The sequence below is a fragment of the Trachinotus anak genome, unplaced genomic scaffold (genome assembly GCF_046630095.1).
Source record: "Trachinotus anak isolate AG129_WGS33_773 ecotype Australia unplaced genomic scaffold, CSIRO_AGI_Tana_v1 ptg000021l, whole genome shotgun sequence".
Lineage (NCBI taxonomy): Eukaryota > Metazoa > Chordata > Actinopteri > Carangiformes > Carangidae > Trachinotus > Trachinotus anak.
The window spans coordinates 14,015,737-14,296,621 of NW_027273872.1; the positions used below are offsets into that span (position 1 = coordinate 14,015,737).

At 40.8% G+C, this 280,885-nt stretch overlaps 24 protein-coding genes and 1 non-coding gene across 43 annotated transcripts in view; 8 read left to right on the forward strand and 17 right to left on the reverse strand.

Annotated features, from left to right (window-relative positions):
* Positions 1–2,995, reverse strand: part of LOC139606092 (neuronal acetylcholine receptor subunit beta-2-like) — a 17,501-nt gene extending 14,506 nt beyond the window's left edge. The window contains exon 1 of the mRNA XM_071458113.1: positions 2,716–2,995. Coding sequence (XP_071314214.1) covers positions 2,716–2,767 — 52 coding nt within the window. The 5' untranslated portion in view covers positions 2,768–2,995. The remainder of the gene's footprint in view (positions 1–2,715) is intronic.
* A 16,006-nt stretch (positions 2,996–19,001) lies between these two features.
* On the reverse strand, positions 19,002–35,449 carry LOC139605850 (E3 ubiquitin-protein ligase RNF38-like). Of its 2 annotated transcripts, XM_071457697.1 has the most exons (13): positions 35,159–35,449; positions 33,841–34,297; positions 30,092–30,144; positions 29,756–29,937; positions 28,122–28,563; positions 26,369–26,509; positions 26,045–26,233; positions 23,061–23,222; positions 22,855–22,958; positions 21,800–21,881; positions 21,582–21,703; positions 21,082–21,181; positions 19,002–20,344 (listed from the first exon to the last, which is right to left on the reverse strand). In XM_071457697.1, exons 2-13 carry the CDS (start codon positions 34,124–34,126, stop codon positions 20,282–20,284), a joined length of 1,926 nt encoding a protein of 641 aa, XP_071313798.1. In that variant the 5' UTR covers positions 34,127–34,297; positions 35,159–35,449; the 3' UTR covers positions 19,002–20,281. The 2 variants fall into 2 exon arrangements, with proteins under 2 accessions (XP_071313798.1, XP_071313797.1); XM_071457696.1 differs by having other exon boundaries at positions 33,841–35,449.
* Positions 35,450–35,678: 229 nt separating this feature from the next.
* LOC139605851 (zinc finger CCHC domain-containing protein 7-like) lies at positions 35,679–43,372 on the reverse strand. Of its 3 annotated transcripts, none has more exons than XM_071457699.1 (9): positions 43,149–43,372; positions 42,616–42,987; positions 41,496–41,548; positions 41,009–41,104; positions 40,256–40,426; positions 39,974–40,009; positions 39,643–39,747; positions 38,253–38,373; positions 35,679–36,678 (listed from the first exon to the last, which is right to left on the reverse strand). In XM_071457699.1, exons 2-9 carry the CDS (start codon positions 42,971–42,973, stop codon positions 36,170–36,172), a joined length of 1,449 nt encoding a protein of 482 aa, XP_071313800.1. In that variant the 5' UTR covers positions 42,974–42,987; positions 43,149–43,372; the 3' UTR covers positions 35,679–36,169. The 3 variants fall into 3 exon arrangements, with proteins under 3 accessions (XP_071313800.1, XP_071313801.1, XP_071313799.1); XM_071457700.1 differs by having other exon boundaries at positions 43,248–43,366; XM_071457698.1 differs by having other exon boundaries at positions 42,616–43,372.
* A 1,627-nt stretch (positions 43,373–44,999) lies between these two features.
* trnaw-cca (transfer RNA tryptophan (anticodon CCA)) lies at positions 45,000–45,071 on the forward strand. The gene has a single exon. It is a non-coding gene; the product is annotated as a tRNA-Trp (tRNA).
* Positions 45,072–45,948: 877 nt separating this feature from the next.
* Positions 45,949–50,586, forward strand: LOC139605864 (paired box protein Pax-5-like). The gene is made up of 7 exons (XM_071457714.1): positions 45,949–46,328; positions 46,434–46,617; positions 48,115–48,312; positions 48,398–48,438; positions 48,506–48,604; positions 50,157–50,300; positions 50,388–50,586. Exons 1-6 carry the CDS (start codon positions 46,286–46,288, stop codon positions 50,288–50,290), a joined length of 699 nt encoding a protein of 232 aa, XP_071313815.1. The 5' UTR covers positions 45,949–46,285; the 3' UTR covers positions 50,291–50,300; positions 50,388–50,586.
* A 7,072-nt stretch (positions 50,587–57,658) lies between these two features.
* LOC139605510 (signal-transducing adaptor protein 1-like) lies at positions 57,659–64,707 on the forward strand. The gene is made up of 10 exons (XM_071457035.1): positions 57,659–58,014; positions 58,600–58,671; positions 58,915–59,031; positions 59,320–59,376; positions 59,898–60,100; positions 60,389–60,520; positions 61,530–61,599; positions 62,189–62,291; positions 62,380–62,568; positions 62,695–64,707. Exons 1-10 carry the CDS (start codon positions 57,913–57,915, stop codon positions 62,835–62,837), a joined length of 1,188 nt encoding a protein of 395 aa, XP_071313136.1. The 5' UTR covers positions 57,659–57,912; the 3' UTR covers positions 62,838–64,707.
* ankrd13d (ankyrin repeat domain 13 family, member D) lies at positions 64,487–72,563 on the reverse strand. Of its 2 annotated transcripts, none has more exons than XM_071457034.1 (16): positions 71,671–72,563; positions 71,425–71,557; positions 71,220–71,344; positions 70,896–70,941; positions 70,368–70,511; positions 70,064–70,253; positions 69,683–69,749; positions 69,294–69,375; positions 68,985–69,046; positions 68,753–68,883; positions 68,497–68,654; positions 68,034–68,147; positions 67,649–67,821; positions 67,348–67,427; positions 66,647–66,880; positions 64,487–65,034 (listed from the first exon to the last, which is right to left on the reverse strand). In XM_071457034.1, the coding sequence occupies exons 1-16, from the start codon at positions 71,752–71,754 to the stop codon at positions 64,971–64,973; spliced, it is 1,887 nt and encodes a 628-aa protein (XP_071313135.1). In that variant the 5' UTR covers positions 71,755–72,563; the 3' UTR covers positions 64,487–64,970. The 2 variants fall into 2 exon arrangements, with proteins under 2 accessions (XP_071313135.1, XP_071313133.1); XM_071457032.1 differs by having other exon boundaries at positions 71,425–71,560; positions 71,671–72,562.
* A 201-nt stretch (positions 72,564–72,764) lies between these two features.
* On the reverse strand, positions 72,765–86,255 carry kdm2ab (lysine (K)-specific demethylase 2Ab). 2 transcript variants are annotated; one of them, XM_071457031.1, is made up of 24 exons: positions 86,050–86,255; positions 85,704–85,793; positions 85,576–85,616; positions 84,008–84,146; positions 83,696–83,774; positions 83,490–83,536; positions 82,615–82,793; positions 82,259–82,365; positions 81,991–82,084; positions 81,636–81,789; positions 81,377–81,492; positions 80,080–80,206; positions 79,688–79,962; positions 79,429–79,506; positions 78,794–79,054; positions 78,537–78,665; positions 78,299–78,385; positions 77,894–78,118; positions 77,530–77,559; positions 76,148–77,172; positions 75,298–75,461; positions 74,894–75,040; positions 74,550–74,765; positions 72,765–74,430 (listed from the first exon to the last, which is right to left on the reverse strand). In XM_071457031.1, exons 3-24 carry the CDS (start codon positions 85,609–85,611, stop codon positions 74,249–74,251), a joined length of 3,897 nt encoding a protein of 1,298 aa, XP_071313132.1. In that variant the 5' UTR covers positions 85,612–85,616; positions 85,704–85,793; positions 86,050–86,255; the 3' UTR covers positions 72,765–74,248. The 2 variants fall into 2 exon arrangements, with proteins under 2 accessions (XP_071313132.1, XP_071313131.1); XM_071457030.1 differs by lacking the exon at positions 85,704–85,793.
* Positions 86,256–87,602: 1,347 nt separating this feature from the next.
* stx3b (syntaxin 3b) lies at positions 87,603–103,909 on the reverse strand. 4 transcript variants are annotated; one of them, XM_071457737.1, is made up of 11 exons: positions 103,544–103,833; positions 97,155–97,229; positions 96,953–97,052; positions 96,517–96,591; positions 96,282–96,352; positions 95,929–96,037; positions 95,768–95,841; positions 94,057–94,191; positions 92,707–92,817; positions 88,378–88,469; positions 87,603–88,277 (listed from the first exon to the last, which is right to left on the reverse strand). In XM_071457737.1, exons 1-10 carry the CDS (start codon positions 103,571–103,573, stop codon positions 88,392–88,394), a joined length of 858 nt encoding a protein of 285 aa, XP_071313838.1. In that variant the 5' UTR covers positions 103,574–103,833; the 3' UTR covers positions 87,603–88,277; positions 88,378–88,391. The 4 variants fall into 4 exon arrangements, with proteins under 4 accessions (XP_071313838.1, XP_071313837.1, XP_071313839.1 ...); XM_071457736.1 differs by lacking the exons at positions 87,603–88,277; positions 88,378–88,469; positions 92,707–92,817 and adding exons at positions 88,963–91,022; positions 91,379–91,498; positions 93,117–93,227 and having other exon boundaries at positions 103,544–103,909; XM_071457738.1 differs by lacking the exons at positions 87,603–88,277; positions 88,378–88,469; positions 92,707–92,817 and adding exons at positions 90,882–91,022; positions 91,379–91,498 and having other exon boundaries at positions 103,544–103,718.
* Positions 103,910–107,070: 3,161 nt separating this feature from the next.
* Positions 107,071–110,407, reverse strand: ran (RAN, member RAS oncogene family). Of its 2 annotated transcripts, none has more exons than XM_071506748.1 (7): positions 110,301–110,407; positions 109,310–109,358; positions 109,080–109,164; positions 108,228–108,353; positions 107,915–108,102; positions 107,618–107,788; positions 107,071–107,449 (listed from the first exon to the last, which is right to left on the reverse strand). In XM_071506748.1, the coding sequence occupies exons 2-7, from the start codon at positions 109,343–109,345 to the stop codon at positions 107,405–107,407; spliced, it is 651 nt and encodes a 216-aa protein (XP_071362849.1). In that variant the 5' UTR covers positions 109,346–109,358; positions 110,301–110,407; the 3' UTR covers positions 107,071–107,404. The 2 variants fall into 2 exon arrangements, with proteins under 2 accessions (XP_071362849.1, XP_071362850.1); XM_071506749.1 differs by lacking the exon at positions 110,301–110,407 and adding an exon at positions 109,467–109,829.
* On the forward strand, positions 109,811–124,351 carry tbc1d10c (TBC1 domain family, member 10C). Of its 2 annotated transcripts, none has more exons than XM_071506743.1 (10): positions 109,811–109,948; positions 116,855–116,995; positions 118,769–118,868; positions 119,274–119,381; positions 119,639–119,745; positions 120,052–120,166; positions 120,456–120,521; positions 120,708–120,897; positions 121,142–121,299; positions 121,445–124,351. In XM_071506743.1, exons 2-10 carry the CDS (start codon positions 116,859–116,861, stop codon positions 124,118–124,120), a joined length of 3,657 nt encoding a protein of 1,218 aa, XP_071362844.1. In that variant the 5' UTR covers positions 109,811–109,948; positions 116,855–116,858; the 3' UTR covers positions 124,121–124,351. The 2 variants fall into 2 exon arrangements, with proteins under 2 accessions (XP_071362844.1, XP_071362843.1); XM_071506742.1 differs by lacking the exon at positions 109,811–109,948 and adding an exon at positions 116,284–116,413.
* Positions 111,129–115,890, reverse strand: ndufs8b (NADH:ubiquinone oxidoreductase core subunit S8b). Its single transcript, XM_071506750.1, has 7 exons — positions 115,791–115,890; positions 114,924–114,978; positions 114,771–114,836; positions 114,560–114,649; positions 113,642–113,814; positions 112,598–112,726; positions 111,129–111,685 (listed from the first exon to the last, which is right to left on the reverse strand). The coding sequence occupies exons 2-7, from the start codon at positions 114,976–114,978 to the stop codon at positions 111,554–111,556; spliced, it is 645 nt and encodes a 214-aa protein (XP_071362851.1). The 5' UTR covers positions 115,791–115,890; the 3' UTR covers positions 111,129–111,553.
* A 143-nt stretch (positions 124,352–124,494) lies between the features above and the next one.
* rad9a (RAD9 checkpoint clamp component A) lies at positions 124,495–130,270 on the reverse strand. The gene is made up of 13 exons (XM_071506747.1): positions 130,125–130,270; positions 129,961–129,996; positions 129,776–129,846; positions 129,562–129,635; positions 129,379–129,427; positions 128,136–128,250; positions 127,866–127,965; positions 127,559–127,665; positions 127,199–127,305; positions 126,916–126,980; positions 126,731–126,829; positions 126,031–126,280; positions 124,495–124,979 (listed from the first exon to the last, which is right to left on the reverse strand). The coding sequence occupies exons 1-13, from the start codon at positions 130,141–130,143 to the stop codon at positions 124,872–124,874; spliced, it is 1,200 nt and encodes a 399-aa protein (XP_071362848.1). The 5' UTR covers positions 130,144–130,270; the 3' UTR covers positions 124,495–124,871.
* Positions 129,711–138,907, forward strand: LOC139637834 (uncharacterized). Its single transcript, XM_071506745.1, has 7 exons — positions 129,711–129,853; positions 132,108–133,591; positions 133,670–133,821; positions 135,932–136,313; positions 136,516–136,648; positions 136,800–137,017; positions 137,743–138,907. The coding sequence occupies exons 2-7, from the start codon at positions 132,698–132,700 to the stop codon at positions 137,986–137,988; spliced, it is 2,025 nt and encodes a 674-aa protein (XP_071362846.1). The 5' UTR covers positions 129,711–129,853; positions 132,108–132,697; the 3' UTR covers positions 137,989–138,907.
* Positions 138,908–140,213: 1,306 nt separating this feature from the next.
* Positions 140,214–147,803, reverse strand: p2rx3a (purinergic receptor P2X, ligand-gated ion channel, 3a). Its single transcript, XM_071506746.1, has 12 exons — positions 147,371–147,803; positions 145,332–145,467; positions 144,865–144,936; positions 144,387–144,456; positions 143,588–143,684; positions 143,407–143,484; positions 143,090–143,231; positions 142,488–142,624; positions 142,306–142,399; positions 141,185–141,250; positions 141,010–141,087; positions 140,214–140,921 (listed from the first exon to the last, which is right to left on the reverse strand). The coding sequence occupies exons 1-12, from the start codon at positions 147,502–147,504 to the stop codon at positions 140,793–140,795; spliced, it is 1,233 nt and encodes a 410-aa protein (XP_071362847.1). The 5' UTR covers positions 147,505–147,803; the 3' UTR covers positions 140,214–140,792.
* A 5,236-nt stretch (positions 147,804–153,039) lies between these two features.
* Positions 153,040–167,219, reverse strand: ssrp1a (structure specific recognition protein 1a). 4 transcript variants are annotated; one of them, XM_071457786.1, is made up of 18 exons: positions 167,102–167,219; positions 165,956–166,035; positions 164,668–164,853; positions 161,935–162,040; positions 161,353–161,546; positions 161,151–161,251; positions 160,819–160,948; positions 160,529–160,632; positions 160,111–160,239; positions 159,814–160,035; positions 159,027–159,099; positions 157,318–157,450; positions 157,174–157,219; positions 156,936–157,068; positions 156,631–156,798; positions 155,704–155,795; positions 155,426–155,600; positions 153,040–153,199 (listed from the first exon to the last, which is right to left on the reverse strand). In XM_071457786.1, exons 2-18 carry the CDS (start codon positions 166,007–166,009, stop codon positions 153,134–153,136), a joined length of 2,112 nt encoding a protein of 703 aa, XP_071313887.1. In that variant the 5' UTR covers positions 166,010–166,035; positions 167,102–167,219; the 3' UTR covers positions 153,040–153,133. The 4 variants fall into 4 exon arrangements, with proteins under 4 accessions (XP_071313887.1, XP_071313884.1, XP_071313886.1 ...); XM_071457783.1 differs by having other exon boundaries at positions 153,040–153,202; XM_071457785.1 differs by lacking the exon at positions 167,102–167,219 and adding an exon at positions 167,029–167,047 and having other exon boundaries at positions 153,040–153,202.
* Positions 167,220–169,205: 1,986 nt separating this feature from the next.
* clcf1 (cardiotrophin-like cytokine factor 1) lies at positions 169,206–183,417 on the forward strand. Of its 2 annotated transcripts, XM_071458335.1 has the most exons (4): positions 169,206–169,308; positions 169,418–169,664; positions 178,817–178,959; positions 179,940–183,417. In XM_071458335.1, exons 2-4 carry the CDS (start codon positions 169,646–169,648, stop codon positions 181,302–181,304), a joined length of 1,527 nt encoding a protein of 508 aa, XP_071314436.1. In that variant the 5' UTR covers positions 169,206–169,308; positions 169,418–169,645; the 3' UTR covers positions 181,305–183,417. The 2 variants fall into 2 exon arrangements, with proteins under 2 accessions (XP_071314436.1, XP_071314435.1); XM_071458334.1 differs by having other exon boundaries at positions 169,206–169,664.
* A 20,161-nt stretch (positions 183,418–203,578) lies between these two features.
* Positions 203,579–223,456, forward strand: slc43a1a (solute carrier family 43 member 1a). 3 transcript variants are annotated; one of them, XM_071506625.1, is made up of 16 exons: positions 203,579–203,646; positions 203,744–203,800; positions 209,382–209,545; positions 210,198–210,390; positions 211,181–211,236; positions 212,262–212,338; positions 219,238–219,330; positions 220,128–220,261; positions 220,371–220,498; positions 220,915–221,061; positions 221,168–221,203; positions 221,312–221,447; positions 221,590–221,710; positions 221,823–221,896; positions 222,614–222,737; positions 223,123–223,456. In XM_071506625.1, exons 1-16 carry the CDS (start codon positions 203,594–203,596, stop codon positions 223,318–223,320), a joined length of 1,791 nt encoding a protein of 596 aa, XP_071362726.1. In that variant the 5' UTR covers positions 203,579–203,593; the 3' UTR covers positions 223,321–223,456. The 3 variants fall into 3 exon arrangements, with proteins under 3 accessions (XP_071362726.1, XP_071362728.1, XP_071362727.1); XM_071506627.1 differs by lacking the exons at positions 203,579–203,646; positions 203,744–203,800 and adding an exon at positions 205,463–205,608; XM_071506626.1 differs by lacking the exons at positions 203,579–203,646; positions 203,744–203,800 and adding an exon at positions 207,062–207,143.
* A 2,552-nt stretch (positions 223,457–226,008) lies between these two features.
* Positions 226,009–229,650, reverse strand: med19a (mediator complex subunit 19a). The gene is made up of 6 exons (XM_071506629.1): positions 229,291–229,650; positions 228,737–228,859; positions 228,202–228,335; positions 227,875–227,971; positions 227,694–227,788; positions 226,009–226,435 (listed from the first exon to the last, which is right to left on the reverse strand). The coding sequence occupies exons 1-6, from the start codon at positions 229,508–229,510 to the stop codon at positions 226,370–226,372; spliced, it is 735 nt and encodes a 244-aa protein (XP_071362730.1). The 5' UTR covers positions 229,511–229,650; the 3' UTR covers positions 226,009–226,369.
* Positions 229,651–229,745: 95 nt separating this feature from the next.
* pmf1 (polyamine modulated factor 1) lies at positions 229,746–233,022 on the reverse strand. The gene is made up of 5 exons (XM_071506630.1): positions 232,695–233,022; positions 231,608–231,713; positions 231,426–231,526; positions 230,571–230,766; positions 229,746–229,915 (listed from the first exon to the last, which is right to left on the reverse strand). The coding sequence occupies exons 1-5, from the start codon at positions 232,919–232,921 to the stop codon at positions 229,850–229,852; spliced, it is 696 nt and encodes a 231-aa protein (XP_071362731.1). The 5' UTR covers positions 232,922–233,022; the 3' UTR covers positions 229,746–229,849.
* Positions 233,023–234,389: 1,367 nt separating this feature from the next.
* tmx2a (thioredoxin-related transmembrane protein 2a) lies at positions 234,390–238,730 on the forward strand. The gene is made up of 8 exons (XM_071506628.1): positions 234,390–234,650; positions 234,772–234,832; positions 236,014–236,127; positions 236,757–236,833; positions 237,126–237,232; positions 237,666–237,731; positions 237,832–237,961; positions 238,069–238,730. The coding sequence occupies exons 1-8, from the start codon at positions 234,462–234,464 to the stop codon at positions 238,246–238,248; spliced, it is 924 nt and encodes a 307-aa protein (XP_071362729.1). The 5' UTR covers positions 234,390–234,461; the 3' UTR covers positions 238,249–238,730.
* An 8-nt stretch (positions 238,731–238,738) lies between these two features.
* LOC139637759 (palmitoyltransferase ZDHHC5-B-like) lies at positions 238,739–250,302 on the reverse strand. Of its 2 annotated transcripts, none has more exons than XM_071506622.1 (12): positions 250,165–250,302; positions 247,177–248,650; positions 246,588–246,709; positions 246,270–246,427; positions 245,562–245,734; positions 245,339–245,441; positions 245,096–245,187; positions 244,662–244,794; positions 244,044–244,152; positions 243,724–243,830; positions 241,543–242,477; positions 238,739–240,974 (listed from the first exon to the last, which is right to left on the reverse strand). In XM_071506622.1, exons 2-12 carry the CDS (start codon positions 247,323–247,325, stop codon positions 240,869–240,871), a joined length of 2,187 nt encoding a protein of 728 aa, XP_071362723.1. In that variant the 5' UTR covers positions 247,326–248,650; positions 250,165–250,302; the 3' UTR covers positions 238,739–240,868. The 2 variants fall into 2 exon arrangements, with proteins under 2 accessions (XP_071362723.1, XP_071362724.1); XM_071506623.1 differs by lacking the exon at positions 250,165–250,302 and adding an exon at positions 249,983–250,142.
* Positions 250,303–251,782: 1,480 nt separating this feature from the next.
* clp1 (cleavage factor polyribonucleotide kinase subunit 1) lies at positions 251,783–257,581 on the reverse strand. The gene is made up of 6 exons (XM_071457795.1): positions 257,447–257,581; positions 255,805–256,079; positions 255,548–255,655; positions 255,324–255,443; positions 254,424–254,561; positions 251,783–254,302 (listed from the first exon to the last, which is right to left on the reverse strand). Exons 2-6 carry the CDS (start codon positions 256,075–256,077, stop codon positions 253,616–253,618), a joined length of 1,326 nt encoding a protein of 441 aa, XP_071313896.1. The 5' UTR covers positions 256,078–256,079; positions 257,447–257,581; the 3' UTR covers positions 251,783–253,615.
* A 1,127-nt stretch (positions 257,582–258,708) lies between these two features.
* selenoh (selenoprotein H) lies at positions 258,709–262,721 on the reverse strand. Of its 2 annotated transcripts, none has more exons than XM_071457796.1 (5): positions 262,643–262,721; positions 262,102–262,216; positions 260,916–261,058; positions 259,859–259,978; positions 258,709–258,921 (listed from the first exon to the last, which is right to left on the reverse strand). In XM_071457796.1, the coding sequence occupies exons 1-4, from the start codon at positions 262,656–262,658 to the stop codon at positions 259,872–259,874; spliced, it is 381 nt and encodes a 126-aa protein (XP_071313897.1). In that variant the 5' UTR covers positions 262,659–262,721; the 3' UTR covers positions 258,709–258,921; positions 259,859–259,871. The 2 variants fall into 2 exon arrangements, with proteins under 2 accessions (XP_071313897.1, XP_071313898.1); XM_071457797.1 differs by having other exon boundaries at positions 262,102–262,277; positions 262,643–262,691.
* A 6,937-nt stretch (positions 262,722–269,658) lies between these two features.
* On the reverse strand, positions 269,659–275,448 carry rtn4rl2b (reticulon 4 receptor-like 2b). The gene is made up of 4 exons (XM_071458174.1): positions 275,261–275,448; positions 273,680–273,906; positions 273,326–273,559; positions 269,659–272,200 (listed from the first exon to the last, which is right to left on the reverse strand). Exons 1-4 carry the CDS (start codon positions 275,307–275,309, stop codon positions 271,328–271,330), a joined length of 1,383 nt encoding a protein of 460 aa, XP_071314275.1. The 5' UTR covers positions 275,310–275,448; the 3' UTR covers positions 269,659–271,327.
* Positions 275,449–280,885: the final 5,437 nt, after the last annotated feature.

Sequence of the window (280,885 nt, forward strand, 5' to 3'; positions counted from 1 at the left end):
CTCAAACTTTTCATCATCACAGAAAGTCTGTGAGGATAAAACCAACTATTCTTTTACAACAATGATTTTTTAATGTGCCACAACTTCTCCATTGTGTCTTTATGTCCTGCTGTGCTCTTCTCTCCTCAGTGGTGACAGGAACATGTGCAAATTGAGGACAGAAGAGAGACAATGGCAACAGGAAAAGTGACTTTATCCCTTTTCTCAGCTCCCTCAGTGTCGCTCTCACGTGTTACTGCTGCTTAAGTTTGCACTAGTTTCTTCAAAATACATCTGATTCAACTTTCTCTAGCTGGAAAACCACATTGATCTCTATCTTATTCCGCCTCTCTCTCTCATTCAAAGAGCAGCAATATCCAAACAAATGTGCCAACGCAATGACTAATAGTTTACTATGAAGTGTTGACTCACTGACGCAGGGCCCTTTTGACCGCATACACATCTGCAGTTGTGAGAAAGCAGTTCTGTAAACTTGAGAGAAACAACAGCCTTAATATAACGCCAGGACAAAACTTAGAACTGCATGTTTCTGCCCATCCACAAAACTTTCACCCAGGGGCTGCAGAAAAGCAGAATCAGGGTTGTGTAAGGGTTTCGCGCGACACGTTAAATGCAGATAGCGTATGATTCCCCCCACTCCAAGCAATGTGCAAGTGTTTAATGAGCAAAACATCTCATCTGGGATAGCTGTAGCACACACTAACACAGTGACTGCAGCATGCAGCTGATATACAGAGAGACATGGAGGATAGGAGACAGGAGAGTGTGTGATGAAGGACTGAATATGTCAGATAAGTTATGGCATGAGAGTATGAGTCTGAGGAAAAATAGATTGAGATAGAGTAAAACAAAAAAAAATGTGGCGTGCAGGAGGTGACAGAAAGTGAGGGACACAGAGAGTGAAAAGGGTAGAGGAGATGACAAGAGGCAGAATGAGACGGAGAGAAAATCCATCCCAACAAAGTGGCTGCCTGGATTTAGTCGTTATACAGTCGCAGTCAGGGTGAGGTTTGATAGGAGTGACAGAGCCACTATCATACAATGCCTCAGCTGCAGACAGAGCACAGGTGATAGTGAGAGAGTCACAGAAAAGAGCCCAAGTTGGATCTGTTACCCAACGAAAAAGGGAATAAAAAGGTCAAGGAGAGGGGAGGTGAACAATCAGAAAGAGACTCACTAAATTTACAAAAATACTGCAAAAGGTCCATAACTGATAACATGATCTTGAGAACAAATGTGATCTCTCCATACTGACAAAAAATAAAATAAAATAAAATAAAATAAACTAGATAAGGTACTATAATTATGAGGAAATTAATGAAAAAGCTGAAGAGAGTTGAAAGATCATAAGGGCAGGCAAAATGAACAAATAAAGTGATGTAAGATGAACAAGTAAAAACGGATCTTCAGCTGCATGATGTTTCCCAGAATGAACTTCATGTTTGTACTATATTAGTGGTACATAAATAGACCTAATATAACTAATTATACATACATATGGAAATGTTTTTCTGTACAGTAATTATCCACTTTGTTTTCAGAAAAATAAACTTGCAAAGAATACTCCCAAAAATGAAACTAATTTCCTTTTGAACTTGCTGGCTGACTTTAGCCTTGAAGTTTTCCCCCATATTAATTCATATTTCTATTATCTGCACACAGCCTGCCTTAATTCCAGGGAAAGCATGTCCAACTTTTTTTTGGCACTGGGGATGAAATACACTGAAACTATTGTGAATGAACTTGAGGAAGAGGGGACAATAGGTAGTGGAGTTTTGCCCTTTCGACTGCTGCAGATTTGGTTTCAGCACCATGGACAGCTCCTGAGTGGACTTTCCCCTCCAGTGCCTAATTCAGCACCATGGACAGCTCCTCATGAGTCCATTGATAGAAACAAAAAAAGAAAAATAGCTCTACAGTAGATCCTCTGATAAAAACTCCATTATGTTAAGGTTCTCTGTAGACAGACAGTCCATTTAGATCTCCATTATTATCATCAGAGGGCCTTGGCATACACTCCAGGCCATTAAGTGAGGGCCACAAAACACCATCATGAGATTTCTTCAAATACATTTAAACATCACACCAACCAACTTCTTAATGAGCCACAAGAAGATCCCGGAACCAATGTTACTGCACTCTGATATTGGACTTGTTGTTTAAATTATAGACGAGGATTGCTGGGAAATGTGTGCAATAGCAATGACCCCTTCTCAAATATCACACCCGTGCGTACATAAAGCAATTCCTTTGTGATTCTGTGGGTTTGTTGTGTAAAGAGGAACAAGTTATTTGAGGCGTGCTGAATCACGTGTTAAACTGTTTGACGCACGGAAACGCCACTACTTTTCCCCACTGGCCTGCTTTCCAGTATCTCCCCTTTTATTTGTAAGGTAAAAATGTGGCTTAAACATTTCCCCAAGATTGAAATACTCAGCAGAGAGAGAGAGAGAGAGAGAGAGAGAGAGCATTACATTTTAGCCTATAGGGGCGAGGTTGTAGTGTTTTACCTACAAAGCATGTGAGACAATAAATCTAATTTCTAACATTGAGTAAGGTAGACTTCCCAGACCTATTATATGAGCTGGTATGGACAGAGCCCAGGCAGAGTGTACTATTTCACAACTGACATTCCGATTAAAGCCCCATACACAAAGTAAAATCTTCCCTACCCCGTCCCGTCCTGTTCCGGGAGGATTTGAAAGGATTACTCACTTGCCACAGCGAGAACCAGGAGAGCCAACGCTGCTTTCACCGGGATTGCCATCGCTTCCTCCCCTCCAGTGAAAACAGACACTTGCAGATGGAGATTGTTTCTGGCGCTTGTTTTCTCCTTCTCTGCCCTCGATGTGAAGTATGAAAGGAGTGGAACAAAATGTTTGAAAAACTGGTTGGATTAAAGCGTTTTCATTGCAAGGAATTCCGCAGATGACGACCGATCGCTGAGGCTTGGAGGCATGGAGAGAGGAGCACTGACTGCTGTCTAAACCCAGAGCTGAGGAGGCTGGACGCTTTCTGCCAGAGCGCACCGACCCCACCGCTGGTCCTGGAGCTGTGCGCGCAGCAGATGCCGGCTAGAGAGAACAGAGCCCCCCTTGATTCCTCTTGATCGATACAAACAACGTTTTCCTCGGGAATATGGGTCAGGAGCTAGTGGGTATATGACAATCCTGTTATCACCGAAGCGGCCATTCTTCAGATAAAAGATTTAAGCGCCCCGGTCGTGGCATCGCCCTGCCCGCCCAGTGCGCTCCCTCGTCGGGCGTCAGTTTCACTCTCTGCCGTCTTGATCGACACAGTTTGACATGTGTGACAACAAACAGGAAGCGATAAGAGTCAGAAATCCCCCCTAGGAAGACAATTAATAGTCAGAAGCCATTGCAACCAACTTTATCCTCTCCGACCAACCGAGTATCCCTTCTTTGAATCTTTTTACTTTGAGTTAATCAAAAGACACTTTCATGAAGCTCAGAAGGGAGCAGCTACTGGAAGTAAAGGCGTTTGTGGTTAAATTATGGCCAAAACTACAAAAAGAAAAACTGAATCTGTTAATTTACGAGAAAATGAAAACATTAAATCCGGAGAGTGAAGTTGTGTGGAGTCAGGTCTTTGACAGCGAGTCAGTAGAGGCCTTGTTATCTGCATTAATCACGTTGAGGTTGAGCTGTTTGCTCCCTGACTGAGGCCGGTTAGGATGAGGGTGAGGGGGTGGTGTGAGGTGGTGTGGGGGTCATGACGTTTAAACCTCGAGGTCTTGGCAGCCCCTTAGGCTATTGGAAATAAAGTCAATCCAGCGAATGTGACATTTTATTGATCCCTGTGGGTCACACACACAAAAGAGCTGGGGAGGAGAGTGACATGGGCTGCAGCAGCAATACACAAAGGGCCAAGAAAGCTGATGTCTAAAACCATTTGTGATTCTGAGTTCATTAAAAGCAGATGTTTACATTCAACAAAACACAAAGAAAGGCATGGTAATAACAAACCCCCCAAACTGTTGGGCCTCATTAGAATCAAATCAGCAAAAGCCTGTGAGCTGAAATATATTTCCCCTCTTCTGTGGTCTGTATGAGTTTATGTCATGTTATAGAAAGTCAAAGTGCTGAATCTGTGACTTAACACAGATCAACAAGGGGAACCATGACAGGCAATATTTTTTATTGCACACTCATGATGTGGTGAGGCAGCCTCACATTGGTGGGTCATCGGTCTAGAGTGTGTGTGTGTGTGTGTGTGTGTGTGTGTGTGTGTGTGTGTGTGTGTGTGTTTGTATACTTGTGTGAATGGAAAAGCTGCAGGCTGACTCAGTCTGTACACGTCAATGCGGTATAACTATCCCAGAGGTCCCTTTGGTGATGTGAGGGGAGGAGAGGGCAGGAGGAAAACATGGCTTTAAATGCACTTTACAAAAAAGACTCCAGCTAATTATTTCATTGCATGGGCAGAGACGAGGAGGAGGAGGGTGGAGAGGAGAGGAAGCAAAGGACATCAATAAATAAACAAAAGTATGATGGGGAAAATATGAGGTTGCCTGTCAAAGACTGGGAAGAATTAAAGCTGAGGCCAAATTAAAGCCTTTCTTGATGGCTGTGGTCATTTTTATGAGGAAGAAGAAGATAAGTTGAGAAAAAAATTAGTTTTCCCTCTCGAGTTAGATGAGCAGATCAATAATACTCTCATGAATGAAACGAAAGCCAGCAGCCAGTTAGCAGAGCTTAACATAAAGACTGGAAATAGGTGGGAGTAGCTATCCTGCCTCTGTGTCAAGCAACTTTAAAGCTCACAAATTACCACATTATGTTGCCATTTAAAAACACACAAGGTGTGGACACTGAGTTTCACTGAGTTATGTGCCAGACTGTCTCTAATCCAGGAGCAGTGGCTTCCTGCATCAGTCACTTCCAAAACTGATATGAATCTGCGTTGAGAAATAAATCTGTTCGAGGGCCCATGGTCGGTTTAGGCACAAAACAGCTCAGTAAGTTTGAGAAGAAAACCATGGTTTGGCTTAAAATGACTACTTTGTTAAGGGTGCATAAATTTGAGGGTTAGTTGACCATTTGTTGTCAATCTATAAGGACGTCACCTGACTTCCTCCTTTGCTCCCGTCATATTTGCTACAGCTGCTAGAATTCTGTCGCTGAAATGACAGATTCTAGTGTTTCTCTTTGGAGGTCAGTCATTGCTTCTCATCTGTTTTTTCATGGCTGCAGAGATAGAAAGGTGGATATTGGACAGAGCAACGCTGTTTCCCCATTTCCAGCCTTCATATTTACCTTTCAGTTATAAAAGTGACTTCGATCTTGTCATTTAACTCCCAACAAGAAACTGGATGAACATATTTCCCAACATGTAAATCTTACTATTACTTTGGGCTTCACACAGACAGTGTTCCTGAGGGTGGTAGGAATGAGCAAAGCAACCAACTTCAGAATAAACTTTGGGTAACATGTGACTCCTCAAACATGTGCAGACAAGATGCAGGAACACAGAGTCTAATTCTCACCTGAACTTTGGCCTGACCTCATAAAGTCATACACACTCCACAAAATTAACCCCTAGTCGCGATTCCAAATGCAACCAAATTGTATTATCCTCCAATCACTCCCCATTACAGCCACTCTTGAGCAACACACAAGCTTCTGCCTCCCAAAGTCCCCGCCCGTCTCTCCTAATGAACATTATCTCTGCATCCTAAAAGCAATGTAGAGGAGCAGAGGGAGGCCAAATTTAATCAGAGCTACTTAGCTCACTGTGGGGTCTGCTGGGGCTCTGAAGAGCCAGCCTGCAAACGCACACACACACATACACACACACACACACACATTTAAAGGATAAGATCTTTGCTCCCATGTTACATACTGATAACTGGTACATTAGCAACATCATATGCATGCAGTCACACAAACACCATTTTAGGAGACATATACAAAAGCTTGGTTTCATTAAAGCACTTGTGAGGACACAACATCTCAGCTCTACTTTGCCCCAACCCAGACCAGTTCGTAATTCTATTAAAAGCACATTAGTAGTTCTGGGTGTTTTAACCCATTACGTACAATTGTAGTGTGTATCTCACATGAGTGTTGACTATTGAAAAGAACTGCATAAGATTTAGACCTTTTTCTTAACTTCTAGGCAGCCATTTCACAATAACAGTGGCTCTAAAGTTTCTGGAAATAAGTAATCCATTAAAGTGAAAAAAGTCAGACATTATCATTACATAGTCGAGCAACGTCTAGCTGGAAATGTTTTAAAAACTCTTTCTGGTCGGGGCATTTAGCGCTTGTGGGAAACTTTCACACCAGAGTTTTGAGAGTTGTCGACTGTATCAATTTTAATGGAAGACATTTTTCTATGTGTCACAGGAGGAAACTCACAGGTGTGAATAATAAACATCATGATGTCTGAGTTACATTTAGCTGCTCCAGTTTCAGGGTCCTGGTGTTGTCCATATTTACTCATTGTCACAGTTACTGGGACCTTTGAATAGAACAGGCCCATTGTTAATGTTATTAATGACACCCGCGTTTTTTCTGTAACAATCAAAATGATTGTTGTGAAAAAGCTTCTTTCATTCATGAGCTCTGCTGCTGGAAAACCAAAGCCTTAAGGCAAACTAGAAACAATCGTGAAAATAATCACACAAAAAAATGTAAATTTTGTTGCTACTTGTTTTTTGTACTAAGCACCAATGGTAAATTTGGTCACCTTCATGGTACCTCTGTACCTCTGTACCTGAATAGACCTCTTCCCAGGACTGTGTGGAGGTGTAGGGACTGTCCCTCTTCAGTTCTGTGCTTCGAGACAATGTACGACTTTATCAGTGTCATTTTGCTACATTCATGTCATATGGGAGTCACTGTAATTACCAACCCCAGACTTGTAAACAGAGTTTATGACAATCCTAAAAACAAGCAGCAAACTCAGATTTTTCAGAACGGTCCAATATTTAAGTTGCTACAGAGAAAAATAAATTTAGAGGTCTCACATCTGCCAAAGTCAATGGTTCAAGGTAACTGAGAAAAAAAGAATAAATGTAATGAATGTACACTCAAAGCTATCATACTGCCATCTTTAAATGTCCTATCTAAATGCTAATATTGGTAAACATGGGAATCTTTCCCAGATTTACCATCCATCAATCCATTATGATATATAAAATATATAAAGTGGTAGAGACCTCCCATATCAGCAACCTGCTTCAACCTGATGTTAGTTACAGCAATGTGTATGGAAGGAGCTGCACAGCAAATTTCATTGATAATTACCAAGTGCCTGCCACATTATGGGGGATTGGGGTTATTTCACTATATAATCACTAGGATATTGATTTCAAGCGACAGACCAGCTTTCCTGTTTAATTATTTGTTAGTTAAACTGTTAGTGTTTATGTTATCCCCTTGTGTGTAAGCTGGTTTGATCAGCCACTTTACATGTTCCCTTGTGTTCTTTGTCTGTGAGGTCCCTTGAGTTCTGTTAACTTGACCTCTTTTACGGGACCAGAATGTTTTTGTGTGAATTGAATTTTTCTTAGTTGGGTAAATAAAAACCCTCATTTTGAAAATACCCCAGTGGCTCCTCATTGCCTTCCAGCTCGGTCCCTCATACACAATGACAATAAAGACATTCAGTTCTATTCTATTTGATTTTAAATCTTGATACATAAAAACTCTACAGATTCCTCATGTCAGTGGAATTTTTGTCATTCCCATATTCATTCCTGGTAAAATAAAAGTCTAAACATGTACACCTTTGGTTCAGTCTGGAAGTCAAAGTGCTGAAGTGTTTCATATTTGCATTATCATTCATCAGTTCACTTCCTACAGCGATGATAATGTAATGTCTACGAGAGCCAAGTCATTATGTCATCATAATCCAATTAACCATACAGCACCATATGAGTATGTAGTATATCCTCCACCACACACTCCTTGGGGTTACAGCCAACACTCCACATCTGCATCTGTTTCCCGACAGCTGCATCATATTGTATATCATTTGAGAGGATTAAGTTTGTTTAGTTTAGCCTCTTCACCAGCCCCCTTGTCATCTAACAGTGTGTTTGTTTGCCTCCAGGCAGCATAGTCAGGGACAGTGTGCCCCGGTGAAGTGGCCGATTCCTCCTTAATGTTTTCATAAATTCATATCACTGGGGGACATTTGTGTCTTGGACTGACAGTATGCGATGGGGTTTTCTAAACTCCTGACTGGTAGCCTGTCACAGCTGGTCATTGTCCTGCTCCGGTGGGACAGAATCAGTATGATGGGACCTCCCGGATGTGTAGTGATGAATGCATCTCATCATCTATCTTTATCTCTGTCTAATCTTCCTGTTGCTGCTATGTGTTCCTCACCAGCGTCGATTGCCTTCAGTCCCTGTTTGTACTCTAAAGTCTTTCTGCTTGTCCTTTTGTTCCATTCATGTGCTTGCTCCCCTTTTCACCTCCTTTTATCTCCTCCTCTCTTCCTACTTTTTCTCTTTCTTCTTGAGTCCTCCACATACCCTGTCGCTCTCCTCTCATCTCTCTTAAACTAAGTCGGCATATAAACCCCTGCTGAGCTCCCAGCGGGTGGGAGAAAAATGTTGGAAAAAATTGTATGAATCTTATCATGGCTGAACTCAATTAAATGTTCTGACAGAGTCCTCAGCCTCAGAGCATGTCTCCAAGCTGCTTCTGAGTGTCCCTGCTGCTCCGCCATATCCTGCCTGATGTGACTCGCTGTAATGTTTAAAAGGAAGGTGGATTTCTTTGAGAGCCCCAGGTTTTCCCCCAAATCTTTTTGGAAGTCTAGGAAGTGAGTAAATCCAATGAGCGAATATGTTCTCTGTTTCAGGATTTTGTATACAGTATCCACACTGTCCGTATCTGAATACTAATGGACTAAGCACGAATATTGGAAACCATCAAAGGCTGTGTAACCTTTGGTGATGTGGAAAATTCAAGTCAGAGCAAAATGATTTCAACCATATAAATGCAAGTATGCAGGTTGATCAAATTTTAAAATGTCTTTACAGGACTGTGGCCGTGCAGGACGGTGGGTACATGCATGGCTGCTCTGCCTCTATAGGGCAGCTCCCTTCTACACAAAGCCTCTCATGTCGTCTTTACTGCAGGCCAAGAAGATTCAACACTGCACATAATCCATAGGCAACAACAATCTGACATACTTGGACCCCCACACACACGTATTGCAGAAAAAATATGACAGCGCTACACGATCCAGCATGTTCCTGTGTCACAGTCACACTCTCTGCCCAGAGACGAGGAAGGAAGATGAAGAGGAGGAGACTTTGAGGGGAAAGAAGTTGGTTGTGATGACGGTTGAAGTGACTGAAGATATTCATTTAAATCTATAAAAGCGTAACTCTGAATATACAAAACACAGAAGACTTTTAAAGTGCGGTTTTATTATAGAAATATACATGTTTGAATAGCAAACCTTTTCCATTTGTTTATTGATGCTACAAAAAAACAACTGATAGTGAGTCATTCCTACACAAAAGCACACAGTAATGACAACGCATTTTGTTGGAAGCTCCCATCACACATGACTTTATCTGACCATCTTTTGACTTTAACTGTAAAAGTTCATTGTAAGAAAAAAAAAAAAAAGAAAAACATGAAATATGCAGACTGCGTGTCTATATTGTTTGTGGCAGTGTGCAGTGTGTGTGATGGGGGCTGTCCATGTCCACAGTTGGTAAGAGATGCAGGTGTGGCTTTACATTTATATTTCCAGGTGCACTCACATGAACATGAACGCTCATGAATAATAAAGCGGTCTATACTGTGTCTGTTCTCATGGAATGACTCTCGTCCCTCTCAGCACTAGACTGCTGGATTCAATAGCAGTGAAGCACATGGGTGGATCTGTCTCCATTACTGGAGTGGTTACTCACTCATAGTTAATTGAATTAAATTGAAGATGAGTGGATTCAAATGGCTCAAAAACATTTTCACCTTCTATTTTCAATGCTTGGATTGTAAATGAGCAACAGATGGTCAACACCCAAGATGCTTCAGGAAAGAAAGATGATCCTCAAATGAATACATAGCATCTCTGACAGCCCTGACCTCCAAAACCAAAGAATAGTGTTTAATTATGTACGTATGATTTTTTTCTGCTGATATTTTATACATTCGAAATGTAGTTTCTGATATATGTTTTGCAGAGTAAAGTAAGGGGCTGAAAGCTTAAAAAGAAATTCTCCATCCCACAAAGTAATTACCCTGAACAGTTTGAATTAACACATATTGCACATTGTGCCATTAGTCTGTCCTCCCAAACCGATGGACCAGCAGGTAAAAGAAACACAGGTCTAAAAGCACAGAACCTGCCTAGTTAAAACCTCCGACCTCCTGTTACCCACGCCATATGCAAACAGATCAGCGCAGCTTCTATAGGTTGAATCTAGCTTGCACCACAGCGTAAAAAACAAGATGTGATGTAATTATCTGGGGCAGAACATACAGTGTGTTACAGAACACATGCATGAGCCCCATGGAATAGGTCAAAGCTGGAGCATGAAAAGGGCGCTGCTGCAATCCAAAGGCAGCAGGGTAGACTTACAGTATGGCGATTTGCTCTAAGGGGTTTTAAGAGACCAGAAATGTCACTTTGTATGATCTCATATTTACAGTATCAACCAGCTGTTGCACCTATTATACTGTCATGACAGTGAGCTTTGAATAAAATATTACAGCTCATTATTTAGGGTCAGATAAAGACCTAGTCAAGCTGCCATTTAAAGTGATGAAATTTGGCAGTGAAATCAATTCATTATGTACCTATGATTCAAAAATCACTATTCGGTGGAGCTGTTAACAAATCATAAACATCTGAAATGCAATTCGTCAGCGTGTTGTATTTTAAAAGCTTTTTATAGCAGACACGCCACAATCGGTGGCCATAGCATCTGACAGTCATGCTGTATATGAGCAAGATTTGGGCTGTGGAACTTGCTATCTACAATATTTTCTGAACATGCTAGCAGTTAGCAGTTAACCTGCCAGTTATAGCCTAGCAAAGATATGTCACCAAGGCTATCCCAAAGACAAACTGATGAACTTTAGGCTGATTTTAAAAAAACTGTATGGTGAAGTATAGTAAATCGGCACAACCGGGCTAGGACTCAGGACGCAGATGCAGGATAGTTTTCTCAAAAAAAAAAAGTCTTTATTACTAAAGCAGACTCGACTCCTTCGAGACCGAGTAACTGAAACAGGCGAAAGAAATAACAAGAGAAATCTAACAAACAAAAAACTCTCCTGAAAACTGGAGGAACTACACTTAGAAAGTTATAACAGAAAATCACTCGACGAGGAGGAACTAGAACGAAAACAAAATGGTACAGGGTACCGACCTGATACAAGACTGTGGAAGGCTAGGATGGTCGCATACAGATATCGACATAGATGAACACACTGGCACAAGACAAGGGGAGACGCAGACTCCTAAACACAGGGCAACAAGGGACAGGTGGAAACACTCAGGCAATCAGACCAAGACACACGAGGAAGGGCAAGTGACCTGAAACGAGAGGAGAGTTACTTTTCAAAATAAAACGGGAAATGACAAGGCAAGACATGGAGACAGGACAAAAAAAAACCCAACTTCACCGTGGTGTGACATAAATAATACAATAATAACTTACCAAACACCCTAAATTTATTTAAACTACTTAAATATATAACTACATCCAAGAATAGAGTTAAACTACTACATCATTCACACATAGAGGAACTGACAAACACTGTAAAATTTAGGGAAAAAAAGAAAGAGCAGCAGCAGAGATGGAGCTCTAACCCTCAAAGGAACTGAGGGCAAATTAGTTCTCTTTTTGCCAACAAATCAAATACACATCAGTGAACAGACAGCAAGACAACATACTCCCAAAAAATGCTGGACTTGTGTGTGTGTGTGTGTGTGTGTGTGTGTGTGTGTGTGTGTGTTTGAATGCTCCATTAAGGTCCTAACTGAGGTGTGTGTGTGTGTGTGTGCACCCTGTACAACATTATGTCACCATGACGCAGGTTGACCTCAGCACACCTGACTCAGGCTGCTGTGGGGCCTGCAGCCCACACCTCGTCCTGAAATGACACGTTCACAAACTCACACAACACACACACATGCAGACATAAACACAAACATGTGTGCAGTTGGACAGATGCACCATTTACACACACACAGACACACACACACAAAAAGCAGAAATTCAGTCTTTTTCTTTTCCAGATGGTGATTTGTTGCAGTTAATACCCTAGACACAGTCTCACAAGCACAAGGGTACTTGATTGATGTACTTTTTAAGCTGAATTTGATGCTAAAAAGATGAAGGTTTCTGCCTGTTTCAATATATAATCAACAAAATGTTTCTCTTATAGCTTGTTTTGAGCCGAATGAACTGAAGGTCATCCAGTCAGCTCATCTTTTGGCTCTGAATGGATTTGTAGTGGTAGTAGTTGGGGTTCCTTAAAGGAAATAAATGACTTTAAATTTAATTTAATTCTTAATTTTAATGGGTATGCCACATAGTCTTCTAGAAATAATTATTTTTCCTCTTTTTTTTCATTTCTGTTTTCTCCAATTGTACCAAATTCTGTATATGGCCATGTATACTGGATGTTTGTCTCCACTGATGTTCATCTTCAAATTGTTAAATCCAAATTTATTTTCATCTTAACTGCATTGGAGGTTGATAGAAAAACCCGCTTTGACCTGTCTGCCAACCCTTCTTGAGACAGAAACCAATACTTTCCCATTTTCATTCTCTCAGATTTCACCTTGGAACTGTTACCTAACAGAAGCAATGAAATGTATTTCTATGCCCTGATCTGACATATTGACATGAACAGGCATAAACCCCAGGACAAAAAAAGCCCCCAGACAAATCAACAAGCCAGCTGGCATCAGGTGTACCTTTCAGCCTCTTAAATTATGTCAAATCAGTGGACAAAACTGATGTAACACCACATCTGTGGCAGTTAAATGACAACCAAAGGACAGAAAAGAGGGCAATGAGATATAGAGATGACAAATACGGCTGATGCCACTTGAATCTAAGTATAACCCTGGTCCTAAAACACAAGTCACATTCATAGAAGCGCCAAAAGTGTATTTTATGTGTCTGTGAGTGCATTTGTCCATTCGTGTTAAGTGTGCAACATATATTTATTTATTTATTTTAAGTGTGGGTGCATATATCATATATTTTCAAGGACAGATTGAAGCAGCCTCATCAACCTACACTCAATATCTTTTAATTACAAAGCAAAAACAGGATTTTAGAAATTTTTGCAAATTTATTAGAAAGAATTGTTCTGAAGAACATCCAAAAAACCAGCACGTACTGGGTCCACCTCAGCAATACATCTGCAAAGCTTGAAGTCGATGGATTGAGCAGAGACAATCCTGTCTGAGCTCTGCAGGCAGCTCCTTCCACCTTATGGCTAGGTTTTCTTTCACTCTGATATGCGTTGCTGTAATTGCCTCATAGAGACAGGTGTGTGCCTACACGCTGTCAGCTCAGTTGAACTTTCCACAGATGGACTCAAGGAGCAGAAACATCTGAAAAATGATCAAAAGAAATGGGAGGCACCTGAGCTAAATTTCAATTGTCATAACAAAGGGCCCGAATACTTATGTCAATGTAATATTTCAGTTTTTCCTTTTGAATAAATTTGAGAATATTTCTAAAATTCCATTTTTGCTTTGTCATTTTGGGGTATTGAGTGTAGATTGAGGAGGAAAAACATTTTTGTGTGATTTTAGCATAAGACTGCAACGTAACAAAATGTGAAAAAAAATGAAGGGGTCCGAATACTTTCTGAAAGCATTGTACTTTTGACTTCATAAACTCTGCTCCTCTCTGCATGGCTCACACCAGCTCCCTAGAGAGGGAATTATCCAGCAGACAGTGAAGACGACCAGAGGGTCTCGCTGTTTGTGCTTCTTCTGTGCGTGCACATGGTGTACAGCAGATCACACACTCTGCGTATACACATGTGATGCACTCTGCCTTCAAGCTCTCCTCTCTTCACCGGCTAAATGTGTCGAATGGAAACCCTTCACCTGACGTTGCTGCTCCCATTGAGCCCCGAGTATGGCGTGATATCCTCCCCACCAATCCACAAACACACACCCCAATTCTGTCTGTCTCTTTGTTTCTGTCTTGTCCCTTTCTCTCCCATATTATGTCTGTCTCTCTCTCTCACACACACACACACACCTCATGCCCCATGAGTAACAGTGATGGCCTTTGACAGCTCAGAACATGATGACATAGCCAGCAGCCACCCAGCACGCGGAGGGGGAAATCCCTATGAAATAAATATTACACACACACTTCACTCAGGAAGCTGCTGACGCGATCACATTTAACCCTCACACTGCTGAGTGCAGAGAGTGAAAGATATAACAAAGAAGAAAAAGTGGGAAAGGAAGATACAGCGCATCCAAGTGTGTGTCTGTCCATGTGTGAGCATGTGTGTGAATATAAGTGAAGCGGGCAGAGCTCAGTGGCCACATTTTCTTTTTATATACAAGCAGGATGGAGAAACCATGTACCCTGTCAGCTTGGGTCAATCTGCACAACACACAGACACGCACACACACACACACACAAGTTTGCACAGCTATCCTTGTTAGGACATTGCATTAACCTCCATTCATCGTGGAAAGCCTAACCAAAACTCTAACTCTACCGTTAACATTAACCGTAACAAATTCATGACTAAGCCTAAGCCTGACCTACATCTACACCTTATCCCTAACCTTAACCAGGACCTCAGAAATGATGTTTTGCCACATCAGGACGAGGCTTTTGTCCCCACGAGGATTACTAGTCCTGACAAAGTTGGTGTTTGTACCAGAAAGGGTTCCAAAGAGGTAACAAAGACATGTGTGTGCATGGGCGCACACAAAAACACAAAGTTACACATTAAAAGTGTAGGCTGCCATGGGCAGAGGAGCAGAGATGGAGATGGTGTAAAAGCCTCTCCTCTCTTTGTTTAGGCATCAGAGGGAGGACAGAATGAAAATGAAGGAAGAAAAAAAAAGATTCCTCTTATGTTAGGACGTTTTGATTGATTGCACAAAAAAGGGTGTGAAGCCCTGATCAATTTTTTGTATCATTTTGTAAAACAGTCAGAGAACTGCTGAGATTGATTTGATTCTTCACAAGAGCATATTTTTTATCCCAAAGGTTTTGAGATTTGAAAGTAGCACAGCTCAGTTAAAAGTTGGTCTAAATACTTTGCAAAGTTCAATTTGCAACTATATGCATGCGCATACTGCGAAGGACATCGAACTGTCTCATATTCAGCCTAATATTCACACTTTCTCTGACCTTTAACTCACCACATAACTCACACCTACCATAGTCATCACCGCCACCGACAGTCCGATCAAAAATGTGTATGGCTTATGATCTTTCCCTAATCGTACCAACACCCTATTTCTACAGCTTTGATTTAAACAGAAAGACAAAAAGAATGGTTCTCAACCACAGTGAAAAGAAATATGTTGTTTTCAGTTGGCTAATAGAAATCAGAATTATGGTGATTTCTCTTCTTCTTGGTCTTCCTCTTCCCCTCCGATTGACCTGCAAGTGTCAGACTTGAGTAAAGTTCCTCTTCTTCACAGCCACTGTGGGACAAGCTGGCAGTCCCAGCACTGCCTGAGGACAGGACAGCCTGTTGTGCATGAGTGACCGGAGTGCAACTAACCAACCAAAGAGGAGGACGTTCCAACCAGGACTTTGACCAGTGGGACACCTCTTGGGCAGCTACAGTGTCACTGTAAGAAAAAGTTATTTAGGTTTGTAAAAAAAAAAAAAAAAGGGCTCCATCAGGATGTAAATGTGAATATTAAGATTCCTTATGAAACTAACTGTGTAACTGTATATGACTGCAATAGTATGTGGTAATAACTGGTGTTAAGATTGTTCAAATTCATTATTTTGAAAACAAAAAAACCCCCCCAAAAAAACACAGCTGTTTTTTGTACTGTGCTGTTTATCCCACAGACAAGGAATTTTACAACATCAAGATGGGCTCACCTGCCATCACACGTTAGGCAACTTATAGCCTCATACATCCCTGGTTAGGGCGTGGGAGAAAGCAAGACAAGGCAAATATTGCCTGTTTTCTGAGTTGAGTAACTGGGAAGACAGTTTTAGGCAGAAAACTCCCATCATTTCTCCTTCAGCGCTTCAGTGCGGAAGCGGGTTAAAGGAGTGGGTGGTAATCACAGCAGAGGCAAAGAGGGAGAAGAGGAGGGTGAAAGAGAAGATGCACGAAAATACAGGAGGCGAACAGGAAGAGAGTGCAAAAACAGAGGAGAACTGAAAGGAAAAAGAAATTAAAAACAAAAAGAGAGAACGGTGCATGAAGAGAACAAGAGGAAGAGGAGGGACAAAGTCACTTAGGAAAGGAAAGTAGTAGTAGTAGTCGTGGAATTGGTAGAGGGAAAGGAAAGAAGAGCAGAAATCTGAGGTGATAGAATGAAAAATGGTAGAGTAAGAAGAAAAAGAGGGTTGAAGCAAAGAATTAGCAGAAGAGATGAGGAAGAAAAAGGAGAAAAACAAAAACAAAAAAAAAGCAAGCAGGCAAACACTTAGAGTGAGAGACAAAGCCAGGGAGGGTAGTGAGTCATCAGGCCTGGGCCAAGAGGCTTCTCATTTAATTAAACATGAACTCAAAACATATTTACATCATCTCTATCTCTCAAAAAGAGGCAATTATCTGATTTTTTCCTAAGTTTTAGATGGCATAAACCTGCATCTCCGTAAGTGGTGTGACTACATTTTTTGCAAAACGTAGTCACACCACTTACTACTGCTTGACTACCACTTATTTTTACAAAAAAAATAAGTGGTAGTCAGACCTTGGATTGAAAGGAATCAAAGTTACCCCTGCATATCAGTATGAAAGAAGACTAAAGAAACATTAGAGAAGTAAACTTGTGCTCTGACACGATCAAGTCCTTTTAAAGATGCAAGTGTGCAGCCTCTTTCAAACGGTTTGTTTTTACAGGATGCACTATGTGTCTGAGTTCATACCGCAACTCCACAGCCTGTTATAAATTGTGATGCGGGCTGCGTGAAGCTGAGAGACAGATAAAATAGATAATTAATATAAGCTAACCACGAAAGTGTCATGAGTAATGCAAAGAGAAAGCAAAGGAATGAATGAACCACAGCATCTCTGGTTTGTGTCCGACTGGGGACCTTTGTTGCACGTCACTCCTTGTCTCCCCATCCCTTCATTTCCTGTCATCTCCCAAAAAAGGGATTTTAGAAAAAGTGAGAATTTCTTTTATATTTTCACCATCTTTTTCTTGCCTGTGGCCTCTTTTAAATACCTGAGGCTTGGATGGATTATGAAACATACAGCCCCTGGGCACAGACATGTAAAAGGCATCCCTCCCCTCCTACATAAGACCCACAGATTCAAAGAGTTGTCTTTTTGCGTTTGTTTTGCATCACTTCGTAGTCATTTTGAATCTTTTAATAGTGATTTGATTTACCTCCCAATAAGAAATGTGAACAGTCCCTTTAAACAAAGGCCCTGCCTCTGAGTCTGTGCCCAGCAGATCTGTCCAGCAATGTCACCATGCCCTGAGGGAATCCAGATTTGACACAAGATCCATAAAACCAACATCTTTAGTCAGAGGCCTCATGAATGTCTTTCAGAAGTTAAAACATTCGTTATTGCAAAACCACAGACACACAGGCATTGTGATATGCTAGGAAGATGGAAAACACCCCTTGGTGCCTGTGCCCCTTGTCCCATTATGCATAAATGTGCTTCATAAATTTCCTCCACTGAAAAACTTTGACATTTGTGTTCTCTGTCCCTCAAACAGCTCTGAGCAAGTTGCCTGCAAAAATGTAGCCACTGGTGCTGTGAACCCCAGAGGTGAGATCTGCCTTTTGGAATTCAACTGTAGATATTGTATTCGTGTGTGCTGCCAGGGAGATGACTTGGCTGTCTGTCTACACACCAACTGTATGCAAACATTTGTTTCAATTTGCATCATAGATTTAAAGTTATAGGAAGATTTCCCTGTGTAACACTAATTTGTTAAGTTGTCCACCATGGTTTTTCATTGTTTAGATGCTTGGCTCCAATACCTTGTTTAAGTTTGCTTTCTAGTTTTCAGATTCATATAAAATTCTAGTCTTGGTTACAGTACTGATTACCTCATTACCTGGTTTACATTAATGTAACTGCTCATTTATGTCGTATTTTTAGATGAAATAATTCCACTCTATTGTTTGAGATTGCTGCAGAATTGAGGTGTATCATTAGGACTCCAGTAATTATTGATAACTAGTATTTCTGTGTGTGTAAAATTCAACTTGCCCCATTGCTTTAGAGTCATTTTAGCTTTTAATAACAGGTGTTACAACAACGTCGTGAGTTAGATGGAAGCTCCAAGAGATGTTGGGTGTGCTTACTGTCTTGCCATGCTGGCACTGATTTAAAGGAAAAACCATAGCCTGCTCACTACAGACAGTCCAGAATGACCGAAGAATTCTGCAAATGACGTATTTAGGGCTACACAACACACTGTCACTATTTAACTGCCACTACATCAGGAGTCTACAGATCAGCACACAATCTGTATTATTGTCTGGTAAGTCAGTTATGTTCTGTTTAACAAACATTATAACAATCTGCAGTAAAATAGTGTTAATTACATATTTTCTGCCTGTAAACAAGCATAGGTTTTATGGGAACCAAAATACTGCGTAACTCAAGGACCTCAGTTTGTAGAGGGACAGTAGTTTAAAAGAGCAGTGACACTGCCTAGTGGCAGCTTCAAGCTGTTACACCTCCCAGACAAAATCTGAAAAGACCTGGAGCAGCAGTAAGTGTCATTTTTAATGATAATAATAATAATAATAATAATAATAACTACATCATAACTTACAATAGATATTCACTAACTCTTGATTCTTGAAAGAAGAAAAATATATACAAAATGCTAAGTTTAAAAAGTTCATATCAAGCCTTTTATTTGGTATACAGATATTCATAGATTTATACAGTATATATAGATATATGTATATATGTAACACATGTGCCACTGCAAAGTCACAGACAAACTTATTTTTGCTAAGAAAAGAAAGAAAAAGAAAAATATATAATGTGCTTAAATTTCAGAGTAGTGCCATGAAGTGCTTGCAATCAAAGATAACCAAAACCGGAATGATGAGGTAACTGCCAGGCAGGAAAACAATCACCTATAATAATAATAATAATAATAATAATAATAATAATAATAATAATAATAATAATAATAATAATAATAATAATAATAATTCTACTGTAAGAAATGGATCAAATAGGCAACTGAGAAGTATAGTGGCAGCATGGACCCTTAGTGTCAAACTAGAGAAAAGGATTAAAGTCTATAACATACATACACACAGAGTATGCATACAGACAGACAGTGCATAAACGTACAAACAGGAAGTAAAGTCAGTCACTCATGAGAGCAAAAAAAAAAAACTCTCAGATGTTCTTACTCTTGTCTGATACACAACAGAAACTCAGGCATGCTGCAGGACATCTAAAAATCTCCCTCACACACACACACAAAATGAAAACACAGTCATGTACCACAGGCTTGCATTATAGGGCTAACCAAACGCCACTTGCACAGTTGTGGTGCGCACACACACGCACGCACGCGCTCACACAAACACATACACGCGCGCGCGCTCGCTCGCTCGCTCGCTCACACACACACACACACACACACACACACACACACACACACACACACACACACACACACACACACACACACACACACACACACACACACACACACACACACACACACACACACACACACACACACACACACACACACACACACACACACACACACACACACACACACACACACACACACACACACACACACACACCACTACAGGATGGTGGGTCACTCACTGAAAGATGTGCAGACCAGTGTGCAGTGTGCATGTACATGTACAGAAAGACAAACAGGAAGAAAAATGACGGTCAGGAAAACAACTAGGCGAGGGGGAAATTTCAGGGAGGGTAATAAACATAAGTCGTACAGAAAAAAATAAAAGAACAAAAAAACGAGGCGAGGGTTCTGCACAAAAACGCAAGGAAATGGTATATGTGTATGTGTTTGTGTGTGTATGTACAAGCACGCACATATATCATAATATCAGGAGCAGGCAGTTCTGAACATGTCAGACAGACGATAAGTGTCTGGCTCCCTCATGTGGTCACTCTGAGTCTCGTTGAACCTCTGAGGCGTCAGCCCGACAAATAGGACACGTCCTGTTGGCCTGAGGACAGAGAGAGGAAACAACAAGTTAGCCTTTTGTGTGATTTATTTCATAACTTAAAATATGCCCTGTCTCTAAAGCCTCAGTCCCATAACTGTACATATGGACAACAACTAAACTCACCACTGGATTTGTGTAGTGGATTTCCGATGATCACTTTTATTTGTTTTGTACTGAATTGCAATCATTATAACCCACTTCACAGAGAGGCTTTGAGTAATGCCTCATCCTTCTGAATCATAAGACTGTTATGATTAACACAAGAACTTCGGAGATAAAGTGCCTCTTTTAGCATTTTCAGCGGGAAATCACGTGTCGATGAATGAGACAGTTTCTGATGTTCCTATCCTGGGGTTAAGTGTGGTTTTCAGATTTCACAGACTCCTCTAAGCTGAATTTAGGAGCATTTAGATACACGCCTGATGTTTGTCTCTGTTATCTGACAGATCGCTTGAAAAGTGAGATTCTCACTGAACTTCTATAATTGAAAGGTGCCTGTGTCGCTTCATTAATGTGGACTCAGATAGAGAGTGAATGTGTGTCTTTAAACAAAAATAAGGTTTTCTCTGGGTAAGTTGCTGATTAAGACTCTAAATGTGGTGCTTCCTGGTCGCTTAGGCTCTGCCTTGAACCCCCTGCCACAATGTGTGGTTGGCCTTAAATGAAATCAGAGGTTCCCTATGTGTGTTACATGCACACAGTGAGAGTCAGCTGGGTCCATAGAAGGGGATACTTACCCTCAGCCACTTGTCGACACACTTCCCATGGAACTCGTGGCTGCAGGGCAGGACTCGCAGCAGTTGGCGGGACTCAAAATCACTCATACACACCACACACCTGTAACACAACAGGTATGATCATACAAAGTACAGCATCTGGTATAAAAACTATTTTCATGTCTGTTGTTCAAAATGTATTCATAGGATTTTAAAAAAGTCGAGTGACAGTTCTATTGTGAGAGTACTGAAACTGTCTCATCTTACAAGTATTCATGCACCAGAATCTTGTGTTTTTGTTATTTAAGCTTTGAGGGATATGTGTATCAAGAATTAGGACATTTTGCTTATTCTGTCCACTTCTGTCATTTCACTGCACAAATTCTGTTCTTCATACACATTAGCTTCTGTCACTAAATCCTCCTAAATCCTTTTACTGTGATCTGAAGGTGCTAATAAAAAATTAACAATAATTCGCCCTCTCAGCACTTGATGACCTTGTGGATGTAAAAGGCACTCACAGTGTTTGCTCAGACTGATGGTTATTTGGATTAAACCGATAGGAGGGAAGCTGTTCAATGTCTCCTTTGGTCAGTCCTCGGAGTTTGGCTTCTCCCAGACGCTCAGCGAGGTTAAGGAGGGCCTGTGGGGGGAAAAAAATCATTAAAAAAAATTAGCATCAGCAGAAGAATCAGAGTCTGCATCCAGCAAACAAAAGAATAAAAATATGGAGACAAACCTCATAATTTTCCACCTCTCCATCGTCTACGTCCAGCTCTAGGCTGATTGCAGGACCTGTGGGCTGGACTGGCAGCATTGAACTACAGAGGAGATTTAACAGAGAATTTTTTTTAAGTTTGGTTCACCAAATAATCAAATTATGCAGCTCAGTAGCTAAGCTGTGTAGCGGTACTTAAAGGAGCAGTATGAAGGATTTAGTGCCATCTAGTGGTGAGGTTACAGACTGAAACTGACTGAATAACCCTCCTCTCCCTTTCCAAGCTTGTAAGAGAACCTATGGTGACCGTCAGGTCATGTAAAGATGCAAAAGACCCTATAGAGCCATTATTTGGTTTGTTCTGGGATACTGTAGACACATGGTGGAGCAACATGGCGTGCTCTGTGGAAGAGGACCTGCTTCCTATGTAGATATGAAGGGTTTAGTCTAAGCAAATGAAGACACTTAAATTCTTAGTTTCAGGTGATTATACACTAATGAAAACATAATTATGAATATCATATTCCATATCTGCTAATAGACCCCCCTAAATTCTACAAAGTGGTCCTTTAACTTTCTCTCAACTTTACAAAAAGAAGCTCTGATAGCATTTGTATCCAAGTTGAATAGTTAATGGCCAGAAAATTTAATATTTCACCATCTTATTCAAAACATTTAATCTTGCCTTATGTTTGTCTTGTATTCAGTATTTCAGCATGATCTAAAACTTTTGAATGTTTTCTTAGCTGAAGGCTCACAACCTTTTCCCTTATCATGCAAAATAACCTTTGTTGTTAAATCATTCAATTCTCTTCATTTTCATGATTCAATTAATTTCTAAAGACCTATCAAAAGGTACTTATCTTGGGGAATTCTTTCAGGACAACAAAATAAAATGATCTAACAATATTTTAAAAGAAGGTTTTTCATTTTTAATTATTTGTTCTAATGCCTTTCTTTTGTCTCCAGGTATAACAAATCAAAATAAATCTCTCAAAATGACAGATATCAACTTGGTCAAATTTATTCTTAAGATTTAAAATTTTCATAAAGACATGTGGATTTGATCTACTTACAGGAAGTAAGGCAGGAGGCTGGGGTGGTAAGGCGAAGGTGGCAGTGGCTGTTGTGAGCGGTACCGCCGCCCCGGGAGACGCCGAGGAATGAAGTTTGGATAGGACTGGGGCGAGTGACAACACATACGTGTCTGATCATTTACAGTTTTCATTTTTAGGTTAAAAAATATATATACAACTTTCATTTACTATAACTTATAGCTCACCACTCCAAAGAACTCCTGTGGCAGGGGGTCATGGGAGAGGAAATGAAGCTGTGTAGAGTGTGGGGTGAGGGCTGGGTGGGTGGCAGGGGGATAGTGGAGCCCGGCACCCAAAGACAGGTGCTCTCCAAGCAGCTCCACATCGTTCTCTATCCTCTGCAACGGCTGGGAAAGCAAAAGAGAAATATGCTAAGGTTGTTTCATGTAATCACAGCAACAGAAGCTATTTAACCACAAAATAACATCAATTCAGGTGTAGATTATAATTAAGATTATAATTCAACCCTTTAAAAACTCCTATAAACAAGAACCTAACATAAAAAATAAATCTCACACTATATATTTAACAGTAATTTTCTGCAACGGATAAATAAGACTTTCGTATTTTTATTATCATTTTAAAAAACGCTAATATGTCATTGATATTAAAATAAACCAAACAATGCCATTGCTTCTGGCAATGGCTTCTTATGAAACGACTTCAGTTAGCAGTTAATATCAAAGCCACAAAAGACAAATGTGGACGACATTAAAAACAAAAAAAAAAACAACATGCTTCAGCCTTGGCAAACAGCTGTTGAACCAGTGTTCAGCAAAATGACCTTAAAATAAAATAATGAGTTATTGGCAGATGAACAATAAATTCCATAGCCATATAACCCTGTAACCACACAGACATTTCTCCTTCAACTGCATTACCAACATGTGCCTCGTTGTCATTTGTAGATTTTACTCTTTTTTTTGTAACTGATGCAACATGCACAGGTATATGGCCTGTGTTACTAAAAGTCTTCATATATTACCAAACAGTATACTATTCCTAAGGTCTTGTTCAGACCTGGCATTAACATGCATCGTGGGTGATCAGTTCACACCTGGCACTAAAATGTCTCCACATACATCTCAAGTGACCACTTGAGATCGGATCTCACTTCCTCACCCTGTATGTAAATAAGCATGTACATGTGGTTTTTAGCCAATCTGACTATGACAGAGAGGTCTGTTGTCAATGTGTTGACACACATATTGAGAAAGAGAGAGAGAGAGAGAGAGAGAGGGAGGGAGGGGAATGAGGGGTTCAGTGAATTGTTGCACAACTCTGACACTAAAATACAGTTTTAGAGACACATTAGACAGAATAAAACGTTTTCAGTCCATTATGAAACTGGAGGGGGGATGTCAGTTGAGTCGGTTGCAGAGATACTCACAAGTCATTTTTTTCAAGTCCAAGTCAAGTCTCAAGTCTCTTATGGTTGTAATTAGCGCTCTGTCTCCTGCTGCATGCCCCACAGTCTGCTCAGAACACACTGCATTGCCATATCCAATGAATTCAAAGCATGTACTGCATGATCATCACTCATTTATCCATAAAGATATACATAATACTAAGAGCAGGAACATGGATAGAGTGGGAATAAAAATCGGCCCAGACTTTTGACTTGGACTCACTCACCAGAACCCATCTGGAGACACACCACCACATACGGCCTGTGTCACACTTTAGAATCATGAAGCAAACAGAGGAGAAGACTTGAAAAAGAACAACCAGCACATTAAACTGTAGTTCTTATTGTTACAAGTTAGTAGCTATAGAGAATATGAGATTAGAATTTAGACAGTACAGCAGTAAATATAACACCAGACATCTCTTGAGTTTAGTAGTTTTTCTTTCTTCACTGGATCTTTCTATCATAAAATTATGTAGATCTGAGCTGATCACACAGACTATTATGACTTTAATTTCCATATTAAGATTTCTGACGAAGCAAGAGCAGATGTAATGTAACTCTAAATAAACTATATAGACTATAATATGACTAGATTCCTGTTGTCCTCTTCTTATTCTATATAGCTGGATTTACTGCGAGGTGTGGTCCTGAACCCAGTCTGCTGATCTGCTCCTCCTGTCAGTTGTTACTAGTTACTGCTGGTGGTTGCACAACTATTTGAAGCATTTGTATTTTTCTGGATTTGAACTTCTTCTCTCTGAGCTCTTCAGACATAGTTTGCTTTGTTTTATTACATTGTTACAAAGGAATATAAAATGAGTCAGCAACAGTCCACTGCTGCCTCAGTGTTTAAACACTGATACAGATACACACACATAAACAGTAAGCAGGTGACAGAGCTGCGGGAGCGAACTGAACCTGAACTGAACATAGTTTGCTGGGAGGCAGACGTGAGGGAGATGACAGCCACGCAGAACCACAGTGTGCTGCACAGTCTGCTCCACTGGGCGGATCACCACACACAGCACCATCCATCTCTCCCCCTCCCTCCCTCTCTCTCTCGCCCTATGAAGAAATGATGTCTGAATTCAGCACACCAGATATTTTCTTAATATTAATGCGCCAAAAAATAAATAATGACCGTTCACGAGTCCTAAATCTAGAGTCAGTCTCAAGTCTTGAGGACAAGTCTCAAGTCACTGTGTGTGTGACTTAAGAACGACTCCAGTCAAAGTCGCAAACTCGAGTCCCCATCTCCAGTAGGCGGTACTTCAGTAAGGCCCAGGACACATTCACATTCACAATGCTTAAAAAAAAAAATAAAATAAAAAAAAAAAAAAACAGTGGCCACATGTGGCCCAGACCACCTCTGAATGTGTGATCACAAATGCATCACAACTGTACTTAGTGCTGTTCGCTTGTGATTGGATCACCAGAGACAGATGTTAATGCCAGGTCTGAACAGGGCATAAGTGTTTGCAACTACTAAAAGGAGATAAAAGAAAATTGCTGTTACTCAAATGTATAAAATTTGCATTGAGCATAGTAAACCACCTTTGCTGTTGCCGTTTTAAACAGCAGGTAGAACATTTAAAGATGCCTACTGCCAAACTGGAGCCTTTTGTTCATATTTAAAAAGGGAAGAAAGTGTTTTTAATACACACATAGAACGTGAGTTATTATCAGAATACATCTGATATCAAATTTGCTAAGGTTGAAAAAAAGTCACCACAACACAACACATGCAGTCCTACTCACCGATCGTGCCTGCTGTGTCGGATAGGGTCCAAACTGTCCAGGCTGGGGCAGGTGAGGAGGGTGGTGGGAGAGGTGTGTTGGGGGATGGGGGAGGTGAGGAGGGGGAAGTAGGAAGGCTGGGTCACTGGACAGTAGTGATGGGAAGGGATAGGGCATCGGTAAGTGCTGCACAGAACAGGTCTGAATGACCTGAGAGAGAGGGAAAATAACAAAAATAAAAATTCCATTTAGGAAGTAAGGCATGTTGCAGTAAAAGAAAATAGACAGCTACACCACCAGGAAACAGCTGGAATGAATCTCTTACAAAAACAGGTCCACACTCACTGGAGGAGGGACGCTGCAGACGGGGTAGTGCTGTCCACTGAAAACCACCGAGCATGCTGGGATCTGCTGAGGGGCAGAGCGAGGTGGTAGGCCGGGCGGAGCTCCCGGAGGAGACACAGGATACGATACTGGAGCTGAACCCTAAAAATGGAGATCAAGCTCAACTTTATGCATGCAGACTATGATTTAAAGCTGCACAGCTGTAATCAGGAGACTTGGTACAAATCCTAAACATATCAGTGCCTCATGCATCAACCACTTGTGTGTCTTTCTGTGAGGTTTTCCAGAAATAGAGGCATTTTCGAAGATGGTAAAATTCAAACTTTCATGGTAACAAACATGTCACTCTGGATTTGAGATTTAATCATGCTAATGAAAGGACTAAGGCGAGTTCCACATGTGTATGTCTGCCCACATCTTTCATGTTTTTGGTTGATTTCAATAACAAAAGGAAATGGAAAACACAATCTGATTAGAACGTAATCAGCAATAATAAGACGTGGAAGAAGTTCTGAGGTTCCAGTAGTATTTTTCATAAAAGTGCAATGTCTTTCCACACTGTAACCGGCACTGTGGATGTGAATTCTGATATAAGTTCAGTTGGATTCTAATTTGAATGATTTTATTTAACTCAAACACCCCAACAACCTGCAGATTAAAATTAGTCCTTTCACAGATTTTGCAGATTATCTGCAAATGGAAATTGTTTCCATAATCCAATTAGGATGTTTCACTCTATCTCTAGAAATTAGTTTTACAAAAGCACATGCTGGAATATACAAAAAAAACTAGTATTTGTCAAACCCTGGATATGATGCTTTAAACTGAAAAACTATTTCTGGTTGGATTTGGCTTTCTCAAGGGATCAAATGATACATACGACACATGATACACACTTCTCAAGGGTAAAGTTTCCATTTTGCCAATGAACTTTCCTCCACTCCAGCCAATTTAAAAACTTATTTCACTGAATCAGCCCCACTGGAAAACTAGAATTAATGCCTCGTGGTTGCATGCCTCTGCCAACCAGCCAAGTTGCAGGAAATGTGGTCACAATCTCCCCTTCCTAAGTTACGTCACTGAGTAACAGCTACAAGTGTTTTTGCAAAGCACTATGATGTCACAGTGAAGCTCACCTTTCACCAAACTGTGACCTTGCCCTTTGACCACCAGAACTTTACAGTTCATTCTTGAGTCCAAGTGAATGTACCAAATTTGAAGAAAAGGCGTTACTGAGATATAACATTCACGAAAATGGGACAAACGGACGTACATACGTACAGACAACCCAAAAACATAATGCCTCCAGCCCTGACTGTCGACGGCACGGAGACATAACAACAAGCACACAAGCCAGACATACTAAAAGACATGCTAATGGACAGACCCACATTAACCAACTGAATCTTTCACCTACATGGTGATGATGCTGTGATAAATTACAGGAAATTTAGAAGTCAATATCTTCAACTACAAATAAGTTAATATACCCATGAGTAGCTCGGTTTAATTTTCACATTTCACAAGTGTCGAATGTGTTGTTCTTTGTGAGTGTTTCTCGTTCTTGTGCAGCACAAGAAGGAGACAAGAATGTGCAAGAAGATGACGACCTTTGAGAATCACACTCAAGTCGTGTTGTTATTTCAGAGACCTTACTGGAGTAATATCTGTCCTTTCTAAACTCTATGCACTTCTTTTTTTCCCCCAGTAACTGAACTCATGAACTCATGAACTCACGAACTCATGAACTCACCTGCTCATGTAGGTCCAGCACCACACTGCTCTGTTGCTGGGATGGGTGAGGGTGTGGATGTTGTGGGTGGGCTGCAGGGTGCAGCAGCCTGGGAGATAGGTTTGGTGACTGGTGGAGGGGTCTCGGGGAAGGGTTTGGGGGATGGTAACCTGGGCGCTCTTCAGGCCCGGGCCCTGGCCCAGGCCCAGGCCCTCGGGGCGGTTGCTGGCTGTAGGGTGGGTAGCCCTGAGGGGGAGCCGGGTGGCGGTAGTTTTCATCCTGGTGGCCTGACGACAGGCCGTGGTGAGAGTGCAGGTGGTGGTGGTGATGATGGTGTGCGTTGGGGTGGTGATGGTGGTGGTGGTTGTTGTTGTTGCTGTTGTAGTGGTGGTGGTTGTTGTGGGCGTGGTGGTGGTGGCGGGTCAGACGGTCTCTCCGGCCACGTTGGCGTCTCATTGGAGGGCTGAGGTGGAAGAAAGAGGGGAAAACTAAAGAGGAGGCAGAAGAAGCTACATTGTCACATGCATCGCCATAAATACTGGAGCTGCCACCTACGGCAAAATGTTTGAGTATGAACTCCTGACTAAGCTAATATGACAAAACGTTTTGTGCCTTCAGTGTATTATGTGTGTGTTCAAGAAAGAGAAGATTCTGTGTTGCGAAAGACTTAGGTGCTTTCACTGTGAACATGTTTTAAAAACACTTGACAAAACAGTTTAGAACTGTTGTTACTTATTTAACTTGAATTCAATTATTGAAACACATCAACAGCCCTAATAAAGAGAACCTAAACATACACCTTAACCAGTGGAAATTCACAAATCTTTGCAGATTGGCTTAAACACCATTACTGCTGCACTGTACTGTGATTTATATATTTCAATATATTCACCCATTTTTTTGTGTAAGCTCATCTGGCTCACCCAGTTTAATAAATCAAAACATATTTAATGTGTGGCTGCACACAATGATCACTTTCATCATCAATGAATCTGGTAATTATTTTCCCCATTAACTAATTCTTAATTTTTACTATGAAAGGGCAGAAAATAGTTAAAAGGATGTCTGTCACAATGCTCTAAAGCCCAAGGTGACATCTTCAAATGTCTTGTTTTGTCTGACCTATGGTCAAAAACCCAAAGATATTCAGTTTACAATGATAAACAACAAGAGAAAAGTAGCAAATCCTCACATTTGTCTAAGGGTTTTTCTGTCTGGGACCAGAGAGCATTTGGTATTCTTGCATGAAAAATTTCTTAAACAATAAAATGATTATCAAAACAGGTGCAGAATAATTTTGTAAAGGGCAACTATTTCAGCTCTTAACAGTATCACATGACAAAAATTGTAATAAAAATCTTGATAGATTACTATAAGAATTAATTAGTCTATCACGTAAACAAAAGAATCAGTTTTTGGTTACAGCTCCTTAAATCCTTGCTCTGGTTTGTTTCATTCATTTTTATTTTAACACCTTTAAGTTTTTAGACTGTTGGTCAGACAGAAAAAGCTATTTAAAGATATAAACCTGGGATCTTGTCATTTGTGATGGGGATTTCTCGTTATTTTTCACATTTTATAGGCTGAACATTTACGGGATTAATAAGAAAGATAATGGTCGTGTGTGTTTTGGTCACACACATAAACACACTTACCTGCGACGGTTGCGAACAGGTGTGTGGCATCTCTCTGGCATGTAGTGGGGGTGTGGTCTGCGACTGGGAGGCAGCTCCCAGGGGCGAATGGGAGAGGAAGGAGTAGAGGGGGGGGCGGAGCTCAGATCCAACATGGACTGCTGGGAAAGACGCTGCCTCTTGGGGCTGGGGCTGTCTTCCATCTGAGATAAATGAGGGGAAACCAGAGGAATGGTTGGTCAGGAAAAAAGTAAAAGGGGACAGACAAAAGGGAAGAATGAATAAGAAAGATAAACAATAACATCCAAATCCTATTCAAACCAGAGGTAACAGGCAGTGGTCATGTTTAATACTTACTTTGTCCCGATCCTCGCTGCACACATTATCCGGATGAAAATGTAGCACTCCTCCTGCAGGCCACAGAGGAAATAAAAACACAATCAGATAAGAGAGCTAAGAAAAACAACATCACAAGACACATGGACATAAGCTTGCTAATCCAACAGAAATACAACCACATCAAAAACACACAACCAGCTGGTTGCCTTTGATTTCTTTTTCCATTCTAAGACCACACTGGATGCCAGAAAGTCGTTATCTTGATGCAGCCTTGCTGATTTACAGTTGAACAGTTATACAGACTTAACATCACAATATCCAACAGTGACAACAAAAATGTGCATCTGACGTGGTACACAAACAAGACTTACAGCTCCCTGTTGTCACTGAGGGTCTCTCTTCCAAAAAAATGTCCTGCTTTAAATGATCAGACAAGAGAGGAGGCATCTCTGGAAGATGTCACACTGGCCTCATCCTCTCTGGCTCTCACAGACAAATCATTCCCTCTGATCTACCATGAAAAGCATCACGGAAACAGACACACAGGACTTCCTCAGTCATACATGAACAACACTTTGGTTCTTGTTGGTTTTGCAAAGCCCATATTGTATTGTTTGAATCCAATTTGTAACTTTTGTCCCTAGGCATTATCACCTTAATTTTTCTGCAGGTTATTGTAGTGCACCATCTAAAAGTAAAACGAGTGACTGATTGATTGACTGATCCTTTGAAAGAAAGTTAATAGGAAATAACGTTGGTAATCGATTGAATTGTTTGAAAGTCTTTTATCAAGCAAAGTGCCAGCAGTTAGCAAGTTTCAGCTTCTCAGATGTGAAGATTTGCTGCTTTTGATTAATGAAAAAAAATTATTATCAGACTAATCAACAAGGAAAATATTGTCAGTTGCAGCCCTAGTACTAACCCATAACGTGAAGCAACACTGTAGAGCACTCCCTAATAATTACCAGAAATCCTGGGTTAAAGTCTGAGCGTTGGCAAAAATCTGCTATGCTGACGTACCCCTGAGCAAGGCAGTGAACCATTATTAGCTCAGCAACAACTGCTCAGTACCATGTCTCTTGCCCATTTTTTCACTTCTTTGTGGTGGGGGAACAAGCAATAAAAATCTCTCTACAAGGATCAATAGACCACCAGAAAAAAAGACTTATTGATATGAATGAGATTAGTGTGTCCAAAAATATTAAATACTAAAAAAAGAGAAAAATCGTATCACTGCATTAAGCGCTAATGCCATGCACATAATCTGAGAAAAACACAATTCTCTCCCAGCTGTTTATCTGACAGTCCACATGTGCAATCTGGATGCAGCATGTGCACACAGACATTTCAGCAGCTTAAGAAGGATGTCCTTGAACTCAGCTGACAAGAGTTTCCTCTAAGCAGTCCCCCAAAAACCTTTAATCACCAAAAAGAGGAGGAAAAAAACTCTCCTCTCCTCATCTCTTTCTGTTTTTTCCTTCCATGCCTCCCTCATCCAAAGAGCCCCTTCAGCCTCCTCAGAAAAAACAGATCTGAAAGCGCCCCCCTTCCCACCCACCCAACCCTTTCTTGTCTTTGTGACACCACTCCAGAGCCATGTGAAGTCTGCCGATAGTGACAGCTCAAAGACGCCCTGCTAGTGGCTGCAGAGACCAGAGGGACGGTTGGTTGACTGACTAGCCGACAGGAGGGCCAACACACTGGCTTACATCTTTATTAATCTACCATCCCTTTTTCTTTAGACCTCATAGGGTCCTAGGACTCTGCCGCTAATGTGTTTTGTGCAGAACTAGGTCTGTTAATGCTGATTCACCCCAGGGTCCATAGGAGAGCGGATGGTGAGCCAGACTGGATGGTTTCTGCTGGCGAGCACACACGACCTTGTTTCCTCCGAGCATGGCTGCTGGGGAAGACTGACACCGTTTCTTTCACGACTGACAATCCAGTCAGGCAGGGTATAAAACTTTGAGTATCAGCTGTCACCAAGCAGCAATTTTCTCCTGTTCTTTAACTGAGATAAGGAGACTCGAACCAATATTTAGAAGAGACAAGCCAAAAAGAAAAGAAACAACCTATTTTATCCACATATTCTGTAGAGATCTCATGACAGTATTAATCTGTAAAAAACTGGTTGTTATTGAGTTACAATGCTGGCAGGTTGTGGGATGCAACACTCGCTGCTTGAAACTGTGGGAGTGAAAGAGGAAAAAAATAAATAAAAAAGGGAAAAAAAACAATAACAGAGGTAAGACAGGGACACACATTTTAACACCCCCAAAACCAACCCTGACACTTTCTGCATAAAGTGATACCAAGGGGTGAAATACTGTGACATGTACAAAAACAAACAAGCACGGACAAACAGGAAATCTGTAATGCACATCATACAAGCACAACACGTCACAAACACACACACACACACAGAAAACACACACAGATCCCAGCCAACAACGAAGAGGCATGTGCAGCTGCTAAGAGGAATAAGGCAGCTCACACAGCAGGGAGATTCACTGGTTAAGTCATTCGCACAAACCCCTCTGTAGTCTTTCAATTTAGGAAGCATGTGTTTCTGTGTCGTCCCCTATGTGTGGGTTATTTTGGGTGTTTGGCAACAGTGCTGCTATTACGACAGAGGCCCATTAAAAGCCTGCTTTCATTCATTCACTGCACTTTTTTTTGCCTTTGAGAGGATCCAATCTGGTATTACAGAGGGTTTCTCCAGTCACTTTCCAATAGTCGGCAATGGAAACCTGCTGAAGACTAACCAGACTTGTGCCACCGTTGTAAACAATGACAAGAGGCTAGGGTGCAGTCTCACTTTTGATTTTCTGATATGGCAGTTTAATTTGTTTCTTCCTCTTATTCTTTAAAGGTTTTGGGAAATTTTTTAGCGAGTTTGGGATGGGTAAGGAACTGTTGGTGTTGTGGGCAGGAAGAATCAACTGAAGCAGGGACTGATACTGGGAATGCACATAAATCTGACATGGCAAAGTGAATAAACCATAAACTCTACTTTGTGTTTGGATAGAGTTTTAGAAGTACAACATCAATCTTTACCAGTTTGACTAGTTTGGGACAATTTAGAGGCTAAAAATATAATATGAATAGCACCAAGGTTCATGGTGAACTGCAAGGAAGACTGTATTATGCCAGCCTGAGTCACGGCAGCAACCAATCTAAAATGAAAAGATAAAATCGCTATCTAGAAAGAGCTTTCATTTCAAACAACTTGAAGGCTTGTGTCGAGGCTCCAAGCTGCTCTTTTAATCCAACTTTTCTCATACACAGATCTTGTAAAGACTGAATAAGAGTATGTTGCATGTCTACACTGCTAGGCAAATGAATCTGTCCCTGAACTCCACAGAAGTAACATAATATGACCTGTGGGCCCTTAGCACCACCATCCCTGGACTATCCAAAGGAAAATTCTGCAGTGCTAAATTCCTATTGAGGGCCAGGATAATTTGCACTGCAAGTATTGAGCCAGGCAGGGACATACAAGACAGGAAGTTCAGGAACCTTGTGCGCCCTATTTACCTACCTCAAACCTCTATAGCAAAAGCTCTACTACATCTCCTGACATGACATATAGCTGGCCTCTCAAGCAACAGCTGGCAGTGAAAGCACCAAGCCTTTTAGTTAAATGTCTCAAAGCCTGTTAAGCTGCTAGTGGTCTGCCTGCAGCCCTCAGGGGGTGTATCCTGTGTGAGTGTGTGTAATGATGCATCTAGCCGGGCTGCAGGCCCTGTTTACTGAAGCCTGCTTACCGGCCCCGGGGTGTCTGTGAGCTCCGTGCGAAGAGTGGCGCTGCGCCCCTGCGGACAGGTAGCTCCCCTGGGTGTGCTGCTGCTGGCTCTCCGGGTAGCTACGACCACCGTGGTGCGGCGCCCAGCCAGGGTTGCTCTGCTGCGGGTAGCTCACCCCTCCTCCGCCGGCGTTCATCAAGCTCCCGGTACCGACGGCGTTACCACTGCCATTGTTTCCAACGCTGCCGTTCATACCGAAATGATAGAAGCCAGACCGAGACCGCGACCGCGTCCTGGGGGGGTCCATGGCTGGAGAGGAGGAGGAGGAGGAGGAGGAGGAGGAGGAGGGCGGTGGTGGATGGACGCGATGAAGGTAGGCTGGAGAGGTGGACGTCCACACACGGGCAGGAGCCTCCCTCTTCAGACCGCTTCCCTGCGTCTCTATATCCAGCCAGTTACCTCTGATGACGACCGGTCACTGGGACATTTAAAGCTGTTTTCAGTATAACGAGGCGGGATACCTGGAGGGCTCAGGGAAGCTCAGCCCTCATATGTCGCACAAGCAACATCTGCATCGGCTCCATCCACTCTCCCCCCGGTCAACTTCACGGAAACCGCTTTTTTTTTTTTTTTTTTTTTTTTTTTTGAGCTTGAAAATGTTACAGTTAAGTCAGCAACCGATTAAAAAAAAAAAAAAAAACGTGATCAAAATATAGTTTAGTTATCAGTGGTTTTCGTCTTCACCAGAACAACAGCTGAGCAAGTCTCAGCTTCTCTATTGTCTTTCCACAGAGCACCACTGTCAGGCTTTCCCACAGTAAAATAAAGTATTTTATAAGCGTTTCTCACAAGCCTTTGGGTCCTAAACGCGTGAGTTAATTGCCGACGCATACATTAGCAAGTAACTGCAACTGAAGTTAATATCTCTGCAACCAAAAGCTAGCCAAGTTTAATACTTAAATCCCTAAACACAAGCAAGATGGCTAGCTGTCGAGCGTTAGCAAACTAAAGGAAACCAGCCGCCCTGATAGCTGGCTGTGAAACAAAGTTATTAGCATAGGTTCGTGAATAAATTACAACTAAACTGCAATGGGTAGCCCACTGTAAGTAGTAAAGTTACACCCCGTCGCGTTGGCAAACTAAACCTGCTCTTTCATTAGCATAATTTCGATTTTCCAGCTAGCCCGAGGCTAAAAGGAAGCGGGTCTAGAGGGGAAAACAAGTCCAACAGTGCCGACATTACAAGCTAGCTAACGCCGCACGGTGTCGATGTTAGGCTAGTCGTTAAACGGTGCTAACAGCGGATTACCTCGGACCCCATGAGAAAGCAGATAGCTACCTTATCCGTCAAGTAAGGTGGACAATATTTGTCCAATTTAAATCCCCTCTCGCATTCGCTGTTTTCTCCGGTCAGCGGGGAGTGTAGTGGAGATCAATCAATGGGAGTTTCACATCTCTGCCGAGTCGCCCCCAATCGATCACAGAGAAACGTGTCGCTCGGCACTTGGCAAACTCGCACCACGCTTGTAGGTAATCCACACAAACCCAAAAGCAGGGACACGTTTAAGTTCACACTAAACCCGGGAAAGCAATATTTGTTGAATTAGCAGCGGTCAATGTCGATTTTCAATAGGAGCTTGTTATCAGAGTTGACTGCTTTGGTCTGGCAAACCCCGGGCAGCTGCTCAGCTCATTAATAATTCAGCAGCTTCATAGCAGAGATACTATAAGACAGCGCTTTGAAAAACACTGACCTCCTACATTCACTCACGTTTGAAGCCTCCAATGCACTACATAGACCTAACCCCCTTTTCTAGTTTGTTTTCACGTAGCAAACGTCTCATAATAATCATTTAGCTTTGAACACACATTATAGACGAGGTTATCTAGAAATGCACGTTTATTGTCCTTGTCTTTTCAATATAAATCCTTTACAAATGTCAGCCAAAGGTCAGAATGACCTGATTTCAAGTATTTAAGTGACAGAAAATTATGTTGCTATAAACCTAGCACTATATTTAGGGAAATAACAAACCACTCACACACATCATATAAATGAGCCAAAAAGCAGGTATAGTGTGTAGAAATATACTTCAAAATACTGTATGTTGAAAATTTGGCCCCACCAGTATAATAGTAGTAGAGGCACTTACAGGAAAACAGTAGAAATACAAAGTAAATTCATATCAGTTACAGTATCTGTACATGCTATTCTGCAGTACCTTGTATTCACAATAAATAAATGAAAGACCATGAGATACAAAATAATTTTCATTATCCAGTTGGAATTTTCACTATTCAAAAGTAAAGAATAAAAAAAAACAAACAAACAAACAAAAAAACAATCACACTATCGTCTTCTGTGGCGTACTCTTTGTTTTGGGGAGAGAAGGTTTTCACTTCTTTTGTCTATGTCGCCGTGAGGATACAAATCCCCATGTTTTATCCCTCCTCTCTTCTTCCACCTCTCTGCCTCTCTGCTCTTCCTGCTCCTTCTGCTACCTGCCTCCTCCTTCTTCTTCTTCTTCTTCTTCTTCTGTGGAGAGGGTGTGGACTGCCAGTGACAATGGAGGGGGGACTTGAGGGAGTCTGCGTGGCGTGCTTCGTCATCAGAGTTACCCTGTGACCTCCCCAGTAGCCCTCCTTCTCGTCTGGCTTGAGCCTCTCTCCTTAGTCTCTTCATCTCCTGTCTCTCTCTGCGCCTCTCTGGCCATGTCTTCCTCCTGCCAGCTCGCCTACATGTCTCCTGCTTTGTTCTGCTCCTCCCCTGGATTGGCTGATTCTCCTCGCCACTCTCCCGCGTTTGATCAGACAAGTGCTGCTGGTCTGAAGTACCCATGGATCCAGCACTCACAAGCCCTGAAAACACAGGCAACAATGATAAAGAAGATTTCCCTGATAGTCAGCGTGAGCCTGTATAGAAGCTGTTGTTTGTGTTGAGGTTGCACTAATCAATATTTTTATATTAACGAGGGATCAAATGTAATGTGAAAGGGGCTGCTCGCTGAGACAAACCCACAGAGAATTATCAACCATCTCTGCAGCTCTCCTTAGCTCTACAGAGCATTTCAGCATCTTTCAGTTTATTGTGTCCGTTTCATGGTCCTCAGCTTCACTCTTTTGATTCACATTCACCACCCTCACCAACCCTGTTCTGAACCACGGTGGGCTGATAAACCCACCTGCTCAGCACCAAGCAACAGACAGAGAAAGTCAGTGACCAGCTGGTGAACATAATGGTACATTTAGCAGCTAAAAAGCCAGACATTTCCCTCAAGAGTTGTTGGATATCAAAGCTAAAAGAGCTAAAAGAGACTGAATGTTTGTTTACATTTGTTGAGTGACTCCAAATCAATGCTAATATTGCTCTCTGCTTACATCAGTTAAATGTAAACAGGTAACCATTTGATAACACACTCACCAACAGCCATATAAGGTGATAACATGTCAATGTTGTGTTTACAACTTGTTCTGCTGACCCCTTAGCGGCAAAAAAAAAAAAAAATACTGATTATAATCTTAATTTGACATCCGCTGAAATATATCATTTTTGTTGACCTCCAGTGTTTTTACTCCTCACCTTGGTGTGGTGATGTTCAGGACATTGTGATGTCACAATGTTGGGTGTGGTTCAACAAAGCAGAGGTGAAAAAGGTTTGACACTTTCAACCACAGAGGGCAGTAAAACACTGTCTTTAAACCTGGTGTTAAATTACTTCTAAAACCAATTTCAGAACCGGTGCAACAGTTTAAATCTTGCCCAACACGAGAAATAAAGATGAGATGACTGGTCACTTTACCATCCTGCTTTTAGCAATGCACACTGGGACAGAGCTAGATGTCACACACTCACCAGAGAGGGATCACGATAATTACCATAATTACAGTAATTACCATTTAGAAAAGAAGAAAAAGTTCTTTCATCTGCTAGAAAAAAAATTGCTTGGCTTTTGTCATAAAGGAGTTCATTTGACACAAGAGCCAATCTGTGTAAAATGCTAACAATGAATAAGCTAATAAAGGCTGCAAAGCTGTTGGTTGTGTTTTTTCAATCAGATAAGATTAAGTCCAAACCCCATCCCCTTCAAAAAGATCAAAGATCACAGGTAAAAACATACTATTTTATGCAAACATCTACATCGATGTTTATACAAATAGGGAAGATTGTAGCTGACTCCTCCCACCCTGGACACAAACTCTTTGAGACACTCCCCTCTGGCAGGAGGCTGCGGTCCTTCAGGACCAAAACCTCTCGCCACAAAAATAGCTTCTTCCCATCTGCTATTAGCCTCATCAACAAGGCTAGAGAGCCCCACTGTTGCTGATCAATTGCACCAATCACCAGAAAAAATTCCTTGTATGTGAAAACATACTTGGCAATAAAACTGATTCTGATTCTGATTCTGATTCTGATACAATAAATGTTTTGTCACCTTTGGCCTTTTTTCCATGCATCCTGGTACAACACTGGAGGATGTCATTGATGGTGTCATAGTGGCAAACATAAGGCAGGGAAGGAAAAGTCCCACTGACCATCCTCCTCTTAGTGCACTCCTGACGCGGACAGAGAGAGAGAGAGAGAGAGAGACTCAGGTAAGGAGGTAAGGAATAAGAGAAAAGCTAAAAGACAGATGCAGGATGGTGGGGGAATAAACAAGGTAATTGAGGGGGAGAGAAGAGAGGGTCGATGCAATTGAAAATGAGGAAGTAATGGGATCAAAGGAGGACAGATATAGTGACATCTGGTCCAAAACAAAGCGCAGGGGGGTGGGGGTGGGGTATGTTGGACAGAGGTATAAAGAGGGGAAGGGAAAAAAAAACAAAACAAAACACAGAGACCTCAGCACATTCAAAACCCTACAGCTCAGCTATTAACCAGAACCAAGAGAAGATAGCACATTAGTCCCATTTCAGCTGCCCTGCACTGGCCCCTGGTACATTTAGAATTGAATTTAAGGTCCTCCTCCCTACAGACAAAGCTCTTGATTGGCTAGGACCAAGCTACTTCGCTAACTCCCTGATAAACTATATAACTCCAAGAACATTGCAATCATCTACTGCTGGTTTATTGAAGGTTCCTAGCAACAGTCGTTGTCAACTACAATCCAAAGCTATGGAACGCACTCTGTTGATATCAGAGAAGCCAGTTCACTAAGTACTTTTAAAAATAAGCTAAAACTTATCTCTCCACTTAGCTTTTAACAAGCTAATTTGGCACTTTGCTCTGCACTTCTTTTAAAATGCTGTTAGAAGTATAGAGGTACAGAGGAAAAAGACGAGTGTGTGTCTGTGTTACCCCCCCAGCACCACAGAAAAAGGTAGTGACTTCTAGGGCAACTTCAGGTTGTACCCGGCACAAATAAAATGCACAGTGAGATTGCACCTGTAGGGAAAATGTTCTGGGGCAGCTGAAAGAGGCTGACCTCAGTGTAATCAAAACCTGTGGTGCATTTTGTCCATTGGGAAAAGAGGTTCTGTTGTGCTGTTTGCCTCCGAGCTGAGGCGCTACTTAATGGAAGAGTGTACAAAGAAAAGTTTTTCATCTAAAAGAGAAAGTTTTTTTATTTGATTTTATGCATTCTCTGTAACCTATTTTTAACTTTATATATTTATATTTTTTTGTATTTCTGTTATTTTTTCATTATTATTCCATCTCATTCTACATTAATGTTTTTGACATTTAATGTTAATTTGATGTCTCTTCATGTGAAACACTTGTTGCATGTGATTCTTTGTTGTAAAGCACATCGAGCTGCATTTCTTGGATGAAATGTGCTATACAAATAAAGTTTTTTTTATAATTTTCATTATTTCAGCACTTACATAGCCATAATGTCCCCTCTTAGAGCAGTTGTAGCAATGAGCAAGGCATCGCTTATGTTTGATCCTGTGGACCGTCCGTGGCCTGAGTGGAACCTCTAACCGGATCTGGAAAAAAAGGTCAAACAATTGAACACATTTGAACATGGACAAAGGACATTAGTCACCACAGAAATCTATTTAAAGAATTTAATTTTCTAGTTTGGAGCAAAAACACCAAAAACAAAAAATTAATAGTGTTTCTACAGTGAGCCAGAAAAACCTTTTGTTGTTTAGAAGCTTGATTATTAAAGAGGTTGAGATGAGAAAGTGTAAAGTCAAATCTTCAACTCACCGTCAAATGGTATTGTCTCCATGTATCAGGGCAGGCCTGAGGAAAACCCAGGAAACAGAGGAGAATACTACACTTTTGAGCAAGAATACAGAAAAAAGTGCACTGTGGACGAGGAACCGTTTGCTGAGATCAAACAACACTTTACAAATGGGGCCCACACACACCCGAGGCTAAAAAAGTAGTTTGTCAACACACAACTGACAAATACTTTCAATGTTTCCTCCAACACGGCAACAAAAACACTTAAAGGGGCAAGACCTGGGGACTAAAGGACAAACTCACATCAGAGAGGTGTCCTGTCATCCCACAACGCTGGCAGTGTTGGTTCCATACTGGGGGCTTTTCACACGGCCTGAGACCATGAGAAGGAAGGCTACAGCTGGGGCAGGGCCGGCTCGGACAGTCCCTCTGGATGTGGCCTTTGACCCCACAAAGGATGCAGGTGGGACATTTCTGTAGGTACAGAGACAAAAAAGATTTTTAACAAGGAATTTAAGATGGGTGTTATGAATTTCAATCATCACTCAGCCTCCGCAGGTGATCATGGAATTAAAATACAGATGTCTCTACACAACTTATGGAAGCATGCAAGGAAAAACTGAGTAACAACGCAAAAGGTGAAGTGCAGATTTACTGGCTGTGTCACATCAGCAAGGTTCTCCAGCAACACCGCACAGCTGCCGTTGCACGACAATTACAAACAGCTGGATGAGTACGGTGCCCATACTACTAAGGGTATCATACATATATGTAAACCTTCATTGCAGTGATATCTCAATCAAAATTACTAAATCTCACAAAAATTCATTTTTAGCACTCATATAGAAACAGATTACTGTGTAGATTTTGATTTAGAAAATAGTAAAACAATCACCAAAATACACCAACGCAATGTTTTACTGCAACGTTACGCCAGAAGTCTCAAGAGCTGGGTAGATATGTTAAGCCAACTATTTTATATGCTCACTTCCTACTTCCTGACAGTGTAAAAGTATATTTTGTGTATGTAAGAGAAAGGGGTACGTGTTCCTTTACCTTTTGGTAGTAGCAGCTTTTGGCAAGGTGTCCCGTCCTGTTGCACATGTGACAGATCAGAGAACGACCAGTCACAAAATATCGGCTGGACAGAGACTGACCAGCATCACACCAGATAATAGAAGACAAAGAAATAAAGGTCAATATTAAAAAATACTGAGTTCATACTGCAATATTAGACTAAAGCCAACCATAAATACAATAAGTATTTTTTCTTCTGCAAAATGTCTTTACAATAAATCTCAGTAAATGTAAATAGGTTTTTTTTGTTCCAGTATTGTAGTAAAAGGCTTAGGCATGTATCTGTAAAATTTATTTTTTGTATTTTTGTATTTAATAATATAAATAAATAGTAGAAAAAAATACTCACTACGACTCAACAGATACTTAAAGAGCCAGGGGTCTGAATAATGACAGCAGACACATTTCCCTGAATAAATGAGCTCTCCTGTTGTATTTCTTAAAACTGATAGATATCAAAACCTACCTTGTCTTTCTCTGATACGGCCCAGACATCGTTAACTGACTTCACCTTTGGATCTGTCAAGGAGAGATTGGCCATGAAGAACATTAATTTATGCAGATATAAATGTCCACAATGAAAGCCATAATTTAGTGGCTTTCACAGGTAGGAAGGATACTTCTTGAACTGCAACACACATTTTCAAAAACAGCCCATACAAACAGGACAGATCACGAGTTTTACTGAACCTAGTGAATGTAGTCTTTCCCAGGTATTCTGACTTGTAAAAGCTCAGGGATTTGAAACTTGGTGTGAGGAAAACCCTAAAATCTTTCTGCTCCAGTGGAGCTTCTGGCTGACAAAACAAGATGAGGTGGGGGTGCAGGGCCGCTCCCTGGTATGAATATGAGTATGTTCCATAGATTTCCATAAATCTCTGTTATTCAATAGACAGGGTAACTCTCTGAGCAGATAACTCTGCTGCACTATCTAAGAAATATTACTGCCCGTGGAGTTATCCATTATGCTGAAAGGAAGTTTTTTTTCTCAATGGAAAAACAAATTATTCTAAAAGTTGTCCAGATACTTTGATAAAAACTTTACTTCAACTGAAAGTCCCTAAGTGGCAACAGCAATGTGGCCTGTTTTCTTTGTAAGACATTAATTATCAACTTGTGTTTTTGATAATTGGAGATATGTGTGTTAATAGTTTCAATAAGTTTGCAATCCAGAGTTGTTTTTCCACAATAATATCACAAATATTAAAATTCTTAATCCTTATTAAAAGGACACAACCCTAGCAGTGAAATTCTTATACAACAAACCAAAATCAGAGGAAAAGCCACACAATTGTAGCCTATACACTGTAACTCTAACATACACTGGTTTGAGCCTGAAGGTTTTCATGTCTGATTCTTGTATAGTTATTTTTCTGGTCGTTGCATGAAGATATAATCCTTCAGCCCATGTAGCTGGAAGCTTTTGGACATATCTCCTTGGATTTCACTCAGTTTCACTTGTTTTTCCTTCTGGTAAACATTTCAAGAAACCCACAATGAAATTTAATCACTAAATATATATACATATATATGTTTTGGCACTAGCAGCGGGAATATTCAAACGGGATGACAGAAACCACGTTAACCTTCATCTCCAGAGTCATCCTCAGAGCTGCTCCAGTAACCGAGGTTCAACTGGATGCTTGAGTCTCCCACTTGCTCCTCTCCTCCAAGGATCATCCACTCCTCGACGGGCTGCTCACTGTCCTCCTCCTCGGCTGTACTGGAAGCCGGGCTCGGGCTACTGCTCCCCAGCGGAGCCCGCCCAGAGGTGAAGGCCAAGAGAAGCGGGGGAGAGCTTTCCCGGCTGAGCCTTTTACAGCTGCTCTGATATTTCCGGCCACTTAACTCGATCACTCCTTCACCGTCTGAACTATAGGTGTCCTCAATAAAGACAGCCGCCTCACCATCATCATCCTCTTCGTTTTCCTTGGTGTAGTTCATAGCACAAACTGCGACTGAACAGCGCCACACAACGTCAAACAGCGGTGCCTCAATTACTTCAACTAATTGGTCGAAATAAAATCGCGTTTCTTTTTTTAATTCTATCTTTTGGATGTAAACATGCAAAACGTCCTCACACGTAGGTTAGCGTTGGGCTAACCAGCTCTGTGCTTACGTTAATCTGCTCCGCACTACCGGAAAGTATTAATGTGGCCAAATTAGCGAACACAACCGAGTGAAAAGATGTCTATAATGGCCTTTTTTGGATGTTTACCGTTTTTAGTTCACTATATCTCGGATACGACTTAACGTAAAACCGCATTAATACATGTTTCCCTCCATACAAGCGAGTGGACCGTCGCTTCCACGCTTGTTTACCCGGCGTTTCCGGAGAATGTTGGACAACCAAAACTGTACCCAGAGTTTGGCCGTAAGTGCCGTTCCCTGTGTGCAAACAGTGTGATTTAGCAGACATGAGGTGATGTTAAATGACTGACGTGAATAACAGAAACAATATAAGTGGTGGCTTTAAAAAAATATTCCCATAGCATCGACTTTAAATCACTCTACAAAGGTATTTGGGTACCGGCTGCTAAGGCACCATTTATAAACGGTTTATATGTGGTTGCCTAATTAATTAGTTTATTAATGCGTATTAAATCATTTACTAATTCTTCATAGATCAGTTAATAAGAGAAACTTTTGGGTTGCTCCAGCAGGACACTTTGCTTTTTTTTTTTATCAGGGATTCCTCTTCAGTGGACTGAAAACTTATCCTCTGGGGCTGCAGGATATCTTTAAAATGCACAGTAGGTGTCAGTGAGAGCAGTCATGGCTGTCAGATGGAAACTGGATGGATGCCATGATTAATTTTCTCCACCATGCCTTAGGTTCACTTTTGGATCGTTTACAGATAGATCACATAAGACTCTTTCAGTGTATGAAGCATTTTGAGACCTACTGATCTCAGACCGTATCATCCCAAATACCAAAACTGAATCCAGAAAAGCAAGTTTTTCAGTGATTACTCATACTCATACTCATTTGTTATGACTATGCTATATTCTGTATTGACGGTACAGTAGCAAAAAGCACATCCAGAGGACAAAGCTGTAAAAATTGGATTTTTAACAAATGAACTAGTGAAATTGTCAGGAGTAAAAAAAATCTTTTGTCTTGGCAGTTTTTTAGAAAAGGAATTTAGGTTTTCTGTATTTACTACATAGAAAGTTTTTAAATTTCAAGCTGTTAAATATTCTCTGCTGAAAGACACCTCTTAAAGCTAATACGTGGAGTGTGGTTTGTGATGAGGAGGGCGGCACCTCAGTCAGGTCATAGATCCTCTGTTGAGTCTTTGTCTTTCTTCTTTTTCTTCGTCCGAGGAAGAGCTCCTCAGGGTGACGGATCTCAGTATAGGTAACAGAGAGGAAATGATGTAAATTGAATTTGCTTTATTAGACAGACAGAGTGAGTCTCAGTTGTAATACTGACAGAAATATTAAATAAACATTTAGAGAAGGGTCAGTTATGGGAATGAGGCAGTTGAACATCCACTGGACCCTTCAGTAATGATAAATAAACTCTGAGGTGCAATTGTAGCACATCTGACTCCAGATCAGTAGGTTGTGTTCAAATCACATCAAGGTCATTATATCTGCTCCAAGCAGGACAGCAAACCCCTGTCTTTTAACTATTGCCCTTCCCACTATTTTAAACGACTGTACATGTGTAAAGACCTAAGATACAATGGTTATTGTAGCCGGACAACAAATATATATGTACTGAATCTGAGAAATTAAATTAACTCAGTTGGTTCTCAGGAGCCTGACAAGGGCAATGTGTAGTGATAACAGGAGAGTTACAATATATAAAGATTTTTTAGAAAAAATAAATAAATTAATTAAATTAAAAAAAAAAACAAAAACAAAAACATATGTGTGTGTGTGTGTGTGTGTGTGTGTGTGTGTGTGTGTGTGTGTGTGTGTGTGTGTGAATATGTGGTCTATATGTGTACTTCCTGCTATCCGACTCTGTGGCGCAACGGTAGCGCGTCTGACTCCAGATCAGAAGGTTGCGTGTTCAAATCACGTCAGGGTCAAATTTTATGTTTGATTATGAAGAGACACTCAGTGAGTTTCAGCCGCTGCATTATGCCTGAAATATCCGTACAGACTAGTTATTGAATAATACAAGCAGAATAGGTACCCTTACCATTTTTCACACTTCCCTTTATACAGGTAGGGTGATGTACTTAAATAGCTGATGCTATTTAGTTAAGGGCCTAAAACTGGATTTGCAATAATGTTTTCAAGGTCTGAGCTGATTCATGAACCTCTTACTTTAGAAAATTATATTTTTAAATCAAGGAGATCTCAGTCTGTAGTTACAGTAAAGACACTTTTGCATCAGTGTGCCCTGTTTATATCAAATGTCTTTTCTAAAAACATGGGCGGGTGTTTCTATTCAGTAATAACGCCGTTATAAATGTTGATAAACCATTAATAAGTACTGAGGGTTTTGCCTTTTCATGTCTGCAAGTCATCAAGTCATCATGTATGCAGTTATGAATGTTAGAAGGGCATTAATAAACGGTGATGGGTTTCTCAGTTTCTGTTGAGCCATTAGCAAACACTGGACAGTCACCTGCAATCACAAACGTTAATAAGTCATTAATAAAAGGTTCTGTAGTTATACATGTTAATAAGCTGTTCATAAATGCATTTTCAGGACCTTAAACCTAATTTTTAGATTCACAATATTTAAAATTTTCAAGAGTCAACAATAATTAAATTGATTTGGTGATCCATTGCTCCACCCTGATTTGATTCCAAGTAGTATAAGGGGAATATTTTGAAACAGTAGGCTTTAATACTGGTCATTCATAAGGATACTAACCCATCTTATGACACATTTCACGGTTTTGACCATCATGTTGGAAAACAAAACGCATGAAAAATACAATTGTTGTATAATTTTTTTGAGACTGTTGTGTGTGAGGGGCTGCTCAGGGTAACTTGACTCATGACTTCCATGTGTCTGAAATCCTGGCTGCAGCGCTTTTCACTGCAAAAACAGCAAAAGGAAAAGTGTTCGCGTGCGCTGGTGCCTGAGTGTCCAATCAAACGAGAGCAGCTCTCAGGTTGTTGTCCGACCTGTCCCTCAGCGGTCCCTCACACGCAGGGGCCAGGATCTCAGCTGCGCACCTGATCAGAAAATCCGTTTCTTCTCGGTTTTATGTTTGACTGAAAATGTTCCTTCCTCCAGAACGACTCCACTGAAGTTCAGCGGCTCCTCCGGAGACATCGGTGTGTGATGGAGGTGCGCCGCGGACAGGTGCCGCTCTCCGCGCCGCGCCGTGAGTACCGACCTGCAGCCCTCACCTGAGCCTCACCTGAGCCTCACCTGAGCCTGCACGCTCATTCCCGCTGTGATAAAACCTCCGTGTGTCTCCGCTGCCCAGGACCCGGCGGGGTGGACCAGCCCGGGGGGGTGAACCAGCTCGGCGGGGTCTTCATTAACGGGCGCCCGCTGCCGCACGTGGTGAGGCGGCACATCGTGGAGCTCGCGCAGCTCGGCGCGCGCCCGTGTGAGATTTCCCGCCACCTGCGCGTCAGTCACGGCTGCGTCAGCAAGATACTGGCCAGGTAAACCCATTCACTATTTATTATTAATAAATAAATTAACCATTATAATAACCCATTCACTATTTATTATTGATAAATAAATTAACCATTATAATAACCCATCCACTATTTATCTATCTATTTATTTATCCGTTTTATGGATAGGAGTTATCTGGCAGAGCAGGTGTAGGCTATAGAGCAGGGTTAGGGTTATAGAGCACAGCACCATTTAAAACAAGGTCACAGGTGAAAACTAATCTAAATCTTCAAATGTTTGTAGGTCATTCTGAAATGAATGGGAGTGGCCTATTTTAAAACGGCCCACTTCGTGAAGATGTGTCAATGCTTAATATTTGACTGTGTGAATTAATCCCAGTCATATTTGAGATATATTAGCGGCATCGGTCGCACAAGGTGTTGGAAACGTTCCTGTGAGATTGTGCTCCATGATTGCATCGCATCATTTCTGCAGATATGTCAGCTGCCCATCCATGCTGCCCAACTCCACTGTACCGCATCCCAAAGGTGTTCTACTGGATTCAGATCCGGTGACAGGTGACATTAGAAGATGGCAAACTGTCGCCATAAAGGGATGTTCAACCCAAACAATGATTTATTGATATTAAGGGGCCCGAAGTGCCATTAAAACATCCCCCACACCATCACACCAGCAGCAGCCTGGCCTGTTGGCATTAGGCGGGTTGGGTCGTTTCCATCTGCAGCGCTGCCGCTCACTTGGTGTTTCTTTGTTTTTCTCATAGTCTAGAGACTGTTGTGTGTGAGAATCCCGAGAGATCAACAGTTTCATAAATATTCAGACTATCAACAAGTGCTCAGTAAATGTATATAAATATATATGTGGTAATCCCAGGTTCACTATTCAGAATTTTTTTTCTTTTTTCATATGAACTGATCCCAGGATGATGTGGTTTTCTTTGAATCTGCAGTAGATTCTTGTGCTCTTTTTTATGTTTTCGGGTTGTCCGTCCATCCTATTCTCGTGGACACAATATCTTAGTAACACCTTGAATGAACTTCAAATTTGGCACAAACATTCACTTGGACTCAAGGATGACCTGATTAGATTTTGGTGGTCAAAGATCAAAGGTCAGGGTCATGGTGACCTTACAAAACGTGGTTTTGGCGTTGTGAAGGCAATATCTCTATAATGCCTGAAGGGAATTTTTTCAAATTTGATTAAAAAAAAAAGTTCACTTGGACCCAAGGACAAACGGATTAGGTTTTGGTGGTTAAAGGTCAAAGGTCAAGGCCACGGTGACCTCACAAAACACTTTTTAGCCATTACTAAAGACTTCACAGCAGTTATGACAAAATGTCACACAAATGGTTAATATTTTATATGACTCTGGATAAACAGGGATGTAATCTGAACTGGTCCGAGTGGTGGAAGCATATAACTGTGAGGCGGCAATTCTAGTCTCACTTGATTCTAATTTATATACGTATATACTTTTCAGTTTTAACCTCTCCTGACAGATATCAGCATTGTTTATTCAGGTACAATGAGACAGGGAGCATCAGACCAGGAGTGATTGGAGGCTCTAAGCCCAAAGTGGCCACTCCAAAAGTTGTGCAAATGATCCTCTATCTGAAACACACCAACCCCACCATGTTCGCCTGGGAGATCAGAGACAGGCTGACGCTTGAGCGAGTGTGTGACCATGACAGCGTGCCCAGCATCAGCTCCATCAACAGGTAAAGAGGATCACATGTGTATGTGTGTGCTTGACAACATAGATCATTAAAATGAGGGTTGAGTGATTTCCCTCTGTCTTCACAGGATCATTCGAAGCAAAGTCCAGCCTGAGTCTTGTGAAGTTGGTAAGTTTTTATCCTCCTTCTCTCTCTTGATCTGCCTGCCTCTTTGACTCTAATGTTTCCCCTGCAGTGTCATCAGCATCATCTGTTGTCATGGAAACACCCCAGTCCACCTATTCCATCAGGGGGATTCTGGGAATCCGAAGATGCAGCAGCAAATATAAAACAGGTAATAAAATCTGTGAGCGTGGTTGGTGTATGAACTGTATATAAATATATGTGATTCTGTTTGATAGGCCTTTTTCATGGAAGACATTTTGACATGTCACAGTGGGGAATCACTAGATTGAACTGTATTCGGTTGCCTCAGTCTCAGGGTGCTGTATTGCTGTATTGCTGTATTGCATGCTGACTCACTGTGACACAGTCATGACTGGAACACTTGAATAGAACGGAGCCATTATTCATGTAGTTACACCTGTGTTTTTCCTATGAAAAGTCAAAATGACTGCTGTGAAAAGGTCTATTCATTATCGAAACTCTAGCTTTCAGTGAAAATGTTTTCTTTTTGGTTAAACAGATCTTTCCATTAACTTAAAAACAGTCAATTTTTTCTGTTAATTGCCAAATACCAACACTTTACAGGACATATGTATAGGTTTTCTTCCTGTTTTGGCATTTGGGATAAAAAATTTAAAAAAATTAATGCACTTTATTATGAACTAACTACAACTACTGCCACTTGCAAAGTTGAAAACCTAGCAAAGAGAAACATTTTTTTCCCATTTTAAAACTTTATCCTCTATTTTATTATATTTAATTTTCCAAGATGTCTTTACGTTGTTGATAAATTTGGTTAATTTTTTTTTTTTTTTGTATGATTTACTGTAGAACAATAGTGCAATTCAACACTCAAAAATCAAGCAAATTTGTTCTATGTACTGAGTGAAATATGATTAATTTACACACAATTAAAGGTTTATTAGAGCAGACTTCAAGGGGTCAAATGAAATGCACTTTCAGACACTTCACAGTAACTTCACAGGTTAGCTGATGTTTCTTCCTTCATTTTAAAAAGTGATTAAATTCAATGTTTAGTCACACAATCTTTCTTTATTTCAGACAACCTATGGGTAAAGTCAGTGATTCAACATGGTTTTCAGAAATTCTGTAGAAATGAAATTCTCATGGCAAAAGAAAATCATCTAACTCATATCAAGTAAATGACTCTAATACAATAGCATTAATGTAATAAGTTGTTTCAAATTGTAAAAAAAGAAATTACCTTTGTCCACTGGTTCTTCTTCTCTGTTTTATTAACAAAATGTAAGCTCCCACACTAAATGAAACATCTCATGAAGATGCATGTAGCTTCAGAGCAGACAAAGAGATTACTGTACCAGACCACAGAGACTCAGACTGATGAGTAAAGCCTGCGGTCTTGTGTTAATATGAATCTGAATGAAACAGCCTCTGCAGCAGGAGATCCACCTCACCACCCCAGGCTTCTGTCCTCTCAACCAGCAGGCCCTCTGCTCCTCCCTCCCTCCCCCTCACCTCTGCCTCTCATTACAGGCCTGCTTACACCTCCACTCCTCCATCACTGAAACCATTAGAGCAGGAGATCAAACAGATAAATACGCACAAATACACTTGGGAATACACACACATGCATGCATTTTATCATTCTTCTAATTAGAACAAGTGAACATCACAGTAGGGGGAGTGAGGTACAAAGTGAAATAAAAGTGAACGTGGACTGAAGCTGTTTTGTTTTCCAGGCAGGGACATCTCCTGCAGCGTGTACCACGATCGGCCATGTTCCTGTAATGACGCCTGGGGACGGTCCGACCCCTGCCTGACCTCTGTCTCTAGCCTGACCTTTTACCCCATCCAGCCAGCTAATCATAATTGAGACCTGATGGGTCAGTCTGCATCAAAATATGATCACTTATGTCTGGTATGAGTTCAGATTGTATGTGTTTTCTCAATGGCTTTTCTCTCTTGTCTAGGGTCCCCATGTCATTACAGCTGAAGGGGCTCTAAAATACCCCAGAAGAAAGAATATCATCCATTTTTGTGCCAAAAACCAAACGATTTCACAACTGGATTGATTGAAATTTTATGTGTTATAAAATAGATGACATCATGATAGAAACCTACAGCACAATTTTCAAGTATGTCCAAATAAAACTGAAATGACATGACTCATTTTTTATGTCTTATTTACATAATGTGGCCTCAAAACATATGCTGTTATTTCAGAGGCTTAATGGAGCTTCATCAGTCCAACATATTAGCCCCCATCCCTGCCACCTCTGTGGCCATGTTCTACTCAGTCAGTGGTTAAGGTGGAGCATCATTAGGGGCCCTGTGATGGAGAACAGTGACTGTTTTTTCTCCTTAGTGTGCGTCTCCCTGGACTCCCCTCCAGGATGAGGGATTAAAGAAGTAGATGGGAGCTGCCAAAGGGACCGGCAGGGTCAAAGAAAGCAGCTGAGACAGAAAGTTTTGGCCAGCAGTGGGCATCAGTCTGCAGGGGGCATGTAGAGAACAGGTGCAAGGTGGCAAATGTTTTTACTGTGTATACATATATAACATAGCAACATATAAGCACATACCCACAAACAAGAATCTTTCATCTCACATCTGTACAACTACAACTACTTGTATCGGAGACCGTTAGGAATGAATACAAACTTGTGCTGTTTTCCAAAATCATATTTTTTTATTCAAATAACTTTTCACATTATGAGCCTCGGTGCTGAATACAACCAGCTCTACAGTTCAAAAATGTCGCATTAATTCAATTTTATTTGTAAAGCCCCAAATCTGACAGCTTTACAGTCTTTGCAACACAAGACACCTTCTATACTCTCAAATGTTGACAGGGAAAAAACCTAAAGGACAGACAGACCGGCAATAAGTCTAAAATATACAAAGCAGGCATAATTATCAAGTGTAGAATTACAGTATTGAGAGAGAGAATGACAATTAAGGGAATTAAATTGATAGGTTATCATTAGTAGTTAATGATTAAATAAAGTACAAACATCTCATATTAAGTGTAATAAGTTGGAGAGTCAGAGTGTTTAAGTGTTTTACTGTTTACAGACACAGCTGTGCTTTTCTTGCTATTATAGGTCAAAGTGTTTGCCATGAAAAAACAAGTATTACTGGTTTGAGGGGTCAGGGTCACAGCGTTGAGTATATTATATGAAACCACAGGTCTGTGTTGTAAGTGGTGTTTCTAGTTTTGTTTGAATTTATATGTCCCCTTTGTTTGATCACCACTGGTGAACTAGTAGACAACTAGCTGTAACTATAACTTTATAAACTCAGCGCTGGTTCAGCAGGAATACCAGAGGCAGAGCTGTTACTTTCAAGCTCCAACTCGTTAAGACAAAATAACTGACTCTGATTCACTTTTACAAACAACCAGGACGACCTGGCTGCTCAATATCCCAGTATGATTACTTATTTTTAGGCTTTAGTTTTGTGCAACCAATTCTCCAGTGGACATTATGAGACGAGCTGTTGTTGCCAGGAGGACAGTGACACAAGCGCAAAGCCAGACAAACCAAAAGGGAGCTCTTCTCTTTGGTTTCAACAGGGGCACCAACAGGGACCTGACATCAGGCTGTGTTCTGTGATATATCACGAGCTGGGTCTGCTGGTGCCTTAAAAAGTGAATAAATCTGAAAAGACCATTTAAAGTAAAAAATGTTTAAATCAGTGTCTTGTGTTCTCAGCTGCTCTCTCTCATCCTATAATCCAGGTCCCTGCTGCATGCTGTGCAGTGCAGCCTCCTGCAGATATTCATGATTGAGATTTTGTTTGAAAAATAAAATTGTTAAAACTATGTACATGATATAGTTAAAATAATGTTCAAATTAAGTGACTACAAAACATATAAGATGAACATTGATTATGAGGATAATAACATTGAGGGCAAACACCGTGTGGAATGCAGACAGACCGGCTTTTCTGTAACATTTTTAATTACCGAGCAAATGCTTCATGTGCTGGGTCACTCCTCCAAACAGGTGGACTTTGCAGCCCACAGGGACGGAAAGAGGACACATGGACATTTTGCTTCTGCACACAACATCTAAAAGTTAACTCACTGTCGACAATATTCTTTGGTAATTATTTTGTAAAATACTGACAAATGGCAGGCTGATATGATGGTTGATACAAGTTAAACATTAAAAGCTTTGAATGCAGTTGAAATAAAGCTGGGAAGCTAACATGTCTTCTCACCATTTTCCCTTCATTATAAATATATTATGACAAATATTACAAGAGAAAGAACATATAGATACAATGCTTAATGTGTAGCAGATGTTTATGTTTAATTTTTATTATTTAATTTTGAGTTAAATCAATTGGATAATCCCACCTTAATATTAATATTTTTGCTCAGATGCAGCGGTGAAGAGGCACAGCTCTGCCTCTGCAGGTCTCTAGGTAGTTTCACTGCCTTGTTGTCACAGCAGACAAACCTGCTCAGTCACTAGCGGACGGTCTACAGCAGTAACAATGTGCAGCCGCTGTCAAGCCCGCTGTCTCAGCTACATGAAGGGCTGTAGTGATAATGATGATGATGATGATGATAGTATTTGTCCAGAGGCTCGATCACCCAGCAGCTGTGATAGGTTCGTAGACTATCGCTGCCCAGCTGATGTTATCTGCATCTGCAGGAAGTGTGAGCAGGTGCCAGAGGGTTATTCCTGTTTGCATGGGTCACAGGTGAGCTGCAGTAAAAGGCTTTCTGCTGCTGTTATTATTACAATTACTAATTACTGCCAGTATTGACTACAGTATGCTTTATACAACTGTTTGTAGACCAATTATAGTATAATGGCTTGTGCTGGTGTTGTCGCAATAATAGACAATACACATTGGACAATACACATGTTATTATTCTTATCATTATTATCAGTACAGTAATCGGCCTTTTAATGGCGTGTGCTACCACTGGCACTATACTGCCCTTATTATATCTGTGCCATTACTAATATCTGATTAAACAATCATCATTACTGCGACTAACAGATTTGGATACTCCCTTTTAACCACTTTATATTATAACGTACTGTACACTGGTGGTTTAAGAAATTTAATTCAGAGGCAGTTTTCAATAATAATGATAATAAAAAACAGACCTTTTTTACACACATTAAAAACAAAAGTATAAATCTAAAAACAAATAAAGGCTCATTTAAAGTTTTAAAGACTGTTTTTAAACGTTTTACTGCATCATAAAGTATCCTCAGCAGTTTTGCATCTATAGTTGTATGTACAGGGTATGTGACAGAGAGAGAACAGTCAAAGCATGTAGAGAATATATAAAGAAAAAAGAAAAAACTGATTTATATTGATTTATTTCATCAGCCCTGACTTAAATCGATAGATCATGATTTATTAGGCTACACCCTGTAAACACATATTACATATACAGTTATTATGATGCAAAATTTACCATATCAGCATTAAATTAATCCTGACATGATTGAGCTGTGGTAATAAATGTACTGGGGAAAAAAAGAAAATAATGTACATTTCTTGGTATAAATACACTATAGGTAAACCCACAGAGACAGAAAGGGCCCGGAGAGAAATGGCTGCTGATGAGCTTTGTGCTGTTTCTCCTCCTGGCGTTCACTTTCCTCAGTAAGTCACAAAACTGACATGAGCATGTTCACTGATAAAATGATGTTTACGGCAGAATTTCCCTTTGTGGAGTATTTTATAGAATTACTCAGCATGCATGAAAATGGGTTCTGCAAGAAGTCACGAAAAATGCTCTTTAATTAGAAATATGAATTAATAGTGATGTTCCTCTGTGATATCGGTGTTTTCTCTGGATTGTTTGCTGGCTCCTAACATGGATTACAAATAATTGTTGCAATATACTGTATATCTAAAACAAGAAGTTGAGTGTTAAAAAAAACATTTTACCACAAAGACGTTTATGAGTCGTTTTGGCTTTTCCTTGTTATAGGGGGAACAGTTGCCAAGGAGGAGAGTGATGCCCAAGACTATGTGAGCTCATGCTAACTCAAACACTCTAAAACATTCACAACTTCCTGATACAAAACAAAAATAGTGATACTATCTCTCTCTCTCTCTCTCTCTTACAGGATGCTGATGTCTTTCTTCCATCCAAAGCATTGTGGTTGTTTAGCTTTCTGCTGTTTTGGACCATTTGGTTGCTCCTGCGCCTCCTCTACGTGTCCCTCTGGCTACTCAAAGGACTGTTGTGTTTCATCTCCACTTCTACGCCCTTACTGTGTCACTGTTTGTCGTTCCTCCTGTCTTGTGCCCTGCCTCTGCTGCATTACTTATGTGATGCTGTGTATTTTGCTACCACCAGTCCTGTGTGCGTTTATCGCATACTTCTCAGTGTTGGTGTTTTACTGCTCATTTTCACCAGAAGAAAGCCAAACACACCCAGTTTCACAAGTAGAGACACTCAGACACTGACAACAGGCTTTAATCAATTGGCTTTAAGGCAAGACTATTTGACTTTTGAAAGAAAGGCAACATATTCTTACTTTCACAAATGACATGTTTAATGTATAATCCATAAAATACACCTTTGTTTACTTCACTACACTCAGGGGTTTTGCCGTTACAGCCTTATTTGTTCTGGTATGACATGTAGCTGACGGTGCGTAGTGTTAGCTAACAAACTTTAAATAGATATTGCTGTATAACTGACAATTTGCTTAATGCGCACAAGAGAAGTTTGGTAAAGGAAAATAAATAAGACAACAAAATAACAACTTCAAATATATAGTTCAAATGTACAATTACAAATGTGTGACTATAACCTAAATACTTTTGTTAAATGCACTGAAAAATACTGGTTGGAAGTTAAGTTTAAGACTTTAATACATATTAGTTAACTGTACACAAAATGATTAAGTTTAGTCACATCGTTTGTGTTGGAAAACCATTTATATATATTCACAACAATGGGTGTAGTGCTATTTGTTTAAGTACTGGAGCAAACTTCATAAGTTTCTAATTTTCTAAGGTCATCTAACTACTGTTCCTACAGTGGCACATTTACATACATTATTCAACTGTAACTGTCCATATGATAAAATAATTTATGAATAATTAATTAAGTCATCATGTTGCAACTCATTTATTTACAAAAAGAACAGGTTACAGTAATAGTGCCATAGAGGATAATGTCCATATTGTCTCATTTTCTTATTATCAGTCAAATGAGTTAAATTATATAACAGACTGGAGCCAATAATAAAGCCATTTTGAATCTGCCTTTCACAGAGAAACATGGTTTTCTCATAAGTGCAAAGAACTAAGACATAAACGATGCTAGGATTTTACATTCCAAGTTGTTACTGACAAATTAGAGACTGTCCTGTAAAAAATGAGCCCATTGGTCGTCGGGGCAGCAGGTCATTTGTGACCCACAGCTAGGTTTTTTTGTTAGGAGGCATATAGTGTCTGAAGTGATTATGACAGGAGCAAAAGGAAAAGTACCGTGACGTAGTTTATAAGCCAACAAAGTCCACATCAGAAAGAGGTTGTGGTTAATGAATGTGTCAACAAACCCCTGGAATATGATTCAGGAGAGCGGCGTTTGATTCCCATAGCAGCTGTTTATGTTGTTTCTATTATTTTTGGCAGGAGGCTGCGGTCCTTCAGGACCAAAACCTCTCGCCACAAAAATAGCTTCTTCCCATCTGCTATTAGCCTCATCAACAAGGCTAGAGAGCCCCACTGTTGCTGATCAATTGCACCAATCACCAGAAAAAATTCCTTGTATGTGAAAGCATACTTGGCAATAAAACTGATTCTGATTCTGATTCTGATTCTGATTCTGATTATCCATGATGTTTGACAAAGTTAACAACATTGTTATTATTGTAACCATGACAATGAAGATCAACAAGGAGGAATTACTAATTTGAACCCAAATCACCACCTTTTCCTAAACCTAACCAAGACAGGGACCTTATTTCAGGAGACATTCCCATGGTTTGTATCAGAGGATACAAACCATGGGAATGTATAAATGATACATTGAAAACAAAAAACCTATATGGGTGTTCAGGTTGGAGGAGTTGGAGAATAATTAACAATAAAATATTGTAGGATTTGTATTAATCAGTGATGGCAGCAATCCAGAGAGGTCTCATGCAATTTGATACCAAATGACTTTTCAAAGTTTGACAAGATGTGTAATTTCAGTTGTAAACAGGAAATGGAAATTTGCAAATGAAACTTGAAAATAAGTCTGGTCGAGTGGATGACACTATTATTGCTTTGCTGTTTTTTGTTACTCCACTCATCCACTCCATCAAACTTTCCAGACACATATGGAATGACGATGATGCTGTATTTATTCTTTTCTTCACCACCCACACTGTTGGTGTTCTTGTCGCTGATTTCACAAATCAGTAACAGGTGGTGTTTAGGCAGAGGTTCACATATCTGGTCTGGGTTAAGGTTGGTTCTATTGTGAGGGGTGTTGTGGTTGCGGTGTTTCCTGCCCCTCCATAGTTGGTATGCATGTAAACTAGTTTTGTATGCCGGCTGTTTCCAATAAACTTTTGAGTTGAGTGAGCGAATTAGGATTTAAAGTGTAAGCTATGTAGCTCAGTTTCTCAACTCACTTCAACAATTTGAGTCACATTTTACACTTTTTTCACCGTTTCCACTACAGTTTGTATTCTTTACCCCTTTTCCCTTTTTTTCCATCTCATAATACTACTTCGACATATATACATTAGAAGCAGAAATCCCACTGCAATCTCTAAAGAAATTGTAGTTTCTAGTCTACTGATAAAGTCAAATTCCATTCTTTTTTATATCATAATAAATTTCATCCAAATGTGTCCTGTGTGTGATCAAGATTTGAAAATGTTTTCGTTCTCATAATCTACAATGAGACCATGTTAAACTATAACTATAACTGAATGTTGACTTAAAGAGTAATTCTCATAGGTCATTAGGTTAATTCTCATGTGAGCAATCTCCTATCTGATACTGAGGTCTCATAAAAACCATATCTACTCATACCATTTGTTAAATGCAAGTGTGTGTGTGCATATTTATGTGCACGTGCTTGTGGGCAAACACATGCCTGCATACTTCATTGCTCCTCAGTATGTGGTGTAAAGCCGTCTTTCTTGAGTTATGCTCAGGTTCAAAGTACAAAAGTGGATTTTTATTTGGGATATTTTACACTCAGCTACTTCCTTCTTTATAAATCACTGCAGTGTTTCCTCATTCTCGGAGTCAAAGCAGCACTAAGACTGGAGGAAGAGGTTATCAGTATAGGTTTATAGATTATAATAATCATCTCGGATAAACAAGAGTCAAGGTGGATTCGTCACTGCTTTAAGAGCTGCACAAGGAAACAACACGGAAAAAAACGTTCCTGAAATTCAGCTCAGTTGAACTGTTTATTCAGTGTTAATGACCACACCGCAAGTCAAACAGAAGTGAACTGAAAACTGAGCCAAACCAAGCAAGAGGAGCTTAGACGGAGCGATGTCCATGCAGTCCAGAGTTGTCCACAGGAGGAGGGAAACAATCACAGCTTTGCCTCTCTACCACTCTGGACACCTGCTAAAGAAACAAGGCAAAGAGGAGGTGAGGACAAAGACGGGAAAGATACAGAATGTACATGTGGAGTGGGAGTAAAAATGATCAGGGCTAAAATACGACTCACAGCAGATTAAACAAGTGATAAATGGTGTGAAATTTATGGTAAGAATACGTTTGGTAGAGGTTTTCTGACTCCATTAAATTCAATTTGATCTGTGAGGGCAGTGGCGAAGGAAGTATTCAGATATTTTACTGAGGAAAAATATAAATATTACACTTTAAAAATATAATGTTAGCAAATGTACATAAATATCAAAAGTAAAAGTTCATTAAGCAAAATGATCAGTATCAGCATAACGTTATTCTATTATTGGATAATTATTGATGCATTAACAGATAAGGGGCTGATTTTAACTATACTGATGGGTCATTTATCCATGACAATGTATCACAATCTATAAGATGATACACTTAAAACTAAAATATAGTGAAGTTGAACCATAAAGTTGCAGAAAAACAAGTACTTCAAAACTGTACTTAAGTACACGCACAAGTAAATGCACTTACCTATTTAGCTCCACCACTGTGTCAAGGTGAATGGAAAAATTCAAAATGATTTATGATTTTTAGGATTTCAAGAAGTACTATGGAGAGCTCCGAGGGGCCTGCCTGTTTCTCTACGAAGATGACACACAGGATACAGTAAGCCAATCATTTCATTTTGATAGTTTTACACTTTTCACTTAACTTTACAAGTTATTACAAGGAAGAGTGGGATCTTCATTTACAGATTCTCTGTATGTGTGTGTGTGTGGGTATGATTAATTAAGCAGGTAAAGTAGTGTGTGTTTTCCAAAGAACAGAACACTTATTTTAGATCAACGGACGACCGTGTGGATACTCAGTGATGATTCTCAGATGTACATTGTTTGTTTACTTTGTCAGTACACTGAGAAGCTGGACCTGGAGCAGCTGAAGTCTATGGAGTTGGATTCTCCATATCAGAAGACGACACCAACCGTCTTCAATCTCACCCTGCCCAGAGAAGAGGTGCAGCTGAAGGTGTGGTGCACTGAAACCTGACAGGTTTCTTTCTTTCTCCTCATTAACATGGTTTCAGCCTCAGGTCACCTTTGTTCAAAAACTTGACATCAAAAACATCCGATTTTAAAAAATGATTAAAACGTATATAAGTTATACATTTATAAGAGCCAAGTTAAATCAAATTGACCCCCAACCACAGTCCAGAGAAAATAGTTATAAATATAGAAAATAGTTAATAGTTTTTTGTCTTTCACATATTCTCGTATCGTTTTTGTCTGGGTGTTTCTCGATTGTGTGACTGTGCAGGTGGATAATCCTGACACAGGAGAGGAGTGGAGGTGTTACATCCTGACCGTGGTCAAAGTAAGCAAACACGCAAACACACACACACACACACACACACACACACACACACACACATATACACAGGAACAAATTTACTGGGTTGATGTAGGTCTCTCAGCACAGTTGCGGTAGCTGAGTTCTTGTAATGTATGGTTTTTTGATTCCTTTTGAAAATAGGTCATGGCTATGTAATTCTTTAACAACACACACACAACAACAGGAGATGTGCTGGTTAATAATTAGGCAGCTCAAAGTCCTTTTAGGGACAGACTTCTCTTAGGAATGAAAACAGTAATGACAACATTTATAAATGGTAGAGGTAGAATATCTTCAAATGAAAAACAACATCACGTATAATATTTTACATCATATGACAAAAACTGCGAGTTAACATTTGTGCATCTGTTTTAATTGTGTGGAATCGTTTTTTTTTTTTTCTTTCTTGCTTGTATTGAATTTTTTAAATGTTGCACAGTAACAGACTGGTCGTTGATAGTAATTGATAGTAATAACAAGGAGTAAGCAATGTTTCCTTGTAGAAGGAGATTCCCAGTAAGCTGCAGCTGCTGCCTGGCCAGATATTGCAGCTGAAGGAGACTCTGGGTAAGGAGAGAAGAAGAAATTCCCCGTTGTCACGCCCACCTCTCCCGCCTCGACCAGCTTTCCTGCACTCAGCCTCACCATCCCCCTCCCCTCCACAAGCCAAAGATGAGCCAGACCTCAGCACCCCTGACATGCCTGCGTAAGTTAGAAAGTCTCCAGAAAATGTCCCTCTCCTCTTATCAATACAGAAACAATCCGTAGATCCTCACTTGCAGGCTTTCTGTGTTTAACACAAAACAAAACATGAAAAATAAATCTGAATGGTTATTACAGACAGGGGTTTGGAGCATTTGTGAGGTCACTGAGGGTTAAAACTTTTGTGCTCTCCTAAACCGATGTTGTGTTTTGCTCTCTGAAATGACATACCTGCACCTTTATCACCACCACTGGCAATGAGGAAGTGTTACTTTTTCCTTTATTGCTGCAGGTGTTTCTTCGATGTGACTCGGCAGGAGGCTGAGACGATGTTGAAGGACAACCCGGAATATGGGAGCATCATCCTCCGCCCATCCACCCAAGCCAACAACTACGCCCTGACCCTCAGACAACAGACGCCCAGGTCTGATGATCCATGTACCACTGATTACAGACTAATGCAGGAGGTTATATCTAGTTTACTCTCTTCAATAAATACTACAACTACTAAAAAATACTAAAAATCTTTGGTTTTATTGTTTTTAATAAAAATTATAATAATAATAACTTTATTTGTGTAGCACCTTTAAAAACTGGGTTTACAAAGTGATTTGACAGACACATAAAAAAAGCAATGGTAGTCAAAAGCAGGACCGAGGAGGAGTTACAGACGAAGACAAGCAACATATTACAATGTAGATAAGTAGGGAGCAAAACACATCCACACACGCACGCAAACACAGTAAAAATAATAAAAAGACGATACAGAGACAATAAAAAGATAAAAATGATAAAAGTAAAGCATAAATAGGAATATAATTAAAGATTAAATAAAAATATGACATCACATAAAAGTAAGTCTGTTTGAAGAAGCCCAGCCTTATCTCCCTGGGCAGGTCCTTCCAAAGTCGAACGGGCCCCGCCTGAAGGTTTGAAGCTGCGCCCTGACTTGAATGGGATCAATAATTCTGTTATGTAGCTCAAAGCCAGACTTGGAGTGATGTGATGTATATATGTACATATACATATATTTTGCTCCTGTGAGCCATCAAACACATGTACAGGAGAAGGGTCGACCAGAATTGAATTAACCAGGACAGGAATTATTTTCAAATTTGCACAGCAGTTCATTTGAACTTTGTAATTATGGGGAAATGAACGAGGAATCGTAACCAGGAGGATGTAGACAGAAGTAAAACGGTGATAAATCTAAATGAGACAAGTATTCCAGCAGAATCAACACTGTCTCATTAAGTATCTCATTTGCACATGGATAACTTGCATTTCAGTAATGTCAGTACCTATGAGATGCTACAGTTGAAAAAGGGATCAACATTATGGATACAGTGCTTCTCATTGTGTTTTTGCTCATTGCAGTTATCAGAGGTGCAGTCAGGAGTAAGATAATAATCCTCCTCTTCCTTGCGTTTCAGTGGGCCAGTCACGAAGAACTACAGAGTGTCCTCCACAAACTCAGGGTTTATCATTGAACTGGACACAGCAGTAAGTCCCACAGCTCCTACCACAACTTTTAACTAACGATGACATGAATCAAACGTGGCATTCAGTGATAGAAAATTTGAATGTCAGATTTTTCAGATTAGCTGTTAAACTGCACTGCATGCTCGTTCCATCCGTTCTGAAAATACAGTCTGGAATCCAGATGATTTTTCTCCTCTGCTACTTCTTGATTTCAAGAAGTTATCACAGTAAGATCTCCCACTCTGCAGGGTGCATGTTAAAGGTGCGGCAGTGAATGACTGTGAATGTGTTCAATCCTGTTGAACATGTGAAAGATGAATGTTGACACTGTATATTTTTGATGGTATTAGTGCCTCAGGTTGGGAAAGTGAAACCAATTCCTCTTCCCTATGTTTGGTATTTAGAAAATATGAGACAGGTCTCTTCAGCCACAATATTTGCATTTGCATTGGCCCTTTAAAGATTGTTCTCCACCAAAGTAATAGTCAGATAAAGCCTGATTTTGCTGAATGGTTAGAATTAATGACATTGCCTGGACTCATGAAGTTTGGCCTCATTTTTTAGTGTATAATATATTGTTGTATATCTTCCTTTGTTTTCTTCTCTGTAGGTGACAGTCTCCACCTTGGATGATGTACTTAAATACTTCCTCGAGAAGACAGAGTACCGTCTTCAGCCCTACATGGCATCTCAGCCCTACGACACTCGGATCGGTGAGAAGATCACAGCTTTTAGAAATAGTCCAAGTGGTAAAGGTACAAATATACGGCTCCTAACAGTGTTTATTTGTGCGTTGAGCAGAGCTGTCACCTGTTCCTAAGAGCGTCAGCTCCGCCTCACCTCAGCCTAAAACAGTACCCAAAGCACAAGTGGCACCTATGCTGCGGTCACAAACCAAAGTGGAGCTTCCGCCCCTTCCAAACAAGCAAGTGGAGAGTGAATATGTGGTTCCTGATGATCACAAGCCTGATGATCAAAAATTAAAGCAAGGTGAGTATTTATTTTAACATCAGTATTTCTCAGAGCTGCTTCAGGTGTGAATTAAGGTGAATGTGAGCAAGATAACTGAGTCTAAATGAGTGAAATATATATCTTTTTTTTTTTTGTCTAAACTAGTTCAGCTGAACAGTGAGCTTCGTCAAGCTTTAAAATTACGAAGGGAAAAGACTGCAAGTGACGATGAGGAAATGTATGAGAACCAGTCCAGTGAGAAGCCCTCCTCCTGCACAGTGCAGTGGACAAAGAGTGCAGTAGTGTGAGTCATGTACTGTTGTTGCTCAGTGAGACCTCACATCTGTTCATATAATGTGTAACTTTCATCTTCAGCTGATGGATCACAAGTTTCCCTGTGGATCTGACAAAATTCTGCCACCTTAGGTGTTTATGAAAGTCAAATGACAAATTTAAATGAATGAAGTTCTTAATCTCTTAAAGCAGGGGTCTCAAACTTTAAATGAAAAAAAAAAACAAAAACATCTATTTCAACCTCAAATCTGTTGTTTCTCTTCTCTTGTACCTGGCACACGGGTCCACCTCTCTCTAGTGCTGTTGTTGCTACATGTTAAATATGAAACAACAACACTACAAGACTAAGTTAATTATTAATTAAGGGTCTGCAACCATGCTAGCAGGTCTGTTAGGCTGTACAAGGGCACAATAGTGCTTTAAGAATGCTAGCATGCTAAAGCTAACTTTCTGATGTTCCTCAACCTAGTTTAGTGTGGTACCATGAACTAAACACACAAACATGGGAATGTCATTAGTTTTGCAGGTATTGAATTGGAAGAAGTCAACAAGTTAACACTTTGACCTGATGATGGCGCTGGATGAAAAGTCAGGGGATCCTCAAAGTTTTTACAGGTCATCCTCTGTCTGTAATAAATGTCTTGACAGTGCAGAGAGTAGTTATGAGATGTATCAATAAAAAGTTAGAGGAGAAGTGAGGGCATCACCACAACCATTATAAAAGATCATCTGTGAACCACGAATGCTGAAAATTGCCATGAATATCTGGAGCAAATTTCACGAAAACTCCTCCACTAGATGTAAGGATATTTCAGTCTGGACTACAGTGGTGTAAAGACAGACTAGCACTGCCATCCGTAAAACAATGATACTACCATGGGTGAAAAGTTCATTTAACAGAAGAGAAATTAAAATGTTATAATAGGAAAAGGCTTAATTACAAATTTACCAACAACTTTATTCTGTTCTTGAGGATTGTTTACAAATCACTCTAATAAGTTGTGCATCACTGCTTAATCGTGTACCAAGGTGTAAAGAGAAGAGCGATGAACTGAAAAGCTCCTTGATACAGACAACTTCATGAATGTGATTCAGATAAGCTAGAATATGATTTCAACTAGGGCTGCAACTAACAATTATATAACAAACGCGTTTAACAGTTTAGGCTATAGAACGTCAAAAACTAGAGAAAAACCTCCATCAGATTCCCAGTGTCCAAAATGACACTTTCAAGTTAATCTTGTTGGACCAATGGTATAAATATAACCCAATCTAAGATAATTGATTTACTATCATATAATAAGGTTCTAAAATGTGAGAAGCTCGTAGCAGCAAATGTTTAGTATTTTTTAATAGACATGACTCAGAATGATGGATTGACGGCCAAAACAGTTGCTGATTAATGACTGAACGTTGCAGCTTCAGTTTCAACTTCATGTGATAACAGTTGTCTGTCTCACAGCTTGGAAGCTTATCAAGCTTTCCCAGTTTCTGCTCACTATCTGTGCCTTGAGTGTTGAAGATGAACATAACACAGATGTTGTGTGAACCTCACAATGACTGTTTTTGAAAGAATGATGAAGCTGTAAAAATTTCATGACGTACATATGAATCTTATTTTTCTACCTCTGTTCATAAACGGTGATGAAGAAAACAACCATAATCCAGGATTATCATTTTTCTTTATTTTCCACACATAGGAGTAAGCCAACATAAATGTTTCAAATGTTATAATCAGTATTTTATAAGTTATTCCATTAAAATTGTATTTTCATATGTTTTTATCATTATCATGGATCATGTTATAGGTTTAAAGTTTAAGGATCATTTATCACTCAATAAAGACAGCAAGTCTGTGAAAAATAGTCATTAAAAAAAGAAAAAGACTCTCTCCCTTTTGTCTCCTCCCTCATGTAGTGTGTGTCAGAGTACCTCTTCTTATTTTGTCCCTCCCACCTGTGTCACTCACACTCACTTCTTATATTCTGGTCCTTTATACTCTCCTGTAGCAGCCTCCGTGTGAGAAAGACAAATAAAACATCTGTAATAACTTAATATCTCAGGATTTATAAAATAAAAATAAAACAGAATAATTTAAGAGGATTGTTCCCCAATGAAGACCCGCCTCCATTGCTGCTGTTGTGACATTACTTCTCGGTGAGTGACAGCTGTAAGATCCGCTCTAGCTCCTCCTCTTCCTCCTTCTGCTTCCTACAACAAAAATAAGAAATGAAGCTCATCAGTCAAAGCAACGAACAAATTCAACTTCGTACTTTGCAAGAACAGATTCCCCTTCCTCGCCATAACTCATGTTTCATTTTAAGCAAACAGCAGCACCTCATGATGTTATATAAGAACCATTACAGACATCTAAACTGCAAGCTCCCATTCTAGCATCAACAATGACAAGAGCAAACCACAGCAGCTAAAAAGCTGATGTAGTTGTATTATTGTAATAAGGGCATCTTCATGTCAGACTTCAGGATATAGTTTTCAATAAATGCATCTTAGTGTTATTGGGGTTTAGAGAAGGCGTCTTTGTTTCAATACAATAAACAGTCATAAAAAAACAGAAGTGCTAAAAGTACTGTGTCCTGCAGGTATTAGGAAGGAAGTAGATTCCCATGTAAACACTGTAATCTGAGTTTCCCAGCATTCAACCCTTGTTACAGATTAAAGCGACCAAGGGCAACGTTGTCCTTGAAATTCATCAGTACCTTGTTTTTCAAATTTATGTTTCAAGTTTCCAGAATTTCACATAATTATTCAGCCAAAACATCACAAATCAAAAATCACAAAGAGTGATTTCGGAGACCCTAAAGTTACGACCTCTAAGTTCTTGTTTTGACTAACAGTTCAAACCCAAAAAGAGTAAAGTGTTCAGTTTACTATTATAAAGGAAAAGAGAGCAGCAAATTATTTCATCTGAGACGATGGAACCAGCAGATGTTTGGCTTTCTTGCTTGAAAAATGACAGAAACGATTAATTCATGATCAAAATAGTTGCAGATTAATTTTTTTCAATTGAATGATTATTTGCCTAATCATTGCAGCTCTAGTCGTGATCTTTATTCTGCCATCACTGTATTAATGTGCATAACTAACAGCATTAAGAGATAATGTCAAGAGATTCTTTCCTTGCATCTGGATGTTGGGAAATTTCGACAGCGGATGTTGTTGCAGATGTCGTTTGTCCACTGCTGTTGCAAAATAGAGTTTGAGATGGAGGAGCAGACTGCAGCACTCCCCACGTGTGCAGCCGAGAAAAAAAAAGTTAAATGAATAAAATAAAAAGAGAAGCAATAGAGGGGGAATTTGGAGATCAGCTGGGAAGAAGCAGGGAGGGTAAGTTTTGTAAAGCTCCCACAATGCAGTCTGCAAACTGCTTTTGAAAAAAAAAAAAAAAAGTCTTCATCCTAATCTTCTATCTCTAATGCCGGACAGCATGGGGGTGCAGTGGTGTGTGGGTTTCCTCTGGGTGCTCTGATTTTCTCCCACAGTCCAAAGACATGCAGGTCAAGTGAACTGGCAGCTACAAACTGTCCCCAGATGAGAATATGAGTGTGAGTGATTGTCTGTCCACACGTAGATTAGCCCTGTGACAGGCTGACAAGCTGGATAAAGATAAGCGGGTACAGAGAACTGATAAACGGATGGACATCTTCTCCCTGCTTTCCTTGTGAGTTGTCTTTAGCTGTACTGCATCTGAAAATGATTACTTGGCATTTGTTGTTGAGCAAATAACCACCAAGTCAAGTTCATTCCAACATGAAGATTTCATCTCAGGTAACCAAACACGTCACATGCTTCCTCCCCACTTCACCTGTCCAGCTCTTCCTGCTCCCTGCATGACAGCTCCATGGCGATACGCAGCTGCTCGTCGAAGCTCGTTGCCACACCAAAGTGTCCTGACAACTGGGGGTCAGTCACCGTGCTGTAGGAGAGTGGGGAGTTGGCGGTGGTGTCCAACGGGGAGACAGAGGGGGGCTGACTGGGGTCAGCCGTGTCCTCTCCCTCTCTGCTGGCCAGAGAGATGGACAGAGACTCCTGGATCGCCCTGAGAGAAGAAGGAAAAAAGGGATCTTAAGACTTAAACTGAAGTCCTCTTAAACAAAGAAGGGTATCTTAACAGGAAAACTTCACTGCTGGGCTTCATTACAGGATGACTGGGAGTCGCTGTTCCCCAGAGAAGATGGGAAGAAAGAGCTAATTACTGAACTCTATCTAGAAATGTTTAATTAAATTACTTCACAAGCCAGAGGTTTCGCTGAATAGGATTATGAATAGGAATAAAACCTCATGATGGTTTTACAGTAACAACTATAAAAGTACAACATTTAGAGAAAAAAATTGAAAAGAAATGACATGGAAAAGAATTTGTATCTATCATCAGATATACTGAATTGATGGAGAGCATATTACTCAGAACAGTAGCGTTCATCTAGAGTCCTCTCTCCAGTTTGAGCACAGTAAACCTGCCTGCAATGGTTTGCAAAGACAGGTGAAATCTGACGGTCAGCTCACCTCTCCAGCTGAGAGTCCTCCTCATACAGTGGAGACTGGGGAACCGGACGGCTGTTGGTCAGGGCCTCCCAGATGGTCACCTATAAACCAGAAATAAGACACACTTCAACTGCCTTTTTCGTGTTGTTGTAGTACAAATTTTACAAATGTGGACGAATAAAAAAAAAACAAAACTGTTCCATCGGGGATTTGTACAGTTTATCAGTTTGTTCTGACATGTAACTGTGAAGTTCCTACAACTCTCTTCTCCAATTACTGTATGAACTCTTAGACTTAGACTGGTAACAGGTCTCGCTCTGACCTGGTCACTCTCCGTGCCGGCGTCCAGCAGGCTCTGCTGGATGGCGAACTGCAGCAGGTTGTCATCCTCGTCCCTCATTGGCTCGCTGCGGCCCGGACCGAGGGTGGTGTAGTCTGGAGGGGGCTCAAAAACCGAGGGGTCCACCTCACAGTGAAAGGGGGAGGGGGACTGACCTGGTTGAAGACGGGTTACATCGTTACTGTGGCTGGAAGATAGATGCGTATCGTTTCAGAAACCCCCTCATACCAGTGCTCTGTTTGGCAACTACTAGACTGACTGAGCAGGTGATGGTGAATGCTGGACCCCAGGAAGAGTAGTGGATCCAGATAAACAATCAGCTCTTTTAACTGCGTCTATGCAAGTGTATGTGTGAGTCTATAGTTACCAGCTTCTCCGGAGCTCTCTGGCTTGTGAACCGTCACAGAGCTGACCGGCTCGTCGCAGCCACACAGGTTACTGAACGTCACTCTGGCATTCAACACGTGAAACAGGGGGATCTCTGGAAGACAGGCAGCAAGTTGGAATCAGACAAGACCAGCATTGTAAACATGTCTCTTCAAAAAGTTTATAAAAGAGGAGGTAAAACCACTGGACAATTTGTGTTTTCTTTTTGACTGGTTTAAATGGTTGATCATTGTTGCAGCACCAGTGGCCATTTACAATGAAAACATTCATGAATGTAAAAAAGTGTAATGCTTTAGTACAGAAGTATGGCTGCAGATCAACAGGCCTGGAGCTGGTCTGGAACCAGCATTTTGATCAAAATGTGGGCTTGTTAAATAACCTAAAGACATCCACCTAGCTACCCACAGGAAACGACCCACACTGAGTTGACCTCTCACGCCCACCTATCTTGATGGGGAAGCCTGGCGGTAGGCGCAGGGTTATGAAGTCACGCAGCTTGGCAAAGTGGGCATTGGAGATGGCCATGAGGTCGATGATGGGCGTCACCTGCTCGGCCAGGGACAGAGGGTGAGTCTCACTCAGCCACAGAGTCGCTTTGAACCTGGAGAGAGGCGGCGAGAAGGGTCATTTAACTGCTACTGATTTGGCAACACACATATATCCATTCTGTGTGTCTATGTTGTTGTTGCTTTACCACACCTCTGGACTTTACTAGTAAGCTCAATGGGACGTCCGATGTCCCGGCCATTCAGGTTGAACTCTGGGTTGAAGTATTCGTCAGCTGTGATGGCTGTGGGGTTGTGAGGGCTGGCACACTGGGACACATTACTCTGACAGAAATACAGAGAGGCCGTCAGGTGATGCTATTAATCAAAGGAGGCTGCAGGTGGTGTGGGTGGATGCGATGCACAGGTACTGTGGAGATTCTTACCCCATTGTGAGCTGTATGCTGCTCAGCAATCCCCAAGAAGGACTGCAGAGGAGTCTTCGAGCCTGAGTGCAAACAATGGAGAGAGACCATCATCATCATCATCATCATCAACTTCAAACTTGTTTTTAACCTAAAGTCTCTTTAAGTAAAGTACTTAAAGTTTGGATTATGAGTCACTGTTTAATCTTGGATCTAATGAGCCCCAGTCATATTTCTTTGTAGTTATTTTCTGGTATAAAAACAGTGGTTTTCAGGTGAGGACCTACTTGCATTTCTTTCCCACCACTACTCGTGTGCTTGTCTATTCACCTTTGCTTCTTGACTTGTCCTGGTCTGATAGATGCTCTGTCCTTGACCGAGTCACCAGCTCCACATTGGTAGCACTGTAAACCTGGAAACACAGACAGACACTTAATTTTAGTAATTTAGTATTTTCAGTCTCATGAGTACAATCCTGAATAAACAAAATGTGGATGTTTACCATTTTATTAGTGTATTCAAAACGATGTGCTTTTTTATTCTTAGTAGCAGATAATGAAATCAATCATCTTTATTTATCCCTGCATTAATCTTTGTCAGGACAAATTAGACAATGCTGAATAATTTGTGGTCTCAGAAAACGTGACCACCACATGTTTCGGCTAGCTTTGCTACTCCGGGAAAACCATCTGAACTTGGTTGGCTTGGCAGTCACTTACCTTGGCTTCGTACCCGCTGACCACCTCGCTCTTCTCAGAACGCCAGCCCCAGATTCCCGACTTGTTCCTAAGCAAGCAGAGAGATGAAGTAAGGGCTCATGGCACAGAGGTTATCAGTGTATTATATAGTGTATATTAAACTAACAAGGTTAAATCTCCATGACATATTACATTACAAGCGTTAAAGTTTTCTCATTCCTAAACAGGGTGGAAAGCCTCAATCATAACAGAAAAAACCCAAACTAATGAAATACTTTGATGGTGAGTTAGCAGCTCTATAAAGCCAAGTGAGGCAGATATCTGCACATGGCTTGCAAACAAGCAAATTAAGTGTGATCTCGATCAAACAATTCTAGTTTGCATTTCTCTCTGTGTCGCTACCGTTCAAAGGCAATGTTGCGTGTGTTGAGGTGCGTGGAGACGATGGGCGACGTCAGTCTCTGCGCTGTGTTCTCCTGCGACGGCTGCATGGCTGCCAGGAGGGAGGGCGCATCACGAGGGGACAACACGAGCGGCTCTGTGTACACCACCTGTTTCTCATGGTCCACCTCCATCACCACCGCTCCATCATCTAAGAGGCACAGAAAATGTTGGTATGAGAGAATGATTCACAGAGTGGTCTTGAAGTATTTCATGGAATTAAAATCATCCATCCACCCATATGCTCGGAGCATTTAGTACACACCTCCACCCTTGAAGATATAGCTGCGTCGTCCTTTCAGCCAGGTCATGTGTTCGAAGCCCAGGAGGGTGGTGTCCACACGGAGGCATGACCCACTCTTCCACACCCGGTAGACGTCACTGGGACACACCTTTGACACCAAGGGCACTGAGAGGAGAGTTAAAGAGGAGGAGAGGCATTTTAGAGACAGCAGACAAAGAGGCAAGAGAGGTCACCAAACACTGAATGTGTAAAAGGTTTCTGGAATATTTAAGTGTAGTTTAGAGAGGGCAAAGTAATCCAGGCCAAAGAAACCACATCACATTACTGAGCATTCCTGTCAAATACATTACAGGCAACACTTCAGGCAGAGTATCTGTAATTTGTAGAGGGTTACATTTGGAAATCAATCTGTCCTGTTTTTTTTTTCCAGACTGAGTACTGTACGTCTGTCAAAGTGCCACTGAACATCAGCTGCTGCTGGGGGAGCTGTCCAACCGCTGCGGTGCTGAAACTGACCTCAGTGAAAAAACATTGATGAAACACACTCACCCCAACTGGTGAACTCCCACTTCATCTCCACATAGAAGTCCCGTGCCTGGAAGAAACCAAGGGCACCTTTTTTTTTTTTTTTAAAAACTTTGACAAAAGTAAAAGCCTTCCATGTTTTCTTACATTTCTGCATCCTGATTTAATACTTGTGTACACATTGGGAACATCCAGTGACCATCTCATCCCCACTGGAAAAAAAAAAAAAAACCTTTCCGCATATCTTTAACCATGCTTTGAGGGGTGGTGGGGGTTGGCTGTGCTGCTCTGTGCAACAAGTAAGGTGTCAGAAGTTTTCATCAGATTAGCACTGAGAGGCTGTTTCACCTGTCTTAGTTTGCTGAGCAGCTCTGGGATGCCTGCCAGTCTCTCAGTGGCACGCTTGAAGTCTCTGTACTGAAGTACCAGCTGAACCAGCTCAGGGTCCCCGGTGCTCACCGCCTCCTGCAAGACTGAAAACACACATCTACATTTAATGACTGTGGTTTGCAGCCCGGAGGCGTGAAACTGAGAGCCACGGCGGAGCACTCACTGGTCCAGCCCTGCGCGTTGCTGTGTGTCGGGTCTGCCGTGTGTCTGAGCAGCACCCGGGTTGACTCCAGGTGGCCCAGACACACGGCCAGCTCCAGCGGGGTGCGCCCCCTCGGATCCAGGCGATCCAAATCCTGCTGCGGAAGCAAACACACAAGCAGCATCAGCGCAATGCAGTGCGACATAACAAACGCATGTCACCATCCACCACCAGCTGCAAAAAAACAAAAAACAAAAAACAACTCACCTCTTTCTTCTGCAGCTCTCGATCGAGCTCCAGGTACTGGTTGTTCCAGACCAGAAAATGCAGAGGAAACGCTTCGTGGGCCATGGCTGTCGGCCGCTTGACAGTTCAACAACAGTAAAGCTGTATTTGCGATATGACTTGGGCAGCGGGCAGGTTGCAGTGACACCACAGCAGACACGGCTGGTTAGCTAGCTAGCTAGCTTGGTGCACGGCGGAAAATGGGTAAACGCTGAAAGCAAAAATGTGTCACTGGAAAAACCAGTCACTAAGTAAATCTATCCGAGTGGCTAACGTTAGGCAGCAAACAAACCAGAGTATTTGTGCGTGCCTATTTAAATTAGTGGGCTGAGTTAGCTCGGCTAACTCAGCCCACTAATTTGATGCAGTTAACGTTAACTAACAGCTAGCTGTGCTAACGTTAGCTAACTGGCTAATAACAACATTGTTTCCTGTTTCTCTTTGCACCTGTTTTCCATTCTGGACAACGCAAGGCAGCTAACTCAGCCGGCCAAAAATTCACCCCCGACCCCGGTCATTGTCTACGATGCATGTGTTATTACAGCAAAAACGAAAGATATGGGTGAAACCGCCGGCTGATGAAGAAAGCTAACTGTCCGCTGATGCAGCACCCATCCCCTGTTTATATCGCAGGGTTGTTACGGTGTCAAAAATAAAGCGAGACACGGCCTTTATCCCTGTTTCACATCCAGGTCACTCGAGTTGAGGGCGTCCGATACGGTGCTGGGGGAGGCTGCTGCAGCTGCAGCACAGTCCTGCCTGGATAACGACCATTAAACTGGACCACATCTGTCAAAGTCAGCTGTGACCCTGTGCAACACCCAGCTTCGTTAGGATCAAGTACATTCACAGCTGCAGCAGCGGTGTGTGTTTGTTTGTTTATTTATTTATTTATTCTGGCGCCGCTTTATTTCCAGGTTATGGAGGGAAGCTGGGTGGAGCCAGGGAAAAGCTGATATTTGATCCAACTGTGCAAAAAAAAAAAAAAAATAAATAAATAAAATATATATAATAGTACTATGGACATTAAATAATACTTGGTGCTTCTGTCCTACTGCCAATAAAAATATAAACCATAGTTTATCATTTTTTATTTTTCTTGAAAAATAACACAAACAACATAAAGTGAAAAAGGCTTCTGAAAATAATTACATTGCTACAGGATTCCCGTTTTGATAATCTAAAAGAGGAAAACACATTTACACAAAAGTATATATTTATATACTTATATTCATTTTAAGGGATATGGGCAGAGGAGCAGTCTGGGAGGAGACCTTTGATACAGAACCACTAGACTTGAAGGGAACAAAGAAATGAGCAACCCCCCCCCTCAAATCCCAGAACAAAAATCATACATCTCTGCATTGAATTAGACAAGGTCATGAAAGTCAGTGAAAAGTAGATACTCACATTTTTCATCCATGAAAAGAAAAAAAAGTGTATCAAAGAGGGGTGGAGGGGAGCGGTTTCATCTAGAATATTAACATTTTTGCTCTAAATGTTGTCTCTGTACAAAAACAAAGCAAGAGGAGTTTGGAAATAATAGCACCTGAAGTCTAATGGTTGTTTGAAAACGCACCATTTATCTGACACCTAATCCTTGGCTTACCCCAAACACTTAATGCAACCTGCCCTTTGTTGGGGTGAGGTCTTGTTGCAAAGTGGATTGCCCTCTCACACTGTCTTTCAACACTCTTACACAACCGCAACCATTCAATGTCCATGTATACTTATCAAGTACACCACTGAACTAGTGTCACACCCAAACACCTTATTAAGCCTAACATACAGCTGGTAAACAGGCTATTCCAGTAACTCACTTTGTAAATCATGATGTGAAAAATCTGTCATCTTTAGTCATATTTAAAAAAAAAAAAAAAAAAACAACTTAACAAATAGCTGTTGTGCACAAAGCATACGCCATCAAACAACTTAACATTTACCCTCTTGAATCTGACAAAAATAGCCATCTATATGGAGCACCAAAATGTAGCTAAAAATCAAATAAGTTTACATGTGTCGCAAGATAAATAAGACTTTGTGGGGTTCAGCAAAAAAAACAATGCAGTTATACCCCAAAAGGATGAAACTCAAATGTTTCTCTCAAGCCAGGAGTTTGTGATGGGAGTCAAGATGCCATCTGTTCAAAAAAAGAGCAGATGAGCAGTTGGTTATCCAATTAATGTGAAGTCTATTCCATCTAATTAATTGCCTTTGTTCTCCCACTCCTGACAATAAAAAAATATGTGCTTTTTCCACACATTAATTCCCAAAAGAATAACAGCAGAAAAAAAAAAAGCTCCTGAGTCTCTTTTTAGGTACACGGGAAAAAATGTGTTGAGAAGAAACACTGTTATAGCTGTGACAACCCCTTTTACCAACACCAGCAAAGTGACTAAGCCCTCCCAGTTTAGACCCCACCACACCTTTTTTACGTGACACAGGTGCACGTGAACGTCCCTGCCTGTTTGTGTCCTTGGTGTCACACAGATTCACATAAGAGTCCATTCCCCCTGCTCTTGCACCTCAAATCACCTCTGCAGTGAGAGGAGGCAGGCGATTAGGATATCCTCTGTATCAGTTTTTCATCTGATAGGCAGTAGAGTGTGTTGACAGACAGCTCAGAGATGAAGGCCTCACAGGCCTTGCGGGAGACACCTTTACAGCCTCGCAGGTCAAGCAGTGAGATGCAAGAGAGCCGGCGGAGGTACTTTAGACACGTGTCTGTCAGTTTACTGCAGCCTGTTAAAGAAACAAGTAAACAGACACATCAGTGGTGAAATAAAGTCAGTGCAACATGTGCATGTTCTAAAGAATCTGTCTTTTGTCTTGCATATTAGCTTTTCCTATCAATATCTCACCTCCTAGGTTGAGTTCTGCAAGTGTGTTTCGGGTGGATGAGCCCACTGCAGTCAGCAGGTTGATGGAGTGGTCTGTGAGGCTGTTGCAGTGGGAGAGGTCCAGTTTTGTTAAATGGGGCATGTGGCGGATCACCAGGCGCAGAGTCGAGTCGCTGATGTCCAGACCTGCGAGTCGCAAACACTGCATGGTCCGCAACTGACTGCGATTGTCACAGCCTGGAGGAATCATTTTGAAAGAAGAGAGGGAAAAAAATGCAGAGACTGTATGATGAGGGGAAGTTTAAAAATGAAGTAAAATGAGAAGAGAAGAGAGGAGCTAACAACTGGATAAACTCTTTCCTCACCTGGAGGGCTGACAAGATCCCTGATCTGAGAATCTTTGACCCCGTCTGCATACCGCAGGTCCAGAGAACGGAGGAGTGGGCAACCAGAGGAACAGAGAGCTGAGATAGATGACCAGGAACAACCTGCCAGCATCAGATCCTTCAGCCCTGCAAAATCCAAACAGCATGTTTAGCATCTGTGTTCAAGCACACAACTTATTGGTGCAACATGACTAAATAATAAAACGGCCAATAATAAATAAATGTGATGTTGTGCAAACTTAAATTAACATGTAATTAACCTTCATTTTTTATTATTTCCATTGACATGATTCTTTTGTTTCATAATGTCATATTTAGTTTCCACAAATTTCCTAATTCAATAAAAATTGCGTTTAAGTGTATCACTGTGTGTCTCTACATACCAGGCAAGCGGCCAACAAGCCAGTTGAGCTGCTTTTTAGAGATGTTGGTCCAAGAGAGATCGAGCGTGACAGGTTGTCTCTTTATGATGCCTGTTAGGGCCTGAGGAGTAACAGTGCGCTTGACGCTCAGGTCAATCCGCGACCAAAGCCGCTTGTCTAAACACCTGCAGACAAGGACACACTCATGAAGAATACCTCCATTCAAATCTACTTACCAAACCCAAATCCTTTCAAATCCACATTAAATCTCATTAGGGTTACCTTAACAACATTTAAATGAAACTAATGGCAAGAATCACTACAAATCAAAGCTGCCTCATCAACTTGTATTGACTGTCAAGAACAGAAACTCTACAGTTTTAAGTGGCAGCATTTTTAATGGTCACAACCTGTACCAACAACCTGAAAATGAGACAGGAAGCATAAAATATGATTCAAAATGACGAAGGTGATCAGATTAAAATAAAATGTTTAAAAAAAGTTTAACTGGGTGACTCTTAAATTGAAGTGATGTGATCAACAAGATTGTTTCTCTTGAGAAGAGTCACCACCCTGTTCGTCTCTGTTGAACACAATGACAGCCCACAGTTGTACAGTGTTACAGAGTGATGTCTGTTGTCACTATCAATCTTTGCAAGAATACAGACACTGGCTGCAGGGAGCAAAACATGTTAAAAGCTCATCTGTGCTGCCACCGGTGATGATTGTCTCTTTCATAGGGAAGAAATGAGAACATACCTACATGTTTTCCATTGCTCCAAAGACAAAAGGTTTGAGAGGATATTTGTTAGCTGGCTATCTGAACCCCTGCCTAATAAAGACCTGACAAATATCAGCTCAGAGGTCTTACCATTTGTACCAGTTCTTGCAGACAGCCATGCAGATGCAGAGATCTGCTCGACTTAAGTAGCGGAAGACGGACACCCACACCTCCCTCTCGCAACCTGGCCCACTTCCACTGCTCTCCCTGTCTGCCTCACTTCCTCCTTCCTGCAGGGCGGACAGAGGGATGCGGAGATGAGGAAGCTCGGCGGATGAAGAACAGGAGGCACCATTGCTCAGTTTAGCTGGCCTGCTCAGCCTCGGTCTTTTAGAGATGTCTGGGTGGGAGGGGCGAGTGTCTGTGTGTCCACTGCGAGTGTGTGGGGGTGTGTGCCTACTGGAGTGTTGATCAGAACAGGGGGCGCGATTTCTAATTGGGGGTCTGACGAGGGCTCTGGTCTGGTTGTGTATTGTGGAAGCAGCAGTTTGAGGGGCAATAGCCTCTAATTTGGGGACAATGGCTGATGGGTCCCGCTTTGCCCTGGTTGGTTTTTGGAGTGTCACTTTAAGAAATGAGGTGTCCTTGTCCCCTATTTGACAGTCCTGCTCCATATCCTCTTCCTCCTCGTCCTCCTCCACACAGTTTTGGTTGGCCACCTCGCTCTCTTCTTCTTCTACATCTTTGGCTACTCGTCCTCCTTGCCTCGACTGTGGCTGGTTCTCTTTATCCCCTCCCCTCACACTGCTCTGTCCCCTCTCCTCCTCCTCCTCGCTGCTGCTGCTGCTGCTGCTGGTGCTGCTGCTGTCCTCACTTTCCTCCAAGTCTCCATGGCCTCTACCATCTCCGATTCCTCTTCCTGCTCCTCCTCCCCGCAGCCTCACGCCTCTTCCCCTCCCTCTGCGGGGCTCTCCCTTGGGCTCAAGTACCAGACCTAGGGAAGACTGCTGCTGCTGGAAGGACCCTGTCCCTCCTGGAGAGCTGTGGTAGGGGGGACCACTTGCCCAGGTGGAGCCCCGACCTCTGCCCTGAGATAGTCTGCTGATTGAAGAGCGCAGCCTGGAAAACACCCTGGAGCCGAGCAGCCTGGGAGAACGATCTAGAGAAGACTGTTTCTGTAGGGAAGGAGAGCAAAAAGGCAAATGACAACAAGATGTTGTATGTTTCAAACTCCAACCACAGTGCTACTATATGATTCAAATATGAACAATTATCTGCACATATAGTACTTGAAAAGGTTTTTCAGAAACTAATGAAAAGTTTCACTGACTGCCACATCACAACTACACTGACTTTTAGTGACATAGAACAGCATTTTGTAAAAAAAAAAAAAAACAACAACAAAAAAACAGTTGAAATGCATCTTTGACAAACCAAGCTGCTTGGATAAAACCTTTAATCATACTACATATCCACTGTAGCATTATTTAAATGCATTGCAGAATCATTGCAGAATAAAGTATGTTGCTTACCGCTAACAGTTTGCTGCGCTCCAGTTTTATCTGCAGAGTAAAAAAGGTTGTGGAACAAGATAAATGTCAAATACAAAAAAAAATACATATAGGCAGGTTTTTATCTTTTTTTTTAAATCTATTTTAAGTCTGGGGAGGTCCCAAGTCTCATCTGTGATATCTGCCTAACCAGCTTTGAAGCTGACTGGAGTATTACTAAACAGAGACATCTAAATATTCATTAAGATGTGAACTGTCCAAAAGCTGTAAATCAATACATTTTCCTCCTGGAGCAAAAATATGTCACTACTTGCTTTTTATCATTAAAACATTACAAAATACAATCAAAAAGAGCATCTAAATCTAGTTAGGATCTCTACTTTACCCTCTTCTTAAGTCTGTGCTCCAGTGCACTTGCTCTTTTGCGATTCTGTTGATGCTGCAGTAATAGTTTCTGAGAAGGTGGTGGTGCTGTGGGTCGGGATTGGGGTCTGCTACGTCTCCCTCGTCTAAACCCATCACCTACACCAATACCTTCTCGGTATGCAAGTTTGGACGGTGGCAAGGAGGATGAGCCCTCTGACTCTCCACTTTCCTCATCGCTGGAAGACTGGTGTGGGGAGGAAGGGAAGAGATGGTAGGTGTGGTTGAAAAAGAGAGAGAGTCATTGTTCAGTTGATTATCAACATCAACCATATGGCAGCTGGTGGAGGTTAAACAAACAGGAGACTTGAGGACACAGTGAGAGAAACACAGGGCAAGTGAGAGGGAGAACGTGTATGTTTGGTACCTCTGATGCTGAACCTTTGCCTTGATAACATTTGGGACATTCCCAGCAGCTCGGCAAGTCTTTGTTGATCTTCCCCTCACCAGGTTCCTGGAAGAGGGAGGAGTTGATAGTCAAAGAAACACCAGTTACTAAACTCCTACTACCGTAAAATACAGTTTTGTAGGCAGCAAACCAAACAAATGCAATCATGAAGTAATGTATTCAGTTTATGGTCTTCACTATGTCTGAGGCAGATTACCTTAATACATTGACGGTGGGCAATCTGCGAGCAGACAGAGCACTCCATGAGTGAGTGAGTGCTCGGATTTGATTCATCTGATTCACCTTCTCCACATATGGCACATCGAGCTGTGTTGGGCAATGCAGGCTGGTGGAATACATACATATTATTTACACTAGAAATAGAATAATATGGAAGCTTAGAATAATAAACTTAATATAACATAGAAATTAAGTTTGACATCAGTAATAACAATAATGTATATGACAACTCACCGCTAGACACTGTCTCATAATACAGCTCTTCTTCATGCGTCCAGGCCCACCAAACTTCCTCATGTCGTGGCAGTACTGGCAGTTGCCACACTCCTTCCTGCAGCAAGCAGCACAGCGCTTGCATCTGACCCGTCTGCGCCTCAGGGCAGAGATGGAAGAACGTTTTGTGGGCCGCTGACCCAGTGGCTTGTGGAGGGTAGGACCCAAGCGAGGACGGTAAAGGACAGGGGGAGGAGGAGTAGGGGGCTGGTACCATGATGGCTGTATAAAGGACGCAGCAAGAAAAGGTAAAGAAGAAATAGGTAAGAATTGCAAATACATAAAAGACAGGAGTCTTGGTCTGATGAAATGGAATGAGACCTGGAAAATTTATAACAATTTTTACTAATAATATAATGTGAGAATTAACAGTATATTTATAAAGTAATCGAACATCAGCTATGTGAAAAAGTACATTTAACACTGACCGTTTATTAATATCAATTATTCAATAAGAAAAGAAGTTTAAAACTAACAGAAGCAATAATTCTAAATATACCATATCTGCTCACAAACAGATATCATCATATGTCCACAAAAGTATGTTGCTATTTACTGACTAGTGAGAAGTGTTTAAAAATTAGTTTTCTACTCACCCTTTTGGGCCACTTGACAATGGGCTCTCCAGTGTAGGACAGCTTGGGGAGATCAGTGGCATGCTCCTTGAGAACAGCCTGGATCAGTGGAGAAGAAAAACGAGTAGTAAGACAAAAAATATTTAATATATCTGGACTTCCACCATGGCACAGCACCATAAAAGCATTAGTTGCAAACTGTGTAATATATCTCTGAATGTAGTGTATCCAAGGTGAGGTAATTGCGAGATGAACTGCAGGTAACTCATGCGACACCCACCCTCATGTCTTCGAGCAGGGCCGCAGCGTTCCTGATGCCTGCAGGGACACACTTTTTGTGCGCTGGCAGCTCCTCCAGCTTCCCCAAGAGATTCCATAGTCCCTCCAGCTCAAAGGGGGTCAGCACATGCTGAGGTGTGGTAACTTGAGCTGCTCCTTCTTCTTTAATTTCTTCTTCGTTGAACATGGTCTCTGTGTTTCCAGTGTCACCATCAACTCCATTGGAGGTGCCATTCCTGGTGTGATCACTGGTTTCAAGGTCGGCCTGGGTCAGTCCTGAAAAGAGAAAGGACATGATGGTTGTAGTTGATGTCACTGATGGATTAATTTTTGTGTCTGTGTGAAAATGAGAGGGAAATGAGGGTAGCAATGTTTTCTTGTGTTCATCCTCACCTATGCCAAGGGAGTATTTCTGGAACTCAGGGGTGAGGTGGGAGACGTTGGTCAGGCAATAGAGATATCTCTCCAGTACATACCAGCACATCTCATAGTAGAAAGGGTAGCGGAACTTTGCTGGCACCTAGAGGAGGAAAACAGAAGCAGACAGTACTGTAAGTTTTTGCCTCTTCAACACTCTGTTTAACCAAATACTTCCATGAGACAATAAAATGTATACTATGTTTACAGGTGCTTTAAATTTGTTTTTGTTTTTTTATACATAATGTATATTTTCTGCCTTTTCTTTTAACAAACTGCACTTACATAGTAGTTCATCATGAGAAGCATTAGTCACAACTTTTTTGTTGTTTGCACCCCTGCTTTGAAAGATGTGGGGCAAATGTGCTGTGGTTGTGGTGCAGTCTGAAAGTCAAATGAACACTTGTGTATGTCCCTTGGCAAAGCTCATCATCTATAGCTGAGCAGTGACAGTGTCTGAAAAGTCTGTTGTAACTGAGCACAGCTAAACCTGTGTTATAGCCAAATTAAGAAAAGGTTTTGGATCATCTCCCAAAGGGACTGATGTGTTTGCAGGAGATGGCTCAATTTTTGTTTTACTGTAAAAGTCTGACTTTTCCAGTGTGTAGTTGTTACACCAAAGAAGCAAGAGACATACATGGTAATTTTAGTTATAACCTACTTAAACTTCATTAAATGACTTTCAGATTTAATTGTGGAGCCCTATGTATAATTGCACCGATCTGATACTTTGATAGTATCAACCACGATATAGATCTGATTGATGGGTATCAATATGACATCACTAATTTACATTAAAAAAACATTTCTTTGTGTCGTTATTAAATTCAGTTAAATTAATTCAGTCACAGGGGCCATGACTCAGTTTTTAGTATTGCAGAATTTCCTGGTCTCATGTTACCTTACAAAAAATTATTCTAATGAATTCTACTCGATGAGGTACAGGCATCTTAAATTTAAGGAAAATGGAGAACTGGTAGCTGATTGCTGCTATCAGCAGATACCCTGAGTTTAGGTATGGGAATTGTACGAGAAGGAAGGAAAGCAAATGGAGTATCCAGGGCTTTATGTGTGTTTAAAATTCTTCATCTCAAATCAAGTTGTTCAGAAATCCCTGTTACTACAGTTTTTTCATTGTGTAATTCCACAGAATAAGACATAAATCATGCCTTGCATAATCCCAAAATCTGAAGCAATCATCAGTGTGTGGCAAGAAGGTAGTTATATATCACCAGCAGCAAACAGTCTACAGTAAATGTGAGGTGTGGCTCACCCGTGTGCGATCCTCAATGCTGTAGATGTTGAGCTGCATGGGGATGTTAAAGCTGTGGAGGAAATTCCCTCCAAAAACCAACGTGTCCTCTGGAGTGTACACAGCATGAATCCACCCTACAACAAACAAGATACAGGATGTTGGAGGCATTCAATCGTCAAGTGTGTGAGGTTTTTTTTAAAGGGCAGGGATAGAGACAGTGTTTGTAATTGCATGTATTATATGTCTGCATGTGTCACGACTGTATGTAGTAACAGACCTGATGGAATTATGAAGGTGTAGCCCTGCTTGAGTTCTATCCTCTGACAGTCATGACACTTGTCCCCCAAGAAGATGTCTCCCTGTTTTCCTGATAAGACCCAGTTCTCATACATCTCCAGGTTCTGTGGTGTGGGTGGAATCAGCCAGAACACCTGCAGGAGTCATAGGTAAAAGATGGTAGGTCTGAGGTCGACAAATACATAAATAAATGTCTATGAGAACTAATGTGCATTTACTGGAAGCAAGAAATTGAAAAGCAAGATGGAGCGTTAGCCCACAATCACATTTATTTTTATTCTAATAGCATAACTGACTCATTAGGATAAAAAAGCGCCAGTGTCATCCAGACTGACCTTTCCTCCTCGCAGGATGTGATACCAGACTGAAGTGCCTCCAAAGTCAATGTGGAAATCTGTGAAGCAGCCCTGCACACTCATGAGACAGTACCTGAGAGAAGAGGAGAAGAGACAGTGAACACAATGAGGATTTTAGGAAAAAAAGACTTTGAGAGAGACTTTTTACAGAATTGAATGAAGATTATTGCTGATATAGGTGTGATGTGGTCAGTACTGGTATATCAAGGCAAACATTATATGTTTCTGAGGTCTCTGGTTTACTCACTTCTGTACTTTGGGATAATGCATGTCTATTATGGCGTTAGTGGAGTCTGTCTGCCTCTCCTTGAGATGACGGGGCCACATGTTGTCCACCCAGTCAATGAGGTCCACCTGGATTAATCAAAAGAAATTGCTATAAAATATACATTCAAACTGTCTAGAACAAACCCAACATTGTTTCTGACACTCTGTGTATGTAGACAAAATGTTATTACTCTGGGACCGATCCAAAGCGCTTAATCCATCAAAGAAGCAAACACATAATTAGGATAACTAGCCAGTCTTTCTGAAGCACAATGGTATGATCAATGTACATGTCTTGGCTGTTGTAACACCTTGAGGTGTGACGTGTGTTCTCACCGAAGCCGGCCGTTTGACCAGATTCTCCAGCCTGGTGTGGCTGAACTCCAGGCTGATCACATTATAGAGTTTTTCTCTTTCTGATGGTGGTGTCTCATAGTAACGTCGCCACTGAGCCATTGACATCTCAATTCCCTTCTGGGTGTTCACGTCCATCACGTCTACAATACGTCGACTACCTGTCAGAGAATTAAAAGAGGTTCAACACCAGATATCACTGTATTTCAATCCAAATCAAATTCATTGTCCTAAATAGTACTACATGGACGAATGAAACCAAAGTAGAGCTCTTTGGGGATGCAGTGCATTGCTTGGTGTGATGAAAATAAGCCCATAAGGAAGTACCACCCTGCCTGCAGTAAAAAATGCTGGGGGTTCTATTATGATGTGGGGCTGCTTTGCTGCCTCTGGCACTGAATGTAGTTGATGAATGAAGATTACCAAGCATTTTAGAGTGAAATGTGTTAATCAGTTTCAGAACACTAGGTTCAAGGTGAATGTTTTTCAGCAAGACAACAACTTCAACAACAGCACATATCCAGAGCCACAAAAGAATGGGTGAAATGAAAAAGATGTTTTAAACTGATCAGCACTGAGTCCTGACCTTAATACAATTGAAAACCTTTTGAAAGAGCTTAAATCTGACATTTCAAAGGATGGTTCATTTGCATTTACTTGTGAAGATCTTCTGAATTACGACTTGAAATTCAGGGTTTCCAATCATTTTGACCATAACTGTATGTGTGCAATAACAAAATATCTCCTAATACACCACACTGGCTCTAGCTCTACTAGCAAATGGCATTTGGTGGATAGCATTTTGTGCACTAAAAATAAAGCCATTTACTCTGAAAGAGCGTAAAACAGGACCTTACCAACAAACAACTTGACATCACTCACACTGAAATCAGGGTCTGGCATTCTGCAAGAGAGAGGCGATTCCTTGTAATTTCTTAAATTTCTTTTTCACCAGTCAAACATGTATATTGGCATCTGCTTTGAAATTATATAAAATTTGAAAAGAAAAAAAAAATAATAATAATAATAATATGCGATTAAACAGAAAAAGCATTTGACTTACTGTATGTCAAGGCCATCAGCTGTCTTAAAGATAATGGGGTCCCTGAGCCCTTCCCTCTGGATGTATTCAAACGTGAAATCTAGAGCAGACATAAACACAGGCACAGTGACACAGACAATCATCAAAAAACTCAAACTTGCATTGGGTAGAGATACTTTTATCAGTGTTAACACATAGATGAAAATTAGCTGTGTCAAGCAACACAGTGTGTAGAACAAACATTTAGCCTTAATTTCCTTCACTTGGCATTAGATATGTTAAGGTATGGTTCCACTGAAATTCCTTTCCAAAATGTTTAATTTCACATCTCACCTTTACCCTCCATGTGTTTGACCAATTCAGAGCCAAACCTGTTGCACTGCAACTTTTCATCCAGGTCAAACATTCTCTTCCCTTCAATTTCATCATCTGAGATTCCATCGTCCTGGTAGCGTCGCCGCGTACCTGTACGCTGGGGACAAAAGTAGGTTTCTTATAAACTCTCTGTCACCCATGAACACTATGATTTGCAGAGAGCAACAAAAAGAGGACAGTAGGGCTGGAATAACTGGCAGTGACAAATATGGGATGTCTTACTGCGCTGAAGATAATTCAGTGCCTTGACAGAGCTTAGTCATAGTGGTCCTGATGTAAAGATCACTTGGAGACAAAATCCATCCAAATTTACAACTCAGAGAAAATGAGTATCATATCAATAATTGTTCACCAAACTACCCTTGGTATGAAAAAACTCAGCTACTAAGACTGGTTCTGATCCACAACAAAAAGCAAGCACATTTGAATCTAATACAGATGCAACAATCCAAGAACCCTCTGCAACATTGCTTGATGTATTTTTAAATGTTCTTACTGGAGACTGATGTCTAAGACATAAAGTGACACACATGGGAGCTGTCCCTTCAACTCTGTGATAAAAGGAACCACTGGTGAGAAAATGAATGTGTTCACCCAAGATGAGGATTAAATCACAATAAATCAATCCAGGCTGATCAGTCAGCCAGCCACCATATCAGTTCATGGGGGAACCAAACAATATAGCATTACAATAGCAGGGGTTAATCTTCCACACACTGCCCCCCTTTGACTCCCCTTCTGCCATTCACCCTATGCAGCACTGCTTGGCTAGACAGATGAACCAAGCACAGCAGCCCCGCTCTCAGATATCCCCACCCCCATCCCTTTATGACAAATGTGGTATTATCTAAACTCTGATACTCCTAACTTTCAGAAGCAAAGGCTGAACAGATCTTTTTAATTTGCAACTAAAAATTATTTTAATATTATTGAAGAAACAAGGTGTTGTTTTCACATAAAGTAAAACATAAAGATAATTAACAAATTAATAACAATTTATTGGTGGTGTTCAAGAAATAGCTAAATTCATTTCCAAAATCTTATCAAATATGTCAGAAAAGACATTTTTTACATAAATTCTTTAAAATGCATTTTTGATTTAATTTCACCAGCAATTACCACCAATAATAATAATTCTCAGATTACACACAGGGAACTCTAAAATCATGGTGTTAATTACTTTAGAGCAAGGGAGAATAATTGAATAGAGGTGAAGGTCGCAGCAGAAAAGCTGGTCAGTTTAGACAGTGAACTTGACCTCCTATTGAACCCAGTGTCTTCAGACAGGTTCATTACCGTTAATGGGGGGGGGGGGTCAACAAAACAGAAAGCTCCACAGCCATGACAATGTACCACAAGAAAGTGGGCCATGCCATTTAAAGACAGTAATTATCACTCACTAAATTGCTTCGTGTGTATCTAAAAGGCCAGTATTACTCACTGACCTTTCATGAAAACACCTAAAGGTTGCACTGTATACATAAAACAAGTGTTCCGGGAGCTAACAGTTTGTACAAGTTACTCACCAGGCGCTTGCTGTACCGTGTATGTGGATCCTCCATAATCTCTAGAAGACAAACAAAGTTTCCGGAGTCGTGTTAAGTTACACTGATTAAATAGCCAGGATTGTTTAAATGTTTTAGTGTGTTTTTACCTTTTTCTCGGACAGAAACACACACCTCTCTGTGGGTAGAGCCTAGCTACATAGCTGCCGTTAGCTACCAGTGTTGCTTCAGCCAGAAAGCTAAGGTTAGCAACACACAGAAATATAAATACTTATGTTGAACATGCGTCGCTGCATGAAGACAAGTGCCGACTAGGGCAACTACCTTGTGCCAGAAATATACTGAACCAATGTGTCTGTTTACTGACGTTTTTAGCTGGCGTTAGCGGCTAACGTAAACTAGCTCAGTTGACAATCCCTTTCATAAGTCGTCGGCTAACGTTAGCCAGCTAGCTGACATTAGCTATACGGCAGTTGTAAGCTTCTGTATCATTACCTCTGCGTTTTAACTCCTTTCAGCCGTAGTGGTCAAAGTAATGTTTCCCAACTAGAGCGTCCGAAGTCTCTCAGTAAAGTTTCTCCCCATGTTATGTACTAACAGCTGTGTGTCTTGTTATGTTTATTATTGTGCGACAAAGTTAGAACGATTCGACGCACCGAGCCGCCATTTTCAGCTGAGCAAATAACACACACACATACACACAAACCTAAAAAAAAAAAACCTCATGACCCACCCCCCCATTTACATCACTGTTACTAAAAAATTAGCATGGAGCCACACTCATTGGACACTGCGTGTGCTATTTAAACCAGATTAGAATATATTAATGTCCGAGTGTGCTTGATTTGGCTTCCCAGGTTTGACGGTCCTTTTGAATTAGTATTAATTTTAGTCATGGAATAAGTATTCAGGTCATTTATGTGGTAAAAACCTTACCACAAATGGATAAGTAACAAAATATGGGCAACTTGAAGAATCAAAAGTACATTGTACACAGTGCTACTTGTGATATAGTTATTAAGGCTGCAGGATGGAAACAGCATATTAATTTTAAGATAAAGTCGCATTAAAAAAAACGAATAAGGCATAAATGGAGTCTTCAAGTACAGTATTTGGGTGACTACTTATAATCACATTTTAGGATAACAATGGCAGCATTGCATTGTTACTATTATCATTATTAGGGCTGGAACTAATCATTATTTTCATTCTCCATCAATCTTTCGATAATTTTTTTCAGCTGTACCAGACCAACAGTCCAATATAAAAAGACTATTATATGTGTACACTATTATATATGACTAGAAAACATCAAATCTTCACATTTGAGATGCTAAATACACTTTTGCTTTAAATAAAATTATTTTTTATTGTTGTTTTTGTTGTTATTTTTTAAAACTACCTTGCTGTGTAACAGAGTACCATGCTGTTTCTCATCACTCCTATATTGAAATTTCTGTATTGCTACTGTAACTGCTGTTTCATATCCACCTACATATATAAACAATAGATATAACAGTGTACTGAGTGTACTAGTATGAATCTACCTGTATTAACATCACAGGTAATTGTGCATATTATAATCATATTTTCTATTATTTTATATATTATAATTATTTTATATATAATAATAATAATAATTATTATTATTATTATTATTATTACGTTTTCTTAATGCTCCCCAACTCAGTTTATCTTCCAAGCACGAAGCAGCAAAACGAACGAACCCTGGAGGAGACCCCGCCCCATCTGGTGTTGATGGGCGGGGCCTGCTTCCGCTCAGGAAGGACATCGAGATGAGGGATGAAATGAGGTCAGGAAAGCTCTTCATACACGATCATGCTGTGCACACACTCGCTTTTCATTAGCTGTAGTTTCCACACACGGAGAGCAGGGGATAAGTGACATGGACAATGCCCTGAAAGTAAAAGGTGTTGGGTTGTACATGAGCTGTCAGGTCGGCTCCCCTCCGTGAAAACAGGCGATCTGCTGAACCATGTACAGGATAAACCTCCAGCACGAGAAACAAAGCAATAACCGACACTTGGTACAACGCACAGAAATCGTTTATTACATAACAGGCTTGACTGGGTTGACACACAGCCAGTGAGCGGTGACAGCCGCTGGTACAGCAAAGACCTGCATGACAAGCATTTCAGCAACACGGACGCATACAGATCAGACACAACAAAATCACACACAGTTTATTAAAATTATGACAACAAAGAAGTCAGAAAATACTACTAAACTGGATATTAATGACCAGAGCATAATTATTTGTATGTGCATATATATGGACTTTTGTGGTCTAGACAGCACAAAAAAAAAAATCTTCATGCATATCTACTAAATTTAGATTAATCCATATTAATAATTTCCTGATAATTAAAATTTCTCTATATGTGAGGATCCCCTCTGTGTGCCACCAGGAGGCGGTAGACCATGGAGTGGTCCAAAATGATTAAAAGTCATTGTTGTGCCATTTGGCTGTGAACAGGTAGACTGAGAAAGATCTACACATTTATAACACGTTTCAAACACTTCATACAGGAAGAAAATAATCTAAATTCAAATGATTAACAGAGGGGTAACTGCACAGGACAGATATGGTAAATTTTTTAAAATATACTTTATTAGTTTTTAAAACAAATTCAAATAATGGTCATGGTAAAAATAGTGGGGCAACTCAGGAAATTCTCTATTACTTGGAGAAAGCCGCTTGCCTAGAAACACCACACAGACAAAAAAAAAAGAAAAAAGGGATATTATTTCAACATTCACTGTGCAAGTAGAGAATTCATAATGATGATGCAGGTGTTTTACCTGTGTAAGACCGTTTATGAGAAAAAGCTGTAGAGATAGGAGAACCCAACAATCCCAATGATGGCACAGCACAATGTAATCATCATCTTTTTCTGTAGATTTAATCCAGAGCAGACAGCAGTAAGACAACAATCACAGGAAATGGGCTTTAATTCATGAGTCTATGCAGAAAGCGGCCAAACACAATACAATTATTATTCACATCAATGGACAAACCAGTTTGAGGAAATGACGGCGCAAAAGGAGAACAGAGGATCAGAGAGGTTAGGGTGTGAGTGTGTGTCTGTGTGTGTGTGTGTGTAGAGAGAGGAAAGGTCCAAAGAAAACTTACCACATCTTTTACACTTGTGCACCAGTCTTTAAAAAGCTGTACTTTGCAACACAGTGGTTACCATGCTGTATCAACAATGTGCTGACAACAGCATTCAATAAAAAATAAAAAAACAACAGTCACACAGATCCTTCATAACGTAGTCATCAAAAAGGTTAAAAATTCAGTTACATATTTACCTTACAGTACGTCAGACACAAAGGAAAGCAAGGCAGAGAAGCACGAGACAGCAATAAAGCACTCTACAACCATCCTTTAAAAAACATAAAATCTTTAATCTCCATTAAAATCATTGGCACTTAAGTTAAAAGTCTACAGGTTTCATTTTTCTCCTCCCTCTCTTATTGCAGAAGAACAAGGCTTAAATAAAAGCATCAGGGCTGAACAGTTGTGGACAGAAGCCAACAGAGCAGACTGCATTGGTCTAATGATCAAGCTTTGGGCCTCTCACTTCCAAGTGGTTCCAGAACAACCAGAATTAAACACGCCACTGTTTAACACAGCCTGTTCGACCAGGCTCTGGTCAATACCCATTGATTAAAATGGATCACCTTTCCTCTTCTCTCAAGTGACTGGTGGAAATAGTATCTCTGGTACAGTCCTTGTGTACACAGCCAGAATCACCTGCTTTAATGACCCTATTAAAGCCCCGGGGTGAGAACATGTGCACTGTGGTTCAATAAATTGTAGGTTTGACGTTTTCTTTCTACCAAGAAAAAAAACAACCAATGAAATGATGGTGGCTAACCAGAATGTAACTTGTTTGCCAGATTATTAGATACACTAAAACTAATTCAGTCTGGTTCAACAGCCCTGCAGTAAATTATGCCAAAACAAAAAACATGAAAACATGAAGGTTATTTATATTATATACTTATGACGGATTCTGTATCTCTAAATCTCTTTTACCAAGAAACAGTAAATTATAACATTCATAAACATGGGAGTTATTACAGGGCTGTTGTATTAGACTGCATTAGTTTCAGATGGCTGTACCTAATTAATAAACTGGCAACTGAGTTGTGTGTTGATAGTAGAAATATTATGAGACTTGATATATGGCAGGAAATGCATCTCACAGTGGTAAAGAGCCTCCAGCCACTGAGACCATATCCTGTATGTACATTTCATTAAAACTTATAATAAATACAAAAACGTATTTTGGCTCGATTGGGAAACAGGGTAAGTATCTAGTGTTACTACCGGTCTCTCTTTATATTATCTGACATAAAAACATTTTGTGTTTACAGGAAATATAATCATGTCTTTATATGTTATAGTGTAATCTTCATCTTCAAGCAAGGAATGTGTGTTCATCCCACAAGTTTACCCTTTTTTCGCTTGTTTGCATATCTGAGCTCTGCATGTTCATGAAATGTGTTTCCACGAGCGCCATCAGATCAAATCAGAACCACTGTGCTCTCTAAACTGAAGAAGCGTTAAGTGGGAACACTGACCGTCTTCAAGTTAAAGAGCTCAGTTATATTCAGGGTTAGATACTGATAACACAAAGTATAATAATTCTGTTATTCACCTGATCATCTGATCTTAGTTAGAAAAAATTTACATTTTTTTGAAATGTAAAAGTGCTGGAACTCCTCAAAACTGAGAAAATCCCATTACAGTGAACATATGGTAGCTAGCTTTTCAATCACGAAATGTTTCAAGGCTCATAAAGACAAGAAATAATGATCAGGGAGGTGATGTGCTTCTATAATGATCTGACTTGCTGGACAGTAAAATAAACACTTCTGGGCTGATTCTTTGGCACTGAAAGTTGAACAATGAAATGTTTAGTGACACAAGTGAAATTATGTTATCTTTCAATTCCCTTTTCACCTCCACAGATACAATAGATATTGTACCTCATGTCAGCTTCGTCTCATTTCCTCATTTACAGCAGAGCATCCTCAAACTGTCCAAGCTGCCAGAGGAAGTCAAACAAACCCACACAGACCAGGAAGGATGCTTCAGGTGTCATTGGTTAAAGTAATTCAAAGGTTTAAAAATAATGTTTTAATGCCCACAAATCCTGTAGGTTCCCCCTTTTTTTCCAGCTCTCAAATGTAACACCAAGCCTTCCTCTAATGGTTAAAAAGACTCTTGGTGCAGTTTAAAGTTGATGATTTGTACATCTGTGGGTGAAATATTATTATTTCCATCTGAAGTGACCGGTATCAATCTTTTGGATGGAGTGGATGTTGAATAAACCGATGATGGTAGCAGCACAGTGATCCTGCTATAGTGTGAGGATGATGATGATGAGGAGGATGAAAACAGCCACAGCACAGACTGCACCAATAATCATCGTCTTCTACAGAGAGACACAAAGGAAGAGCAGTGTTAATGACGGGGTGCATGAGAATTGAAATGAGCCCACAGACCAAACACCAGCTCAAACTGTGTGCAACTAACTCACCACTAGCACTGCTTTGTTTGTTAAGCAGTGACTAGAGGCAAGTGCTGCAGGATAAGAGGAAAACACACACCCAAGAGAACTTCAAATACACACACACACACATCTTAAGTAAGCCCTCTGGATAGAAAAACAACACACACACACACACACACACACACACACACACTGAGGTAAAGAACGTGCTCCAAAGCATGCATCATACCCACACCCATTGTGACACTACAGCGGTTATTTGCTCCAGAGTTACTCACCCTTAGCTCTCCTCTTACTCAGATAGCTCATCAGCTTTGCTTCAGTCCCACTGACAACCCGATTATGAGAGCTAGTAAGGCCAGCAAGACCACCACAACCACCACTACTATCACCATTTTCTGTTGGAAATAACCAAGTACATACAGTACCATCAGGACCATTCTCAGTGGGGAAACAGCAATAAGTACATTCTTAATTTATACAATTGTAGAACAATTCTAGTACCCACTACTACTATGTTATATAGTCTTTGTAGTTTTATATCAGGGAATATGTATATGGAAACAATGGCTGTATTAAATACCATTAATTCTCTTTGTAACTTGGTAACCACCCAAACCCTCTGCAGCAGTATTGCTCAAGTCTGATAAACCAGTTTTCTTTTGGCACAATAATGTTGACTTTATGTTAATGTGTCAATACAAAAGTTATTTTCACACACACCGAAACAGCCAGAAGCTAACAAACAATATCTTCATATGTATCCAAAGAATTATAAGAATAGTGCAGCAGTCATGGGCACGCTGTAAACAAAGAGAAAGTTAAGGTTAAAGCTGAAGAGAAAGAACTGGCAGAAAAGAGTGAAAAAGTGGTGATAAAGTGTGACACCTTTATGTGAGTGTGTGTTTGTGTATGGTTGTTTAAGTAGGTTGCAAGGAAGTTTGGGGGGGGGGGGGGGGGGGTTCTGTCATAGTGGTTTTCAAAGCACAGAGAGCCACAGGCCACAGGGGAAACACAGCACACAGGAGAGTTGGGGATTGTCACAAGTAATGAGGTGAAAATAAGGGTCTTGATGACGGCGATGGTCTTCATGTTGTCAGGCAGGTTTCCCAAAAGCATTCTTGAATTAAAGCTGTTTAAAGCTTTTCATATACTAACTAAGCATTTAGATCTAAGATAGTCTGGAGTTAAAAAAAAAAAAGCAAGGGGTTGGAGGAGGTGGAGGCGTGTTGTTGCAAATATTGCTGAGAACAGATTCTTGAGTCTGAGGGCTGATAAACACTGCACACTGGAACAGAATTTTACAACTCTGCAACACTTTTACTTTTCACTGCAATGACCTCAAGGTAAATAGTATAAATATGCCATTTATGTTATAAAGAATCAAACAGGAATGTGAGATCAGGACTGCTAACTTGAATCTGACTCAGTATTTATCCTGTAGTGTCCAATTTAGTCCATTTCATTTTTCACAGCCCTCTCTTCTTAGTATTGCCTTTATTTAAATTTGACTATCATTGATGTCAGGCCCTTTCTATTTTACACAGTAAAATAAAAACTATTTCTGTTGCTTTTGGGGAACCGGACTGCTGTTCTCGACACTCACACGGCGAGCCTCTTGCTGAAACTTTGCAGCTTTCTTAGTGTCTGCTACAGCCCTCTCCACAAAGCCCACTGATTGGTCCATGTTGCTCTCAATCCTGTCAATCATTCCACCCTAACATGGGATGTGGTGTCAGAGGTGACGAAAAGTTACACAAGAAAAATAAATGAAACAACAGTGAGACAGAGAGAGAGAGAGAGAGAGAGAAAGAGAGAGAGAAATCACAAGCGAAGCAATAGTTGTGTGTGATTGGCAATGTGTATATAGGGCGAAGGAGAGTGATCTGTCTGCACATGCTGTGGTTTAAAGGTGTCAAACGGTGAAAAATGTCAAATTAAAAATAGAAAATGAGCAGAGAAAAATAGAAAGAGATCACAAGCAAACAGGGGCAGCAGTTGGCTGAATTATATTACCTTACGTGCTTTGGTCTGGTACCTTACAGCTTTTTTGGTCTGTTCCTTGGCCACTGTTATGTGGTCCACTGACTTAGATACATTCTGCTCTATGTTGTCTACAATGTCACCCTGAAAAAGACACAACAATCAGTGAGATACAGAGCAACACTTACACAAGTCGAACAAAAACAACAGACTGCTTTAAATACATACAATAATACACATGGTTTCATATATGTTAGAAGTTCCTTAACCAATATTATAATATTGTCAAAAGCTTTACTGCTACACAAGTGAGGCTAACTTCAGACAGCATGAGCTTTGTTTTGTTCTTAAAGCCACAGTAAATTTTACAGGCACAGCATTCAGGTCCATGATAATATTGGATTTCTTTAGAACAAACCTCTTCCAAATAGAAACTGGAAATAAAAATCACACAACACAAACAGTGCAATGCCCCTTACCTCAAACAAGCCTTTCCCTCAGAAAGCATGGTGCAAGCAGCAAGACATATTTGGTTATACTTATGTACGCATATACATACAGTGACTGACTGATCAACAATATATACTGATTCTAGTGTAAAGTCTGCTCTGGTGTCTACGATGATGCTTTATTTATACATCTTACTACTTTCATGGTGATTCCATCAATGCTGGGTGATGAGATGGAGGAGGCAGTGGCAGGAGAAAGTAAAGAGAGGTATAAGAAAGACATGGAGCTGGAAGAGAGGAAACAGAGACGGATGCAGATTGATAGTCAGACCACAGCAGTGACAGGATGGGAAATAAATGGGAGAAAATGAGTTGAATACAGTCTGAATTAAAGACAAAGCTGTGGAAAGGAGTCCAGGATGAATGCGAAGAGTGAATGAATGAATGAATGAAGTATGTGAGAGGTTCCTAAAGTGACTGATGGGTGGACAAAGTGATGGTCTGATGGAAAGAGTGGAGCATACCTGACTCTCCACCAGCATGGCGATGTCTACAAACATATCGTGCAGCTCCTTGATGCTACTTTCCAGACGGACAATGTCTTTGTGTCTGGATTCAATCTCACTCAGGGCTTGTTTAGAGATCCCAGAGTCCACAATCTGTAGAGAACAGAGTTTACTGTTACCTCACAGGATCTCTACAGACACAGTCACAAACCTCTCACCATCACATCTCAGTCTTGACGTCACATCCAAGTCCCTTCATTATTATCAGTGCTGCCAAAATTAGGCATTGTCTGGTATAGTTCTCACCTTAACTTAAATGCATTAAACGTCTATCTAGAAAATAGCAGGAACTGAAAATGAGGCCGACACAATAAATGATACAGAGAAATGTTTCAGATTCTTCCAATGAACAGTCTCATCTTTGTTTTAAAAGAAAATGACAAGTCATTAAATTTAACCTACCATCAAGTCTTGGCTCAATGACCAACACAAATTTTATATAAAACTATACAACCTTCCAGCGTGATCCTATTTTACATTATTTAGCTTTTTTTTTTTTATGTTTTGATACATTTTCTGTCTTTTGAAGCTTTTTAAATGCTAGAAGTAGAGCTGTGTATTGTTTGAATTTTTTGTATCGATGCCAACATTTTACTTTTTTCAATACTTCCTTACTTTGAGGATTATAAATATGTTTTTCTACAAAACCTTTTTATGTTTAACAGAATAGCCAAAACATCTGAAATACATCAGTGTTGAATTGTCTTAATACTAATCTGCTATTTAATAACTGTGCCAACATAAAATGCAGCCTGGAACAATTCAACTTTTTTTCCTTTCTTTTATTACTGCTATATCATTGTGCTACTCTTAAAAGTGCTACTTTTATTACACACTTGATTTACAATGCGTACTGTGCAGTTTTTATTTTGGTGGTGCTGAGCTTCATTATAGTATGTTCATATGGTAAAAAATTATATTAAATGGGTCCATCTCACCAATTTTTCACATACATTTTGTAATTTTATTACAACAACTAGTTTCTCTAAAGACCAACATTTTCAGAGTTAATTTTTTCAGACTCCACACATATAGCTTAGTTTCGAAAAGCACAGTTGGTCACTTTAGCATATTCAAGGAGTGTACCTTTAAATCTTAGATCCAGCACTACAGTAGGGAGTTACCCTTTGTATTTACTATGGATGGGTTTTCTCAGGTCTGGTTTAAAAGGCATTCAGTTGTTATCAAATCTGAGAATGTCAAGTTAAAATGTCCTTGTGCATGAAATTCTTCTCAAGCTGTACTGGAAACAACCTTCTTAGCAATGTGCACACAGAGCAGCTGTCTCACGGGTTAAAATGCACTTTGCACTCATTTTACCAGCTGGTTCATGGAGCTCAAAGTAATACAACACAATGCTCTCTGTCATGACGTGCTGTTCTTGCAGCCTGTGTTTGAGCATCTCATTTGTTCACACTGGTAAGTTCAACACACAATGCATCCCTGCCTTGGTAGTTAGTTTCTAGGATCCTCCTTTGTCTTTGCATATAAGTAAAATGAAGGCCAGAGGACTCAAGAAGCCACAAGAAAGCAAACTGACTTTGAGCCCAACAGGATCAAGCACAGCTAATCTTTAACCTGTTGATACGAGACACACACACACACACACACACACACACACACACACACACACACACACACACACACACACACACACACACACACTTACCCCTGCAGTGAACACAGCAGCATTGCCACTCTCCAACATCTCCTCCAGTTCCTCATCTGTTGTTGCTTTTCCGGCTGGAAAAGAAAAGAAGAAATGAAAAAAATAAATAAATACTGTAGGACCATCACATGACTTTCTGGCTCTGTACGTTGGTCACTCACTGATCTCAAGCTGTCTCTGAATACGTCCTTTACTCCTCTCCCTGAAGTCCACCTGGGCTTCATTATACTTTGTCATGACCTCCACAAACTTCCTGGACAGCACTGCATGCTTGGAGACAACAGGAAAAAATACAATTACCACAGCATTAATGTTTTGCCCTGTCCTCACTGGTTGATGCAGTAACGCATAAACATCAAGAAAGCTTTAGCACTGACTCATGCCTTAATTTTTTAAGTTACATTGGTGGACAAGCAGAATGTAAAAAATGTTTATATTCAGCAAAAGAACGATCTCCTACAAAAACTGCTTCGTCCGAAGGCCACCTGAAACTTAAGATGCACAGATCATTTACCTGTGATTTACGTATCCGCATGTCAGCCGACACCCTCTCCTGCTCCTCAGACTCCAGATTCCTCTCGATGGCTGGGAATCAAACCAATATCACGATATATGATTCAGCTTGAAATCATTGCCATCGTATTATCATGTCATTTAATTCTTCAGCAGCAAGTCACATTAAATTCACTAAACATCCCTGCCACTCTGACATAAAAGCTCATGCGTGTGGTAGTGGGAGGCAGACTCACTCTTGAGTTTGTTTCTTGCATTGTTGGCCATCTTCTTTATGTCATTGGTGATTGCCTCCAAGTCATCCTGTGTTTCTGGGAAGGGAGAGACGTGGCAACAACAAGAATGTTAAAAACACGAATAAAAATCTACTTATTGTCTTTCAAAATGCTATAACATGATTCTCTGACATGTTCAAACCAGAAGCCAGGACATTTTTATAATGTTACTTTACGAAAATAAAGTTTTTATGACTGGGTTCAAAAATATTTTTTGAGTTCTTCTTCAAAATTGAAAGCAATCGCATCTTGAAAAGGATAAACATTAGTAAGGATTGCGGTTAGGTAAGAAAAACATTACACTTAATATGCCCCTGTGTGAGTAGGGTATGAATACATTTCCAGTAGAAAGAACAAAGCACAGGTACAGGAGGGAAAGCTGTCAGTGGTATCTTACTCTGATCTGAAGTGGGAGCAGACAGGATGACCGAGTAAAGCTTTTTGACTTCGGACACATTCTCATCAATTTTATCAATACTGTTTCTGATGTCCTCAATCTGAAACACACACATGAAACACACAAAATTACAAAAAGTTATGAAAAAACAACAACAAAAAAAACAAAAAAAAAACATTAATGCACTGATAGTGACACTCACCTGAGAGAAGAACTCATCCATGAAGGCTGCGTTGTCCACAGCGATCTCCACCTCATCGTCATCTTGATCACACGTCTGACAAAATAAAAAGGTGAAGACTGTATCAGACAAATACCAGTAGGTCCAGCTGGCCAGAGAGAGAGAGCGTGTTAAGGCTATTAGATGTTATCTGAAGCTCACAGTATAAATCATGTCAACAACACTTCCGGATTAAAGGTGCATACAGATGGTCATTGTGTTCACTAGGGTAAAAACAGAATAGCAGCTGTGCGTACCTGCACTGCGATTTATGTCCATTATTTATTATTTATCTGTCTTTCATTTTATTTGACTAATTTTAAGAAATCCTCTGTGTATGTTTTATATGTAACAATATGTATAATTTTAATTGTGTTTCTGTTATAGCTTGTTTTTATGCCTAGTTTCATGTTTTTTTGTAAGCGTGCACTGCTATAGTATGTATGCTATAGGTGCTATACAAAGCAACTCCCCTTGTCTTTAGAGAAATATGCAAAACCCAGCTGTTGTATAGACATTTTTATTTTCATATCCAACTAGAATTACTGCCTCGCTGTTGTATGCCTCCGCCAACCAGTCAAGTCACAGGAAATACGGTCACAAGCTCCTCTTCTGTTTCTAAGGTTATGGCGCTGAATAATGGCAATTCCCTCAAGGTGTTCCTCAGTTATCCCACGCCTCCAGCTGTGACTGACACACAGGCATAAATATACAAAGCGTTTCCCAGAAGTTCATTAGTCAACAGGGTGGAAAACCTAAGCTAACGCTGAAAAGCATTTAGACAACGAGCCACCACTGAAGGCCATAATAATGAAATTGTTTCCTGGTTAGTAGCTCAGCATGATACATTCATGAGAAATATTGGTCTGAATATAATCAGCCTCCACCCAATAAATTCATCAGAAGACTTAACTCTGCTGTGTCATAAACATGTCACAGGAGACAGTCAGTAAACACAGGGCAGTGCAGCTCAGTCGGCCTCAAAGAGCTCAGCTCTGCCAGTGAATATTTACATGGTGAAAGACTACGGCCAGACTCCAGGAACTCAACCTGTTTTCAACTGACTTCAAGAAACCACACCAAAGGTGCAGTGTAAACAGACATCATAGGCCCATGCTGTGACGGTGTAAGGCGGAAAAAAGACTGACAATGAGTGAAAGGGGACAATATGCTCAGTTTGTTTCCTCCCTTTTAATTTCTTCTGCATTTAAAGCCAGATATGTTTACACCATAATCTTAACACATAGCAGTTTGTGTTTCTGATGTGTAATGAGTGACAGAATCTGAAGTCTGGACACCTGACTTTCCTGGAGAAAGTCAGGTGTCATTTCCTGAATCCATGTGGATCAAAGCCAAAGCACCTGTCAACTTCCCGGCTGTCACATCACCTGATGCGGCCTCAATCTCTAAACTGCTAATCTCAGTCAATATCAGTACAACACTTGATTTACGCTGCCACAGAAAAAATATTCTTTAACTTACACTGTTCCTTGGTTTCTTATTGGGTTACAAAATGCACAATAAAATAATTTTAACAAGAACCAGAAACTAGAGCTGCAACAATTTGTTAAGTAGAGTAGTCGATTCACAGACAATTAACTGACATCTATTTTGGTAATTGATCTGCAACTAAGCATTATTTTCTGGATTTATTGTGTAATCTCTAAAATGTTAACCAATAGTGAAGAAGTGGCAAACACAATTTCTCAGAGGCCACAGTAATGTATTTTTAATGTTGTCTTTGCTTTGTCTGACGTAGTCTAAGACATTCAACATCACAGTCTAAGATTAACATATTCAATTTACCGCAATGATGAATAAATACAGCAAACAGTCATGTTTCAGAAGCTGGAACTGGAGAATTATTTTGGCACTTTGGTCGATCAATTATCCAAAAAATTCCCCATTTCTGTACAATAATCGGTGAACCGACTAATCACTGCGGCTCAACACTGATTCATTTTGTCAGTTTTCGAACAAAACTGCCAAATGATGTGATGTTTCCACCCTCTCAAATATTTGATAGGATAATGTTTTTTTTTTCTTTTTTAACCAAATAAAACAAGCCATTTTAATATATCACACATTTTATAAACAATGTGACTAAAAATAATCATCAGTCACCACCCTACTGGGCTCTAACATTTACTGCAGCTGTTTAAAGTTTTAGGCTGTCTTTAACCTCCTACTCCTCATCTAAAATTTGACTTGCAAATGAAGCCAAGGCTATTTGCTTCAGCAGGCTGTAACTAACAACACTTGTGAACACAGTTCCCTGGACGTGCGCACACACGGACACACTGCTTGTTTTTGAATCTCTCACTGAGTTATTCATCAAATACACTGCTCTGGCCCACACATTATGCTCCCTCACACAGCGTTTCTGCAGCAGAGAGATAAGAACACACACTCACTTCCTTCCAGTGTCTCTCGTTCAGCAACAAATGCCGCACACACAGACTTGCTTTCATGTAAAAAAATGTTTGACACGGACAGTAACAGTCTGAGGCAGTGTTTTTGTCTAAGTCATAAAGAAAACTTTTACAACATTTCTTGTTAAACTCAGTCATTTATCTTATGACTCAAACTGGAGACACCTTTTATTACTGTTAGAGAACCAAAAACAAACTGCATTATTAATTCACAATACATTAACTTCATACTGTTTCTGATCACTGCATGGGAGGTTGGAAGTGTTGTAATGCACAGTGTAACACTTCGTGATTAGTTGTGCTTGTGACATAGCAGTGTGAGGTATGCTGTTTGTGCAGTGCAGAACAAGATTAACATTAGAAAGCATTTTACATTATTTTGTGCAGTATTGCCTAATGCGGAGGGCAAATTAAGACACACATATCATCATCCTTTTTTTAAAAATAAATATGTAAATTGTGAACAAAGCAGATTTAATGCCACTTTGAGCAACTGGGGCAAAACACTGACTGACAGAGTGACCCGACCCATGCAGCAGCAAATTAGATTTTCTCTTTTTGTTGGACCAGAAAGGAGAAAAGAAAAAAAGCTGTAATCTCATGCTTAGCTAGATGAAGATTGTGCAATCATCAAAACATTAAAAACAACACTGGGTAACATTTGGACAACATGACATTAATATTAGAAAATACCACACATGCCGCACATGAATGATGGAAATGTCACCCCAGATGCCAGCTAGTTCATTTTATCCAAAACCTTTAATTATGCTTATTCTGCATGCAAATGTGCGCCATATGTCATGTTGCACAATTCCCCTCAACAAGGCATCGACTAAACAGAGGTTTTACTCTGCAGCAGATCCTCTGTCTCCCAAATACAACTGCTCATCAAACTGACTGGCTCTCTTAACACACAATTTCATTGGAGTTCCAATTACAAGACTGTTTTGTACTGGTCTTTCTGGAAAGTCAGATCAAAAGTGACACCCAGTAAAGAGTGAGCAAACCCAAGGACAGAAAAACAAAGCACCAAGGAGACACATACATGAGCAAGTACAAAGACTGAGATGGTCCTATCAGCCTTTTCTCCCCCTTGGCAAAATGTACTTGAGCACATATGCACACGACCAATAAGTCTAGCCAGTGAAAAAAACCTAAAGTAACCTCTATGACTCATTATCATGCACAAAACTATGTACACACAAGGGCTATGACATCAATCACAGCCCATGATGAATGTCCAACCCTCTTGCTTTCTTATCTTTCCCGTGACTCCGTCATCTTAAAGAAACTGGGAGGTCATAAACCCACAGACTTTGTCTCTGAGGATCATAAATGATGTAACAGTACCGGATTTAACACTTTAAACTAAACACAAGCAGAACTTCAAGGCTGAGAACACAGTTGGGAAAAATAAGGGTGAACAAAGACGAAGGCAGTGGGATAAAGGCAACAACAATCATTGGTAATCAGTTAATTGTTAGAAGTCATTCTTCAAGCGAAAACTTTTCCCAGTTTTAGCACATCACTTTTGAGGATTTGCTGTATTTCTTAGCATTGTCATAATTTAAGTAAACTGAATATCTCTGGAGTGTTGATGATTTTAAATTTTTATAGACCATCTTGTAGACCAACCTATAAAATCGAGTGAAATATCCAGCAAATTTTTTAAATTATGAAAATTATTTCTAGTTGCAGCCCCGTGCACTAGATTTCCCCAGTGGATGATTTAGAAAGTGAGCCACGAACTATCACAGCAGTAGGACAGGGAGCTGGGGTCAGATTTGCAGCAGCATGGTGACAGAAGCCAAAATACTCCATCAGGACTTGTGTTAATGCAATGGTGAAATCGGACAAGGGATTTAAAATCTCCATGTGCCACAGAAGAAGCCATATTAGTGCTGTTAAAATTTCCCCCATTCAGCGCGCAGATACCTGAGCCATGTGGTGGAGAAAGGTAACTTTGCCCACCAGGCCTGAAGTACATGAGGGGAAACACTGTACACACTAGAGTAGAGAGGATATGACTTTGACTGAGAACACATTTGAAAATACTATGAAGGAAATGGAACAAAGAAGCAGAATAACAGAAAACTGCTGTCATGTTGACATTGGCCTTTAGTCAGACTGCAACTAAAATTTATTTTCATTAAGTTTATTTAAATCTACAAAATATCAAAGAATTGTGAAAAAGTGCCTGTCAAAAGGGGACACCTTGGAATATCTTCTTCTTGTCCAAAACCCAAGGAAAAAGCAACAAATATTCACACGAGAGAAGCTGCAGAATGCATTTCTCACTACTTTTGTTTGAAAATGACTGAAACAATTAACTGATTACCAAAACAGTTGCTGATTACTTTTCCATCAATCAAGTAATTAACAAATGGAGTAATCGCTGGAGCTTTACTCAAAAGTCGTTTGAAATTTGTAAAGCAACATTACCAACTAATGATCTATTTTTGTCAAAAAAGGTCGAAGCAAGAAACTATATTCAATCACTGAATAGCATACAGTGTGAGCTGTCACATAAAGCCACAGTTTCAGATTTAGCTACTATCCTGGTTTCCTGTTGCGCCTCTTCTCCAAACCTCTCCAGGCCTACAGTGCGTCAGGTGACATGATCACACTAGTGGCATGAGCTCACGAGAACATTTGCCCCACCATGCAAACACACACCAATATAAAGCTAAATTTACAGCCAGAAAGTTAAACATTAGAAAGTTAACTAAAGCAGGAAAATAAAGGTGTGTGGATGAGGTAAAAAGATAAAGAAAGTGAGGAATACATAGTGGAAAAAGTAGTTAGGATGGAAGCTGCCATTACAACAGAACTGTTAAATACTGTAGCTTTACAGGTTTTAATGTATACACGTCCAACCTCCCGACATATAGGTGGCCTATTTCACTTGCTATCTGCACTTATTTTCCTTGAAAAGAAGCCAGCTGTGTGAGATACAGACGCCTGGGGAAGTGGGGGGAAGCAGTACAGCAACTTTAAACATAGCAAATATTTGGCCAGCAGTTTCAGGTAGCTATAGCGACACATCCCGACTTGGGTTACAATAGGATCAAGGCCTCACCCCCAATGGGCAGCATGTGTATTTACTGTCATTAACTCAAATTTGATTAGAGCTCAGACGAAGAAAATGGATGCTTCTGTGTTGCAAATGATTTCTCTGTTTAAGTAATCATAATAATTTAATTGTGATGACTTGAGACATATCCAACCCAACTGAAGACCCTGCATCCATTTTTAAACTTTCTAGTTTGACCATATTTGTTATGTTTTTAAGACTTTAATGCATCTCTAGCAGTGGTGGCAACTAGGACTAATAGTTTCTTTAAAGATTAGTCTCTTATTTTTTTATCTTTTCATTTCAAAGCTTAATCACTTAGTCTACTAAATGTAAGATAACTGTTTAAAATGCCCATAAAAACTGTACAAAGCCCAAGCACCAAAAAGATCATTTCCACTGACAAAAACTGAGGAAAGCCACAGAATCAGAGAATATTTTACATTTTCAGTGACAGTCTGAGCCACACCTTAAATATGCAACTTAAAAATAGACATCTAATAATACAGATCAGATCAACTGATTACAATTACACTATACTTCAGTACATCTGTGACAGTCAATAAATGAACCAGTTTCACATCCCCTTTCATCAACCTACCAACCTGCAGTACATCCATCACAAGAGTTATGTCATCACATTGTACAACACTGGCTCAAATTGATAATATGTTATGTGCCAGGTATATATCATAAAGGCTTAACTAAAAGTGGAAATAATAAAAAAATATTTTTATTGATCTCATCTTCTCATTGATTTCTATAAGGACAGTTTTTCAGAGCTTCGTCAAAGCGTAGAGAGACAATACTGCAGAGAAAAAAACTACTGTAAGCAAACTTAACATTTCCTGGACACCACTTACCGCTTTAAGTTGCTCCAATCGGTCCTTCATCTTTCCCTCGGTTAATTTAACCCTTTTAAACCAGGCGACGACCACAATATTTTGTAAAATGGCTGAAAAACTAGTCAAAATCTCTGAACTCCCCAGCCAGCTGGCAAGCTAGCTGTCCAACACAAACCCGCCGCCAGTTAAAAAGAAAATTAAACTCCCCAAAAGTCTTGACAAAGGTGTCTGAGAAACCAACTTCTTCTGAAAACTGGAGTCTTTCCGTCGTTTTTCCATACAATATGGCTGCTGGGTTTAAAGCCACTGTTTTTTCTTTGCTAAATCTCCTCGGCCAGGGGATTAAAACAACAGTTGTGTGGAGCCGTATAATCTGCCCCTCCGCTGAGCACCAGTAATCATTCTAAAACGCACTTTTCCGTCTCACGCATGCGCGGACAAAGCCCTGTCCGGTATGGATGAAGCCACGCCCTGAGCCACCTGCACTGAAGATACATTCAGGTGATGTGGGAAAAATAACTTTCTTTAACCACTTCGCTGCCTAAACATCGACTAGATGTCTGCCACTGATTGACACAGTATTTAATATTAACCTTACAGGGGAATGCGGATGAAAACTAATAATGTGTCTAACATTATTATATTGTGATATTAATACATTGTCTGATAGCCCTGGTGTCTTTTAGCTAAAAGTAGCTAACGGTACTTCAGCACAATTTTAAGGAATATTTGTTTTACTTGTATATTTCCATTTTACTTTATACTTCTACCTCACTACATTTCAGAGGCAATACTGTACTTTTACCCTCACTACATTACTCTGACAGCTTTAGCGAGGCTACTAGTTACTTTGCAGAAACAAACAACTATTTTAAATTATCCCAACCTTTACCAACTACAACATCAAAGTGCTACTTACACATTAATGCATCAATTATTTCAAAACAATTATACGAGTCGTACAAAACCAGAGTGCAAACTTTGTAAAAGCACCGCTGAAGGCCATTCATTAAAGTTGATTTTAAAGCTCAAATTAAACCAAATTAATCTTAAATATGACATTTTTAATTACGTGCTACATTGATGGACAACAAAACAATGAGAAGAAGTTGACTTCAACAATCCACAAGGTCCACTCAGTCACGAGCTGTCAATCATATTACACAGTCTTCCTCAGCAAATGGTGTTTACCTAATTGTCATGGGATTGTAAATGTTCAAATTTCCATTCCAGTGAGGACTTTGAGGATGAGATTGAAAGTGCATTCTTGACAACAGTTGACAAAATAATTCCACATAATTGTATCTGTTCTGTTATTTCACATGATTTTCCTCAGCAGGACAGAGGAAAACATGTGGACGATGAAGGTCGGTCCACTTAAATTTGCAAATGTGAAATTTACACAGAATGATCATCACTTTATGAAAATACTCACTTTTTATCCCACAAAGTAAAACATATCAAAGACACCAGTCTGCACATTAGTACTCATTTGTCTATTTAATGTCTTCATTTCCGTGAGCACACTTAGGATGAAATTTGTAATGCAAAAAAGTGGGCCTGTCTGGCTCTTTAAAGGGGAACAAAACAGGAGCAAGAGAAAACCTGAAGTTCAAATCTGACGGCTCCCTCACAACCAATAAGATCAGTGTTGCCATGATAAACTCAGGTTGTGAGGGTGAAAGGATGGGCCCTGAGGAGAACATACAAATGAGGTGTTTTAAAAGGGCTGACATGTAGAATCAGCAACGTCAGAAAAGCATTAGAAATTCAAAATAAAACTACCCAGAGTTGTTGCATCTGTTCTAAGAGGCATTTATCACACATTTACTTTTTTTTTTTTTTTTTTTTAAATCTCTGATGTTTACTTATTTAGCAAATTAATTTTTGTTTTAAGCCAATGAATGAATTCGTACGTCATAGGTGACATTTCCCACCTCAGTATGAATTATGGTAAATATCTATAAGGAAAAGTATGTATTATGATTGGGTAGCAATGTCGTATTTCCGCGTTTATAATTTCACGTAAATGCAACACAAGGGGTTACCGTACTAGTAGTGATGCTGTGAAAGTCAATACGCCAGTACATACCGCGTTTTTGAATTTTTAAGGTAGTATAGTAAAAGCAAAAGCGAATTAGTAGATTTTAGGCCTTAATTTAAAGAAACAACATCAACCACCCCATGGTGCTGTCACAAGAGGGCAACTACCTGCTTACATGCAGTTGTGCTAATTGACTGATGATACCAACAGGAAATGCTTGATTAACCATTTTATTTTTGTAATGCATAATAAAAAAAAAACTGTAAACTGGCGTCCTGTGAAATACCTGAATACTGTAATGAAATGTAGCTCCATTGTAACCCAGCTCCGTGATAACCACGGCGTGTACAGACGTCACACGTCACACCGGTGAACTATTACGTAACGGGGGGCTGAGTTGTGAATGAAAGAACATGACTGACACCTGGTGGCCAATAAGCTGTTGAGCAGGATACAGCACAGGGAAATAGCTCTGGAAATCTTTTCATCTGTTGATCTACTAAAGCTCTATCACTGAGCCCCATTACATGGCCGGATTAACTAGTTTGGGGCCCCTGTTATCTCCCCACCCCCCACCCGCTGGGTATTGTGCATGCACCCTGTCCTCTCCAAGTTTCCATCAGTTTCAGTGGCACACAGCAGAGTACACGTCTCCTTTAATGTATGCCCATGGACCCAACCAGGAGTCCTCAGTTGAAGTTGCACAATCGGAGCCCAAGGTTTTGGGGTCGGTTGCTTTGTGAGAATAGGAACTGAGTGAGCACAGTAAGACGGTGAAGCTCATAAATACAGATTTTGACACGCATCACTGCTCTAGAAAATAGTGACATTAGTTACTTATGATGGGCATGTCTTGGTTAATATATTAAAATATGTGAAAATCCAAATCCCTTCAAATTGCACAACCCACTGACATGCATTGAACCAGGGACAACCAGCCTTGCTTCATTACATTTGATTTTATCTTGTCTGAATGCAAATGGTCTAAAACAGATCCAACTCTTGTGTAGGCCTACTCCTTACAAGATAAGTTCACCCAATTTTACAGAAACAGGCTGTCAATACAAATAGTTCTGGTTTTACTTGCCCGGGTTTTGTAACATCCAGCTCTGCACACATTTTGTGCCATAGAATATATCATGGTTTATCATTTAAATATCCTATTAAGCATTTGTTTAAATCAGTATGGCCTTTAAGTGAGACAAGTTTACAGGTAACATTATGCAAAGAACACGTGTAAATAATAAACAATGATAAATTCCTTTGGCTCTTTCAGTTTAAGGATGCCAGTATACATGCTTGCTCACTGTTGCAGTGTCATGGCTTACCAGGACACTCGAATTGAACAGAGTCTGAGTAGTGATATTAGCAACACCTGTGCCTTTCCTATCATAGCAGCTCAAAATATCATCCACGAGGAAGCTACTGGTGGTCTTTCAACTCCAAGTCTCCCTTTGAGTTCAGGGGAACTGCTGTCCAGGGAAATAAAAACAAATACACGTTATATTGAGAATGTTTTTATTCAAAGTTTACTCCCCTTAGTGCTTCCAGTACACCGTACTACAGCATTATGTGAGCTGGCTAAGTGCAGTGGAGGGTGCTCGATGATGAAGAGTAGCACGTTGCCATGCCAACGACAACACTAGGATGGGGTGCGTCTTATACAGTGAAATCAGAACCACAACTTTTCCACCAAGTTTTTTTTCCTTAGTTTTAAAACAAACAGAAAAATTCAAAAATAAAAAATCTGAAAAGGGATTTTACAGTAAGGGGGCAAGACTCCAACAAATTCCTTTCCACGGTTGGGAGGGAGAGGGGAAAAATCAGGAAACAGGTTAGAGGTCATCTTCTTCATCTGGGAGTGCTGTCTGTGATGCAACCTGGAGAGCAGGAGATAAGACGAATCATTTCAGATTCTCAATGTACCGCTGTGCTCTGCTGAGTTTGCTTTTGAATATTTGGCTTAGGTACAGAAGCCTCTAGATTAGACTGGAAACTGCAACATACAGTAACCTGAACAGACATTGTGCCTCTATGGTCATACTCACTTGAAGCTCTTCCTCATACTTAGCAGCAAGGGATGGGTCCATTTGGACCTCAGGGGGAGCGAGGGCAGGCATTGCCACAAATTCCAGGTTGGGATCCCCAATCAACTTCCTTGCTAGCCACAGGAAGGGCTTCTCGAAGTTATAGTTACTCTTGGCAGAAATGTCGTAGTACTGGGGGGCAGAGCAGTGTATGTCAGTTAGAATCATCATTCAAAGAAAAGCTTTCTATAATTCACATGCAACTTATGTATGCATGAGGGTGGACACATATTGATAACTTTGTGAGCTGAGTTTTACCTGCAGGTTCTTCTTGCGGTGAAAGACAATGCTCTTGGCTTTGACTTTCCTGTCTTTGATGTCGACCTTGTTGCCACAAAGGACGATGGGAATGTTCTCACAGACACGGACCAGGTCACGATGCCAGTTGGGCACGTTCTTATAGGTGACTCGAGAGGTTACATCAAACATGATGATAGCACACTGAGCTGTGGAGGTAACAAATGTTTTTAAACACAATATTTCCAGTAGGGGGTGGTTACATCTAAATGTATAGCACATGGAGAGATAGGTTTAATAACCTGAACAACATGTAAAGGATTATTAGAAGCACCTTGAATGTAGTAGCCATCTCTCAGGCCCCCAAACTTCTCCTGACCAGCTGTGTCCCACACATTGTACTTGATGGCTCCTCTGTTGGTGTGGAACATCAGGGGGTGCACCTCTACCCCCAGAGTAGCTAAAATTACAAGCAAAGAAAAGTTGTATGAGAGAAAGAAAGGTTGAATGTATGATGAAACTCTTATAGGGGGAAAAAGTCATGAAAAGAGAAACACGAATGGGGAAGATTGATATATTGAAAGAAATCATTAAGGACATCAGTGGGGTGGATGTTTAATTGCTTTAACAGCACATAAACAATGAAGTCAATCTGCAGAAATTACACTGCAGTGTCTCTTCGATATTGCCTTACTGGATTAGATTCTTTTCCAAAAGGTGCTCCATAATATATAATTAAACATCCCAGAAGTTGGAACTTAAAAGGAAAAAACATTCTCAATGGGGAGTTGTTACATTTGGGTTTTTTATTTTTTTTATTATTGACCAAAATACACGCTAAGCAGAGCATTTTGGAATTGGAAAGTCAACTTGTCAGTGCTCTCTGGTGGACAAACCACATCATGGTGACACTGTTTCTAAATTATCTCAAAACTAATTCAGCATCTCTGTAGTGTACCATGTTGTTACTCAGCTGATATATACTCCAATACGAATATATCTAATCCCAGAGGGCTCAGTGGATGTCTACATCTTAAGTTTTGACCCAGGGTCTGCTAGTGAGTTGATCTGCTTCTGATTTATGCACAATGGTTTAGTGTAAATGACTAAGCATCAGTCTTGCTACATCTTCACTCATCTGTAACATATTGGGGTGTCATTCACTTCACAACATGGAGGTACTCACCAACATATTTCTTCTCGAACTCCCCTGTAATGTGCCTCTTCACAAAAGTCGTTTTCCCGGTGCCTCCATCTCCCACCAACACCAGCTATGAGCAAGCACAGTTAGTTTAGACTGGTTGATACTGGTTCAGCACAGTAAGCATATATACTGCAAATATCGTCCTCTGAATTTAAAAAGATGGATAAACAACACTTAAGCGATGTCTTCACTGCCACACAACAAACACTTACCTTGAACATGGCCACACACGTTGTCACTTCCGCCATAGTTGCGATTTTTCTGAGTTAAACAAAACAAGGCGGGATAGTTAGCACGTTTTCAGTCCTCCCGTCTGTCTGCTAAGTTAGACAGCAATCAGCATTTTCGGCTAGCGGTGTTAGCAACTACCTGGTTTGATGTAATTATTAGAGAAGTTAACTGTGGGGTAACAGCCGCGGTTTGTTACAGCGTGTTATTTTGACGATTTGAGCGGTTTGCTTTACAACCAGCAGCTTTACTCCACAGCCTGTTACCTAGCGATGCCCGGTTCTAGCATTTTCTATCCGGGCTAACGGCTCGACACGTTTGCATGAAACGTTGACGTTTAATGTTAACGTCCGAATATGTTGAAATCAAATACACACAAAAAGCCTGTGCGGTAAATAATATGAATGAACGCACGGATAGCTCGCTTCTAAAGCCATACTTCAAGACTATCGGTTGCTAGCTGGCTAACAAGCTAACTAACGTTGGTTTGAGTGCGCCATACGAAGCGCGACCGCACTTTTTCTTGTTCGACTGGAACAATCGGGCTGGGAGACCATCTAATGTGTTCCATGCAGCCGCCGACTTAGACAAGAAGCGAAATTCACACATCAAGCTGACTCCAGGTACTCACGTTTTGGTTTTTTTCAGTAATAGTAAATACTCTTGATTAGAGAAATTAAGCGGGTTTCAAGAACAAAGCAGTGGGATGAGGTAGAGCAGTGCTTGCTAACCTCTTAGCCAGCACGGCATGGAAGCCATTCTTTTCATCAAGCTAACGGCTAAGTTAGCCGCTAGTTAACACAAGAAAAATCAATGGCCTAGTCTGGCCGCTCCTTCCTCACATGTCTACACATACAGCGCCATACGGAGCCAAACCATACCTTCAAGTTTGCACTTGTTTTAACTGACTTTCTCGATAAACAAAAACTTGAAATCTGGGATGGGCTGGAGTGAGAGAAGAATATAGAGACTCACCGGTGCTACTGCGAAGAGAGGAAAGAGTAAATGGCTGCGTTCGCGGGAGATTCGGCGTGGACTATGAGTCAGTTTCCGCCCTTATCATGTGACCATCGCAGCGGTAAAAAAAAAAAACTTGTTTGAGTTTAGTGCAAGCGCCCTAGTGTTCACAGAGCATGATTCAGCAGTCTGTCAGTCCCAATTTCACCTCATTAATTTCTGTAAAATATAAAGAAAAATAGCGCATCTCCTATCACAAACTTAGAGGGTGCACTTAGTCAGGTCTTACCAACTCATTTATTATACTTATACCAATTCATGTTCAGGTCTAGATATTAGAGAATAACAAAACAATGTTCACCATAATTTACCTGTTAGCTGTTATGTTACTTTATCCAACCAAATATATTTAGTTTACTGTCAAATAAAACAGAGCTGGAACTAGGCATTGTTATTTATCTACTGTAATCGTGGCTTACAGAAATAATTTAATTAAGTGAAAATCATTATTATTATGCATCTGTTGATTATATTTGGATGAAAAGTATTTTAGTTTTCTGTAAAAGGCATGACTATTACAAATTCCCAGAGTCTAAAGTCTTTAAGTTGCTTGTTTTGTTCAACCAATAGTCCAAAACTGTCCAAAAAAGATACTTATGGTGATACAACAACAAATAACAGCAAGTCCTCACACACTGAAAGCTAGATCCAGAGATTTTTGGCATTTTTGTTTGATAGATGTATCAAATTATTAATTAAATATTAAAACTATTGGCAATTACTATTCTGTCAATCAACTAATTGTTTCAGCACCAATTTTAATACCACAGGTAAATGAATGAAGAGTTTAAGTTTGAAAACATAATTTATTTCACTTTCTTAAATAGCATCAGCAACATTACATAAATATACTCCTTCAGAAATGTCCTACCTGTGAAAGCAGATAAATCATGCTTTTAAAGTGCAGCAGAAAATAGTCTATCATAGACATGTGCATAGGGTACATGGGTTACAGGTTATTCAATCCACATCACGCAGTGCAGTATCATCCATCTTTCAAACACAAGACAAAAATTGTGCGTTTTTATATTTTTTCTCAGCTCTGACAACAGAATCTGAGGCTGCAAGGCTTTACTGCTCATACAGTATGTAACTCATTGAAAAATCTTTAAAGCTACAAGTAATCTCTTAAGTGCAAAGAATGATGATAAGATACACAATTTTCATGTGTGACATATCTTTTTGGTCAGTGTGCAGATATGACAATCAATCTATCTGTACAGGTAGTCTGCCTGTATGTTGGCTGCTATCTCAGCCTCCCATCGGTCCCCATTGTTGAGCAGCTTCTCCTTGTTGTATAGCAGCTCCTCATGGGTCTCTGTGGAGAACTCAAAGTTTGGACCCTGAGGGAGGAATTGACAAAAAAATAAAAATTAAAAGGTCTGTAGGTCTAAATGCACACAGATGACATTAGTTTCATGTTCTATAACAGGTTCTTGATGGTGGGTTGAGTGTATGGTTTGATTACAGTAGATAAATAACTTTCCATTTTGTGGAAGATAGGGATTAAATTTAAGATAAATAATCTGCATAATCATCTCTATTTTTTGTTTTGGTTTAACTGAGCATATGCCATGCCTTTAGTTCTTGTGCCAAACAGTAAAAATACACTGTACCATAGGCATGGTTCAGTACACCCTAATGGTACAATAATTCAACAGTTCATCTCAAGATTTCAAGTTCCTCTGTTAAGGCTTCAATATGCTTCAATCAAACTAGGTAGTGTCGCATGATTATGTCTAAAGGCAAAAATGATTGGAATGGGCAAAATTGAAAGCTGGCTAAAGGGAGGAGGCACTCATTGTGTTGCTTTTATGGATGAAAAGTTGTACACTATAAGTGGCAGAGGTAGTTGTGAAAAGAATGAAATCTCCACAAATCTGACCAATCACAGGTGTAATTGTCAGATTGTCTGATTAGAAAAGTTACAAGTTTGTGCTGTCAAAGAGGAGGTTTTTACGCCTGTTTAAAGATCCTCCAAGCATTTTGTTTGAAGCATATTGAGGCCTAGAGTGTTGTGTACTTATGTGTAAGCATGCAGTGTAAATAAATACTGGGCATGTAAATGTGAAACTGATACTCACCTCTGTGAGAAAATTTGCCAAAAGGTTCTCGTGGCACAAAACTTGAAAATATCCTATTCATTAAATACATTTTTACATACATTTTTAAATATAATATGTAAATACAGTTTACGCTGCCAACAGCCACCTTGGTTCAGTGCCATACAACTTGTGGTCTAAGCTTATTCTCACCTCCACAATGGCATCAACAGGACAAGCTTCCTGGCAGAAGCCACAGTAGATACACTTGGTCATATCGATGTCATAGCGTGTAGTTCTCCTGCTGCCATCAGCCCGAGTCTCAGCCTCAATTGTGATTGCCTGGGTTCCACACAGGCAGGAAAGTGAGGAGACAAAACCAGAGTCAGACAAGACAGATGGAGATTTCAGCATTGAATTTGTCACAGCCTTAGCAGCAGGGATCGTGAGATTCAATGGGTGCAGGATTGGGTTGAATTTACTAGTCTGTAGAATTAAATCATAGCATCAACAGAAAACAGGATGTACTTTAGGTATGACGTGAATAGTATTAGTGGCATGAATACTGCCACACACTTTATAAGATAAACAGTTTTTTTGACATTTGTGCATAAAAGCTGACTTTGTCTTTGTTTTTTGTGTGTGTTTGTGTTTGAGAGAGAGAGAGAGAGAATTTGGTCGTATAAATTGAACACTATATTGCACAATGTAAAGTCCAGGTCTGCATCAGAAAAGTACAGACAAACAGTCACTGATATGTGATGAAGGCTCACCGCTTTTGTTTTCCCATATGCACAAAAAGGGATTGATGTAAGATGATTTTCCCCTTAGATTTGATGTCTTAAAGCATCCCACATTTGTTGTGTCTGCTGCTACCAGAGGACAGTATTTTGAACACCCTACAGTGAGAACAGCTCAGAATATGCATCCACTAACATAAAGTGAGGACAAAAATGAAGAAAGGAAACAATAAAGAGCTGCTGATAATGCATCATAGTCCCTAAAAGTCAAAAAGGGTTGATCTACCAAGTGTGTGCACTGCTAATTGTATCTCTATGAAATTACTTATGCCTGTTTTTTGCCATTCAAAAAACAAAGATAAATTCTTGGGCTTTATTTTGAAAAGTGAAAAGCAAAAGTAACAAGTTGTCTTGATGCAGTCTGTGACCTTTGATTTAGAAAGCTGCAACATAAATAAACTTCAGGGTAATATGGCTCTGTGTTTATAGCAGGTACTGTCAGTGTGTTTGTGTTCACCTGAGCAGGGCAGATGGCCTCACACAGCTTACAGGCAATGCAGCGCTCCTCTCCATTCGGGTAGCGGCGGAGGGCGTGCTCTCCACGGAAGCGGGGTGACAGAGGTCCCTTCTCAAATGGGTAGTTGATGGTGGCAGGTTCACGGAACAAGTAACTCATAGTCATCGCCAAACCTGCAGGGAGGTTTTGCCGTAGCATCAAAGAGAGTGATGTCTCATGTTAAGTACAGTGCTGGTTTTATTCTATATTTTTTTATTGTCAAATCCCATGAAAAGACAAACCTGTCAGTCCATCACTCATCACTTTCCAATTTCTGCCCTGACTGTAGCACATAGCACTCGCCCCCTTTTGTTTGTACACAACTTCAATCTTTTAAAAACAGGTCATAAATATTTCATTTTTATAAAAAGTAGTATGATTTCCTAAAACCACTGTTGTTTTCTAGCAAATGTGATTAAATAGTGCATTTGTGAGGGGCTTGTAAATAATGCAAAAAGGGCGTTTTATGTGGACTCTTATTAAACCTTTACAAACTTGACAATTCAGATCTTCATTGTATTATTGGTAATGTGTTGTTACTGATTCACTTGGATTACTGCATATTTACACTCTTTACATCAAGGATAACAACAGATTTTATATTTGATGTCCTCCCTCTCATAAAGTCAAATAAACTAATTAGCTCATTGTAATGAAAAAAACAAGAGCGTGGCTCTTTATGTGTTTTTAATAGAGGAGGAATAAGATATTGGATTTTGACTACACAGACAATACTTGTTAGCAGGATAAATCAATTGCTGGTTCATGCCTTTTCATGAGATTTGGTCACAATAATAAAAATATAGAATATCATTAGGCTTATCTTCTAACCCTGCACATGACATGGGCTATCTGCATAGAAATCACAGTATGTGAGACCTCTAAAAAGTTCAGTCCAAAGGAGGGTTGTGGCAGCCCGGTCAGTGATGGACCTCAGGTCTGTCGGCAGCTCCTGAGCATTCACATACTCTGCAGGTAGAATAGAGGGAGACAGGGGTGTATGGTCAGATCACTCCAAACCATGGCCACATGTCTTCTCTCCATTGAGGATGTCATATATGCACAGCTATTGGTTTGCAGCAGTACTTACTATAGCCCTCTCTGTGTGAGCTGAGACTAAATGGGCGCATGATGCCAGGACCATATCCCAGCGTGCCTGGAGATACATACAAATGTAATGTGACAATGCTTCATTTTGTGCGTATAGATATTATCTTCACCATGACACCTGTTTCAGTAGTACCTTGCTTCGAGTAGCAGTGGAGAAGACGCAGACTCACTGTAGTAACGTTGGACATCTGAACAAAAAAGGTAGTGGAAAAGCAAACTGAAACAGCTGAAACACGTTAGAGGAACTAAAATGTGCACAGTAGAGGGAAGCGGCCCTTCATTGAGAACAAGGGAGGGAGGGAGGGAGGCTATCAGCTGACTAAGCACAACCATCCTGTAATCTTGCGCCCCAAATCCCCGCTGTTACGTCAGCGGTTTGCCACTTTTAAGGCATTCCATGAGAATGGGAAAATCGACAACTGTCCAACCCAGTTCATACGATTAAGCAGCGTTAACGCGTTAGTCGCCATTACTAGACCAGCTGTCACCAGTTAACTCTGTAATATTAACAGAAAGTCTCCCGAATTAGTTATTTTATTGTGTTACATATGGTAAGCATTTATTAACAAGTGAAAACAAATTTAACCACGCTGTAGTATACATATCTGATTTTAATCAGCTGACTTGTTTTTATTAGTGTTAACATAATGATGCTCTGGTTGCCTCATTTTCTCAACCGACAAGGGATGCTTGTTCACAGCAGTGAAAATAACCGTTAGCTAAATGTAGCTTCCCGGTTACTAATTTTAGCAAACGTGTTTATTTGGTTATTTACATTAATTTACACGTTCGTCATACCGAGGTCTAAATCCTGTCTTGGTAATTTACCACAATTAGGTCGCTCACCAACTTCACTGTCAGAGGACTTAGTTAATTCAGGGTAATTTAACAGAAAACGAATAACAGCTCAATGAACACAATAGATTTCCTATTACCGAAGCCTAAAATGACTGGCGACAATAACCAGTTCGTCTTTATAATTATCTTCCACTAGACTTACCTTTCTCAAGTTTTAGGTGAGCAGTAACAGACGGCGGTCCCTGAACTGCGCAGTCGTATTTATGCTGCATTCAGGTGCGCCTCGTTAATCTCCCATTCTTGGAGAGGAAATAGCAAAAACATTGCACTCTTGATGATATTTTTTACTTTATTTAAATTACTTCTGGGCTCGTATAATTGCACTATTTTCTACAGCAATCAAAAATGACATAAACATTGTCCAGACAAGAGGAAGCCCATTTAAGGACACAATCAGCAGAACATATTCATTTACTCACTCTGATGTCATGTTTGATGAATCATGATTATCACTTCCATGACAGCTAAAAATAAGACTTTATTCCATAAATAGTCAATTTTACTGCTATAGCAGTTTACAGCGTTTGACAAAGGGAAGTTGATTTCCACCATGCAGTCATCATGCATTTGTAATACTGACAGATAGAGGCAGAGGGAGGGAGGGGGAGAGAGAGAGAGAGAGAGAGAGAGAGAGAGAGAGAGAGAGAGAGAGAGAGCAAATGAGCAAGAGAGAGAGAGGAAGTTTGTCTTCCTCTCTCATCACTGGAGTATCTCACACTTCACCTCTTCGGCAACGAGTGCTTAAACATGACGGAAATGTAAAAGGTAACTTTGTTTAGATGCATATTTTAAGAGTTTTAATAACTGTGCTCTAGGTTTGGCCATATCTTCTTGGTTTGTGGTTGAAGGACAGGAAGTTGACTTAGACTACTTTACACTAATGTTAAAAAACTGAGGCAGTCGAGCTCATAACCTTGGCTCGATTCAGAGACGTGTTAAAACATGAACTTGTACATGTACTTAAAATCTTATGAAGTACAGCAAAACAATTCTTATTGAGCATCAAGACAAATACTTTGTATGCTATTAACTACTATTGCTGTTTTTGGTTGGGTTTAAGGTTTTGCACATCTTTGATATTTCTACCTGTGGAAGGCACTGTAAAGTCACAAATCTCTGAGGCAGACTCACACCAGATTCACATAGTCGTGACGATAGAGTAGACAGGCATATGGTGAATAACGAGAGCCTCTTCTTCTCTATCAGTAAGATGTTGAGTCCATCGAGTCCATCCCAGAAGAACCCCAGTGAAGAGGACAGCTCTGGATCTGATGCGGGGTCAGAGGTCAGTGTGGAGCCTGAGACAGACCGGTTTGGCTTCATTCTGACCAATGGATCCACAGCAGGGTGAGCAGTTCCACATGTGTGCTTGTCTACTGTTCATGTACTGTTATTGAGGTTGGCACAGTTATCACAACCAGATATTCTGTTTCTCTGTTTTCATATCTGTGTTTAAGGAGACGTCAAATGCTAGAGACAAAGTTAGGCTGAGGTTGCTGTTGAAATTTGTGAAATTAAAACTGTTATTATTAAACTGTGTCTCAAGGTAGATAAGACTCTAGAAAGTCCAACATTTATAAAAATACAGACCCTATAGAGACAAAATCAAACACATATAGTACAAGAAACACACAGTGAGGTCTAAAAATATAAGTCCATTACAATGATGTATTTATTTTAAACAAAATATTATTTGTGATCATATTGAAACTGATTTGTAAGGTTTTCATACATATAATGTACATATACATATTTCAGTCAACAATAAAGCAATGTATGTATGTTCCTACTACTATGATCTGATGATTAACAATTAATACTAGCTAGTGCTGTATAATAGTATGGTCTTTCATGTCTATGTCTATGGCTTGTGACCCCTTAAAATAAATCAAGCCGTGGTCCCTCATTACAGGTTATGGTCTTAGGGTGGATGTGAGCTGCTTGTGCTTTTCAGATTTAAGATAGATATTTTCCAGTAGTGAGTCCCAGAAGAAATTATTCAAAACTATATGTTCCCCTGAATACTGACAAACCATCCGATTAGAAGACTGCAGTCTCTGACAGGCCGCACAAACTTTGTTCCAAAGAAGGCCACATATTTCTACAGAGACCACATCATCTGGAACCAGTATATTTATTTGAGAATAAAAATGCTCAGTGTTAATGAGCAGAGAGAGCTAAACAGAACAAAACGTTTTTGCTAAAGAGTGAAAGAAAGCCTTGTTTACTCACGAAGGAAAGTTTGAACTTCACTGCACTGTTAACCGTGAGCTCAAATGAAGAGACAGCCACATGAAAAGGTCAAAAAGGCAGTGCAAAAAAACCTGCAGTTGAACATGTTGGCAGAAATATTCATAAGTGTTTTTTATAGGGTCATCGACAAACTGCCCTGTGTTGAAGAGAGGCATCCCAATCTGCAGTGACGTCAAATTGAACGATGAGGCTTAATTCTAAAGCAGGATAGAAAGCTTTAACACAAAATTGTGTCGGGCCTGTTTGAGGTCCAAGGAAGAGACCCAACTTATATTACAATAGCTACATTATAATACACTCTGGGGATACTTTTTACTTTTTAATTATCCAGAAACATGTAAAATTCATGCCGTAGAGAGTACAAACTGTAATTAGGATAGTTTACATGAAAAATACTGAACACTTATACTTTCAGACAATACAAGCAAACTCTGACAGAATCAACTGACTACATATTTACGTTACATTCAAACAAGAATGAAACTAAAAATTTTGGTGGTGGGCTGTAGATAAAGCAATGTAAAATCAGGATAAGACCAACTTAACAAACAGTTACCTGTCACCTTCACATTTTCCTCATTGATAACATCCTGACCTGTTGCCATGGAGACTTCACACTGCTAACGTGTGGTTTTCCTGTTTCCTGTCTTGTTTTTCAGAGCACTGCCTGTCTGTAATGACAACACACAAAAGTGCACGCAGAAATGCTGCACGATGACTGAAAGGTCTCCTGTTAACTGCTTTGAGAGCCTTAGTGCTCTACAGTCAATGGATGAGACACACAGAAGGCGTTCATTACTGTAGGAATACGGCTGTTACATGTTTTAAAAATACTTACCTCGTGTTTTGTGTGCTGTTTTGTGTCAGGAGTGTGGGCCCACCCCCGGAGTTGGTCAGGCAGAGGGAGACCAAGTGGATCAACATCATCCTCCAATGGGACCGCATGTTGCTGAAGAAGACCAGTAAGGTGTGTCCCATCTCAGACACTTACAGCCATTAAATGTCAACTCCCAGACTGAATGAAGGATGAGAGGCCTTTTCCACAGAATACAGAGAAAAAAATTCTAATTCATAGTAAATGATCTGGATCTGCCACAGAATTAATTGGGTTCTTCCCTGGCCCATACCCCATCCCACAGCCAAGTTCAGCGCCACTCAGTTAAGTATTTTTTGCATAATCCTGCTGACAAACAAACAAACAAACGGACACGGGTGAAAACTCCATCTTGGTTTTGTAATGCATTACTGGGACACTTTTCCTATTATGACAAGTCAAAATGTCTGCTATGAAAAGGGCCTTTCATACTGTCAACTGCTAATACAGACTCACGTTGCTGTTGTCATTCGTTTATGACTGCATCTCTCTCTTCAGGTCAAAGTGCAGTGTCAGAAAGGCATCCCTGCCTCGCTCAGAGCAAAGTGCTGGCCTCTGCTGTGTGCAGCCACTATAAGGATGAAACAAAATGAAAACCTCTATGAGGCAAGAAAACCTGTTGCAAATTATGCAGTAGAACAAGTTCAGAAACAATTAGTTGTTAAATTGATTAAAATGTAGATGAAAAGATGAATTATTCAGAGCTGACAATCAAGTAATTGTTTATGTTGTTTATCAAGCAAATGTGAGACATTTTTCAGCTTTCCAATCGTGAGAATTGTTTGCTGCTATTCTCAGTTTTATTATCACATTTAACCCACATTTATAGATGTTTCACTTCGGTATTTTTGTTTCTGTGCCAGTCTCTGGACTCACAGCCTGCTCTGCAGAGCTGGGTGGATGTGATTGAAAGAGACCTGGACCGGCAGTTCCCCTTCCACGAAATGTTCCTCTCCAAGGATGGACATGGGTAGAAAACATTAAAACTTATGCTTGTTTCTGTTGAGTTGATAGCTGTAGAACAGTCCTGCAGTTTGTTTAGCACACCTTTGCTACTTCCACCCCCATCTCTGCATTCCTGCTGTCTCTGTGTCTGGGGTAAAATGAAAGTTATCACTTCATTAAGACTAGAAAATAGACAGTGATATAATCTGCTGTATTTTAACTTTGTAAACTCGCCTCTCTAATCAAATGTGGGTTTCACTGAAACATAATCATGAGTTTTAAACTTGTGGTTAATGTGTCTGACTGTTGTGGTGCGTGTGTCTGTGTGTAGGCAGCGTGGTTTGTTCCGGGTGTTGAAAGCATACACTCAATACCAACCAGAAGAGGGTTACTGCCAGGCACAGGGGCCTGTGGCGGCAGTGCTGCTGATGAACATGCCTGCAGAGGTAGCAAGCAACTATAAATTTACCCCTCTGTTAAATAAAGATGTTGCTAACCAATCTCAAAAAGATTTCATTAGTGTGGATTTCACTGGAGAAACAAAAACTCTTTTCAGATTTTGAATGTGTACCACTGTTACTGTCATCTGTCTATTAAAATACTGGCATCTTGGCACTTTGTCACACAGCACAAACACTGGCCCAGAGGCATAAATACCTTGGTTGTAATAGGGTAATAAATGTTCAAAAAATTAGCTATTGTGCCGCTAATGTTCACCTCATGTAACCCCGGCAGGAGGCGTTCTGGTGCTTGGTGCAGATCAGTGAGCAGTACCTGCCTGGATACTACAGCCCTCTGTTGGTGAGGACATGCACGTTACCACACAAGAACACAATAAACCTGATACCTTCAAACCTGTTTAGCTTCCCATACACAGATATTTCAAATATAGGACAGTGAATTTGTAAATTTTTGTGAGCTTGTGCTATGAGTTAGCCCCACTTTAGCAAAAATGCTAATGGAGCCGTCCATGCCTGGTGTGTGTAGGAGGGGGTCCTGTTTGATGCAGGCATGCTGACCTGGGTCTTGAAAAGGACATGTCCAGCTGTGCACAAACATCTGCAGCACCATGGAGTGGAGCCCCTCATGTTTGCCACTGACTGGCTGATGTGTCTGTTCACACGCCACCTGCCCTTCAACACTCTGCTCCGAGTCTGGGATCTGTTTTTCTGCTATGGTACATTCTCCACATAGGCTGATACAAATTACATTTTTTCCAAAAAAGAGGAAACTAAATGTGTTATTTTTTCAGACGCAATAATGTGTCTATCATAATTGTGCTATATTGATTTGCAGAATATTGAAATATAATAATAATGAAATAATTTACAGCATGTGATGGGTTTGATATGGCTACCACCGTTCCCCCGGTGTTCATTGTACCTCTCTGCTCGTGCTTACCTCTCGGCTCTTCTGTGCAGGGGTGCGGGTGCTGCTCCAGGTGGCGGTGGTGCTTGTGCGTCGGGTGCTGGGTCGTGCTGAGCAGAGGAAGCAGTGCCAGGGCCAGATGGAGACTCTGGAGAGGCTGAGAGGCGTCAGGGAGGAGGTCCAAGAAGAAGACGATGCTTTTATAGCAGAGGTAATAAACTGCTGAAATGATGTTCCAGCCTGTGTTGGCTGCCATAAACTGGAATTACACCCACATCAACTTTCATGCATTTTCATTCATGCATTTGCAACCTCTACCTCTATAATGTTTGCCCCTCCTGTCCCTGCACTCTCAGGTGTGCTCAGTGCCTCTGTCAGCCAGAGATCTGGAGAAACAGACGGAGAAGGAGCTAAATAAATGGAGGAAAGAAAGACCCTCATCCACCTTTGACCCCAGAGGCCGCTGTCAGGGATACCGGATGGCATGGGCGAGGGCTCGACATAGTGAGGAAGAACGGGACAGGAAACAGAGAGAGAAAGGAAACCTGTCTGTCCCCCTTTCTCGCTCGGCCTCCACTCTGTCACTGTCTCCTTCGCTCCTTCACAAGAGGTTGAGGAAAGGGGGAAAAGCTAACCCAGGTGAGTGGGAAGGCGGTGGTAAAGTTGTGAGGCATCTTTCAATGGGAGCAAAAGAGGACTGGAGAAACTGGAATGAGTTTAATTTTAAGAAGGTGCAGGGCGTTCAGGAGGAGGAGGATGCTGAGGAACACAAAAAACAGAGTGAGTCGAAACTAACAGAACAAACTGAGGAGAAAGAACGTTTAGAGGAGCCTAAAAAGATGGACAAAGTCCAAAACACACCAACAGAGCACATGGAAGCAACAGTGACAGTTAAAGAACAGATTGAACCAGTCAAAATTAAAATCACTGAAAGAGAGGAAAGCCAACCCAAAGAAACAGAGGACGACAAAGCTTCTTCAGAACAGACAGAAGAAACAAATGAGGAGACAGAACCAAGCCACGGTCCAGCCAAAGATCAGACTGCTGAAAATATTCCTCAGCCCACTGAACAGGGAGAAGAGCTGGACTCTTCCGGACAGTCACAAGTCCTGGAACAACAGAATGATGAAGGCCAGGACCAGGATATTGAGGCCAAAGACACAAAGGAGGAGGCAGACGAACAACTGTCTGAAAGTGAACATTCCGCTGCTGTGGAGGAAAATCAGAGGGAGATACAGAAAGATGCTGATGCAGACACACACGCTGACGAAGAAATTCACACAAGTGTAGACTCAAGTCAAGAACAGATGATTGAGGCTGACATGAAACCAGAAGAGAGTACAGAAAGTAAACATGAGCAACAGACACAGATGGACACCTTCACAGAAGTCTCAGAAACAACAGCTGAGACAAGTCCCAGCTCAGAGACAAACAGCAACACTGAAGCAGGAAATTTCACAGACCCAGATCTAATAGAGATAGAGACACAGGACGAAGTGACCACAGAGACAGACAAAAGCTCACAAGGTGATGCAACTGAAGTAAAATACCATAGCACTGAGTCATTAGCAGAAACTGAGTTCGGAAAAGAGTGCCACACCCAAACAGAGACAGAAACTGAAGAAAAGGTAGAGGAAGACCCATCTACACAGGATGAATCAGAGACTGAAGAAGAACAAATAGATTCAGAACACATAGATTCAAAGACAGAGACTAAGACAGAAGCGGAAACGTTAATCCTGTTTTCACCTGAATGCATCCAACAGGAGGACACTGGTGTAGTGGCTGACACAGAAGATAAAGCAGAAATACCGGTTGCAGATGACACAGTGAAAGAGTCAAGTGAAGCATTTACTCATTGCTCAGAGACAGAGTGTGATACAGTCACATCTGAACCCACACTGGAAAAAAAAGAAGCAATTTTGACTGTGCACTCAGAGGCACAGGTTGACAACGGTCAAACACAAGAAGAGGAAACATCAACTGAAACTCAGATAAATGTGGAGACTCCAGACTCTGTAGCACCCCCAGAGGAGGAGGAGACTTCAAAGCAGGCTGAAGAAGCAGTGAATCTCACCACCGAGCCTGATGGGAAAACGAGTTTAGTAGAAATGAATACCTCTGAGGAACCTGCACCTGAAGAACCAAGTGGCCAGGCCACTGCAGGTCCTTCAGAGGAGGAAGAAAACACAGAAAATGTTCAAGAAAACACTGTAGGAGAGGATGACGTCTTCATATCTACTCCTGACGTGACAGACAGTCCACAAATTGACAGTGACTCACATGTCAAAAATACAGATGGTTCTCCGACTGAGCCAAATAACAGCGGCCTGACACAAGCCTCTGGGCACCGTAGTAACCGGTCTTCTGGTGATTTCTGTGTCCGCAAGTCTTCCAGCTCCCGTGGGTCCAGGTTAGCGCGTAGGCTCTCAGAAGATCTCTTCACCGTCCCACAGAAAACTAGCCAATCACAACCTGTTACTAATCTCCCTGAAGTTAAACACACTGAACCACCGTCCAATCCTGGAGCTATAAACCCAACAGAAACCCCTCCGGATGAGTCTTTAAAAGCTGCCTCGCCACTGTCTACAGAAGTGACAGAGGGGAGAGAGGAAGAGCAGGAGCCACCTGCCACCCCTAAACGTTTTGGTCTCTTCCGCAGACTACGAGGAGAGCAGCCCAAAAAGGCAAAGAAAAAAGGGGCACAGAAAATGCAAGTCCCCAAAATCTTGATTCAGGACTTCAGTGATGGAACTGGGACGGGGAAAGTGGTTGAAGAAGAGGAGGAGAAACTTAGCTCCAGGGAGAGGAGGAGGAGGCGGAGGGAGCGAGAGAGAAAGGAGAAAGAGGAAGAGAGGTTGAGGAAGAAGAAAGAAAAGGAGATGGAGAAGGAGAGGGAGCGAGAGAGGAGGAAACCACAGACGAGGGGGAAAAGTTTTCAAGTCCAAGAGAAAGGTGATCCGTCTCAATCTGCAAAGACTGGCTCACAGACGCTTAGAAATTCTACTTCTTATGCTGAATCTTACTTTTGACAAACATTTGTAATAGTACCTGGAGGGATGAGGTCTGAAGCATATGCACATGGTCATCGTTGTAGCTTTTGATTAGTCTCAATGGTACATTTTAAGCAGTGTAAGAAGTGGAAGATAAGACATTTAAATAGTCTGCATCACGGTAATAGCTGCATATAATGTGATAAAAAATGTGGGGCATTGTTTACAGCCATGTTTTTGCTGCACTTTATTAAAAGCTTTAACTGTAAACCATGTTGTCCAGACCTCATCCTTCCAGATCCTGTCTCCTATCTGTTGAGTCACTGGTTTGAGAAGCAGACAATCCCCTCATCCTACATCTTTGTTATACTTGAACCATTTGACATGTAAATAAATAATACATGATGTTTACATACTTTGAAAAATAAATCTGTTTTATTTGAAGGTACTTTTTTGCTGCAACTTGATCACAAACTGAACAGATTCCAAAGAAAAATAAACAGGAACTGCTTCATGTCTAGTTTCACATAATCCCAGATTTCCACCATTAACATTTTAATCCAGTAAATGTGGTTCTGTACTGATGGCCTCTGCACAGTTTTGGCCAGGTAAAAAAAAAACTAAACAAAACAGTAAAGATGAAAATAAAAGTCCAGGATGTCAATTTATGTTTTTTCAAATAGTCCAGGTGGCATGATGTAACAGTAATAAAAGTGGACACACATGCACCCACTTTCAGGTCAGTCCATCTCTCTCAGTCCACATCCCATTAGTCCACTATCACCCTACTTTAAGTGTCATCCTCACTGTCACTGGCCAGAACTTCTTGATTTGTCACTGGTTGAGTATTCATCTGGGAAGATGGAGGAAGCACGGATCCAAAGAACAAGGAACAGAACTGTGGGAGAACAACACAGAAGGGGGAAAAATTATAGGACTACAGTACACTCACTGTGTATTTTATCCAAATGTTAGACATAAGAAAAATCTGCAAGTAGCATCTAGTGATTGTCACCTGAGGCCTAGTGCAGATAACTTTCACAACTTTTTGCCCTGATTTACCAGAATGAGACAAATTTTTGAGTTTGTTATTAAGGAACGTCACTCATGTCTGTCATGATAGACCCTGGTTTATAGCTGTCATGAAAAATCAAATGAAATAAAAATCAAAAAAGGTACACTGGCAGCTGGGGCACCTTGGATATTAGTCTGATGGGATGTGAGCGTCATCCAATGAGAGCAGAATAGAAAAACCAGGGGTGGTGATGTGTGAGACAGCAGATACAGACATACAATGATTCTGTTATTGTTCACTGTCGCAGTCATTTGTTCCAGTCACTGACCTCTTAACGTGGAATAATCTTGTAATCAATACATCTCTGAGATCAGTTGTGAACTCCCACATCAACATGATGATAGTCAGTGATAAAAAACATAATTTGAGAAGTTCCAGGTTTGGAGTCTCCACTTTGCTTCAGTAATCGTTGTGCATGAGGGCAGAGGACGGTAAGATATTTTGTGAAGACCACTAATCAGCACATGGCTGCCAAGAGGAGAAACAAAATTTGTGTTTATACTTTATATGGTATTTTCTGCTTAAACAGCAGATAGCACTGCTAAAGAAACTCTAGTCTCATGTAGCTGTCAATGTTATGGTGCCTTTGTAATTTATTGTTTTGATGGTCTGAAAGTAAATTAAGGTTAGGAAATTCATACTGCATTGTTTTATGATTTTGTGATTTTCTATAAATGTGCTATGTACAGTCAGTAACATGTTTGAAAAGGGCATTTTAAATTTCTGCAGTTTTCCTGGGTAAATTAAGATTAAATTATTTAATATAAAAACAAAATGGCATCTGCAAAAGGACAGCTATTAATATGGAAATCTATTTTGTTTAATCTCCTTACATTTTCATCAACTTATCTATTTATCCAACTGAAAACTATACCTTCTTATTGGGTGGTCTGTCTGAATCAGCTGTTTCACCTTCCTCCTCCTCTTCCTCCTCCTCGCTGTGTATCCTTGTCCTGTGATTGGCTGCAGCAGGCTGTTTTAAGTATGTGGATTCAGCTAATGGGGGTGTGGGTGGACCTGTAGCCGAGGGACCTGGTGCAATACTGGTATCCATGGCAATTAGGTAGGAGTCTATGTCGTCATTCATGAAGTCATCAGCAGGGGGAGGTGGTGGTGTGTGTGCTCTGAGAGGTGGAAGGGAAACATGACAGTTAAAAGTTAAGACAAAACTTATCAGACACAGACCCGAACATTCACCCCTGCCCACATTGTAAGATTTCATGTTATTATACATTTTCAATGGTTAAATGGCTGTTTGTGTCAATTTGACAAAACTCTATTACAAAACTTTAATTACACTACGCAACAGACCACATGTGCTAAAGCTGGACAGATGTGCTGACTAAAACACCTGCAGTTTGTGGTCAACTCACTGTCCACTCAGAGAATGTGATTGTCCACCAGGTGGCATGGCATCCCTGCAGAATAAATGCTAAACTTTTCATTAGAACTGAGGAAACTATTTGGCAAAGAAGCTTTTTTTCACTTCTGCCATTGGCAGCCCTTTTCTAAAGCTGACTCACAAGTGACTGACAAGAAAAAATCCAGCCCATTCAGTTTGGTTTGAGTGTTACCGTCTTGTGTTGTTTTTACGGTGGTTGGGATCATCAGAGAGCGTGGCCAACACAAAGTTTCCCTCCAGGACACTGTCTGTTACTGAAAGCACCACAGGGCTGAAACACAAGCACAAAGAAAATGTTAATGTCAGTAGATTTTGGTAACACAACTGATCAACTGCATCTGTATGTGAAATCCTTACCTTCCCGGCTCATCAAAGTACATAGAAATAGGGAGACCAGTGGACTCTGCAAACACTAACAAACCCTGAGAGAGAGACAACAATAAATGACTTAGCAAACCTCCTTGATGAGAAATAAATGCAAGAAATCAGCTTTCCGCAACATATTTTAGCTGCCTCCACCCCTCTTTCAATTCCCCCAAAGGACCTCTCTCTCTCTCTGATCAATTTCCCAACCCTCTCTCTCCTGATTTATCCTCTTATTATTGTGCTCAGTCCTTCCTCCCTTTATCTGCTGTCTCACCCGTAACTCCTTCAGACAAAATGTGACACTGTTGTGAGCTTGGACAGCGAAATGGTCAAACTCGTCTGAAGCCAGACACAGCTCTGTCAGCATAGACTTGGACTGCTCTGAGAGGGAAATAGAAAGAAAAGCAGGAGTGAATTAAGGGTAAAAGTAGATATAAAACAATAATAATAATGAACAAATTATAATCTTAAATTTGTGTCACACTAAAGTATTGATCCTCTTGATTGTACTTTACTTAAATATCCAATGTAAGATTTGTATAAAAAGTATGTTATGACTTCTTAAAGAACAGTTTTACAAATTTCAATAAGTCGGTCTGTAGCTGCTGGGTGAGCAAATAGACAACTAGGTCACCTGTATCCTCATCCACATGGTTCCTGACCCACATCCGTTCATCACTCACTGCCACAGTCACTTCTTCCAGAGAGGGAGGGAAGTGCACGACTGTGTCTACCAGCAGCCTGGAAGCGATGGGAAAACAAATATAATGTAAGCTTCTAGTGAGGGAGGAGTACAGAAAGCTACAATCAAATAAAGCTACATTTTTTTTGCAAACCAACAACACATGTTACCGAGAGGGTCCGGGACAGAAAACAAAAGGCAGACTTTCAATGTTACAATTACATTTTTACAATGAAGAATACAGAAGGATCTCACAGACCTGGGCTGGGCCCTGAATACATTGGCACAACTGTCTTTATCAAACACTGCTTGTAAGCTTTCACTGTCCTGGAAAGACAGGTTATGTGTCTTCAGGAGACCTGCAGAGAAATGCCAACACACAAACACTTACTCCTGGAATACAATGCAATAAATCCATTATGTGCTGCAAGAAATAAAACATGTGTCAATGTAAATGAGGTGTAACCCTCCTGAAATCATTCATGTGAAGTACTGTGAACCATCTGAGGAGGAAGTGAAGCACTCATACCGTGTTTGCAGTGCAAGGTGAACGTGAGGCGGTCCTTCTGCTTGTCCAGCTGGATGTGGCACTTTTCCACTGTCTTCTCCAGAGATGCCAGAGACCTGAACACTGCCTGCACACTCTGACTCATACATAAAGGAACATGAGATGGGGAAAAAATAAATATACACATGGGGAAAAGATCATGACTGTGTCTGTAAAGCACTTTATAATATGGGTTTAGAAAAGTGCTCTATAAATAAAGAATATAATAATATTATTATTGTTATCATTATTATTATTAATGACATTAATACTAATAATACTACTACTACTATAATAATAATAATTATTATTATTGTTGTTGTTATTGTTGTTGTTGTTGTTATTATTAATAATAATAATATTATTGTTATTATATTCTTATTGTCATTATTATTATTAATATTATTATAAGTATAAGTGTACACTTGCCCAACATTATTTACATACTGGTGACACATGTTCAACCCTTTTAAATGACTGCCATATACAACTGTTAAAGGAAGCTCAGAGGTTTTGCACAAGGCACACAAAGATAACCACAAGGCAGTACCATGGTAGCAACATGACAGGAAAGATAGTGTTTTAAGTTGAGTACAGAAGTACAGAGAAGAAATTTATCTGGCTCTGCTCTGAATCATGGAAACAGGATCAGTCAAACCCAAAAATGGGTACTGTAGTTGCCAGCGCATATGTGGAAAGACTGTGGAGTAGTTCAGATAATTTGAAAAAATTGAAATATTTTGGTTTTGCTTTGCTAAAAAAAAGTGCATCCATATATTTGTGTTTAGGAGGATTATAATTGGTGTTATGCTGCTCTTGACTATATTTATTGTCACAGCACAGACCAGCAGCACAGGATACGCCTCCCTACAACCTGAATTAGACGTAACACCTGAACATCATGCACTGTTATTGAGAATTCATAAAAACTAGTGAGTACATGAGCAGAGAGGATGAGACAGATAGAAAGATTTAAATGCAGCATCTCTAAGCTAAAAATTGTAGAATTAAAGCAAACCTACTAACAAAAGAAAAAAAGGAGACCAAGAATAAACATCAACAGCTCCAGGGTCACTGTGTCTTGTACGAAAAAAAGGACAGGTGGTGCTGATGAAGGAGTACTTGAGCTCATCTGATAAGGCTGACATAGATTATTACGGACCATGTAAATGTGCTGACCATGAGAGATAAATTGTTTAAAGCATCATAAGAACCATGGACACACCTTTATTGCCATCTTGCAACGGAAGACGTGCTCATTGGGGATGGTGTACCTGTGCAAGAAATGTGTAGGGAAGTTGGCTTAAAACTTTTGGAAATGACAAAAATGTGACGTTCAGTGACTCACTCTCTCTTTATCACACTCACACACACACATTTCAGTGCCGATTATAAGCACAGTCTGCACCTGCTGAAGAAGAGTGGTGCGAACAGGAAGCAAGCATATGCCGACCGAGAGGAGTTCACAGACCGCAGGGCCAGCTACAAGAGAAAGATAGAAAAAAAGACAAACAAATCAGCACTATTCAATGACGCAAAGTGTGCACCAACAGGAAGCTACAAGATATATGCGTTGTAGGAGGAAGTGTTGGTGTGTGTCTGTCAGCATCAGAGCAGCTCACCCCATCTTTCTGAGGCTCCACATACAGCTCATCACCTATCCTGGACAGGGAGTGGATGGCTTTGGCGAGCACTGGACGGTACATTCACACACATACACAACACCATTACCATTAACAGCTAATTCATTTGATGTACTGATGTTCTAGCTAAAGAAAGGACTGAAGAAGCAGAAATAGTTTTCTACCTTTCACGTTTCCTCCCGTCACGACGCAGTCCATTTCTGCAAAGTAGATATTACTTTTCCGTTAAGTTAGCAAATTCGGCTAAAAGTTAGCCGAAACTACCGGCTACACACCATCAAAAAGTGAACTGCTTGAGGTTTAAGGGTTTGCACACCGAGCAGAATACCTCGTAGTGCCGAAAGCATACTCCAGTTGGTTATGGTATTAATTTTAAGTTTTATTTTTTGGCTGCGGTTCGACTAAGGACTATCTTCCACCGATCTTGACGTTGTTTACGCCGCCATTGCCCGCTTCCGCCCTGTGGACCAATCACAGACGCAGGGGCTTAAAGGGGCGTGGTTAATTACAACCATGCGCAATGAGCGTCGTTGAGGATGTTACTGACAGTGCAATGGGGTGTGCAACGGATATAACTTATTTAGGTTTCTCTAAAGATGCGGTTAGGTATTTACAATGGCAGTTTACAAGTATTATATAATTGTGGAGGACAAATAGGCCTACATTTAATGTATTGCTAACAATTTGACTTGAGTGGTTAGAGTGGTAGAGTTTTATGTTAATTTACTCAAGTGCTGTGGTGAATGTACAATTCTTTGATACTTTATGAAGTATTTCTACTCAATACCATGTTATATTTCCACTCAGCTATATTTCAGCGACAGATATTGTAGTTTTTACTCTATTACATTTTTCTGACACCTGTAGTTCTTGGTTCTTTTGCAGATAAAGAAAAAAATAAACACAATGGCATGTTATCAGACAACTGGTAACTGGGCACAGACAAGTAAAAGCCCCCCCCCCCCCCCCCCCCCCCACCCCTCCTACATGGAGCAGGAAACCCTGACTGAAAGAGACAGAAAACATCTACAGTCATATTGTTTTTAGTCAATTGTAGTTTTGTGTCTCTTTGTAGTTGTTTTTTTTACATCCCTGTTTGGTAATTTTGTGCCAGTTTGTGTCTCTGTGAGATCATTTGATTAACAGTCACTTAAAACAGAGGCTCTAGCCCGTGAACCCCATTATCCCTTGAGCCCCCGAGCCTGTGCCCAATGGGCCCACTCAGTAATCCTTCCATGACTACACATATGTATATGAAATTAATTAACAATGATAATCTAGTAATATTATATATGCATTAATAAAACCCTCTCAAAGCTGCCATTCTACATATTGACTGCTTTTGCTGTTGGTACTTTAGCTAATATTTTGTTGATAATACTTTTACTCATGTAAACTTTCGAATGCAGAACTTGTCTTTGTTACAGATCTCTTTTACATTGTGCTATAGCTGGTAAGAATCTGAGCACCTCTGAATATATGAATGAACATTTTTATTGTTGATTTTTTGTCATACACGAGGAAAAAAAATCCCCAAGCTCAAAAACATAGGTTTATTTTGTATATACACACACTTCATTTTTATTTTTTTGTCCAAAAATGAATAGGACATTGACATCAAGGATTTTACCTCCATATATTTATAGCTGTGTTACTATTATCATCGTCATCATCATCTCACGGTTATGTGATAGTTCATTTGAGATTTTATTGGCTGAATCATGCTTTTAAATCTTTTTAGTCTCTGATTAGTATTTTGAATGACCAAAGACCTCCTTTTGTGCGCCAAAGTGTAGCAGGAAATAGAAAAAGGTGGGCATGTAATATAATATATATTAAGTAGCGGGTAGCTAATATCAACAAATATTAATTAAAAAAAACTATTTAGAAAAAAGTACTCTGGGCTCCAGTACAACCTGTCACATTAGGAGATTCTATTAAAACTAACAATGACAGAAAAGCCTGTCTTAAGTTTTAGTTTAAAAAAAAATAAAAAAAATTGAGACTGCACTGAGCTTTTATGAAATGGGTTATACCAAAAGTCATTGCAGGCATTTTCTATTTCTTTCATTCTGAGCAAACATAAATAGCAGCTGCTCTCAAAAAACGCCCTGTAATTACCAGTCAAGGATCACAGTGGGAAGAAAGAGAGTGTGTGTGCACGCGTGAGTGAGGGAATCAGGGAGAGAAAAAGGAAGGAAGGGAGGGCAAATAGAAAGATGGCATGGGTAGAGAGTCACAGAGAGAGGGAGAGTCACTGTCAATGCACAATTATCTCACCTCACTGGTCTTTCTTGTTGGTCTGCTTCAGAGAGTGATCTGAGGAACGCTGCCGTGCGCCATCTCCCCTCCCATCACTGGCAACATAAAAGGCTGTTGGAGAAGAGGTGTGACTAAAACAGTCTTCCTGTATTGAAACCTTGGACATTTGATAAAAGAAAGAGCCTCCGAAGGAACACAAGCGGACAAAAGTCAGGAGATATTCTGAGTGTGGCTCGGCTTTGTGCCAAAACAACATAAAAAGAGAGAGAGACTGCAGCTTACACTTCTGAGGATTATGGAGAACTGGTGGGGAAGTTAGATGTTGAGAGATGGACCTGTCTTGATATTTGCTGTGAGAAACTGCTAAGCCAATAATGGAAAAGGACTGGAACATGAAGAAAGAGGGAAACAACCGTCACAGGAGTCTTAACAACAAAAGCTGGACACAGGGGTGACATGATTTTTCACAAATACTTTCTTCTGTCATGGTCTGCAGTCTCTTTTCAAAGCAACACATTACATAAGACTGTATGGAATCCTTCCCTTTTTAGCAGACTTTATTGTGGAGTTAATGTGTGCTCATTGTTGACATACCTTTCTGTGACCTCTGGATTTGATACACTGCAGTTTTGTTCCTAGATGTCTCAGTCACATAATCCAACAGACTCTCAGGCCTTGCTGCAGTCCATGCTGCAGAGACTGAAGCTGCAGCCAGGGAGAGAGGGCCAGCCATTCCTTCACACTCCTGTATCCATCACAGCTGCTTCCACACTGAAGGGAGATGGAGAGAGAGGAGCCTCCAACCTCCAGAAAGCAAACAACAGTCCTGTGAATGGCTTTCAGTTCGGTACCAATGGTGTCCCATCAGGAGGGTTTGGGATTTCTGCTGCAGAAAATACTTTTGGCCTCAAAGGTGGGGAAATACAGCAACCAGGTCATGAGAGGGGTCTCATTTCCTGTCCCTCCCAGAAAGACAACACTGATAATGACACGGGTGAGAACAGGGCGTGGGGACAGGCCACATCGCCTGAGATCATCCCAACAGGAACAGGGCAGCTGTTTCCCGCAGAATCACTTAAGGATGCTGATACCACTTCCTTTGAGAGGACTGATGGGGAAAGGGTGAGTTTTGGCAGTTCTTCAATGACAGGACACATTCCTGGTAATAAAGATGCTGTCACAAGGTTGGGACACAATCAGGTCCAGGATCAGAGCTTTAAACCCAAAGTCTACATGTGGTCCTCGAAGTCCACAGATGCAAACCTTGCTACGGAAAGTCAAGAGAATGAAGTCCAGCGTGTGGGAAATGGAGAAGTGGGAGCTTTGGCACAGAGTAAAGACTTACAGTTTGTTGCAAATAGCCAGAAAACAACAAACAGCAGCTCTAGAAGAAAACAGCGATCATCTGAGAATAAAACAAGGAGATGGACACAGAAAATTAAGGAGAGATGGTTGGAGAGGAGGGGGAGTTTTGGCAAAAAAGGAAAAGAAGAAGGTGGGAGAGCAGACCAGAGGAGTGTGCAAGGACCTGAGGTGAGTTGTGCATTTTGATTATACTAACTTAATATTGTAAAAAATTACCAGTGAAACTGCAGCTTGTTTACTTCACAGACTTCACCTCAAAACCATCGACTGACAGCAGAAAATCTCATCAACACATCAATTAAGGAGGAAGAAAGGACCCTCCTTTCATCAGACAGCAGTGATCCCGGTAAACCCCTCCTTGCACGCACAGAGGACAGCACACTCGAGGGGCATGTCAGGTAATCAACCATCAAACTGCCCAAAAACTGCAAAAATACACCCAAACAACTGCTATAGTCAACCAGACTCTAAAGTTCTCTCTGTCTGGTTTTGTTGATTCATCTCTTAAAGTTACACCAGTAAGATATGTGAGGTATTTCTGAGCTGTTTCCAACCATAGATGTGATGTTAGTTTGTGCTGTTATGTTCCCTCTGATGTGCCAAACACACCCCTCTCACCGACAGTATCTGTCATCAGACATCTTCAGTCACACTCTTCTTATTGCAGTAAGTGTGACACATTGATAAAACACGTCTTATGTGGGAACATTAGAAATGAGACCATCGGTGGAAGAAGTGTTCAGATGCTTTACTTCAGTAAAAGTATTAATACTACAATGTAAAAATACTGTATTACAAAAAGAATTCAAAGACTTACTTATGTACATAATGTTGTTCAGCTAAATCTATTTGAAGTAACAAAGGCAAAAGTATTCGTTATGTGTGCAGAACGGCCACTGTCAGTGATATTATTACTGATGCTTTAATGTGTTAGCTGCACTTTAATGTTGGTGTTGTCTTGATGGCTGAACTACTTTATATACTGTTGGGTAGTTTAATTTACTATAACAATGCATCATATTTTATGTGCTGATTGTTGATATTTTTTGCAAAGTAACTAGTAGTAACTAGTAACTAGTAACTACATCTGTCAAATGCAGTGGAGCAGAAGTATAAAGCAGCATGAGGTAGCACGGAAACAATCAAGTTGAATACAAGTCACTCAAAGTTGTAATGAGGTGCAGTGTTAAATGTAAATGTACCACCTTCGAAGGACGGAGAGAATCGCTCATAAAGGATGATCCTTTCCTTTGTGGTTGAAGGATAAGACTGGCATTATTTTATATCCTTCTTATAGTCAGCAAATCCCTTTAAAAGACCACAGCCAACAACGTGTGAGTCCATAATTGGTAAATCATTTACAGTACTGTGCAAACATTTTACACACTAAAATTAAAGTGGGTACGATTTCAAAAATAATACCAGGATAGTTTTTATTTATCAGGTAAAGTGCAGTTTACTAAATCGAATCAGAATTTGGTGCGACTATCCTTTCCTCTAAAAACAGCACCAGTTGTCCTCTTGTGCACAATTTTTTAAAGTACCTGGCAGGTAGGTTGTTCCAAATACCTTGGAGAACTTGCCTGACTGACGCCATGCTGTTGAGATCAGGGCTCTGAGTCTTGTTCCTCTTGTTCTTCTTCTTCTTGATAGTTCATTGGGGTCGGTTGTATGTTTGAGTTCGTTGTGGTGCTGCAGAATGAATTTGGGACCAATCAGATGCCTCACTAATACTACTACGTGTTCTAAACATGTAAACTACCTAATACTATTGCACAGTACTTTATGTTTCCACATATTTGTGTGTGAAAGAAAAATAAACACACATAGGAGGCTGATGTCTGGTATATTTATTTTTGCAATAAACAGTACACTACCACCAACCAAGAACAGTCTGACTCCATAGGCTTCCCACCAAACTGAGCAACATCTGAACACCATATGCTGTGATTGAGAGAGAGCATAAAAACTAGTTGGAGAGCAGCCGTTAGAAAGTGGTACAAATGCAGATTTGGGCACTGAAAAAGGAGAAACTAGGTGTACTACTAACACTGACAATTCCTGGATCATTGTGTGTTGTGTGAAAAAATACTGTAACAATATCCACTTTTATATAATTAATAGTGTTACATATCATTAGATTGAAATAAAAACGTTTGGAACAGGAGCAGAAGTGTCTATGAAGGGCATCTTGATGTCATCTGACAGGGCTGTGGGTGTATGTCAGACAAAAAAGGTCAGAAACCGCTGCTCTAGGGAGTATTTATGGCTCCAGGACAGTGTGTGTGGGACTTAGGCAAAATAAACTGCAGTGCCCATGTTCATCATGAAGGGGCATGTCATGTGGCTTTTTAAAAATTTTTTAAATGTTTTTGGGACAACAATGGAGCTCTATTGCACAGAGGAATGGGACATATCAGACAACACTTATTAGAAGGATCAATTCATTGTTCGTTTTAGTCTTTTCATGTGATTTGTTTACAGTTTGAATCTCTTCTCTTGTGGCAGGTCCTCCAGTGATTTTGAGTTTGGCCTGGGCTCATTCAGCCTACTGGAGGAGATTGCCACAGGTCAAGAGTGGGCAAAGTTTCTTAACCCCAACCTATCAGCCACTTCAGCCAATCAGAGACGATCAGAAGAGCCGCCGAGCCAACTCAAAATCCATGAGAACAACCCGTGGAGCTTCAGGGGCACCGAGTCATCGGCAGTTTCAGATTTCAGTATGGCACAAATATCACCTGATGCTTTCCTACCTGTCAGCATGGACGTCTCAGAGGGAAAACAACAGCAGGGTGTTCACAGAGCAGCTGATCTATCAGAACCAATGGAAGATTTACAGTCTGAAGAGAGAGGACGGGAGAAGCAACATAGACCTCCCTCCTTTGTAGAGGTCAGATATCACTTATAACTCATTTAATATTTTCACAGAAATTATTTGATGAAAATCTTCCCATCAATATTTTTTTAGTGATTATTGTGCAATATTATAAATAACATGAACCACCCATAATCAAATTTCTTAAACTCTACCTTTTTGTGTGACCTACTTTCACTTTTGAGTCGATCACCATATAATCTGGTTTCAAATGCAGCCTGCAGAGAGTCTGGACAACACAGCGCTGAAGAGAGGCCACCTCAACAGAAAGAGACAGCATCAGTCAGCTGAGACGAGAGACAAGAGGCTTCAAACTGAGAAAATAAGTGATGTAAAAGAGGCAGGCAGAGGTGAGAACAACTTAATCCTCTGAATAATCAGATATTTCAGGCGCTTGAGTTGAAAGAGGTTAGATGCTGTCATTTGCAGCAGACACATTAGGCTGAAATTATTCTCTTTAAAGGAGAAATGAACTTGTTTCTTTTGTCTCTCGTTTTACAGGGGGGTCTGTCTCTTCACTGAGCATGACCAGCAGCCATGTGATGGCTGAAACAGGAGAGTCACAACACGATATTGCCATGCCTTTATGCACCCTAAACTCCTCTCCTACCCCACTCTCCCCGTCCCCTTTTAATCCTTTTGCTCCTGCACCTCGGGGTGTCCTCAAACACTGCATATCCCAGGATTCAGAGTCCTCTATGGAGACATTGACAAAAAGGGTGAGCTATTGTGTATCACAGTGCCTCCTTGTGGCATGAAATGTAAAAATGCTATTTACACAGTGTGTCCGTGTCCCACATCCATTATACATGCTGACTCTAAACCCTTATTTGCTACTGTCTTGCTGACACTATTCTCACACAGTGCAGAGTTGATGATGAAACAGCTCCAGAAACAAAAACAAAATAACCAGTGAACTTTATATGTTGTACTATGCAGATTTGTAGATTGTATTCTACTGCAAAAATACAGTATACTTTAACAGTTAGTATATACTGTACACGGTTAGTAAGTACTAAGGAAGAGCAGGAATGACTGTGAAAAGATTCTTAATTTAATGTAAAAATGTATTCTTACATTATTTATTATCAATTGAATTTGTTGACTATTTTATTTATTTTATTTTTCATGTTCAGCTGACTAAAATTGAAAAGACTGTCTAGAATACACTTGTAATTATTTGTATCTGATTAATCACAAATGTACCAACTGAACACTGTCTCAAATTTTCATATAATTAGTACCAAATGACATCATTCTTTCCATCAAACTATTAGTAGGCTGTAGCAAAGTATTGAGAAATGAGTGTTGCATAGACCAATGATAACACTTTAGAATGATTTAAAAAAAAAAAAAAAAAAAAAAAGTAATTTTATTAATTATTCTTTTTTGGCCATTTTCTGTTCACCTTCCTTTTTTATTCTATTCATCCTCTCTGGATCAGAGGCGAGTTGAGGAGAACCGGCGGGTCCATTTTTCAGAGGAGGTGTTGACCATAGCTGCTCCTGAGCTGGATATGAATGCTACAGACTCAGAGGAGGACTCAGGAGCGGAGGAGGACTCTGTGATAGAGCAGGAGTTTGAGGTGGAGGACGCAGCGCCAGAGGAGGTGGCACCAGCACGTCGGCCTGCCCTCCCCGCCTGGATACAGGCTCTGAAGAGGAAGAACACAGGGAGGAAGCACAGATGACTGCGAATCTACAAAATCGAGCATTTAGTCTCACACACTTGTTTCTATTTAAATAAACTGGAAAAAAAATCTAAATGAGGTGAGACAGTTTGTCTAGAAATAACTTCATCTGTTTTGAAGTGGATTTTTTTCTGGATACTTAAAGCACCTCACTGTGTCGTATTGCTCCTCATCACTTCACCACTGTTCAAAATGATAATCAATCAAGTATTTCTGAGCAGTGCCCAGAGTTCAAAACTGGCAACAAGTCTGACCTTCTTGTCTAACAAGGACTATGATGTTAAAACGTAAACTGTCAATTTTAACTTAAGATTTTTCTTCCTTTCTTTTTGTCTTTTTTTTTAACCGTTAACTGTTTAGTCCAAGCTCTCCTCTGTGTATTTCGACTGGATCAGAAGCTGACAGTGTTGCATCAGCTTTTACAGCTTTTATTTGAGAGCTATTGTTTTGCCGTCCTCCTTCAGTAACACAATGGACAGCAGCAGACTACAGTGTGGTCTGCCGTCTATGGCACTGACTCATTCTCCATATCCTCTGTTTCTTGGTAATGGCTCCCTGTCCGGCGCATCCTGACAATCAACCCCCAGGGGGGGGAAGAGATATGAGTTGGAGTTGAAGCAGTGGTTTCTGATCTGTCTGCTACTCTCTGTGCAACTCTTGAAATGGTGAAACTATATTTTGAAGCCATTTTCTTTCTGGAATCAGAGAGAAGCACTTGTCTTTTTTACTCTGACAGTATTTTTTACTCTGAAAATCAATTCTATTATCATCCTTATCAGTTATGAGATAGTACACCCAGACAATATAATCAGCCTCAGTTTTTACAGACTGAACCTAGGGCTCCAGTGATGTTTCCATGTGATTGGAGTAACAAAGTTAAGACAAACATTAAAGGAAGAGTGCAACATTTTGTAAAACATACTGATTTGTTTTCTTTCTGTGAGTTAAATGAGAAGACTGACACAGCTCTCAGGTCTATATGTTTAATTCAGAGTCTCTGCTGGCTGCCTGGCATCCACAACACCCAGCCAAGAACAACGGGCCTCGTGCATAATCCTACATAAAAATTCACTCCGTCATTTTCACACTTTGGTTTTGTTCAGATTAAAGAAATGAGAATGAAAATGAGAAATGATATAGTATGTTATGTAATATGTTAACCAGTGAATTTTAGTGGTGCTGGTAGCCAGAGCCAGGTTACCTGTTTCCCCCAGCCTTTGTGCTAACTAAAGCTAACTGGCTGTTAGCAGTACTGTAGCTTCGTATTTACAGTACAGATGTGACAGTGGTATCCTTCTCCTCTTAAAGCCACCTTCCCACCATCCTGGTAAGGGTGCTGGATGATGTGTGTTAACCCACTTTTTGTTTACAGTGTCCACTCTACATGAAAAACTAGATAACATTAAAAAACAAAAAAAACAAACCTTTCTCCAGCTACCTCATTATTTCATGAATTTTTCTACATAGTGATCATCTGAAAAAGTGATTATCTGCTAATTCATGTTTCACAATTACAAAACTTATTAGGCCTTCAATGTTATGCGAGTGAGAAAACTTGGAGGAACTATTTCTTTCACTCTGCCAACAGACGAACTGCAGAGGACTTTATGTCATTTCCATTACATGCATTATATTGATTTATGTGATTAAATTAGTACATTAAATTTTATGGCTAACTGCTGTCAATTCCCCAGTGGCCTCCCTCCACAGCTATCTTCTCTTGTAAATCACTGTCAGAGCCATTAAGAGGCTCTTTAGCTGATCTATTAGCGCCCCGGTCACATTTCATACTGAAATGAGGGGGGACACAGACAGAGGAGGGGTAAAGGCCAAATTGTACAATAAGTACTTGTGTCTGAGCAGAGTAGACAGAAAGCGAACTAAAAAAAATGTTTGCAACAGAGCCATGGGAGTAAACCAGAGAATCATAATATAATTTTAGATTTTCCACTCAAAAAAGTGGACTTGCGTTAGTCCATTAGTCTGTACAGTAACATCTCCTACTGTGCATCATCACCCAGAAGTGGACTAATAATGGCCCATTTGTAGACCTCAAGCAGCACACACATTGATCCCACCTCCGCCACCTCCACGTAACACACACATACGCACATCATTATTAGCTGTATCTTCACACCATTAAGAGCCTTCAGTGTTTTTATTTGGGCAGGAAGGAGCAGAGGGGCAGTTGGTGAGTGTGTGCACATGACGACAAAGAGAAATACTCAAAAATGCAAATAGTTTTATTCTCAGCAGTGGTTTTCATAATGACCATGTTTTTCAAATTCTGGCTCAGCTGAGCAAAGCTGACTGGAAATGAGAGGCAGATTTATTCAGCTTTAATACTAAATCGCCTAACTAGCTTTAACAGGAGGTTACAGTTTATTTGATTAAAATGCTGTGAAATGAAACTGCTTATAAAATAGCATTTTATTACTGTATGTGTTTAATGACTGTAGTTTTAACTAAGCTTTATCCAAGTGGGAAAGAGTTGGCCATTCATTGAGTTTCATCATAAATCTTTCTTTTCTTGAGTTTTGCTAACCAAGAGGCTCCGGTTTGCCAGTCACTGTCATGGGCTACAAGGCCAAAGTTCTTTTCTTCCGACTCCCACTTCGAGTTGTGAAACTGTGGAGCTGGCAGCAAAGTTGTCCATATTTATCCAATGCGATAAACTTGTCAAACAAACTTGTGCAGGATCCTAACATCCAGAAAACGCATAATGAATCTCTTGTGAAGCAACAAGGCAAAGGAACAGAGGAGGAAAGAGGAATGTCCATCTCTTCAGGTTGTTGTTGTTGTCATCAGATAGGTTGGTCGGTGGTAGCAAGAGAAATGGCCCCAGAGTCATAGGAGCTCTTGATGCCTGGTCTGAGTGACAGCTGGCTGCCTGGGCTCTGGGCAAGGGATGCTTCTATCTGAGCCTCGGACACCTGGAAGGACAAAACAGTGAAGAAAAGCTCACCTGGACTCAGTGTTATGGTCAAAGCATGCAACTGTATTATAAAAAAAATCCATTACCTCTTCAAATTTCTTGGCTTTGTACTGCTCCGCCCCTTTCAAGAAGTTCAGTAAGATAATGTCGCAGAGAACTGTACCCTGCCGACACAGATAAAACAGAAAAGAGTAACGAAGGCTGACACCAGCAACGAAAATACATTTTTTATCATCTTTAGCCTGATGAGAAATTCCCTACCAGTCCAATGGAGGTGAAGGCAGCTACCAAGTTGATCAGCGTTGGGATGGTGTCAAACTTTCCTGCCTGGAAGAGACAGACAGAAGGAGATGGAGTCAGTTTTAAGTTTTAAAGCAGTGTTCTGCACAACTTCTGCATTGAAGAGAAAGTTTTTTTTTAAAGATGATGATTTCAACATACTAAACATTCACAGTCTGGGATGGAGATTTATAAGGAATCATTCAACATCATGGGAAATATGCTTATTCACTTTCTTGCTGAGAGTTAGATTGGGACAGTCTCTGCAACTCTCTCTTGCAACATTAAGCAGCCAGTTAGCTTGTGCTTTGACAGATCTGTGAGACAGGCTTACTGTTTCTCCTGTTTCCAGTCTTTATGCTAAGCTAGGCTAACTCACTCCAGCTCCATAGGTATGGATGTTTTCATCTACATCTCAGCAAGACAACAGACAACTGTAATTCCAAAAATGTCAAAGTATTTCTTTAAGGTAGCAAACAACTGTCCTTACTATCCAGGACTTCAATAGTAGCTAGTTGTTGCCCATTAGACACTTGTAATAACAACAGGTTTCTGTTTGAAATAATCAATAGTATTATGTAACTTTTAAGGATATAGTGTATTTAATCATATTTTAAAGGTCAACTACTCCATCGAACTCAGGTTATTAAACATTCTTATAATGGGTTGTTAAAAAGATCAATATGGGGACATTTGTGTTGTGACACTGAGCAGTACAATGCAAGTGGGGGAGAGAAAGGAGGGAAAAATTTGACTGACTTTGTTCACTGTGCCTGGCTTCAGGTGGTTCCTCTTTTTATAAATGACCCCTCCAGGCCTCCGAGACTTTGGACCTGAAAGTCTGGCCTATGACATCACTGTAAGGGAGGGGCCAGAGGATTTGGCTAAACCGAATATGAAAATAAATAGGACAGGATGTAGCTAAGTTTGAGCAGAGAAAGACATTTTTAGAAATAATATAGCTTCTGTTGGGAAAATGGTCATATACCAACAAAACTGCTGAACTGCTTTGGCAACAACATGCTTTTGTTCATGCCAATAAATCTATTTGAATTAATATCCACACACAAATTCCCTGGTCACCACTATTTCACACAACTCACATTGCCCGTGACCATAACATCAAAGCGGATTGCATATGCTTTGTGAAGTGTTCGAAACTCAGTCCCATTCTCTGTCTTGAAATATTTGGCAAATCTGCGTTAAAAGAGAGGGAAAATCTGATTAAATGATGAGAAGGAATAAAGAGTGAGTGGATGCCAAGAGGAAAAATCAGCCTCCCTACCTGAAGTTGTAGCCTTTAGAGATGGCGTTCTTTTCAAACGGTGCATCCAGTCGTGTGAAAGAGTACTCGGGTTTACAATTCTCAATGTCCAGGTCCAAGTTACACTTCCACTGAATGTTTATTCCTATTTCTCCACCCTGAGAGAGAAGGGTCAGGAAAAGAGAGGTGCACCTTGAGGCTCTACACCTGTAAGTATTTGGTAAATAAGACAGTATCCTCACGTGTTCAGAATAAGCCTTCTTCCTGTAATAATCGGAGTTAGGTCAAACCACAAAATGCTATAGTGAAAATAATCTAATTGGAATGAATTAAATTTGTTGTGACATTTTCACTTTTTGAATGCTGGTGTGACATGAGGTCGAACAAGCGCAGGAAGGTGAGGAAGGTGACCTGTAACTCTACTGACACTTAAATTGTGTTAATTCTTCATGACAGTCCAAACCCTCCCTTCTTTTCCCATGCACGACAACAAAACTGCACTGATACTGAAGTCAACTCTGTGTGTAGGCCACTGTACAGTCAACGTTTTAACCGTGGAGGATGAAGAGTGAATTAAATTTTCAGGAAAAAGAAGAGGAAGGAGGATAGGGGAGAGGTAAGACCTTGTCTGCCAGGCTTTTCACACTCTGCCCGGTGTAGTTCAGCACGTCCCCCACCCGAAAGATGGGGCAGAGGGGGTTCGTCTCTGGATGGTAGGTACAATTCCTGATCTCTGCGGCTGTCATTGAGGAGGCAAAGTTCCCTCTGAGAGACAAACATTTCATGTTTCATGTTCGTGATTACAAAAAACATTGTAGTTCAGAAGCATGTATGATGATTACATTTGTTCGCACATTTGTTGCGCTCATCAAATTACCATGTTTCTGCTGCTGAAATTTTAGAATATGTACATGAGCATGCATGCCTGTGTGTGTCCTACCTGGTGACATTGAAGCGTGGAAAGCGAATACTGTTTTTGATGAAAATGGTGAAGTTTTTCACTTCCAGCATCGGTTTGCTGAGGAGGATGTTGACAAAGAAGGAGGGGAGAGGATGATAATCGAGTATTTAAATGAGGGAAATCTTGTGCGTTTGTATGTTTGCGGGTGTGTAAATCTTACATTTTAACGTTGTCGTTCTCGGCTGGACACCATCCTTCAATCTCACACTGACCTCTGGAGTCATTGGAGGGTTTAAGGCAAACACCTGTTATTACCCCTGGTGTGTGAGAGAAAGAAAGAGAGGAGAGATGGTGTGTTGAATTAGAAGCTCAGACACTCATTATTTCTGAAATCATCTGGTTGATGGACTAATACAGTGGACGGCTAAACAATGAGCTGAGCCTTCCTATAAAGCTCCATAAAGCCGAGCGGAGCTGCAGGTTCAAATGAGGACTTTCTGTAGGTTCATCACTGTGATCGACTCCTGTCACATTCTCACGCTGTTTTCACATTACCATTTCATACACAGTGCAGAGTGTAAACTATGGGTTACAGCCGCTTTAAAGGAATTATTTGTTAAGTTTTCCTATTGCAACACAGCCAACTTTATCACCAACAGCTGTTTACTTACCAGTCTAGAAGAAACATTATGAGTTCAGCATCAAACTTCATTCCTTTACCCACCGGGAGCTGTCTCCAGCAACGCCAGTGTTAACGCTTGTTTTACTTCTATTTCTGTCACTTATTTTAGCATGCTAACCAGCTCGCTCCAGCCTTGCAGGACTTGCTTTCCAATAGCGAGTCACTGCACCACCGCGTAGAAGTAGCGCTGCTCAGAGGATGAATTATGGTCAATGCAGATGTGGCTGAAGCTCTTGGAAAGACTGGTGAGTAAACAGCTGTTGATGCTAACGCTGGTTATGTAGCAATAACAAAACAAAAAAAATTACAAATAGCTCTTTTAAGAAATTAGACTCACCATTGGAAAGGATGGCACCAAAATGCTTGTGGCAGTCTTCATCTTTGTCACAAGTGAATGTGCTAACAGCCTGACAGAAACACACACACACACACACACACACACACACACACAGAGAGAGAGACAGAGAGAGAGAAAAACTTAAAATGTGAGTAGTGGATTTACAAGTAAGAGACAACAAGTAAGTACTAATGTCAGCGTTGGATTTTACACTGATAGAGGAAGTTTGCTATAGTGTTTATACGATGAAATAAATGGTTGCATCAGTTATGAGTGTGCAGCTTTCCCATTCTTTCTTTGATATCTACGTGGAAGCCAGCACCTCACGAGAATAAGTGTGTGTTTCAACTCAGTACAAGTAAAATCAGGTAAAAAAATACAATAAATACAGTGAGATAAAAAATAAACATTTATAACAGTGTCAGGAGAGCTCTTCCTGAAACTGCAACCAAAGGCAGTCGTTTGAATGTGTCCTCACCTCTGCACATCTTCCTTGGAACTGATTTTCGGTGATGATGATTTTGGTCATGATGCAGAACACGCCTGCACCCTGTAACACGGCACAACATTTATGATATGTACTGTAAGTTTATGTAATGCTGTTCAGTGATCAATGTATGTCTCAGACAACGTTAAACCATTTGACTATACAGGAACAGGATTTCCGGGGGGTTGGTGGTTTGACCCCCTTGTTTAAGGCTTGAAACATTTATATATCCGTCTTACCAGTAATTGTAAATATTACAGTATATTTCCCATATTCATGCTTGGAAGAATCTTGTAATACAATTTCAGACACCCCTAAAGTGGGCCGTACCATTTCTTAACCTTGACTTTAGTTGAACGTCTGGTCTACCTGCAGCTTAATTCACAATCTGTACAGGAGGAATACATCAGAATACTTATGTTTGTGTTGGCATTAACTACGTGTTATCAGGGTCACACCTGTGGGGGGGAGACATAGTCAGCCACATCCATCACTCGGTTGTTATGGTAACCGAAGCCTTTTACTTTGGTCATCACAGAGGACTCGATGCCAGTGTCCGCCACCTGATAAGCTTTCTCATGGATGAAGACCCAGCTGCAGGACAAAGGACACAACACAAACAATTTAAGAGCAAATTAATTTCTGGACACTGCAAGACTGACACTGCTTATACATGTTTCAAGTGAGGATGTCATTTTCTTTCATACTCAGGCACAATTAGTTTTTATAAAAGAGGGAAAATCTGTTGCTTCCAGTGTACATTTCTGGTATCTGCAAAATATGGTTCCCATAATACTGACCTTGTTGTTTTTAATCTAACCTCCATTTCAAAAATCGAACACTTTGAATTTCATTATTTTTGTTCAATATTAAGTCAAATTTAGACAGAAGATGATCAGGTCAGACAAAAAAGGAAAAATATATTGTTTGAAACTTGGTTCTGCAACAGTTTCAGTGTTTTATGTTTCCTTATTTTTTTATTTGGTTGAAAAACATGGTAGACCCAGTTTGCGCCACCCATGTATAACCAAGTTACAGAATTAAGCATATCATTTTTCAAAAACTCTTTTAACCATCTGGATGTTTTTTTTTTTTTTTTCCTGCACAATAACAAAAGACTTTTAACCTGTCTTCCCTGGTCTGCCTCTGTTTCCTATCCAAGACGCCAGACATGACGCACAGTATGTCCTCCATTTTTTTGTACAACACATGAAAGATATTTACCTGTTCCTTTGTTAGAAAATATAAATGATCAGAAAGTAACAGCAATCTATCACTATCACTAAAAGTGATAGTAAAACTTGATATGTTGTATTCACTTTGCACAATTGAGCATGGGTCAACAATAGCTACCGTCTTTGTTTTGATTAGAAAATAGAAAACTGTTTTGTTTTTTTTTTAAATGTTTTTTCATCTTATTAATGTTTATTTCATCCAGATGGTTGAAAAAAATCTATGAGAATTGTGGAAATACTTCAGAACAGCAGTAAGTGTTGATGAACACCCTTATTCTGATATTTTATTTTATTCTTATTTTATTCTGTTTTATTCATTTATTTATTTTTAAATCTGATGCTTTGCTGAATGACATAGATGTAATAGCAATAATACATGAAAGTGACTAAGTGGGACCAGTAATAGAAAACCTCCTTTGCTCTTTCTCACAGTTTCTTTTTGTCACATATTTTATGCATCACTTGAGTTACTGAGTACTTTTTCTCAGGTTCTGTACTTATGTGGGTATTTATACTGTACCACATATTAGGAGGAAACTTCCTACTTTTCACTCCACTACTTTTACAGCTACAGTTACTTCTATCGCTATTGCAGATGCTTTTATAAACAAAACTATGACTAATTTGGAAAATGATGATGATGCATCGTTCGATAGATAAACTACCCACATGCATATAGATGAGTTAATATGAGCTCCCACTTAACCAGGTGCAACAATAAAATGCTGCTTTACTGGTTAATGCATCAGTAATAACCCTAAAATAATATAACTGACATGGGGCTATTTGTTGCATTAGTACTTTTACTTTTGATTAATCAAATTTTACTTCTTTTTTTTCCCTTTCTTTCACTTTAACTTGTGGTGGAGTATTTTTACTCTGTGGAATTGCGACTTTTACTCAAATAAAGGAAGTGATTACTTCTGTCACAGCTGTTCTGTAATGTGATATTTTAATAAAGGGGATGCTGAGCAGGTGAGGTTTTACTTCACTTTACCTTTTTTCCTGTAATCTAAAATCGAAGGGGCATATTTTAACCCTAAACACAAGCGGAATCAAGCTATTTGGAAACCAAAGAGTTTTCACTAAACTATTTTCTCTGTGACAGTGACATTGTTTCTGAAATACAAGCTACATCTGAATTTGTCGAATGGATTTTTTTTAAAGCACCACCAATAAAATTCCCATCACCTCCACAGCACTACCATATATCTGGGATATCACATATCAGATAACAAAGACAAAACAAACACAATACTGACCCGACAAAATATGTGATGATGAGCAGCTGTACGATCCGGTTGATGATGCCCACAGACCAGCTCTTCACCACCACAGACTTGGTGGTCTCGTAGGTGAAGAAGTCAGTGACGCAGGCCCACATCCAGGAGCCCATGGCTGCTTGTCAGTGCAAGTGAAAAGGCGACCACTTGGGTCCTCCTGAATCTGAGAGGAAAACTGCAGCTCCTGTCCAGCCACCAACAGGTGCCTTTTGCTGATTGCTGTGGTAAAGCTGTTTGAATGTCGAGACGCTCGCTCCAGGTTCTGAATGTGGTCTCAATCTTCACGCTGGTCCTGACATTCAGTCCCTGTTGTGGCCTATGTTCATCTGCTTCATTGCATGTTTGATGGTTAATCCTCACTGTCTCTCTGCTCTCCCTCACTGTCTTGGCTTCATTGGTTTATGACACAAACTGGACCTCCCCTTCCTCTACTCAAATGAGCGAGGAAAATGTGAAAGTGTCTCTTCTGTCCCTCCCTCTCTCTCTCTGTCTTCCGTCACCACAAATCCCCATCTCCCACACCTCTTTCCCCTCTCCATCTTTGGCTTATTACAGCAATGTACAGTAGTTTTGCAAACACACAAACAACAAGCACACTCACACAGTTGTTCACGGGCAGCGATCAATATCCTTTATAGTCATTTTCATTTGCTCCAGACACATTTGTGACATCCTTTCAGCGCGTTTTTGACACTTCTTGGATGCTTTTATCCAAAGCAAGCTACACTACAACCACTTCATTCATGTTTGAGTGTTAGTGAGTGAATTTGAGGGACTCTAACTCCCAAACCAGCACATTTCTCTACAGAACCATGAAGGACACAAGATCTAAAGCTGTTTAACAGCAGCAAGGTGCAAAATAATTATTCTCAGTCTGATGATACAGGCTTCCTGAAATTGGTATACAGCTATACTACTGCTTCTGCTGGGTCCTTTCCATCTAAGTCTCCATCATGATAAAGGCTTGTTGAGTTTTTGATACCATTTAACTCATCAGTTACAATCATGAAAAAAATCAATTTTAGCTTTTTTTCATTTAAATATTGACAGTATTCTCATTCCTCCATCAGATTTAAAATGCTTATATTTTCAGACTTATATATATATATGTATATGTATATGTATATGTATATATATAAAGATACACTTCTGATTTCTGTGCTTAGTCTTGCTGGTAAATTCTCAGATTATGCTCCATGATCAGCGAATCGATAGCGAACCTTTTAATCTGCCAGAATGTCGGGGTGACTAGAGATTTTGACATACCATGTACATGAGTCGCTTTATCATGCGGTGTATTAGGTCATTGTTGACAATTTTGTCACTCAATGAGAATAATATGATTGTTTCATCAATGTGATGAAGTATTTTAAACTGTAAGGTATTTAATTTGCTGTATTATTCAATACAGACATTCCTGTGTGGTTATTTATCCAGTTTCCAGTTATCCAGATATGTATTGATATGTGATTTTATCCATATTGCTCACTCCTGCAGGAAGGCCTGCTCATACAGTACATACAATGTTGGGCAAAAACTCAAATAAATTGGGTTGCCTCCATTATTAACTGAAATTTAAGTAATTTTTTTCCCTTCGAGGATGAGAAAATGTTTCTTATCAGTGCCGACTTGTGCCGACAGTGTTTTCCTATTTATTCTGGCTCATTTTTTACAAATACTTGGAAGTGTTTTGTTGTAAGAGCACCGAAGGTTTTTCAGACTGCCCTGATTGGAACTTCAATTCATCTGAGATGCATTTATGCTTTCTTGAAATTGACCTTGAAAACTTGTAAACTGTAAATGTCATGCCTTTAAAAATGTAATTGCAACCAATCCAAATGTCTCCATTAAACATCCTTTGGTTGCATTTCTGTACATTAACAGTATAGAAAAAAGAAATATGATTCTATACTTAAGGCCCCTGACAAGATGCTTGAGACACTATAATAAATTACAAACTGTGGCATTACAGACAACTGTGCAATAATTGCGACATATGATATGATCACTTCTCAATACACTCATGAGCAGCAGCAGCATTACTGCCTCTCACATCAGAGATAATGTAATGATGCAATTGCAGTGTGTGTATGTGTGTGTGTAGATGTATGTGCCTAGAGACTATGTCATTTCTTAAGTGGGCCCATTATGTTTGTGGTGAATTAATGGTATCCTAATACAAAGCAAGATTCACATAAACACACATGCGAGCTTTGGACATACAAAGAAGCACACAAGCTTTCAGGCTGCACTGACAAAGACATATTGTCAGCATTCCTGTGATGACCAGTGATACTGGGAAACCTACACATCTGCAAATTGCAAATGCAGACAAACATGAGGAGGTAGTGGATGATTGTCAGATGGATTTCTGTGTGAAAGGGGAAACCATTGTGAAAGTGATCATCATGCCACAGGAAGGGATCTATGTAAACACATTCACACTCCATCCTTATTTGACCGCCACACTGACAGCAGCAAGAAAAAGTAAATGAACCCTTTGGAATTACCTTTTTTTGTGTGTGTGTGTGTCTGTTAGTTGTGTCTTTATTGAACACAACCATTAAACATCCACAGAGTGTCTCTCTCAAGGTCATTCCACAGCATCTCTATTGGATTGAAGTCTGGGCTCTGACTCCAAAAGGTGGATTTTCTCTGTTTAAAGTCATTCTGTAGTAGATTTACTCAGATTTTTAGGGTCATTGTCCTGCTGCATCACCCACCTGAGCTTCAGCAGGTTGACAGACATCCCGACATTATCCTCTAAGATACCTTGATGAAGTTGTGAATTCCTTTTCCCCTTGATGATGTTGAACTGTCCAGGCCCAGAGGCAGCGAGGTCCCCCATCATGATGCTCCCTCCACCCTGCTTCACCTCTGGGATGATGTTTTCTTTCTAAACCACACATAGAGCTGCATGTTCTTCCCAAACAATTCGACTTTCGTCTCATCAGTCCATTAAACACTTGCAGTGGATTGTGTGGAGCTGCTCTTTGGCAAAGATGCACAGTGATGATTTTTTTGGAGAGTAGTGGCTTCCTCTGTCGTGTCCTGCCACGGGTAACACGTTCTGTGCCATGCACTGTATGGTGTGTGTATGGTGGATGTTTAGCTGTTTTTTAAGACTTTGATAATTCCTGACTGTGAATGTTTGAATGATGTTTTCAGTATGGACAACAGCAATGGAACAATTTGTGTTATTAGTTGAAAAAGTTTGTCTCTTCATTATTGTAACTTGATGATGATCTGACCTTATTTTATATTCCAAACTTACTTTTTCTTAACATCAGGACACGCCAGCACACAAACGGCCCTAGGTCACATGAACTCAACTTCATAAATAAACATGCCTCATGACGGAGGACCTACATTTTCTCCCTCAGTCAGTAGTGGCACAATCGCACTTGTATTTGCAACAGTTCTGGCTCTAAGGATGGCAATGTTGGTTGGTCCACCACTAACTACTATTTGACAAACTGCAATGAAACTCTGTAAACATATTTATGTTCCTCAGAGGGTGAGTCTTACTGAACTTGGTTAACCCCTGACTCTTCCTGTGGGACCAGTGTCAAGGTCAACGTTTTAATTTATTCTACAGAATATCTCAACATTTATTAAGAGAACCGGTGCATTTTCTAGATTTATGGTTCCAAGATAATCAATCGTAATGACTCTGACTTTTCTTCTGAAGCCACCATGAGGTTGAAATTTGTCATTCTGAGTGAAATGTTTAAAAAAACTCCGGGATAAATTGCCTTGTAATTTGAATAAGATATTCATGGCCCCATCCCTTTGGTGATCCCCTGATGTAATCGGGTAATTTGTCCAGTCCTTTGGTTTAAGGCCAGATACCTGCACAACTGATGACACCAGCTGAATATCAGAATTGTGAGCATTTTAACATGCTCACATTAGCATTTAGCTTACACTACCACTGCATCCCAGTGCAGCCTCTTGGGGCCAAAACCATGACGGTAGACAGGATATTTAAAAATGAGACTCAGAGTTATCTCTGCGGAAATCAATTCAAATGACTCGAGGTAAAAGGGAACTGATATTAAAAATCAAGTGACATAAACACAAGGGGTCATCCTTAGAAAATCCAGTGAGTGTTACTGCAGCAGGAAGTGCAGGAAGAGTACCTTATTGTCAAAGCCAACGCTGCCCAAGTGGAAGTGAACCACACATCCGGGAGTGTTTGGCTCTTAAAAACCACTCTCTTCAACCCTAATATAGCAGCCCTTTCACAAACCGCTGTGTGGCCACCCGTTTGAAACCACTGTCTCTCTAACATTCATCAGTGACGCCATCAATCTTCCACATAACACACACTCCCAAACCACCCTGCCTGGTTAAATGGACCTGATGTACAGCACCACAGAGGATAGAAATCCTTTGGGAATTTCCTAAGTAAGACTACAGTAAGAGCTTCTGCTCTAATTCTGCCAGGTAATGTAGTGGGGACCCCCTGAGCTGCACTGTTATTATGACTGAACCAGCCTTTCCTGCAGTTGAGAGGGGCACCCTCTGGTATGCTGACTGATAACAGTAAAAGTTTTGAAGAATATGGACAATAGTAACAAGTTTTACTTGGCATGGTGAGAAAAACTCACAGGACCATGGTGAGGTACAAAATCTTTCTTGATCTTTGCAATAACAGCTGACAAAACATTTAGTAGCTGTTCTAGAGCTTTTGCTCACATAACATGATCTTCAGGGAACCAGAGATGTTCAGATTTCAATTTGTTCTTAGCAATTCAAAGACTTATACACGTTGGCAAAAATTTATAATTGTCATAAAAGGAAAATCACAGGTGTTACTCATATCACTATTCAAATATCCCAGTAAGTCATGACGGTGTGATAAAGAGCCAGCATGCACGATAGCTGCAGGCTGAAACTGAATCAGCTAAATGGAATCCAGCCCTCATTAATTGAGTTATTTACACCTTTCCCATTGTTACATGTTAACATCTTCTATAAAAAAAAAAAATTTGTACACTTGAATAAAATGACGACAGTATATAGCACACTATACTGTATAGTAAATAGGGAGTCATTCTGGATATAGCAACAGTCTGCACATGTCCAAAAACCTCAAGAGGTTTAATCAGCCAAAACATCTGTGTGGGTTTACACTGGGTGTGCAAGGCCTTAATGAAAAATCCCATCAGTAGTAACCACAGAAATTAACCTATATAAACTGACTGAAATAGATTTGAAGCTGTTGGTGTCTAATATCACACAGCAGAGTTATGTGAATGGTTGTTTACACAAAATCGGCACAGAGTATTTATTAAAAATGATTCATTTATTTATTTCAGCCAGAAAATATGACATGGAAAAACATAAAAAAAAAACCCCACATAATTGCAGTTTTTACAGTTCTCTACACCACAAGAACAAAATGGTTTCGCATCAGCTGCTCCCTGCCTTATACGCATCGACTAAGAACTCCTAAACTCCTCAGTGCTATAAATCTACAACAACCATCTCCATGGGTGAGATGGTACACCAGTATATCACCATTGAGTGGGAAAACCTGCTCAAATATCAAATATCACAGGAGCTTTCAGAGTCTGTCACAAGATAAGTTTGTGAACCTCAAATCAAAACATGAAGAGGAAAAAAGATACAACTCAAGTCTGTTGATTTGTCTGTCAGTCTGTTTATGTGATGTCAACATGAAGCGTATAAATGCTTGGTCCTTGGTTTGTGTGTTTGCTGGGTAGGAGCTTGTCTTTAGTCAGACTCTTCCTCTGAGCTAGCGGGTGTGGACACAGCCTCTTCCTCCTCATCATCTGATTCCTGCTTCAAGAAAACATCAAGAGAGGGGTTAATTGTATTTGTCTGTAATGTGTAATAAAGATTATTGCATCAACATGATGATTATTCCTTCCTTATTCTGAAATAAAGTAAAAATAAAGTTGAAGACGTGAGCGACACTGAAATCTTATTGAAGGCTAAATTACAGTCTGATCAAATAGTTAAATCATTCAACATTAATTTACTTACTCGCTTTTTGAATTAAATGTCACAACAGGCCAGGCAGTTTTATTTATAAGCAACATTTCATAACTTTCAAAACTCAATGTCTAGCTGTTAGGCAACATCCAGCTAGACAAGGAGGTGCATGTCTCACACAGCTGGGCCAAGAGTTTAAAATGCTAACAACAGCTATATTGATCAGCCAGGTGGATACATATTATTTCTGTGTGATAAGTAACAGGAAATGTCAATGCAGAAATGTCAAGGTCATTTAGAAACTGTGGCTTCAGGATAGAGATAAATTCTTATTAAAAAAATGTTTGTTTAAAGTAAACTAAAATGACTGCTTCACTGTTCTAAGTCCCCACCAACCGGCTATATTCTCATTCATGACTGACAGAAATTCCTTGCATGTGTTTGCTTGCTTGGCCAATAAAGATATAACACAAATTTGTTGTCATGACAGTAGAAAATGCTTCAAGTATGAATGTTGCTGCAAAGAAGCTACTAACTAACTAACTTCTAAAACATGGACGCTTCACACACATCGTCAACCTGGCAGCACAGAAGATCTACACAATCACCACAGTTTCAAGGTGGGCACCAAGGATTAGTGTCACCAGTTCAGTATCTGACCAAATGTGAAACATGGTCACAGTCTTCCCTTGTGCTCCTGAGTTCAAGTATTAAATAACACCCAAAAAAATGTTGTTGCAGAACAATATGATGTTACAGTGAAGTTGACCATTGACCTTTTGGATACAAAATGTCATCCCTTCATAATTTACTCCCATTTAGAGATTTGTGTGAAATTTTGTCATAATTAGTGTATGAATTCTTGAGTCATGGCCAAAACAATTTGAGGTGCAGTAACCTTGAGTCCAAGTGAACATTTGTGCCAAATTTTAAGAGTTCCTGGTTCTGAAGCTCTCAAAAATCTAACATAAGTACTAATTTGGGCTCCACTTAGGATCTCAGGATGCAGTCCAATTGAGTCCCATTTCTATTGGTCCTCTTCCAGGGCTGTTTGGTCTGTGCTATGCAGAACCAAGGTTGTATTTCGGGTAGTGTGTCTGCAGTGAGCTCAGGAGTGGTGTGGTTTAGGCTCTGCTTCACTGTCTCTTGGCTTTACCTCAAGAAGGGTTGTCCAGCACTGTGGTCAGTAGGACTCTGATACAGTTTAAAGGTCGTAGTAATTGGTTCTGCTCTTTCAAAGTGAATTTCTCATTGAGCTAATTTTAAAGCCTCTAACCAAGTGTCTCTCTCATTTAATCTCTCCTTGTATATCTCTCTTTGGGGAGGGAGCTCGGGCAGAACCCACTCTTGCTCTTTGCTCTGTCCTAACGGAAGAAATTCCCTCAAGGTGCTCCTGAGATATTGTGTTCACGAGAATGGAATGGATGGACAGAGACTAGAGCTGTATTCTGCGGCTGTCTCAAGGACATGTTAGCCTTTATCTACCATCTCCCTTTCCTTCTCTCATTCTTATCTGTGACTTCTCTACATTTTCTGTGGTTTTGATCACATTTCCTCTCCTCTTTTCCCTGCAGCTGTCATAAAGACTCACAGGCTGCAGCTTCATCACTATTCTTCAACATTATTTCTCCCCTCTTTCCACCTTTTACCTTTTTTTTCTGGAACATCTGGATTCACACAAATTTAAAAAAAAATACTTGATACTGAATTTGCGTGGTTGTTACTGAGCAGATGTTGATGTAAAAATTTCAAGCTTTCAAGCTTGTTGGTGAAGTCTAAATGTTGCCGTCCCTTCTAAGAGTTTAATACTGCAGCAGTAAACTGGACACTGGATCATAGGTGTCGGTTTTACTGTCTGGACACCTGTTGGTCAGACAACACTTAGAGTTTTCAGGGGCCATGCTATAAGATCAAATACACTGCTACTTACAGTGGAAACACATCACTATTTGTCATTTGCTGGTATGTCTCCTGCATCACTGACTGACTATACCTGCTGACTGTAAATTATGTGACAATGGTTCCTGCTGCAGTCTGTCAGATAACAACATCTATCATCTCTGGATTTACCTTCTTCCTCTTGGACTTGCTCTTGTGGTCAGAGTCGGATGAACTCTCCTCGCTGGTCTCAATGAACTCGCGGCTCTTGAAGCTGTCATTGCCTCCTCCCCGCTCCCTGTCTTTGTCTCCACCAGCAGACTTCCTCTTCTTCTCATCCTTTTTACCTCCAGATTTTTTACTCTCCCTAATGAGTGTGAGAGTGAAAGGTTCACATATATTTAAGAGTCTTTGTGTCAAGAGACAAAATAAAAAATAAAACAAAAACTCATGAGTCTTGTGACCCTTACTTCTTAGAGGTAGATCCACCACCACTCTCTGTGTACTCTTTCTTTAATTTGTCGTACTGCCTCTTGGCCTCTCCTGCCTTTGTTTCCCATTCCTAAATGAAACAGAAGCAGGAAAGTGGGGGAGAGAAATGAGGGGACAGATGAAATAAAGACTGCACACATCACTAGTTTGTCTGGGTTTGTTGAAGGACTGCTCTGCACAAGTACAATACAGCACAGATATAAAGAAACTGTCACATCTCAAGGAAGAAAGCGCCACTTTATAACTGTTTACCACCATCATTCTTTTGTTGCTTCCTAAAACTAAATGTTTTAAGAGAAGTGTAGGCTCCCTTCTGATAAATGAAATCCTTAAGACAAATACATCAGGTGATTTTCAGGTGGCCAATTACCTTTGGGTAGATGCCCTTTATACATTACCTCAGATTGTAAGACATTAGCTACATATTGGATCAGGAAAAATAAATGCAACTAACGAAACTCCCATTTTATAGTGACATTTGATAGACAAAAGTGACTCTGCAAGGAATGGGGAAAAACCTCTTTTGCGAGCAAACGTTGTTTGTGTTGATGTGACTTTTAAAACATGAATACATTTAGTTGGATTCATTTTTCTTTTTTAAATTACATAAAAATATATTTTTTAAAAACGTCTAATTTATTTATATGTTCAGGTTAGTAAGGCACAATCTTGTTGACAGACTGAGTAAAGACATTTCCTAGTACACCTAAATCTATCTAAATTAAACTCATCATATTTACAACTTTGCTTTCGTGACACAATGATCCTCACTGACTGGGAGTCATTCTGAATGAAGCTCAACATTGTAAAATTAATGTAAAATTACAACCGTCACTCTTGTTAAGCTAAATATCTGGTGTGAGAACAGACAAACAACACTCTTCTTCTTTGATCTCATGCCTCACCTCCTTCTCGTCTTTGCCCAGCTGTCTCCACATCTCTCCGGCCTTCTTTGAGATCTCTGTGATGGAGATGCCTGGATTCTCTGACTTGATTCGCTCACGGCTGGAATTCAGCCACAGCATGTAGGCACTCATCGGCCTCTTGGGGCCGCCGGTATCTTTCTGCTTCTTCTACTCAGATTGAAGAGGGGAAGGAAATTATCAGTTGAATCTTTGAAGTAATACAAAATTGCTTCCTGAATCTTGTCTTCTCTAAACCTTTACACAGGAATTATCACGTTTTCTCCTTGTCCCAACTGCTCTCTCACCTCTTTGCGTGGTTTCCTTTCTTTTTTCTCCTTCACCACTTTGGCTTTCTTGGCCTTTTTCTTCTTTGCGCTCTCATCTTCACTTTCGTCCCCTTCTTCGCTGCTGTCGCTTGCTGAGGCATTGCTGTCATACCTGATTGAAGGTGGCAGACGCAAAACAGGAAATGAGAAGAGTTTAGCTGGGTGAAAGAAGCAGAAGGAGACGGGTGGAAGCTATTTAAAAAAAAAAGCCACTTACTCTTCTGCAATGTCATCATCTTCTTCTCCCGGGTTAAACGACTCATCTAGAGTGAAACAGGACAGAAAAACCTACAATCAAACCGACTGATCTTCTGAGGTCAACATGTATTCTTACATCTGTCATAGTGAGACAGTCACTCACCGCTTTCACCACCTGATTCGTCACTATCGTTGCCCTCCTCTCTGATCTTGCCCTCAGCTTTCATCCTCTCTAGGTAGGCATCATGCTGGTCATCGTCAGAGTCACTATATTCGTCAATTTTACCCTTCATGCCCTGAAAGAAAATGCACAGTCAAAACAAAAACAAACCAAAAAAACACCACTACCCACTGAGGAGTGTTCCTCATCAACTGAAGGCAAAGCTCATCTGAGAAATAAAAAAAATAATCAACTCAGGGCTGCAATTAACCATTATTTCATCATCAATTAATCATTTAGTTTATAAAATGTCAGAAAATAGAAAATAAAATGCCAATCAGAATTCACAGAGCCGAAGGCACATTTTCAAATTGCTTGCTTTGTCCAAACAACAATTTAAACCGAAAGATATTTAGGTTACAGTGACACAAAGTAGCAGAATCATCAAATCTCCTCTCATTGGAGGAGCTGGATACAAAGCAAATTTGGAATTTTGGCTTAGTAAATGACTGATTAATTAAATGATTAATTGATTATCAAAATTGTCGTTGATTAATTTTCTGCTCCAACCTCAGTGCTGAGACCCCCATATAGGTTCTCAGGTTAAATCTGAGGGGGGTGCTACCTTATTAAGCATAGGAAAGAAGAAAAAAAACATTACTGCTATTCAGAATATCATTGTTTACTCTAATTACAACTTTTCTGAATTATTGGATCATTTTAGGTGTTTCAGGCCTGACTGAAGTGGTTAAAACTGGTAAACCACACTTTGTTGAGTGGTCAAGTCAGTTTGTGACAATTCTTGTCGAATTCAAGTTAAATTTTAAGTTTCAGTGGGCAACCGTGCAAACAGTCTGTGCTCATTTTTAACCAGTTCAGTGTAACATCTTCCTCTTTCGCAAATTGCAATCTGTAAACTACTAAGGGACTATTTTCTTCTCCTTCCCTTCTCCATGCATCAGTATCTGTGTCTGCCAGGGGAAGGACAGACGACAAGTCAGCGCAGCTCTTATTAAAACACCAACAGGAAATGGAAAACAGCCTCATTCATTTTCATTAACCTGCTCTGCTAACCCTGTCACCATGGCAACAGATGGCCTGATTACCAGTAAAACTGAGTTGATGCCTCGGCTGTGTTGTCAGACCGACCAGGGACTTGTATATGTCAACAGACGGCATTATGGGTAATGCAATCAGCACTGCCCATGTTAGGTAGCAGTCATGCCGACAGCTGTGTCAAGTGTTAAAGCACACCAGAAGCCCCCGGACCACACATTAGTCAGCAAGATGCAAATGAACAAGCACACGCGCGCATACACACACACGCACGCGCACAGAATTATCAGTCACACACTCCTTCACTGTCCCATGATTAGTCATAAATCACTCAAGATTTATCAACTTCACCACTAATCATATTGGTAACCTCAAACCAAATCAAGATCATTGGACACAATTCTCAGTAACATAGACACACATCAGCAGCACGCCATGCAAGCAGTAATCACTCAACACCGATAAAATCAAATGCCTAATCCACTCGTGACGCCCGTGACCATACCCACCTTCTTCTACAGGGGTACAAGGACAGACACACAGAAGAAGGGCAACAAGCATCAATATCTGGGATGGAATAAATCTGACAAATTGGTGCGATATCTTTGCTTACAAACAGGGAGATGTTTAAATGACTAAGAAATGAAAAATGTTACCTCTTTGAACCCTCTGTTCTTTATGTTGAGCTTCTTGGCGTTAACGAAGTCAAACAGTTTGCCGTACTCTTCTCTAAAGGAAAGAGGACGGGGTTAATTTGGCTGAAATTCATGGATAAATTCAGGGTTGGATGATATGATCTACAATCTATATCACAATGAACTGTCACGTTTATCTCAGCAGCAATGAATGCAACTTTAAGTATTTTCAAATACATCAATAAATGATGTATCTGTTCTCATGCTTGCTTACTTCTTAAATGTTTGTATAAATAAATTATAGTATGACCATTTTAATACTCTGGACTGGATTTTGTTCTGATTAGTTAATGTGCAGCTTCAGTTTGAGTCACAGAGTGGGTAGTTAGTACAATATGAAAAGAAAGCGAAAGTGCAACGATACGAGTGCAGAGGATGACTTTTATCACTTGTTTGTATTATGTTCTGTCACTGGTGAGAAGCCAAATCAGTAGAGTGGTAAATGCAGCAGAGCTGATTCTATTAAATTAATTCATCATTAACGTTCATACACACCAAACAGAAACTGACTGGGATGTCATGGAGTAGAGAAAACGCCAACCTCGATCAGAAACCTGGTTCATCTTAGAATAATCTATACAATACTTTGATCTGTGTCAATATCTATCTCAAATGTGATCAAAACCAGGCTGAGGCTCATAAACCAGCACGTTAATGTGCTTTAAAAAGTATTTATTGTCTTTCATGATAGATATGCTCATGTTATACAACAAAGGAATTACAGATATTCCTGAGTTAGTGTCCTCACCTCTCAATGCTGCTAAAGGTGTACTGGTTTCCTTGCTTGGTCTCAATCTCAAAGTCGAAGGAACGTGTTGTGGTGGTGCCTCGGGCAAAGTTGACACAGGAGATCTCTTCAAATCGCAGGTGGACGGGCGGCTTGTGGACATAGATGAAGCCTCTCTCCAGTGGGTAGAGCAGGCCTGAAGACGCCTTGTAGGAGCAGGTGATGCACTGAGCCCCAGAGTGACTGTGGAAACAATGAAGCATGTTTAACTGCATTTACTTAAAGTAATTAAACATGTGTTTTAAATGAGTTACGTACCCCTGGAAGTTTCCAGGCACAGTGATCTTGCGGTTGACCAGTGCCTTCATCACCCTGCTGACCATCTCATAAAGCGACCCTGACATGTTCTTACTGAGTTTGCCCTCAAAGCGACGCTCCACATCCTCCCTGTTAGACACAGAAGACAGGGCAGGTTTACTGTCTAGCCTTCTGGTATTTGTGTGCAACAAAGCAAAGAACTTTCTTGTTCAACTGAAAACACATGAAATGTGCTCCTCCAGAGCTCTGCCTCCCCCTGGTGGATACATGTTCTGCAACATGAAAAGTCTGCATTGAACAGCCTGTGTTTTTATGAAGTTGTGTTAGTATAAGTGGGGTCTTGCATTACCAGTGTAACAGATTTTGATACAAGCTATGCTATAGCTCATGTAAGACTTGGCTTGTTACTGTAACATACTCGCTCATGTTGAGGGTGAGGTTGATGTCCTCCTCCTTGGAGAAGAGCAGAATCAGAAAGTGATAACGCGTCTGACCCTGCTTGATGGGAGGATCCAGACTGATCTATGAAGACAACACAAACACACAAAAAAAGGGTAAGAAAATATATGAAGAAGATGAAAAGGGGAAAGGAGTAGGAGAAGAAGAGAAAGAGCCATAAAAAAGTCAAGATCATTCAGGGAACAAACTTCACCTAATTTTTGACATGAAGACTGTCGAAAAAAAGAAAAAGAAAAAAAAGTCACCAACCACAAAGAACATCTGCCTCTGGTCCTTGTGTGGCAGCAGAAATAGACGGAGGACAGTGGTGTAGGGGATCTTGTAGTCAAAGGTTTTACCATGGAGGTGAAGGAAGGTCGGGTAGATACGAATGTCATATCTGAAGGAAGAAAAAAAGAAATAAGAGAACAGCTCAGCTGAATTTTTAAATGGAGGCGAATGGTGGCTTTGAAAGTGCGCAGAGTTTTATATAAATAAATCCACCAAGTTCTAAGATGGTACATAAATTTTGGGTTAGTTTTCAATTGATGCAATAACAAAAGAGAATCTTTGAGTGACTGCATTTGGTGTTAATGCTCTACCTTCCTCTTGGTGTAAGACACTGCAGCTCTTTGAAGATACACACAGCGTCTCCTGTGGCCTGGATCACATCAGCCTTAGACAACACATTCTGGGCAAACGCCTGTAGGAAAACACATACTTTTAGCACTGTTAGAAACACAGATTTGTGCTTTATAGAGAAAGAACTAGAAGTAGAAAAGGAAGCTGCACATCCTTCCTCACCTCTACAGGGTCTTGTCGCTCGTCAGCCTGGCTGGGTGGGACGTAGAATCGGACCTCCATGAGGGACACCTCGGTGTCATCATTCTGGTGAAACTCCAGAGTAACTTCATTCTTCCCTGTGGCACACTGGGAGACGTTGGACAGCGGGATCTCGAATGCTGTATTGTCATTTATATCAAATGATAACAGTGGCCCTGCGATGGAAGGGAGAAATGTCAGAGGCAGCTTAATTTCAAGATTTTTTAAAATGTATTTGCAGTATTTTTTTTACGTTACATAGCCTTGGTTATTGAGGGCCAGGTCAGCCAGGTGACAAGTCTTTGTATCTTCTGTATTATTAAACTTCATTTCTCAGCACCTACACCTTTCTCTATCTCACATAGCTATTCTTTATAAGGCATTTAAGTTGATAAAAGTCCAATCATTGTGAACAAACTGGTCTTGATACCTTGACTGCTGATTCTCAGCCTACTTGTCATTTTCTTTACACAACATACATTACTCTAGCAACCCTGTGCTGATGTTAAATTCACAGTGGCCAACCAGTGAGGACATTTTGGTTGTTGCTGTGTGTATTTTTACCTGAGAACTTGGCTGTTCCCCAGTTCCAGCCCTTCACACACATGTCCTTCTCTGAAAGCTCCACCTTGTAGTTAGCCTTGAAAAACTCAGAGATCCTTTCAAAGTCCTGGTGGAGGTTGACAGGTGGGAAGTGATGAAAAGAGCAGGGAAGGGCAGGAGAAATGACAAAGAGAAAGGCTCCAAGTTAGTAAGGCAGTAAATGCACTGGCACTGCATGGGTCAAAGCTTCGCAAAGCAGCCTCCAAAAAGGGTGAGGGGAAGGGGCCTAATTAATCACAATGCAATTATAACCACGCCTGCTGCTCAGGCCTCTTGGGAACACTGGAGGTGAATGTAATCCATCCGCCCTCTCTGTCCTCCTCCCCTCCACACCAGCCCTGACAATCAGCCTGTTTATTTATCCTGCAGGCTCGCTTACAACTGGAAAGGACTCACACTCACACACAGTGACAAACACATGGTCAATCACACAGAAACAGACACTGTCCTGGTAGTGCACACACATGTGGAAATGATTGTGGTGTGCAAGAGTGTGTGCAGGGTAGAGAATGAGGCTCTGTGGGAAACAAAGTTTACGCACCTGGATATCTGCCTGTCCATAAGGTTATTATAGCCAATTAGAGCCCAGAGTCAGAGTGTGTGTGTGTGTGTATATATGAGAGAGAGAGAGCAAGTTCATCAGTGTGTTTGTTAGCCAGGATTAAGGCATTGTTAAGACAGGGGAACATTTATGAGCACATGTGGAAATGCATAAAATTAGAGTGTGTGCAGAAGTTGCCTATTGGTGTTGATGAGTGAGTGAGTGAGTGAGAGTGAGAGTGAGAGTGAGAGTGAGAGAGAGAGAGAGAGTGAGAGAGAGTGTGAGTGTGAGTGAGTGTGAGAGTGTGTGTGTGTGTGTGTGTGTGTGTGTGTGTGTGCGTGTGTGTGTTCCTTGTGTCCTCATCAGACCTGCTGAGTGTTCCTCTACTTCTCATTATAGTTTTGGCAGATTTGTTGTTGCTCAGCTCATTTAACCCCCCCTTCCACTACCCGCCACAGACACACACACACACAAACACACTCTTACCCAACATGACCCCCTCTCGTCTGTTTTTATTACATTTTTCAACTCCTTCTCCCAACCTTCATCGACTCATTAGTTATAATGCACTCATTTCATCAGCCTCATTACTCTATCAGTCTAACAATTTGGAAGAATATTTTGAAGAACATGAGCATGTTTTTTTACTAACTGCCATTTTCTCTATTTAACAAAAGAAAAACTTCTCAAATATCAATGTGCAAACAGTCCGCTGTACAAATACTCTATTCAAAACCTAAATAAATTCCCATCTAAAACTGGCTAATTTATGCTTTAATTCAGACTGAACTGTCGATAAATGTTAATAAGTAAACAAAACTAAATCTGTCCAGGGATTTGAGGATGATCTTCTCAATTAATCAATTCATTATTTGTTCTATGAAGTAAGAGAAAATATTGAAAAACGCCCTTTATACTCCCAAAGCCCAAGGTGATGTCTCCTTTTACCTAAACAGCAGTCCATCACACAAAGAAAGTAAATCTTCAGTTACATAAAACAGAAAAAATATATCTGGAAGCCACAACCACCAAGCATTTGGCATTTTTTCATCATAATCAACTGAAAGAATAGCTGATTGATTAATTTTCTGTCACTGACTGACTGTTTATGGCTCTGGATTCAGTGTCAGATATTGGTACTTGTACCAAGTATTTTGGTTTTGCAGGTTCAATATCCAGCCCTATGAGCAAACAATGCACCCACAACAGACAGCTGCATACATTCAATGCTACATTCACAATGTAAATGATGATGAATTGGACCAATTACAAATTACATGTGTTAGTGCCATGAACATCAGACAATTACATAACAGACAGCCCCTCTGGCAGAGATTCAGCATCTTTCTCAGGGACACTGCAGAAGGACAGATAAATCAAAGCGTCTACTCAGCTCGCCAGCGGCTAAATGTCCAGCCAACTCCAGATTACTGACACTGGCGGTGGGATAATAAACAATGACATCACGGCCTGTGCTCCAAGACGAGAGGATCCATCTCCAAAAAAATTTAGCTGATTAACCCCATGAGACACCACCGCTCACAGCCACACACTCCAGGTTATACCAGCGCCTCTATCCCAGTCTTTCACTTGCGTGCTGACATTCCCTATACACTCAGAGCAGTGGGGGAAAGGGGTGGGGGGGATAGGGTGATAAAAAACAAACACGACCACAATTTTTTTCCTTGTCTCTCTTCTGAGCCAAATTGTTTCAGTGGATTGATATAAACACTGACTCACATGAGCCAATGATTACACTGTTTATGGAACACACATGCTTGTGCTGGTTTCCCTCATTAATCCCATTAGGAGCTTTGGGGAGAAGAGCCGACTCATTCACATACTTTTGACAGCAACACACACACGCATACACACTTTGTGGTGGCCTTTGTGCAAGATGGTTGTGTTTTTAGCATTTTTCCGTGAAAATGTCACATGTGGGATGGAATCTGTTTACCAGCTCATGTTACATCTTTTGTCATAAACATTAAGCTGAACAAACCAGAGGTGTGTCCATCTGTAATATTCCACTGTTGCTCCACAGCTTTCAAAACCATAAAAACTGTAAAACCTCCTCTTTATTGCACACACAAAAATTAACAAAATTTACAGAGCCTGCAAGTCTTAGTCTTGTGTGTACAGAACACACTCACCGTGTCCCTGAAGCCGTCATATTTGTAGATGTGTCCTGTGCTGGTGCCCAGTTTGATGCCGTGACCTAAACACACTCGTCTCCACTGGGCAAGGTTGAGCTCACCAGCTGGGATGCTTTCCACCTTCCCCGTCTTGCTGCTCTTATAAACCACATTTTGCTTGCTGAAACGCAGCCGCCCGTCGTTCTGCAGCAGCAGGGGGAAGAGATACACACAGACACAGGACTCTTGTTATAAAATGTTGGGATTTAAAGCACAAAGTAAGGGTATAAATAGATAAAAATAGATTTTGATGGTAGATTAATTGTTTATGCAGTTTTTTTTTCAACAAAAATTCCATAAATCTGGTTCAAACTTCTCAAATATGAAGATTTTTAGTTTTCTATGATTAAAAAAAAAACTACTCAAGCAATTTGAGGTCATCAACATACACTCTTGTGTACTCACATGTGATTTTTAAAAAAAATATTATATAGGCCAGAAGACTACCTAAGAAAATAATCTGCATATTATTTGATAATAATCAAAATAGCTGTTGGTTGCTGCCTTAGTTCTTAGTTTTAATTTCTTAACAATGATCATTTTCCTCATTGAAGTTCGAATAAACAACCAATTTTGCCTCAAAGCTTATAAACATAAACTTAAAGTAACTTTTAGGTTCAATGCAGAGGTGTCTGCAGAACCATACATGCATTATCTCAACCTTGTTATTCTAGTTTTTAGATTTAATACTGGGATGCACCGATATATTTTGGAACCATATCCTTTTGCTTGAGATTCAGTAAATGCAAAGCAGGTTACTAATTTCAAACTAATGCCTATTATAATGGAGTAACATGATCTTTTTCAAAATTAACAGCATTATGTTTTTAATTTTTACTAATGACAAAGCTATTTTCAGGAACACACCTTTCAACGCCACAAATATGTGTAGTGAAACTCTCGCTGGGCTGGTATCACGTCTTTTAATAGGGTTGGGTGCATTGATCCCCAAAGTATCAATATCACTGATACAAAGTATCCTGCTCCAAGTATCAACATACATGTTGCTAAGATTGATTAAGTAAAACATGACAATTTACCACTGAAAACAGTCTTGTCTTATTTCAAAAATTATTTAGTGGTAATTAAAAAATATATTCCAAAATAGCTAATTAATCACACATACATGTCATAAATCATAATTATTCTCCTTTGCATGACAGTACATAATACAAGTTTGCTTTCCAATATGGTTCCTTTATACACATTAGTGTAGAGAGCACAGGTAGTTGATGAGGATACTGACCCAGGAGCCTTTCACCTCCTGGTAAATCTCGTTGAACTCCAGCGTGTCTCCCATTTCAGCTACAGGCGATGACTGATACTCTGTAGACAGACAGAAGAAAGTGCATTAGACTGACCAGACCATCCAGGGGGTTTTATATGAACTCTGACACTCTCATTATTGGCTTTTTAAAGTGTATATTCAGTTTGGGGCATGAAATTCCCAAAACTTGAGACAATACGTTAGCAACACAGTGGAGAACCTTACTTTTATTATCATTATTATTATTATTATCATAGTTTTATCTTTGTCAGACAATGATCCTCATCAGGACCGGTTAGTTTATTGTTAGTAATGTTTCATTTGTACCACAGTGGGCCAGTGATTTGACAGACAGGGAACTGCAGTTAGAGACAAAATACCATGACCCCCTGTTATTTTATTGAATCAAAAATCGTTTCCTCTGTCAGTTTGAGCCCCGATCACACCCCCAGGAGATAACTTCGGTCAGACAAAGTGACGGAGCCAGACACAGAGTGGCACTGCAGATGGAGAGAGGAACCTCCCATCCCATGATGCTGTAAAAGCTACAAAAAGCACTACATTTTGTGTTAACCTTTGTTGTTTTTGTGATATTCACGTTTCCGACCGCGCTTTAACAGTCAGACACCGAGTAGAGTCGTAAGCTAGCTAACAGTTACCGTTACTGACCGTTTAAAACCCACACAACGACGTTTTACGAACACTTTAACTGTAATTTTCTTCTGACCTAAACCGGTTGGAGACGCTTACCATTATGTCTCACTTTTAAACGCACAGATACTGTGTCAATTAACACCCAAGCTGCGCCGCCAACAATAGCTAGGCTAACTCGAGCTGCACCGGGTGCGCTTCTTTTATAGCACGACAAGCACCGAGTCCGCAAATGACTAGAATAAGCGCTGCAGCACCGCCGCACAGGGACGCGCCTTAAATCAAATCGAACGCTCTCACAGAGTTAGGCCGGTGTAAAGAACACAAGTGATGTTCCGATGTTCCGTTAATTTTGCAAATTAAATAGCCATAAATAAAGCATGTAGGCGACATACACTTACTTGTTATTTACAAATATATCCAAAGGAGTTTCTAAACAAGGGATGAATACGATTTAAAAACTTTATGTCTTACTGTGAATGTGATGAACAGCTTCGCCTGTTTCCCGCGTGTAGCATCGGGAGCTAGCCCTACGTCACAGGAAAGAGTCGGGGGATGTTTGTATTTACTTCCGGTTTTTCTTTTAACCATTTAGGCCTTAAATGAAAAAAAAAAAGAAAAAAATATATATATACATATTCTCTAAAGTTTTTAAATGCAGCTGTTTGTGTAGTACTTTAAATATCGACTCACTCATGGCAACTTCTGTTTGAAAAAAGAAAGTAGTTTCTGAGTCTGCGCGGAGCAGAGCAGACTGCAGTAACCACTCACCACCACTGGGTGGCACACAACATATCTGATCCAAAAGGCCTATTCTATTCTATTCTATTGTATTCTATTCTATTCTATTCTATTCTATTCTGTTCTATTCTATTTTACACCATTTACTATATAAGTCGGGGTTCAAATTGCTATTTAACTTTTGAAACAAAGCATACCCCGTATGACTGTATAAAAGTCCCTGGATAAACTTGATATTAACTTGATAGGGAGGGAAATTTTTGGTCCTCTGTCGCGCTCTTTGTGAACAGAGCAAGTATCTTTTTTTCTTGCTCAGACCTAGATTTGCTTGATGGTAATTTGATTGCAGAGATTCATTTAAGAAAATGCAACAAAAACCAGTGAAAGTGAAAGAAATATCTTAAAAAAGTATTTTGACACATGGACTCTCTTAAAGATGGGGCTTCAAGATAAATCTGGACATATTTAAAAACCCTTATATCTGTTAAAATTGTGCTTCAGCGGTGCATATTCCAAAGGGAATTGGTTAGATTTGCACAAAGCAGTTGACGCACAGTGAGTGGGAAGCTCCTGGGGCCCCTGGAGCTCTGCCCCCTCTCTTGGCCAGTTGCTGATCCAGCCTTGAGGATACTGTCAACCCACATAATCAAGTCACTTTATCCGTTCTCGTTTCGATTGGATCAAACACACAAGCTTCACACAATTGTGATAACTTGGTAGCAGAGTAGTATCAGAGTGGTTAGTGGGGAATTTTACCGAGAGGCCGACAAACGGTGAGAGCGGGTTGCTTATCTTTTTTTTTTTTTTTTTTTTAAATTTAAGTTTGATCCAGAACAAATAGACAACAGTAACAGCAGCGGCTTCTGTTGGTATGCTCAGTGACAGCTGGAGGAGAGAGAAAAAGATCACCATAAGCCCACCGCCAATTAAAACTAAAACCTGAGGAAATGAAGGGAGAAAACGCCGTGGAGCAGCCAAACACTTTTCCTCATCCGCTCCCTCTCCGAGAATCGGGAAAACAAACGGATTATTCCCTCAGAGGGGTAACCTGTGTCTTCCTCGCAGTTTGTGGGAGGCCTCCAAGTGTACAGGCCTTGTATTATTTATAATAATAATGTTGCTGACCAGCTATTCACTTCATTGACCGGGCCTCCTCAATGAAAGCTCTTCTCACCAGTCAAATCGATGAAATCTTTTTGGTTCATCTTCACTTGACTGTAGCCTCCTCGATAACGCTGAGCTATAGCTCTCTCCTACACTTCCATGATATTTTCAAGTTAAGATACAGTATGGCTATAAATCATTTTAAGATGGCGTCGGGCATTCTGTTGCTAAAGTAGGCGAAGGAAAACACTTTTCCCTTTAATGTTCTCAATTTTTTTTTTTTTTTTAATTTAAAGCAAGTCCTATGAATAATAAAGAATAAAAAAAAAAAACAGAATAGGCCTAAAAGAAAAAAAAAAAAAAAAAAAAAGCAAACACATGGTTTTTCAGAGAGCTGGAGACAGAGGGAGGAAGGAGTAATTCTCCTGGATGATTTGAGGGTCGCAGGGTTGCCGGGTCCTCCTGGACTCTCACCTTATTAAAGGGAAGCAGATTAAAGATCAAACGGCTGCTGTCAGATTGTGTTGGGGGGCGGGGGGGCAGAAATGAGTCGCGACAAGTCCCGTGGTTCAGCGGCTCTGTCAAGTTGAGCTGTGTGATGCGTCAACCCGGTGAATCACCAGCTCCGAGGAGGAGGATAACGAAAGATGGAGAGACAGAGGTAGGGGGGGGGGGGGGGAGAAAGGGGAGACACGGGTAGAAAAAGAGGAGGAGGAGGAGGAGGAAGCCTACAAAAAGGCTCCGCCGTCATTCAGTCTGTCACACAGACCACACACACCAAGGCGGCGGAGCGTCAATATTTCAGCTACATCCCGGGACTGTCTCCTCTCTCTAACGTAGGCTACCAGTATCTTTAAAAATCATCAATACTTTCATTGATAGGATTAAACCGACATCACCTGCATTTTTTATTATTATTTTTTTTTTTAACTTCATCATCTCCAGATTTGGCTGAGCGGGGCAGAGCAGATTTGACTGAGCCGACACATGATGAAAAGTTTGCGATTTTTGAAGACAGCGAACTAATAAGAGGAGAGAAGACTTCATCATCATCATCATCATCATCACCATCACCATCATCATCACCATCACCATCATCATCGCCGCTTTATATCAGCGCTTAAATCTTCCTGTGGACGAGCGCACTGAACGGAATAACAGGCTTTGGAGAAAATGAAAAGGTTCTACCGAGGTAAGTTCGTGAATATATAAAACAAGGTTTATGACACAAGAAAAAAAAAGTCTATAGACTAGTAGAATTTACAAGTTCAAGCAAAATTTAATTAGTTGTTATTTTTTTCCGGTTTATGTTTTTATTCAGTATGGATGCTGCAAATAGCCGATGCAGAAACGGTGAATGTTAAAAGTTGTGACAAAGCGCTGACGGCTCCAGAATATTTTGGTGCGTGTTTTCTGGTTTCGCACACTTTCTAGGCCTAAATGTTACTCTGCTTTGCGCAGAGCCTACATTTTGCAGCCACAAGTAAATAATCTAATTCCGAGAATGGTCTGAATATTCTGCTCAAAGTGGAGAGAAATTCATTCACAAGCCCTTTATTAGGCTAAGGTTTTTTAAACATACTTGAAAGGTGAATGTGAATCATTTCTTCACATTAGAAAATTAATGATGAAGAAGTAGATGCGTTTAAAGGCGCATCAACAAACCTCAAAAGCTATCAAAAATATGAATGGAACTACACCAACACAGAGGGAAGTTTTATTTGCTTTTAAAGTAATTTTATATTTTTCATATTTTCTAAGAAATGGGTAGGCAATGTGAGAAGAATGATAGGACAGAGAGAGTGAAAGAGATAAGACTGAAAAAACGTGTGTGTGTGTGTGTGTGTGTGTGTGAGAGAGAGAGAGAGAGAGAGAGAGAGAGAGAGGGATGGGGGTGGGGGTCTTATTTGCAGTAAAAAAATGACATAAGTTGAAGGGGTCGGAGGGAGCTAATGCCCCTGTCTAGTTAGCTGTCACCAATATGAGAAAGTACATGATTCATGTTAGTCAGGGTGTGAGAGGACACACACACACACACACACACACACACACACACACACTCACACGTTTCCCCCCTGGGATAACTGGTGCGGCTGCTGCTCCGTGTCTATGAAGAGAAGGACAAGGAGGTGAAAGAAAGAGGGAAAGACAGTGGTGAAGGATGGCTGTGCAATGAAATGATGCTCTGAACAGAAGGTCACCAGCTTCCTCCCTTCCTCTGTCTCTTTCTCCTACCATCCTCTCTCGCTCTCCTCGTCCCGTCTAGGTGGTCACATCATGTGAACCGGCCATCAGCAAATTCGGTGTAACTTTAGGAGGACAATAAATAGAGAACTGAGAGCAGAGCAAACTGCTGCTCCTTCAGATGCTCAGCAAATAAATACACACAAGCCTCAGCCGTTGAATAACATGCCGCCTTTGACACCACACACACACACATTTACCTCCCCAGGTGGACACAGACACACACATACACACAGATACATGCACAGAAATGTCGAGGAAAAACATTCTTTTCTGATCATTATTGATTTTAAACACACATGACCTTTCCTCTCTCTTTCTATATCTATGACACACACAGACACACACACACACACACACACACACACACACACACACACACACACACACACACACAAGGCCTGTTATTGCCGGGAGGATTGAATTAGTGTCGGTGTGTTTCAGATAAAAGTTGGACCAGAGAGTTCAAACACACCAGACCGATAGGAGGAAACAAAGGAGGAGTGAAAAGAGAGATAGAGAGAGAGAGAAAAACAGAGGGATGTGCAAAAGAGAGAAAAAAGTGAACCTTTCACATCTTCTGATTCGCTCAGCGGCATCCTCAATTCTTCACGGTACAGGCCTATATGGATGCGAAGAGGACATGTGGGGGTGGAGAAGGTTGTGTGTGTGTGCTGGGGTGAGAGACAGTAAAGAGAGGTAGAGATAGATAAAAGTAAATAGAGAGAGAGGGAAAGAGAGAGAGAGAGAAGGCAGGAGGAACTGGCGGTAGAGGGGTTAATGCAGTGCAGATTGACAGAAGTTAGCAGCACCCAGAGGGAAAGAGAGAGAAGAGAGAAGGGGGGAATGATATAAAATGAGTCGGTCACGCTTTGAACAGTTACACATGCTGTTTACATTTTTCCCAAATTAACATGGCCCCTCGCTTCAGAAAAAAACTCTCCCTCACTGGCTCCCTCTCTCTCCCCTCCACCAACTCCTTTTCCTCTCCCTCCTTCCTCCCAAATCCTCTCTTCCTCCTCCTCCTCCCCTCTGTCTCTATCCTTCAAGGCCCCAGAATATCTTTCCTCACATTCAGATCCTTTACTTAAGCAGAAGCAGTAATGCCACAATATGAAAAATGCTCTTAGATCTCACTGTAAAGTTCTGTATTTAAAACTTTACTTACAAAAAAACTGTGTACTCTCATCAGCTGGATGCCCTCAAGCTTTAAAAGTTAAAGAACCTTTATACTAATTATTCAGGAGGAACGGCCTTCGTCAGTGTTGAATTATATCATTGGATTATTATTACTGATGACTTCATGTTACCTGTATTTTAACAAAAGCAGAGCTAATAAATTTTTTTATACAATGCTCAGTAGTTGTAAAAGGCTGTATAACAATGTATTGTATATTTTATATGCTCATTTTAGATTTACACAATCTTCATCTGCAGTACGCGACGAGGAACTGATGCTGTAAAATAAATGTGACGCAGTAAAATGTGTAATATTTGCTCCTGAAACGTAGTGGGATTCAAGTACAAGGTGGCATGTACTGCAATGCACTGAAAGTCATATCAATAGATAAATAGATTCAGTTATTAATCCCCACATGTGGAACTAGTTTGGTCGCTAATGCACAGGGATAACAAAAGATACACAAGTCAAACAGCCGACGACATGAAAGACATCCTGCCGCAACAACAGTAACATGAACGCACAAACTAACACGTAATACAAGGGGACATTAGTGTAGCTCAGGAGCCCTCCTAGCCACTAAATTAAAAGACAATATTAATCTACAGTCGATTGATTAATAAATAAAAGCTGAGCATATTTGATGTGCCTGAAATAACAGGGCCAGGAAATAACCAAGGTAATGCAGTATAAGCCACATAAAATTAGACCTTGCAATAGGGCTGCAACTAACAGAAATTTTCATTATCAATATATATGTTGATGACTGATCAATTAACCCTTCGATCTAGAGTCTCACAAAATAATGAAAAATCCCAGCTTTTTTAAATTAAAATTTTCTAAAGCCAAAGCTGATGTCTTCATGACTAATTCACTAAATGTTTTCAGATCTATATTCAAAGGTAAAAGTGCTCAAAAGCTGCCAGAGCTGTATTTAATACATTACTCTGTTACTTTCCTCAACTGGTTTCCTACTTTCTCCCGAAGCAGTGACGGAGCAGAGAATTTGACATTCAGCAGCAAGTTTTTGTCTGACTTTCTTTTTAGAGAAAACCACGAGGTCGAGATGAGGAGTAGCCAGGATGAAGGTAGCGGGGGTTGGGACGCGGGGGATAAAAGGTAAATTAAAAACTGAACGTCTGAAAAAGGGGAAAGGAGGAACGAAAGATGTCGATGGAGGGAACGAGTGGAGCCAATTAGTGAAAGGAAGAGAACAGGAACAGTAATTAGGAAGCTTTAAAATGGAAGTTCGATGTTTCAGGAAGATTTAGGGGGAGAGGGGGGACAGATGGAGCGACAACGAAATTGAAACCAAACATGGCGATGAAGCATGCAGCGACTGGAATCTACAGATTTAAAAAAAAAAAAAAAAAAAAAAAAAGGCAAGGATAGATTGGCTTATAAGGTGAAAAGGGAGACAGACAGTAAGGCAGAAAGGGGAGGACGCTGAGTTTATGACTAGCAAGAAATGGTTAGGGAGAGTTTCTGGGCATAAAAATAATTTATATTGGCTTTTTAATGTGTGTTTTCTTTTGACTTTGCTTTTGGGTCATTGATGCTGTTTGGCAACCTCAGTGCGTGTCCAGTGCCAAGAGGATCAATTTGAAATTCAGTATGAACAAACTCCAGAAGACGGAATCTCCTGAGAGTAGAGATGGGAAAAGTGTGTGTTTGTGTGTGCATGTGTGTGCATGAGTGTGTGAGTGCATTGTGAGTACACAATGGTTTGTTTATATGTATTTATTCAGTTTAATGTTTGTGCATACATGGACCCACGCTCCAGTGCACAATCTGGACGCATATGTGTGCGTGTGTGCGTGCACGTTTGTGTGTGTTGAGTTAGTGAAGGAATGCACATTTGATTGAGTACAGACTGCACATAAATCTGGCCCCTAACTGTACACAGACACACACATTGACCCTGACCCCAGTTGTCAACCCCCTCCACCCCCACTCACCCCCACTCACCCCCACTCACCCTCAGTCACCTCGCTGGCGGCCCACCGTGTGTCATGATCCACTTCCCCTGTGGCTCTGTCCCTCACATCAGTGTGTTGACGCATGTTTTTGCCCGTGGCGTCCTGCGCAGGTGTGTTTATGTTTAGGGTAAGTGTTTTGACAGAAGGCAAAATTGCCACCAGGTACAGTGCAACAGAATAATTAAAAAACTATGCAAGAAACAAACAGCTTCTCTGGATTTGGCTCCAACGAGTCTTTTCTGTCAACAAAGCCACAATGAGCCTGCAGCCCTGCCGCTGCCACGTTAGCTGGATGACAGCAAATGCGCGAGACAAGGCATAGGACTGTACACTCAGAGAAAGAAATGTGAAACTGGTTAGGTAAAGAAATGGTAATGGATGATGACTGATCAAAGTTATCACATGGCTACAGTCTGTGGATTTTGTTGGTACTGAGCGGGAGTTTCATTCTTGACCTCTGATAGATTATTCTAAGCTCTGAAGCAGTCTTCTTCATTGAATGGTACTTTCTCCGCTATCATCTGGTGCCGTAAATGCAGAACTTCCATTCTTCATTCACTGAAGAAGACTGTAAACACACCTCCCCACCTGTGGGACACTGCTTTAGGTGTGTTTTTTTCTGTGCCAGACTTCCCACAACCTTGACAGATTATACATTGTTTGAAAGCTAAGTGTCCTGATTCTATCTCTGTGACGCATTCAAGGATCCCCATATCACTGCAACAGCTGTCGACACACAGTCCGTTCAGACACTACTACTACGGGCCTTATATTCCTGTTTTATGCTAAAAAATGACCCAAACCCCCCCCACCCCTTATATTCCTACCATGTTTGTACCTCTGTAACTTTAGTTCAATGTGAACAGTTTTGTCGAGTTTCATATGAGGTGAACCTGGCAATTAACTATAAGCCCAAATCAAATGATCTGCATGTCCAGATTGTAATCAGATTTCTCTCATTAAGTCTGGATAGAAATAAATACACATCAAAAACAAATATAATATTGACACAAATCTGATTTATATGTGGGATTCAAAGTGAACTTGATGTGTCTAAAGGCTCAAGTCATTCACAACACGATATCAATGTCCCATCCAGGAACTGCACATGAAACATGGCTAGGTACATCAGTGAACAGATACATCTGAAGTGTGAAGACTGATGGGATGTAGTCTACAGATTTGTTTTTGGTTCTGGAAAACACACCACAGATGACGTTTAATCCTTTGTTTTTCTAAAACCAGCCTGCATGGCTTGATTAATGTTAAATCTTGTCAAAGCCTTACAACGTATGCTCACCAAAAGTATGCCACGACAATATACTATAGTCATCCTAATCAATGCTGCACTGGAAATGATAAACATCTCATTTGGACTTGATTTATAACATCTTCCACATACTGATGTTTCCTCTCTGTTTCTTTCAAGTGGTTACATCAACAGAGGGCAACCTTTTTTGGCACCGGAGGTAGTTTTTCCTGGACCAGACTGGAGAGATTTACTTGCACATGGTTTTCCCACAATACCAAATTCTGTTTAAGTGCTTGTTTAAAACCTCAAGTGGTGGTGCATGTTGGGAAAAATGAAATACTAGTCCTCTTGGATGGAAGCGGTACAACACCGCAAACACCGGGTCACCGGTTTACCAAAACACCGTCTGGAGTGTAACATGTCAAGTGTGTTACAAGGCTCTTTTTGCCCCTGAACACAACCTTTCGTCCCAGAATTCACCTCTGAACCTTGACCCTGCAGGGATGTTTAATTCTGACCTATTTGGAGCGCAGAGGCTCTGGCGCACAAACCCTCATGTTCAGCTCTGTTTTGCAGATGGCAGCCAGACTCCAGAGTGCCACATCTGACTTTACATCAGCTGGAGCTCCCCTGTGAGTGCATATGTGTAACTAATAGGTATGTGTGTGGAAAGGCGTAGAGAGTCACAAATATAAGCGTACAGAGGCAGGTCATGGTCGGCAGTTGTAGGGAACCCCTGTGTTGCTGTAACGCAATCCTCCCACAGAGAATGTTCTGGTTTCAACCCTGCCCTGCGGAGTGTGCTTCCACTGCCAGGTACACAGACACAGCCCCAAGCCTGCAGGGCTCGCCTTGATGTCAGGCTGTATGCCGACTATAGTGCACTTACTCAGTATAATATTATATAACAACAACATGGCTCCAGGTTTGAGTTATCTCAGTTTACGCTTACAAAAGAGCGGTTGTTTTTAGCCACAGCCGAGGATGCTTTTAGACATGTCAGCGCTCAATCAAAACAACAAGAGCCTTTCACGTCTGGCAATCATCTCCGAGCATGTGGCTGCAGACAAAAGGAAACGGTTTGGAACAGTTTGGGTCGATTTTTTCCAAGGAGAATTTTCTTTCTCCATCCCAGGCTCATTTTTTTGGTACCTGTTTATTCCTTCTGAATGCAACCCTTTTTGCACACTGTGGGTCCTTTTCCTCCAGGGCTGTTTAATGCGGGAGTCAACGATGTCGTGTTGATTTCAGGGTGTTTTGATGCTAATGGAGGATGTTCTGTGGGAGGACCCCGGGCCTGATGAGCTCTGAATGTTTCAGACGTTGATGAACGACGCTTATTGCTCTTGACAGGAGATGAGGCTTTTGTGGTTGAGTAGATCGGAGGCTTGGTTGACGGGGGTTGTCTGATTTGACTGATTTTAAGGTGTGTGTGGGAGCATGTGGGAGTTGCCGCGGCCCAACCACAGTGATTTGGAAAATAGTCTGGGAGGATGCTTTCATGTAGCCGAATACTCGGGGTCAAGCTGTAGAGGAGGAAGCCGTTTTTTTCTTTTAAATCAAGCAGCTGGGGAATTGTTTGTTCAGGTTTTGCCCATGTCATTTTGATGACAAGTATTTCTAATCCTATTTTAATTTGAATTTCCCCATTCTGTCATTCAATCTTTCAGTAAAGCTCAGGACATTTGCTGAATATATTGTTTTTGAATGGGGTTTAGCTTGTTAGGTTAGTTTGGGGGCAGAGTAGGAAAGTCACTTGTTATACCACGTCATCACTGCAATTTGTACCATAATCAAAGGGATTATCCTCGCTTGTTAACCTAATCTTATCCTTTTATCTTATTTCTGATCACTTTGACTTTGGCATAGGAGACCAAAATATTATATAAGGATATTTTCCTCTTTGATGCATTTTTTATAAAGACAAAGTTTCTTCATTTCTGCTGTTCTAGCACATTCTTGCTTTAGGTTGCACAACAACCAAGCTACGCTATACATTTCTGCGTATAGGGTCGTCTGGAGCACATACCATTATTAAGTTTCTACCCAGCCCTGTAAGGGAGTGCATACCGATACGTCAAATATAAGTGGTTGAGTCAGAAGAAAAAGGTGTTGACTCTTTTAGGTCAGAACTTGTTTTCTTAGAACCACTGTTGAGGGTAAATGTTTTGCAATCTGTTTAAGCTATTCACTTAAAGTCTCTTATTCATCCTGGGGGGCGGAGGTGGGGGTAATGATGGGAGAGATGAAGTGGAGAGAGAGAGAGAGAGAGAGAGAGAAAGAGGCAATAGAAAGGGAGTATGGGAGTAGTATTGACCTGAGGCAGAGAAGAAATAAGGAGGAAAAGAAGGGAGGAGAAGACGAGAAAGAAAGGAACTCATGTGACTAGTTCCAGAGGAGAAAAGAAATGAATTAGTGAAACAACGGGAGGCCAGAGGTGTGTCAGAGCAAGACAGAGTGAGCGAATGAGAGAAAGCTGACAGGGTCACACACGTTGTGCAATACATATTTCACACCTGTTGAACAGCAGCATGTTTTGCCCATAATTACAAGCATGAATCACTGCCTACCGTCTGGGTGTCACGGGGAGGAGAGTGTGCACGTGGAGGATGGAAAAGGATGACGGAGAGCAGACGACAAAAGAAATGTGTGCTGCGCTCGAGTGGAGGGCCAAGAGAGTGTTGAGAGAGAGTCAGAAAATAAAGGAGAGAGCCAGCACAGGACGAAGAGAAGTGGTGATGTACAAGAAGTTTCTTAATGTTGAAAACCACCTTTCAGCTCCAATTTTCTCTGTTTGAAACCAGAGACAGGGGCACTAAAAGGTTTCCTGTGTTACAAACCCCCACCCCCCACGCCCCCAACTCACACACATACACACGTAGCAGCACCCACACACGCAAAATCATTGTATACACTCAATTACAGCTACAAACATTCTCACAAACACTCACACAGTAACATAAAACACCTACACAAACACTCTGAAACATAAACAAGAAGTCCACAGCAAACATACAACTGATACAAACACATTAATGTTTGTGATTGTAAAGAAAGCCACATGTCTTTGTTTTTGGGATATCAGTCAGGAATGATCATGTGTGTGTGTGTGTGTGTGTGTGTTTAAGCGGCTGTTTGCCTGACAGGCTGGTGCACTGGACATAGGAGCCATTTGTCTGACTGTCTGAAGCTGACTGTCTGAAGCTATTAAGCGAGGTTTTATTTGAAGCCAGAGTAAACCTCCGACAGCCAGAAACATCTAAAATTAGATTAGAAACGGAAAAAGCTTTATTGGCAGTGTCAGATGACTCTGACCTGGCAATATGTAAACAGACGAGGCCATCGCCATAGAGACAAGAAATAAACCAGAATATTGTAAAAATTCCTATAAACAGTGTGAATGGTGCAACGACCAGAGCGAAGCTTGGAAACTGTTACTGGAGGTGATTTTGTCTGTTGAGCTCTCAAGTCATCAAATTAATTAAGAACTCCAAGTTAAATATTCACAAAATGTCTGAGAAAATAATGGCTGAGATAAATTTCATCTCATTGTTATGATTTCAAATACCTCCGCAGTGTGTGTTAATTAGCACTTGGACACCCATGATTTGAATGTCATTAAAGAAACATTTCACACCATCTGCCTGAGTTTTAATCAGTTTTTTTTTTTTTTTATTATTTCTCCACAGTGCATCAACACCAGCTCTTCCTGTTATTGGCTGCTGCTATGGCAACGGCCCTGGACCTGGCCAGTGAGAGGAGTTCAATAGAAAGCACATATGAGCTGACCAAATACCTGGAGTATCAACTCAAGGAAATCAAAGACGTATATGTGAGTAATTCTTTCTGATACCACTCTGTTTCAGTATGATTGCTTATTAATATTATCAAAACCAAAAGGGAACAAAAAAAATCATTGTTCTCTTTTATGAAAATGTTTTTTTCTGAAAAAATAGCTCAACTGTAAAGGGACTTTTCACAGACATCGCAATTAGAAACAACAGGTTCCATCAAAGGGATGATAAATGTTTCTATAATATCAATGTATCAAATAACAATGTCAAAACTAGAATTCACAGCCCCGCCTCCACCACTCAGATTAGTTTCAGATTACATCCCTGTTAATCCAGAGTCATATGAAATATTAACCATTTGTGTGAAATTTTGTCATGATAGCGGTGCAGTCTTTAGTAATGGCTAAAAAGTGTTTTGTGAGGTCACACAGACTTTGACCTTGGTCATTTGTGCCAAGCTTGAAGGGATTCCCTTGAGAAGTTCTCAAGATATTGTTTTCATAAGGCCAAAATCATGTTTTGTGATGTCACTGTCACCTTGATCTTTGACCTTTGACCTTTAACCACCAAAATCTAATCGGTTCGTCTTTGAGTCCAAGTGAACATTTGTACAAAATTTGAACAAAGAGGAGCAGTCAGATCAGATCAGAGAGGATTTTATTCAAACTTCTTTAGAGGAGAAGAAAAAGCCAAACTGCAAAGTCATTGTGGGAACAGTCACAGTCACGGTTTAATTATTTCAGCCTTGACCTACTGTATTTGTTTTAGTTGTGTGCGAGTTTTCTTGAGTTTTGAGGGATGATTACAGACATGACTGGAGAGCTTGCTTTTGGTTTAACATCTACATTAAATGATTTAGATGGACAAAGCTTGTTTGACAAACTTCAGTGTAAGCATTTGAAGCTGTGTCAAGTGTTACGATGAATGATGATGGCCCAAACTATGAAAATAAATAATAAACCAGAATTATCCATTAAACCTTCTCATCCTTTCTTCTTCCTTTATATACCTCCTCCAGCTCACCTACCTCGGCCCTCCATTCAACGAGAAAGACTTCTCCCCTCCGCGGCCCAACAGCACGGCTCTGTCCCTGCCCAGTGCTGCCACCCGCCTGGAGCTGTGGCATGGCCTGGAGAACCAGGCCCGGCTCGCCCAGAACCAGAAGGCCTACTCTGTGCTGCTGGCGGCTGTCAGGGAGCTGGCCAGCTCCACCCTCTGCCCCTCCCTCAAGACCTCCCTGCTGCACTTTTGCACAGGCCTGGATGGACTGCTGGGCTCAATATCCGCACTGATGACCACGCTAGGTTACGCGCTTCCTCCTCCATCTGCAAACATGGGAAGTAACGCTGGCGAGCTGCAGTACCCTCAGAGAGGGACAGGAAGTGACCAACCAGCTCCACTGATGAGCCAGAGCCTGTACAGGTCCAGAGCCGGGACGAGGACAGACTCGGGTCAGCGTAACAACCAGAAACGAAGTGGGACGAAGGTGGTCAGAGGAGAGCGGGACGATGGCGTCAACGTAGACCTGATGGAAAAAAGGAGAGGGAAAGAGGGGAGGAGAGCAGAGGCGACCGCAGCTGGAGGAAGGAGTGGCGGATCGAGGGAGAAGGGACGAGGAGAAAGAGGGAGGAGAGGGAAGAGGGAAGAGCCTGAGTTCAGGAAATGGGCTGCCAGCGAAGAAGAAAGAGTAGGGCAGGAGGAAGAGGAGTTGCTGGAGCAAGAGGGAGGGGTGCAGAGGTGGGGGGGAAGGAGAAGGTTGTTGAGTATCAACGAGGATGGAGAGGAGAAGGACATGCAGCCTGAACCCGGGGTCGTAGTGTCATACCCGGGCACAGAAAGCTCCAGCTCCCTTCGACAACCAACCATCCAAAACAACAACAACAACAACAACAACAATCAGTACAGCTACAACCTGAACTCACACCTCCCAGACACACTCAGAAAAGAGGATGGGTTTATTGTAGAGAGAAGCGTTGGGTTAATGGTGGAGGTGGAGAAGCAATCAAGTAAGGAAGCTACTTCCTCGCCCTCCACTTTCTATCATCACCGCCGGCCTCCTCGCTCCCTCCTCTCCCCCACCCTCCAACCCCCTCTCTCCACCCTCTCCCTCCTCTACCAGTTCGGGGCAGGTGAGGAGCACACACTTCTCCCCCAGCCCGTCCCTCTGTCTTTACGAAGGGGCACCTCCCTCCTTTCTCCTCCTCTGACTCCGCTGCTCTCCTCCACCTCCTCCTCTTCGTCCTCTTCACTCCTGCCAGTGCAGCCCACGATGAACGACTTCGCCAGGAAGGTGGAGGGGTTTTGGATATTGCGCGAGCTGCAGAGTTGGCTGTGGCGTTCGGCGAAGGACTTCAACCGCCTCAAGAGGAGACTCCGAGGTTGAGACAATGAGACGGGACTGGACACTGAGACAACACACACACACACACACACACACAAACACACACAAACGTGCAGTATATCAGAGGTCCATTTGAGTGGAGTGGAAACAAAGCGAGAGCTTTAACAGACAGAAGCACATAAACACATCCGTGCTTAACACATTCATTCATACCGTACTGGAATAAGTGAATGAAGGACTATTTGGCAGGTCACCAGAAGTGCTAATGGAATATAACACACACAAAGCCAACACATTACCAGCACTGTCACTCGCCTAATGCACATAGCAGCTCATTGAGCGAGACACACTGAGACTGGGCTGAGTTACCGGACTTCACGGCTCATAGATCAACAGAAATACCACTGTAGGTGGTTAGACGCACGCACACACACACAGACACACACACACACACAGATGGGTAGACTGAGTGACAGGCAGCAAGACAGACAGTGCAGCCATTGAGTGAAAACTGATTCAGTGACCCCAGATGTGTGAATCAGCAAACATTCATTTTCTCTAAAGGAAGAAGGGAAAATTTCTGAATGGGTGAAAGACAAAAGGAGAGGAGGAAATGGCCAGAGGGATGAAGAGGGCACAGAGGAGGAGAGGAAGGGGCAGAAAAAGAGAGGAAGACGGGAGGAGGCGTGAGTCAGGGGGATGAGTACCAGAAATAACGGGCATGGTGGTACTGCTGAGTAATCAGAAGTCGGCCGGTCAGTTACAGTAACTCTACAACAGCGCTACACATACTGTCCAGACATACACACACACACACACACACACACACATTAACTGTGGTATTTGGTGCCTTAACATACTATTCACTTCTTTGCTGCCTTCGATTCAGTCCTTTGTAGCAGTTTCTAATGATTTCACTCCATAGCGAGAAATATTTAACACAACCTTAATCAGTCTGTAATTTTTCCACGTTTAATGGAACAGTTCTGACATTTTGGGAAGCTGGATTTTTTTTTTCTTTCTTGACAAAAGTTAAATAAGACAATCAATATAACTTTTATATCAGTTTGATATAGAGACTGTTAAGCTAAGCATAAAGACTGGAAACAGCTGGCCTGGCTCTGTCCAAAGCTACAGAATCTGTCCAACGAGCACCTCTAAACCTCATTAATTAACACATTTTATGTTACGTGTTTAATCCATTCAATAACCAATAACACATGTTGCTTTTACACTTGTAAAAGTGTTGTGCGTTAGGATATGTAGCTCCACTGTATAACTGACACTAAAACCACAAACTGTCATTTCTACATTTGATTTTTTTGCCTTAAACAAACAAGATATACAATGTTAGTTAGTGAGGTTCTGCTCTCAAGCTTCATTTAAACTGCTTTGTTAAGGTCTTGTGCCACAGCTAGAGCAGCCACAGAGATATCACATGGGGAGAGCAAGAACTGTAATCGGTCAACATGGGCTGCTCATGCCGGAAATTGATCATAGTGAAGATAATCTTCTGTGTAGAAAGACTCATCTAGTAAATCTATTTCCACGGCAAAGCTTCTCTATTGCAGTGAATGAAAGTATGTAAATACAGGGACGGTGACGTTACCGTGTGGAATATAATGAAAGCACCACATGGCCTGGTCATTAATGATATATCGGTCTAGTGCTGACATGGTGCTATCAGTGGGTGAAATCTGATGCTGAACCATAGATCAAAACCTTCACTGTAGGGGTCTGTGGTGGGACCTCCCTTGCATTGATCTTAAATCTGAACTCGGTCTTTATGCTAAGCTGAGCTCACCATCTCCCATCAGTCCTCTCATCTAACTCTTGGCAAGAAAGCAAGTTCCTAAAATGTCAAACTGTTCCTCTAAGTCACTTCGCATTCCTTAGCACAAAAATGAGACGTATTGAGGTGGATTTTTTGTGCCTTTTAAAATCAGTCTTTTTCATTTTTGCAATTTACAGATGGCTTCACTTGTTTTTCAGAATGCATTTCTTGTTATGTCTTTGCAATGTGCCTCAGCTGATGTGGCTAAGGGTTATGGATCATATCTCTATAATATTTATTGAACAAGATGTTTATTTATTTTTTCTCCAGTGTGAAAATACTGTATTGTAACTCAAAAGAGAATAAATAGTAGGTTTTGTACAGAGTGTGGTGTTATTGGTCATTTGGGAGGCCATTGGGAAGAGAGACAAAAATGCATATGGGATTTTTGTTTGCAATGGTTTTAGTTTTATAGGGATGGTTACGGGTGATTGGCACAAGGGGAGAGGCGTCTTCTGGAAAACAAAGGCCGGCTCACATTCATGGCAAAAAACAGAGCGATTGAGGCGGGGTATGAGAGAGTTTTTATTTGTCTGTCCGGGTGAAAATTTACGATCGTTTCTTTTTTCCTTTCATCTCTCGCTTCCCACCTCCCACTGCATCAACCCTCCACCCACTTTGCTTTCCTTTCTCATCACACTATCTCACGAAGCTCCTCTTCCCCCCCAAAAAAACATCCCTCTGACCTGTGAGAGTAAGGGATTTACATGAGCACAAACAGGCACAGGTACGAACACACCCCTCATAATCCCACCAACCGTCCAGCTCCCTTGTTGTGTCTGTTTCAATGCCGACATTCTCCCTCTGTCTCTGTCACCGCCTCTGCCTCTTATCATCTTTTTGCACGTCCCTTGTCTTCCGCACCCACTCTTTTATCGCTTCCTCACCTGTTATCTTTTTTTTCTTTCTTTCTTGTTTGGCTTTATTGCTCTCAACTATGCTTTTTCCCACATGCTCTGCAGCTCTCTGGCTCCCTCTCCTTACCTCAGGCCAGATATTAAGGGATCAATGAAAATCTCCCGTCCATCACCTCCGAGGTACACACCTGCACACAACCGCACACACCCACCCTGACACACATAAACAGTCCCACACGCACAAGCGTGGACCATGCTCTGTCAAACAAGCACACACATGAGGCTTAAAAAGAAGGTCGTTGAGCAGGAAGTGACTTACACGAGAAGTCAACTGTCAACGCTGACACATCATCACACACACTCATGACTCTCACTAAGTGGGGGAAAGGGTTAATGCTGACAGAGGCATGACACATGTACACACACACACACACACACACACACACACACACAAACGCACACACGAGAGGCAGTGTGTTTTTTACATTCAGTAAGCAATGACTGAGGGGCTGCCAGTAGTCAACAAAGGCAGCTTTGTATGGCCGGAGTGTGTGTGTGTGCGTTTATCTGTCTGTGTGTATGTGTGTGTATTGTTTGCCCCTGTGTGGGCTTGCAAACGCAGCACGTGTGTGAATCATTATCTCTATGTGTCAGAACTTCGTTGGAATGAGGCTTGTCATGCAGAGCTATCTAACAGCCATCACTCTCTGTTGTCTCCGTCTTTCTCTTTCTGTGTCTGTCTCTCTGTCAGCCAAGCAGAGACAAATTGCTGTAACTAATACGTAACAGGATCGCTCAGCCCTGTTAGTATGACTCAGCTGGCTGAGTCCTTCGATAAGAATACGAAGATACTGTGAGTGACAAGGCATTGACATTATTGGCTTGTTGGGCCCATCAGGCAGCTGCTGACAGAAGAGCGCTCTGCTGCTCAGACAGGCCTGTCTGTCTGATTGGCAGCCTGTGATCTAATGCAAAACTAATGACCTGCAGAGGGGTGGGATGTGCAGGCTATCTTCCTGAGAAACTTTTATTTGCTCTTGGAGAGCACCTCTTTGGTTCGTTCTCTTGGCTCCTTTGCTTCACACTCGGCCTCCTTTTAGTCCTTCAGAAAAACACAGAGATTCTGGGAAATTGCTCCGTGTCCCCCTGTGGAGGTCAAATACTATGTGGTGCCTCATTTTATCACTGATACATACATCATGTTGAGTGACAGTAAGCTACTGACATCTTCTCAAAATTGATGAAAGGAAATGAAAACCTTTTGGAATTATTAAAATTGTAATACTGCCCTGATTTCACAATACACAGCTGTAACACTGCGGTCTTGTGATGGACAGTTTAAAAAATGACGTCCCAAAGTCTGCAGCTTTGGGACGTCATTTTTAGGCAGTTTATGAGACTTCTCAAAGCTTCATCTGGAGCCACAACACACTTTGTGCAACTGTTCTCATGTTTACAGATGCACTCCCCAAGACTTTTAAACAGACTTTGTTATGTATATGTATTTATTCTGTCTAAGAATTGTATAGTAAAAGTCTGGATCATTCGCTGCATAGACACTGTTAGATGACCGAAATTTGACTCACTTCTGAGGCTTTGATAGTCAATAGATGAGATTTAAAAAATTTACATTTTTGACAAAAGTCAAAGGCATCACTCTCTGAATATCAAAATATAAGCAGATGTCTAGCATTTCAAAAGAAACATCTGGTCATAAGATCATCATTTTGCATGCACAGCCAACAATTAGCTGAAGGCAAATATCGCTCTTTGTTCTCTGTCCACTGAGTCAGTTTTGGATGGTGTTTTTAAAATTTTTTTACAGATCCGATTTGCACTGATGAATCGCTTCTTCTCCACTGAGGTATCTAAGGCTTGTGGGTATCAGAGTATTTATAACTATATACTTCAAACCATAAACTTTTCTCAGAAACAAAGTTGAAACAATTTAGACTGATGGCCGTACTGTACATTTATACTATCATTAATCGGTGGAGGAAAATAGCTTGTTTCTGTGTTGAGGAAAGTTGAAGGTATCCTTGAAATAAATCTGTCAAGTTTTATTTTCAAAGTGTCTGCTTGAATATCTGCTTGACAGTAAAATATCTTTTACTGTCAAGCAGTAAAAAAAACCCACAGCAGGCTGTGTGAGACAAATACACTGATTCACCTAAACTATGTTGCTACAAGCAGTTTTCAAACTGTGAGTGACTAAAAGTGCTCGTGGAAGAAAGTGAATCATAGAACAAAGTATTTGTGTTACATAGTTAAAATACACGAAATCTGATTATATTACAAGGGTTAGAAATGTACCAGAGTTTGAATGCAGTAGAGTACACAATCTCCTCTGAAACTCTTTTAAATATAAATAAACTCCAGAGCTAATGGTATATCAGTCGATCGTCTATACAAAAGAAGGCTCTAAAGGTCATCTTCCTTGAACCCAGATAACATTAAACGTGATTTTTGAGTCACATCACGATTGTGTTGCGTGTGATCTCATCATTGAAGTTGACCAAGAGACCAGTCTCCCAAAAACCTGGCGTATTCCTTTAAGACACACAGATGCGCTCGTCGAGCCGTTCTCGGACCTCCTCTTCCTCCCTGTCTGTCTTTTTCTCTCCTGTTTGCTCTCTACCCTTTTTTGTCACACTCTGTCTCCCAATCTTTTTTCCATATGTCTCTCTGCCTTCCTCCTTCACCATGTCCGTCCTCGGCCTTCCTCTCTAACTGCATGAGGAGCCATTTTGGGACATTTTGTGTCATTTTTGCTTCATTTTCACCCCATGTGCCCCCTTTTCTCTGCTACAATCAAACCCTTTCACGCTTCTCTCAAATTCCCTCGGCCACCCCCGCGTTCTCTCCCTCTTTTTCCATCTGTCTATCTCCTTCTCCTTGTCTCCCTCCCTCTCTGTTCTGCTCACCTGCAGCACATAAAAATTCCTCTTTTCTTTCTCCAGAGAATTTGTTCAGTCGCTCAGGGATTTACTGCATTCTTCTATGCTGTCTCTCCCTCTTTCTCTTCATATCTGTCTCCCCTTGTTTCTCTCCATTTTGGCAGAACTACACAGCACTTGTTTCAGCCTAACTTCTCCTTTGTCCTTTTCACACGTTTGTATCCTTCTTGAGCCCCTCTGTGTTTTCTTTCTCCATCCCTCCCTGTCGTTAAAATAACACATACTAATCCTATATCTGTTGTTTCCATGACCCCACCCTAATTTTTTTTCTTTTTTTTTTTTTCTATTCCTTAGCACCCACTCTACCTGCCCCACCTGGCCTCTCCCTCCTGCTGGGTTTCTGCCATGACTAGGAACATCCCGCCTCCACTTACTTAGCTGGAGGGCACAGGGATGGGCTGCAGCTTCTCACCACCGTTTTTGGGTTGGTGGGGGTGAGGGTGAAGTAGGGGGGGTTGGAGGGTTGCTCCAGGGCCCCAGGGCCAGGGATGAGGTTGATTTATGAGTTAATCAATTGGTTGTCCGTGTGAGTGAGCAAAACCGCAGAGGTGTGTGAGCTCTTTCATGTCACTGTCTGTGCTTGTTGACTTAGTCCCTTAGGAAAACACTGGGAGCTGTCATTCCCTGTGTTGCTCAGCTCCTCGACATGTTTTCAAAAGCAATTAGGGGGAAAATGGGGCTGGGCGTTCATTCATCTTACGGTTGAATGGCTTGTATGTGTGGATGTTTGTGCATGGTTGTGTGGGTGTTGCGGTCTTATAGAAGCCTTACCTGGCCATGAAAAGTCATAGTAAATTTTGGCCTTCATAACAAACTCAGAGAAACAAGCCTCGATTTGCTATGGGTAACGTGGCGACAAACAATTCTCCTCTTCTTTTTTTACCACCTGTTTAAACTTACTGCTTTTCCAGGGGGTTTTGTAGAGAGCTGTGCCCACAGTGAAACACCTGAACAATACAAAAATGGCAAGATCTCTTCTTCTTTACCCTCTTTTCAGTTGGCAGACAACAAAACTGCAACAGCCAACATCTGGAAAGCAGTGGGACAGACAGCTCTGGCGACAAGACTAATATTTCATAATCGTGACATCATCTGACAAAATCAACATAAATGCAGGACAATGACAGCTGTGCAGTTTGATTAGCTGTGTCAACATGTAAAATGCATGACTGCAGAAAAACTGAGAGACAACAGAAAGTTGTCCTCTTGACTTCACAGTCTCACAGTAAACTGTGACTGGGAAGCTACTGACACTGAGTAACAGCATATTAACGCAGCCAATTTCATGGTCTCTTTTTTTCTCCTTTACATATTTTTGAGGATGATGAAATAATCATTTAATCATGACCCATAAACAACTCGATGTTTAAAAGTGGGATAATGAGACCCACTCAACTTTTAAAAAGAAAATTACCTTTGGCTCTTTCACCTGGTAGATGATCAGAGAACAGTTCTTTACGCCATTTTCTTTTTTACCATTTCACACTGGACAAGTAATGGGCAATTATCTTGTTTGAGCCTGTATCCTGGGAGTTTCTGCCCGTGGGCCTAACAATCAGAGCAACTCCTGATTCTCCCAGACTGGAGGACCAATACAGTGATCTGAAAGTGTTGACTGGATATTGATTCTCAGTGGGCTCAGCAGTACTAGAAATATTTTTAATTGATTTAATGCTATTAGCAAACATATTGAATCAGCAAGCAACAATATGGTAGAGGGATGCAAACTGAGGTGTCCTGATGTACAAAAGGTAGAAGCAAGGAATCCCATGTTAAAGCTGTGAAATCTGTTTGATTACCTGTGGTTTATATAGTTTCACACTGATTTAGATGAGTCTAAAGACTGATAACTGATGTAATCCAATGTATGTTGGAGGTGACCTACAATATGATTTGAATGCAAGAGAAACAATTAGTAATTATTGTTTTGTTATGCCATAGTGTAATGTTTTTGCAGATTACAGTCAGTGCAGATTTCCATCTTTAATCACCTCAAACTTGAGTTTCAGCTTCAGTCCTAAAAAACTAAACCTGTTTGTTGAAATTGTGATGGCTCTGATTGATCTGAGACAGTGAGGAGGACTCTTAAACCCCAAATGAGTAAATGTGCCAGCTGTTCATGTTGGCCTGCCCTCTTTTTTTTAGCAGACCTGTTCAGACTGCGTGATCTCGAGGTGTTTCAGCATAATCAAAATGTTGTGTGTTGTTTCATGCATCTTTGTGTATTTGCTGTGCTTGTGCTCTTATTTTCTCTCACCATCTCCTCCCTTCTGCTTGCCTGTCTTGCCAGGGTTTATACTTATTGTATGTTTGCATGTGCATGTGATGAGAGAGTAATAGAAAGAGAAAACAAGCATGTTAAAGGAGAGAGACCGAGAGCCAAAGCAGGGCCAGATGACAGATAGATGATAGAGGAGACGTTTGATGGCATCTAATAAGTCTGATAACTGACATGCATCCTGCCAAAAGCACAGACACAAATTCAAAACAGAGAGGCAAGTAGTGGAGGCAGGTGGCCATTATAGCAAAACAGAGTGAGGTAAACACACGCATCCAAACATAGGGTATATCTCAGCACCTTTGTTCCCCGAGCCAAGCTATCCTGAGGTGATTCCAGCAGCTATAGCCAGGAACTTCCCTCTGTGCATTTGTTTTGCTCATTTTATGATAATCATATTCCTTCCCATCCCTCGTAAAATTTCATTTATGATTAATGGTTGCAGTGGAGTGTGTGAGCAAAAAGATTTTTTTTTCTCTTTTCTTTTCCCTGAGGCCTTGGGTGGGAGTCAATGAGGCGTTTTACATGTTGCTGTGTCGCGGTCTATGTTACATGTTTGACATGTCACGGTTTGTTAGAGACTAAAACGCCTGTTTTGGACCAGCTGTCCACCCACACTATGAGGACTTACAGTGCTCTCTCTCTCTCTCTCTCTCTATCACACACACACACACATACACACATACACACACACACACACACCTCCATCCTGCCCTATGACCTGAAAATGGGAGATTGGTGCGAAAGGTAAATAGAAAGCTTTTAAACTGTCTGCGGGACACACAAAGACAGGAGATTATGGAAGAACTACAGATCCCTCACACATACACTCATACTTGTTTTTGTCACTTAGGAGGAGACATTACATTGACTTGCCTTCAGTCCCTGGAGACCTACCCTCTTAACCTTAAAAACATGCCTCAACCCCACTTTAACCTCAAAAAATAAGTCTAGTGATATTCTATACTCATCTTATTGTCAACAAATTTTAGGAAAAGACTAAAACCAACAATAAATAAACCATCTAATAATCTCCATGTGTGTAGTCAAAGGCTGATGTAGCTGATGTAGCTCTGTTTCATAGACCTCTAAAAAAAACTTTAAAACACATTAATGAACTGCACATTCGCACTGGGTTGCATGTTAGTTCATTATGATGACCATAGGTTCAACCCACATACACTGTTCTGCTGCCATAAGCACTCATTAGAGCACCTAATGTGTATTAATCCACCACTGAAAATAGTCCCAGTATTTACTAGCCTGGAGACAATGAGCTCATGTTTATTTGCTCTAAGCCTTAGAGCATAAAACATGTACAGTATTTGTGATCAGTCTTTAAATATATTAATTCATTGTTTTGGTCTTTTCATGAGATTTGCAGACAACAACAAAATATAAAATAACGCAACCTAACAAAGCCTGAGCCCTAAAATTTATTTCAGGATTTCTCCCCCAATCTCAGGCAATTCTCGCTGCAGTGTCTTACACACACCTGTGCAGACACAACACACAGATAACACACTTTTCCCCAGCTTCCTGTTTTTTTCCTGTCCACAGTGCACCATTTCAAAAAGGCAGAACCAAATATTTTCCCATTCCAAGCCTGGAAAGTACACAGGGCATATCTTTTTACGGTCTTCTTAAAAACCCCACGGTAATATGATGCTATTTCTTCATTCCGTAACGCTGTCTGAGTTTTCTTTTCTTTAATTCTTTTCTTTCACAATTTGAGGACATTAGGACAAGACTGGACCAAAACAAACTCAAGCGAGGCATGCTTTTGTCTGCCTGGAAGGGCGGACAGGGATGAGCAAGTTGGAAAAGTTTGGAGGGAGTCCTGACCAGACAGATGAATGAGTCTAATTCACATCCTATTTGTGACACCAGCTTGATGTTTGACAGAGGTCTGAACTCTTCATCTCAAATCTGCAGAACCACAACTACAGATATCCAAAGGAGAAATTCCCAGTGTGTAACAAAGCTGACTCTCAGTTTGAATTCAGAAAGTTTTTACATCTTGAGTATTTATGGAAAAAAACAAAAAAAAACCAATAATCGTACAGCTGCTATGCATCCCTTCCATGCAAGTATTTAATGCTAGGAGCAATAATATCAAAGGGATCCAGAACAAGTTGTTTTGAATAAATTGTGCTTTCATGTGGGGTTTGCTTGGTAGATGGAACAAAGATCAGATGCGCTGGTCAGTTTCGCCCTGGGTTCCTTGGTTCTGTGTGACAGTCAAAGTTAATCCCTCGGCAAAGAGCTCAGTGGGAGCTGAAATAACGAGTGACCAGAATTAGATTTTGTGCAACGTGCCCCGGCTTGATTGACACATTCTACAATCAAATCAAAGTGCTGACAGCTGGGACTGATTTCCCACAACTGTTGTGGTTAAGCGACAGAGAATTGAACGAACGAGAAAGCAAAATACAGCAAAACAGAGACAGACCTTGAAATAAGGGTAAAGAATGGGACTTCTTTTTTCCTTGACGTCCCATGAAATTATTATTTGGAGCTTGGGTGCTATTTGTTTTCTATTAGGCTGACTCTTGTCATTTCTGACTGGGAAGAGTGACTAAAAAGTAGGAAACTGAAGCGTACCGCAGAGATGCTCAGATAGAGTGGTTTCATAGTCTTCAGCAGCAACAGTTTACCAAGACAGCACGACAGCCATTTTATTATGGTGCAAATTTTTTCATTAGTTTAACATCAGGTTGTAACAAGTGGCATTTACAGTTTTAGGTCCAACAAGTAGAAGCTTAGTGGACAATTTCAAGGGAGCGTTAAACCTGAATTGATTGATTTTTTTTTTTTTTTTGGCTTCTTTTTTTGGTGCTGTACAACAAGCAGTAAACAAAACACTGACATATTATCATCTTATAAAGTTTATCTGGCAAACATTAGCAAACAGATGTCTTACACATCCAGCAGAACAAAATAAGTATCCATTTGGAGTCATGTGATTAAATTAAGTCCACTTTCACTGGCTTTTAGCTCTGTTTTTGGTCTCCACCTTCTCCTGAGGGAAATATCTGGCTCTGTAGCTAAATGCTTTGAGGAATGCAGAGGTGGATGGTAATTGTCTGTGAGCTTGTCACTATGTGTGGGGTCTTTCACATTACACATTGTCATCTGACCCATTATTAATATAGAAATATTGATTAGAACAGCAGTAAGGTTTCACTTGGTTCACAATGTGCCATTCAACCACACCTAAAGGCTGAAGTGTAGATTTTTGTTTCAAATGGCTGCACTCTGAGGCAGCACAAAAAGCCTGCTGTTCTTCTCCTGGCTGCATCACACCACCGCCCTGATCTTTCTCCAAGAAGTCTGCATATCTCTGTAGTCGCGACATGGTGAACCGTACAGATGGGGATAACAGCACACATTTTCAGACTCTGTCCTCAACTGTCTTCACTGTGTTGCACTCTGTAACAGACAGTAAAAGCTCTTGGAGGTAATACATACAACATCTACGCTGCTGTCTCTGTATGTCTGTTCGTGCGGGAGGACTGATCTCTCCTGTGTTGCTCTTCCGGAGGTTTCATCCTTCTTTCCCTAAGGGAAAATGTTTTTTCTTTTAGAGATGAATCACTTCAGTCAAACAATCAATGCTGTACATACTGTAAAGCCCTTGATGCAAATGTGTAATTTGTGATGATGGACTATATAAAACTTGAAGAAGAATGAAAAAAGACAGACTGACAAGCACTTTGTGTGAAGCATTTGTTTGAGGCCCTTACTCCGACACATATGATTCCAATAAGGGTCAAAGGTTAAAGTTGACTCAATCATTGTTGATCTGAACCCAGTGATGAGGTCGTGGTCTCCTTGAATCCTAAATTTGCTGCGACCTTTCAAGGCCCCTTCGAAGTCAACATTTCTACAGAGAAGCTGAAGTTTTGGATTGTGTAATTTTTTCCCTCTGCTGCAAATTTTGAAAAGAACAGCGAATAAAGGCGGGACTCTAACTGTGGCTGTTTGTAAAAAGAGAAACATGGTGAGAGTAAAGAATGGTGAGAAGGGAATTCAAGGTTAAAAGCAAAATCATGAACTCAAAAACATCTACCACGAAGATATATTTTCCTAACCTTATGTGGGACCCATTTTTGCCTCTCCCTCTCTTAAGCTCTTGGTGGAGTTTCATTAAAGTATGCTTTTAAGTTAATGCATGATCTTATCACGCATCTCTACTCAGCTCAGCTCCTCTCTCGGCCTCTCTCGGTTCATTTGTTATCACTTCTAATCTTCTTCTTCCTTTCACTGTCTCCCACTGCCTCTCAGTCCACCCTCACCCCCCTCACACACACCTTTTCTCTCTCTCTCCCCGTTCTCCGTCTGATTTACTCAGCCTGCTTCAAGGCACTCATTATCTACTTGAAGTTATGGAGTTCCTTAAAAGGCAGAAATAGAAGAAGTGCAAGAGGAGAGGGGTAATACTTGAGGCCTGAGACACTAAGACCTCCACCATTCCTCCGTCAATCCATCTTTTGTTTTGCCTTTCATTCCCATCCCTCCATCCAGAGTTTGTGTTACACCAGTAGCACTGTCTCTTTCTCCACTCACCTTGTTCATGTTTTCTTTCCTCAGCTCATCCATCATGTGCTGTCGCCAGCGGTTGAGATGCTGTCGTGTAATTATCCCATATTTATGCCAATATGCTTGTCCTGTACTAGTGATGTGTTGGTTTAATGTACACTCTTGGTTCTTTTGACTCCATGTTCCTGACTTAAAGAGCTTCATGTCATAATTCAAGCCAGAGGTAGACATTTGATTGGGCCACAGGCCCAACGGCACAGAGGAGAGCTCTTTGATTTTACTCTGCTCTCAGTGGTGGTTGTCATTTTCAGACAGCAGGAGTCCCTGTGGAAAAAAAAACAAAAAAAAACAATGAATGTGCTAATTACTTTTAGGCACCTCCTCGCCTCACAGGGTACAAATGCACCATAGGCAATTTGGAGGATACTTTTTATTATCGGTCTTTCAGTACTGTGCAAACATACAGTTTCAATTTGAGGAGCCACGGTGGGAGTCTAACCCCTAACCACAACACCGCTGGTGCCATGCTCTGCCCATTGAGCTTCAGAGCAGGAGCGTGCAGAGGAACAGCAGGGAGGCTAATCACAGCCTGCACTCAATGCCCTGAAGGCCCAAATGCCCCACGAAAGAATAACTCAGGCCATATTCAAACTGGACTCCATTTTCACATCTTCTTTCAATTCTGACCACAGTCTTATTTGGTTATTATAAATCTGATCTCATGTGCGTCTTTCTTGCCAGCATGCCTGGCTCCTCACTCCAAAAAACACCCTCAAAAGTTCCCAGGGCCTGCTTCAACTGTAAGGATGAATATTGCCAAAAGGTTTAAAGTCAAACTGAAATTTAAATCTTCTTCACTTTTTGTTTGCGGAGGAATAAACTACAATGCAGCGATTGTTCCCATTTTTCTATTTTTAGAAGAGAATTTTTTGAACATACCTGAGGTAACACCTAAACTTCAAGCCTCTGGTTTCTTCTTGCAGCAACAACAACAACTTAAAGCCAGCATTAAGAGGAGACACAACCGACTGGGGCATGCCATATCCCCATATATCCTGTGTAAATTGATAGAAGAGGGTTTTTTTTTTCTTTTCAACAAGCCCACATAGCATCGGTTATGCACCATTAGCGATTCAAAATGTCTGTCCCTTTCAAGTTCAAGTTTTTTTTTGCCATTTGCACAAGTACACAGTACAGGAGTACCGGACTTGTTCTGTCATTCATTTAGAGAAGAAACCCATCATGATGTGGAGTTTGTATTTCAGGTGTCTCCTTCAAGGTGTAATACAAGTAGGGTTGTATTTTATGACAGCAACAATCTTGGCCTTTAACTGAAAAGTCAGTTCAGCTAATTAAAAGGCGTTATACATAGTTTGTTTGTATCTGATGTCACTTGCAAATGAACCACTCCAAATATGTTAACATTACAAAAATAGCTAAAGTATAAAGTTAAAATAATGTGACAACAAGGCCAGCAGTGGTACTATCCATGTTGGAATAATACGCCGGAGGTTCTCAGAGAGCAATCACACAAGATTAGTAAATAAATATGCTTTAATTTCTTCTTTTTGGTATGACACCAAATAAATGCACAACTCACAATTAGCAGTGAGGATAAATATATGCTTATTTCATAACAAAAAATGATTTCAATTTCAGTTCATCTCCAAAAAAAAAAACTTTCGAAGTCATGTGTTCCTTATTCTGTTTTGTTGTCACCTTGCCCATTACTGTCTCAGTATATGATAAGATGCATGTGTGAATTGGAGCGTTGAAAAACACATGCTCTGGGCTTATTTGTCGAGCACATTAATCTTACAGGATTGGAGAGCCACGGCCACATAGGGATGATGCATGACATTCTGTAGTGAAGCAACCAGTGGGATATTGGGCAGAAGTGATGTAATGAAGAACGATGGGAAAATACTGTCCAACTTGGACGAGGCAAGAGTCATACATTTTTATGCCGATAAAGCCTCAAAGTTACTGGAGGGAACAAGAGGCTGGAACCAAGGAGATGTGTCAAAAAGATGTATTAATGCTTTGTTTTTTGGGTTTGAGGAGAGTACTGGTTTGCATTAAGGAGAAAGCTCATGCTCCAAATTTTACCAGTGGGTAAATAACCCCCTGGAAACTGTTTTGTTTCAGCCCACGATAACTGTTTCCTAAAAGACTGGCCAGTAGTTTAAGAGGTTAAATAGACTTCTCTTGTAAAAAGTAACACCAAGCTGTTTTTATAGGCCTCTGTTGCCCTCCTGTGGCGAGCAGTGAGCGTTACTATTAGCTGTTCATTGTTTCTCAGGGGTTGTGAGCATGTTTGACCACCTGTGTGTAGTTTTGAGCTGAGAAGAATGATGTGTTATGGTCTTCTGCTAATGGAATCATGGGATTAGATATGTTTTATGTTTCAGGTACCGTGAGACTCGCCCGCTCCCCTGCCAACCCTCCAACCATCCTCACATTAATGAAAATTAAGACCACATTGAGTTTGTGCGAGTGTGTGTGTGTGTTCACTGATTGCTGTCTGGACCTTATTTAAGTAGAAACAGATTGAAGAATGATAATTAGGTCTAATAAGATGGAATTTCCCTAACTATGTCAAACAGCAGCAGCATCACAGGGCTGCTTTTAAAGGGGCTTCTGATCAAATGGAACCACACATATTCACGTACACACACACACACACACACACACACACACACATATATACCAAAGGTAATATGAGGGATAGGATAACTCTTTTTCTATTCTTTTCCCAATAAAAATGTTTTTTTTAAATTCACAAATAATGTGTTTGCACGCTACATGTAAACTAAGAGCAATTGTTCAACTTTTTGGGAAAATATGTTGATTTGCTTTCTAGTTAGATAAGAAGGTCAATACCATTTTCATGTGTGTTTGTTAAATATGAAGCTGCAGTTAGCAGGCAGCCAGCTCATCTTAGCATAAAGTGTGGAAACAGAAAAAATGTGCCTATATCCAAACGTAACAAAATCTGCATACTAGCACATAGAACCACAAATTAGTTGTTTTTACACTTTGATGTTTGCAAACAAGACAATATGTGTTCATAATATTGGCTGATAAGAGGGGGAAACAGCTACCCTGGCTCTGCACAAAGCTAATAAAATCTGCCCACTAACACTTCTGAGCCTCACTAATTAACAAGTTATATCTCGTTTGTTTAAACTGTTCAAAGACTGAAGAATAAAAATGAGAGTTTGCTGGTTTTTGGAGGGGGGCTGTGTGTCGGACTACTTCTTGGCGAGTGAATGGTGAATTGTTTTTGCACTTTTTTGAGTTAGAGAGTTATCAAAAAAGACAGAACATGTTAATTAATAGGCTTTCAAGGACAGAGCCAGATGGGCTATTTCCATCTGTTTCCTGTCTACATGTAAAGCAAAGCCACCTGCTTGCTATAGCCTTAAATTCAACAGACAGATATGAGAGTGGAATAGATCATCTCCAACTCTTAGGAAGAATGTAAATATCCCAAAATGTCAAAATATTCCTTTACATTTTTACATTACCCTATTTTGCTTAGATTGAGTTTGTTCAGATCTCTTTATTAGGGTATAGTCATTTTTTTTTTTATTCTTTCACAAAAGTGGCACCTATCCCGTCTGATCTGGTCTAGACTCAACCGTTTCACATCTGACAAGCCTTGGCCTTTACCATGAGAGAAAAGCTATCAGCACACACAGGTTTCACAACCATGTCATATCATGATCAAATACAATCCCTCAACATCTCAAGAGGGATGATGTTGACGCCTGTCAGTCTGGAAATGCTTCCAAAGTCATTCCAAAAGCTCCAGGGCTCCACTGAATCTCAGCCAGCAACATATCGTACAAGTGGAGAAACTGTGGGACAGCAGTGAATCTTCCAAGATGTGATCACCCTGCCAAAACCTCTCCAAGCTCAAAGTATAAAAATCATGCAGAAAGTCAAGAAGAAGTTTCATTTCAACACGCAGCAGTCTTGCAGGCGTCTTAGTCCTTGGCTTCGGTCACGGTTCATGAGTCCACCTTCAAAAGGAAGCTGGAGAAAAATGAGAGTCGTGGCAGGGTACCAAGACAGGAACCGCTGCTCACCAGGAAGAGAAATTAATGCTTGTCTGAAGTTTGCCAAAACACACCCATGTGATCCTGAAAAGCAAAAACCTTTGGCAAACACACATACAGTAGGCTTCATAACAAACCCCCTGCTGTTAATGGCAGAAAAACAAATGGTGCATTCATATCCAGAGGTATACTCATAGTCAAACACCGTTTAAGCAACATTGCGTTGCTGTATTGACAATGAATCTGGAATCACCAGGCTTTGATTAAGCTTCTCTGTCTACAAATTACCTTATCAAAGCCAGAAGCGTTGGCATGGATCTGGATACTTGACTAACCTAGTTATTTTTGAGTTATTATCAGGACTATTATATTCATTCAATTAGAAAAGCTAAAGTATTTACAATTAGTTAGCCAGCTATCATAGAAAACTACCACAGCTCCTGAACTATTTGGCCTTTTTCACAGCAGACATTTTGGCATGTCATAGCGGTAAAATGCCACATTCATGATGTATTGGAGTTATTGTAATAATGACTTTGTTGCTTGTAATTATGACTGGGAAGCTCAAATTTTTCTGAAGGCTCTGAGGTATCAGACTTGCCCAGAAAACCGAACCAATACGGCGACCAGAGATGGTGTTACACTGTCAAAGAATTTCAACGTCCGACTCTGTAATCATACCACATCTTGGCGACACTTGCAAGTCATAAACACTGAAATCTTTCCCATCTCTGCCATCCATCCATCCCATATGATGTGCATGTGGCAATAGCACAGGTGTTATCGATAACAGTAAAAACAGCTGCATCTCATTTAGGCGAGCTGGTACCAGGACCGCCGGTTGTGTGCATGCTGTCTCGCTGTCATGACTTGCTGGGATACTTTACGGAACAGAGCCAAATCTGTTTCACCCTGTGCTTTTCCTGCAATGACAAGTCAGTTACAAGAAAACAAGAGCTTCGTGCTCAGAAACCACAAATATCTCTTGGGTTGAATCAGTCCTGAATTTAATAGTAGGTCAAAATGCCTCAGTGAGAGAAATTTACACTGTGAGGAGGCTCAATTCTTCAAAGTACTTGGCTGCAAAGGTTATTTGTAAATGTGATAACTGCTTTTTGAATTCAACTGGTTTTTGAGTCATTTCCCAAAATATTTTTTGGCGGCCTGTCAGAAAACTTTGGCATCCAAAAGAAAAACACATTTTGAATTCACTGTGTTGCAGAGAACCAGAAGTGAATACCTTCTTTACTTCAGTGTTACATGTTTTAGAGGAAGGCAAAGCAAAAGGTTACAGCCGTGGCACTTCTCGTATTTTATCAGGCTCACGTTTACATCACTTTCCAAAACTCTCAAAGACAATTTGAGAGTTCAATGACATTTCAGAAGCCATCTCATTATCTGTTTGGGTTTCATATGTACATGCACATTTTTTGCACGCACATGATGAAAACCCTCCTCTGTCACTGTGAAACTGAGTTTTTTAAACTGATCATTCAACCATAACTCAGTGTAAATCTTAATGGAAAGCAGCTTTTTTTTGTCATGATCTATGGTCTGCATGAGAAACATCCTGACAGATGAGAATAGCAGGGACTTAAAAAAATAAAAAAGCTAAATACAGGACATCCCAGATCAGATAAGGGAGCCAGTGTTTTGGCTGCATTGTGTTAATTGCTAGTTGAATCAATTCCTGTTAAAGCTGGCACTCACTTTCATAATTTCTGCCCTCCTGAGCAATGAAATGTACTCTCCTTGTTCTCCATATAGGGGTCTCTGAACTTATTTCTCCTCTGAACCGTGACAAACTAAAACCGAAATCAACAAATCTGGGCGATGATTTCTAATTTCAAAAACTCATTTTTAAAAAGTCACATTTCAGTGTTTCTCACATGCTGAATCTGATGAATATGATTCTGCTTTACATGCAAATTCATTTATGAATCAGTCTAAACATGCTCTCAGTGTATTCAGAGTCATTCCTGGAAGTCAGATGTCCTCATTTAACTCACCAGACGCTGCTGTGTTTGTCCAAAGTTTGCCCGTCGCTCATGGTGATAAAACAATTTATTCAGTCTCTGGTGCTGAAACATCTGTGGAGAAGAATCAAAGGGTGTGCTCCGAGTCTGTCCATTCACACCACTGTAAATTATTGGCTTTAATACCTTGCTTTATTGTGCACTGTCAGTGTAATAGGATGTATAGAAAGCAGCAATGAGGGCCGTAATTTGCAGCAGTAGGTCACGCTAATTGTTTGAGTTTCAACATTTCTCAGTGACTAAGTTAGTGACCTATGGCTGCATGGAAAGACTTCATTAATACATTTTTCCGTTGCCTGATTTCCTCGTGTTTATTCCAGATGTGTCACCCATTAGCTAATTATTTACATGCTGTACATCATTAACAGTGCTGCTTTGGTTGGGCTGCACAGCGTGCAGACGGACTGTTGCTGGTGCTGTTTGTAAGTTGCCCTGACCTTTGACCTTCCTGTGATGTAGACAATTAAAACAAAGAATCATGAACATGAAAGCATCACTATATTTTCACTGGGGGCTTTCATAATGGTTTAAAGCTATCTTTGTTGTTATCATTGTTTCTAAAATAACGGAAATAAAACCACAACATTTTGAATCAGATATGAAGTTTAATTTATGAGGTTTAATTGCTTCAAGATGAAAATAAAAGGTGCATCTGGAATTATGTAGGCTTTTGGCTTTTCTGTGACTTACAGTTCGGGGACCTGCATGAAACTGGATGTTTGTGCATGGTTAACACATGTTTGGTGACTGCTCTCCTAAATACTTGTTGCCTGAATCCCTCATCAGTGCTGCTGCTTGTCCAGCAGGTGGAGCCGTCTATCAAGAGCCCAGGTAGGTAAAGTAAAGGTAAAATTTGTATCCTTTGCAAGTTTTCTTTCCTGGGTATGATAAAAACCAGAATAGGTCTCTATGTGACTCCACATAGAAAAAACATTTTAGAATTCAAACAGTAGGATCTTCTGACACACTACCCAACTTCAAACTTCTGCCAAATGATGATGTGAAGATCTCAGTCTTAGCATTTGAACTTAAAAGGGAAGGACACCTGCAGCAATGTCTGCACAATATGATGCAATCCAACATTACACATCGCAGCAAAGCCTGAAAAGTTACTGTAGAATTTAATCAACAATCTCTCTGACTGCAGATTGTTGGAAAACATGGGCATAGCATCTGCAACATCAACTATATTTTTCTGAAGGGGTGTTTTAAAGCCTGTGTTTTTGGTGCTCGCTGCCCTCTCTGTAGTTAGTGGAGTCTTGATGCACTTGTTGAACAGATCTCTACTGAGCTAAAGCTGCATTGGAGCCAAGAGAAAGCATTAAGTTGTAACATATTAATGGCACCTTACTTTACATTATCATCTTGTAAGTTGCATTTAACATATTTCAAAACTGCGGAAATATTGAGGGTTTCAAATGATCATAGTCTCATAAGCCACACCTCAACTTTATTTCGCTTTTCCACCTGCTTCTGACTGATCCAACAAAAATTGAACTTTCTGTGTGTGCACTCGCTGCATAACCGCTCAGCTACATATTCCAGCAGGTTTTCCCACTGTGAGGAAAGTACATTATGACATGGTCAACCTGAGTTTAAACTGACCTAAATTGGACTTGTTCACATGGTCATTGCGGTTTGCAGGTGAGGTTGAAGGTCACATTTCCAGGTGTCCACAGCTGGAGAGAGCTCACACAAATTCCAAGAGGATTATTTTATTAAGAAATTGGGGCCCAGAGTTCTCTGATTTGCCCCTGCAGCTGGAACAAATGTTTCAAGACCAAGTCTATAGCTGCAACTAACCAGTGTAAACTATGGCAAATTGCTATAGGCTTGAAATGGAAAGCTGGACACTTCCCTGTAGAGCCCAGCAGGGTGCAGATTTTCTTTTATGGTGTGTACCCTGTCTGGAGTCATAAGTATGCACGACTAATGCTTTTGTATGGAAACCAGAATTACTGGAGAATTACTAGAGCTCAGCTGTCGATCCAAGAAGGCAAATGGAGGCTGAATATTCTGTGCATACAGGAAAGTTAAGCTGGTATAAGCTGATGATCTACACACTATGTTCTAAATAACCCACTTCTCCGCCTGTTGCTCCTCTTTGAAGAGTAGAATTTCCAGTCTCAGATATTCTAAGCTTTATTACCAATGTGCCTCAATCATTTGTGTCCTGAATTAGCCCAGGTCTCTGTGTTTGGAGTGGGAATAGGGGGCCAAAGGTTCTCAACCTTCACCTCGTAGAGGCCTGGGACTGTAATACCCCAATAAATCTTAAGGCCTAAATGCAGTAGAAAGACGCTGCTCCAACATGGCAGTGGATTTTCATGAGTCAAATGTTCTCATTTCAACCCTGTCCCCCAATTTAAACAAAAGACCTCTGACCTCTGATACAGAAAGTTTAATTTTGAATTTCAACTTTCAACTTCTGCGTCTTCCCACAGACCCTGTATGCAGCCATGCCACCTCTACAATTCCCTTCAGGATCTGTCACAACTATAATAATAATGATTATTATTAGTAGTAGTATTACTATTATTGTTATTATTATTGTTATTATAAACTTTATTCATATAGCACTTTTCAAAATAAAGTTTGATAAAAAATCATCAGGCAAGAGAATAACTTACAATACAGAAATAACACAATAAAATAATATATAAATAAAACGTGGACATCTCTAGGTAACAGACTGTTAGCAAGTTAACATTCTTTGCAAATGTTTTACAAAGGAGGTGATGCATGCAACACGTTTGTCAGGCCTCAAGATATAGACAGTATGAGCAACACTGAATGTAAACAGACATCTTGTATGTTTATAGGTAAACTCCACAAGGGAAATTTTAAATTTGAATTTTGAGTTGAATGTTTCCCTTGAAAACTGCCTGCTGAAGACCATAAATACTGTAGTCACAAAATGTCACAAAAATATATTCACTTGTCAGTTTAATTTATAGTCAAGAGCTTGAGTAAATATATAGGATTACATGACAAAAACAAAATATGTTGCCATGCCTGCTCTTTGTTTCATGTTACTATCGCCAAATAACTTGGACAATTTCAAATATCAATAATGGTATGTTGTACAACTAATGCTGATTTTTTTTTTTTTTTTCTTTAAGTGCAGGTCAGGACACTGCACTGTTCAATTTATCTTTAAACGTGATTATCACTAATCAAAAAGCATGTTTTTTACTTTGAAGTAGACAGAAACATGCACCACTGTATTAATTTGCTTTGGTGGACTGAAATGTCATGTGTTTTTCCTGCCCAGTGGCTTTGAACATTATTTACACAGCAGGCAGCAGAGACAGTCGCCTCAGAGCTCCTGCGGTATATGTGTAAATAAAATGCCCATTAACATTCATATTCTACATCTAGCATTCATTTTCAGGAAATGACAGGTATAAAGTGTTGTAGATTTGTATCTTCTATAAAACTGGTAATGTTTGTTTTGCTGTATTAAATATTTTCATTTGTTGAACAAAAATGATTATTATGTCTACAGCCTAATCTTTGATGAATAACTCATTTAAATTCACCATGCCTTTGTATTTAAAGTTTTTACGTGTCCCCATCTGCAGGCTCAGTGAGGGACATTTGCATGGAAGTAAGTGGGGTAAGGACATTTGTCACAGCACAGCATGAGAAGGGTGGTGACTTCCCTCCAACCATAGAAAGAGGGAGGGAATTAGAAGTCAAATTTGGTGAAGAGGGGGAGTCTGTAATGAAACCAGAGAGAGAAAAGAAGTGTGGAGTCTCAATGAGCCACCAGGAGACCTCCACAAGGAAGAAAGGAAGCAGGGAAAGGAAAAGGTTTAATTCAGGGGTTGGGGCTCTCTCTGTTTGCTGATCGAGAAAAGCAGGAATCAGCTGTGAGAGTCGATTTTTAACCTTTTTTTTTTCCACTTAGTGGGCAACAAAAGCCTTTAAAAGAAACCACTTTTTTCTCTCATAGCCTACAACTGAAGTAAGTAAATACGTTTTTCCCACCTTAAATCTTCGCCGCGTTTCTACTGTTTGTTAATAAGTGTAGTATTAAGTGTAATAAAGTGTGTGAAGTGGCGGCATGACGCCCACCGGCCGCCGTACTCACACGTGGCGTGAGGTTGATGAGAGTCAGCCTTTAGTTTGTGAACCAAAGGGCTGGTGTGTGTGTCTGTGTGTGTCTGTGTGTGTGATAGAAAGAGGCTCAGAGTTTGTGCGTTCACACAGAGGACGAAGGTGTCGGTGAAAACCTGCAGATAAAGATGAGTTGCAGGATGCGACTCAAAGAAGCGCGCTGTTTAAGGAAGTGGCTTCATACTTTGACTGTAACTAAGCGCTTCCTTCACTGGACACATCACAGCTGTTGATGGCGCTGCAAGCCTCTGCCCACAGAACAACAAACATACGTTTTTACTGAACTCTATTATAAACTTTATTTATTTATCTTATCGTTTCAGCCAGAAGCGGTGGGCGCAGAAAAGTTTGCATCAAGAAGATAATGAATAGCTTATGTTGCCTTCATGTGCACACGTTAAAGTTAGCTTCCGTGTGAACCTTTTATGAGACAATTGAAATCAAGTACAAAATCAAACTTTTAAAAGCTTGTTTTAGTGGATGGTTCAGCATGATGTCACTTGTGCAAATGAGATGATAACCACCACAATGATCCATAAGTTTCATGACTGAGAAATTGTTCCATAAATTAAAGTGGTACCTGTCAGTAACCGCCATCATTGATTAATCTAGACAACTCTATAGCCATACCAATCTATAGACTATTAGGAAAAATGACCTGGCTTATTTTGTCTGACCAACAGTCCAAACCCCAAAAATATTTAATTTACATTCATATAAAACACAGAAAAGCAGCAGATCCTCACATTTGACAAGATGGAACCAGCAAATGTTTAATATTTTTTGAAGGCTTCAATTTACAGTTGTTTTCCTTATCAATTAATCTGATGATTATTGCCTCAATTAATCGTTGGGTCTATAAAACATCAGAAAATAGTGGGGAAATTGCTTATGACTATGAGAGCTGCAGCATTTTAGTAGCCTAGTTCCCAGACCCCAATCGGTGTTTCACAAATGTGTGTGACTTGCAGTCTAAAAGCCCACAGATCATTAATTTACTATAATATGAAACTAATAAAAGCAGCAACTATTCATTTTGGAGATTTCCTAAGAAATTAGATTAAAAGGTCAATCAGTCATCAAAAAAGCTAGATGTAGATTAAGAATGAATTCTGTTAATCGACTTTTTTTTTTTTTTTTTTTTTTTTTTAGTAGATCAGTAATCAATTTTAATAGCAGTGAATTATCTATGATTCATCTGAACTGACTAACTAACTAATCATTTCAGCCACCTGTGGGCAGGTATCGCGGGAAATAGGATGAATTCCGACATTTCAGACAGTACGTGAAGGGGCTTTTTCTGCAGCCCCGCTGTGCCGGTAACAGGACCCCGGCCTGAGGTCATGCACGCCGAGAGACAGCTGCCTGCCGGCCGGGCGGCTTCGGGGGTTGCGTTTTTTGGACTCCTCGGGGAACAGAGGCTCCAAGGGCGCGTTGTTTGTTTTTTTGGAAACCTGTGAGAATAAAGAGTTTGCCCTGCGGTCCTCCATGTCCTGCAGAGGTTGATAAACACGGCTGGTCAAGGTCAGAAACATCCCCGGGGGGAAAAAAGAGCAGGGAGCAGCAGCAGCAAGACTTGAAAGAAAGACAGCAAGACATGTGATTAATTGAATGACATAGCCAACTTTAAATTTTGAAACAGAAGAAGCACAAAAGGTTTGTTTTGATAACAATAATCCCAAAAGTCATGTTACCACCTCCTTTATAAACACAGAAACGTCTTATGGCCATAACAGTAAGTTGAGTCATGGCAACAGTGCATCATTCAGTTTCAGGTTTTTCAGGAAACTGCCTCCTTATGTGGTGTTCTTCCCAGTGACTTCACCTGGGCTCCCACTACACACACACACACACACACTTCACAGTTGTACTACAGTGGCTCACAGCTGCCTGCCAACTCCTAAAAAAGTCATGTTTTAGCATGTTTGCGAGTGGTTGTGTGTTGACTTTCCCGCTTTCCTTATTATTAACCAAAGCATGTAGTTAATAGTTGTCAGCCTGTTCTCCATAATGACAACATGCAGTTTCCAAGTAACTACTGTGGCACCAAGCAGCACAAGAAAAAATGTGATAAGCAAAGGCAGTGGTGGAGGCAGTCGGCCAGATCATTGTGTTGGATTTGCAAGACTTGTGTGTCTTGCATCAGCCCACGTGGCCGTATAACCTGAGCTCAAATACACTCTGCGGAGTAACTGATGCCATGGCCTTCCTTACAGACACACGCACTGTTTTTCGTGACAGACACGCTGTTGTATTTACAACACTGTCGCCTCTTGAGCAATGGCTATCGTGAGTGTGTGCAGTGTCTAGTATTTATTGTGTGTTGATGCTCATGGTGAAGCCACAACAAAAATCCAATCCATGTGACCGCCTGCTCTATACTTAGGCCGTTAATGGACTGTGTCCGTTCACGTCTAAAAGACTGTTCAGTCTGTCCGCTCTGCTGCATCAACACAAATACAAATACTTTATAACTTTTACGTCTGGTTCCTATAATATGCACAGAGGCTAAAATGTTAAACTAAGTCACAAGACCCTGTGTGTTATGTTTGAGTGTGTTGGTTCTGAAAGTATAGACAGAGGGTTGATAAAGCTCAGAGTAACACATCCACAAGTTGTCATTCAGCACACGAATGTGGATTTACATCTGGGTTTAAAAGGGTAATGAAAGCCTTTGTGATATTGTCAGGTTTATTTATTTACCTCATCAGTGTGTGTGTAGTGCGTTTATTAGAGCTGCTACAATTAGTCGAATAGTCGATTAATTGATTAATGGATGAGATCCTACCTGTGGCGAAGAGTAACTTCTAGCTCTGCACCATCTACTTGAACTCAATCATACAGACTTCTGCTCCTACTTGGCCACTACGTTCCTCTAAGGAATGTTGTCTGGCATTGTTTGTATGGCTGCACACAAGCCAATCGCAGTCCAGACTCTCTTCTTATCAGTTGTGCCCCAACGGCGGAACGAACTATGAAATGCTGTCAATGCAGTCACCTCTGTCTATCTTCAAGAATCTACTGAAGACTCACCTCTTCCGAGAACGCCTCCTCCCCTCACACCTGTTACACCCTAACATGCCTAACTAGCACTTCTTTACCTTATCTCCTTACCTTGAATAGATGTAGTCCTCAGTTTCCTCAAACCACGGTCTCCTACTGCACTGAAGATTTTGTGCTGTCCCTCACTTGTAAGTCGCTTTAGATCAAAGCATCTGCCAAATGAGTAAATGTAAATGTAATTGTTAGTTGATTGACAGAAGGTTGATGCTAGTATATTACTATTTAGATAACAGATTCAATTATTTACAATGAGTTAAAATGTGACAGTTTCAGTTTCTTTAATGTTAAAATTCGCTGCTTTTCTTTTTCTTGGTCTTACATTAAATTGAAGATTTGGGGGCTTGGACTGTGGGTCCCACAAAAAAAGATATTTAATGAAGTCACCTCTGGGATTTACTTCTTGTGATGAGCATTTTTTTTTTTTGACTATTTTCTAATGTTTCATAGTTGGACCTACATTTAATGGAGAAAATAACTGGCAGATTAATTGATTTGGACAATATTTGCAGCCCGTCCTCTGGTGAGAGCCGCCCATATCCAAAACCTTACTGTGTGTGCACTCTTGTACACACAATACTGTATGTACTCTTAATTAACGGGTTAATTGGTGTGTTATACATTTACAGAGCAGGGTGAATGAGCACCCTTTCGCTCTGTTACCTCATTGTTGAGTGTGTGTGAATGTGTGTGTGTGTGTGCTGAGTGGGTTTTTCTTTGTGGGGTGTCAATTACAAAGAAATCCCCCTTTTCAAACTTTCTTTTCAGCACAGAGGCAGTTCACTGGGCTGTGGATAATCGCATTACATGCACAGCTCATGAGCACATACGCAGACTCATGGGCACACGCAGAGACAAATCTGTCCCATTAGATCCTGTCTCTGTCCCCAATCCAACACACACGCGCGCACACACACACACACACACACACACACACACACACACACTCAAGAGATGCCCTCATTAGGAACTCCTGTAAGTGTTTCCTGTTGGAGACCTTCACTGCAAGTGGCTGTGACTTTTCCATCCTCTGTGTCTTCTTCTTCTCTGATTCACTGCCAAATGGAATAGCTGGTTATATTTGGATCTTTGTGTGTTTAGTTCAGATCTTTTCCAGATATGTGTGTGTGGTCCCAGCGGGGTGGCCATGACTGAATCCTGTGTGTTGGTCACTCATGTCACAGGTTACAGTGACCTGTGGCATGACCTGTGTGCACGTGCACGTGCGTGTGCATATGTGTGTGTGTTTTCGAGGGTGTCATGACTAACCTGGCTTTATTTGATCAGTCGTGTCATCAGTTTTCTGTTTTGTTTGTGTTGTTTACCTAAAAGCTGAATCACCTCTTACTTTTGACCCAGAGAGATAAAGTCAAAGCTAAACTGAGGTTACATGCTGTTGAAGGACTCCTTCAATTCACTCCTGTGCTGCTTTCAGATGGAAATGTTACCCTTTTAAAATGCGATCCCTATTTCCAAAACAAAAGCCAACAGAGTGAGTGCCCAGCACTCAGCATTTCCTCTGATCAAAATCAAGGGTGAAATAGCTGCAGAGCAAGGTGTCAGGTAACAACTGGGATTTACAGAACAATTTACAAAACAATGGCTTGTCACATTGACATTATCTTTACGCAGAGAGGAAAATGTGAGGCTGCTATAATGAAGTATCACAGTCTTCTATTTAGTGGAACTCAATAGGATGAAAGACGGTGACCTTTTGTGGGGGTGGATCAATAATTTTAACTCGTTACCAACAGAACACAAAATGGTTCACAAATGAGATTATTTTGTACTCAGTTTTAGGATTGGTCAGGACTGAGCTGATGCTCCTTGTTTATTTGTGTTTTGTATGTTTTTTTTATTTATTTAGATGCTTAACGAGAGCACTAGGTCTAAGTTAAAACAATACCAATGAATTAGCACAGACGGAGAAGGTAGGAGTGGTAGAGGGAGCTGCAGCAGCAAAGCAAAGTAACAGCGTAAGTCTCCTCAACCAACACTAATCTCCATAATTGATTAATATAATGCTTATGATTGAATTATCATCTTAATTGTTTAATCTGTGGAATTTCAGAAAATAGTGAAATTGCCATCACGCTTTCCCAAGAGTCCCAACATTTCCCAGAGCCCAAAGTTACCACTTCAATTCACTGTGGTCGTACAAAACCCCCAAACATCTTCAGGTTTCAGGGACATAGAACAGAGCAAAGCAACAAATCCTCACATTTAAGAGGCAGATGTTTAGTGTTGTCAGCAAATTTTTATGTGGCTCAACTGTTTATTTCATAGATATTGGTCCCACTTTATTCTGACCTTAGGATTATTTTTGTTCACCCATTCAACGCATCTTCCCCCTCTCTCCTCCGTCACAGAGCAGCAGCGATGTCGCCCTCTCTCGTCCAGGCCTACAGGAGGCGCTGGTGGATGGCGGTGACGGCGGTGATTGAAAACCTGCTGTGCTCGGCTGTGCTGCTTGGCTGGGGCTCCCTGCTCATCATGCTGAAAAGGGAAGGCTTCTACTCCCACCTGTGCTCAGGTAAAATCAACATCACTGAACTTTAATCTGGGGTTCAGGGTGACACAGTGTCTTTACGAATGTCATTAATGTTGCTTTTTCACCTTGATACGTTGTGATTTTCTTCAGTTATATGAAAATTAAAACTTATAAACATGATTTTTAATTGATGACATGTTACAGAAGTCTGCTACAGAAAATGACCTGATTTGAACAGTGTCTTTCCAGATTTGGACCCAAAACATTAGTAATAAAGTAATGAATATGTTTTACAGTTATTCTCCTATTCTATAAGGGAAGTCCTCGTTTTAACAGACTCAACTAAAGGAAAATTGATGGTTGATTTTGCAGTTATTATTGTTATTATACACACACAGCAGCAGGAGACCTCAGATAATGAGGAGGCAAAGCCACTGGTTAAGACAGTGATTCTCAATCTTTTTTGGCATTTGACTCCAGTGTAAGCTCCATGTCACTGGTTGCATCATCTTTTTCTTTGGGTGCAGAAATGTTTGTTTTCTGTTGCCTACCTTTCTAATCATCTCCAATCTCCAAACCCCATTGTTGAGGTCCTGATACCTGCACTGACTCAGGACATGTTTTTGATTGGACTTTCTCTCTACACATTCTTACTGCTTGCCTCTCTCACGACCCTCCACCCTTGTTTCTGCAGAAAATGGCTCCGTAGTTGTGACTTTGGGGAACTCCTCTGGCAGCGAGGCGGAGGAGTGGCTCAGCTGTGTGGACCAGGAGGAGATGCTGAATCTGGGCTTCACCATTGGCTCCTTCTTGCTCAGTGCCACCACCCTGCCACTCGGTATCCTGATGGACAAGTTTGGCCCACGTCCTATTCGCCTGGTGGGCAGGTAAGGGCTGTAAAATATTCACAGACGTGTCACATATTGAAGACAATTTGCATGGCTCTGGGGTTGACATGTTAAAATGTCTTTTAACGTTCAGTATAATTCACAACACCTGAACCTCTTTTCTTAGATACAGATTTGCTGTATGAAAATATGAGACTTGAATACCACACATTTCATCTATTGATGCTATTTTAAGAATGAGAAGGAAAGTTGCATGAAACAATAGAAAATTCCACAACTACTACTAAGTCAAAAAGCTGACAGATCACATTCCCAGAGTGGGAGGAATGTAGGTGGGGCATTAGAGTGTGTGAATGTGCACACTGTGTGTTGTAGTAGTTAGCGAACTTTCTTTTGGGCGATGGACACACAGTTGCACTTTGTCACACACCTATAACGCTGTGCTCAGAGTGGAGATGGCCTGTGAGTAATCACACATCAATCAGTCAGCAGATCCACATGCCTCTCACACACTCTGTCTGCTACCTAAGTATTCAAAAGTACAATACATTGTTGTATTTTTCCACATTTAGAGAACCTAATGAGTCTGGAACGGCCTGAATGAACCTGTGGAATAAAAAGCTCATATGATGTGCTTCAAAGCCTCAACTGAATCAACAAAAAGCAGCCACTGAGCTTTTATATTTATTTTATTTTTGGCAGGATGAAGTCTGGTTTGTGGTAAATACAACAAATATTTTAAATGAAAGGAAATGCGTGACTCTCAGCCTACTATAGTGTTACAACACAGTATGCAAGAGTTTAAAATGTTCCTCTTGTTTCGTTACAGTTCATGTTTTGGTCTGTCCTGCGGTATGATGGCTGTGTCTGCCTACAACCCTGAAGGTGAGTACAAACACAAGCACTTATACACACATGTTGTACATGTTGTAAGAATTCTGTAAAGCACAGATGCTCATGTTTGTGGCAAAGGTCTGAACATTGTGTAGCATCACTCTGTGAGAAGAGCCTCGGTCTGTTTGAATGTTGAGTGACAGGTAAAGGTGCACCACCTGAGGCCAGCTGATCGTCTGGAAGAGCAACATTCTCCATATTAGCATAGGATGCTCTGCTTGTATTATGCAACACATTGTGCATAGCAAAGACATGAAGGCTGAGTCTGTAATAGTTTGTTAATGGAGCTTTATTATATGACAATATTAAAGGATATTCTCTTAGAAGTGCTGCCAAAAGCTCCTTTCAGGACATTGTGGTCTTTGTGGTCCAGATTTTCAACACAGACAGTTGAGCTGTTAAACCAGGTGCAGTTGGACAAGTGTGTAAAAGTGTGAAAAGGACAGACTCCACATTGCCTCCACATTTTTCATATTTATACTTCTAACTACTGAATGGCATCAATTGCCTCTGGCAGCAATGTACCTTTACTTTAAAAGGTGAATGGTGCAACTTCAATCTTAAATAATTAAATCGTCCTGTGTCTGCGAGGTTCCCGTAGATGTGTTTTGTTACCGAGCTCTTGTACCAACTGCTTCCTCCACTTCATAAAGGCCTCAGTATGCTTCAAACGAAGTATCTGTCAGATTGTCTAAAAGTGTCCGAAAGCCTCCTGTCTTTGTTTCTTTTTTTTCAATGCATTATTTATTTTGTTCCTATTGCTAACAACGTGACAACAAAAACAAAGAAAAGAATAAAACAGAAAAAACAGAAAGGTAAAAAAAAAAAAAGAAAAACAAAGACTGAGGGGAAAGTGAAAGAATGATTTTTTTTTTTTTTTACCAGTTTGTCACAACCCGCTTTTTGCTCCATCTTTTAGTGTAGTCAGTGAATAAATAAACACTTTGGTGGACCTGTTTCTGAGAGAGTAAACTTTGATATTAACTCTTCCTCTGTGTCTCTCTTCTGCTCTGCAGTTCTGTCAGAGCTCATCTTCTTGGCCCTGTCTCTGAATGGCTTTGGAGGCATCTGCCTGACCTTCACCTCTCTCACGGTGAGACACAGATTCTGTACATCACTCATACATCTGTTGCAAGTGTACATTGGAAATAGTTAAAGCTCAGACAAACACATCCTGTCGTCCCTCTTGAATTACAATCCTGTTTCCAAAAAAGTTGGGACACAAAGACAACTTACCAAATGGTACGGTGGTAATGCTATGCTCAATTTGAATTTGATGCCAGCAGCATGTTTCCAAAAAGTCGGGACAGGGGCAACAGAAGACTGGAAAAGTTGTGTAATGCTAAAAAAAAAAACAAAAAAACACCTGGTTGAATATCTCACAACTAATTAGGTTACTTGCAACGGGTCAGTAGATGATTGGGTATAAGAAGAGCCTCCCAGAGAGGCAGAGTCTCTGTGCAGTGAAGATGCTTCTGATTTCTGATAGCCAGCGTCTGATTTCTCCTGGTTTTTGTAGTTAACTACTTTGTTTGATAAATCCTTGAAGGAGACGATCACTCTCCTCTGTGTCAGTTCTCATTGTTTTGGTGGCGAGGTCCTGATGCTGATGGCCATGATGTTCATCATCAACTTCTATACATAAGACCTAATCTCTCTGAGGAGACAAAGAGTGAAATAATATCTCGCCACAAATTGAATCAGATCAGTCATTGAATTCCACAGCGACTGCCTTCATTTTCACACGATGCACTGTTTGTGTGTCCCTGACCACTTCCAAGAGTTACTGTCAATGTGTCTTATATTTATAGTGCATGTAAATCTGTCTAAATCTGATAAGGACACCCAGGACAAAATGTAATCTTTCATGTGGACAAGTCCACACATCCAAGGTACAGTTGGCTCCAAGGTAAAGAAAATAAAATCACCAAATATTTTAAGTGAGCCAAAAGGAAATTTTTGTCGTCATGTAGAAGAGGATGAATTATACAGTATTTGTCACCTTTTGGCACCAAAACTTGCCTTTCCTCCCATGTAAAAGCGCGGAAACTGAAAGACAAAAAAAGTCTTTTCTTTGGTTACATAACTGATATTGGGAGAAAGTACTAATGTAGGATAATGTCTCTGGAACAAAGGAGTAGTAGCTGACAGTCTCAGCATGGCCAGGTCCTGTATTTGTCTCAGCTGACGAAACAGTGTGTGTTGTGATAGGGAGCTGTGTTTGTTTACCATCACATCAGGCATGTGCATCTGCTTGTGATGTGTCAGCTGGTGAAAGCATTATCGAGTGTGTTTTATTGTTGCCGCTGCCTCCTGTGTCCTGGCAAGTATTTAGGTTGTGCTTCGTGTCAGTACAGTGTGTGCGGGTGTGTGTGTGTGTGTGTGTGTGTGTTGACAGTGTTTCTGTCAGAGATGCACATGACTTCTCCCAGATGGAAAGTCTCCCATTTGTGTTCCCACCAATGACGGCCTGCGGTTAACCACACACCCTCCCCGAAGCTCAGCCCACTCACCTCTTTTCAAAACACTCAAGGCCCTTCGTCGTGCCTCTTCTGTTCCCCCTCACTTCCTCCCTCCTTCCTTTTTTTTTTTCTTCTCTTCCCATCTTCCTGCTCCCTCCTGTTTCTTTGTTCTGCCCAGCAGTCAACAGAAAATCAATGCAGAACCTTTTCAACTCCCCATGTATGAATGTGTGTATGTGCTTATGTACACACAGGGAGACGAACATGAAACAGATGTTTTGATAATGAAGGCCCAAGCTGAGTATGGACAGATGACCCTCTCCTCTGTGTGCTGACTATAGCCTGGATCTGTCAAACAAAAAAGCTTAGACACCTGTCTCTGTGTCTCTCTGTGGACCAGCGTATCTTAAATAGATATTCTGCACCATCTCAGTCCACTGTGCCCATACAGCTCACTGAAAACTGCGGATAATGCTGATAAAAGGCTGACAAACACATAAAAGTAGTTTCTTCCAAGGTGAGATATCATCCACAGACAGGGCGTCTCAAGGTGAAAACAAGGGACCTCGTTCAATCACACTGAATTGTATTTTAAATTCAAGTTAATATCCAAATACTACTTACCTAACAATCGGCTAATCTTTTGCCAACATGGAAACTCCTTTCAGTTATTTCCACGCTGAGCTCTTTCTATTAATAACACAGAAATCTAAATTAATAATGCCCACACACAAACACCTGAGAAACCCCCCCCCCCCTTTGTCCCCATGTGACCTCTGTGTCACCTTCCCTCCCTCACTCTCCATTTCTAATTGGGTTGGGTGAACCAGCATAGACTGACCCCTACACTGTTGTTGTTGTGAAGAGCGAATGACGCCAGAGCACAAAGACTGAAAGTCATACACATGCATCCCATCACGATTTAAACCATGTGCTTCAGTTTACCAGCTCAAAGCTCATAAGACAGGAAAAAACTGTTCCTCTGAGTTATTGTATAAGGAAAGAATATGTGATAATTTATAATAAGAAAATACATGTTACCATTATCTGGGCTAGTGGAGAAATTATAATTAGTGTAAAACCTTATTTGAACTCAGCTGATGAAATAATCTGACTGTACAGACACTCTTTGCACGCGTGCTGTGCTCACATTTACTGTGTTTAGTACTAATACATCAAGTCATGTTGCAAACAAAAGCATAAAATTGGCAGAGAAATAATGAATTCCTCAGGAGGAGCCTACAAATTACAGCAACAGACCAGCGGATTATGGGTTTTGCTTCAAGGAGGCGCACTTAAAATTGTCAATGAATGAGATACACAGAAGCAGTTTATTTAAACAAAACGCCCTCTTTAAAAACCTGTAATTGTGTACTTTGTGACTGTTCAGTTAGAGAAGTTCAGGACATTATTGTTTGCTTTTTGTCAAAAGTTGTGTGATGAAACTTAAGTGTTGGCACGACCGTAGGGTAAAAATCATTTCCCTTTTTAAAAATGTTTATTTTAACATAAACACATGCCATAGTGTGGATATGCCAGACTGTTCATTGGGTGCAGCACAATAATACAGGAAAATAATGCTGTTTCAGTGGATTCAGTATAATAATAAATACTGCTATACTGTTATACTTCTATGTATGAATAGAACTAAAAAAGTCAAATAAGTTTAGAAAAAGATCATTTTAAACTGTAGAGAAATTTGAAAAATGGGAAAAATGCAACCAACATGATCAGAGCCTGTGATACAGACACAGTGTTATTTTTTTTTTTAAACTTTTCATGTGACACTCTAAAGGATGTTGCTTAACTTAACGAAGGTTTGAGGTTCTGCCCTGCAGCGAATTGTGGCTGCATCTCCTTTCTTCCCTTGCACAGTTTAAAACTGATTGGCCAAGAGGAAAAAAAACTGAAAAAGCTTTGAAAAATGTCCAGATCTCATTACTCAACCTTCTTCTTAATCTAATAATTAGTTCCGACAGATCTCCAGGCTCATTAACCTGTGTGAACACACCCTCATGGTTCTGCCCTCTCCTGCGGTTCATACAAGGGCATGGCTGCATACCACAGAAGTGATACACCTGTGAAATAAGCTTTGAGTCACCACTGACATTGAAGGCATGAGCACGGTCTCTTTGTATTTTGACAGTTATAGACATGGGACTGCCCTTTAACAGTATTGGCTGAGTGCAGGGGCCTGTCTGTTCACATGCACGTGAGAAAAGTGCTTTTGGTTGTTATGAGAGCTGTCAGTCTTCCACGTGCCTCTCTCTGCAGCTAGCAGAGAGAGGCTGAGTTACTTTTAAATTTGCTCAACAAATAAAAGACACTACAGGTAACTGCGGTCAATTAGAAACATCCTTAGGGTCAAATACAAAGAAACCTCAAAAGCGTGAGTTATTCATTAAGATTTAAGGCTTCCATACAGGGCAGTCGAGCCAACATCTTTACATTTGACCACTTTTTGTGTTACGTAAAATTCACTGCAGCTGGACAAGAGCACTGTGCCAACGCTGTGAGGGCTAAGGGTTTGACCTGTCCATGTTCAGTGACAAAGGGAGCCAGAGAGTTTTGGTGGAGAGAAGAAGCCGGTGCTAATCAGCTGTGGTTTCCTGCTGGGAGCTCCTCAGAGAGAGGAGCTGCAGCTGTGGCTTGCAGAGATCAGTCAAACCAAAAAAAAAAAAAACAGTTACTCCCACTCCCTTATTCATCATTTCTGTCCTTGCTTATTGCTCTCTACTTCTCTCCTCCTCTCCTCTTCTCTTTTATTCCACTTTCTCTCCTTTCATGTACCTCTCTTCCACATGTTCAGAGCTGCATCAAAACTTCAGTGCTCATTAAGCTACTATTCAACCCGTTCTCTCAGCGGTTGAGATCTTAATTAAACTCGGTGCCAGGGTCTTACTACACCCAAGTGAGTGAGCACAGCAGGAGGAGAGCCTGAACTGATTAGTTGGGACAAGTGAACAGCCAAAGCTCCATCAGTGTGTGACTTTTTGAAACCAGTTGACCGTCATGTGCCCCCATGTGGTCACATGTTTCTGTCCACATCCCCCCTGGCAGCGTTAGCATGCAGGCCATGTGCTGCAAGGCCCCTGTGTGATATATGTATTTCACGAGAACTGCCAGAACACAGTAATGGAAAGTCACACCTGCTGCTGCTACATGTACTGACACATGCACGCACACATTTCATGCTTTTTCTTGCTTTCTGTCCCACACACAAATCTCTCAGATGGACTCGGGGTGCAGCTCCTACACTTCTGAAAGCAAACATCGGTTAGCTGACATCTCACATGGCTGGAATATCTTTGCTTTAACATTAGTAAGAGATGCAAACTCCCCTGTGTGCACAGAGGGCCCTCTCGCCTACATTCCACAAACCTCCGCGGTCAGAGAGTCCAGCGCTGCGGCTCTCGTGGCCACAGACGGGCCGTGAAGTATTTCGATTCTCAGAAGAGCTGAATGAGGACGGGTGTTCTCTAGGATGTTTTTCTCATCTCACTCAGACAGTCAGGCTCTCTCTCTCGAACATCCTCAGGAAAGCTTTTTTTTCCTGTTTGCCTGCCAACCTCATTGTTGTGTCAGCTCTTGAAGTGCATGCAACTCACGGGGACCTTAGTTTACCATCACCACAGCCCACCCCCCCCTTTATTTTATTAAGTCTCACAGACACCTTCCATATAAATTCCCACCTACACCTTCTTGCTGGACTCAGGAGCCAAAAGCAGCTCCAGAAGTGTTTATATGGGGTAATGCCGTTCTTAGAAGTCTTTTCTAGGAAGTATTTCATGGTTTTGACCCACCAGTGTGTCCCCAGCTCTTTAATGAACAGTGTCACTGCATCATTCCAAAGCACATTCATGTAACCTTAAAAACACTACAAACAGCAGGTATTCATGATGATTAGAATCAGATACTGAGATATCAGCTATACTTAAAGCTGCCATATTTTTATATTAACAATGTACCCTCTGTACACCACCTGATTTGTACCAGATAGCAGACAAAGTTAGCGATTTGCCGGTTAACACAGTGGAGCATTTAGCAGCTGATGAGCCAGCTGTTTCCCTCCGGGGTTGGTGGAGACCAAAAACAGAGTGAAAAGAGAGTGAGTGAATATTGGACTTTGATTTGTGTTTGGCAAAATGAACTTAATTTTGCCAAACACAACTCCAAATGGTTGCCAATGTGGGTCCATGTCTGCAGGATGTGTAAACTGGCAACTGTTTGCTAACAGGTAAGCATTATCAACTATACAAGGTGATATACAGTATGTCACTGTTGTGTTTACAGATTAATGTGTTGCCAATAAAATCTGTTAATGTAGGTTTAAAAAACTTTAATGAACCCTAAAGTCCTGTTATGATAAATTAAAAGCATTATCCTAACTGTTTGCAATTACAGTGCAGTTGATCATGGTGCATCCCTATACTGTAAATCCATCTCTCTGCCCTTCATTCCCATTCCCATCATATATAAGTTATGAGCACCAGATACATTGGACTCAAAATTGAATGATTGGATAAAAAAAAAAAGTTTTTTATTTATTTGTTTATTTATGTGTGTGTGTGCCATTCCTAGTTATTTTTCGGCTCATTATGTTTTGGCTCATCATGTTCCTCATTTCCCAACCCGACTCTTGACATCACTCGGTCCAGCCTCAGAGAGATCAGTGTAACGGTGTAAGAAGTGCGCACAACCATGGGAGAAAAAAAGGGACACTGACACTACCCGGTGAACTCTGACCCAGCAGGGAGATTAGGTGACGCTAGCAGAAGTTTGGAAAACCATGGTTAATGTTGAAAGAGAATAGTGAGCTTGTCATGCAGCACACCTAAAATCCCTAACATGTGATTTTTTTAATCATGATTGACCCATTTAAAACTCTAATCAAAGGACACTGAGTGTGCTGCCAGCACAATAGGTCATTGTTATGTTCAATAAGCTACTTACTACTGTAAATAGGTCGACCTAATGTATGATGTGTTAGTGCCTGGTGCCCGCTAACTTGTCCCCGTCGCTGTGTGTCATGCATGCCCCAACGCAAGGTCCACAGAGTGAAGTTCATCGAGAGCTGGCTATAGATCGGCTTCCACATTTTTAATCCTAATTCAAAGACACTGTTGAAATTTCAAGAATAAAGACCATGAATGTGTGTCTAAGTATAGCTTAGTCTGTGTTTGAACAATGGGGTCAGGACTCAAACTGGGCCATGATTTCGTTTCTTGTCTCCCATGACATGGAAACTAATATTTTTTTAATGAGTCTGCTGTGCAGGGAGATGAAGGTGTTACTGAGTGCAGACTCCGTAGTGCTCAGCTCAACTTTCTCAGTCTGGTTCATCCTGCTAACACAAAGCAGCTGTCTGCCCTCTTCTGGTCAGAATAACATGCTGCACCTCCACCACACCACATTTTGGACTCTGGATATAAATAGCACATAGAGAACTTGTTTAAACAGTAATAAATTACATATATTGTGCCTATTAATATAATTTGTTTCTTATGTCTTCATTCCTCTGTCCTTGCAGCTCCCCAACATGTTTGGTGCTCTGAGCTCCACCGTTATGTCTCTGATGATCGGCTCCTACGCCTCGTCTGCTGTCACTTTCCCTGGGGTCAAGGTAACTTACAAAGGTTATGTTAACACAACAACTGTTACACTGACTCTTCTCAAATAAACCATGTAAATATGAAACCATGTTACTGTGTTATGGTGCCTTTATGCTCAGTGTGTGGGTAAAACCAAAGATCATAGTTGGATTTCTTGTTACAGAAGAAAACTTGACAAAAAAGATCTTATAATTTTTATTTTATTCATGAGACATCTTGAGTCTTCTCGGTCTTATATTGAAATCCCAGGATGGTCGTGGTAAAGTAGCAGATAAACTGGGATCTAGAGATTGATTTTCAGAGAAACTGTAGAGGGAAAGAAGAGTGGTTCAAGGCCATCTGTGTTCAAACTTTAAAGCTGCACTAATTCATATTTTTGTAGTAACAATGGGTCAAATCACTATAACGCAATGTGACACAGGAACTGTCCCCCAGCTCTGCACTTATTTTCAGTTTCACACAGCGTCGTAGCCTCTTTTAGCTCATTGTCTTGGCTTTCTGGCAGCTGCACACTCCCTGCTCAGGTAACAAACCAACAAAACAGCTGGCACACAGTTAGCACAGTTAGCTGGTGGATGTAATGGAACATTTAGCAGCTTAACAGGCAGATATTTCCCTCCGGATTTAGTGGAGACCAAAACAGATGGAAACACAACTGTAGATTAATACTAACGCTGCTCTGTGTGACACATTCACATAAAAACTTTACAAGGTGATAATGGGTCAGTGTTTACAGCTTCTTCTGTTGCCCACAAGTCAGAGCCGTCAGTTAAATAATCCTCTTTGTCTCCCTCTTACTTCTTCACAGCTGATCTATGATGCAGGTGTGTCCTTCCAGGTGATCATGTGGGTGTGGGCGGGTCTTGCTGGGACTGTCTTTTTAAACTGTTTCTTCAACTGGCCTGCAGAAGGCTTCCCAACACCTGATGAGGTGGACTACAGGTCAGTGTGGCGGCCAATCTGCTCTGAGTGGCGGCAAGGCAGGAAAATATTTATCAGGACCTTCACTCCAACCCTTCAACCCTAATGTGTGTCTGTGTGTTTATAACAGTAAGATCCTCACTATGAACGACCCGTCTTCATCGGACCAGAAGACTCAAGAGGAGAGCCTCAAGCAGAAAAATGGAGACGTCCGACACTCCACAGAGAAGCTTCCTAATGGTCATGACGCTGCACCCAGTGAGTCAGCAAACACACACACAACTGCTGTAATTGCAAACATTCACTTTATGTGGTCCTCAAACGTTTTGAGCTTGTGTCCCTCATCAAAGGTCACATATGCCAACAGTGTGTGACCAATTCATCCAAAAAGCCATCGCTTCTGTTTTTTTTTCTAGATAGTTTTTCGAGACCAGAAGACGTCAAATTAGTCATTTACAAGAAAAAGTCTTACTTTGTTTTGAAGAATTTTTGTTTTTTAAGAATTTTTGTTTTTCTAAAGTGAATTTAGTCTGGATGTCCTCCAACATTTCTTATTTTCTTATCACTGATAAGAAATAAATCCTAATCATCAGCCCTGAACTCCCCTCATATAAAAACAAATAAATTGTGTAACTGAAACTCTTACTGAAACTGAAATATCCCTCTCTCTTCAGATCCTGTTCCCTTCCGCCGATCTGTGTTTTCTCCCATCTTCCTGTGGAGCTTGGTTACAATGGGGATGACCCAGTTAAGGATCATCTTCTTCATGGGGGCGATGAACAAGATGCTGGAGTTCATGGTCACGCACGGCAAAGTGCACCGTGAGTGTCCGACTCCACAAATGATCACTGGGTTTTTTTAATCTACTGTACGTTATTGAAAACTTTTGAGCAACGCTGACAGACTGGGTCTTTCTTTATGTTTCAGCATCTGAGCAGCTGGTGATTGAGGCACAAGAAAAAGGTGAGCAGTGTTATAACGTGGCTTTAAATTTCTATACCTGATGCAGCTTATTGGGCACGTCTTTAAACTTTTTTTCTTCTTACTCTGATTTAATCTGTTCCCCTTCAGTGAGTTTCTACTCCTCCATCTTCGGCACGCTGCAGCTGCTGTGTCTGGTCACATGTCCTCTGATTGGATACATCATGGACTGGAAGATGAAGGAGTGTAAAGAGGAGAAGGTTGTTCCCCGAGGAACAGAGCTCAGGTACATCCAGTGTGACAGACTGTTTTTATTTCTTTTAATATTAGGCTTTACTGGTTAGTTTGTCAATGAAGAAATAAACAGCAAATATAGGGAAGGAGAGAGGGGGGGTGATTTAATGTCTGTGTCCCATCAAACTGACCAGTGGGTCCACGAGAGACCGTAAGATCCAGAAAGTGACCAACGCCATGAGAGCCTTCATCCTCACCAACCTGCTGCTGGTCGCTTTTGGGTGCTGCTGCCTCATAGATAACCTTCCTCTACAGGTAGCATACACACACACACACACACACACACACACGTTATAGCAGCAAGGGAACAAGGAAACAAGTCCAGAATAAACAAATACATTGATTGTGTTGCTTCTTTCTTCTTTAGATTTTGACCTTCATTCTCCACACTATGGTCCGAGGTTTCATCCATTCCTGCTGCGGAGGCCTTTACGCTGCTGTGTGAGTGCCTCAGTCAGCCACATCAGAGTGAAGCTCTGAACGACACCATCACATCTCAGAGGAAACTGGAGAAGTTAGGTCAGGGGTGGAAAGTTTGACCAGATTCCCATTTAAACTAGAGCAGCTGTTAAGTGGTGTCCTGAGTGAATATATTTTTAACAGAGCAGAAAAACGAAGAGTAAAAAATGTGCTTTTAGTTTCCAGTTCATTAATAAAATGATTAACATTCAACTGAACACCTATACAATATTTAAGACCTGGAAATGAGACAATAGACTCTTTTCCGGCCCATTTATTCACAGCACCATATAAACAGAATATAAAGCAGCATTTTACAGTGTGATAAAAGCAACCAGATGTGATGACAGAATGAGGGGATGTTTTATGTGTGTTCACCAGCCACACTACTGCAACATTTTCAGTTTATTCTTTCAAAAGAAAATTCCTGAACTGTTTCGATTCAGTATAGATTATATTGAATTTAGAATTAAATCTTGAAGGATGAGATTTGTCTCAGTCCATTATCACATTAGACAGTGTGTGTAGTATCTGCATAAATTCAACTCAGAGGATGTGAGGTTATGACAGGCTGGTGAGAGCTCCGCAGAGCCACATCAACCTCCACATCAAAATATAAATCACTGAAAAGTAAAGTTTAATGTATTACAAGCTGTGATGATCCAGGGCACTGGTAACCACCCAGTTTCTCTCCCACAGCTACCCGTCAAACCACTTTGGCACCCTGACAGGCCTCCAGTCCATGATCAGCGCTGTGGTCGCTCTGCTTCAGCAGCCGCTCTTCATCGCCATGGTCGGACCACTGGACGGAGACCCCCACTGGGTGAGGACCCACTCTTATCTCTGCACATATGCACACTTCATACAGGGACACACAGATATAAACAAGCTCTCTGTACTGTTCATTCTGACATCTGGTGTACAGAGTTAGATTTGTCTCAGTGGGACAGAAAAAGATTGTTTGTAAGCATTTAAATTATATTGTGTAGATAATTTACTATCACGCAAAAAATGAATTCAAGCTAAAGAATACAATCTATACGTCTAAATTTATTTGCATGTAAGCATAAGTTCAGTTTGACTCTTCTGCTCATTCCCTATTTCCCTAATGACTGATAACCGTACTACTGATGTAACTGAAACAGTCATGTCGGCCACCAGGAGCTTTAAAACTAACTTTCCACCTCTGTCATCCAACCATCCTTCAGATCAACGTCGGCCTGCTGATCTTCTCATTAGCTGGCTTCCTGTTGCCGGGTTACCTGTGGTACCACCGCAGATGCTTGGTGAAGGAAAAGGAGGCCAGAGACAGGCGGGCCGGCGGTCAGGAGATGCAGGCACTCAACCACACCGAGGCCAATGGCCACAAGCCCCACAGCAATGGTGTCACTGCTGTGGAAGCTTAGACAACTTGACAGAGACGAGGATTGGGGGAAATTGTAGGATTTATTTTTGTATGTGCCTTCAAAAGGAGCACCAGCAACCTACTCATCTCGCATATATATATATATATATATATATATATATATATATATATATATATATATATATATATATATATATATATATATATATATATATATATTGCTCCCCACAAACCATCACAGAGCAAACAGGAACCCCACCCCACCCTACCCCCCAGGAGAAGATGTGTCATCATCATCATTTGTTTCTGTTTATTTATTTTTGGTTTAGATCAAAGAACCAAAGTGTGATAGTAAGCCATACATTTCACTCACATGAACATGCACAGCCACATATGCACACAGCCTGGTATGTCCTCTGCGTGTCAGACTGTGGATATCACGGTACTTGAAATAGTGTTTTCACAGCCTTCTGATAACTACCACAATCCGTGCTAACACCAAAGAACAGCTTAATGATATTAGGAATGTTACACTTCGTAGTTCGGTCTTGTTTCACAAATGTGCTAATGTAGAGAAGATTTAGTGTTTGTGCTGTTTCTACTCTGAGCCCCTCAGCAAAAGCTATAAATATATATGTATATCAGTACACTATCAAAAACATCTGAATACCACACCTTGGGCACGTATGAGGAGGGTCTTTGGGGTATTTTCAGAGCCCACACAGTCATTCACACAAACACACACACGCACAGGTATTCTAGATGTAGGGACACATATCTACCTCCTCTGTTTCCTTGTTTTGTACTGTCTCTGAGCAACCGACTCCTATGTCATCATTTGTTTTTGTTTGGTTTTTTTTTTTTTCACATTAGGAAATATTAATCCTCAAATGTCAGACAACCCAAATAACAAATTTAATCAGTGCAGAATCTTCTCCTTGTGTATCCATGTTCATTGGAGGTAACACTGATTCAGCCCTGGAATTTTTATATGTAGGTAAAACATTTTTTTAAAGGAAATTTCACAAGGAAAAATATGACTGATTTTTTAAAAGACTCTTGACGCACAGTGTGTGTTTGTTTTGTTAAACACTTTGTACTGCTTTATGCACAGAAATTAACTAGTGTGTGTATAAATATGTATTTAAGTGTCTTTTTATACTCTAGCTGCAGTAGCATTAAAAAGGGAAGCTGTATGTCTCTGTATGTTATTTTGTAGTGTGCTTATCATATGATTTTGTGTCTTCTGCTTTTGCCCTTTTCCTTTTTTTTTGTCGTGTATTGATTTTGCAGCAAATCTTTGTAAATAGAGATGAGGTGTGTCTTTTATATTATCACATATTCTGCTTGCTTTACTATATATGGGTGTGTACAGTACATTACAGTATATGAACCAATGGCTGAGGAGTGAGTGGCTGTGGTTAAACTTGTCTTTTAATGTGATTTTTCTGCTTTGAAGCTGGAAAGTTGCAATAAAAGACAGATCTAGCTGCGGCTCTCTGGCCCCTTGTTTCAGCCAGCTGCACGTCAAAACAGAAAAGTGTACATTTCTTCCAAAGTGACAACAAAATGTATATGTTCTGTACATTGTTTGTTCTGCACACAGCAACACTGTCATGTAGATTTATGAAATCAGGTGTAATGTATAATTTTTAATTTTCATTTCAGTGAGACAGCTTTACGCTTCATGACAGCTTTAGAAAATGTTTCCTTTCTTTTTTTGCTTTCTTTGTTCTGCACATATGTGTTCATTCTCTCTAAGGACGATCAAGAGTCTGTGTTTCGTGTCAACTGTGCCTTTGCTGCCATCTTGGCTTCATTGTAGAAGTGAGTGTGAGATTAAAGCCTCTGCCAAATGTCTTTCTCTGTAAACCAAAGCCATCATGACTGTAAAGCTAGTCAATAGTACAGTATTTTTCCTTAGGAGGGCATACAGAGGCAAAATAACAAATGCCTTATGACAAAGTGCATTAGTCCTGCAGTAAATACCAGCTAGGGCACAATACTTGGTTTTCATTGATTGTTGCAGGAGTCAGCTTGGTGGTCATAGAGCCTACAGTTTGTCTTCTTTAGTATAAAAACTACTAAGTGCATTTCAGTCAGTGTTGGGAAGGTTTTTTCAGTTTGATATGTCATAACTTTCCTCTTCCCACATTACAGTATTTAATATTTTATGCTATTGTACCAGCAGTTCCAACAACTATCTGACCTCTTTGTACCTCCGGAAGTTGCCTTACGAGTCCCTGCTGAAGCTGACAAATACTGCCGAAGTGTATCCAATGTCACTCCGTTGTGCTTATGCCTTTGTAACTGAGATTTACAGTAGGTGCTATCTAGAGTGTGAGTGTATGAAATGTAATCGTTATCCAAAAGTCTCTACAGCATAATTTGTTCTAGCTGTATTTTAATACTGTATCATTTACACTGTCTTGTCTGATCTTCTGTCCTTACCCTCCGAGCTGAGGTGATGGTATGTCTCGCTAAACGTACGCCTTTCTTTCTTGCCTTCAATCAATATATCCAGCTTGTGTATTTAAAAAAGAAATGTGCAAATGTGAACACATTGTCCCAGTGGCATTTTTCCCATCCATTTAAAGAGTAGTCTCACAGCAACAAGGTGCCCCAGTGTTGATTTGTTAGTCACTGTTGCTGCAGTAGTGGATTATATAAATGAAAACAACCCAAAAACTCCACATTCCAAAAAAATGTCTCGAAAGGAGAAACAAAGTATAATAACCAACATTTATTTGATTTTGGCATTATGGTCAAAAGATATCACAACAAAATTAAAGGGGGACATACATAATGCGCCTGCTCAGTCATCCACAAAACCACACAGCTTATCAGCATCAGGTTTCTGCCTTTTACACTGCTCTGTAACATGTCATCACCCACATCCACTGTGTCGCCGCTCCTTTCACTCTCACATTCATCCACCACTTTTATCCTCTGATTCATTCCCTCTCTTATTAAACATGCTCTCAATAATACATTTATCTCAAAACACACACACACACACACACACACTCTTACAAAATGTACAGTCACACAAACATTCAAACACAGGCATGCACACAGTGGGCTCCTGTCTATCTGAGGCTATTGCTGTTGGGTTGTGATCCAGCGAGGCCGGGGTGGTCGGGACTGTGGCGGTTCTGGAGGGAGACAGAGAAATCAGTAAAAGACACAGTTAATAATGTTCATTCCTGGCGTGCAAGTTTATGTTTATGTTGAGAGGAGACGAGGCTTTATAGTTGAGCCTGTGAGTGGGGACAATTAGCAGATGATTGCAGATGCATAAGCAATAGATACTAACTTAGGGGAATAATAGTAACTGTAGTTTCACAAAGATCATACAAGGCTCTCAGAACTCACAGTACATGGATAAAACCTGGATATTTATATTTAACCAACATCTGCAAGAGATTATTTTCGCTAAAGACCATATCTGAATCTGCTTCTCATTAGGGCTGCCACTAACAACCATTTCTCTATTGATTAATCTATCAACTATATTGCCGCTTAGTCAATCAATCTAAATGATTACTTTTCCTTCACAAAATCTAAACAACACACTGGCACAGCCAATCAATGTAAAATAAGACCAGATTCTGGCATGAATAAGTATAATAAATAATAGACTTAGTAATAATCCAATAATAAGTCAGGGCTGTTGCCTACAAGTACATTTTTGAGTTCTCTTACTACATATAGGCCCGAAAATCAACACCAATTAATCAATCAATCAATCCATCCATCCAACAGCATTACAGGCTCAGAGTCCAGATTAAGACAATACATAGAATAAATTACATATTAAAAAAAAAACAAAAAAAAACGTAGTTTAAAAAGAACATAAATCAATGTCCTACAAACAGACAATTGTACCAGTGTCTCCACAGCTGGGGTTGGTAGTGTGTAGCACTAAACCTTAGCAAATAAATGAGATTTCTTAGAATGGTTTTGAAAGTACTGACTCCTGCAGCCACAAACATTTCACTTGCACAACACCATCTAGGTCTCTTAAGTAATATCCTCATGGCATCATCATAAGCTACTCCAAGTCTCTGTAAGCTTGCTTTTCTTTAGTTTAACCAGTGTGAAGTGTGAAGTATAGAGTAGTGTTAAATATGCCCTGAAAAGAGTCATCTTCACTCCATCTGTATACGCACTACACGCACTAAAAGAGAAGATGTGCTTGTGTGGACATCATGAATGAGTTAAAACTGCAAATATTTGAGTATTTGCATAAGATACTAGATATTCTGTAAAACATAAAAATGAATAAAGGTTTAAAGGTTTAAGGGTCTCTAGTGGACTTCCATTTCTGCCCATGGCTGCAGTGGAATCCATTATGACACCTAACTGGCAACTTTGTGAATTACTGAGGTCTTGATAAATGGATTTTCTTACCTTCTTCTTTTTCTTGTCTTTCTTCTTTTTCTTGCGGTCAGGATCGTCGTCCCTCTTTTTCTTCTTCTTCTTGGGATCAGAGTCTGATGGAGTTTCTGTGAAGTCGAAGAGAAGCAGGTCAATGGCCTGAAAACATTTTACATACCTCTGTGTTTGTGTAGAGGTATGGTTCATGTCACACCTTGTGGTAGTGGGTCCTGCGGTCGATGGTGTTTATGCTTGTGTTTGCTCTTCTTCTTTGGAGGCTGTATGTGCATCAGTCTGTACTGTTCTGGGAGCTGGGGGAAAAACAAACACAAAAACATGCATGAGCGTATTCAATTGAACAATCTAATTAAGAAGAGAAAGATACTGGTTTCAAGCAGGCCAGAATATTCTACATAAAGATAAATCGCCATGATGTTGTAACCGGTTTATAGTTTTTGTAATTAGTGTCAGCATGCTGAAAATGTGTGTGACTTTACAGCTTGTGGGTGTACATGTGTTGTGTATGGTGTTAAGTCAGTACCGGTCCTGTGTGTAGCCTGAAGCCTGTGAGCAGAGCGCCGGTCAGTGGGCTGAAGGAATTCCCACATACTGGAGGCTTATCAATCAAAGAGCGCAAAGAGCTGCCATCCTGAGTGCCCGGACAGTCGATCATACCTGCAGCACAGAGGAGAAAAGACAAGTTGGAGCGAGGAAGGAAACTGACAGACATCAAAGTGCAGCAGAAGCGATGACAGGCAAGGTAAGGCAGTGAGCAAAGGCCCAACACTTGACAACAAAGTGACAATGAATTTCGATTAGTGGCCTCCATCCAGGTCATAATTTCATTGCTAGTTTTTGTATTAAAAAAAAGTTATACACCTTTGAGATAACAGCTCCACAATGATGAGAAACACATGGGAATAAACAGCTAGTAAAGATAAGGTGACTTGTAAACTGATGTCCTACACTGAACATAATCACTATCTTAACTCCATTTATCTTTTGTAACGAAGTGTGTGCAGCCCCCGTCATTAACACTTGGCTGTCAGGCCACATGTGCTCCTACATAAACCCACCTGGTAACTCCGGCAGGAAGTTGCTGAGCTTCTCTTTCACCTTCTTCCCACAGAACTTGTTGTAGGCGTGCTCCAGGTTGTAGTGCGTGATGAGGTTGGTGTTGCCCGTCAACTCGTTTCCCACTAAACACACAGGCTCAGGTCAGTGCAGACAATTTCAGCCCTGTCCAAAAGTCGTTGTCGCAGGTACCTGATTTTTACATCTCTGTGATTAGATAGCATTAATGTCGCTAGGTGGCCACTGTTAGTTCAGGGATCCATCTTTGTGATTACAAGTTACATAACATCCAACTTTAAACCACGGACTAGTGTTAAAACCTGAGACACTCAGTAGGGAGCGTTTCTGTGTCTCAGAAGTAAAACAAATACCGACCTGCTTATGAAAACAGGTGAGCTAACGCCGGCAATGAGCTTCGCTAACACTTATCTTGTTGGCTAACGCTGGCTAGCACTGTTTACAAACTGCTTAGCAACATTTAACAGAAGCTCGACTGTTAGATTAACAAACAAACAAAACACAAAGCACACAGCGGTTTTAAAAAGTCCGACAGTACCAGGTAGCTCCCGGAGTAAGTAGAAAGGTTCATTCATGGCTCCAGGCTTCCGCAGGGCAGGCCCTTCATCCCCGAGCTGCGGTGGCATCTGCCCCGACATGGAGACTTGGTTTTGCGGAAGAGGCGGCGGAGGTTTCCCCGGTCCGAAAGCCAGAGACGACGAGCCGGGCGGTCCCTGAGCTTCATTTTGCCCGAACATAGTTGAAAACATTTCCGTCATATCTATCACGAGTAATGCATTTATATGTTAAGAAAAGAGCCGGGTTTCTCCAAGCTGTTGTCTGTATGGTTGTGATTCACCGTGAATCCATCCGCGTATCAACTACTCGACTCTTCACTTCTTTGTGGCATTATTTTCACGGCCCACCTACCGTAATACCAGACATTAACACGCACATTACCATAATGAATGGTGTATGTTGACCCACACGGATATAGTTAGAGACCCCGACACATTTTATTTCCAAGATTTTCAAGTTTATTTTAAGACAAACAGCCGTAGTAAATAAAAAAAAATATGTACAGTTAAGTTAAGTTGATTCGTAGAATAATTTGAAGATCACACATCAAAGACATCTGCAGGGCAGAGAGAAGACGCCAACCTTTCAAATTCTGTGACTGATGCCTAAAATGAGAAAAAAAAAACAAGCAAAACTGTGAACACTCAATGCAAACTACTTTATATTTCTGCTTATGTTATAATGCTCAGATATCTTGTGGCCCTCAGAAATGATTGTCCTTCAAAATTTAAGCAATGTGGTCTAGAGCCCTTAAAGTTGCATTCATAATCAACATATAAAACGTCCTTGTATGGAAACAATAGGATCTTATTTTAAAATATTTTAATAATTTACAGAAAAATCCAAACTAATTTAATAAAGTTTGGGGTCCCTTATCAGATTTCCTGAAAAACCCAATCCTGTTGCTAAAAGGGTTTGTAGTATTGTATTAAATTAAAATGTGCTTTGTCCTAAAAAAAAAAAACAAAAAAAACAAAACAAATGGAACTTTTTTAATTTGACTGATGACTGAAAAGTTCAATTCATATCTAGATGCCTGACACAATCTTAGATGCTTTGATCACTCTGTCACCAATCCCTCGTAAACTAATCTACCCAAGTAGGATGACGCAGATGATGAGAAATCCTGTCACGTTAAACAGCTGGTGCAGTATTCAGCAGAATAAAATTAGAACAGTGTAGTGAATATAATTTTTTGTGAATGCTTTCTTTTCCAGCTGTAATTTCTCTTTTACTGGTCTTCAATCTTTCCCCTCTTACCTTCCACTCATCAACAGCTGCTGAAATCCGGGTTTCAGTCTGAGCAATACTCTCTCTGCCAGCCTGAGCCTTCTGTGCAAGTGCAGCATTCTCAGCTTGGATCTTTTTCAGCTCCAGTCGCATGTAAGCCTCCTGCTTTTGATAGTAGGGCATTAAAAAGCTGCAAAAGTCCTGCTCAGGAACTCCACTGGGCCGCCTAACAGAACAAGCGAGATTATAAAGGGTTAAAATGTTTTGTATTTTAATCACATTGCAAAATGGAAACGTTGCAGTGGTGATTTACAGTGCAACGAAGAAGAGCAATCCGCCTATAAGGAGACACAAGAGTGTAAAATACAGGACATACAAGTGTTCAGACCATAAGATATTCCTTAGTGCTTAACACAACAATGCTTCAGCAAATGATTGGCACTGCCTACAAAGTTGCCCTGTGTATCCATCTTTATGTATGGTGAGTACGTTTTAACTATTCAAATACTTTTTAATTAATCCAACAACAGTTTCCATAACAACACTGCAATTATTCAGTTATTTAAATAGAAAATGGTGGAAAGAATCTCAGCAGGTTAACACTTCAAGATACAAATGCAGGTCAGAGAATTAAGATCTGCCGTGTTTTTTGTAAGAAAATTAACCCACTACCTGCTACTTCCTTCTTGTTACAGTTTATTTGAATGAGTGGTGGTAACTAGGAGTGGATGGATGTCAGAATTCAGATGTTGTCAAAGAGAAAAACATTACAGGAGAAAACTGAGCATATACAGTATAATCAAAATCTTGCCATATAACCAACTGATAATTTCGTAGGTCAGTGCTGTAAGGTGAAGAGTTTTTAATGCTGTAGTGGATACTAACCATGCAGGGTCTGGGTTGTTCTTGGCAGCACGCTCCAGTTTGTCCAGCTCATTCAGTTTGACCTCTAACCGGCCTTCTTCAATCAGTCTGCTGATGTCCTCCTATAATACAAACAATAAGGCAGTATACTCTCCATTTGTTGTCGATTTTCATACATTGTATTGATGTATTGTGCTGCACACCTGTATAGTCCTCTGCAACTCTTCTACGAACTGCTTGTGAATGCTCTCCATCCTCTGAGGGTTCTTCTTGTACAGAGGACGAAAGGTGCTGGCAAATCTGGTAAAACTGTTAGTGACAGCATTGTCAGCCACAAGTGCAGCTTTTAGTACTAGTACTAAAATGATTAGTTGATTAATCTATAAGAGGATTGACAGAAAAATAATTAAGAACATTGGACCTATAAATTGCTTTATAGGAAGCAGGTTGTTTGCGCTGAACAATGTTTTATAAGCAGATCAGGTGTAGAAGTGTAACTAAGTGCATTTGCTCAAGAACTACACTTAAGAACAAATTTGAGGTAATTTACTCCAGTTATCTTCTTTTTTTAATGCCTATATTGTCTTTTTACAGCCTACATTTTTGACAGCTGCAGTTACTAGTTACTTTACATTTTTTTTCTAAAGATTTTTGCATGGTATGATATTATAACTTAAACTACCCAACAGTGTATACGGAAACTAGAGCTGAAATGATTACTTGATAACAGCAAATTAAATGGAAAGTACTTTGCTATTTGTCAAAAGTCATTTCTCATAAAAATGTCAAACATTTCATGGTTCCAGCTTTAAAAGATGAAGATTTACTGCTGCTTTTCCTTTCAATATATATATTTTTTAAATAAATTTAATTTATTTTTCATTATTTTGAGTTTAATATTTTTTTGGTTTGGAAAAAACAAGCACTGTGAGGGTGTCACGTTTTCTTAATTTTTTTACAAAACAATCAATCGATTAATCGAGAGACTAATCAGACGAATAGTCCATAATAGTTTCCATTAGTTGCAGCCCTATACAATATAGTTTAAATATGAGCTCCATCTAAACCAACTACACCAGTAAAATGCTGCTTACACGTTAATATACGAGTAATAATGATCTAGCCAGTGATTTAAATGACAATGTTTCTGCTTTAAATTATTTTCCTTTTAACATTTGAAGTTCAATTTCCTGATTATTCTCATATAACTTCAGTAATATTTTCTTCAAAGTGGGACTTCAACTTGTAATGGAGTATTTTTTTGGCTCCTGAACACGGAGCTCACAGCACCTGGCATGTTGGATGAATTTCTCCAGGCTCTTCTGCATCACTTTGTCGAACAGCTTCAGCCGGTTGTACCGAGCTCCCGTCTCCTCGCTCGGCTGACACACTGACCCCGGGTTTGACCCCTGTGAGGAACCGTCTCCTGTGGCTTCATTAGGCTGCTTCTCAGCGGAGTCTCCACCACATGTGTTATCTGCCGTCTCTTTTTGCGTTGCCGCGTCGCTTTCCTCCATGTTTAGCTTCCTCTGTTTATGTTTAGCAGGACCCGCCAAATCGACTTCTTCTTCTTCTTCTTCTGCTGCTGCTGCTGCTTCTTCTTCTTCTTCGTCGCTGTATTATGGTAGCTGGCCTCTTTGGTGCTGCACTGCTGCCATCATCTGGTGTTAATTAACTCCTACAGATTTTCCCATTAGTCCTGTTAGGAATCTGACCAAACACCTTTTTTCTTTATTATTTCTGGAAACTAAAATAACATGTTTTATGCTTCATAATCTTCACAAAGAGTTGGATGCTTCCAAATGGTCATTCTCTCATTACCCAGAATTTCCATATGAGAATAATTTGAGGGCATAAAACTCAGAGGTATACACACTTTAAAACTTTAAGTAACCACACAGGGACTATAGGAAATGTGACAGTTGGACAAAACTGTTTTTCATATTCTCTTAAGTCTCTTTGTGCTGCATCTCATGTCCAGCCAAAACTTGACTTTGGTGTTTTCTTTTAATGGATTATGAGAAAATCAGCTCCTGGGCACAGACATGTAAAAGGCCCCTCATCCCTCCTGCCCAGGAGCCAGACACCCAGACTGAAAGAGACACTGCAACATTTGTAATTGTCTCTTTCTAGTTTAGATTTAGTAGTTGTGCATTTATGTTTACCCCTTTCTGGTCATTTTACATCCTTTTGTGATTGTTTGCCGTCTATTTTTAGCCATTTTGCTTTTGTTTGTAGTCTTTTACATCTGTGATCATTCTGTGTCTATTTTTTTTCAGAAATTGCATTTCTTTGTGGTCTTCTGTGTCTTTTTGCGGTCATGTTACATCGCATTGTAGTTATTTTGTGTCCCTATGGTGATGATTTGTTTTGCATCGCTTTTAGCTAATTTTATGTGACTTTGTGGCCTTTGTACATCTATTATGGTTATCTTGCATCTATATTTTTATCATTTGCAACTCTTTGTGGTCTCTTTGGTATCACTTTGTCGTTTGTATTTCATTTTTACAACTCTTTGTAGTTGGTTTGTTTCTTTCAGGGACATTTTAGAGGTGCAGCCCAGGCAGACCCTGATCCTTTGGGCTCCTGTTCCTGTGCCCAGTAGGTCTTTCCAGTAACCCACCCTCAGTTGTTCTCTCCCTTTCCCAGCAGGCCTGTAGCAGACAGTTTGATTTAATTTCCATATTTAAATGACCTCCCAAATTCATCTAGACTAGAAGCTGTTGTTGAGGCTTTGGCTGCTCCTGTACATAATCTTAGAGCCCAGTCCTGGATCACATCTAACACAGTTTTTGACGTAAAATATACTCACATAATATAACCTTGATATATATATCTCAGCTCATTTGTAATTTTTACTCAGTATTTTTTAACAAAGATACTCTCAGTTATCTCTGTTTTGATTTTTTTTTTAAATTGTGGCAAGTCTACGGCAAGAGACCGAGTCCACAAACCACGAAATCGTTTGTCTTTGGCGCAGGCGCAGTTCAACTCAGTAGCTCCTCCAGCTGTCATTTCTCCTCTCACCCCGCGGTGCCGACTGTCTGCTGTGCCAACATGGGTCTGATCACAGGACTCTGTACTTTCTTGTACCACTTCCCTCAGATCTACAAATGGCTGCTGAAGCCGTACTACATCACCTCGGTCCTCATGACCGTCGCCTTCCTGGTGGTGCGGAAGGCTCCCGGTCTGTGCGAGCACCTGGCGACCCAGCGGGAGGACGGCAACTCCTGCGACTTTGACTGGGTGAGCAGGCCGGGGACAGCGCTGCTGCTAAATATGGTGGGCTTGCTGCAGGGGGTTACTCACTTACTGCTAAGTTGTTTCATGTTTTTTTTTTTTTTGTTTTGTTTTTTTTGTTTTACAGAGAGAGCTGGAGATTCTCATGTTTCTCAGTGCAATAGTGATGATGAAGAACAGGAGAGCCAGTGAGTAAACCCGCCCCCACCCCCACCGACCCCCCAGGGCCTCAAAAACCTCACAATTACAGTGTGGACAAATTCATAAAAAATTGCATCACTGAAGTAGAATATCTGATATGACTGGGTCCTCTACCCTCCATCTTTTGGCCCTGTACCAAAATCTGGTTTTAAGACCTTAATTGTTTTAGTTTATACTGTGTTCATTTATTGTAAAGTGGTGTTGTTTCAAACTGCTTGAATTCTTTCTGTTTGTCAAGGAACTAAGACTCCGAACTTATTGTCACCGTTATTATTCCACCATCAGAGAACTTTAAACCTGCAACCAACAGTTATTTTCATCATATGCCTGACAATTGTTTTATTCAATAATCAGTTGATTGTTCAATGTACAAATGTCAGAAAATAGTTAGAAGTGGCCATTGTTTTTCCCTGAAGCCCAAGTAAACATATTCAGACAGATTTTTATTGTCTGGCCCACAATCAAAAATGCAGAGGTGTTGAGTTTATGATAAAAAAAAGACAAGGAAAACCAAATATTTATACATGAGAAACCAGTACCTGTGATTTTTTTCTTGTAATTTTCTGCTTAAAAACGATTTAACAATTATCAATTATCATTTTTGTCAACCAGCTAATCTAATTTGTAAAATAGTCAGTGGGGGTCAATAGGGCCCCAACAGCAAATTTTTGACCTGGAGCCTTGGGGGAGGTTAATGCCCTTACCCCACCTCCCGACACACACACAAACACACACACACACACACACTTATTTATGTGTAAACCAACGTAATGCTGTAACATGGCAAGTGTTTGTTTACACCATAAACAGCCTCATCATTAAAGTGGCCTGTGCACCACTGTTCAGTTTATTCCAGCGTCTGCACAGAAAGAAAACTCCCCCACCTCTCTGCTCCAAATCATATACAACAGCTCTGGGTATTTGTGTCCTATAATGTGTAACTGTTCAACTTTAGCCAAATAGGTATTTGTGGCCTTATGTGTAACTGTTTCAAATCATTGAGTCACACCCAGGAAGCGCTGTAATAAAAACTTTGTTGTGTAAACATTGCAGATGCAGTGTAATCTGACCTTCCTCTGACCTTGTAGCAACAGGCTGCAGGTTATTCACCTGCTTCTTTCATTGTTCCTCCTTCCCTCTTCTTCTTCTTCTCCTCTCCTTTCCTCAGTCACACTGGAGCAGCACATAGGCAACTTATTCCTGTTCAGTAAAGTGGCCAACGTCATCCTCTTCTTCAGGCTGGACATTCGGCTCGGCATCCTTTACCTCGCATTGTGTGTCGGTCAGTGGCCTTATCACCTTTATTACAAATACTGCCCCACTCTCAACCCAATTAGATTTTCATGGGCCGGGATATGTATGGACTGTAGTGTTCCTCATAAGCAGCTCATCACCTTCATTGCGCATTTAAGATTTGTCTTTGATTGTGATATATGTGACATATTCATAATATGAGATTTGCTGTGTGAAATAGCACATCTGCTCTATTACCCCTGAATCTTATCATTTTATTTCTTATAAGGTTAGTTGAAGTGGCCAAATTTCACAATAAAACACTGTGGGGAACCCTCAGATGCTGTACAAGTATTGACTTGTATCTGTAGATTTGCAGACAGTTTCTATGGTAGATATTCATAGAATAAACCAAAATTTGGGGAAATTGATTAAAGTGAATAGTGTTTTAAAGTGTTTTATTACTGATGTTTTGACAAAACACTTCATGAAACCATCACTACTAGAGCTCTCATTCCAGGTCAAACCGTGCTTTTAGGGGTTTAGTGTATATTGATAAACCTAAGATGAGATCCTCATAGCTTCAGAAAATGTAAAACTTACCTTTAGCCATTATTTTTGTCCACTGGAAACCTCTTTAACCTCACATCAGTCTGTCTGTCTGTGCTTTGTCTCCAGCATTCGTCATGACCTGTAAGCCACCTCTCTACATGGGCCCAGAGTACATCAAGTACTTCAGTGACAAGACCATAGATGTGAGTCTCACACTACAGACTATGAAGAACTGCAGTTGTTTAAATGCTTTTAAATCTTGTATGATGTAAGAAGATATTGTTGTTGCTTCTATAATTTGTCACAAAATAGTTGGAAATTGTTTAATCATTCACAAAATCTTAATCGTTTTTTTATTGTAATTGTAATTGGATGTCAGACATTTGAAATTAGAAATATTAAAATGTTACATACCCCAGTGCTGGAGGTGAGGAGGTGTGAGAGCTACACTGGGGTAATCTGTTCTAATCTAATTTTGTGTTATTGAGTCATTAGGAGGAGCTGCAGAGGGACAGTCGCGTCACTTGGATTGTTGAATTCTACGCCAACTGGTCCTCTGACTGCCAGTCGTTTGCTCCCGTCTTTGCTGACCTTTCTCTCAAGTGAGAAACCACCTCACTTCTACTCTCTCTTATGTAACAGATTCTCTGCTCTGTAAATAATCTGCTTCTCAGTAATCAGGATACTGAGGTTTACTATGTTTCACTCAGGGTTTCTCATCTGTGGTCACTGAAGTTTATTGGTCACTGTTATTGAAACAGATGATTGTGTGAACTCCCTTTCATGAGCCATACTGTGCTTCTGTCAGAGTTTAATCAAAATAAGATGACAAATATGTTGCTTGTCAGGTGCATTTAATGTTACCGTCTGTAATCACATTCACATTGTTGGATTAAACTGCTACGTTTCAGTTCTGCAGGTGAAACTAAGTTAAATGTTTTCTAAAAAATAAACCACATATTGGATGTTTGCCTAAAACTGCAAGTATGACTTGAGGCCTAAATGTCTCGTGCATGGCTCCCCTATCTGCTGCAGGTACAACTGTGCTGGACTCAGGTTCGGGAAGGTGGACATCGGACGCTATGGAGAGGTTTCAGAGAGGTGAGAAGCAGCAGTTTTAAACAGTATTGTTTATAATTTCTACACATTCCATATTCTCTGAGCACAGATATCGACTGCCTCATGGCTTCTTTCTGAACAGGTACAGGGTTAGTACTTCCCCTCTGGCCAAGCAGCTGCCCTCACTGCTGCTTTTTCAAGGAGGGCGGGAAATTATGAGACGTCCAATGGTGGACACTAAAGGGAGAGCGGTATCCTGGACCTTCAATGAGGTGCGTCTTTTCTGTTTGTAACAAACACATGGAGGAGCAGCAGCAGCAGGTGCTGCTTGCTCACTGCTCGCCACAGTCGTTCTAATATGAAGCCCATTCATCCCTAGGAGAACATCATCCGAGAGTTTAACCTCAACGAGCTCTTCCAGAAAGCCAAGAAGCTGAACAAAGGTCGCAGTTCGAAGGGAGAAGAGCACGACAGCTCTCAGCCAGGTGAGGGCAGCGACGAGCTCCACGCCGACGCACACGCCTCAGATCAGCCCACTGAGAGCAAGAAAGACCAGTGAAGTGAGGAGGATGACTCAGAGAGGGGCTGCATGAAGTCTTGCCTTTTTTTCCCCCATTGCCATGCCTTACATTTTTGCTAAAGTCCAAAATATTATGGACTGGTGAGAAGGAAATAGGTTCAACCACTACTAGATGTCATCTCTACGTTAAGTCTTTTCTGTGGCAAATAAATATCCAAAGAAGCTGGACCACATTTCCCTAGTCTGACTGGGTATGATGCACTGTGTTTGATTGCAGCCATGCAAAAGATCAAGCAATGATTTGAGGACATTTTATTACAAACCTTAAGTTATTTGAGAAACAAATGCCTTTTTCGTAATGATTGGTTTTTTTTGGCTACTTTCAGCAACATGCCATCACTCCGTGTAGACTTTTGCTGTCTGTATTTTGCAACTGATGTTTACTGATGTTTCATATTTCAGAACCAAAGTAAAAGAGAGGTAAAACTGAAATAAAAATGACTATGCACAGTTAAGATTCATCACGCGATCAGTTTTTTCATCAGTTTGACCTTTTTATTCTGATAAGACATCTTTTTAAAAATTCTTGATAAGGCCATTTTGGAAATGTCTTTAATGTACTCATTACAGATATTTGTGAAACTCGTTCCATTCATCACAGCCCACAATAGCGATATTTTATCTCACATAGAAGTATACTTACTATACTCACATGGTGTCAAATTGTTCAATGGCCACCATCCTTGGCCAGAGAAGGAAGAAAAGTAACACAGGTTCTCTTTATCTCTTTTCGATGGCTGCTTGTGCCATTAGTGATGCTTCTTTTCTTGATACCACCCACACATGAACCAGGTAGGCATTTGACAATATTCTCACAAGTATGCACGCCAGTGAAGCATTCAGCACGACAAACAAAAATCACATGCACACTGAAGACATAGCCTGGGAGAGTTGAAAACTCGTAACACAGCCGTTTGGGTTGAATGATGGTACTTGTGTGCTTCAAGCGTGTACTTCCCCCCCCCCCCCCCCCCACCCCAAAGATGTGCTGCTTTTAGCCAGCTGTGACATTCTGCTGCAAACACCGGTGTGGGTCTTAACAGAAAAAATAAAATTAAAAACATCCTTTGCTTTAATGCCCAATCCTGAAAGACAAACTCATGTACACCTCCCTTCCTGTAATTTTTCCTTTCTCGACATGGCTGAAAAAAATGACCTGTACCTTTACAGAATTATTCTTAAAAATGAGCAAATCAATCAAGTGTAAAAAATAAAAACAAATAGTAATAAAAAATGTGCTTGCTTCACTAAGAATGGTCTCAAGGCAAAAAAAACCAAATAACACAGTCTCCAAACAGTCGCAAACCAGTCCTCCCTTAGAAATCTTCTCAGTGGCATATTGCATTTACAGTTTCATTTATAAACTTGTTTTCAGACAAAATATTCATACCTACTCTCTCAAAAAAGAGCAAACTGGTAGAGACTGGTTTGAAAATGTGTCCAGAACTACAAAGTTGTCTTGTCTAGTGAAATAAATAAGCCCTTCCCTCGCTGCCCCTATTTGGCTGGCCATCCGTTAAAGGTACAAGGTTATGCTAGCATCGTGACTGACAGACAAAATGTTACAGAAAAGATGAAAAAAAAAAAAAACCCCACCAAAAAGACATACAATGATCTTAAAGCTACAAACAGATTTTGCATAATGTTTCTAGCATAAACATTACAAGCGTACATTCCACAAAGATGCTTGTGTTGCGATCGTGATTCAAAATTTCTTTGTGGCTTTCAAATATTAAGCTCAATGATTTGCCACCCCAGCTGTCCACCAAAGGATCATCATTCTCTTTGGACGATGAAAACTCCAGCAAGAGCTTGTGAGTGGCTGATGCAGCCATCAAATATAAACAGGCAACTGATTTGAAAATCGCTTTCATGAATAATTACACACAGTACATCTGCCACCCTCATCAATAGTCATTTTCAATACCTGACAATTTGACCCAATAACAATCTGTAAGATTTTATACATGTATATAAAACAATATTTAAAAAAAGATTTATAAAACTAAAATGATACTGTGTTTATAGGTTGGACTCTTTTCTCCAAGACTCATCAATAAGCAGGCTGTGTGGTCCGTTCAGACAGTGGAAAAGAAGACGTTTCTATTGGTCAGCACAGTCCTAAATCCTCCCTCTTTAATTTTACATCCACTGGATAAAGGCCATCCTTTCCTTAAGTGTCGGACACTGCTGTCAGTACTCTGTACTGTGCTAATGTACCAAAGTAAAACAGCAAATCATTGAGAAAGCTATGCGTGTTCTATAGACATATCTGTACCCAGTCGTGATGATACAGTCACATCAGTCTATGGCTCACAAAGTGACTAAATGGACACGAATTGATCCTGTGAAAAATGAACCAGTGGCCCCAGTTCCTCTTTGTTCAAATCTGAAAGGCTGGCAGAGAAGACTGGCCAGTGGCATTACAAAGATAACAAAGTGAGTACCAGACAGGATTGCTCCTCTAGTCCAGCGGAAAACCGTCATTTTTCAGGAGCCTGCAGTCGAGGATAATATCCAGCTCAATGAAGAGACTAGTGGAAGTAGTCCAGTGTCTTTTCCCCTCTCCTTGTGATAGACCATGAAGGACGTCTGTCACTCAAACCGATATCTCATAAGTGGTCCCCCCGACGCCTGTCACCTTCTTCACCCCGCCCCCTGGTTTGGATGTGGTGTGATTGGCCAAGACTGGGCGAGAGGTGGATCTGATTGGGCAGCCATCAGGAAGGGGAGGGGAGGAGTTTGGGGGGGGTGGGGGTGGGGGGTGGGGGTGGGGGTGGGGGGGGGGGGGGGGGGGGGCAAATCAGAGATGAGGACAGAGAGAGAAGGGATGTGGAGGTGAGTGGTTCGACTTCAAAAATAACAACAAACAAGCACAAAGAGTAAAATGTTTTTCTATCAGTGATCACGTAAGGCATTTGGTAACTATAGTGAGTGAGTAACAACAGGAAGAGGACAGAGAAGGCTACAGGGGAAAATAGCAGCGTGGTTAGGCATGCTTTCACAGAGCTAAACACATACTGGCATGCTTACAACACTAATCCACACATACCAACACCTGAACCAATAAAACTTCCATACACAGATCCAACTGTTAAAGACTAGACAAGCAAAGACAGACTGTAAACCGTGGAGGAGGAAAAGGAAGACTCACACAGATCAGAGAGGAAGAGGAGGGCTGACACAAACCAGGCAGGAAGAAGAGGAGGATTAGGAGGAAAAGGAGGAGGAAGAGCAGCAGGCTGACGGATCTGGAGACGGATCACTACTCACTGTGGAGCCTGTTGCCCTCCTCCGGCTCCTCCCCCTCCCAGCACAGTGCCTCCTCCTGCAGGTCGAGGCTTGTGCTGAGGTCCTGCCTCCCCAGTGTAAGAGTGGGACTTGCCAAGGGACAGGCCACGAGGTGGTGGGGAGACAGGGGGCTCTAGTGAGCGTGCCCCAGGGGATGAGGATGAGGAGGAAAGGTTACGAGGGCCTCGGAAAGAGGAGTCCTGGTTATGATGGAGCAGGTACTGGGTCTCAGGAGGTCCAGCAGAAGAGGGAGGGGGTGGGCTGACGGCACGCAGGTAGGCCCTGTGAGGGGAGGAGAAAGTGGCAGAGCCCTGGAGCAGCTGCCCCTCCCTCTGCTGGGCGATCTGAGCTGAGAGGAAGGGCGACATGTAGCCCTGCAGTGGGGTACTGGATGACACCATCTCAGGCCGGCCCGTTATAGTTGCCGAGGGAAACGGAGCATGATGCTTCTGAGGCGATAGCTCGTGGGCGGCTGACTCAAACTCTGGGCTCTCGGATGGTGTCAGCAGACTGTCGTACGACAGGCTGCCATTCCGAGGCGTCTGATTGGCCAGACTTTTGTAGCTGGTGTCTGTGGTGCCTTCTGATTGGAGTGTGGCCAGCGGATTATGTGCTGTGTGCGCTGAGCGCAGGCTGGAGGAGCGTGAGCCACCAGCAGACAGAACAAGAGAGGATGGGTAGGAGGTGTAGGAGCGCCCAGTCAGGGAGTAACCCGACATGCCCCCTGACACCCCACCAGCAGTCCCGCCAGGGCCTCCGGGGCCCTCACCCCTCTCCCCTCCCCCTCTGCGCACCCCTACACCTCCCCCCACCACTGTGGCCCCATCCAGGCTGCTCGGCTCTGAGCGATAGCTAGGCTGACGGCTGGACTGGAGGATGGAGGGAGATGGAGAGTCAAGACTCTCACCACGAATCATCTGAAGAGAGGAGAGAGAAAGAGAAACAGAGGGAGAGGGGGGGAGAGGGTAAGGAAAAGTGTGATGAAGGTGAGAGTGAAGAAGAGGGGGAGAAAGATGAACATTACCATGTTATCGCTAGATAACATAGCACAAAAACATTTCTGTTAACACTTCAATTTTATTCTCGGTAGTTGGCACTTATAAGCAGTATAAACAAATAAGAAAAAGGTTTATAACACATTACAGTGTAGTTTTAAGCAGTTATAAGGAGATTTTAAGTGTTTATTAATGTGTTATTTGTCACCAATTTTACATTATTCCAAATATGTTTTTTAATATTGCCATTCATTATCTGTTTATAGCCTCCACTATGGGAGCCCATAGGAGGAGCTATACTTGTAAACAAATGTATTAATAAACACTTATATCTGCTAACAACTACATTATAGTACGTTAATTTTATCGTATTGTATCTTATTACATTTTTATGGTTATTAATTTAAAAATATTTATATTGATTGTTTGTATACTGCTTATAAATGCTAAATAGGGAGACTTAAAATAAAGTGTTGCCCAGTTTTCTATAAATTCTGCCAGAAAAAAAAGAAAGAGTGGTAGGGACAAATTGGATGCTTGACCGGTGATCTACTCCATCATCACACTACTGGATTGGAAACATCGACTGGCTTCAACAAGCACTGACACTGCATGTCAAAGACTGTGTGTACCAACACATAAATGGAAATACAAATACATACAGTACATGGACTACACATTCCAGTCAATGCAGTCTCAGGGGAAAGGATAGATTCACTCAAACACACAGAGACAGCCAAAGGGATACACACACAGATGACACTAGCTGAGACTTACTGATCGACCGATGGCCACTGAATGATCAATTTAAAGTGAAAACAAACAAGAGGGGCATGGTATTAACCACAAAGGAAATTAGAAGGGGGAGGGCATAAAAGCCACCAGACCATCTGTTACAGTAATCTGTAGCATATTGTATTGTCTACAGGATATGAAGGATATGTACATCCATTTGTAAAAGCTTATAATAATCAACAAGGTTGTGTGTATTCAATAATATATTTAAATTCATATGTGTCATTGTTTCCAATCGGGCAAAGACATGCGCTTAACTTCACTTTCCGCTGATTGTTCCTTTAATATGATTAATAAGCAGTACCTATATAATGTTATGTTATAGTTTATACCTAATCCCTTGAAGTCTGTGCAAGTGTAAATTTGCATGTACCTTGTTGGGGTGTGTGAGGGCAGTGTGGTTCCTTCCTGGGCTGTTGTAGGCTGGTCGGTACTTGTACATTGATGGCGTAGGTGGAGCTTCAGTCAACAAACTGCTCTCTGAGTGGCAAGAAACCAGTAGTGACATATGAACAAGGTGTGTTTGTGATGAGAAAACAAACACTCATCTGTTTACATAAGAGGTGAAACACTTCAAGTACCAGGGCTGCATTTGATGGCCAACACTCAGATGATGACATGTCAGGAAATATATCTGCAACTACACAGGTTCCCTTGTTGTTCACTATGTATTTGTATTAGTGTATGTCTCACCCTCTGTGTCAGCACGGGGCAGGCCAGGGTAACGCAGCTCTGGCTTTGGAGGAGGTGGAGGCTCTGCATCAGCTGACTGGCTCTCCATCTGATCTAGGCTGCTCTTTGACTGGAAAAAACACAAAGTAATGAAAGTAAAGAAAAAAGTAATGAAAAGATATTCAAATCAATCAAAGGCATGAACTGATTTGAATAATTATAATCATTCTACTGTTTACTTTGCAGTTGCTGTAATAGACAATACTTGTTGCCCTAATATCTTTCTAGGGTTATAAAATCCTATTTCACAAACAGTTTAGTGTTTTGGCATCGTTAATACTCATTAATCTATTTAACATATTTTCTGTCTCAACATCCACTTATGCTGCTGCTAACACTGGGTCTTAATTATACATATAAAGGTAGGGTTCTCTGTATTATATACTCATAGTTAATACTCATAGTTCATCTGTTAACCACAGAAATTCATGCATTGAAATTCATTTGAAAAACCACAATATCTGTCATTAAACATGCATAGCAATCATTTCTGAAAAAAATACATAAGAGTTCTTTCATTCAAACTTCCACATGTAGATTGCTTGTTTTTTTTTGGGTCAGTGTTGAAGTACCACTCACCCTGGTGCTGTGTCGATCATTCTGGATGCCATTGTCCAGGACCTTGGCTTCTAGCTGGGCCTCAGTGAGAGGTGGTCTAAGAAAAGGTGGCTGTACTTCCACAGATTGAGGGCTTCGCCACCGGCCCATGTATCTGTGAGAGGAACATACTCACACAATTAAATCCCAATTAAAATGATACAAGCATTAAACAACAGTATGTTGCTCTAGTGACAAACATAATCTAGCACCAGAAGCCACTCAGGCTGAGTGCTTGTGCTCATTTATTCCATGAACTGAACAGACAAGTGAGAACAATAAAAGAGAAGGGTGGAAATGTGGAAGGGGAGAGAGAGCAGTGGAAAGAAAGAGGCAGTGGAAAAGGGATAATTGTGGAGCAGAGTGTTAAGGGACGGGAGTAAACAGATGAGTGACGATGAGAGAGGAAGGCTGACCTGGGCGCCTGGGAGCTGCAGAGCACATGTGAAATATTCCTCAAGCAGCCATTGGTGAAAGGGTTAACGCCACCCCGAAACTTTCCTGTCACCTACAGCGACAGGGAGGGGGAGATTAAAACGATCCAGTTCACACTGACAGCAACAATAATGATTAAATACAGAAGAGAAATATCTGTCTGAACTGTCTGAATGAGGTCGATGATGCTGGATGCGATACGCTCAACCAGCTCCTGTAGGTACCTGTTCATTTGTGGTCCTGCCGCGGGCCACCAGCACTATGTGGAACCCAGTCAGGCCAGCGACTGGGACAAAAAAGAGACCAGCCACACACATTACAGCCATACTGGGAGGAGAGGGTCAAGGAGATTACAACAAATCCGGAAAAAAAAATTGAATATGGGAAAAGAATGTTCCTTAAAGAGTTGTGCATTTTTATGACTGCAGCGTGCCAAGTGAAGGATACGTAACAGCAGCATGTGGCGTGTGCAGCTGCTGGCGGTGGTGCAGGACATAAACCAAGCCAAACCCAAATACGTCCATGATGTGGGTGGTAAGTGAAAGCAGGAAGAGGAAGAAATAGCGATAATTCCTCCGACCAATGCAGTTATTCACCCAAGGACAGTGGTGGTCAAAATCCTGAGAGCACGGGGTCAAAAGACAAGACAATGCAAGTACCAGTAAATATATGACAGAATATATGGCAGAGAGCAAAATAATGATAAGATGTGCACACATTTTCTACCTCCCACACTCACACATGGAAAACTAAGAATAGGACTGATTTAGGCTGAACAGTCAAGTCACACAGGAGTTTATAAAAGCTCACTGCGAAATTAGGACTTGCTATTAAAACTAAGACTCGTTATGCGCACAGGTATGTGAAATGCAAACTCATGTAAGCAGTGTTTGCAGACTTAGCACTGCTGAGACTTAGATACATTAATTGCCATATTATTATTTTAATAAATACAAAGCCAAACAAGTGAAAACATAGGAACAGTAAAAACAAGACAAACTGAAGGGGAACATTTTAAAAAATCCAAAAATGAGCCCAGATCATCACCCAGTTTCACTGTATACCATTCACTCATTCACAATAAATTACTACAGTACAGAAAGCCCCTCATGCTAGTCGTGTATGGTGTGTGTGTGTGTGTGTGTGTGTGTGTACCTCCACACAGTTGTCGCAGACTGAGCAGTGCGAGCAGCGTGGTGGGCGGTAGAAGCGACAGGTTGAGCACCATTTCATGCGCACCTGGATGCCTTTGATCTCCACTGTCTTATAGAGTGGAGCGCGGAAATCATCCTCTTTATCCTCATCCTCCTCCGCTACAGACAAAAGACACATCATAATACATGATAATCTCCCTGCATTGTATTAACTCAGTAAATTATTCCATTTTCTAGTGCATTATGCTCACTATTTTGCCTATATTAATGATTTAGTCTGAATAGAGTACACTAAAAAACACGCTCCATGTGTCTTTACCTCTGGGGAAGACTCCAGGGTCCATGAAAGTGGCCATGCAGAAGTTGGCGAGGGTGAAGAGGAAGATCACGGCATTATAGATAGGAATGACAGAGGAGAAATACTCTGACAACCATGGGCACCTGGAAGTGGGAAAAAAGATGGAAACAAAATAACGATTTGTTGTATTATTGCCTACTAGTCCTGCAAAGCCTGACATATTTATTTATCTCTTCAAGACGGAAACAGCAGTAAGTAGAGAACACACAAGGATGCTCAAATCCCAAAAAATTCTAAAATTCTGTTTTCACTTTGTCATTGTGGGATATTGGGTGTTTTTTTTTTTTTTTTTGTATTACACTGCGACATAAAATGGGAAAAACGTACTGAATGCATTGTAAATAAAGGTTAAACAAACAACAAAAAACAGGACACCTTAAGATGAAACACAATTACACAGGGACATTTACACCTGCCTTTAGCAAACACATATATAAAAACATAGGTTAGTGACATTACTGTGTGTAAATACGCTGAGCCTTTAGCACCATGTTTGCGTTCATGTCAGTGTGTTTGCGTGTATGAGAGAGATGGACCCGGAGACACTTACGTGAAGCAGAAGAACAAGGTTGTGGATCCAACAAGGAAAGTAGTGGCTGCAGACACTGGGACATATCGGCTGGGTCGAAATGGGCGGGGAGGAGCAGAAGCGGGGCCACCTACTCCTCCCCCAACCCCCCCACTACTGAAACCCGGCATCAGAGACAGAGAGAGAGGGGAGGAAGACAGAGAGGTAGATATCTACTGTCTACCTACTGTAAAGGGGTGTGTTACAGGTCAAAATGGCAAATATGGTGTTTGTTTGGGAGGAGGGGCCATGACGATAGACTGAAAAAAACCGACACTATGCAAAGCAGCAACTCAATAAAAACATGAGGGATACTCTATGTCCACACACAAAATGTCTCCCAGCACTAATATAATCACTCAGAAACGTAGATTTTTTTTTTTATATGGCGATATACAGCTATTCTTGCATGTGTGCAGTTTGATGTAAATATTTAATTTGTGTGCATAATCTTTATAGTAGCATATAAAAGCAAAACTATACAAGAAAAATGTGATACAAAAATATGTGTAGGTAATTAATTCATAAATATTTTTGTATGGCTTTAATGTAACTGTATTTGGTGCAACAATATAAATAAACGTTATCTTAAGCTGCTCCCTGGCACCAGTGCAACCCTAAAACTGTGCATGTACCCAAAAGCACTCGCATATGTGACTACATTTGGAGAAATTCTCTCCACTCCTGAAACTCAGTGTTTACATCAATCCTCGACACTGTGCTTGAGTTCAGATTATGCCTCTCAGAGAAAATGAATAAGAAAAGAAAAGACCAGAAAATAAAGAGGTAGTGAGTGAATAGCCAGCAGGCTGAGAGCAAAAGCACATGTAGGAGAGCAGGCAGAGGACTGAGCGTAGCAGCTGCTGATGACTTCTGTGATTGTCCCGAAAGGGCTTATTGAGGCACTGGGTGGGTTGAAGAGACTGAGGGCGGCGGCAGGGAGAGTTCCAGCGTTTCAAACTAAGTCAGCAGGGGAAAACAACTAAACAAACAAATTCACTTTTAAATCAGTTGAGGAAAGTGGCTCAACATCAAACAAAAGTCCAGCTGGAATTTATCTTTAAAAAGCTGCTAAAAACAAACAAAAAAATTCGGATGATGTCTAGCCTTGCCTCTACAAGAAAAATAACTCAAATAGCCGAGCAGAGTCCCCTGGATCTTTTGGGGCCCCTGCCTTCAAGTCTTTGTTTCAATATGGGGACAAAATCAACTCATTCCAAAAAGAAGCCCCGTGTATGTCACCGAGGTGTCACTGCACTTGGCCGGGGCTGCATGTAGAGACCTCTCCCACCTCCAGATTCTCTGCAGATAGACCTCCTTTCCCATATTGCATCTCTTAAACAAATCCATGTGCAGCAGTGATGTTATGTAGTCTGATGCATTTTAGTCCTCCTTTTCTCTTTGTCCACCTGTCTTCTTTCACCCACTAGCTCTGTGGGTAAGCTGTCGGATGTCCCTGTTAAAAAAACAATACACAACTTGTCAGTAGTGAGCAAAACATAGGTAGACAAAGGCAAACGTTCCATATAATTACAGCAGAAATTTGTATTTTATAATGGATGTAGACTAAATGACAGCTATTCTTATATTCTCTATTTCTGCTTCTTAACTGTAGGGATGTGCCACTTTCCTTTACCTATGTTACAGTATATCAAAAATCTTGGTTGGACAACAAAGGTAACTTGAAAATGTCACTTTGGGCTTTAGGAAATTGTGATGGGCATTTCAGCTTTCACTATTTTCTGATATTACTTTGCAGATTAAAATGACAATATAAATAATTGTGGCTCTACATAAAATGACAGAATGGAGAGCACAAGAATATACAACAATACAAAAATATCTACGTTTCATTTTGGAGCCTTAAACTTCACTATCAAAAGTTACTTTCCTTGTTAGGTTACAGGGGCAGAGCTATCCAGGAGACGCAGAGGTTTCACTCTGATTTCACAACAATCAGACTGACTAACCAACCTCTTACTGTCCTAAAAAGCTTGCGCTATTCTGTGGGAGTGTAGATTTCTCACCATTACTCATAAACAAAGTTGTTCGACAGCCCGCTGTTGTTACACAGACAGCTGTCACCTCAATGCCCCCAGGTGGTCAAATGAAACACCTCCCAATACTGGAAATTCAAAACACCTCAGAGACAACGATCTGTTGCACCCACACATCACGCTCATTTCCCCAGTCCCCGAGTGAGAAACTCGTCCGTGCAGTGCGTGAAAACACTGAAAACGGACCCGGAGTAATCTGATAGTTTGGACACACCCCTCTTTTCAGCAATCATCGGTGCTAACAAATTCTGAGCTGTGGACAAGCCAGAGTGTCAGTGCGCCTGTTGTTAATCATCTCATCTGCCCCACAACAAATCCCCCTCGACTATAATGGATGTTAATCCTAAAATCTCCGTGTCGAGTCCTGCCTGTCATGTCACCGCAACAATCTGCAGCTTGCAAACCACATTGTTAAGTGGCCGGTCGAGTAAATGTAATCATTTTCGGAGGAGTAGTGACACAGTGCCTGTTTTCTAGCTGGTGTCTCGTTTATATCTGTTACATCTGACTAACTATCACTTCATCTTTGAGCCATGGGTTGAAACAAACCAGGCGTAAAACAACAGGCCAGGGCAGAGCTAGGATTCAGTCAAGACAACACTTCCAGAATATGAACCTCTTTCCACATTCCACTTCTTTAAAAGTAGCTAACCGGCCCCACTATGTTTAACTTCAAACGAGACATAATGAGAGATTTAACCGCCCTCACTTAATAATCACTTAGCTCTTACCTAGCCTCGAAAGTTTTTTTGCGACACCGTTCAGCCCTTTACCACAGCTAAAAGAGTTAGCTACCGTTACCTGGCTAGCATGGAAGGCTTTACAGTCGCTTACTGGAATAGCTTTTACTGACAGTACAGCTGTGGCTACTTTCAGCTAAAGAGTCACCATAAAAAGCAGATAAAACCAGCACCTAAAGCCGAACATGCGAGCTGTCTTGCCTGTAGGGTGTGGGTCGTTCAGGTCCTCCTTGAGTTAGCCGCTAGCAACGTAGTTAGCTCGCTGGCTAGGCCGACATCGGAATCCCGGAACTAGTCCATCGTCTCTCAGGTGGGACGAACAGCCAATCAGAGAGTGAGGGGGCGTGTCCTGAAGAACCAGCTCAAACACCGTAGATGGTGATTGGCTGTGGGGAAAAATATCTACTGTGACCAGAGACTGTGTATAAACTGTATAAATAATATGTACTCATAATATTCCGTATAGAAACTTTCTATACAAACTTGTGTAAAGAATATACACTTTATATACAGAATATACACTGTGTAAACTTATAGAATATAGACTCTATGTACAGGATATACAGTTTATAAACTGTATATACACAATGTAAAGTGTATACATTTACATTTATACACAGTCTATGGTTGTAACCCACTTTAGTTTTTACTATCACATAAAGTTAAAGGACTACATCTTAAAATAATACACAATATATATAATCCTTGCAGTGAATTAGAAACTAGATTTAACGAAAGCTGTCAGATAAATACAGCAGGATAAGAGTACACAATTTCTCTCTGAAATGCAGAGTAGTCCAAGTATTAAGTAACATAACACATAAAACCTCATCCGAAGTACTACATACTTGGATGATATATACTATACTATATATGCTCAGTTAATTAAGTACATCCATCCATCCACTTTACCACTTATCTGTACAGGGTCGCAGGAGGGCTGGAGCGAATCCCAGCTGACATTGGGCGAGGGCGGGGTACACCCTGGACAGGTCAATTAAGTACATTGGCTTGATAAAACTGTTCTTTTCTATTCTCCACAGATCCCAGATGGTCAACTTAAAACCTCCGCAACAGAGCCACCTACACAAAGCTGCATCCTGCTGAGTAAAGCTAATCTTTAGAGAAGAACCACAGAGAATAGGAGTGAAGAAAACACAGCTAAATAATCTAGAAAGACAAATTCATCTGATAAAGCAGCTTCAACAAAAATTACATATTACCAGACAATTACAAGAATATTATAATATAATAATATAAGTAAGTACCAAGCAGAAATATGCTCATCTGTATCAGCTTAAAGGGATTGCATCTAAATACCATGTTATATATGCAGCTGTTTCATTTGAGATACAGCACACACTGGCTATCACAGTGTTCTGTGAAAGAGTGATTAAAGTTACTGTATGCTGGCAAGTTGTGTCCACTTACACGGTTAGAAAAAATATCTATTTTAATGATGTGAAACATTAAGACAGAATATACATGTATATCTGTTGAGCTCCAGTATGAGGTGGCAGGTGTTGACAGAACAAACAAATGAGTTCACGTTGTCGTGCTCTTAAACACTCACTGACATACCGGTATGTCTGTTTAGTGTGCCTTGGTGGTTACTTACTTTAACTGACATAAACGCACCAGTAACAAAGTATAATAATGCTCTATTACAAGCAAAAGTCCTGAATTCAAAATCTTAGTGAATTTAAAAAACATAAATATCAATAGTGAAAGTACCAAAAGTAAAGGTACTCAATATAGAAAAATGGCACCATTAAGTATTACATCTATCATGTATATTATCGGATTTTTATTACTTATATACAGAAGCTTAATGCATGCACTCGAGGAAAAAAAACCAACTTGTAAATACCCATGTAAAGTACCCAAACTGTACTTAAATACAGTACTACAGTGGTAAGAAAAGTATGTGAACTTTGGAATAACCTTTACTTATGGATGAATTTGTCCTAAAATATGGTCAGATCTTCATCCCAAGTTACAATTATGAACAGCCACAATATATTTTCTCTTATAACACACAAATCATTTTATTGTTCTTGTCCATATTCATAGTGTAGGCTGGAAAAAGTATGTGAACCTCTTGGCTAATGGCATTAACAACAGCTAGTTGGACGAGTTATCAAACCTGGAGTCCAGTCAGTGAAGTAAGTTTGGAGGTGTGGGTTAGAGATACTTTGACTTAAAAAAGACACTAACATTTTGAGTTTGCTATTCACAAGAAACATCTGCTGATGTGAACCATGCCTTGCAAAACAGAGATCTCAGAAGACTTACTATCAAGAATTGTTGATTTGCATAAAGCTAAAAGGGTAACAAAGTCATCTCAAGGAGTGTAGATATTCATCACTCCACAGTTTGATAAACTGTCTATAAATGGAGACGAGTTAATTTTGTGGCTACTCTCCCTGGAAGTGGAGGTCCAGCTGATGACTCCAAAAGCACAGTGAAGAAGGATCCATGAGGCAACAAATGAGCGTCATGATTTGGGGTTGGCTGCCTCTGGGCCTGGACAGTTCCACACCTGTGTATATCTACTACAGAATGACTTTGAACAAAGAAACTCCACCTGTTGGAATCAGAGTGCTGACCTTAACCCAGTGGAGATGCTGTGGAATGACCTGATGAGAGCTGCTCACGGCAGACATCCTAAGAGTATGTCTGAGCTGCAGCAGTTCTGTAGGAAGACTGGTCCAAAACATTGTGCAGGTCTGATCTGCAGCTACGAGAAGAGCTTGTTTAAGGTTACTGGTGCCAAAGGATGTTTGACCCATTATTAAATCCAAGGGTGCACTTACTTTTTCCACCAGTACTGAGAATCTCTAATGGCTGTGTTTAATATAGCCAGAAAAGACTAGAATTGTTTGTGTGATATTACTAAAGGGACAATGTGCCTACATTTGTGACTTAGATGAAGAAAAGGTCACATTTTATGACCAATTAATGCAAACAAGGTCATTTCAAAAATAGTTTTTCTTGCCACAATAAGTAAATCTAGAGTAAATGTACTAAGATTCCACCATTGGTCCTTTGCCCTACATTTATCTAAACAGACCTAATGAATACTACAGGATGTATAAAACAAAGGAGGCAGTACGTGGTTTTGTGAAAATACTCTTAAAGTACAGACACACAAATGTTTTTCCTATTTTTCACAACCAGTCTATTAGCTACTGGACATATGCAAATGAATGTGCACTGATACACAGTGCATACCTAGGATACAAAATATGCCAACCATGAAACCCAGTGTAGTTAATACAAAACACAGAACTTTTTACATTTAAACATTTATTCCTCATGAAAAAAAAAAAAAAATCAAGGTTTATGAAACAGATTATCAAAAAAGTCATTCCCCAATGATAAATGTCCTTTGCCACAAATTGCCCAAAGATCTGTACAGTGTTGTCTATAAAATGGGGCATAATTTACAGCAGTGCCAAATTAAAATTTCTTCTCTGCCCTCTGTAGTCCATACAAAGCACAAACAAGACAACTAGGAAACAAAATCCATCTCCTCTGGTAAAAACTTGTTCCCAGTAGAACTCCTCTCTAAAATGTTTCCTCTGAGACTGAGTTCTCTTCCCTGAAGTGTCAAGTGTTACTTCATTTCATGTCCATGAAACGGATGTCCATGATAAGCAGAGTGTGTCTGGGCAGTGGTCTGGGCGCTGGGGACAGCACCTTCATCACCTGTGTTTGCGTGTCCACATAAGTCACCACAATGAAGCCACACACAGGGCTCTCCACTATGCCCTTTCTAGCACCTTCTTCTCCATCCTCAGCACTGCTCACGCTCAGCACATGATACGTGAGGTCTCTCCCTGGTGTCACAGGCACCAGCTTCAGCTGTGTGTCATCCTGAGACATTCCCAGTGGCAGACATGAGTCTGGGATGGATGGAGCCCCGATCTTATAGATGCGAACGTCTGAGAAACGCACTTCAAAGGAAAAAGGGTAGAAGGTTACTCCACGGAAGCCGTAGAAATATTCACGGATCTTCTCATCCCGGGTGTCCCGCCGGCACTCCTTGGAGCGCTCTACCACCCCCCCAGACTTGGGCAGCAGCACAACCCGCACAAAGTGAGGCAGGTCTCGTTTGAGTTCATTGTAGAGCCTCTCGTGGTCCAGCACCAGCACCACATCCACTTGAAACGCAGAGGCACAGTGAACCAGAGCCTGATATCCAGAGCCCTTCACCCAGCCGCAGGTGTTGATGATACAGCCTCCCACGCTGGCCTTCCTGTTCACCTCACAGCGCTGGGAGAACACCTCTGCCAAGCATGACGTCAGCTACAAGTCAAGAGAAAGGACAGATTAAGTGGGCAAATAAAAATGATAGTGCAGAATAACTTTCAATTGACAGTGACTTCGTATTGTTATGTTACAGATCTTACAGAATCTTTCTTCTCACCTTGTTGTAAAGTTTGATGTTGGTCCCTGGGGTAGTAGAGCCAAAGTGGTAGACCAAAGGAGCCTGGACTGAGAAACCCTCCTCCACATCTGCTGGACGCTCAATGCACAGTGCGGACACAGTCCCGGGTACAGACACCTGAAGAAGCAGAATCTTCCTTATAACTATACTGATAAGATCTGTATAATGGATGTTCACTTAATGCCTGTTGTACTTTTACATAGCCACTTTGAGAGCAGAAAACCAAAACTCAAATTCAAAGGTGCAGGTGTAAAACAACGAAAGAAAATTAAAATCTAATATACATTAATACTATTGTAAGTAACACTACCAACACAATAGGGCTGTACTGCTGCTTCACAGGAAATGACACAAATAAGTCAAAACTTCTGTCTGTGGTGTTCACATTCTTTGTAAGCAGTGTTGAGGATGATACATTAATAACTTAATGGAACTCTGTATTCAGCAATCCACTTAAGTGCAAATGTCACTCAAATTAATACAGTAATTGATTATACCACTAGCAGTATGTTAGGGTTGTTAATCTTGTCCAGCTATCTTTGTCCACTGACATTCATGACTATGGCTTGAAAGCACATCATCAACTGTAAACATTATGCCAAGATACTATAACCTTCTTTATTTTTACTGCCATTAAAATGGAGTGCACAAAGATAGTCAAATGCCTTTTCCATGCTTTACTCTTATATCTGGTACATCTCTCTTGACCAAGAGGTGGAACATCATAACTATTCTATAAAACTATTCTGTAGCCCATGCTGTAGTTTCATGATTATTGCGCATGTTATGATACAAGAGATTGAAATTTCAGCTGGTGTTATTGTACTAATGTCCATAGCTTGGCTTGATGTTGATTATGATAACTCCAATTCATCTTACCCCGCTCTGTCCAACATCCAGTTCCACCAGTGTTGGCCTCCTGCCGACCCTTACGGCATAGCTTAATAGCAGCCGGCACACTGTGGACTTTCCCACATCTGTAGGTCCCACCACCATCACCTGAGGGATGATTTATTTGTCAACGTCAATGCAAAATTAATTTACTGGGATCTGACAATCTTACATTAAGGCCCTGAAAACGGTAGTTCTTGATTCCCACCTACCCTTGGCCCCCTTTCATTGTCCCGCTCTGCTTGTTTTCTCATCTGTTCCAGGGCAGCATGTGTGTTCAGGTAGAGCAGCATGGGGGTATCCTTGGCCACATAAGCCACCTGTGGTGGTGAGGGGGCAAAGCTGGTTAATTGTCAAACACACAAAGTCCTGTCGGGTTAAATGTGATACTATATGCAAATTATATATTCAGAAGAGAAACCCATGGAAACTTTTACAAAATTACATAGACCCTCCTCCAGGTGCTCACCTCTGGCTTCCCATAAAGATTCACACTGCAGCCTTGCCAGGTGAAAACTGCAATCTTAGAGCCTGGTCCAAATGTGTACTTCTTGTTGCGGTTCAGCTCTGAGCCAAACACCTCAGCCATTCCTGTGAGGAGCTCCAGCTCAACTTGCTCTGCTGCCTCTCCTGCCTCCACCTCAAACCGAAGTTCAGTCTCCTTCTCCAGGTCAAACCTGGTGCTGACCTTCCCAGCTGCTGGAACATCTTCACTTGTCTTTTCCACAGCCTCTGTTGCCATGACTGATAAAAGAAAGTCTAGGTTACAAATACCTGACAATTGAAGGGAAAAGCAAGAACAAGCAAGAACAAGAGTAGCTTGAGCCAAGCCAATAAGAAAAAACCAGGGATGCCCAACTTTTACATGAATACAGGTATATGAAAATGTTTGGGCAAATTGAGTTACAGTTACTGTTTTATTTTTTTCTTCTATTGTTTTGTTTTGTTTCATTTTGTTCATGTTTTGTACATGGATTAAAACGTCCCACTGCACTAACACTTGAAGAAAAGCTAATTCTTTTAGTGTCTGTTATCTGCATTGTATTTCCTCTTTTCACTTAAAAAACTATTGTATACGACTGCATAGAGCTGCAACAAGTCAACCACTTGACTACAGGACTACAGGAGGGGTTCACACCACTTAGCTTGCCAGTTAAAGTAAGAACATAGTCTAATGGCTGAAGTTTGACAGTGTCATAAGCTTGATTAACAAAGAGTTGACATCTCTCCATCGTTGGTGACTCGTAAACTGCTCATTTATAAAAGGAAATCCAAGTTTAGGTTATGACACATGGTCATAAACAACTAAAAAGCAGTGAGTACATATGCTTTCAGTGTAAATAATCTAAAGGTAAAAGATAAATTGATAGAAAATGAATTTGCAACTATATTTTAATATCAATAAACTGTAGTCATTTGTTGATCTTTTTGTCATATATGACAATAAATTTAAAATCTTTTCGTTTTAGACTGCTGGTTGAATAAAATAAGCAAGTTTCAATAGATCTCTTTGAGCTATGGGAAAATCAGAACACACATTTTGTTGATTAATTGAGAGAATAAGTTGCAAACTAATCAATTATTAAAAATATCTATCTGTTGCAGCCCACCATGCATATGGAATTGTACAACAACACAATAAATCCTGGAGTTCTTTAAGAGATGCAATTAAAGACTCTTTTCATTGTGTACCAGTACATTCCTCCACCAGTCAAGCAAAGTGTAGCTCAACAATTTACAACATGTCAAACCAAACGATAGAGAGTAGCCTCAGAAGGTACCTGTAGCTGATAATGTTACATGAGAGGCTAAAGCTGGGGTTATAAAGATGGATTATTATTATTTTAAGCAAGTGGACATGTGACGTATGAATGTTTTAATTTAAAAAAAGTTTACGTACTCATACCCACATAGCCACAGAACCTGAAGTATTTAATCAATGTAATCTGCTACCTTCAAGCCTTGCTAGCAGTTAGCAGGCCGTGGCTAACTTAGCCTTACTAATTTCAGCAGCAAAGACTGCCTACAACTACTCCAGTCATCAGTCTAAAGTGTTCCCCTATTGCCAAATGACTATTTGTGAGTTTATTATTTTAATAGATAGTACTTACGTATTAATTTCAAGCCTTATTGTAGAAACAAAGTACGTTCTCAAGTCATGAGCAACCGCTGCTGTGGGAGACCACGTGACGATGAAGTCACATCCTTAGCAACCAGTCGTTAGCAACCAGTCGTTAGCAATGCTAACTTCACTGAAGAAAAATCATGAGGCTCAAACAACAAGTTAGAAATAAACTTTAGATCAAAGATTGGATTATGTTTAAACCCAAACTATTTTAGTGCCGTTTGCTGCTAATTTAAACTTTTAACAAGCCGCTAGTGAAAATGCTTTCTTTCTAATTCATGAAAGAAATGATGAGATTTATGACATTACATTTAAGATGTACTTACATATGGAACAGGTGATAAAATAAAACATCAAACAGTGCAGCTTCATACACACTGCAATCTACCCAGTCTCCAAAAACAGTATACACAATACACTTCTCGTTACAGCCTGGAGTCTATTTATGTAATATTTTTCAAAAGCAATCATATTCAGAGATAAATGATGGTAAATGATTTCACTGAAGGGACAGTTTTCCTCAAAGCACTGTCACTTGTCTAGTTGGCGACAGCTATTATTCCTAGTAAAGATTATCCTTGATAAAATTAGATTTAGCATAAGTACAAGTTCCCTAGAAAAAGATCAGGACCAGTTCAGGACCAGACAAGCTGCTCGATTCTCAACTATGTGCAGCTTCTGCAAATCTTTCATGGCTGCACTGGGCCGTCACAGAGGAATAGTCCAGATGTGTCAGCACTCAGCATAGTTGAGCCCGTTTTAATGTGAATAAACACGAGCGGCATTTAATAGTTCATATTGCTCTGCCCATTTTAGATATCATTTTGTTAATAAGACCAGGATATTTTAAGTTAATACCCAAGAGTTTAATTTCTGTAACCTGCTCTATAGGATTACCTTTAATTTTGAGATGCAAATTATACTTTTGTACACATCTTGACCCAAAAATAATACATTTTTTACTTTGACTAATTTAATTCTAATTTGGTCTGAATTGCATTTAAAGACCAAATTAAGCTCTCTCTCTTAAGCCATTCATTCTTGGGTGTATTAAGAGTTTAAGCAAATTAAGATATGCATTAAATGCATACCTTAATCTTGCATTAAAGGTTATATCAATCCAACCCACTACAGCAAAAAATTCTCTCATGTTGATGTGGCTCTTCTCCAAACCTCAACAATATAACAGAAACTACAGAAAGAAACTTTTAAATGCTTTGCTAGAGACGCACACACCAACACAACAACTTAGAAATGAGAAATACTTTATTTACCAAAAACAGACATAAAACCACAGTAACCATTGAGAAATGTGTTGGCTCAGAGAGGCTCCACTAGGTGTCACCATGTATCCAGAGGATGAGCTGTTGGAGCATGGATCATCAGAGGAGGGACTGAGAGCGTCTCCTTGGTCACTCCTCATCATTCTGCTTCCACAGGCCACATCCCCGGAGCTCTTGGCTGCATGTAAGGCAAAGACATTTTCTGTTAAATTCTAAAACATAAATATTCCCAACACACCGTTGTTTGGAGAGTGCTAAGGTACAGGTAAAAAAGAGCCTGAGTTATCGATGAGGCCATCAGTCCCAACCAGCAGCAGTTCAAATACAGTATGGTGATAAGTAAAGCTGTTTTGACTTAAGTTAATAAAACTGATCATGTGGTTTATTTAAACCCGATTCCACACTTGCAGAAATTAGCATTCAACAGATCAACTGTGGGTGGACTGTATTTCATTTTCAGACCTGCTAATTTCATCTGACAGAAGCAAGAAGCGTGTTAGACATAGCCTCATGGCTGAGGGTTGACAGTGTCTTAACCTCGACTAAACAGTTATCATCTGCTCGGGGCTGGTGACTCATAAACTGCTAAGATATGATATATACCAAAATAGGGGGAAAATAGAAATATACATAAGGGAACTGTGAATCAAGACAAATATTCTACAGCACCAACTGCTTACAAAGCATTTTAGGAGATGCTGGTAAATACTAATAAGCTCTGAGGGAAACATGTTTACATTTAATGTTGCCATTCCAGCACTGTTAATATAAAATGTGAAACTTTCATATTTTTAGTACTTGAAAAGATTAAAAGATATTTTTAAAACCAGACAGTCTAAAATAAATGGTGATGTCAAACTTCCTTTTAAATGCAACACAATTTATACTTTCCAAAAAAATAAAACATGAAGCATTATTTTCCAAAAATAATACACGTGTTTGAAGGCATGTATGCTAAATCATTGTTTGGCACCCTCCTGTGAAACTTAATTTAAAAGCAGAAACCTTTTACCTCCACTATAAAGTAATGTACTGACTCAAGTTTTATTTGACTCTGCATTTCTATCTTGTGTGTTCCCACTGTAAATGTTCTGTTACACAGCTTTGAAACAGACCTTCACTGGGTGTCTACTCAGCCTTCAGAGCCTCCTGTAGAGCAGTGACTACAATGTCGGGTTGAGGAAACTTCAGCTTACGAGGCGGACCCTTCTTTATTCCAGTCCACAGAGATGTTTCTTTAGGGATGAGAAGAGAACAGTGTCACAAATAAAAATGGAGGTATGAAATAAGTGATACTACGCGTGTTACAAAAGCTTCAAGAGGATATAGCAGCAAAATCAAATGCTTACAAGATAATTTAAGATTTGCTAAATATGTCCAATAAAAACTGAGTTCTTGAAAAGTGAAGAGCAACTGGTGTACCAACCTCTTTCACTCTGGAGCAAAATGATCATCATGCATACTAACACAATAAACACTGAGCACACATTGTGCCTAATTAGACAAGGGGGTATCATTTGTTAGCCCTTTGTCTCCGTTGGCCACTCCCAGTAAACACAGCCTCCTGTTTACTGTTCAAGCAGAGATTAAGGAGCCAGAAGAGACACTGACTCTGGCCAAGCAGGAGTTTTGTACTTTTTTCACTTCCTTCCAGTCTCAGCTGATGTGAAACATTTTAAACTTGTGTATGAAACACAATTTTGTATTGTGGCTTTACTGAATGGTTGAAGAATGTGTTTAATTCATATCTGCCAAATTCTTAAATTTGATTTCACATCACATGTCAGTATGTACCTTTCCTTCTGAAACACCCCTTGTCCTTACTGTTCTTTCCATCCTTAATGACCCAGTTTACTCGGGAGGGTCCATAGGCCTTGCTATAAAAATTGTTGAAATGGTAACTGTTGTTCACAATAAATGAAATTACATTCACAACCACCAGTATCCATCTCAGAGGTCAATATTTCTTAACCACAGAAAATAAAAAAAACAAAGTTGCATGGCAAGCAGTGGTTAGAAAAATTGTTTTGTCTTGTTTGTAATTTTGGTGAACCAAACGTTTAATAGCCACTACAGATGGAGACAGTGACACTTGGCTGAGAAAGATGGTCTTCCCTCAGGGAAGCCAAACGGTTGACTTATTCTTGGATTTCCCCTTTTTGTCCTCCTCACCTTTGCCTCCATCCAGCAGAGTGATCTCGAAGCTGTTCCTGCGAGGTTTCTCAGGGTTGAGGACCACGGTCAGATCAGGGTGGGCAGCCAGGAGGGCAGATTTCACCTCCTCAGCATTACGCCCATACACTCGTCAGCTCTTACTGCCGGAAATAACAGATCAACCATCATGTGGACATCTGCACAGGGTACTAAAGTTATCCATGAGGTAAGTGGCTGCATATGATGAGGAAACTCCACATATTTATTCAAATACATCATTATAGGTAAGTACAGTTATGAGGTACTTGTATGTTGCCATTTTTATACTCATACTTTGCTACATTTTTTCGGGAAAATACTGTCTATTTATCTGAAGACAATGGTTCAGAATCATGTGCAGTAAACAAAACTGGAACAATAAATCACTGATATGCAGTACAGACTTTATTTCCTGAGCTTCGTGACATCACTGTGAAGAAGAGCAATGGTTCCCCACCTTTTCCATTCATTCAAATGCAGGAAAAAGGTCATACACCTGACTTCAACTGGTGGGAAACTGGGGCATGCTGCTTATTATAGATCAATGTTTTTTATGACAAATATACTAAAGAGCAGCCATAACAGTCTTCCAAGTTCTCCCCTGACCACCGCTAAACAACCTGCATGGGACTGATTCCTAACCAGGACTGTATCACATCTATTGAAGTGCTCCAATGACAGTGTACTTCACAAGCAGCCATCTAACAAGGCTGTGGGGTCGTGCATGTGAGATTCCTGAGGTTGAGACCCACTACAGAAAAGCACATCTCCCTGCAGGTTTGAGCTTTAATCAAGACAACAGAGTGCACAGTACAGAACTACTATGCAGATCAATATTTGACAAAACAGAATACATGATTGTCATAGAAATATGATGTATTAGGACAGAACTAACTACACAAAAGCATATGTAGTTAGAATTAACACCAGCTCGACTATCTATAATGAAAGCCTGCATTTACACTTTTTAGTATTAACAAATTCAGTAATTGCAGAGGAAGAGGAATTCTAAGTAATACCTACATAAATAAAGTTGTTATTGTCATTATTATTTTATGAATAGAGCTTTGAAAATTGTGAATGCATAACTTTTACTTGTGATTAAATGGTCAAATAAAGTTAATAATCTGAGTATTTATTCGAGGTAAGGTGTGATTTTATTCACCAGTGTTCAATGACCACCCTTTGGCCTTCCTGGCCGTTGTCCTCGTCTCCTCTATCTTTCTTCTCCTCCACTGACGGTTTCTCTTCCTCCGCTTTGCGCTTCGTCCCTCGACGACCTGAATAACACATGTTGTTACTCGTTTGTCTTCACAACACTGGTCACACTTTCAATGAGGACTAATTGGAGGGAATGGTGTACAAGATAACATGCAGTCAGACATTTCAGCCGCTCCAAGCTCTCAGCCACTTGCTGTGAATAAAGTCGAGAAACCGGATAATGTGAATATTGTTTTCTAAGGTAATGTTTTGCACAGTGTGGATGCTCAACTGTTAGCCGTGAAGCTAACACTAAACCCCATCGCAGCAGTTAAACCAAAACAAAAGTGACAGCCGCTGTAACAAGAGTCACAATCCACTGAACCTGTCTATCAACTGAAAAGATACATCACGTCTCTAAAACGTTACTAAGTTACGCAGTTGGATTTGATCGATGGTCCTTTATTTGTTCAAAATAAACATACATAACACACACACACCCCCACCTGCTTTAGACGCCATTGCAGCAACAAAACTTTGGCGCGTATGGGCAGTAGGAGCGTACCATATATTTATCTCGGGGGGGGGAGGGGTTCAGTGTGACGGACGAAACCACTATTTTCAGAAAGGTTTCTTCTGAAGCATTTGCCGTAGCATCAAGTATTAATTGTTAAGACAAGCACCATTATACATTTTTAATATATACTGATAAAATTTATCAAATCTACCAAATATTATGGTGGCCACAAAACAGTAAACTGAACAAAACAATAACAAAAGAGACAGCAACAAAATCAAAAATACATTTTAGAAAACGCACAAAACCAAAAACACAACTGTTTAAAAAAAGTTTTTTTTTTTGTTTGTTTGATGTTTTTATTTGTTCTTATGATTTCTGTTGTGTTTTATATTTTTTGAGATGACATTATTTTTTCTCATTTGTTGTTGATGACATTATCATGATATACTAAAGGTCTCTATCAATCTGGGACTACTATTATATGGATTACGGGTGGTGCATTTGACAAAATGAGGGGAAAAAGCCACAAGAACAATTCCAAATGTCAGTAATGTGATAAGTTTTGTTTATATTTGAAATAATTTTTAATATAACACAAATATTGCCCTTAAAATAAAACATTTATCCTGCCCTCTGACTGAGGAGCTTCAGGACTGTGCAGGACAGCAGTCATTATTTGCATACTTGTGGATACTGTGTGCTTCACCAGATGCTTTCGCTCAGCCAGAACAGATTCACAAGAAATCTTTCTTGGTTCTCTGTTGCCCTCAGAACATCTTTCACGTAAAGTTATCGCAGCTGCTGTTCCAACATGATGCCAACACAATCAGCTGATGTTACATTCACAGGCCGAAGTGAGGAATGAACATGATAAAGGAGTTTGAGATGGAGTTCACCAATCGGCTCGTATATCGTTTTTTTTTATGTTTACAGTAATGGCATCAATTTATTTGATGATATAAAATTATCCATATAATGTAACACATCACATTTTTTAACACATTTACAGAGAAATAAACCACTTTTGGTACAGAGAACATTTGTGTAGACCTGTGCCAGCCTTCTGGGAGCCAGACTGTTTTGGTCTGCCTGTGTATCTGTGTCATCCCGTCCAGCTAAGACCTAGATACACTTTGAAATCAATCCCTCCTTCTGGCACTTCCAACAGAAGATCTCTTTAATGTCCCTCTGTAAACAGTGGGACAGATGAAGGCAGGTCCCCAAATGTAGACCTGTGAGAGATTGCTGAAAGCAGCATCCAAGACAAACACGAAGACAGTGAGAGAAAACCCTGCAGAGCAGCAGACCGATTTGTTTGAGTACTCCAAAGTCAAGTGCAAATATGGTGGTACCGGAATAGCAATACCAAATCCTCGTGTCCACAGAGGATGTGGCAGTCACATTTTTGGGCAATTAAACAAATTATCTCAAGGACGTCACAAGTTGCGTCTGTGCCAACAAATATGGGCTATACAACCTCCCAGAGCGAGGCGGTGTGACTGACTCATAGTCGCCCATCTAATCACTGTTCTTTTGTTCTCTTGTTAACAACAAATCCAAGACACACACTTCATCTTGGCGATGCAGTCACTTTTACTCATGTTGCCGTTGCCATATGATTAAATCTTTCATTCATTGTGTCCCATATCAAATCTCTACTGCCTCTTTTGAACCCGGTCTGTCTTTCCCGTCTGTTGCTGTATATTTTTAGACGTGTGCGTAAACCTTCAGAGGAGAGGACAGACCGTCTGACAGATGTGCCCTGTCTTCACCCCGCTCTCCTCTTTTACTTCCAACTGACTCAAAACCGGATGCACAGAGCTCCTGGCTGTGGTCCCATGATCAGTGCACACAGTAGTGCTCATGAAGACTCATTCAGACATTTCTGTGCATGCACACGAGAAAGGAGAGGAGCAACAACAGAAGGCAGATTTTTCATTCATAAATTCAGGTCTTTTTTTTTTCTATGTTTGCAGCCACAGCCTCTTATCTCCTGATTCCTAAGGTTTATTCTAATGTCTGTCTGTTTGATCACTCTGCTGTGGATCTGTTAAGCACTTTTGCACACAAAACCTGAAATTCACATGCTCAACTACATCCCCTGCTGTCTTAAAAACGTGAGTTAACTGCATGAATAATCGATTCAAATTCAGGTCATCAGTTATTACATTATCAGCTCTTCATTTGCCACATATTACTTTAATCATTCGGTCCCTGTTCCTGCAGGAGCTGCTTTTGTTCCCAAACATTGCAGAAACATAATCAGTACATGACACTGCCCAAGTATGATGAAGAGAGTAGTTTCCATGAATTTTTTTTACAGTGTAAACACTGCAGTATTATATAGTACAATACTACATTTCACTGTGTGAAAGTGAAGCTCTTTGCATATATGAATATTTCTTGATCTTTACATTTGTTAGTACTTGGTGCACCCTGTGGTTTGAGTCTCCAGCTTTTGGTTTCATTAAAACTATTTCAAAAACAGTGAAAACAGAAAATAAGTGTATGAGTTCAAAGCAGCCTCATTATGGCCTTTCTTTTTGACATTTTGTAAATGTTTTGGAGGTTTCCCACTGATGCTCTTCTCACCCTTTTGGTAGCACTTCATTCAGTGACACACACATACACAGAAGCTCATTATTGCTCAGTGGGTGAAGAACTTACAGCGAAGTCTCACTGTTTCTGTGGGAATAGCCAGTGTTTCCACTTAAAAATGATTTATTCATATAGCCGAGGATCTCCTCATCCCTCTGTTTTGCCTCACTGTTTTTCCTTCCTCTTACCAGAATCAGAAGAATCAGAATCAGAATCAGGTTTATTGCCAAGTATGTTTTCACGTACAAGGAATTTGTTCTAGTGAATGGTGCAGGGCGCACCAAAACACAGAGGCAGCCATCTGCGGCGCCATTTAAAAAGGAGGAATGGGGAAAAACAAGTGGAGAGGAGAGGAGAAAAAATAGAACCCAAACTATACTCCTGGGGGGGGGGGGGGGGGGGGGGGGGGGGGGGGGGGGTTACAGTGTGGGATTCGGGAAAAAAAAAAAACGTTTGGTGAGCTATCAGGAGCCAAGGTTCACTGCCCTACAGGCTCATGTTTCCATGTGCTGGACAATGGGAGCTGGTCATCGCAGCAGTGCTGCAGAGCATCACACGACATGTTTGCAGTGCTGCATTATCAGACTTTAGTTATGAACCTGTTCTATAATGTCAAGAAAAGACAACTAGACTCTACTCTGTTCTTTCTCAGGGTAAACACTCAGCATGCAGTGGCAGTGAATGAGTTCACTTCATCCTTCTGAAAGTCTCTCTCAGCCTCTTCATTTCCTTCCTGAGCCCTCTGACGTCAGCGTGTGAGTCTCGGTTCGGCCTCTGCAATAAGACATGTGTGAAGGTGAACGTCAGCGAACACGCTAATGACACGCAGACAAACACGTTCGAGCCAACACACACTTGGGCTTGGCCAAGACGAGCATAACCATGTGGGGGAAACTGTGTGACAGGCAGAGAGAAGAGCTGGAGCGATAGGAGTTCAAACAAAGACTGAGTGACAGCATATGAAAGGCAGGCGTACACATAAAAGAGAGGCAAGAAAAATAGGATGAGAGTTGAAGGAGAATGAGTGGGCACAGTGTGTGATGAGCGCACATCATCAAAGTCTGACGACTTCAGAGAAATTCTCCTGGTTGTGCTCCTGCACCGGAAAAACAGTAAACATGTCCCATAACCACCCAGGCAGCCGCTTTCAGGCATAGAGGGCAAACGCCTACAATTCTGCCATGAAAAAGCAACTTGGAAATATGGGACGCGTAATCACATTAGTCACAATTAAAGTTTTTGATGTGTAATTCTTGAGGTGTCCACGCCACCCATTACTGCCATCTCTGCAGTTCTGTGAAATTATGACCCACAGTAAATTTCTTTTTACATAATTAAACCCCACATCTTCTAAAGCTGTTTTACTTGAATTTATACCACTCCATAAGCCACAATGTCAAATATTATGAGTTGCTGTCTGCATATAATTGTTCATTAAATGCTTGAATTATATAAGTAATTGTCCTTTGAAAATTTAGGATAACAGAAGTGATATTTTATTAAAGCCCATGAAACCTACTGATGTGTTCATCACAGTCAGAAGCCAGGAGAAATGCATATTTGCTTTCTGGCAGAGAGTTAGAGTTAGTTATGAAGCTATGGCCTCTTTTTCTTGCCTCTTTTATCTCCATGACAGTTGTTTGTCTTAACATCATACTAATGTTTGAGGGCAGGCTGTAGCCAATAACTGTCGGGTCGGTGGTTTGAGACCCAGCTCCTCCTGTGCACGTGTAGAAACAATGCACTGATACTCCGGATGTTTAAGTGAGGAAAATGTAAGTTGCATTGGACAAAAACATTTGCCTAATAACAATGAAATAATTTACTTATGTTTTAGGTAACTGCAATTGTTTGTGGTTGGAAAATCCATTGTAGCTGTGACAGTAAGAAGCCATGAGAAGACTTTTTGTACAAAACATTACCTTAAATATAAAACCAGAGAAGAGGATTAAGTGGGTTGTCGTACATGCATATTTGTATGTATACTTATACGTATGTGTACCCTCTAAAACACATTCACTTGGCAATGTTCTGAGTACAAACACTTTCTTTACTTTCTTTGTCTTTCTTTCATTGGTCACTGTCACATTAGCCGTGCTAACATTAGCCCAGAGGGGTCAAACATGGGTGTCTCGAATCGGATACTTCAGTTAGCACAATCATTTGTAGTACATTGTGTACGCAGTACACTCACTGCCGTAGTGTGTGAATTTTCAACAAAGTAGTGTTGTCCCAAATCAAACACCACTGTTGTGCACACACCAGAAATGACAATCGCAACAGGTGACCACGAGTGTTACCCACTATCATGTCCTCCTTCTTCAGTCACTGTTTTCACAAGATTGAAAATATGCTGGTGGCCCCTGCTCTTCCACTACAAAGCCAAGATGGCGACCATTGAGGGTGAAAAGTGTTCATCATTTTACACTCATTTTTTTCACTGTTTTGAGTGCATCATCCGGTTACTTATGGTGTCCGGCAGGTTGCTGTACTTATCAGTGTGAATGGCAAATCTGAGTCTGGATGTATGTGAACTGAGACACAGAAGTGAGTTCTGTTCAGAACATCCACTTGCCCACTACAGTCCACTACATAATGAATTAGCCATTTTGTAATAGTGTTTGAATTTTCAACCGTACATTTTTATCTGCGATATAATGCACTACAAAATTTTCATAAGGCACAGAGAATGTAGTGTTCTCAAGCTGTATCCTACATCTAGTAGGGTAAACACTCATGCATTGCAAGGAAGACGTCATCTTGCTAACACAACAGGTTAGGCACTAATGTTAGCCACTAGCCAGTGTCATTTTATATAGCACAGTACTCCTCAGATGTTATGACCATACAGTGGCTCGTCTCCTCCTCTGCCTGAGCAGCAGGATTTCAAAAAAATTTCCAATAGTGCGATTCATACAGTCCAAACTACTTCAAACAACACAAATTGACATAACAGTAAGTCTGTTGTCTCAGAGCAATGAAAAGTCATGAAAAAAAGATGCTGTTCAGGACAAGAATGTATGTGGCCTTGATGATCTTATGTTATCTTCTGAAAAGTATGACTGAAAGGAATGAGGGAGTTTTTGTCACAGAGAGGAGAAAAATAAAAGAGAGAAAAGAGGAAGAGGGAAAAGTGAGAGGTACAGTAAAGGTGAAGTAAAGACATAATATACATACATACATAATATATTTGAACATAGAAGTGTATGTGCATGTGTCCTTGCATGAGTGTGTGCATAATCATCATCATCATCATCATCATCATCATCATCATCATCATCATCATCATCATCATCATCATTATCATGGTGAGAGTTAGTCTGTTGAGGGGGTGTGCTGATCATGGGACACATCGCCACATTTTCATCCTGGCGTGCTCCCCATTCTGCCCCAACCCTGAATCATACCCCAGCATCCCAGAACCCACACACACACACACACACACATACTTGTACTTCTATCTTTGTGAGGACACTCATTGACATAATGCATTCCCTAGCCCCTTACCCTAACCATAACCATCTGAAATGAGTGCCTAACCCTAACCCTAACCCTAACCTTAACCTAAACCTAATTCTAACCATAACTCAAAACCAACTCTTAACCCTCAAAATGTGATTTGAAGGTGTCTCAAAAAGTGAAGACCGGCCAAAATGTCCTCACTTTCCCAAAATGTCCTCACTCTGTTAGTAAAATACTTTTTTTGGTCCTTATTATGTAGCAAGTACAAGTACACACACACACACACACACACACACACACACACCTCGACAGCTCATTCACCCATCTTCCTGTATAATATAGCCCAATATAGCTGCCTTCTGCACATGGTGAGAAAAGGAATTGGGTGGGGGAGTGAAGTGAGCACAGCTGAGATTGGTCACCTCCTCCACACACGTTTATACTGTCACATGGATTTCTTTACACTATGCACACACACACACACAAACACAAACACACACACCTTCCTTTTCTAACTATTTCCTGACAGTCCGGCCCATATTTGTCCATGAATGTTGAATCAGGTGTCAGAATTATAGTCTTTTTAGACTTCTGATGATACTGGTCACGTTCATCTTTGAGTTCATCTTTATTAAGAACCTTCTCTCATTTTAGTGCAAACCTGTGAAACATTCCTGTGTAAAAGTTCTGTTTAATAGGTTATTGATTCAAGACTTGGTGAGTAAAATGTTGCAACACTAAACTGTTTTCAGTTTTATGCTTTGATACTCAAACTAATTCTCACTCTGAAAAGGTTTCTTCGAACTATTGTCTGTACGCATTGTGATGGTGCTTATGTGGCAGCTGACTAACTTTTGCCCATTTTTTGTTTTCCTTTGTGGCATCCTTAGCAAACAATGATGACATGGTTTGAAAAAGAAAAACAAAAAAAAAAACTCCCACTCATTTCTGTATGATTATTTCTTTATTTTTTAAGAAAGCAAAGCACTTTTCTGACACATTTCTCTATTGAAAAATACAGAATCTAACAGCATCACAGTATCTTTCATGTTCTATGCAGAAACTCACAGTTATGATTCAGGTTGGTTCAGATTTAATATTTGGGGTTGACAAGAAACATCTGGCCCCCATGAATAACGGAGGCCACACACTGGAGTCAGAGAAGTTCTCTAATACAGCTTTAACATGTTAGATGGATGGTTTTATGTCTGACAGCTTGATTGTCATGATTTGTTTATGATCTGTATGAGCATAAAATACACATATACTGTATGTCATGGAAATCAGATTAGACCCTTTGATTTATCAAATGTGTTCAGAAAATGGTTAAAAAAAACAGATACACACTCACATTCACATGCATTATTGAGAATATACAGTTGGTTGTGAAACAGTTTTGGGTCACATTTTTAAGGGTAAAACGGGGCACACACATATAAAGACCTCAACAAACTGGTCTCCTCAGGACTTTGGTCTCTTCGTCTAAAAAAGGCCACTTTCACTCACTCACAACCACGACAAAACAACTGCTCATGTTGAAACAGAGCTCTGATATGTTTAATCTCACTGAATGTTTTCATTTTCTCTTCAGTCTGGGAAATCAAGAACAAGTTTTTCAGTTGTCTGAGAGGGGAAGAGACTAGAAAACATGAGGGCCGAAAAGGAGTTTCATTTTCTTGCCTTCCATTTACAATAGTGTCTCCTCTATCACCACGAGCTGTTGTTTACTAAATGGTACTAAAAGGAAAGTACAAATCCAGCTAGTCTAAATTACAGAGCAGTCCGTGATGGGTGTATGTACAGTGATGATGTTTGGTATGTACAAGTGTGGGTGGTGGTGGTGGTGGTGGTTTGCTGGCATCTCTAGGATCTCAAGATTTTGAATCTGAAGGAGAGAGGAGAGCTACTCTTGGCTGCAGATCGAATGGTCCTCTCATCCTTTTCTGCCTTCAGATGAATATCTAAAGCTCACTCCTCTCACACTGTATTGATTGTCTTTTCACTTCTCCCTTTAATTCTTTACTTCTTCTTTTCTTTCCTCTCATTATCTGTGTTGATCCACCTCTTTCTCCTACTTCTGGTGGTGCCATGTAATCTATTACTCACCAGTTTTATACATGAAGAAAGTAAATGAGTGAGGGATAGTGTTAGCAGTGATTGGATGGTGAGCACTAGTTGTTATAGAAAATAGCTGTTGATGAATCACAACGCCTGCGTTGTTTACAGCTGTGGTATCAAAAAACACCTGGAGACCCCACCAGCTCTCTGTGTGTTGTATTTCTACCATTTCATAACACTGTTGTATGTTTCTGTCTCTGTACTGTTAACATCAGAGCCACTTTTCATGCTTTAATCCCTGCTTTTTTAGAAGCCTGTGCTGGTAGGCAGTAGCTACTTCAAAATTGAAATCCTGTCCTGCTCTACATCAGCTCAGTTGATCTGTGCTCTTTAAAACAGCTCCCTGCTGCCTCACCTGTCTCCTGTGTCGGTATAGGCATCCCCTGCACCTCGAGGAGGTAACTGAAAGGAATCAAGATCCAGGTTTTTGTTAGAGTTGGAAAGAGCAGGGGGAGAAATCAGAGGAGGAAAAGGGTGTGGAGGAGAGAGGAGTTCAGCCGAAAAGGAAATGAAGGGAGAATGTGACTATGGAGAGGGAGAGGAAGTGGAGGAGGGATGGGGTGATGGGTGAGAAGGAGGATGAGGGGAAGGCTGGGTTGTCGTAGCCTGGTGGGCACTCTAGTTCTAAGCAGCGGATGGAGGCGTCTTCGTTGCCGTAGTTGGCCCAGTATTCTTCTGGGTCCAGCTTGGGGAGAGCCACCTCATCGTCCGACAGTTCATACTTGGGGGGGAAGGATTCGACGGGGGGTTTGGGGACGTACTGAGGCTTGACAGCGGAGAAGGGGAAGGCCTTCACCGTCTCTGTGTTCTTCTGGTACAAGGACTTGGATGAAGATGCGGGCTTATGCTTGGAGAACCACCAGCGGGTCTTGGTGCTGAAGGTGGTTGTGGTGGTTCCAGCCAGAGAGCCAGGGTCAGGCAGAGGGCAGAGGGCGAAGTCAAGCTCCCGGAGGAATCTGAGGTCCTGGCCACGACGTTGGGATGGGGAGGTGCACATGAGCTCAGAGGAGGAAATGCGGGCCTTGCGGAACCACTCCCACAGGGGACGAGCCTCACAGCCGCAGGACCAGGGGTTACCATTCAGGCGGAGGAACTGGATGCCCTGGACGTCTTTCATGGTCTGGCCTGGCAGCTCGGCCAGGGAGTTGTTGAACAGGTAAAGGATGGTCAGGCGGCCCAGGTCGCGGAAAGCACGACGGTTGACCTGCCTGATGCGGTTGTCATGGATGAGGAGGCGGTCCAGGTTGACCAGGCCTCTGAACACATTCTCCGAGAGGGCGCGGATGCGGTTTCCATGCAGGAAGAGATGAGTGAGGTTGACCAGATCTGAGAACAGGTCATCCTGCAGAAAGTGGAGCTGATTCTCCTGGAGCAGAGACAGAACACAAGAAGATTCAGTGCTGTGGAAGAGCAGGTGAGAAAACTACAGCTGTCGATCTCTACAATTAATGCTAATTTAAATTATTCCTCAATCTTAATGAAGCCATTAATTTGATTGTGCTTGAAGTGCTTGGTCATATGTGTGACATGTAATTTCTCTTTTAGAAATCAGCTGTGACAGGACAGACAAAGTCCCTTACTTCCTCTGAAGTTACCACATATTTACAAGTGGGGAACGTCCTACTTGAAAGTAGCTTTACCGTGATCAGAAGTGATCTGGAACCACAATTTTTTTTTCTTCACAAGGCATTTTGGCAGGGAGCTGTCTGATTAGATTCAAGGGCAACCCAACAGCTGAGATCTCACAGCCCGCTGCCAAAAAGCTGACGACAACTCTGGCCAAAAGACACACTGAATGGTAATGAAAAAATCTCTGCAGGCTAATTTTCACAATGCACTGAAAGCAATGACTGACTGAAAACGAAAGGAAATCAATAAAAGAATTAAGATAAGCATTTGTTTTAAGGTGCTTTATAAATAAATTTAGTTTATTATTTTCTATTTCTTGTTCTTTGGTTTGGTTTCATCTGTCTTGCTGCTACAGAAGAAATGTGTGGGCACATGCCCATTTTTTCTGTTACACTCATTAACAGAGTATGTGCACGGAGGATTTGGCAACCACTCACTTCGCTCATTTCCACTCATTTCTTCCCTGCAATCACCTGAGAGCAATCTGTTGTGCTTGTTTAATAATGTGAGGGTAACAGAATACTGCTAATTGTTTCTGCAGAGGTACGTAGTGTGTTCCTGTCGCTAGATCTTCTGGGTGTTTTAATATGTTCTCAGTTTGCTTTTTGGTGACTGCATGCTGCTGAACTCACTGAACCTACCTAACACAATAAAACATGTGCAGTATAACTGTGTCGGTGTGTGAGTGGGTGTGCAGCCTGCATGTGGGAAACTGTACATGGACTGATGTGTTCATAAATCAATACTGCAACACGTGTCTGTTCCTGCAATCAAGTTTACATACTCATGCATGACTACATGAAAAAAGTGTTCATGCAGCATATGTGTGTGTTGTAAGTATGTGTGTAGACACTGGCTTTACCTGCAGGTAGAGAAACTGCAGGCTGTACAGTTTGTGGAAGAGGTCATGGGGGAGAGATGCCAGCTTGCAACGGTGCATATGCAGACTCTGCAGCTTCTCCAATCCCCTGAAAGCTCCACCTTCCAGGTGCCGCAGCGAGGGGTTATCGCCCAGATCCAGTTCCTCCAGCACTCTGAGGTTACTGAAAGCCCCGGCCTCAATCCATGTGATATTGTTGCCATACAGCCACAGCACCTGCAAAGAGTGAAGAGAGAACAATCAGGGAGAGGGGACAAATAAAATAGTGTTCACATTATCTCCAAATAGTGGAGGGGAGGGGAATTCACACAAATTCAAACACACGGCCATTCTTACCTGTGTCTCGAAGCCAAAAGAGTCTGCGCGAAGCTCTGTGATGCGGTTGTTTTGCAGGAAAACACGTTGTGAGTCATAGGGCACACCGGCCGGCACTATGGTGAGGTTCTGGGACTGGCAGCTGACCGTCATGGGCGTGGGGTAACACACACACAGCCTGGGGCATGCGGTCACCCCGCCCGGCTTCACCACCACCAGCCACAGAATCAGCCACAGGGATAGTCCACCTAGAGAGAGGGAAGGAAAGGTAGAGGTGGTTATTTCTAAAGAGAAATAAAGGAACACAAGTGAAGGTCAGGTTAGCAGCAGAGGGCCATTGTTGCAGTAATTAGTCCTCGTTTGTGTGTGTGTCAAAGAGCGACAAACAAAGAAGGAGAGGTTCATTTCAGCTTTTGGCACCAGCATTTCTTTACTGTCTGTCTGTCAAACCTGCTGCTGATGTCAGTGATTCTTTTTAGCACTGCTGTGCTTTCACCCATGACTTGTTGATGCTCCTCAGAGCTTTGGGGGTCATATATAATTCACCAGATTACATTACAGAAAACATTCATCTATTCATATCCACCTGATCACTTTACATAGGTCTCAACGTCTGTTGTGTCATGATTACATAACTCTGAATTTCAGCAATTTGGAATCGAAAAATCCCCCAAATAAATCTACAAAACAAACCTTTAAGAGGCCAAACGTGAATCACATGTGCCTCATTGCGTTAAATTAACCTGGTTTCCCGGTTCTCAGGCTCTCTACACCAAGAGGATGCTTCCGCTGAGAGGTGCAGGATAGAGGACAGGCGTAAAATAGGTAACCAGACACGGATCAGTTTCGGCTCTTCTGAATATTGCACCAGCTTCTTGGCACAGCTCGGATAACAGTGCACAAAGGTGGCCACCGCGGGAAAAGTACATGCATGAAATAATGATGAAGTTCCCATTCATCTGCTGTGCGCAAGATTTTCCAGCGGCTCACCTCTTGACCTCTTAACAAGTTGGACGATTAGCTGCGCTGGACGCAGAGGGAGAACTGCAGTTGGGGCTTTTAGGTGGAATAGGACACCTTTCTACAGTCGCCCTAAGTCTTATTTACCCCAGAGAGTTGAGCAATAAAGTTTAGCATCTTGTGCGCACAAATCAAGCTTACATTTCTCCATGCGTAAGAGAGACATGGAGAGACTGGATATGGAGGTTTTGGTCAACTTTACAGGAAAGCCAGAACAAAACATTTAAAAATCATCTCCTTATAGATAATGTGATCATATACAGCAATAAATAAAGGGATAAACAGGTTTGCCTAAAGAACTTATAGCCTACTTCACAGACCTAATTTGCACCCCAAAATGCCCAGAAACCGGCGACATTCCTCCAAATATCTGACACCCATAACTGAAAAACATTATTTAGGTAAGTTTATACGGATGTTTACGCTTATATACAATTGAAAATAAAACCAAAAACGGCGTGCGTAAAAGCGCAGGGGTAGACGACAAGCTGCAGTAAACCAACTAAATCACAGAAATGCATTTACAAAATCAAGAGCACTGGGTGCATTCAGACTGCAGGTGCAGGATGGAGAGAAACTCACTCTTGAAGTTGTGGGCGCTGGAGCTCCTCATGGTCCAACGAGTCTCCATCTCGAACCAAAGCCGAAAGCGAGTTAGCCTGCGCGGCGCGGAAGTGCCTGCTTGCTGCTATCTCTGCTGAGGTTCAGCTCTGGTGATCCGAGTTGCTGCGGCTTCAGGCAGTGACGTGCTGGAGTCCCGGCAGGCTGTTTATACCCGCCGCCGGCCGTCGCCCACAGCCGTGGGCAGCGGAGGACCCGCTCTACGTCAGCCCGGGGGGAGGGGGGAGAGTCACCGCAGGAAACGACAAGAAAGGCAGCGGCGGGGCGGGTTTTGTCACCACTGTCTGTCAAAAGGAGAAGATTGTTTCTGCACAGGCTCCTTATCTGTTCTTTAAGGTAATGAAAGGCTGTTGAAGTCTATGACATCTTCAGAAATGTTTACATTTTGATTGTGAACAGGAGAGGAGCGTCCAAACATTTGCCAGTGTTTCAGGTGAAATACCTTTGATTTAGTTACAGTGGGAACTCCTCTAGTTCTCACTAAGACAAAGCACAGTGTGGGAGGGAGCCTGCTGCTGATGGAGGATGGAGGTGGGATGGAGGTTTTTGGTGACAACAACAGTTTCTTGGGAAAAAAGTGAGAACATTGACTACATGACTACTGCTTATTAGGAATATTGTTTGTGTTTGTGTGGTTCCACCCTGGCACATGCGCTCACAAGGGGGGGGGGGGGGGGGGGGGTGTTGGAGGAGGACAGGAGGTGGGAAAACTCATTTGGCATTAAAGCCAAAAAATCATCTGTCTCATTTAGTGTAGGCCTGTTTGGAAAGTAGCCGAGAGCCGCCTACAATTCAGAACAACAGGCGAACATGAAAGGGAAACCCAGCGGTGGAGCCAAGTGATCTAACACAGCATATGGACTGGTTAAATTTGTGTAAAGGAGTAGAGATAATATACCTCTGACAAATTTTACTGGGACAAAACATTCTGTGCGTCCACTTACATGTGTCACCACATTTCATATTGATTTGATTCAGGGCTATTTGAGTGTAGATGCTCTTCACTGAAACATGGCCTCTCCTTGCATTGACACAGGATGAAGATGCGGCCAACTCACTCCATGACACTCCGCTGACACTGAAGGTGAAGGACGCTATGTGCCTCTCTGACTGAACAAGTCACAGTTTCGGTCTAACCATCCATCGGCTCCAGAACAAACGGTTCGCTGGAGAAGGTGTGGTGCAGCATGCGGGTGGGACGTGGGATGAGACGGGACACGGAGGTCTTGTGCATGGGCAGGGGTGGGCCAGCTTTACTCACTACTGAGTCCTCCCTTCGTGACACGTGTCAAGGCCAGGTCAACCATGATGCACTTCATCTGTTCCCAAGTGTACACACACTCACCAAAACCTGCTCCATGGAAGGTCATCTGCAACGCCAAGCTGTGCGCGCAACGCAGGGCATAAGTTGCGCGTCTGGATTCACACTGTTTCTTGGCCGCAGTGAAGTAATTGGGGGAGGCAGACAGCTCACCAAGGAGGCATTAGTAGCTGTGGACAGTGTGTGTGTGTGTGCGTGTGTGTGTGTGTGTGTGCTCACATAGTGTATTCACACTGTTTTTGGCCCCAGGGTAACTGAGGGAGGCAGCCAGCTCACCAACAAGACTCCATCTTCAGGGAGGCTGTGGGAGTATGTGTGAATGTTGGAGGTTGTCGGTGCCCCTTTCTACAATATCTGCTCATACAGCATCCAGACTGACACATTCGGAGTCTTTGTGCACACCTGTGCATGCGTTTGCATTGTTTCTGATTCGAGACTATGTAAAAAGTTTGTGACAATCATGACAAATTTATATACGTAAGCAGAAAAAATGCATAAATGTATGTACATACGCACATTTACACATGTACAGCCTCTCACTAGCCTGCTGTGTCAAAGTGAATCACTGGCACATTGGCATTTGAACTGGTGTAAACACAGCATGTCCAAAGGATCTGTCCTGATCCTAAAAAAAAAAAAAAATTAAAAAAAAATAGTGTGATGAATCTTTCCATAACCCTTACTCACGAACACAAACACAGAGCTGAAGACCTTTTGTGTGGACATAGAAACAGAGTGTTGGGTTTAATTAGCTTTCTCAAAGCTTCTCTGACTAAAACTATGTGTTTAAGTTTTGGGGTTTTTTTCTTGCCTTTGCTGAGAGCGTAGGCCGGGTCAGGAATCATCCCACTGAGATGTTTTCACGTGCTGCAGGGCTATAGGCTACAAATACACATTAATAGACTTTCATTTTACCTGACATGTGGCTGCACTGCAGTCTAAGGTTGTCAGGTAATATAATCTAAATGCAGGCTAATAAATAAACACCAAAGTTTTCCACCATCTTCACATCCAAACAATCAAATGCAGTGTGAGGTTGATATGTGTAGAAATGCATGAATCAGGCAAAATGTGGGTGTCATTTGGAACATTAAAGGTCTGACAAGACTTTGTTAAAAAAAATAATGAATCATTTGATATTTAGTTTCAGTGTCAGTGTCAGAAGAGAAGCTTCAGTGTGTAAAGTTCATATTTGCAACCAGTTTAATAAATGCCTGTTCTGGAGTCAGTAAAATGTGGTGTGGGTGTCAGCCTTTCTTTTTTCATCTGGGATTAGATAAAAATTTAAATCATGCACATGAAATCCAGTTTTAAAACCCCGAAGAGGTAAAATAAGGGAAACTAGATGTGTAATGTGTGTGCTGTAGCCCCCAGAACAGGGAGAAACAGTAAGATAGAGGTATGTTATACAGCCAAAATTATCTTTGCCAAACATTACATCTGCAGTATATGTGATTATTGAATATTTAATTGAAGTCAAGTCAGTTTTATTCATATGAGCAAGAATTACAGATTTGCCTCAGATTACTTTACAATCTGTACAACATACTGTAAACAACCTCTCTCCTTTGAGCCCCAGTTCAGATAAGGGGAAGAAAAACTTAAAACCTAATGAATATTACATATTATTATTTAATCCCTTTTATTTAATAATCGTTCTCTTCTAGTTGTGATTTTATAAAGATTCTCCTCTAATTGTAATGTTGGCCTCATGTCGTGTCAAGTTTGCTTCAGGAATGAAAGGGTCCTCAAAGCCCTCAGTTCTATGTTGCTCTGTGATTGGAGGCCACAGTGAGACTTTATCCGATGCCCAGCTGGTTAGCATGCTAACTTCAGTCGAAGATAAGTTGGAGACAAGAGTTAACATTGGTGTTGCTTTCCACCACTGGAGACACCTCTTGGCGAGCAGAGGAATGAAGTTTTATGGTGAACTCACAATCTTTATTTTAGCCTGGTAAGTAAACAGCTGTTAATGCTAACTCTGGCTACGTAGCCACAGCAAAGCTTACAGGTGGCTCCTTTAAACTGGTCGCCGGCGACCAAGATGAAAAGAGTGAGCTTTTAGCTGCTGCGCTGACTGGCAGGGATGCGTCAGGTCTCACCCCTGGGTTGGTGCTCCTGGAAAGCGTTGAAGCCTCCATGTTATTGTGTGTTTTTAAAACCTATTGACCACAGCTCATTCTCAGTGGAAGGTGCTGCTGCCGCTGTTTCTGGTTTAATAACACCATTGGTGATTGGTTGACGGCGGACCTCTGATATACATTATATTATTGGATTACAATTAATGATGCTTTCAGGTGTTAGTAGAATTTACCATTGTAGCCGGTGGTTCTAGTTTAATTGCTATTTAGTATTTCATAATGAATATTTCGTAAGATGTAATGTTTGTGATCTGAAAGGTAAGCAACTACAGCCGTCTAATAAAAAAAAGTAAAAAGTACAAATTCTCCTTGTGAGATGTAGTGAAGTAGAAGTGGAGTAAAACTGGAATACAAGTGCAGTACAAATACATCAGAACTGCACAAAAAAGGTACATGTACTCAGTTACTTTCCAATACTGACAAACCATGAAAAACAGCCCAAAAAGTACACACAAGTATGTTAACACATGCGTAATACTTCTGTACACATTGTGTGATAATTTCTTTAGCAATTTTTGTTCTTACTAAGAATTACAGACAAGAGAAACATAAAAGTTTCTTTGTGATTATTCGTATTGAGCAGTTTGTTTTGCTTAATTTTGGTTTGCAACGCGGAACCCAGAGCATCAATGAGCTCACTGTACGTGTTGTCACCTTTGGAGCCATTCATTCATTCAGTTCCAGAGATAATTGGCTCACACACCAGGTCCCCACAGCAGAAGGAAAACAGCACATTGAAACTGACAATGTGAGGCCGTTACATCTTTTCTCCGGCTGCTCTAATCAAAGGGAGCGGACACGAGTTAGTCGGCACATTTTGAGTAGGTTTGTCAATTGTGTGTGTCATAAAGACATCCTCAGTCTCTGCGACAGATTCAGTCCATTTACAAAAAAAAAAAAAAAAAAAAGACGCACAACACATAACGCATAACAAATCACCTCATTAACAGAGTGGCTTATTTTTATCTCCTCCTGCTTTCCCTCCTATTTCTGTCGTACGTTTGTTTATGCAAGCCTGTATTTTTAAATTGCCTGGATACTGAGGTTGTGATCATCGATGACGCAGATGACAAGGGAAGAACTTGTCACCGTGCACATGTTCTCTGCGCGCACACACACACACACTCACTCACACACACACACACACAGACACACAGTGAATGTGACAGACTTTGTGGGGCTGAATTAAGCTTTTCTGGGCTCACAGTGTCATGGCACAGGAGGTGTACAGGGAACTTGAGAAGGGCTGTTGTGGGGGAGTGTCCCTGTTATTCCTGGTTTAAACCCTGGCAGAGATTTTTCCCCAAGACAATTCTGCCCCGTGTGAAACTGGTCCAGCACTATAAGTAACAACATGGCAACTCCTACCCAGACTGCCAACAGTCTCAGTATGACAGGAGACAACAGACTGTCCTCCAGGGCTGCTGTGAATACTGCAGTTTTGGACATCATTCATTAAATCTGATCTTTCCTCAATAAGGAGCAGCTCCATGTTAAAGCCTCTAATCAGCCGTATTCTGTTTGCACTTGTGTCTTTTTTCCTCTATTGCAAAATTTGTTTCACAGTTTTCATAAAGTTGGGGGACTTGTGAGAGACAGCACGGACAAAATTGTTGCAACAGAGGCTGAGATATTCTGACTTTTAGAGCCTACTCTTCCCGTAATGCACCTCAGTTGCGTATTTCATTAGACCCTCCTTCTCGGTAAATGCTCATGTCTTTCCAAATCCACACCCACAGTTTATGACGCAGGCTTTCTGTGATTATCTTTTCATTCCCAGGCACACGCTGAGACGACTGTTCCCACAGGCGAGTAGTACCCCTGAGGACTAAAGGAGTAACACTGGTGGAGTGTACCTTTAATTTGTCATTTTTGACGATGGAAGACTTTTTAAATGAATATACTTGAGGGCATCTTTTTTCAACTCAAAATCAAACGTTATACAGTTTAATTGGTCTCCCTGCAAGTCAACAATAAATGAGGACATGAAATATGAGCATGTCCAAATAACTTGAGAACTATCTGGAGAGGGACACTTTAACATAACAGTAAATTAATTCTAACAATTGTGCAGCTGATTTAGCATTTAGTACACCAGTTAGTTAAAAGTACTCAATGAACTGA

Excerpts from the sequence above, each read along its gene's own strand:
- ankrd13d (XM_071457032.1), bottom strand. The coding sequence starts at position 71,754 with ATGGCCCACGAAGCGTTTCCTCTGCATTTTCTGGTCTGGAACAACCAG. Across the intron at positions 70,254-70,367 it reads CTATATCTTCAAGGGTGGAG|ATGATGGAGCGGTGGTGATG; the intron begins GTGTGTACTAAA and ends TGTGCCTCTTAG. Across the intron at positions 67,428-67,648 it reads CCGGCACGGAGAGTGACCAG|GTGACCATCTGGGAGGCCCT; the intron begins GTCAGAGCGAGA and ends TCTGGTTTATAG.
- tmx2a (XM_071506628.1), top strand. The coding sequence starts at position 234,462 with ATGGGTCTGATCACAGGACTCTGTACTTTCTTGTACCACTTCCCTCAG. Across the intron at positions 234,651-234,771 it reads ACTCCTGCGACTTTGACTGG|AGAGAGCTGGAGATTCTCAT; the intron begins GTGAGCAGGCCG and ends TTTGTTTTACAG. Across the intron at positions 234,833-236,013 it reads GATGAAGAACAGGAGAGCCA|TCACACTGGAGCAGCACATA; the intron begins GTGAGTAAACCC and ends TCCTTTCCTCAG.
- clcf1 (XM_071458334.1), top strand. Across the intron at positions 178,960-179,939 it reads AGGAAATCAAAGACGTATAT|CTCACCTACCTCGGCCCTCC; the intron begins GTGAGTAATTCT and ends TACCTCCTCCAG.
- med19a (XM_071506629.1), bottom strand. The coding sequence starts at position 229,510 with ATGACGGAAATGTTTTCAACTATGTTCGGGCAAAATGAAGCTCAGGGA. Across the intron at positions 228,860-229,290 it reads CTTACTCCGGGAGCTACCTG|TGGGAAACGAGTTGACGGGC; the intron begins GTACTGTCGGAC and ends CTGTGTGTTTAG. Across the intron at positions 226,436-227,693 it reads AAGACAAGAAAAAGAAGAAG|AACCGCCACAGTCCCGACCA; the intron begins GTAAGAAAATCC and ends GTCTCCCTCCAG.
- ran (XM_071506748.1), bottom strand. The coding sequence starts at position 109,345 with ATGGCGGAAGTGACAACGTGTGTGGCCATGTTCAAG. Across the intron at positions 109,165-109,309 it reads CGTGTGTGGCCATGTTCAAG|CTGGTGTTGGTGGGAGATGG; the intron begins GTAAGTGTTTGT and ends GCTTGCTCATAG. Across the intron at positions 107,789-107,914 it reads ACCGCAAGAAGAACCTGCAG|TACTACGACATTTCTGCCAA; the intron begins GTAAAACTCAGC and ends TCTGCCCCCCAG.
- rtn4rl2b (XM_071458174.1), bottom strand. The coding sequence starts at position 275,309 with ATGGAGACTCGTTGGACCATGAGGAGCTCCAGCGCCCACAACTTCAAG. Across the intron at positions 273,907-275,260 it reads CAGCGCCCACAACTTCAAGA|GTGGACTATCCCTGTGGCTG; the intron begins GTGAGTTTCTCT and ends CCCTCTCTCTAG. Across the intron at positions 273,560-273,679 it reads CTTTTGGCTTCGAGACACAG|GTGCTGTGGCTGTATGGCAA; the intron begins GTAAGAATGGCC and ends CACTCTTTGCAG.
- LOC139605850 (XM_071457697.1), bottom strand. The coding sequence starts at position 34,126 with ATGGACCCCCCCAGGACGCGGTCGCGGTCTCGGTCTGGCTTCTATCAT. Across the intron at positions 26,510-28,121 it reads TGCTGGACCTACATGAGCAG|GGTTCAGCTCCAGTATCGTA; the intron begins GTGAGTTCATGA and ends CTCCATTTTTAG. Across the intron at positions 21,882-22,854 it reads AGCCTCCTGCCTTACTTCCT|TTCAATGCTGCCAGTCCAGC; the intron begins GTAAGTAGATCA and ends TCTCCTCTGTAG.
- LOC139605864 (XM_071457714.1), top strand. The coding sequence starts at position 46,286 with ATGGAGGTGCGCCGCGGACAGGTGCCGCTCTCCGCGCCGCGCC. Across the intron at positions 48,313-48,397 it reads AGCATCAGCTCCATCAACAG|GATCATTCGAAGCAAAGTCC; the intron begins GTAAAGAGGATC and ends CTGTCTTCACAG. Across the intron at positions 48,605-50,156 it reads CAGCAGCAAATATAAAACAG|GCAGGGACATCTCCTGCAGC; the intron begins GTAATAAAATCT and ends TTTGTTTTCCAG.
- ssrp1a (XM_071457783.1), bottom strand. The coding sequence starts at position 166,009 with ATGGGAGACACGCTGGAGTTCAACGAGATTTACCAGGAGGTGAAAGGC. Across the intron at positions 155,796-156,630 it reads TGGGCAAAGACGAGAAGGAG|GAATGGGAAACAAAGGCAGG; the intron begins GTGAGGCATGAG and ends TGTTTCATTTAG. Across the intron at positions 155,601-155,703 it reads GGTGGATCTACCTCTAAGAA|GGAGAGTAAAAAATCTGGAG; the intron begins GTAAGGGTCACA and ends CACACTCATTAG.
- pmf1 (XM_071506630.1), bottom strand. The coding sequence starts at position 232,921 with ATGGAGGAAAGCGACGCGGCAACGCAAAAAGAGACGGCAGATAACACA. Across the intron at positions 231,714-232,694 it reads AAATTCATCCAACATGCCAG|TTTTACCAGATTTGCCAGCA; the intron begins GTGCTGTGAGCT and ends TGTCACTAACAG. Across the intron at positions 231,527-231,607 it reads AGTTGCAGAGGACTATACAG|GAGGACATCAGCAGACTGAT; the intron begins GTGTGCAGCACA and ends TTTGTATTATAG.
- ndufs8b (XM_071506750.1), bottom strand. The coding sequence starts at position 114,978 with ATGTCCAACGTTACTACAGTGAGTCTGCGTCTTCTCCACTGCTACTCG. Across the intron at positions 113,815-114,559 it reads TTGGACTGAACTTTTTAGAG|GTTTGGCGATGACTATGAGT; the intron begins GTCTCACATACT and ends ACCTCCCTGCAG. Across the intron at positions 112,727-113,641 it reads AGGCCATCTGCCCTGCTCAG|GCAATCACAATTGAGGCTGA; the intron begins GTGAACACAAAC and ends TGTGGAACCCAG.
- slc43a1a (XM_071506625.1), top strand. The coding sequence starts at position 203,594 with ATGAGCCACCAGGAGACCTCCACAAGGAAGAAAGGAAGCAGGGAAAGG. Across the intron at positions 220,262-220,370 it reads CCTGATGAGGTGGACTACAG|TAAGATCCTCACTATGAACG; the intron begins GTCAGTGTGGCG and ends TGTTTATAACAG. Across the intron at positions 220,499-220,914 it reads TGGTCATGACGCTGCACCCA|ATCCTGTTCCCTTCCGCCGA; the intron begins GTGAGTCAGCAA and ends CTCTCTCTTCAG.
- p2rx3a (XM_071506746.1), bottom strand. The coding sequence starts at position 147,504 with ATGGGCTCCTGGATGTGGGCCTGCGTCACTGACTTCTTCACCTACGAG. Across the intron at positions 142,400-142,487 it reads TCTAAAGGCTACAACTTCAG|ATTTGCCAAATATTTCAAGA; the intron begins GTAGGGAGGCTG and ends CTTTTAACGCAG. Across the intron at positions 140,922-141,009 it reads AAGCCAAGAAATTTGAAGAG|GTGTCCGAGGCTCAGATAGA; the intron begins GTAATGGATTTT and ends TTGTCCTTCCAG.
- kdm2ab (XM_071457030.1), bottom strand. The coding sequence starts at position 85,611 with ATGGAGGATCCACATACACGGTACAGCAAGCGCCTG. Across the intron at positions 82,085-82,258 it reads CATTATCCCAAAGTACAGAA|GTACTGTCTCATGAGTGTGC; the intron begins GTGAGTAAACCA and ends CTCTTCTCTCAG. Across the intron at positions 77,560-77,893 it reads AGCACAGACTTAAGAAGAGG|ATAAAACTGGAGCGCAGCAA; the intron begins GTAAAGTAGAGA and ends TTTACTCTGCAG.
- stx3b (XM_071457736.1), bottom strand. The coding sequence starts at position 103,573 with ATGAAGGACCGATTGGAGCAACTTAAAGCG. Across the intron at positions 93,228-94,056 it reads CCATGCTGGTGGAGAGTCAG|GGTGACATTGTAGACAACAT; the intron begins GTATGCTCCACT and ends TGTCTTTTTCAG. Across the intron at positions 91,499-93,116 it reads ACCAGACCAAAGCACGTAAG|AAAATGGTGATAGTAGTGGT; the intron begins GTAATATAATTC and ends TATTTCCAACAG.
- LOC139637834 (XM_071506745.1), top strand. The coding sequence starts at position 132,698 with ATGTCTCAGTCACATAATCCAACAGACTCTCAGGCCTTGCTGCAGTCC. Across the intron at positions 136,314-136,515 it reads GACCTCCCTCCTTTGTAGAG|CCTGCAGAGAGTCTGGACAA; the intron begins GTCAGATATCAC and ends TTTCAAATGCAG. Across the intron at positions 136,649-136,799 it reads TGTAAAAGAGGCAGGCAGAG|GGGGGTCTGTCTCTTCACTG; the intron begins GTGAGAACAACT and ends CTCGTTTTACAG.
- clp1 (XM_071457795.1), bottom strand. The coding sequence starts at position 256,077 with ATGGCAACAGAGGCTGTGGAAAAGACAAGTGAAGATGTTCCAGCAGCT. Across the intron at positions 255,444-255,547 it reads ACAATGAAAGGGGGCCAAGG|GTGATGGTGGTGGGACCTAC; the intron begins GTAGGTGGGAAT and ends ATCATCCCTCAG. Across the intron at positions 254,303-254,423 it reads ACATCAAACTTTACAACAAG|CTGACGTCATGCTTGGCAGA; the intron begins GTGAGAAGAAAG and ends CTTGACTTGTAG.
- LOC139637759 (XM_071506622.1), bottom strand. The coding sequence starts at position 247,325 with ATGCCGGGTTTCAGTAGTGGGGGGGTTGGGGGAGGAGTAGGTGGCCCC. Across the intron at positions 246,710-247,176 it reads ACCTTGTTCTTCTGCTTCAC|GTGCCCATGGTTGTCAGAGT; the intron begins GTAAGTGTCTCC and ends TCCCACTTCCAG. Across the intron at positions 244,795-245,095 it reads TGCAGCTCCCAGGCGCCCAG|ATACATGGGCCGGTGGCGAA; the intron begins GTCAGCCTTCCT and ends TTCCTCTCACAG.
- LOC139605510 (XM_071457035.1), top strand. The coding sequence starts at position 57,913 with ATGTCCATGCAGTCCAGAGTTGTCCACAGGAGGAGGGAAACAATCACA. Across the intron at positions 58,672-58,914 it reads AAGATGACACACAGGATACA|TACACTGAGAAGCTGGACCT; the intron begins GTAAGCCAATCA and ends TTACTTTGTCAG. Across the intron at positions 62,569-62,694 it reads TGATCAAAAATTAAAGCAAG|TTCAGCTGAACAGTGAGCTT; the intron begins GTGAGTATTTAT and ends TGTCTAAACTAG.
- LOC139605851 (XM_071457699.1), bottom strand. The coding sequence starts at position 42,973 with ATGAACTACACCAAGGAAAACGAAGAGGATGATGATGGTGAGGCGGCT. Across the intron at positions 40,427-41,008 it reads AAAGCTGCTACTACCAAAAG|AAATGTCCCACCTGCATCCT; the intron begins GTAAAGGAACAC and ends CTGTACCTACAG. Across the intron at positions 40,010-40,255 it reads TGACAGGACACCTCTCTGAT|GCCTGCCCTGATACATGGAG; the intron begins GTGAGTTTGTCC and ends GGTTTTCCTCAG.
- tbc1d10c (XM_071506743.1), top strand. The coding sequence starts at position 116,859 with ATGTTGAGTCCATCGAGTCCATCCCAGAAGAACCCCAGTGAAGAGGAC. Across the intron at positions 119,382-119,638 it reads AAAATGAAAACCTCTATGAG|TCTCTGGACTCACAGCCTGC; the intron begins GCAAGAAAACCT and ends TTTCTGTGCCAG. Across the intron at positions 120,522-120,707 it reads GATACTACAGCCCTCTGTTG|GAGGGGGTCCTGTTTGATGC; the intron begins GTGAGGACATGC and ends TGGTGTGTGTAG.
- rad9a (XM_071506747.1), bottom strand. Across the intron at positions 127,306-127,558 it reads CCATGTGGATGAGGATACAG|AGCAGTCCAAGTCTATGCTG; the intron begins GTGACCTAGTTG and ends TTTCCCTCTCAG. Across the intron at positions 124,980-126,030 it reads ACAGACCACCCAATAAGAAG|TTCTGTTCCTTGTTCTTTGG; the intron begins GTATAGTTTTCA and ends GTTCTCCCACAG.